The 236,292-nt window shown below is 37.7% G+C and overlaps 4 protein-coding genes and 1 long non-coding RNA gene across 14 annotated transcripts; 2 read left to right on the forward strand and 3 right to left on the reverse strand.

The window, feature by feature from the left end:
• Positions 1–14,880: 14,880 nt before the first annotated feature.
• On the reverse strand, positions 14,881–24,713 carry LOC120296984. Of its 2 annotated transcripts, none has more exons than XM_039319065.1 (4): positions 24,299–24,713; positions 20,723–20,818; positions 17,789–20,550; positions 14,881–15,288 (listed from the first exon to the last, which is right to left on the reverse strand). In XM_039319065.1, exons 2-4 carry the CDS (start codon positions 20,811–20,813, stop codon positions 15,202–15,204), a joined length of 2,940 nt encoding a protein of 979 aa, XP_039174999.1. In that variant the 5' UTR covers positions 20,814–20,818; positions 24,299–24,713; the 3' UTR covers positions 14,881–15,201. The 2 variants fall into 2 exon arrangements, with proteins under 2 accessions (XP_039174999.1, XP_039175000.1); XM_039319066.1 differs by lacking the exon at positions 14,881–15,288 and adding an exon at positions 15,299–16,833.
• Positions 24,714–24,801: 88 nt separating this feature from the next.
• Positions 24,802–43,207, forward strand: GSS (glutathione synthetase). Of its 4 annotated transcripts, none has more exons than XM_039319070.1 (13): positions 24,802–24,925; positions 26,994–27,130; positions 27,827–27,972; positions 29,192–29,267; positions 31,142–31,281; positions 32,648–32,764; positions 34,192–34,272; positions 36,016–36,093; positions 36,988–37,054; positions 37,822–38,016; positions 38,262–38,343; positions 39,738–39,927; positions 42,575–43,207. In XM_039319070.1, the coding sequence occupies exons 2-13, from the start codon at positions 27,002–27,004 to the stop codon at positions 42,696–42,698; spliced, it is 1,425 nt and encodes a 474-aa protein (XP_039175004.1). In that variant the 5' UTR covers positions 24,802–24,925; positions 26,994–27,001; the 3' UTR covers positions 42,699–43,207. The 4 variants fall into 4 exon arrangements, with proteins under 4 accessions (XP_039175004.1, XP_039175001.1, XP_039175003.1 ...); XM_039319067.1 differs by lacking the exon at positions 24,802–24,925 and adding an exon at positions 24,935–25,158; XM_039319069.1 differs by lacking the exon at positions 24,802–24,925 and adding an exon at positions 24,935–25,143.
• Positions 43,208–45,107: 1,900 nt separating this feature from the next.
• On the reverse strand, positions 45,108–97,018 carry ACSS2 (acyl-CoA synthetase short chain family member 2). 2 transcript variants are annotated; one of them, XM_039319178.1, is made up of 19 exons: positions 96,861–97,018; positions 92,061–92,256; positions 78,582–78,673; positions 73,349–73,452; positions 72,102–72,174; positions 70,278–70,353; positions 69,489–69,603; positions 65,591–65,629; positions 59,955–60,092; positions 58,689–58,859; positions 58,169–58,302; positions 56,925–57,057; positions 56,336–56,392; positions 54,822–54,902; positions 53,481–53,589; positions 52,474–52,542; positions 51,389–51,565; positions 47,613–47,687; positions 45,108–46,967 (listed from the first exon to the last, which is right to left on the reverse strand). In XM_039319178.1, exons 1-19 carry the CDS (start codon positions 96,988–96,990, stop codon positions 46,840–46,842), a joined length of 2,097 nt encoding a protein of 698 aa, XP_039175112.1. In that variant the 5' UTR covers positions 96,991–97,018; the 3' UTR covers positions 45,108–46,839. The 2 variants fall into 2 exon arrangements, with proteins under 2 accessions (XP_039175112.1, XP_039175113.1); XM_039319179.1 differs by lacking the exon at positions 65,591–65,629.
• Positions 47,695–56,039, forward strand: LOC120297022. Its single transcript, XR_005553660.1, has 2 exons — positions 47,695–48,743; positions 54,860–56,039. It is a non-coding gene; the product is annotated as an uncharacterized LOC120297022 (long non-coding RNA).
• A 342-nt stretch (positions 97,019–97,360) lies between the features above and the next one.
• SOGA1 (suppressor of glucose, autophagy associated 1) lies at positions 97,361–201,450 on the reverse strand. Of its 5 annotated transcripts, none has more exons than XM_039319174.1 (16): positions 198,251–201,450; positions 172,643–172,867; positions 163,478–163,636; positions 147,063–147,125; positions 142,774–144,003; positions 141,467–141,637; positions 140,595–140,720; positions 139,704–139,955; positions 138,341–138,448; positions 132,325–132,492; positions 125,299–125,550; positions 124,309–124,380; positions 123,548–123,618; positions 121,568–122,990; positions 119,604–119,745; positions 97,361–97,489 (listed from the first exon to the last, which is right to left on the reverse strand). In XM_039319174.1, exons 1-16 carry the CDS (start codon positions 199,010–199,012, stop codon positions 97,404–97,406), a joined length of 5,310 nt encoding a protein of 1,769 aa, XP_039175108.1. In that variant the 5' UTR covers positions 199,013–201,450; the 3' UTR covers positions 97,361–97,403. The 5 variants fall into 5 exon arrangements, with proteins under 5 accessions (XP_039175108.1, XP_039175106.1, XP_039175109.1 ...); XM_039319172.1 differs by having other exon boundaries at positions 141,467–141,640; positions 198,251–201,448; XM_039319175.1 differs by having other exon boundaries at positions 139,704–139,934; positions 141,467–141,640; positions 198,251–201,446.
• Between the last annotated feature and the right edge of the window lie 34,842 nt (positions 201,451–236,292).

Consider the following 236,292-nt stretch of genomic DNA (forward strand, 5'->3'; position numbering starts at 1 on the left):
AAGTTCTGTGTCAAAAGAAAATGGATAAGCAGATGGAAAAATGAAGTGCTTTTTGGCATTCAACCAATAGCATTAATTCAACGTTCTAATTTGTAAGTAAATTAACAAATTTATAAATGGAGGATACACACTCTGGATAATTCCTTAATATGTCTAGATAGCATTAGTGAGTATGTATAAACTAATACACATGGAACTATTGAAACTCTTTTCCCTTGAAAACTCTTTGAGATTCTAAGCTTAAACATCTTCTAAAGAACCATTTTGGTGTAGTTGTGAAGGCATCAGGCTAGAAACCAGGAAACTGTGAGTTCTAGTCCCACCTTGGGTATGAAGCCAGCTGGGTGACCTTAATCATTTTGTCTTGGCTCTAGGAAGGAGGCAATGGCAAATGACTTCTGAAAAACCTTGCCAAGAAAACTGTAGGGACTTGTCCAGGCTTTTTCCAAGCATCAGACACAATTGAATGAGAGGGGGGAAAACATACTCTAGAACAGTGCTTTTCAACCAATGATACGGGTACCACCTGTGATACATTGGCACCTGGCAGGTGGTACGTGACCAGTCTAGAAAAGTGGTAGCGGGGGAGGGGAATGTGCTGAACCTTTGGCAGCACCGCACAAGCCTGAGCGAGAGATGGCTGGAGCTGCAGGGCTGTCAGTGCCTCTTTCCAGTTGATCGGCGCTTTTTTGGGACTGTCAGGGCTCAGGGGAAGCGCCAGAATCAGAGCCAGGCTCCAGTTGGAGTTCGGTGCTGATCCTGGTGCTTCTGCTGATCCCAGAACAAGCACCAAACAGCTGGAAAGCAGCACTGATCCTGGCGCTTCTGCTGAGCCCAGAAGAAGCGCCGATCAGCTGGAATGTTGCAGCATCTCCTGGGTCTTGTGATTTACATTCAGATGCTTGGACAACTGATTCATATTTATGACAGTCACAGTGTCCCAGGATCATGTGAAATGACCAAAACCTGCTGCAACCACCCAGCAGATGGGGAAATAAAAACCAAACACCCTCCACCCCACCCCCGCTGCCAATCCTCAACAGAAATGCTGTGGCTTGGGGGGCACTTTTTTCAATGCCATTGTAACTTCCAACAGTCACTAAGCGAACTGTTGTAAATCGAGGACTACCTATACTTTATCACTTTTTTCTTTCTTTTTTTTTTGTCATCACGTTTTTGACACCTTGCTAGGCAACTGGTGGTACTCAGATGTTGCCATATCCTAAAAGTGGTACAATGGGTGAAAAGGCTAAAAAGCCCTGCTCTAGAAATATTCCCAGTTGGGTGAATATGGTGATGTATTATTATTTAGAATAGACCTTTGTCTAGCATAGATCCCAGTAAGATTTGATTTCTAATAAGTGACCTGCAAACAGTCTTGAGATTGTACTTTGTGCAACATTGTTCTCCCTTTTAGGGAGTTGAACAAAAGAAAAATATTTCCCAGTATAAGTGGATTTGACACTACTGCTGCTATATTTTAAATGACAAAATGAATCAGTGTCAGTCAACAACACTCAGATAAGCACAGTGGCTTAATACTCATCATGGCTACCTGTTTGACACTGGACAATGTTGACAAGACTTGAAACAGTGAATAGCCTTTTGCTTCTATTGTATATCCAGGATTATAGGGATTGGCTGACTCCACATTTAATAAAATAAAATATATGGTCTTTGTCAAATTGTTAAGGTAGTATGGTAGCAGATGTCTTTTGAAAATCAAATAATGTTCCAGTTGGGATAAAACCTGAACAGGAATTGGAGAGTTATATAGTCTTTTAATTTAATTGAGTTAAATGATTGTAGAGATAAGCCCTAGAACTCTCCTAGAAGTTTTATTTTTATAAACCTGTGAATAAACCAGGAATTTTAGGTGCCAAAATGCACCTAAGAAATCAGGTTCAGCTTCTATGCAGATAGGCTTATATACTGTATGAGTATAAATGTAAGTTAATGATGGGCTTAAAGTAATATAAGGATAGCCAGCAAATAAATGAATGCATTTAGCATATATAGGATCCATGATTAACTTTAAATAATGCCAATTTTATATCCTTTCTGAGGATAATCTGTTGGAAATATATCCTTTGATATATTTGCTCTATGCTATATTTTTCAGTGGTCTCTATATTAGCAGTGGCATAAACATCAGCAGATAGTCTGAGAAATCTAGAAACCTTACATAAGGCAATATATAGAGAGAATGACACATGTATACATACCTATGTATATTAAATGTATTCCATTTAAAACTTGGAGATTTTGGTTCTAATCCCTACTTCATTATGGACCTCACTCAGTGATTTTGAGCCAGTCATTATTTCCCAACATACCTTACAAGGTTATTGTAATGAGAATCAAATTAGAGAAAAATCCATATAAATGACCTTGAGCTCTCAATGGGAAGGCTGGATATAAATGCAATGCATATAATAAATAATACAAAAATTCAATATACTGTAGCATCTTAAAACCACAGCAGTTACATCTCTTTTAAAGAAGGCAGCATACCAGGTGAGAAACAAAGGTTTATGAGGCTTTTATGGATGGAGAATTCCATCTCAGGTTACATGGGCTTGTATGAAATCCCAAGGAGGGCTGTTATGCTATTGCTAATTACCAGACACCCTTCTGGAGAAATATTTCTCCGTTAAGAAGCTCTGATTAGAGGTAGGAAGTGAGACAACTGCAAGCTGTTGGGTCATTTGCTGAAAGGTTTTGCACTCAACAGAACTTGCCTATCAGCTGCTGTGAGAAGTGACTGGAGCAAGGAGGCTAACTCAGAGATTAGATAGAGGCAATCTATGGAAAAGCTATTTCAGGCATGTTTCCATTTTGTAAGACTGGACACTTATGCAGCAGTGTTCAGAGATCTCACATCCTTTCATCCTTTCCTCACCCCCAACCCTGGGGCCATATTAATGGTACCAAGAACCACTATGACTTATTTAACTTTGTAGTATTTTTATGCTCAGGCAGCAGATTCTGGGGGATGGGATAGGGATGCAACTGCAATATTTTTATTTATTTGTTTATATTTTGGCATTTCTGAATCGCCCATCTTCAGAGAGGAAGTCTGGGTTGTGTACAGTACAGTTTCATGCTAATTAAGGAAACATTATAAATCCTAATTAAAATGACCTAAGCATTATTTGAATAGTGACATTTATATTGAAGATGTATTACAATGTTCAGCTATGACAGGGAATTTTAATTGCATATATTTTGAGCTTAATTGCATCATGAAGATACCTCAAGTGGATCCAAAGGCTACCCAGAAAAGCTAAGGACTGGTATAAAAGAAATAATAACACTCAGGGAGACAATTCTTGTCATGTAGGAAAGACAACTACTGGATTTATGTGGGGGCACGGACAAAGATGATATAATGCTATCATTAAAAATGATAATTATTTAATGATGTTCCAGTGAATAATTTTGGTGACTGTATTATATTTATAATCAGTTTGTGTGAATTTGCATGAGCTGAAGGTATCCTTCTTCTGCTTCTTTGCACAACCTACATTTTGAATCATTTGATGATTTTTCAGTTCTGGCCTTGATTGCAGCTGTTCCTCAGCAGCCAAAATCAACCTTTCAGGTTTTTTTGTTTGTTTTTTTGCAAGCTAGTGCCAGTTTTATCTGTATCCGCTTTCCCCTAGATCTTTTGTAGAAATTAACCATCTAATGCTTTTCCTTGCCAGCATTCTCTGTATGTGTTTTTATTGCATTATTTCAATATCCCTGCTTTGTTTCCTGCACATTCAGTAAGTTCCAAGTTTAGCATGCATCAGTGCTTGTTCTTGTCTGTCTTTTACATAATCAGCCAATGCATACTTTTCTTTCTCAGTAGTTTGATTTGAAGTAAAACTCTGCCTCTATTATTGTGAGGCAGTATAATTTATTAATATCATTTTGGGGATATAATGCATAGTGAATAGTCATCAGTTTTCTTGGTTTTTGATCCAAATTGTCTAGTTCAACCTGTGTCCAGTTAATAATTCCAGCAGTGTGTCACAGCACATGTATGCCAAGGTATTTATGGCATTGATAAGGTTTTCACAGTTTAATTTTGCCTTTCCAATTTTCTCACTCTTTGGATATATATTCTTTACTAATCATCTTTTAAACTTTCCATGCTTGAATTTATTCAATTGTAAAACACTCAGATACTTGTAGGCTTCGTCTTGATGGCTTCTATTGGTTTGGCCATTTGGCATTTCAATTACATTGCTGTTAGTGATTTTACCCCAATTTATTTCTACCAGAGCCCATTTCTCTATGTGAAATTCCATTGCTATATCTTGGTACTATACATTGTACCAGACCCAGCTTTGCTCCCTGTTTCAGCACGATTTTCCATATTGGAAGCTGTTTCTGGTGATAACCTTAAGCATTTTAAAATTCCTTGTAAAATTCCTCCAGCACAGCCCTGGAAAATAAGCACATTGAGATCTCATTGATTTAAAATAGATACTTTAACATTCTCCAGGCAAGATAAGTGAAATTAGAATAAGTTAACTTGCTGTATCAACAGAGATCATTCTGAATTTTGACAGATAATTAGCATATATACTATACTTTTATGTTTTCTAGAGCTGTGCAGCTCTATATATTTGATTCCAAAATCTATTTCTCGGCATGAATTACTTGTCTGAAACTCTTCCAAGTGGCTACCATAACTGCCCTCCATTGTGACCACAAGTTCTGGGAAAAGTCACAGCTAATTAAAAAAGATATCTATATATGCACCACCTGTACTCCAAAGCACCTTTCTGAAATTAAATACAAAACAAGACACAGCCCTAATAATTTTCCGACCCTCAGAAATGAGGTTCCTTTGAGAGCAGTGAACACCTGATTCTTCACTCAGGCCTTTGGCATATTATTTCTTTAGCTTTTATTTATTTTACACTATTGTAATTTCTTGGTTTAATTGTTATGAGCCATCCAGAGTCATTAGGAATCAGGCAGCATACAAGTTAAATGCCTTATTATTATTAGAAAAAAAATTAAATGAAGATCATGCAGTCATAGGTTCCATTATCTTATCTATTCTATGCCTTAATCAAATGAACTTTCCGACAACCTGTCAATATTATTGGTCCAACAAAACTATTGCATGCAAAAATAAAATGAAATGTAATAATTATTTTATTGAACGATGAATGTTAGCTATAACTAGCATCTCTCCAGCATATATTTTGAGAGATGAGCTGAATTTGTTGAATGTATTATCTTTTTCCAAAGGAATGTATAGTAAATCAGAAAGAGGTATAAAATAATGTCTTAGCTACATTGTAGGGGATCCTTGGGATTCTATTTAATGGGGACAAGGGGACAATTGACTTTAAGCATGGGCTTCTCAGTGAAAGTTAGCTGCTAAAGTTCTTGATTCATTTGCAAAGGAAATGGCAACTAAGAATCTTAAAAGTCCGGGCTGGACAGTGTAATTAAGGCCTTTGTTGTATACAAGAGACTTGTAGCTAGCACTACTGGTTGTTCTGAAGAACCGCAGTTATTCTAAAGTCTTTTTTCTTAAGTGCTATTTTGAATAGCAGCACGTGTCAAATTCCAGGCATGCAGCTGGGTGTCACCCGTATAAAACATACAGTTGTTGTAGATTATCATGCATGCAATGCCAGAACATGACTTATTGGGCTGTGAGCAGTTTAACCTCTGGGCAAACACAAGGCAAAATGAACCATGATTCTTCTTGCTACTTGCTCTGAATTTACACCTCCTCTCTCCCAAACAACCCTCTCAGACTGTTTTTTTTTCTAAACTGACTTTACTTGTTTTCAGAATGAAATACAGAATGAAGCTATTATCCTGACTGGGATATGCAAAGTCAATGAAAGATTCCTAAATTTCCAAATCTTTTAACAATTTGTGGTTAAGTCCAATGATCAGTATGGAACAATATTAAATGAAGGAAAAATCATATTTCTACACATATTTAACTGGGAATAGGAATTTCTCTTTCTTTCTTTCTTTCTTTCTTTCTTTCTTTCTTTCTTTCTTTCCTTCCTTCCTTTCTCTTTCTTCCTTTTTTTCTCTTTTTTTGTATTTGTATTGGAAGGCTAGGACCTTAACTCTAACCCTATCCAACAACATGCAATTCAGTAGTGAGAAAAGTAAGGCCTACAGGATATATGGTACCTGAGTCATTGTAAAAAAAAAAAAATCTAGGTAGAGTATCACTTAAGCATGAGCCACCAATGTGCTGCAGCTACCAAAAAAGCTAATGTAGTTTTGGCCTGCATCAACAGAGGGATAACATTAAGGTCAGATGTCACAAGGCGCTTAGGTCTCAAACTTGGGTTGCCAGCTTTCCAGCCAACAAGCCCAACATCTTAACAGTTGAGCCACCATGCCACCCCGAAAATAATGTGTACCATACAAGAATAATCCACAAACTCATTTTAACTATTCAGATGATTTGAACTGTTGAATTTTTGTACTTGATACTATTTATCTGATTTTTCACTCTTCCTAAAGTAATATATTCAGGATTCTCTGGGAATGTGACAGTATTTTTAAGCTAACTCAGAAAGCAGAAAGGGGCTGGCTTTTAAAAAAAGATTAGGCTGGGTTAAATCTGCTTAATACTTGCTTGGATTAGAGAGACTATCAGGAAAGCCCAGGATGGCAGGCTAGTTTAGGAAACTGGAAAAGCTTTCTGGAAAAAGGCAAAGGCATAACCATTTTTGTACTGTTCTCGTAAACTGCATGTACATGTTCATGACTTCCCCACATGACAAGCATGACTTAAGAATCTTCTTAAATCCACTAATTTATTCCTAATTTAAAATGGTTACCTTTTAAATCTCACCTCATCATTATATATTTTGCCATCAGTGGCCATCATGACCACCAAGTCTTTTGGAAAATAATTGATGAAAAAAAAACTTGATGCAGAATTCTACAGAAGTGGAATGACTTTAGGGGAAAAAATGACATCTATTTATAAATAACTTGCTGATCACCCCTTGGGTCCTTTGGAAGTGATTCCAATGTCACTACTCCAGTAATGCAGACAATACTTGAGCATTGTTTTATTCTCAGTTACTCAGAAATCGACAGCAGCAGCTGCCTTTCCATTTTTAGCCTGCCAGAACACCCTCCAATTGTTGTTCTGTACTTTGAACAATAGATGATGCATTAAGAGGGGTTAGCTTTGCTGGCTTTAACTGCAGCATTTCTTACTGAAAATAATCTAGAGATAATGGAATTTATTTGTTTTATGTTTTCTTTGAAGCTAGTAACCACAGGGAAATTTTGAAATCAAGGGCTACTGTATGTTATTTTCTTCTGAATTTCAATCCAAATAAAGTTCCAGAATGCTCAAGTGTAGGGACGATATGAAATCTCTTTCTTAAAAATAGAACAATTGCTTTATCTTTATTTAGCTATGTTTAAGCAATGATATCATCATCTCAAATTGTATGGCCATTTCAATGCATTTGAAACAAATCCCCACTGGTTATAGTCAACAATAATGGGTTGCCTAGCCCTAAGATGAATTTGTCTCAGCATGCAACATATGTAACTTGAACACAATGGGAAAGCAAATACATTGTTGGAAATTTTTTCCCAACTTGGTTGGTTGGTTCTCAATTATACATCTTAGAATAGTAAAAGGCTACCTCATTAAAACATCAAAGATTATAAAACTATGTGACACCTGGCAAATCAGTGCTATTTCATATATTTGTGACATATCACACTTAACGGTTCCAGATTTGGTAGCTTGTAACTGAATGCACAAATTGACCCATTTGAGAACAATGATAGTGTGAAATTCTATAGTCTTTCACCTGCAATGGCTGTTTCTCTCATATACCTTTCATTTTAATTCTGCTGAAGTCATCAAATGCTCTATATGTTGCTCTCCCTTACCAGGAATTGTATATTTTGTTCTAGGGAAAACAATAGCAGCTCCACAACCTGAGCAATGTTGATCTGGCCACATCCCCCCGGCCACATCTAACTCTAGAAGGAGTTGCAATTGGTGGATGAGCCAAAGTTGGGCAAAAGTCTCCTGGTCACAGCCTCCATCTGCCCATCTAGCAGCAGCCAGGAGTCCAAGAGAATCCCCATGGTATGGACCTGCTCCCTCAAGGGCAATGCTGAAGTTCATAAACTGAGTAATTTGGTCTTGCTTGACTTCAACTTTAACCTTTAGCCTGTTTCATTTCAACCACCAGACCCAAAAGCCTCCAAGCACTGAAACTGGCAGCACCTTCTGCAGGGCCCAGAGTGGTAATATAAAACTGATGGATTCACACATTGATTTTTTTTAAGCTGTATTCACACAACATACCTAACCAGATTAGTTGCATATTTAAGACTGCATTCACACAATATACTAAAACTTAACTTTAGTTTTAACTTTAGGTTTTTGTCTCTTAGCATGTTGCACAAATCCAGTCTATGGTTTAGGAGCCAGTGCAAATATATAAAATGGGTTAGTTCAATAGCCAATGGTGGTATTGTATATGTAGTCCTCAACTTACAACAGTTCATTTAGTGACCGTTCACAGTTACAACAGCACTGAAAACAGTGACTTATGACCATTTTTCACACTGATGACTGTTGCAGCATCCCCATGGTCATGTGATTTACATTTGGATGCTTGACAACTGACTCAGGATCATCTGATCCACTTTTGCGACCTTCTAACAATGGGGAAACCAGATTCACTTAACAACTGTGTTACTAATCTAACAACTGCAGTGATTCACTTAACAAATGTGGGAAGAAAAATCATAATATGGGGCAGAGCTCAGTTAACAAATTACTCACTTAGCAACATAAATTTTGGACTCAGTTGTGGTCGTATGTTAAGGACTATCTATATAGCCTGCACCTAGTGCTTTATTATGTCCTCCTTACTTACTCTGCCATGTATTAAAAGTAGAGGGCAGGAAGGCTGCTTATGAAAGCAGTTTAGTTTTGCTGAGTACTTTATTTTTTGCAGGGCAAGTACATATGCATAGGACCAGGTTTCAATACCACCTCAGTCAGGGCCATGTCAAAGCTATTTATTCCTTCCCTTTTGTTGCTGTGTATTGAGTTTCAATTGTCTTGAGCTTTAGACAGACCTTGAAAGGGGAAGCTGCATCCTAATACCATAGAGTCTTTCTTTGATGGTTCTGCAGCAGACACAGGAGAGGTTAACCAGCATAATAAGCTTTTCTTTAGACTTTCCAGGATGCTATTTTTGGCAAACAAAGATAATGCCACAGTTGGTCTTGTTCATCTCTTGTAGCATATATGTGCCAAATGCTTACCATGACTGCCATTTTTAAAGACCATCTAACCTTCACTGAGTACTGTGGCAAGCCTCTCAGAGTGTAATAGAGATGGGAATGGTCTTCATTAATGACCCCCTCTCACAGGATTATAATAATGTAAAGAGTTCCATGTTAAGCAACTTTTCTACTTTGATATATCACTTAATTTTATTCTGTTAAGATAATATAATTGCATATACACTTGTAACTTCATTTATCTAAATTAAGATATAGTAAAAAGATTACACATTTGTGTAATCAAGAACAACCAACAAATACTACAGGAATCCAGAAGAATACACCTATAAATATTAGAAACCAGGAATAAACAAATGGGGGTGGTTTTTTTTACCTTTATACCATGTTTGAGCATTATATAAAGCATTACTGTTCAAGGAAATTGATAGCTGGACAAGGCTTTTTTATGATGCATTTGAGTAAATAACTATTGCTTGAAATTAAGCAAAGGCATTCATGTAAATCAGTGATTTTCAAGCTTGGCAACTTTGAGATGTGTGGACTTCAACTCTCAGAATTACCTAGCCAGCCTACTGATTACCTTTATAATTTCCCAATCCCAGATGCAGTGTTCCTGTGGAAGCCCGGCTTTATTTTTATTGGTTTGTTTCTTTTTAGTCTGGTCTCTGCTCCATGGATATGAAATGAAAAATTGTGGATACCACTTAACTATTCCAGTTTCAATTTATTTCACAGCCAAACTGGGGTTCTTTTGGAAAAAGTGGAGAGGTACCAATACTTGGCCAGTATTTGTAGTATGTATTAGGGACATTTATTTCTACAAAGGAACATTACAGTTCCACTATTAACCACAAATAAAAATTTTATTCACAAATTAATTAGGATTCACAAATTCAACAGTTAAGCTGATAAACAAGTAGATATTTCATTTTTTCCAGAATTACTTAAAATTCTATCAATGAAATTTTTTATCAGAAACTCAAACCTAATATACATTTCCATTGTTCAAGTAAATTGTTATTAAATACACTACCTGCTGTAATTAAAGTTTAAAGTTATAGATGTAGACTGTTTTCTACACACAAGTTTTTTTATTACTCATTATTCCATTATTAACTCTGGTTATAATGGACCAGATCCAGACATTGCATACCAAAAGCATATAAAGTAAAATCAATGGTCTTATTAGCAATGGCAAGTTAATTCCCATTGATTTCAACAGGATTACACTAATCAGGGATTACTACGTCTGGATCTGAGCTAATTTTTTAGGCTTCAAAACTTGGCACACCTTTAATGAACCGAAGCAGCCGTGAAACAAAATAAATGTGAATGTTATCCCCTGGAAATCCTGTTATATCACATTCACTTCTTTTCTAAAAGGCTTTGCTATCAGGAATCATGTTTTCTACAAATCAAAAGGAATGCAGTTCTATCGTTAGGTCCAGAAATGTTTATGAACATAGATTGCTTCAATATGTTCTGGAATGTTTAGAATGTTTTCAGGAATTTCAAACTACAGAGGCTTATGCGATATAAGCAAAGAATAATGATTTAAATAGGCTCTTTATTACTTTACAAAAGGAGGGAAAAACTGTATCATTTAATAGGAATTATAAAGTGATCTCACTCCAAGGTAATGGTTTCAAACTGAAATTACTGCTGCCTCTGAAAATGTTCAACTGAATAAGCACATTTAATTAGTGAAATGTGCAAAAATGTGCATTTAAGGATTTCATACTTCACAGCAAGTACTATCTTACATAAAACAGAAAATGCCTTTCCCATTAATTTTCTTGCCATCCATGTATTTATAATTTCAATATTAATTTAAAAAATAATTTGTATTTTTTTAAAAAAAATATGTTACTAATTAGTTGGTGACATCAGTGTACAAATATTATGATTTAGGATCGAAGCAATTGATTAAATATAGCAGATCTTCAAATAGTTTATCTCATTTACTTATTCCTACAAATGTCAATCCCCCCCCCGCTCAATATATATAAATGTTTTTAATGTCAACTGTCCCCTTGTTATGTTTGAAACTCGATCAATAGTTTTTAAAACTAATAAAAATGCAAGTTACTGATTGTTTCTCGATAGGCAGTTCCTTGTGCCTTGAATAAAAGTCCCTATGCAGAATTCCTTTACATGCTGGAACATGCTTATGCTTATACATTTTTCCGATTCTCAAAACTTTGGCCACATTTCCCCCAAATAAGTGGAGGAGAAAAATTAACTATATATATAATTTTTGTTCTTAAATTAGTAAACTAGAATATTAAATCCCAAATTCAGTTTTGCCATAATTACTATGCTTTTTAGTTTTGATCTTAACTTCTGTATACTTGCTCTTCCAGATTATAAACTCTTATTTTTGTTCTGACATATTAACCTTAATACTATGTCCATAAAAACTTTCTCTAGCAGCTTTCTTTATAAATACATCTAAATATTAAAATCCATTTAAATAAAAAAACATATCTGGTCAGCCTCTGCTATACAGAAGACAAATGTAGATTTTGGGTAGAGAACAGGCAATTTTCAGAGAAATGACACTTTGCTCAATTGCTTATCAGTTAAGATTCATCGTGATAAATTTTAACATCAGGATGAGAAAGAAATGTAACTATCTAGAGGTCTTAAAGTGCCAGCCACAGACTATTTTATAATTCAGCAGAAAACTATTTTATAAATTGTCAAGTGTATTTAAATTTTTGTAATTATGTAAACCAAACAAGATTATTTTATGGATATGAATCCAAACTTTAAAAATTTAATATAACATAGAAATGCATTAAAATGTAAGATATTACACTCAATGTGAATAAAGAAAATGGTCAAAGCTGACCATTGTAAAAGAGGCATCTTTCTGTCACCTTCAAGGCACAAAAAAGGCACAGTCATTTTTTTCTGTCTTGTATTGTTAAACTTTCATAAATATTCCAGAAAATCTGAATGGTTTCATGAACTTCTAAGTAATGAATAACATTTTCTGCAAATTACATACTGTAATAGAAAATGTCTTGCCATAAAATACTGCCATCATGTGGCTGTTTAAATAGAAAAACACATTTATTTCACAGAGTTTATGAAAAAATATCAAATTTAGGGATTCATGAATTAGTGAAAGAATATTAATCTTATAAACACATTGACTCTTTTGATGGAGATACGAGTTTTTCACTCACTAGTCCTTTAAGGAAAATATATGGCCAAGCTAGAGTTTTACTTTTGAATGATCTGGAGCAGAAGATTTTATATTGGTTTGAGATTTTAAGATGGCAGGATTCGTATTAAACAGTACATTTTAATGACAATACCTATTGTTAGCGCTGTGGCCATTCATTAAATAATCTGAGACAAAGAACCTATCCATTCCCCAAAAAGGCTCTGAATTCTTTTGAGTCCACATTTAGACTGTTGAAACACTGAAACTCTCCCAATAACTATGGCACCAATTTCTTCAAGCAAGATCATGAATTTCTGGCTTGTCTGGATAGCAGATTTTCAGGTGCAAGAAATTCCATTGTCACATTCTAACAGAATGAGTATTGTCTGCTTCTCCTACTACACCTTGTTACTATTATGGTTAAAGCAATTTAAGATTTTGTGATACAAGTCTGAGATGATCTACAAGAGTTGGCATTGGCTGATTCAACTAGTGTTGCCCATTCTACCCCAAGGTCTCCAAGAATTAGATTAGGATTCTAAAATAATAAAATAACCTCAGCTATTGGAAATTTGTCTTGTTGGGCACGTGGGTATAATCCTGTCTGGAGGAACAACCAATAGGAAAAGCCTATTTGATTGAGCAATTAAGCCCAAAATTTCCATGGCTAAACCAGGAAGTTGTTTAGCTTTGCCCTACTTAAGACCTTTTCGCCAATTATTAAGTGAATTGTTGCAGTTGTTAAGTGAATCACACAGTTGTTAAGTGAATCCAGCTTCCCCCAATGAATTTGCTTGTTAGAAGCTGACTGGGAAGGTTACCAATGGTGACCACATGACCCCGGGATAGTGCAACAGTCATAATACATGCCAGGTGCCAAGCATCCGAATTTTGTTTATACCGTTTGACCATGGAATGCTGCAACAATCATAAATCACTTTTTTCAATGTCATTCTAACTTCAGTTACTAAACAAATGGTTTTAATTAGAGGATAACCTGTATTTCTTTTTCTTAATGTCAGCACTTTTATTATGAAAGATACTCTTTAGCATACCTCTCTGCTTGAAAGTTACAGGAAAAAAGCAGACGAAACCTTGGTAATTCCCCCCCCATATAAATCCATGTGAAGATTTTTTCCCCCTATGGAATAAAATAGTGACAGTGTATATAATAAGCTATCTAAAGGAGTGTTGATAATTACAATGGGGATCATAGGAGAAAAGTTTGAGAAAGTAAAAGGGGATGATGCATCACATCTCAGATGTTTGTGTGCCCAGCATCTGATATTTTACCACCTCTTTCTTCTCCATGTGGGTGCACCATCCATCTCTCTTTTCCAAGTAAATTCACCAAAATTAATTCTAGCAGAAGACCGAGACATAAAGAGTAGGACAGCAACAAATATCATCCATGGCCCATACCATAAACAATGCTATTGTAGATTACAGTAAGAGGTTTAAGTGGTGTGCTTCATTTTTTATTACTTTCCTGTGTAAAATGGCTTTTCTTCTGTGTGTTTGTGCATTCCTAAGGCTAATTCAAGTTCTTTACCAAGCACAGCCATCTGCCTGGGAAAGCAGGATGGATGAGCTGGTGTTAATTTTGATAACTACCAAGCAACAAAATATAAACATATGAAATTAAGAGGATAAGTCCGTGGTGGTGAACCTATGGTACGCGTGCCACAGGTGGCACGCAGAGCCCTCTCTGTGGGCACATGCACTGTCACCCCAGTCCTAAGCCTTCAGCTGGGTTTTATAAAACCTTTTCACTTTAGACTTCCGCCGACATGTGCAAAAAAAAAAAAAAAAAGGTTCAATCAATTAATTTCAACTTCTTGCGGGAAAAAAAAGATCTCGCAAAGTTGGAATTGATTGAACTTTTTAGTCCCGCCCAGTCTGCTGTTGCTACCGAAGCCATGCCCACCCAATGGGCCATGCCCTCCCAATGGGCCACGCCTATCCAGCATCCGATGATACATAAATGGGTTTTGGGTTGCAGTTTGGGCACTCAGTCTCTAAAAGGTTCATCATCACTGCTCTAGAAGGAATGAGACATTCCAGCTTGGAGTCGGTTTGGTGGAGGAAACCTCTGAGGTCAAACCCCTAATTCTATATCTGCTGTTTCTCAAGGACATCTGGTAAGATTATTATTCTTTATTGATCAGCAATAAAGTATTTATTTAGACCTATTCACAGAGTGGTTTGGTTGCTTGCACTTGACAGCACTGTTATAACTTGTATGAATGGTCATTAAGTAAGGACTATCTGTATATGCAATGATGATGACTGAATCTGCTTTAAAATGAATCACAATTTTAAAGCGTGTATTCCTTGATTTACAGCACAAAATACCTGCTTTTACGGGATCTAGTCTATGAAAAGATATGCCATTAATAATATACTAGTTCGATACCTTTTACTATTTTTTGCTGTAAGAGGCCAACGTACAGCCATAAAGCTGAAATTTATTGTAGACATTTTCTATTTAGTATACATTATTAAGAACTTAATCCTATGCATATTTATTCAGAAACAAGTTCAAATGAGTGTAACGGGACTTATCTCTGCAGGAAGCTTTTATCTTCTCACCCTTTTATACATTGGAGCAGAATGTATATTCTTCATCAGTGAACTGCTATCTGTTTATGCCTCTAACTGTTTTTTATGGTACTTCAATGGGTTTTCTCTGAAGTTCTTATCAAGTTCTACCAATATTTCATTATTTTTAAATCATCTTTTTCTTACTGCAAATGACTGTATTGATTTTTTTCTTGGCAGTATTTACATTGTTCAGGTCTCTTCCAACCATGATTAAACTTTGAAGACTCCTAAGAAAAATAAAACACGTCAATAATGAAAAACTACTTTAAGATACAGAATACTTGCTTCATTTTGAGCTGCACTGTTACTTTATGATTTTGCAAAATGTATCAAAAACTAGAGCTTAATTTATTCAGTAATCTCTAAAAAATACTACATTTTTACTGTGACTATAAATATAACATGACTACAACGCACTTTATCATACTAATACAATCTACATTTTCCAGGTATTTAATAAAAAAGCAATGGAAATAATAAATATTGCATTATTATTAATTTAATTTTGTTTACACAGTTGGCTGCTTTGATCAGAAGGCAAAAAGAAAAAAAGCATGACTTGCTTTATGGCTGTACAAAAAAATATAGTATATCTTTTGTATGAAAAGCCTTAAGATAACAAAAAACATTTTAGCATTTATATCTGGTCCAAATACAAACAGGAAAACAAAACCAAATGGAAAGGACAATGTTATACAAAATTTATTTTGCTTTAATGTTTGTTTGTACTTTAACTGATATGTGGAACACAGTAAGTTTGATTGCATAACTATAGTATGTAATTTACTAGATATTTGATCAGATATTGATCTGATTAGGCCAGGGGTTCCCAACTGGGGGTGCGAGACAATATTCCAAGGGGTACAAAAACGTGGGTTTTCAAAGTTATAGTGTATATGCATAATTTGTTGCCATTATTTCAAACTTTTGTAAGGGGTGTGAGAATATATCAGAAGCGTTCTAGGGGTGCGGGGTATAGAAAAGGTTGGGAACCGCTGGGTTAGGGTATTGATCCTAAGGAGCCTGCATCTTTCCAAGGGACTAGTAGGATGGTCCACCCCAGACACCTGATGGACATTGGTTAGTGTTTATGAGAAAAGGTAACCAAACGTAGAACAAGATTGCCTCCTAATTTCCAAAGATGAAGTAAATGAAAAATTGCCCAATAAATATGTCACCAAAGAAAAAGTGAATACAATTATCTAGTAGTACAAGCTAAACAGCAGCTATAATAGTGGCTATTGAGTCTGCAGATTCTTGCCTGGTAACTGTGTCCAGAATAGTCCTGTTCCTTTTAGGGAAGGACAGGAAAGATATAGTGCCTGCAGAACAAATTGATGATTTTTATAAGTTTTGGCAAGCTCATTTTTGCTCAAGACTGGGTTTAGTGCTGAGAAATCATGTGAAGTAACTGCTATGACATTTTACATTGTGACCTAGAATACTTTGGAACTTTTAAAAACTTATGGAGAGACAGCTCTGTAATATAAGGATTGGGTCTGTGCCCTGCCTGGTGCTTCTGGTAGAATATGTGTAATTCAGTGTGGTTAATGACACTCTAAGGGAGGGTGTAATACCACCTACTTAGAAAAAGGTGGCGATGTGCCTCCTTTTGAAGAAGCCATTTTTAGATCATAAATGTACTGGACAACTTCCATCTGTCTTTAGCCTCCGCATATGAGAAAAGTTTCTTGAAAAGATGACAGGGAATCATCTTAAGAGGATCCTGGAACAAACAAATCATCTAGATCCCTTTCATTCATGGTTTAGGCCTGGACATGCAAAAGAAATAGCACCAGTCATTCTGGTCAAAGAGCTGGAGGTCAAATGTATTTCTTCTGAGACTTCTTGGCAGCATTTGACTACTGGAGTGTCTACAAGAAATGGGATCACTATTCTATAATAATTTTGCTTCTCCCTAAATTAGCGGTTTAGTTGAATTATGATGGAATAGTAATCAAATCTTTGGTTGTTCCAATATGGAGTAACTTAGGATTCAATCTTCTATGTTGTTTAAAATTAATTTGAAACAGTTGGGAGATATTAGCTATTGTTTTATGATAAGGTATCATAAGAATGATTATGGTCTCCAATTGTAACACATCAGACTAGAGATGCAGTTGAAATCTTGAACCAGTGCCTGGATGCCAAGTAGAAATGAATACTACCAAAACTGTGGTAAACACCAAGGTCTTCCAAGGAATATACATTGGTTGTTCCAGATGGGTTTGCTCCCATGAAGCACCAGTTACAGCCTTATCTGAACCAGGAAGAATCAGTGATAGTAACTTTATTATTATTATGCAACAGGAATATTCTTAGTGGAGCTGCCTTTGAAAATAATCTAGAATCTGCAGCTGTTACAAATGCAGTGACCAGGAAGCTAGCAGAGAAACCTATCACTGACAACACCAACATATTTTAGGAAAGCATTTTCTCAATATACATGCTCAATCTTTTGGGACACTAGTATTTAAGACTAAGAGAATCTATATTACAATGCATTCTATCTATTGTCTTACTTATCAAGAATACATTAATATAAATAAACAAATCATTTAAAAGTACTAGTTGCTTTTCTAAGAATTAAAAGTTAAGTATTTTTCTTCTAAAAGTTTATGTATTAACTTTAAAAAATGGGCTAATTCCCAGGTAAATGCATACTGTACTGCAGCATTAATATTCCAAACTAAGTCATTTATATTGTTTACTTGACAAAATACAAACCTGGGTAAGTTTGGGAGCCTTCCTCTTTGAAACCTCAGATCTGTTTCCTGAATAAACATCAATTTGCTCAGGCTTGAAGAGAGAGATTTCATGGGAACATTTACACTGGCTTTTAATCTGCCGATTAGGATCCACTAGAAAAATACTCTCTCTGTTGAGGTAATTCTTTGACATGTGGTTTTCTGAACCAAGGCAATTAGACACTTTTGATGTGCTGAGGTGTTCTTTTACAGCAGTCTGGCAGCATGAACATTCAGGTTGATAAACAAAATGTTTTGGTATTTGATGACATTCATTAGTTGGTGATGAAATGTGTGTGGTTAAAAGATCAGTCTCTTGTAAAGCATCTGATCCTAGATGGAATTTGACTTTTCTTTCACCTATTTTCCCTGTTTCATTTTTTAATACATCCTCTTTCAAATTCCTTATGGGAAATCCATTTTCAAATAAAGATGCTACTTCAATAACTTGGTTTCTTGGAGGTTTGTGTTTGCATGAATTGTGTGAAGAACATGTTGAAGAGACATGGTGACAACCACAGCACACTTTCTCTGTGTTGAAGTTTCCTGCAGTTGGATTCCATCTGTTTGCGGCAGTCTTACTGACTTTCCAATTACTATCTGGGCTTGCTCTAGATTTCCTTCTACCTGACTCTGAAATGTCATTGTTAGGGAACAAACCACTTTGTGACATAGTTCCACAGGAGCACACTGAAAACTTCTTCAGGACCAAATCTCCCCCTGCTATCTGACCAGTTCCAAAATTCAGTTTTTCCATACTTCTATTATTACACATATTTAATTTATTTGGTAATTGTTGTGTTTTAGAATGTGCACAACAAGGAGAATGACAGGTGCTGTGTTTACCATAAGATTCCACAGGATTCAAAGGATCCCTCTCCATCTCCACACAGGGAGCAGATGAATGCTTACATTCATTTGGAAAAATATATAATGCTGTAGGATTCCTTCTCTCTGTTTGCAAAGAGGGAACATCTACAAAAGTCAATGTGGTAGGAAATGGAACAGAATAATTATCTGAATGTGGATGAAGTGGAATAGTTGAATTTCTTTTGTCAGCTGGCATATGTGAAATAAATGTCTCATTTGCCCGTATCTTTGAAGTGGGAGAAATACCCTCTTTATATTTTTCATCTCTGTTCTGTCTGCCAGTCCAGCCTAAAAAATAATTCAGTATGTTTTGCATCTTCAAATGATTTTTTTTCCTAATTGGAGAAATATAGTGAAGCCTTTCAAAACTGTTTTTAGGACTTAGCAAATAATGGGAGGAAAATCTATGAATGACTTTGCCTACTCGAGTTTTTCTGTGAGATTTTCTGTGAAGAGTTAGAAACTTTTCAGAATTTTTGTCTTCAGAATGCAGATCAACAGTTAAGTCAAGCAATGGGCTGCAATGGCATTTCGATGTCTGATTTAAAGACACATATTGTTCATTTAGTTCTGTTTTTACTCTTTTATTTTTGTCTACAGGCTCAATGTCCAATGTTTTGAGTGAATGAAATTTGGAGAAAATAGATGGCTTACTTTTATATTTTTTGTCTCTTTGCAACGTTTTCTGTTTGGTAAACACAACAGATTTTACAGGTTTGGACACTTTTGGTTTTCTTTTTTGAAAAGCAGATTTAACTGGATTTTGGGGTGCTGACTTAAGAAAAAAGTGAGGTAACCGATTTGCCTGTGAATATTTGAAAGGTGGGAAACATGAATATGAGGACCAAAGATTTGATGTAGGTAATGCTTGATCAGAATTTACATTGGAAGAACTAGATTCTGATGGATCTGAATGAGTCCCTAGAAGATACTTGGCTTCATCAATTAGAATTTGAGAAAGTCCTCCCTGCTTTTTAATATGTGTGGTTTGGTTTTGTGGCACTAAAATAAGATGCAACTTCTTAAATGGTTGGTTTTGTTCAGAGTCTTTAAACTGAAAAATTAAAGCATGCCTCTGGGGATTTTCATGCTCACTCACATCTGAAAGTTCAGTATTGCTTGCTAATGAACCATCTGGATATACATTAGTTGCTTCCAGAGTCAAAGAAGTAGTAGGCTCTTCTGAACTGGAATTTGAGTAGGTTTGCTCAGCAATTTGGTTTTCAATTTGATAAGAATATTCTGAGGAGTATTCTGAATGGCTGTTTACTAAATGACTTTCCAAACTGTGAAAGTTTTTAGGTTTCTTCAGATCTTTATTTATTGTAGTAGATACTGGTGATTGTTTGAAATATTTATAGCAAATATTGTCCTCTATTTTTATTTCTGTAGAAGAAACTTGCACAGCTTTGTCTTGCTTTGAAGTTAGAGGGTTACCATCTGATGACTGCTTCTGATGGAATTTATCAAAAGCACAAGCTTCTTTCACTATATAAATGATTTGCCCTTCAATGGAATTTTCAGTAATGATCAGTTGAGGGATTGCTTTATTTAAACTTAAATGGTCTCCATAAGAGCTACTATATATGAATGGAACTATTTTGTTTGAAAAAGATTTCAATGACTGGCCATCTGTATTATAGTTCTTACACTTTAAAAATAATTTAGATTCCAGTGATAATTCCTCTTGCAATTTACTAGTGCACTCTACTTTTTCTCTTTGCAGCAAAGGATTGTCTTTGCAGAAACTTGTACTGTTCACCTGGCTATTTTCTAATATAAGCACTATGCCATGCAATTTCTTTTCCCCCTTTTCTTTTTCAAACAAGCTGCATGAATCAAAACAGAAGTAATTGCTAGAGTCAGTCAAATCTAGGAGAAATAAAGGGAAAAAACAGAAATGTTTGCTTTCTAATTGTTGATTTTTACCAAATTCAGCATTACAACAAAACTGTAAACTGCCTGTACTAAAAACAATAGATTTACTAACTTAGAAAAAGCAGTGAAAATACCAAAGAGTTTCCTTATTGTCTGGCATATTTACCTTTGTTATTTGTAATACTTTGTTCCCAACAGTCAGAATAAAAATCACATTCACTTTCTGTGTCACAGTCTGCTAGGTTTTTGCTGGACATAGCATCTGAAACAGAAATATAGTATGATCAATGTTTTATTAGAAATCAAAATAAATTTTAAAATGTATCTGACAATATTTCCATATCAAAAATTGTATCTCTATTTTTAGTATCTATTTTAGTATCTAAAATAATTTTTAGTATCTATGGTCCCAATTATATTTTGTCCAATTATTCACATAGATTTGATGTAATGAATTCACATACTTAATTCACATACTATACATACAATATATAACTTTAGTTATAATGTTCTTAATATATATATTAACAGAATCAGCAATTAAGAATAAAAATATTTTTAAGAGATAGAAATATCCTATTTATATGTTAATGCCATATGTATGTTTATAAGATATAGGAATATATGGTATTATATGACTTATATGTTTATTATTTATGTTTATACCATATAGAAGGAGGATTTTTGATATACTATCTATCTATCTATCTATCTATCTATCTATCTATCTATCTATCTATCTATCTATCTATCTATCTATCTATCTATCTACTAATCGCTCTGAGAAGCAATAAATTAAAATACAGCCTATATTTCCTAAAGCATTTCTTGTTCTTTTAACTACTTTTCTCTGATACTCTACATGTACGTTTTATTCCTTACTGCAATATGTACGTTTATCCCTTGAAAAAGAAACTTTTGAATATCATAGATTATTTTTAAATATTTCCAATTTGATTTTATGTCTTCCACAACTATTATTTTGGATAGGGACAACTAATTCAGTGTTTCTTTAGAGCACATAGAGTACACGAGTGTCACTCCTGATTTCAAGTCCTACCTGTAAAACTCTTGCTTTTTCTATTCAATTGTTGTTCTTATAACTTTGTGCCAATTATTTACATCTCCTTGTCTCATCTTGCTAAATTTGGTGTTTAGTTAGACAAATTTTCCTCTGCCTCCATTGTCTTTTGCTTTTTGCCTTTCTTCAATTATTTTCATGATATCAATGAGCTTCCCTTTTCCCTTCTTTTGCTTTTTGCATTTTGAGAACATTGGGAACTTTAATGACGCAAAATTCAGTCTGGTGGTTTTTAGATATTCTATTTATCAAATCAAATCTAATCCATCTATTTAATGTGTAATTTTCACTATATAACATATAAAATGCTGCTGATGTTGTATCTTATTGGTTTCATGACTCTATTTTCTTTAGTTAAGCTATAATTTTGCAAGATGTTTGCAGTCAGCACCAAAACTTCTCCATCTTTACTTGCAGAGAATAGACAATTAAAAATCATCTTTTATGTTGCTGAGATTAACTATTATATACTATAATCATTTAATTTTATTTAGCTTTCACCTGTCTAATTTCATATATCTAGGCCAAACATATTAATTATTCCAAATAATATTTCACATTTGTGTTCATAATAAATGTGACATTGTTGGTGTTATGTCAACACAGTATCACAAGACATCATAGAATGTTCAGTTTCACTTCCTCTGAATCTGTGGTTGGAATATAGACTCAAATAACCGTAATATTGCAATGGATTTGAACTGAGATCGGTCTATCAGTTTTGGGAATGTATCCAAAGACTGTCTTTGGCATCCTTTTGTTATTAATGATGGGTACTCTATTTGCTTGGCCTGCAGAAAAACTGATACTCCTCTGATGTGACATGATCCATTCCATTCCATTTTACTTGCTGATTCCCAAAATGTTAATGTTCATCTTGACTTTTCTGCTTTGATCACACCAAGTTTGTCTTATTTCCTGGAACTGACATTCCACATACCAATGGTATACATATATATTAGCAGTGTTGTATTTAAGTCCCCTTTTGTCTCTGGCTACAACAGCGGCTGGATGTTCTTTCAGCTTTAATCCTGCCACATTAAAAGCACTAGTGCTTTTCATACTTGTTCTGTCCTCTCCCCAATAGCTTTTTGGATATCTTCCAAACTGGGGGTTGGAAGTATCATATTTCAGAATCATGTCAACTTTATCCTGGCTGAGAGTATCTTTTTGGTTTTCTTGGCAGAATATTAGAGTGGGTTGCTATTTCTTTCTTAATGATTTCTCTCTTTCTCTCTTCTCTCTCTCTTAATGATTGTACCTTGGCTGACATTTTTGGAGTGTTTACTTAATAACTGCAAAGTGGGAGTGGTGAACCTAAAATGTATGTTGTAATTATATATACACTTCCCTGGGACTAAATCTCATAGAAGATATAATGCTTACTTTTGAATTGATATGTATCGGATTACATTATTAACTAAATTATTTAAATAATTAAATATTTAAAATAAGTAGGCAAAATATATTTTATTGGACCAATTTAAATCAGTAGACTAATATGCAATATTTCATCATCCTAAACTGATCTAACATTTTTTTTATTTTTTATAGCACTTACTACATCAAGCTGAACATTAAAGACCAAAATAATTATATAAACTGCATTTGAAATACTGCTATATGCTAATGGGCCAGATTATTCTCAACTTTCCAGCAATCTACTTCTTTGCATGTCTATTGGAAAATAATAGGCAAAAGGTAAAAAAAAAAAAAAGATTGCATTGATCTTAACATTCTCCATAAGCTTAGTTTGTTATTACATTAAATGAATGCCCTACCTTGCTCAATTGTATTATCGACACATTCTTCAACTGGCAGAAAAATATACCAACATAAAATGTATTATTATTGATCCGTATCCTGCTTATATAGTCTGAAATTATATAGTCTTCTACAAATAAAGGATGACAAAGGTACATCCAAAGAAATTAATTCTGGTGAATTAAAAATAATTTAAGACTGCCTTGTTGATTGGTTAGGCATAAGACAAGGCCACTCTTATGAAGATATATAAGTAACAGGAGAAAAAAAGATGCTGCCAGGGCATGTTGTGCCATGGTTCAATAAAAATGGAGAAATATCAATTCTATTCTTGCTACCAATTATAAGTTAGCAACACTTTGCATGATGCCTTTTTGTTTACAAAAAGTTCTTGCCTCAAAGACTGTATAATTCAAATTTTACACAGAAGAAACAAGAAATAGGTATCAATACCAGGCTGAGCTTCTCTTGGCTAGATAGGATGATGTCTACTCCTACCTGGATAAGACACTGCCAGAGAAACCTAATGAGTGGGAACTACGGCATTGTTTATTTTTTAAAGTGTCTGAAACAGTATTAAAAAAGACAAGAAAAGGGTGTGTGTGAAAAGGAGAAACGGATCTTCTAAGTGAGGACTATTTTCACATACAGGTATATTTGTGATATGGAATGAATGCTTCCTTGGATAGTAAAAAGAAAGAGCCTGAATTGGCTCATTAGAACTTAGTCCTCCTCAGAGCATATTGTTCCAGAAAAGGGGGTCTCCATTCCGATTTTGAACTTCACCTCAACCATCTGGAGGACGCATGAACGTCCCCTTGAAAGGTTTACTCCTGTTCGCCCTCCCTCCCTCCCTCCCTGGCCATCCTGTTCCACGACGGAAGCTTCTCTTCTCACCTGCAGGGCGTTCCCTTCGCAGGTCTTACAGGAGTTCATCCATGCGGTGGTGGTGGGGTTTCACCCCAAGGCAGCATACGCGATGTCAAAGACGCTCACAAGTCTGACGCGTGACTTCTGCACCCCTCTGTGACCGGACCCCTACATGGTGAGGTCACCTTTCCCGATATACAGCCGTCCTTGCAAGGAATAAACGCCCGACAGGCAGTAGTTTGGGTACATAGCTTCCTGGTTGTAGAAATGCCCTGTAATACAATTTTCCCCATCCCGTTATCTTTACTTCAGACCACATTCCAGTCCCTCCCTTCCTTGCTCTGCACTAGCTACCATCCATATTCAAATATGGCGCCCGCTCCCGCAAACATGAAAAAACTCCCAGAGAAACATGCATCAGGTAAAGAGAAGGAGGGGAAGGCTCCGGAACCCGCCTCCGTATTTACATAGGCTCCGCCTTTGTCCTCGGCATTCGCCTTTTTGTGTGTACGTACTTTTCCGATATGATTATACGAGACTCCTGTCAATCAGTGCAAAGGACACTGGTGTTCGTGGATAGGCTGAAAGAGTAGCCAATCTGTGAGGGGTTATCTGAGCGGACATAGTTGTGGATTCCCGTCAGAGTGGTCTCAGGTACTGAGTGGATGGGTGGGTGCGCGCCTGGGCGGCGGGATATATGTCTTCTATTTTTCAGCGGTTGCATAAAAATTTAAATCCGCGGAAAGGTCCCGGTGTGTTAATGAGCATCAGTGCACTGAGCCGAGAATGTAGCGTCCGACGCCTTTCCTTGCCCACTGGAAGGGAGAAATGGGAGGACCCAGTGGTGCCCATTAACCCACAGTCTTTCTCAGGTGACAAAAAGCGAGGTGCGGGACTTGAGGGCAGAAGGACGCAGAGGAGCCTTTGTCTTTTCGATTGGGAGTGGGTGGGAATGGTCTAAAGAGTTAAGCAGCTGCCGAGGGCCTTGGAGAAGCAGAAATGGACCGGGACCAAAGCTAGCCAATATCTGGGATGCTGAGGTGAATCCTGAGAGGCAAACGTGGTCTCTTTAAAAACTGCTATAACGGAACTGTCAAATAATTTTATGATGGAAAAGAAGGCACTTCACTTCCACAGATTATGGACTGCGAATGTGGGAGATCTGTTCTAAAAGATGCTGTTGTTTACAGAAAGTGGGGGGGGGGAAGGAGTGATTAAAAACATTTATTAACTAGAGACAGGCCATCATAGATGATTCAGCATTTGCTTTTTGTGTATGACGGTTGAGATTTTTTTCCCCACTCCTTTGTTTGCTTTCATTTATTTTAATTGATATTAAAACAATACTAGTGTGTTTCAGAGATAATTGATTTTTTTCCTCCATGATTTCAGCCATAGATATATAATATTGCAAGTCACAATAGGTACTTTACTGAACCTAATAAAACAAAGTTGTTTATACTTGTTCAAGTAAATAGCTTAAATTCTTTCTAAAGTAACTCATTATTACAGTGTTTGGTTACATTGTTTAGCATGAAGCTTCCTTTGAACAAACTTTCCATTAGCCTGGATTTCTGTATAATGTTTTAAAAGATTATAATTGCTGTTCTGACATAAGTTATCAAGATTCATATCTCTAGAGATTCATTATTGTACTTCTTGGCTCATAGAGACACGTCATGATTATTGTTAATAGATTACTGCTTTGTCCAGAGGTATAACTGCCAGATTACACTAAAAATAATCAGAAATTGGGGAATTCCTCTGATAAAAAAGATATTCAATCAGTGCATTTTTTTCTAGTATGATAAAAAAATGTATTCTTGGAGCTCATACACAGGTTACACAGACATTGATACAAAAGACAGCATTATAAATTGATGACTATGTGAAATCTATACCAACAAAGAGGAAAGTTCTGGGAATGGACAGAATATAATGATACAGTAGTGTATTCCACTCATTCTGTTCTCCAGCGGTCATGAAAATCTGATTTTATCTACAATACTATTTCATTTTGAGGTGCTTCATAACTATGTATTTAGGAATCATTCAGTATATTTCTGTAAAACAATGTTTCCCCTGTGTGTGTATGTGTGCCTGTGTGTAATTGGAAGGAAAATTGCTATTTGCTATCCATGAATTTTGTAATTCATTTGTTTTTATATTTACTTCAAGAAAAATAATCAGACTTAAAGATCAGGCTCTTAATTGTTTGTGAACTTATATCTTGGATCTAAGAATTAGATATGTATTCTCGTGTCTTTGGTCAAGTGTGAAGTTCACTAAGAGACTTTGAATGCTACTATATAAAGTACCACTATATTTTTTGTGGGATGTACTCCCAGGTATATTTTAGGCAGATAGTGTTTTTTTAGGACTAAGTTACAAAATTATCTATCCGTGAATAAGATCAACTTCTTGGTGGGGGCTCAAACTTATAAAAATTCCTTCCAACACATTGTGAAAATTTTTAAATCAATCTTTAAAATCTAATTATATTCCAATCTGCCTTTTGCTAATTATTTGGATGGTTAAATATCAAGCTTCCACACTGTTTTAAATGTATTATACAACTTAATATTATATGATTTCATATTGAATTTTTAATTTATTGCAATATGATATTTTTAATGGATGTGGAATCTTATTTTTCTCTGCACATCATCTTGTGTGTGTGTATAAAATACCATTTTTAGAATTTTATTGTTTTCTTTTTCAGTCTTTGCAATGACTACGCTTTGGAAAGATATTTTGCAAAATGAGGAGCTCATTCAATATGTGGCTCCAATCGCAATAGATGTAGCACTACTTCAAGGTGTTCTAATGAGGACCAAAGATGACCCCAATGCTTCTGACGTAAGTTCAAAACTAGAATTTATGTTGCAAAATCTTTGTAGCACCACATAGATATCTTCTTGACAGGTCTTAAGACAAGTACTTATGTTATTGTATAGCAATATTATTGCTCAGTAGTTACTTAACTATATACTTCCTACAACTTTATTAGTTACATGTCCTTTATTCCTAGATTGGTTGATTGAAAACCATAACTATTTTATATTTGTTATATGTACTGCTCATTTTCCACTATCATTTTATATACTTGCATATCTAAATGGGTAGAGAAATTCCATCATATAATGGTCAATGAATATAGCTGACAATTTTCTGCCTGTAAAGCAACATTTACAGTAATTTGTCTCCATGTGGTATTTTTTTCATGTATGGTACCATTAATGAATCTGGCAGCATGTAGTGATCCAATGCGAGCAAGCAGGTCACAGTGACAAAACATACATGGAAAGCTCCTGTTTTTTTTATTTGCTCCCATTTGCCTTTCCTTTGCAGCTATGTCATTTATGGAACACTTGTTTCCATTAAAGCTCTGCTTCTGAAAGTACATAATGCTGCCAATATAATTCTGCTGTAACGCTATTAAGTTGCCTCTCCTACATACTTTCAGTATGCTTTAAAAGCTTGTAAGAGCCTCGTTTGGTTACTTGTTCAAAGGGAATGAGCCACTATATCCATTGCTTTTACTTGTTTTAACAGGTTGTGAATTATGCACCTTTTACATTGCTCCCATCTCCAGTACCAAAAGATCTGCTTGAACAAGCCTATTCCATTCAGCAAGACTTTAACCTGCTAGTGGATAAAGTTAGCCAGGATGCAGAATTCCTAGAGTGCACTCTTGCCAGGTATATCTGCCTATTGTATATTAAGGGGAAAAAACTATTTCAGTTGCATTTTTCATAGTTGCTGGATGGGTAGTCCTCGGTTAACAAATTCTCTGTATAGTGACTGTTCAAATTTACAAGTGTTGAAAAAGCAGCTTTACATCTGGTCCTTGAATTTATAACTGTTGTAGCACCCTGTGGTCATGTGATTGTGATTCAGGTGCTTTTAAACTGGCCCATGTTTACCATTTACAAGCTTCACAGCCAACTTCTGACAAGCAAAATCAGTGGAGAAGCTAGCAGAAGTTGTAAGTCATTATCACATGATGTCATTTTTAATGATCACGGATGAATTGCTTAACAACTATAGTGGAACTGATCTCATAAGTCAGGCACAGTCACATGATGTTTCACTTAATAACTATGTTGCTTAGCAACTCAATTGTGGGACAACTTGTATTAAAATTGATTTAGCGGAATGTAGAAGGAACATTCATACATTCTTCCTCACTGTTCACATCAGCGTCCTCTCTGTGTCTATTTTATTCAAGTGATTTTTGTCTAATTGTTTGGAAATGATTGTAAAATTAAGGAAACATGTTATAAATTTATTTCTAAGTAAATAAATATCAACAAGCATCACACTTCATGTTCTGTCATGTTTAAGCAGTATATATATTATAGGTTCCAAGACTGCTATACTTTTTCATCTGAATGATCTTGTGATTCTAGTGGTTACATGACAGTTGGAAAAACATAATGTGAACTCCCAGGCATTATGTGTATGTTGAAAATTAATGTATACATTTTGAGCGGATTTTTTGCACATAAATTGCTGCTGGAGGTCCAAATAGCATCAGAAATATGAAGAACTGGATTTTTAAAAGAAATAACAGCATACAGTAAACTGAGGAAAATAATGAAAAAAAAAATCTTCCTAGTAATAAGTATTTTCCTAAAATGGTATATTTTTAAAAAAATATATAGGTTCATTCAAGATCTTTTCCTGCTAACCTATTTTTATATAACGAGCAACTTTGTTCCACAAATAGAAAATGCTATGGAGGAATAAACATCACTCTAAAATATTTGGTCTAATATTTGGACTTCTCTGCCCTACTTGTGAAAAATTCTAGGGAACTTTGTGTCTTTTTAAAAATGGTTTTAGATCAAGATGATCCTTGTATTTTTACAGTAAGTCTGAATTCTACATATGATCTTGTTTTCTACTTCTTCCTAGTATCATTAAAGTGGATGACTTTACAGCTCAACTGTTTAAAATTTACAAGCAGGTTTTGGATGAAGGAATTGCTCAGGTATTTCATAAAAGCTGCTAAAGCTACTGATTTATTTCAAACACATAATCCTTATAGCATTAAACTTAAAAATATCAATAATAATAAAGACTCACCCCAACGTCACCCACAGTTTATTGTGAAATGCGCAGTTACATAAATATGAGGAATAAATGAATGTTCTAGCCACCTATTAAATACAATCTTGGACCTCAAGGAAACCTAATCCTAACTTCAGCCTACTGGCAATTTTTTTTGCCCTACCAGTTACCTTGACAGGTGGTCCTCATGTAACATAAACCTAACATTATCATTTGCATAAATCAGTCAGGAACACGGTGTTTCATGCGGTTAGAATGCTGGGTTGGAGGTTAACAAGCCCCCGTTCAAGATCCAAGTGCTGCCATAGGACAGGGTGAGCTCCCAACCTTCACTCCAGCTCCTGCTGGGTACATGAAAGAAGCCCCCAACTGAGTGCCGCCCAGGCAACTATGATGTCACCAGCTAATCCTTTCCACCCGGACGTGCCTCAGAGCTTCTGACATGAGTTTGATAAATCAACCTAAAGCTAATCCTCACATGAAAATGAATCCAACATGTCAAAAATCCCTAACTTTTACCCTAATTTCTCATACCCCCACCAATATTAATTTTTAACCTAAAATTTTAATAGTAAGCAGTTCCTAAAACATAACTGTAATGCTTTTACTAATGGAAAACATTCACACAAAAAGTAACCTTCACATTAAATGTAAGCGTAAAGCAAAAGGAAACCTAACCCTAACTATAGGGAAAAGTACCCTAAAAGTTATCTTGTCAGGCAATCCCTATCGTAACAGAGGGCAGCTAGTCCTTGCTTAACAATAGTAACTCCTGCTGCAAAGTTACACAGTCATAAAACATGACCTCACATGACTACACCATGTAGTGATTGCAGTTCTGACTGTTCCCAATTACCATTAAGTGAATCACAGATAGTTAAATGAGTACCTCATAAGATTTTAACTTTCTGATTTCCTACTAACTTCTCCAATGACATTGCTTGTGAGAAGCCAGCAGTGAAGGTTACAAAATGCAGGCAAGTGACTACAGGGGTGCTGCGATGGCTAGAACTTCAAGGACCTATCACAAGTAACATTTGCTCAGCACTATCATAAGTTTGATCACTGAACAAGTGATTATTAACTGAAGATCATCTGAACCACTAAGTTATTGAAACAGGTTATCCTATATAATTCTAAAACTACCATTTACCCTAGTTACTTACACTAAAACTAACTCTCATATCATGCTGAATCAGAGACTAAGACTTCAGCAAATACTAAATTGCTTATTGTTCTGGTGATTTCAATCTGCATTTCTTAGGAGGGGGTCTGATGTGACTCAGAAGTTCATGGCATCCATGACAGGCTTGGACTATCCCAAGTTATTCAGAACTGATGCAAGACAGCGGTCACACATTCAATCCGGTTTTCCTGTCAAAGTAGTGGCAAAGTGATCTAAAATTTGGGGAATCTCTGTGACTCCATTGTTCTGCTCACAGTTGCTCGTGCACTAGTCAGCTCCCATGTGGGCTACTGTAATGTGTTCTACAAGGTAGTGTAACCATTTATATCAACCAATCCCATGGACATCTAACCCTAAACCTTTACCCTATTAACAATAGAAAAATTCTCCTTTAAAACGTCCCTTGGTAGTCAGTCCCTATGGAAACATGAAGCTAGTCCCAGACCAGCTGTCATGTGGGTTATCTTATGGTTAAGTGCTTAGTTAACAAACTGATATTCGATGAATAATAATGCAAAATAAATCTTTTGAAATATTCTCACCGCTATAGCTTCTGATATAGTGGCAAGTTTCTCTTACTGTCTTACTTCTGTTTCTGTCTTACTTAGTCAGTGGTTTTAGGAATCAATCGCTCTGATTACATGTTTGACTATGGTGCAGATGATTCTGCAGCTCTAAAACAAGTAGAAATAAACACCATTGCTGCAAGCTTTGGAGGCCTCACATCTCGAACCACTACAGTACATCGGTAAGGTTGCTGGTAAACCTGGGTTCTTTTACTGTGTATCAAAATTCACTGGAATTCTGCCCTTTGCTTGCTTGTGAATATTTGTTCAGGGCTATTTGTATACTGTAATAGGGATGGCAGGAAACTATGTAAAATGCTGAAGATTTGCCCTTCACCTTTTGTGATTTCATCCAGCAAGTTTTCAACTCTTATTTTAAGGCTACTTAAAAATATCATGTATCACTAAATTTTGGCTGGCTCAGATAGAGCAGAAGTGTATGAGAAAAGGATAGTTGAAATGCCTTAGTAAAGGTCCATCTGAGGATTTAAGCTACTTATATCTATTCTCTGGAACATCATGCCCCTCATGATGAGATCCACTCCCATTTTTTTGGCCTTCTGAAAGAGTCTCAAAACCTGGCTCTGACATTTGGCCTGGAGCTCCAAAGGGGATGTTTCATGCTGGAGGTGGTTAGTGGACTGGGAAGATCCCACACATACACACCCAGCCCATTGAATCTGTTTTTAATTTAATCTGTGTATTTAAATGTTTAATATTTTAATGTTTTGTACTTGCTTTTTGATATTGTGAGCCACCCAGAGTCATTTGACAGAGATGGGTGGTATATACATTTAATAAATAAATAAAAACTTGAATTCAAAGCTGCCACCTTCTCATCTATGCAACCTACTTGTGAGCTCATTGCTCATCCAGTATCAAGCACCTTGGGAGAAGTCCTTTCTCTTGGAATATTCCCACTACAACTGTAAAGGCATCAGCATAAAATTCTGAATCCTTCTAACAATATCATAAATTGATTCTTTATGCTTGCTTTATTAAAAATAAAGCTGAGTTTCTTCAAATTCTTCATCTGACTTTTGCCTTGAATTATTGTTGCTGCACTTGTAAGGTGCAGTTATAAAAGACAGACAGTTTCGATACAATGGTGTATAAGTAGCTCAGGCTTGAACTACGGTGTCCTTAGTGCTCTCTGAAGTTGGTTTTGTGTTTGCAAATGTTTCATTATCCAACTAGATAAAATCACTGTGAGTGAATGAGGAGTTTGTTTTCTGTTTATATACTGTAGCTTGCCTTGCTGTTTTGATGGGTTGTGGTTTTCTCCTTGATTAAACCTGTTGCCAAATTCAGAATGTATTTTATAATAACATTTATTAATAGCACCCTTGAATAAATTGATGCTTTGACCACAAAATATATGGCAATGATAATCTTTCCATGTTTGCTTTAATTTTGCATTACTCATGAAGGATTTTTCGAGTGTATGTTTCAGAAAGTGTTTAGATCTTTTATCTCTAATAGCTTTGTCCTGGCAGTTGTGTATCCTCAATCTTTTATGACTTCTGTATTTATGTATCCCAATCATAGGCATGTGATGAATGTTTTGGGGAAATCAAAGGAAGCCTCAAAATTGCTTTCCAATAATCCATCCAAAGGAATTGCAATGGGCATTGCAAGAGCTTGGGAACTCTACGGCTCAGATAGGTAAGATAAGCAGCCTATAAAATACCTGCGTATCTGTGCATGTTATTTTTATGAATAACGGATGCCCTGTGACAGAGAAGGCATGCTTCCTAGGTTTAATTGAAGGGTCATAAAGCACACCCACTCTGCCTAATCTCACCAGATGGGCAGAAACAATTGGAGGAATTGGCAACTCCTCAAATAACCTGGCCCTATGTCATGAAAGACTTTATAAGTTGCAATCTTGAATTGAACCTGGAAGCCCCTGGAAACCATCTAGTAACCAGTGCAGTTTGCAAAGCAGTAAATGTCAACTGCTTTGGGCGTATCATAGCATACTAATTACTGCTGACTTTGCCATATTTTGGACCAGCTGCAGCCTCTTTGTAGTCTTCAAGGATAGTCCCATTTAAAATGCATTTCAATAATCCATGAATGGTAGTAGTAGTGATCTTTGAAAACTTGATTGAAGGCAATAAGATCTAAAGGTAGCAAGCAGAATAGTGGCAACAATAACAGAAGACTATGACTGGAGCTTCAAAAAAAATCAGTGGAAATAAGTAGGAAGTAGAGTGAGGCAATACAGTATTTATTATACTGTATGTGAAGGATTGACAACCATATTGTAAGCAAAGAGACAAATAGGAGATCATCCCAAACACCCTAGAGCAGTGGTTCTCAACCTGTGGGTCGGGACCTCATTTGGGGTCGAACGACCATTTCATGGGGGTCGCCAAACAACGCAGTCTGCCATTTTTCCCCCATTTTCCTTAGCTGTGCTACTCCCTTTTATTCTATTGGCTTTTGAAAGCCAATAGAATAGACTCTCTTGAATAGAGTCTAATTCTATTGGCTTTCAAAAGCTAATAGGAATTGTCCAGGTTGTCTCTGCCCTGCTGAGCCCGCCAAAAGTCCCATTCTGCAAACGGTGCTGCACCAGTTGAGTAGTCCTCGACTTACGACCGGTTGGGGGTCGCGACATTAAAAAGGTTGAGAACCACTGCCCTAGAGGATTGCATAAAGATTGAGATTATGTATACATGTGCATAAAGTGAAAATTATTTTTGTAGATTCCTTTTTATGGTTGGCCAAAACAATTTTAAAGGGTTGAAGACTAGAAGAAATATGAGACTGATAATACTGGGAGGATAGGACACATTATATAATTCTTTATATAATGTACAATAATGCAATAATAATGTATTACGTCTAGCTTAGCTTTAATACAACTGTTTTGCTATAGTTACTTTTTTTTAAGAACATAAAAATTGCATTGCTCCTAAGAACGTAGTACTGATTTGTAGAAGTACATTTTGCCTTTGTATTCTTGCAGATTGTCAATCTCTATTTCTGGATGCTACACAACATGTAACAAACACTAAATAATGTATTTCAAAATTAGAACACTTTAATTAATGCAATTTCTCCATAATGTATTTTTATTTCAGAGCAGTGGTGATGTTTCTGGTTGAAGAGGCTCAGAGAAATATTTTTGACCAACGCTGTATAGAAAATGAACTATGGATAAGGTAACAGTCTCATATAATTAGGATCAGCATACTATTCAATAGTGCTGGGCAAAATACCTTAAGCTGAATGTTTCAAATTTGAAATAAGTGTTTTGAGTTTGAAACAGAATTTCTGTTTTTGATCTAGATACACTTTTTTAAATATTCCAGGCAGTCCTGTTTTGTACTTGACGCGGCTGTTTAACATTTGACATGGGAATGTTTTTTGCGCTTGAAGTGGGATATTTCATATGTGAATACTTCAAGCATATCTCTGCTATTAAATTAATTCCCTGAAAGCTTACATCATTAATATTTGGTTCTTAACATATATTTTGAAGATAAATCTTCAAATTTTAAAACTATTAAAACAAGGCTGAGAAATTAATAAAAAGGAAAACAATGAATATCTATCTCTTCCAAAATCTTAGGCATGTTAATTTTAATAACTTAACTGTCTTATATGTAGCAGCTCTCTGCTGCCCAAAGTAATAGTAATAAAAGTATGACCAAGACCATTAATTTTCTTGTAAAACAGTTAAACATTGTTTGCTATTATCTTTTTCCTTGATTTTGATATGCAGTCCCAGAATTTTAACTCTTTTCTATCCCAGAAGATTCTCACTTCATTGCAAAGAACAATTTTATTTTCCAGCTTGAATTCTGCTAACTATGCCATTTGGTTTTTCTGTACAAAGCTTTTTAAAAAAATTTATGTTTCAAAACTACAAAAAATGTATGCTCTGTGGTGCTAGTACATACAACACATAGATTTTATTAATGGAGAGATGACATTGTATGATGCTTCTCAGCTACCAGGAACTCCACAATCCAATATAGTCCATAGTAACTGAACATAGCCCTTGGGACACTCAGTGCTACCACATGGCCTCAGAACATCCTCCTCAGCAGCTGTGGCTCAGGACTTAACCAAAACATCATTTTTATAGTAGTCCAGTTAACATTGGATGTCTACTACAGAAAATATTAGTCATCTGAAGTTTAAGAGAAAAACATATGTTCTTCATCTTAAGAGAGCACATTGTCAACTAGTGTTATGATCAATATGTCAAAGTCAACCCACACTGCTACAATTGCCAAGCTATCATTTCCCCAACCAAGTTCATCCTGATCCTATGTGAAATTTTTTCCAAGTAAGTAAAAAGATTGTAAACTCCAAGGAAAAGCTATCTCATTAATGCAGGCCAAATGAAACTTAACCCAATAATAGGCATATCTATATGTTATCAAATGAAGCATATTAATAACTATACCAGCACTCTGTCCCTCCTCATAACACCAGTTCTTCTCTTTGATGTTCCCCCTATGTCCCATTAATTCTAAAAGATAAATGGGGTCAGACTTACAGAACTTGTTCTGATTCTTCATCAGCAAGCTTGTCTTTTGGTATCCTTAATTTTTTTATATTTAATAATAATGTTCCCCTAAGTATTATTAAATAAAATGTTATTAAAAAGGATCATACATATTTAAAGACTGATACTAGTTTAGTTACTTTTCCTGAGAGAGAAATTGATCATTCAACTGTATTAAATATTTTTGTTAGGTCAGCTATTTTATATTTGATTTTTCATAGAACTCCTGGATGAAAATTATCTAACCCAGAGATTTGCCATCCCTTTGGCTGCTGCATTTTTAGCAAGAAATTCTGCATTAGTTCCACATAAAATGGAAGCCCTTTTTTACTTGAAAACACTTGATTTCTATTTAAAATTGCAATTCTTGTCTTTCTTGCACCCTAAGGAATATCAAGGTGATCCGAAAAAGTTTTAAAGATGTGTTTGAAAAAGCCTCTTTGGAAAGTGAAAAGAAATTGTATATGTAAGTAGTGTCCATAAGTCTGCTGCTGAATTTTGTTAAACACTAGTGGTAATACAATATATTAATTATCTTAGATGGAAAACATTCTTGTCTACATCCAGCCTCTAATGTCATTTTAGAAAAGCTTTGCTGAATCAAGGCAATACTTCTGCCACAACGTATTAGCCTCTTTTTAACTAACATTTTCCATAGCATCAAAAGGCCAGATTTCTTTGCAATGTCTCACCTTCCAAAGATCTTTCCTCAACATGGAAAGAAGTTTTCGCAGTTGGCAAAGAGCAGTAACTCTGTCAGCCAAGATTAGGACAAAGATAGCTCATATGTAAGCTTAATTTTCATATATCTACCAATATCACCTATAGTGTTTGAGCACTACAAAATATTTGGTTGCATTTGTTAAAAAAAAATAGTAGCAGGTGGTTTGGAAATGTTCACATGATCACCAGAATATAAATAAAATTTTGTTTTTAACTGGATATGTGAAATAACTCTTTTAATAAGTTGCTAATGAATGACTACATTAGTACTGATGAAAATAGAGTTCATTCAAGAATTTAGGTGAATGATGTCCTGGTTGCTATTAAAGCAGTTTCAGTCCTTAACACAGCTAGTTTTGTCGTAATTCACTGAAAGATTGGAAATCAGTTATTATTTATCAGCAGATCTGTGATAGAATGATCTGTTTGATAATGCTGGTTTTACAGTATTTCAGTAAGTGGATATAATATTTTTGAAAATGTAATCAAAGCATTCAAAATTAATAGAAATCTACTTTGCATTAATAGAATGTGTTGCACTGTTTGTGTGTGTGTGTGGGAGAGAGAGGGAGAGAATTGTTTAGAAATGGAGGACTTAAAAAGGAAGAAAAGTGCTTACATATTTGCTCTGTTTCAGAGATGGGCAGGAAGTAGCAGTGGTATACTACAGGGAAGGCTATATGCCAAGAAGTTATAATGAACAGGTTAGTACCATAATGATCTTTAACAGCTAGGCATAAAATATATAATTTAATTTAAGGACCATTTAGACAATTACCACATATTTCAGGGTGAACTACAGCAATCTAAATCATATCATAATTAAACAGAAATAATGCAGAAGTCTTATACAGTATACATTTAAAATGTACACAATTATGCTAAGAGTTTGGTCCATGATTTGTGAAATAAATTCACTGAAAATTATTCCATTCTTTCTATGATAGTTGGCTGTCCTTCTCTGAATTAATTTAAATTGATCATCGCTAAGATGCTTATATGACTTCCTTTCTAAATTATTTAGAAAACAATGACAAAGTTCTGAAATTATTTCATTTGGAAGACTGGGAGGAATTACTTTGTAAGTTTAATAGTAGTAGTACTTTTGACTGACATGTCAAATGCAGGCTGGCTGTTCCAAGGGATAAAGAGGTATTTTTGTGTGTATCTTTTGCTAATATTTAGGTACTCAGAGGATTATCTGTGTTTCTTCTTACCTGATTAAACATTAGTGATATATACATAATTTTATCAGTTTTTATACTAAAAGATTCTCTAGAGATATGCTAATTTTTCTTTTGCCCTGCAGTTTTCATGGAGTAAGCTTTTGTTAGTTTATTGCAGAAGATGCAGATACAAGGAACATATAAGATATAAGTTTCTTCAGCTGTATGATATACAACAGTTGTACAATGTGTTAAATATTCCATGTTACAAAAGCATCTGTAATGAAATTATCTTTTGTTTTAAGAACTGGGAGGCACGGTTATTACTGGAAAAGTCCAGAGCAGTTAAATGTCCTGATATAGCTACACAACTTGTTGGAACTAAAAAAGTTCAGCAGGAGCTCAGCCAACCAGGAGTCCTGGAAAGATTCTTGCCAAATGAACCAGAAGCAGTGGCCCGGTTGAGAGCAACGTTCACAGGTCTCTACTCCTTGGAACTGGTAAGTAGTAATGTGTTGTGTGAAATATACATTTAATATATGCAGTACTATAATGCAGTATAAAATTGAAGAGCACAGTAGCAATAATACATATAAAGTGTATACCTTTAATAAAATCTTTTGGTACATTATGAATTTTAATTTTTGTCTAAGGCTCTTATGTATGTTTAATATGTACTGAAATATTAAAGTTTAAGGTTATGCATTTGGTATGATTACATTGCAACAGTCTTCTTTTCCTCAAGGATGAAGAGGGTGATAAAATGGTTGCCATTGCTATTGCTGATCCAGATCGATTCGTGTTAAAACCACAACGGGAAGGAGGAGGTAATTATTCTCTGGGCTTGTATAATGAAAGTTCTAATAATTTATTTTTTTAATCATAATAATATATTATATTGTGGAGAATTCTTCTTTGAGAGGGGATGGGCCTACCTGCACTTCAGAAGGAGTCACGTCTGTCACCATCTTCTAAGTCTCATTGCTGGATTCAACTCTGTCAGACAGTTTCTGGCCTGTCTCCTTGTTGAGAACATGATCAGGCTACAGTTTCAAAGGTTTTGGCTGAGGCATAATTATCTGGATCCCTTTCAGTTGGGTTTCCTATCTGAACATGGTATATGTATAAACATAATTATTTGGTTCTAAAACCACTTAGCGTTAGTGAATACCATCAGATCTCTAAGAGTTATACAGTAGTGTTTAAATATGTTCAGAATCAGAATTTCAGCTCCAGAATCTAATATTTTCAAAACTCTGTGGTATCTTCATTGCAAATAAGAAAAGTCTGAAACAATCACCTTCAGACACATAAATTCTACAATAGCAGAACAGTAGAGCTATTTAGGCATTCTGCTTAAAAGTTATATAAACATATGAACTTCATTTATACCATGTTTGCGATAGAACCTGATTTGTACTCAGTGTGCATATAATGCAAATATCTGCAGAGCCTTCATATATACAACTAAATATGTAGCAATGTTTATGCCGTTTGTAATTCCAAAAGAGTTTGAGATGATATACATTCCCCACTGTGTGCAGAAATGTTCATTATATTCACATCTCTTAGCAAACTAATAGCAAGGGTAAGAGTGTCAACTGCCTGTTAACTGTTAAAATACAGTTTATTTATAGTTTGTTTTAAAGTTACAGTTTATTTATACAATTTCAGTTAATTAAACTCCTGAATAGGGCTAATATTAAGTAGAAAATATTGAGTAATTTATCAATTTTTATTTTTTTGAAATTCTTCACAGTCACAATTATCTCTGACTTGCTGATTCTAAAAGCTTCTAAAGGATGAAAACGTTGCTTGCTGATAGTTTAACCAAAAGATAATTCTGCTATGCTGGAAGAATTTAGTTATTTCATAAACATTTCTTATCTACAGTCTAAAATACTATAGAAATACTTAATATCATCTATTAAACTGCAGAAAATCTAGCATTAACTAAGCAATAAAGAGGCATTCCACTATGAAGTTACCTTCTACAAATCCTACAAAAATGCTCTTTATCAGATCACACATATACATGGTATGTTGTACAGTTTTGGGGGAGAAATGCAAATCTATTCATGTAAAACATTGCTAATTACAGGAGACTGTTTCATTTTATTTATCCTTTCAACTTGTCTTTCATGTTTGATATTGCTGGATGGGATAACATACAAATTAACACCTTTGTTTTGTCTAATATTAACTTCTATTACATTGCCAGGGAATAATCTCTATGGAGATGAGCTCAAGCAAGTTCTGGAGAAAATTAAGGACAGTTCTGAGAGGACTTCTTATATTCTCATGGATAAGATAAAGCCTCTCCCAACACTAAATTACTTATTGAGGGCTCATTGTCCACTGAAAATATCAGAATGTGTGTCTGAATTGGGAATCTTTGGAGTCTATATCAGGTGAGATACCAAAATTTTACATTCCTGTTTGTCTGGTTTTTTTAAAAAAAAAATTGCTAACACTTTGGATAAAATCTGTACATTAAGTGCATAAGGAATAATGGTTATCTGGGAAGTTCCTATTGGCCCTGAAGAAATGGGCAGCTCCTGGGTGCTGTGAGTGCATGCACCTGTATTTTAAATTGATGCCCCTCCTGTTTCATTTAAGGCCTCCCAGGAGGTAACATGAGATTGGGTCCAAGCAATGGCGAATTCTTTCTTGAGAGGGGATGGGCCTACCTGCACATCAGTAGGTGTCACATCTGTCACCCTCTTCTCATTGCTGGATTCAATTCTGTCAGACAGTTTCTGGCCTGTCTCCATGTTGAGAACATGGTCAGGCTACAGTTTCAAAGGGTTCTGGCTGAGGCATAATTATCTGGATCTCTTTCAGTTGAGTTTCCTTTCCTACCTGAAAATGGTATGAACGCAACATTTGTCACATTTGGTGATGACTTGTGACAGAACCAGAATGGGATTGGTCCATCCATCATATTGAACTCTCGCTGACATTTGATAAAATACCCTTCTGAACCGACTCAGGGGTTTGGGAATGGGAGGCATGGTATTGAGGTGGTACTCGTCCTTCCTCTGGTGTTCAGTTAGCATTAATGAAAGAAAGATCTAGCCCAAGGTCCTTGCTTTGTGGAATATCTTAAGGCTCAGTTCTCTTCCCACTTCCCACTTTCCAGACTGCTGGTGAGGTCATATACCAGCAGTGTTATCAGATGTTGATGACACTCAGTTGTATATTTCCACCGCAAGCCTTTTTGTGATACTGTTGTGTGAAAGCCATAGGGACTTGGAAGGGGGGAAACAGACCTAGTGACTGTAGTACTCCCTGGATCCAGAGATTTCCAAGACAGAGTTACATTTCTTCAGGTAGAAATAGTACATCATATGGGTCCTTCTATCTTATAGCTCCTGCTTGAAGGGCAGGTAGCAGCTATGACCAGAGGCCCTATGCACAGTTCCACCTTGTGTGTCAGTTGCATCTGCTGCTGGATCAAGAGGCCCTGCTTATGACAACTCATATCTCGGGCATCTCAGATGGATTATTACCATGTGCATTTCATGGGGCTACCCTTAATTATCATTATCATTGCTGTTTAGCAGTGAGCTTCCACTTTCAATTGAAGGTACTGATTCTTACCTGTAAAACCCTTCATGGCTATGGGCCAGGTTATTAGTGGAATTGCCGATCTTGAATTATTTCTGCTCATCTGTAACATCCTACGGAGTTGGTGTGTTCCGGTCCTATCATTTTAGACTATATCCTTTTGTGAGGATGGAACAGTAGCCCCTTGAGATTCATTGGCCCAGACTGCCTGTCTTTGAAAGATATTAAACGGCTGGTCCTTTCCCAGTCATGGATCAAGAAGTAGCATGTTTCTGTTAGTTGAATTTTTCCTGGTACTTTATATCCTTATGTTTTTATACTTTTTAAAATTATTTATTCATTATATTATTCTTATATATATGTATGGATTGTGGATTATTTATTGATAATGTATGGCACTCTGAATCATGTGGCAAGTACTCAACTTTATATATATTGAACTGAAATTTAATTTAGCATTTTAATAAAATATTTGGTGGTAAAGCATACTTTGTATGCAAATAGTCACATGTTTCAGTTCTTGGCATCTGAAGCTATGGCTTAAAGTATTATGCTAGAGCAGGGGTGTCAAACTGGCAGCCCATGGGCCAGATGCATCATGCACGGGCCATGCCCACCCCGGCTCCGCAAAGGCAAAAAATATTGTGATATGTCACAATACTTCTTGTGACACGATCGAGTTTGATATCCGTGTGCTAGAGCCTCAAGACTTCTTCACAGTAGACAGTACCAAGCTAAATAGACTAGTGATCCAATTCAACTTACTGACCATAAAGATGAATTAGGTGCTAGAAATCACTACATGTTGCATTAAATTTATCATGTACATATAGGAATATCTGTTCAATCCTCAGCACAACTAGTCGATTTAATATACCGCCTTGCTATGTTTAATGAAACCACATAATAAGGGAATGTAAAATAAATCAATTTTAGAACAAAGTAATCCTATCTGCCACCTCCTGATAATCTTCCTGCTATTTCCAAGCACATTTCTGGATACTCTGTGCTTGAGCATTACCTGTTAAGCTATACTGATTCTTAAGTAGATTTCTGATGGATTACAACAGTCCCATGCTCTAAAACTCCAGAACTGGCTTTTCCCCCAGGTGTTGAGATAATAAAGTTGGAGTCAAGAGGATGCATAGATCAATGATGTAGATGATGGTGTGGACGCCTGCTTTTAAAAAAAATTTTAAACAAATAACTTTGTGTTTTTAATCATTTGTTAGTTTTCCACAGTTGTGTGCCATAATATGGGCAGCCGTATACTTTAAATAAACAAATTCTTCCATTGCTTACAACAGAAATATTTTCAGTGATATTATAAGAGTAAGGTGTTTTGGCTTGCCATTGCAGAATTGTTGAGCAAGTGTACATACATAAATGATCTGCTTAGAATCAAGCAGCTTTGCTTAATGGAACTCTAACAGGATTACAGATAAATGGTTGAGCAATCTTATATATACTTTTTTTTTCCCCTTGCAGACATGGTCAAACTCTTGTGATGAACAAGCATGTGGGCCATCTGTTGAGAACAAAGGCTATAGAACATGCAGATGGTGGAGTAGCAGCTGGTGTAGCTGTCTTGGATACTCCCTATATGATATAAAAAAGGACATATTTTTTTAAAGGCATGATTGCCAAATAGCAGACTTGGTAATCAAATTTATAACAATTCTCTTTAATAATCTGCAGTCCTACCCAGAAAATAGAGGATTCTAAATTACCTACATTGAAATTTTCTGCAATATCCTGTCAAAGATGCATCTTACGGACCTAATATGCTTTTTATCTATCATGGTCAACTGGATGATAAGTATCTCCTAAAAGAACATGTGGATTTCTGATAGCAGAAAATATTCTTGATAACTTTCTACATATTCAAGATATAATTCTGTTTTTCCCAAAGTAGCAATAAGGAATTAAATTCTTCCAGAATTACAGTCTTTTGGGAAACTTCCTGTTTCACTCTGTTTCTGCATAAAAATGACCCGAAAACAAAAAAGAATGATGTACAGTATCTATGTTGGTTTTTATGCTGCTTGTGATAAGCTCTTTTGAAAAATGCACAAACACTAGTATTAGGTAAAGGGACATAATAAAAAGTGTAAAATCATTTCCACTTTAGTGATCCCTGTACCCATCCGTATTTTATAAAGCAACAGATCTAAGAAAAAGACAAAAGATGCGTTTAGTGGGAAAAGATTTCAAAACCAACTTTAACATGCAAAATGTCTATAGCAGTCAGGTTTATTAGAACTAATTTGAACTAAAAATAGTAGTGAAAGACTCATCAGTTCTGTCTCATGTCACTGAGTCAATATAAAAAAAGTATCAGTAAGATAGCAAATGTGTAAGTTTAAAAATCAGATCTACTGATATGAAGAACGTGTGTTAGTATGGTTATTTTTAAAACTCAATTCTTAAATCTCCAATTGAAACAATGGATTTTGTCTCGTTGCAGAAAACAAAATATCCTTCTTGTAATATTATTGACAGTATACTATCTTTTCAGTCTTTCACACCTTAGCACTTCACTTTAAAAAGATATCTTCTCTATATATGTTTCTTTTATATTTTGACTACAGCCTTACTTAATTTTAGAGGACAGGCTTAGAGAATTAATGGAGCTATATGAGAACACAGTATTAAGAATCAGAATAATTTTATAGATTGGAAAATATTCTGAAAAATAATTGATGACAATTATATGTCTCCCCCCCCCCCTAGGTTTCTAGCATAGAACCAGTGGGGGTTTTTGGGGGGAGGGGTCATTACCTTCTGACATTTTTATCAATTGCAAAGTATTATATTTCTAAAGTTGGAAATATTTTATGTTATGATATTTTATATGCTATGACGTTAAATCCTACATTTTAGCAAACCAACAGAATCCAGTTAATGTGATCAGCATATTTGGGAGACAGCAATTTGGTATGAATATATAGTCATGTATGGCCTTACTATGTATAAACTGTAGATTTGTGTAACCACAATTTGAAAAAGGATAAGCGGATCTCAAATCTGAAGCATTGAGTAGACAAATTCATAATCCACCAGTACAACTCTTCCATAATGCAGAAGAAATGTTACTGATTTTTCTTTTGCATTTTCTTTTAGCTTTATTACATAGTTTAAATTCTACTGCAAGATACTAGACCACATTTTATTATGTCCTTTTATCTACCTTTGTTGATAAAAGTTCACTGCAGCCAATTAATAATCAATACCACAACAAGAATATGCATTGTTTTGAATTCAAAAGGAAAAATATGCTCTGGTGCACAGGGATATTTACACAACACAGCTTTGCAATTCTTTAAAGCAGCCACCTCTTGAGATTGCACGGTTGATATGCAACACACTCCTAGAAAAAGATGTATTTGGTTTAGGAAGATGCAGCCAAGTGCTGGTACATGCTCCAAATCAGCCATCTGCCTTTGAATCCAGAGCAATGCACAGCCCTAATAACGAGTCCCAATTTGAAAACAGGTAGTCCTCGACTTATAGCAGTTCGTTTAGTGATCGTTCAAAGTTTCAGCAGCACTGAAAAAAGTGGCTTATGACCATTTTTCACACTTAGGATCATTCCAGCATCCCCATGGTCACATGATCAAAATTCAGCCACTTGGCAATTCAGTCATATTTATGACAGCTGCAGCATCCTGCTACCTTCTGAGAAGCAAAATCAATGGGGAACCAACCCCATTTAGTAACCATTTTACTAAACAACTGCAGCGATTCATTTAACTGTGGCAAGAAAGGTCATAAAATGGAGCAAAACTCACTTAACAACTGCCTTGCTTAGCAACAAAAATTTTTGGCCCAGTTGTGGTCATACATTGAGGACTATCTATAAAGAGTTTAATACAATTTAGTAGATGCCTTAATTGTTAGGTTTACTAATTTATAAATAAATGTAGACAGAAGAAACAATGCCAGAAAAGTTAAGCAAAACACACTAGAGTCCTGGTTTATCATTCAAAACAAGGAACATAAAACACCCACTATTACTATGTTATAGGTATTATCTTCTTAATTTATTCCAATTAAAACATTTTTCCCATTTCCCAGCCATATTTATATCATTCTGTGTTCAAAAATAAGAATTTGTATTAACAGCATTTGAGTAAGCCACTGGCTTATTATCAGTGTTGTAGAACATAGTTATATGCATATCAATGTTGCAGATCACACACAAGTACATTTAGACTACCATCAACAGATTAAAAAATGAGAAATATACCCATGAGCAAAGATAAAGCAATGACCACTGTAATGAAATACACAATATGAGGGGCATACAGTTATAAGCTGCTCTGTGGATAATGCAGATATCTTCAGGGATGCAACAACATAGTTATCACAGGCAAAAAAAAATGTTTCAGATAGTAAATGGCAATTTCTAATACAAAGACATTGCAAGGTGAATAACAGTAAGTGCTATATAATACCTTGGCAAATTTGAAACAAGCCTTTCCCATCATATGCATTTATTAATCTGCAAGGATTGAAGGCTTCATGTTTTCCTCACCTAAGTATCCATATCAGATCTAAAACTAAATTTGAACCTCCCTAATTTCAAGAAGAAACAAGATTAATTAACTATGATTAGTCATCTGACTGAAGAAAATGTGTCTGCTGGTTGGTAGCCATTTTTTTTCTTTCATAAGAGCAACAGCTTGACTTTGGTCATACACATGATCTACACAATGATCACATGGAGAAAGCAGGATCAATTTGACTAAATTTAGGTATATCTGGAAGATACTTCCTCAGTGTAACCAAATGCATTCCAACAGTCCAGAATCTCTGACTATATATATTCATTTCCTTTACTTGACTGTGGGACACAAGCTGATCACACAATTACTTCCTTTAATATTTATAGCATCTGCTTCTCATCCATTAATGAAAATAATAGATATATTTCTCTACCCAGATTCAACTGGCGTTGACATTGCACCAAATATTTCTAGAAAAAAAGCCTCCCTCTATATAATATCTAGGCATACAGCACAGCTTTAATGTCTAGAACAACTGAAGTTGCATTCATCATGGAACAATATACTGCAAACATTCAAATGTGTGCATTCAAGCACACAAGCATTATTGAAAATTAGAATCTGTAAATAGTGTTATTCCTTTGGGGGACAAAAAAGTATAATAATCCTTTCCAGTTTATATTTCAACAGAGATAACCCTGGAAAAATAATTTTACACAGCTTCATATTTGCAGTTTTCTTTAAAATGTCTCATTTTCTATGCTATGCAGCTGGGATACTCAGGATAATTTTTGTTAAAACAAATGGTTAATTCTTAAAAATATGCATTTCAATATTACTACCTCAACATGAGGATTACTGCTTAATCTATTAGTCCTCAAGCCTTTTGAAGGCTCATAACTACAACTCAGGAGGAAAGCCTCTTCTTACCAGAATCTGCATGTTCTAAGCTCCACCAATTATAGCATATTAAATGTAAAAATAAAAATAATTGAAATATTGTATGAATGAGGCTGAAATTTCATATGTGGAGTATTGGACTATAAAATAACACACATAATGCTAGAGGCACAAAGCTAGATTTACAACATGAAAGGACTGGATGTTGGAGCACCAGTTTGTCTTCTTTTTAGGATCTTATATTGAGATCAGCACACAGCAATTTCCCATTTCAGGTCATTGTCTCTCAGGGGCCATATTCTCATCAAATTCTTACATTTCTGCTGTTTTTGTAGGATAGCCATGCTACATTATTGTCTCACACCTGTTACTGAAAAGATGGTTTATAACTACTGGATCTGCCACTGTTGAGGTATCGCCCAGTTCCCGGTCATTTTTTGCAATCTTCCTTAATACCCGCCGCATAATTTTACCTACAAAGAAAGTACAGTATTTAAGTTGACTCTGATTATGATAAAGAAATTAGGGAATTGGTTAATTATTAATCCTGTACAGATAATAATTTATGCGGCCCTCTGAATCTGTCATGCAAAGAAAATGAAGTAAAATGATTTGCAAAACAGTAAGATTTATGCAGCTGTACAAAATATAGGATTCTAGACAATTAAAATCCATTCATAAATCTGACACATAATGGATACACCCAGGGACCCTGGATCTAAAATAATGAGATTCCAACCTGAGATATCATTTTTTTAAAAAAAGGTTTGGCCTTGTTCTACAAATATGTTTTGCCAAAAGAATAATCACTGTTCTAAAAGGATATGCTCTGGCCAAAGCAGGTTCAGCCTTATCCTGTAATAGATATACACACCTACCCATAGCTTGTAATAATAATATAAGTGCCCTTAGCTCAGTAAGAGTGTGTGTGTGTGTGTGTGTGGTGTGTGTGTGTACAAATAAATGATTGTGTAATTTACAAGCTGTATACTTACAGATTAGTTGCCCATTCATTCCTAAAGACTTAAAGTCTCACACTGATTCTTAAAACACAACAAATATAGCATTTAGTAGCTAGCAAGAAACTGCAACGTAACGGTATCAAAATCAAAACATACCTGAGCGGGTTTTGGGCAGGCTAGGAGCATTCTGGATATAATCTGGAGTTGCAATAGGACCAATCTTTTCTCTGACTGCAAATAAGAAAATGAAAATGTTCATAGTTCCTATGAAATTTTTTTTAAAAAAATCATGTTCAGAAGAGTCATTTGATCTCTACTATAAGATGGCTGATAAGTGGGGTCTTATCTCTATTTAGATATGTTCAGTTTCTGAACTGCAATCTGCCACTAGAGGATGATACATATGAGTACTTTTTAAATATGAAATATTAAATCATAACATGAACTTACCATATGCTATCTGAATGATAATTCTTAAGCAGGCAGAACCATCCCATTTACATACTAGACTAGAGGAAGGTTTAAGTTTTTTTTTAAAAAAAATCAAATAGCTAAGAAAAATAATAGCCAAGTAAAAAAGAATTTAAGGTGATGGGACACAAAAAAGACCAATTGTTGAAGGAGGAAACAAAACCTAAAGGTGGGGGATGGAGGTGTAGGCAGATTTCAACCCAAAACAAATTCCACAGTGCTACTTTTCCTCACAAGATCTATTTATACACATGCAGTAGGGATTTCGGGAGGAATGGACATGATGATAAAAATTGACATTTATAAATCATAATGCAACTTCCCTTTAGTGTTTCTACTTTCTGCCTTGTTATTGAGAATGTTTTTTTACAGTTTCTACTTTCATGTAACAATAGTTCACTTTTTAACAACTTATATCATTGTTTTATTTCATCTAAATATGTTGCTTTTTCTGCCCAGCATTTCTTGATGTCTATTTTCAGAAAACTCAAAGTATACATAAAGTGTATCAGTAATATTTGGATTGTATAGGTTGCTTTTAAGTGGACTTGGTTTTGTGGTTTGCTGTTACTTTTTCTGCTGATAAGGATCTGGCAAAAGAGTAGTTTGTTGTTTCCTTCTTTGATGAATTTGATTCCAGCACACACCCCAACCAGCAGCCCCATTACACAGCTATCAACACCATCAACCTTACAAGAAGCCACCAACACAATGAGCCATGATCTTATCAATCCAAGTAAATAATCAGCATGGAGCTATCAATCATCTGCAAAATAACATCTGTCTAGAGGATCATCCCCTGCAAGCATTCAGAAAGTAAGTAAAACTGAAGGATATTCAACAAATGCCAATCACAACCTCACTTTTCCCAAATTTTACAATGAAATTGTCTAGTAGTGTCATTATAACAGAATAGCAGAGTTGGGAGGCACCTTGGAGATCTTCTAGTCCAACCCCTGCTCAATCAGGAGAGCCTATAGCATTTCAGACAAGTGGTTGGCCAATCTCTTCTTAAAAGTCTTCAATGATTACCACATCCACAACTACTGAAAGCAAGCCATTCCCTGATTAATTGTTCTGACAGAGAATTTCTCTTTATTTCTAAGGTGGTCCTCTTCCTGATTAGCTTCCATCCATTGCTGCTTTTTCTGCCTTCCATGTGCTTTAGAGCAGGGCTTTTCAACCAGTGGTAAACATACCACTGGTGGTACTTCAGCACCTGGCAGGTGGTATGCAACCTAGACAACTGTAGTGGGGGGGAAGAGCTGAAGTGGTGGCAGCACAGCACAGGTCTGGGGGAGAGTCAGCTGGAGCTGCGGTATTGCTGGGGCTCTGCTGAGGGCCCAGGATCAGCACGTGCAGCTCTAGCTGACCGGCGCTTCCGACAGCCTCTGCTATCACTGGGAATAGCAGACGGGCCTTGGGGTGAGAGAGTCAGCTGGAACTGCAGGGCTGCCAGGACTCGGCAGAGGCCCCAGGATCATCGCGCACAGCTCCAGCTGATCAGCACTATGTGCAATCGCCAGCCAGGGATTGGGTGACTGCGTGGGGGAATGAGACTGGGGTAGCAACTGATGCTGGAGCTCTCCCTGAATCCCAGAGATGGTGCACCCGGAAAAGAAAAGGAGGAGGGGGGAGAGGAGAGGATATAAAAGGAGGAGGGAGAGGGAGAGGAAAAAAGAAGAAAAAGACAGAGAGAAGGGGACCGAGAAAGAAAGAGGGGGAAGAGATGAGGCTTCTGTGAGACAAGCAGTGAGGAGAGAGAGAGAGGGAGAAGAGGAGAGGCTTCTATGAGACAAGCAGAGGGATCAATGAAGGAGTAGAGGCTGTAAAAGAGAGACAGAGGAGAGGGAGGATATGGATAAATTCGTCATATGTTCGTCAGTGCAAAGGGAAAGTGATTCAGCAAAGGAACAGCCACCGAAGAAATTAAAACTGGTACTTTTTTCCCTTTTTTTTGGTCATCAGGTTTTCGACATCTTGCTAAGCACTGGTGGTATTCAAATATTGTCATATCCTAAAAGTGGTACAACCTATGAAAAGCACTGCTTCTTCTTTGTGGCAGTCCCTTAGATATTATAATTACATGTTTATAACCGAAAAACCAAGTTCAAAAATCTCAGGCAAGGCAACATGCCACCTCTGAGCTACAAATATTTGCTTCCATTACAACTATAATAATGTATGTTATGGAATCCCTACGTGTTGTATAGAAATTGGGAGGTGGGGATGTTTACATCTGGTTACAGTTCTCCTGGAGCCCTGGCCATGCCTCTTCCTATAGGAACTAACAGAATGGCCTTGGATACTCCCACTCTCACAAGCTCTTGCAGTTACAAACACAAGATTAAAAATCTTAGAAGTCAAAATGCAAGATGTATTTCCTAGGAAAATCTTCTCCATTAAAATGCTTTTGAAAGGCACAAGGATTTTTCAGAATTTATGTTTAACTGTAAATGGATTACTCAGTAATTACTTATCTCCAAAAGACTATTGTAGGAAAAAGAAATGCAAGCAATTCTTTCTCTCTGCATATTAAGAAATAACAGAATTATGTAAAAGGCCTGGGCCAGATAAACACAAAATATGCCAATGCATTCTTCACTTGTTGACAGTTGGAGAGTCACTATGTACACATTTTTGCAGAATTCCCACCATATTCATGGGTATACAGTGTGCTCTTAAATACTGAAAGTGGATGCCAGCTGGCCACAAGGGCATATGAAAGGCAAGGACTAAATGTAGTTTTGGCAGAACCAAAAGGTGTCCCCTTGATTTGAAAAGCACTCTTTCAGCCAAGCTGAGGAACTAGGCATTCTGTTAGACAAGGATTTATCCCAGAAAAGCCACAACAAAGCTCATGGGTAATCATGGGATAGAGACCATTAAATCCATTACAGGACTTTCCTTTTGCTGTACATGTTGATGCTATATCGATTCCACTAATGGGGAAGACATTTGATTCCACAAAATATCAGACTGCATAATGTACATATCAAGGGTCCCATGTGGTATTCTTGCCATCTCCTTTTAATAATTTGATACAGCTTTTTCCAAGTCTGGCATCCAGAATTCTGGCAAAACCCCAAATTTGGCCACGTTGGCGAGGAAGCTGCAGCCCTGAAAAATCTGGAAGTGGTAGATTTGGGACAATTACATTTAACCAGGAGAAACACTAGCAATCTAATGAGATTACACTCAGACATGAATACAGAAATGGACATACCATAGCCTTCTCATACAACATAAATTCCAACCTTCCCCATTACTGACCCCATTCTTATTGGGACTGCTGTAAATTAATTTCTGCAAGATCTGGAGGACCACATACTGCTCATTCCTGCATTCTACATTCAGGGTCCTTGTATCCTATTTCCCACAATCTAATAGTTTTTTATAAGTTTATCTGGCTTGATCTACAAGTTTCAATGTGCTTCTCTGATTTCAGCCAACACAATTACCTTGTTTCTTCAGTTCATCAATCAGTTTGTTTGTGAAATCATGTCCATCCTTCAGAGTCACAAAACAGTAGAGGCATTCTCCCTTTACAGGGTGTGGGTGGCTTACTACGGCTGCCTCTGAGATAGAAGCATGTTCTACAAGTGCTGATTCAACCTCCGCTGTGCTCAGTAAATGCCCTGCAAAAAAAAGAAAGTTGTTTTTTAAATTGGTCTTGTCCCACCATTCTTTTCTTTTTATATAAAAGCATATATTATTGAATCAAGCTATGAATCAGAATGTAAAGCATAAAGCTGGTCACATTTTTTATTAATTCCTTTGCTTTTATTTTTTTATTCTTAGGAAAAATCATACTGTAAAAGTTGAAAAATAAAATTTAAGATCACAAAATTTTGACACAAGAGTTTAGAAAAGCCAATTTTATAGAGAATGAGAATTTATAGTTGTACCCAAAAAGGTTAGCAATTTTAGTAGGCACTTAAAGCTTCCATTTCTCCCAACAGTGTTAATAGTCTGCCATAAGAGAATACATGGCTTCTTGATGCAAGGCATATTTTATTTTTAAATATATAATATTAATTGTATAATTATAATTTTAATATATTATATGCCAGCTTTCTTCGTGTTTGTATTTGTCAGGTACAAATAAAGGACAACCTTTAAGCTTAGAGGAAATAAATATAAAAAATAAATTATATAAATACAATGCTACAGCCAATGTATAGATGTGTGCTGTAGACATATAGTTAAAAAAACTCTTTTTGGTTCACTTTTCCTTTGCTAAAAGAACAGAAACAATTTTTAGGACATAAGCATTTATTTCTTGCCAGTTTAATTTTCTAAATGTCTCATTAAAACTAGCAACATGAAATTACTTAAATTTGTTCATGTCCTGATTTGGCTTTTCTGGTAGGACAAAGGGTGATTACTGGATATTTTGCTCCTTTATCACTGTTTGTATTCTCCAACAATGACCAAGCACATTCTTATTTGAAGAAAAAATGGATCAGCCCCAAAATACCATGTTAAAAATCTTATTATGTCAATAAGAGCAACTTTTATCCTTCCACAAGAATTTGGTTCTTACCAGAAACATTCAGCATGTCATCAATTCGACCTGTGATCCAGTAGTAACCATCTTTATCTCTTCTGCAGCCTGGAAGAGAGATAAAATTAAGGCCTTTAGACTTTAAGTTCCTCTCAATCTTTGCCCCTCAATTTTTCAGCCTTTATACCTGGGTCTGTAATGAATGCAAACAAATCCCAACCCAAGAGGTTCAAACCCAGAAGAGTTTATAATCAAACCTAAATCATTCATACTATTTAGTCTGCCAGAGCTTTTAGAATTCTAAAAAAAAAATCTGAGATTTAAACTCCTTTGGTTACGGTATTTCATGAGTTAAGCTGAATTGTTCCTTTCAATCCTAAGTTCTAATTGGCAGTAGTTATAGAGTGTGCATTTGTGTGTGCGTCATGTGTGTAATATTGATTGTAGATGTACTGCTACCCAAAATAATAGCCACTAAGTAAAATCTGCATGATTCATAATTTTCTTTTTCCTCCCTCATTCACTATTCAATTAATTTATTAACTTTAATGTTAATTAACTTCTGGAATTAACATTCCCATTCAGTATTTTTTGGCTGCTCTAATAAGCTTGAGAAAGGGTAAGGAAGCTGAAAGCAGAGATTTCCACACTTCCTCCTAAGTAAGTAGACAAAGAATTGACTATCAAGGAGTGGATTATGGAAGCCTACTCAAGAAGATCTCACCAGGAGTGTGAGAGGTGAAACAGTAAGGATTATTTGGAGAAAGGCTGAACTCTGCTTGAGAAACCTGAAAAGCTGACCAGTCAAGTCATTGCATACATGAGAAAGTGTGCTTCATTCCAGGGCTGTGAATAGTTTCTTCAAAAACCTGAGATCTATAAAAGAGTTCTACTTTAAAAGAATTCAGATGTAACTGCTGGAAACTGATGAGGTCATAGTAGAAAAGTATGAGGACTTCTAACATACTTAAATATTTCCAAATTAAACAGGAAGCAAGCTTCATAAGATAATATTTTTGAGTCAAAGTTCCTTTGTGAAAACTTACCATCTCCAGTCACATAATAACCAGGAAACTTTTGGAAGTAGGTTGTCTCAAACCTCTGGTGGTTTTTATACACTGTGCGCATTATTCCAGGCCAGGGTTGCTTAAAAACCTAAAGATGATTATAGGTGAGAAATGTGAGGAAAGTAGAAAACTTCACTGGCTGAGTTCAAGCAAAATACAAAGTATAATGTGGTTTATATGATTCAGATTTAGTTCTGTGTATGAACCCAAAGAGTGGGGCTTGTAAATCATGGTTAGTGTTTTAGCACTGTCCATGATCCACACATCTGTAGTTTATTCAACATACCATATTTTGGATTTGATAAAAAGAATAGGCCAAATTCCCAACTACATGTCATCATATTAAGAAAGGACTTGGACAGAGGTCTGCTTGACGTCAAAGCACAGAATTAAAACAAAAAAGACAATATACTGACAAGTATTTTAGTGTTCAGGAATGCAGCAGTGATAGGACCTGGAAAATTTCATATTGTCCCCACCTGATTTTTAGAAATGTATTACTTTATAACTTTAGGTCATAGCATAATGAATAAATATTAGCACAAACAATAATGACTAGTCTGCTCTAAAATCAAACTAGTAACTAACTTCAGAAACAGAATGATATCATATTAGATAAACAGAAATGTAGTAATCAGACCCAGAGGCTGGATAGCTCCCAAGCAACTTTGTCCTCCAACCTCACCCTGTTATTTTTCAGCTAGTGGGCACCAGTCTATTCTGCAGGCATATCCATGATCTCCTACTCCTGATAAAAAAAATACTGGTAAAAAGCGATGCAAATTAACCCAAGATAAGCAGACAAAGTGTATCCACTTCTAGAAATCAATCTGAACTGCTCAAACCCTCTCTGAAAACTACATAAAGTACTGAACAGAGTCAAAATATCTGTGATACAGAAGGCCCAACTGAATGGATTATTATTGATTGGTATGTTTAAATAAATGCTGTACTCAAGTACTGGAAGAGGAAGAGGTGATATCTTCGGTATTTATTTACTCACCGAAATCTTCCTTTCCCAGAGTTTATATACAATTAAACAGTTACTAATCCTGATAAATGGGAAATGCAGAAGTTTATGAGAGACAATTTGAAGCAAAAGGGTCTTCACTGCACAATTACTTATAACATTTATTTTAAAAAATCAGAACCAAACATACAGTTCTTTTATCAGCATCCATCCGGGATCTCAAAATGCTGTAAGGAAACTGAGTTAAGCATAAACAGTCCAGGAAAAACTTGTTATTAACTTGGAATTTGGGCCATGAAACTTCATATAGTGATTAAGCAATGCTATCAATCATTATAATGTTCTCTTACCAGATATCCTTCAGCTTCTCCTTCTAACTCTTCCCCAGATTCATCCAACACTGCAGGGACCACTCCAAAGAAAGGAAAAGTCTGTCAAGAAATATTTTTAGAAATATTTTAAAGATCAAATCTAAGTATACGGCAGATAGCAGCTAGACTTGAAAGAAAGAAAGAAACTTCAACCCAGAGCTGAAGACATCCCCATCTCTAATAGGAATGGCAATCTTGTTCAATCTGGAGGCTTCAAAGAAGATTGCTGGAATGTATAGCTGAAACAGGTGAAAGATATTCAGTCATTTTTTAATGTGGTTGAAACAAGTTTAAAGAAGAAACTGGGTACTTAAGCTTTGCAGAAGCTTGCCAAAGAAAATAGAGCTGGAAACACCAAGAAAGCTATAGGTGGCTTGCAGCCTACCTATGCAATTCTATAAACAGATTTCCAAGAATTTCTTTTTAAAACAACTTATATAGCTTTAACATTAAGTTCAAAGTTTCTGGTTGGATTTCAGTCTGGATTTCAAGAATTAAATCTTTTTTGTTTAAAGACTACTCATTCAGTTAATTTTTTTATATGGCTACTAATTTTGTAAATGTGGCTGTGGGTGGCCAACAAAATTTTAAAACCATACAACCAAAGAATTAAAAACAAACAAAACATGAAACAAGCTTGCTATGGCAAGTGAGAAAAACAGCAACCATACCACTTGTGCTCAACTAACTGACCACATGGGTAAAGAGAACTGAAGAAAGATGGCCCCTAAAACAACCCATGAAATAGTTTACATGTATTTATGATAAAAATTAGGACCGGAATTTCCAATGCTAAGCAATGCGATCATAAAACATAATTGCATTGCCTCACAAAGACAATTCCTGCATACTGATTGCCATGATTAACTGAATCCCACATTGTGAGGCAGCTTTCCCCCAGCTTCCCACAGCCAACTCAATGGGGAAGCCAGCAGGAAATTGCAAGTCCCTGATGGCTCGTTGGCAGGTAGATAAGTGGCTGCTGGCAGGTTGGGAAGAGCACAAGAGGGTGTGCAAGGAGACAAAGAAGGCTCAGGGAAAGTCTGCAGGGAGTGAGATTTAGCAACGGTCAGGGAGGGTGCAAAAGAAGTAGGTAAGGGTCATAGAGAATGCACATGGGGGCACAGGAGTGTGCGGTAAAGCTTGGAACTGTGTGTGAGGGTTCATGGAACTGTGTGAGGGTGCAATGGAGATGCAGTGAGGTTCAGATAGGGGTCATAAGGGTGCAGAGAGGTGACACTTGAGGGTGCACAGGGGTGTGTGAGTGGCTAGGGCAATACAAGCATAAAGGGGCTGGGAAAGGGTCCACAAGTGGGGAAGACTTATCCCAACAACTTGCAACTTTCCCTGCCAGCTACCCCACTGATTTATGTATATAAATGATTGTGTGTGGTATCTCCTGGTCCAGATAGGGGCATAACTGGGACACAGCATTAAGCTGTGCAATACCTCTGCTTGAATATACAAAGAGAATATGCCAGAGTTATACTTACAGCTGAGCCTGGCTTCATTGGTGTGGCATAAGGGAGAGGAGTCAACACATGACCACCCTGCGGGAAGAAACCACAAGCAGCAACGGAAACAGTTAAACCAGTGAAAAATGCCTCACGTGATATTTTCAGAGCCTGAACTGAATGAACATGCAAGATTTATTCCAGACATTACCATCATAATCATTGTTTCAATTTTTATTTTTAAAACATTCATGTCCATTTTATTGTATTTCAATCAAGAAAGCGCAAAAAGCGTCATGGAGACTCTACAAGGAATAGTTCTTGACTAGCACAGCATAAGAAGAGCGTGGGTAATGAAAGAAAGAGAAAAAAATCAGGTTCTAATAGGATTTGGAATCTTGAGGGATTCTAATAGGATTTTGGAAACCCTGATGGTAAGGAAAAGCTGTAATAGCTTTGGGAAGAGATTACATGGTACAAATATACAGCAAAGGAACAGCACCTAAATTATGACATGCTGTAATGAGTTGGCAGGTAAGTGTGAAATCCAGGCCTTGGAGAACAAGGAATCACAGAAATAACCAAGTAATTCACAGGATAATAAGAAAGCTGAATATAAAGAACTCACAGTTTCCGTTTGCCAAAAGGTATCCACTATAGGGCATTGTTCTTCACCAACTACTCTATAAAACCACAACCAAGCTTCTGGGTTTATGGGTTCTCCGACTGTTCCTAGCACTTTCAGGGATTTCCTGCTGTATCTGAATAAATAGGGTATGAATTTTAAAAAGAAAATTATTCCAGAAGGAAAAATTGTTTTACAATTTTATTTCAAAACTAACCATTTACCAGAACTGAATAAACAAGGACATTTTCAGAAATCTACAGTGCCTTTGCCTGATCAAAAGTGGACTTAGGTAAAGCAAAAACACACTAACTATCCTTCACAAAGGCAATTTAATTTCAATGTCTTGTAAATTCCTATAATAGCTTGCTAATGTCTTGCTGCCTGAGGCTGAGAAAAACTGAAATTCAAAACATTTGGACAGTTTCAGTGATCTGATCTGATCAGTATTTATCCTGAATATTATTCCCTCTCAGATGATTGAACAATAAAAGCAGACAGAGTTCACAAACTGTGCTAATATACGATGGAGCCTGCTTAGGTTTGGTTACATGGACACAACCGTGTTGGTTTTGTAAATCATGAATTAGTTTATGTAGGAGGCAGCTCCCACAACATTCAATAAAGCTAATTAAAAATAAAGATGTTTAGCACAACATTTAATCTGATCTAGATAAGGTCTCAGGTTACTTTCCCCCAGATTCTCTAGAACTGAACCATAATTTTTATTGCAACAAAAGGTGAAATATATTTAAATTTAGTTTTTTTCTTAATCATACATGATTCTTTGTCCTGCCTTGGAGTTCAGCCCTGATATGAATGCAGGCATCGCAACTGGCCTGAAAAATATCATATGGCCCTAATCTGGATATTTTCCAGTCCTATTTCCAGAGAGGCTGGGATCTAACCTGCAGTCCCCCGTGCCCATTTTCTTCCATATTCCCATGACATTTCAATTTACCTTTTTTTTTTAATTTGAAGGAGTTTCAGACAGGCATTCTCTAGCTGTCACCAGAGCTCCAACTAAATGCAATTCTACCCACATGTATTCCCCTTTCCCCTGGCTTTGACATTCAGAACAAAAGTTAAGTATAAACATGTAGCCAAAACACAGATGCCTAGGGATTTGACTGGAATAGTCTACTTTGCTCTAGTGCTCTAAACCAGTGCTACATATGTATTTCCAAAGGACATTCCTGGAAATTACAGGCAATCAGCCTTATTGTTTTCCTTAAAGTCATGCTTACTTCTTGACAGGTTCATCTCCATATTTCATGAGGAGACGAATGGCAGTGGGTGCTGTGTAGAACTTGGTCACCTTGTATTTGTCTATGATATTCCACATACGGCTAACATCTGGGTAAATAGGGAGCCCTTCAAACTGAAAAGAGATAGCAATTAACAATGTGCCATGTTGACTGCTAATTTCAGCACATGGATCCACATTTTACAGCCTAATTATGCTCCCAAAGTTCAGGAAATATTGCTTAGCAGAGGAAAACCTCCACAACACTAAAGCATAGAGTGGAGAAGAAACCCCATGAAACTTTCTTTTAAGCCTGTCAAAACAAGAAAAAATTCTTTTTTTAAAATCAGCATCAGATCTTGAGTCAAAATATAATTTAGGGAGTTATTTTTTTCAATTATCTTAACTGCGTCCTCACTCATTTCTGTTAAGAAAGTTGTAAGACAAACTGATACCATTCACTCTACAAAATAATTAAGATTTGATGTTTCCATACAGTCAGACTTTATCATAGAACTTACTAAGACACTGGTTGCCCCATTTGCCAAGGGTCCATATGTGAGATAGGAATGGCCAGTTATCCATCCAATATCAGCTGTGCACCAGTAAATATCCTCAGGATGATGATCAAACACATATTTAAATGTAGCAGCCGTGAAAAGCATATATCCAGCTATTGTGTGTACAACACCCTGAAATATAGAATACAAAATATTCATACAAAGGAACATTTAAACATAAATTAATTCTCATTGGCCAGAAATTGCAGCATTGCAAAAATATATTAAGATATAACAGCCAGCAGAAAATTAGTTTTAACTTGCTGAATTTATCATATTCCAATGCACGTCTACAAGGTATGATCAGATTTTTCAGGAAAATACGAAGTGAAGCTATAAAAACCTAGTTTTTCCTTCAGATGTTAGGACTGGATTGTTAGCAGTACCCTATATATATGCATTTGGAATACTGAGCTTTATCTTAGACACCTTGGCTTTTGTATTTAATGATTTTTAACTGTATATTTGTGTTTTATTTTGGTTTTGTATTATTATTGCCCAGGGTTATTTGCTTATGATAAGCTACTATATAAAATTTCCAAAGAAATAAATAAATTTTCTGAAATGTTCCCTTTAGTTTTATCAATCACTTCACAATTAATTCTTACTGAAAAAGCGCATGTATCTATATCCTATTGCCCACACAGGCCTCTATTTGTACTCTGCCACCCTCCACAGAATTCCACAGTAGACTCATTAGGCTATGATTTGCCTCCCCAATACAGTACATTTAGAATTATAGCATTCTATGTAGGTTTTATAATAAAAAGACAAAACCAGCGCCAATCTTCAATATGCCATTCTTGAAGGTGGGGTGCTCTCTCAGCTTGGTTGTTTTCTTGCAGATATTTCATTACCAAACTAGGTAACATCATCAGTTCTACAAAAAAGAGTGAAATCTGCAAACCTCCACTCCCTTTTAAGGACTAAGCACTAAAGATCCCACAGTTCAACCTTGTGATAGATTCTCTTCTATTGTGTTCAAAGGTGTCAGCTCCAGAGTTTTTGGAGCTCTGCAAATTAATGGAACAGAATGGGCAGAAAACATGGCATTCTTTGATTACATTATTATAATTATCATTGATTCAGTACTCTATCTCAAGTAGAACTATAAACAAATGAAGTCTGAAAACAAAGTGTAGACATAGCACCGAGCAGTAAGAGTATGATTTGACAAAAGCAGTACTGTATTTCTCTAAACACCAGTCCAGGAAAATGTTAACATACCTTCGGTTTCCCTGTTGATCCACTGGTGTAGAGAATAAACAATTCATCTTCTGCATCACACCAGACAGGCTCACACTCCTTGCTAGCATTTTTCATGATGTCATGCCACCAAAGATCAATTTCTGGATCCCAAGGAGTCTGAAGAAAACCACATGCCATAATACTTAAATGCAGTCTAACCAGGAAAAAAACAAATGCACTCTTGCAGCTGAACAAAAAATTATTCCATAATAGCTGAAAAGTCCTGTTTTATCACTTCTAACCTTTGTTATTTGCTACAAAGCTTCATGGCACAATAATACTTGCTTAAAATTGTGGACAATTTTATTTCCTATTTGAATTCAACATATTTGCTATAGCTACTGAGAGACTCCTTTTAATACTACATTTATTTTTCTTGAAAGTAATTATTTATAAAACTGCTAGCTTTATTACTAATATTAATGTACCACTGGAATCGGAACACAAGATATTGATAAAAGAAAAAGACATGCTACTCTAGTAGTCACTATGTCTAAAAACAAGCTCCGTACCCATCACATTAATCCAGTGAGGTGAGCCAATATTTCTAAAATGTGTATACATGTAGAATGGGACTGACTTACAAATCTGTTTAAGCTTAAAGAATCAGCATCGAAGTGAAAACTTGTTAAGATTATATTAATGTTAACCTTCATTGGATGTCATTTGTCTTCAGTGAACTTAATAGAATTAAGATGTACTAGAAAAATCATACAGCCAAAGATTACTACCAAAAAAACAGATATCCACTAAATGGCATCAGATATATATTCTTTCCTGTCATCTTGTGGGCATCCAAACATTTTCAGGCATATTACTCACAACTGGTTTCACCATAATCATTATAACAAGCTTCATTCTTTGTTTTTTTTTTCTTTTCGACCACTTGAATTATGTTTAAGTTTGTATCCAATTCCATATTAAATGTAGAATCGGTTTTTAGTTTTTTTAAGGGCAGATTTTAACCTTGATCTTGGTCTCTTGAATGACCCCTCAGATTTTGATCAATCCCTTCTATCCAGTTAAAACCTTTACATCATTTTACAGTACATCTTACAGTACTCTTCTTCTACTTTATCCCTATAAGCTCCCAATAGTGCATTCCCCTTATGGTAGTCAAGAAAACCTTTAAAAAATGCTTTGAAGATATGCAAATCTGACACAACATGCATTTTAACTCCTCTCTCTAGCAACGTGCACTTTTAGGCAGAAAAATCTTTACCTGTGAAGCACAGGAGGTATCAGATGACATCACAATTTTAAAAAAGAGTCAAAAGGATTTTGCATGCAGAATACTTTTGTCAGTTTTTGACATAATGAAAGATTGTCTATTAATTTTGCTTTGTTTCAAGGAGGCAGCTGTGACATAAAAGATATAAATATTTGAAACAAACAGAACAACCTAAGCAGCATGTCACAATGTCCCATCTTTCTACTGAGAGAAGAACATACTGAAACTAAAAGACATCATTTTGCATGGATATGGGCAACCCTTTGGAAGTCAGCTCTCTCCAGATGTGTTGAAGTACAACTTTCATAATGCCTTCCACATTTGTGAAAAAATAACACACAAGAGCACTTCTGGATTTGCAACATAGTCCTAGTCCAACATTCAAATTACAATCATTCCAAGAACAGCCATTAAAAGTTGACCCACAGAAAATTGACAACCCATGCAGCAGGTTTATTAGTAGCTCTAGCAAATTACACTAATCAACAAATGCTTTGGTTTTTTCTATGCAATTCAGACATGTAAATTAAATCTCTCTAGTAATTTTCACTGTAATCCCTATAGCAGTGATGGCGAACCTTTTAGAGACTGAGTGCTCAAACTGCAACCCAAAACCCACTTATGCATCGTTGAGTGCTGGGTGGATGTGGCCCATTGGGTGGGCATGGCCAATTGGGTGGGCATGGCTGGGGTGGTAACGGCAGACTGGATGGGACTAAAAAGTTCAATCAATCAATTCCAACTTTGCAAGATCTTTTTTTCCCATGAGAAGTTGAAATTGACGGATTGATTGAACCTTTTTTTTTTTTTTTTGCAGATGGCAGCGGAGGCCTAAAGCAAAAAGGTTTTATAAAACCCAGCTGAAGGCCTAGGACTGGGGCGACGGCATGCGTGCCCACAGAGAGGGCTCTGAGTGCCGCCTCTGGCACCCGTGCCATAGGTTCACTACCACTGCCCTATAGTCATATAAATTATTTAACTTTGATAGGTCTATTCCCCCTTATGACAATGGCTGGCAGTATCTCAAAAGGTAATGTCTTTGAAGGAAGCATTTATTTTATCAGCAAAACTCCCCCATGTTGTTAGCTTTTTAAATTTATGTATAATAAGAAATAAATGCTATCTTTAATTACAAAAGAAATGCCCAACATAATTCTGTGTGAAGTTCGTGTATTTTTTAAAAAAATCTGTAAAATGTTTTTAATAACATTAGCTTTTTGGATCCTAAACATAACACTGAGTATTATAATATCAATTAGCTAATGATTTGGATGGAGACACTCAGGCAACAGACAGTACAAAGCTAAGCAAACTGTCACTGTTTGGCAACGAGTCATGATAAGACATATTCATTATCATTTGACACAAGCACCAAACCAGTAATTTTCAGAGCTGAGAACAGAGTTTCAAAAAATTCAGAAATGGAAGCACAGTCTTTCTGCTGATTCAAAATGTAAATCTGGAGGTATAAAAGAAAAAAAAACTTCCAAAAGATTTGTTCTATTTTTGCATGGCTGTCAGATACGGCTTTGTCCTTCACCAGAATGAATTATTTCTAGGCAGTGACCTCTGCAGAGATTTAACATGCAGCCCAAACTGGATAACACTGAATAATCCAATTCCCCACCCCCTGCAAAAAAGCAGCAGAAACAACCATCAGTAGTAGAAGCTGATAGAGGAGCAAGTCAAATGAAATTCAACTGGATATTCAAATTTTTAGGATGTATAGGCTCTTCTTACTTTACTGTAATGATTGAAAATAAAACCTAACCAGAAAATAAGCCCTAGCATGATTTTTCAGAATGCTCCTAACCCAGATTAGTGGGGGCAATATGCTGACTCTGTAAACCGCTTAGAGAGGGCTATAAAGCACTCTGAAGCAGTATATAAGTGCTATTGCTATAAGCCCCACTCCAAAAATAAGCCCCACTTAAGATCATCAGCCAGATGGACGCATTTAGTACCATATTTCCCTGAAAATAAGATCTAACCAAAAAATAAGCTCTAATGCATTTTTGGAGCAAAAATTAATATATCACCCAATCTTATTTACGGGGGAATACGGTATATATTACCCCAGCAGATAATAAGGCAACCAATACAGCCAATCAAACTGAATATATGAGGATGTATTTAAGTTGAAGATATTCTAATTAAATCTCAATTAATTATAAATTCTAAAGAATTTTTAAAATCCAAACAAACATGATTTGTTTGGTTTATTTGACCCAGCTGGGTTTTACTTAAGGCAGCATGTTTAAAATATTAAAGTAAATTGTAATCTTGTCAAAAGGAAACAAATGCGGGATTATGTATCCAGTTCCAACTGAATTTTAAAAATGGTCTTTGAACATTGTAATCCAGATTGCTAAAAAAAAAATACAAAGCTTGGCTATTCAAAAAGACTGGCATGAAAAATCTATACAAGAAGCAACAGTATTTGTACTACCAGAAACTGAATATCCTTATACAAGATTATTTCATCTTCTCTACACAGCCTAAGATTCACTGAAAGAAAGAATAAAATTACTATGATAGAAAAGAAACAATTAAATAGATCTAATGTAGTTTTTTTCACTCTATGTACAATTTCTTTATGAATTATCTCGTTTTACCAAATAATTCCTTTCCTATATCGTGTTTAAAAAAACAGTTTATACAAGCACCTTCAAATTGGGATCAGAAAGTCATTATAGAGATTCTGGATTCCTGGAAAAAAGTAGTTTGCCAAAGCAAATCATTTTATAACAATATCATGATGTTAACTAATACCAAAGAATGAGAAAACTTTGTATTCACCACCATTATCCCTTCCTCATAGATATTCCCACCCTCTTCTGTAAGTTTGCAACCCCTGACTGGCAATGCTTTTTCTTTCTTGAGAATATAATCATAGCCTGATTTTATACATTTCATCAATCCATTGTATTCTCTAACCACGGTTTGTTATACAAGCCACAATGACACACCACATTGCTAAAATCACACTTTACAAACTGTAATGGTTGAATTCCCAAAATATACTCTGCCAAAACCTTGTCAATCTAAGTGTGGCTTAGTGGAACGTGAGAATCTAGTCACCATTGGAAAATATTTCAAAAATAATCTGGCTCATCTAAACTCCTAATGCAAGAAATCTATCTGTAGAAAAGCCCATCAGGTAAACATCCAATCTTTTTTAACACCAAATAAAGATTGGTTTCCACAGTATGCATTATTAGAAAGCTTCTCTATGTTTTCCAAATTTACGATTCCCTCTCTTCCTCCATCAATGAATATGACTATCATGTTGCATCTTACTCTTCTCTTCTGAATACCATAATCAACTTCTCCAAACATGTTGAATTTCTTCAAAGCTTTCCCTTCTCATTTTTATCACCCTCTCCACCTCATTCCACTTTATAACTACCCAGATGCTTTTGTTGAAAATGATTACACAGAAAATGAAAATATTCTAAAAAATATTTTACAGGCCACATAATTAAAAATAGAAGATTTCATGGAATTTGGTTAAAGGCTGTTTCAGAGCAACTTTCTTCAGACGTACAGTTAATGCAACTTGACTGTAGTCTATAAACTCTAGGCTGTAATACAGTAGTAAATTATGCCTGTTATCTGTTTGTAATCAACCAGTTGCTTCACTTACTATCATTGATATCACAGAGCGTTGTAATTATAAAATTCAATTAGCAATACTCTTTCCAATATTCAGACACAGAGCTAGTTTTCTAGAATTCTTCTTTAGAAAATAACAATTTTTCACAACTGATAACAAATGTGAAATGATCTTACACGCAACTTATCAATACTAGTACTTCAATTAAGTTTTGCCAGTCAGTGATGAAAAATAATGCAATCAAGAATTACAAGCTCAATGTTCAAACTCTTTCAAACAAGAATATGCAGTTTGTATGTTGTTTGTGAAAGCAAAAACGAGTCATCTATCAGAATGGAGGTACTCTGATTTAAACCATTCTGCACAATCTCAGTATAATTAAATCCAGAATATGAGCTGGCAGTTGCAACTGAGCTTATTTCCAAGGAATCATTCAACCTTTAAGGATACAGATTCTCTTATGGTCTTAATACAAAAGTAAATCCCATTTAAACTTTAAGAAAAAATAAAAATTGCTAAAATTGATAGCACCACAAAGCAGTTAGTTTCGCTACCCCCTAATCCCAGGCTATTGAAATGTGGCTGAAGTTCCCTTCAACCCGTTGTGAGAGTGATGCCCCCAACAACCATGCAGGTGCTGGAATGAGGTTAAAAGGCCAGACATTGCAGTGAGAGAGCAAAAGAGCAGACAAGAGAAGAGCTGTGCTGGACGTGGTAAGCAGAGCAGAAGGACGCCATGAAAAAACTTCTGCTACACACAGTAAATACCTTTGGCTGGACTTTCTTTGAGCTCTCAGTCTTTTTTTCCTGCCAAAAATTCACAGAGAAGATACAATGTTTGAGAAGCAGTCAGACTGAACTTGGGCACTTATCAACTGTAAATGCCATGATAGCAAAGATGGGTTGTATAATTAGAAAGCTGAATACCGTGGAATAAAGTGCTTTTAAAAAAAAAAAAAGAACACGAAGGAAAAATTGTACACAAGGGATCTGATAACCTATCAATATCAGCTTAGCCAATTTCATTTCAAAAATCATTTCCCTCCCCCCCCCCCACAGGAAGCAGGGCTTTTCCATGTGACTGGTTGGCCCCTCTAATCCAGAGCTTGTATTTTGTATAAAGCCCATCCATTCCTAAATGGCAATTCCTACATTAGAGCAAAACTGCTAATTGACAAAGAGTGTAAAGATCCATGAAGTATTATTCCTATTTATTTAAGGTGTATATTAGAGGCTCCGTGAATTAAATTATTAAACTTTCCACCATTCCTTTCTCCAAACAAAGCCAAACAGCCAATGAATGTGTTGTTATATCAAGGCAATCACTTTGCCATAGTTTGGTGGCTCTTGATTAAATCCAAACCAGATAAATTCTCTTATTCTAAAGCAGGAACAGGCCAGGAGATTGATAGATTCCTGGGGATCCTGAAATGGATCTGCAAGGATTTCTGATTTTCCAATTGGTTGACAGTAACAATAAAGCTTTCTCTCCCCTTCTCTTTTTTTTTTTTGTTAAATATGTGAAATAAAGTTATAAAGTTTGGAAAACAGAAATGTTTGATTTTGACATGCATATTTCCTGGCTAACAGTGCTGGGGTGTATGTGTCTTATTTCTTTTCCATCTCCTGATTTTTGTTACACCTTCTTGATGAAGAATGATGGAGGAGTTGAAGTTTTTGCCATTTTGGTCAATTCTACCCTGGCTAATCTTGAAAGACTAAACCAGAATGTAAGCTAGTTGTCACTTGGATAGGAGACCACCAAGAAATCTCAGAGTTGTGGGCTTGGACAAGAAAGTAAAATGAATCCTGGATTAAGTAATGGCAAACCACTTCGATCTTTTTTGCTAAGAAAACTACATAGTTATATCATCAGCATGCATTAAACTTGGGAAAAAAATATTATTCAGTAGTTGATATTAGTTTTTCATAAACTAATGCAGCAGGGATTACTTTTTATGAATTGCCATGTATAAAAGATACTAAGATTAGTCTGAGAAGTGAAAGGAAATTCCTTTGACAGGCAAACACATACCCATATTCCACTATTTCCTACCTAATCAATTAGATGAACCTCAATGTTGTAATAAATACAATAAGAAAAGTTTGTCATTCTAAGGGAAAGAGTGGTGCTAATAGAGTACCAACCCTTCTTTTCACTAGACTAGACATACCCAATTCTTGTAGCCATTCTTCATATGTTTTAGCCTCCAGTCTCCTAAATATCTTTGTTGCTCTTTTCTGCACTCTTTCTCGAGTCTCAACTTCTTTTTTATATCATGGAGACCAAAACTGGATGTAGTATTCAAAGTGTGATCTTACCAAGGCATTATAAAGTGATACTAATCAGTAGGGTTTTACAATATAATCACTTTAGAATCTTGATGTATTTTCTTTGATGTATACCAAAACTAGAAAGCTATTCTGCAATTGTAGTTAAGCTTCCTTCTTACCAGAACCACTTGAGGAAATAGGTAGTAATCATCTGAATCTAGTTCACATTTCTTCATTTGCTTTATCATCGGAACTGATGCAACAATCTATTTTACTAGAGTTCAAATAGCTACAGAACAGCAGAGGCTTTATCTATTGGATATACAATGCGTCCCAGCCTTTTCCTGTATTCTCCTGATGCACCAGACAATGTTTCTCATAACTTTTTGCCCAATAAGAAAGAGGATATTGGCAAAGGACTATGACCAACAGCTTATCTGAAGACCCTAATATAGCAGACGTACATATCTACCAATAGTGTCTATCAGAATTTACAATCAACACTCAGGGATGCCTTTTCTCTTTCTGTTTCTTATGTTTCTACTGTTCTGACCTTTTTAAAATTGGTACTAGTTTGGCATGGTCAATAAATGCATACTTGGCTGCCAATCCTGATCTCTTCTGGTAACAAGTCCATGTAAAATATTCATGCTTCTGTATTCTAAGTGTTATGGAAGCCAATGACAAGCACTTGGTATAGTGCTGCTATTAATGGATACGAGACTTGTCATGTGCTAAAAATAGGGTCTATATTTGATGAACAGCAAAAGCTCAGTGAGATGGTACACCCATATCTACCCAACATACTTCAGTCTGGAAGTAGGGGCTCACATAATAGAAGGCATCTTCCATTTCTGCATTTATGAAACCAATACATTAAGAAGAAAGCTACACAGTCCTCTTTACCACATCAACATTTAGGTTTGAGGAATATTCAGTTTTGTGATCTCCTCCATCACTAATGAATTGTTAAACAGTACAACCCAAATACTTATTAGCTTAGTGAGAACTAGGTAAAAGTCAACAACAAAACTTCTCATTAAACTGTGACTGAAATATAAAAGTTCATAATTGCATGTTTAAAATAAGATATTAATTGCAAGACGAGGGTTGCTTGGCTTATATGAATATTGTAAAAGATTATGGTTATTTAATTGGAGAAGAAATGTCCCCAACAGAGAAAGTAGCTTTAAATTCATAAACTTTCCAAGAAACACAGAACTCCTTTACTAGTTTGGAGATGTGACAGGAGCAACCAGTTACTATTTATTAATAAGGCAGCACAAGATCAGTAACGATAATAGACAGATAAATTGATTAGTCTATAGGAGGACATAGAATATATTTATATGATATATGTTTGAGAGCAAGCAGTGGTCAGTCCTCAAAGATATCAAAAAGACAAAATAAACAATTACTGTGTCAATGGTTATACTAACTAATATATTTGACAGATATGGTGGAATTTTAACCCCAGAGTTCCCAGCCAGCATGGCAATTTTAGGAGTTGCAGTTGAACTAGATTGGAGAATACTTGGTTTAATGGATTGTTGGATGCTGATTTTAAAATATGTCTTATTTCCACTAGCAGCAGAAACTCTGTGCAAACAAAAACGTAAGAGATTCTGAATTACCATTCATATACCATTGTACTTTTTCCCTTAAACTTGGAAAAATGACTTTCCTTGATTAAAAAGGGAAATATCCTAAAGGGAATAAAATACATAGACTAGTAATTGCAGCTTGCCATCTGCAAGCCTAAGTGTGTTGATGAAGATAGCCTGTCTCCCAGTCTAGATCTAAAGAACACTGAGAGAACATTCACAGACTTAATTTTATCATACAAATATGTTAATGAATTCTTGCTGTTTTCAAAAAAACCAGGAAATAAATGTAACATATTTTTAGATCTTTAGTAAACATGGTTTTCTATATATGCTATGGTGATAAATTAATTTTAAAGAGTTCCAGAATTTTAAAGAGTTCCAGAACTTCTACAGAAGAGAAGAGAAGGGGGGAAAAATGTAACTTTAACTTACATTAACCATTTTTGTTGTATGTTACAGACCACATGTACTTACCATGAAAAGATTATATAAAATTGAAAAGACAAATATTGTCTTCTGTGATCAATAACAGCATCGACATCATTCATTATCAGAAAGATATCCCACTGGCAACAGAAAGATTATCTCCCCATCTCAGCTCCCTGCAATATTGAATTGCTCCTTAATTGCCAGTGGGGCACTTCAGAAATGAAGCACAACCTTGAGGGCAAAAATCTGAATTCCCTTTAGCATGATAGTTAGGATATGCAAGATATTTCTCTTTCTCTATAACAAAAATGCCTGCTCAAGCTTCACAGATCCACTGCGTTTACACAGTAACTCACTTGCACACTCTGACAGATTCTTTTCAAAGGTGGAGACTTGCTGTTTGACCCATCTTGAACTAGTTCATCTCTTCCTAGATGCTTAACCACAATGCATCTTTCCAGAGAGTTACTCCTAAAGTAGAAGAAAGATGAATCCATGAACATGAATCACTTGAAGAAAATCTTGAATGATCCTGATATTTTAGTTCAGTAAACAAGCTAAATTAAACAAGTAGGATAGTTTATGTGGATAATAATAAACAGTAATATTTAAAGAAACTTTATGGTTCACAGCTTCCAAATTGCCTTTGAGGGCTACCCTATGAAGTCAACCCATAACATGACAAGATCATTTGACTTTTATTGTCATTTCAAACTATTACTTTGGGAATACATTTTTACACACACACACACACACATATACCTATATATTTCCTCACACATGATGTAAGAAATTATGGAGAGGCTAGAAGGTAATTGAAGGGAAAATAAGCAGCTTATTACAAATGCCAATTCAACTCAGATTCCAAGAAAACTGGAAGAAGCATTCAAATCATTCCAAAAGACTCCCTTAATGAACTCACAATAAATGAGGTTGGAAATTCCTTTAGAAGTTTTCAAGTTTCTGCATTTACCCAAGACTAACATAAAAACTATCCTACTGAAATTTGTGCAATTCTTGCTTCCTTGATCTTCTGTCTGGAATGCTAGGGTATTTTTAAAGCTACAATACATGCTTTTCTATTCATAAGGAAACAAATATATCACAAAATCCCTTCATTAAAAAGAGTCTTTGAACTTACTTACTTAGCTTTACACTTCTGCAAGGCTTCATCAGCTATCTGCTTCAGGTTAATCAGCTTATCACCTCTATAAAAGGCATCTAAAACAACAAGTAAATCATTAAAGTGGCTCATCAGGCCAGGCCCTTGAAGGTTATCCGTCATAAAGGAGGGACAGAATAGTTTAAAGTAAAAGAAGCAGAGAACAATGGATTTAAGGGAAAGGCCAACGCAGTAACAGCAGCAGTTTCTTCAAAATTCAGAGACCTTGAAAGGGTCTGGGTTAGAGTTAGATTAGGGAACAATCAGAACAAACTGGATGAGCTTTGTCATACCTTAGTTCTGGTAATGGCTTCCTTGTTATTTCATGACCAAATTAACAGAATAACAAAGTTGGAAAGGGTCTTAGAGGTCTTCTAATCCAACCCCCTCCTCAAGCAGGAAACCCTATACCATGTTTCTCAACCTTGACAATTTTAAGGCATGTGGACTTCAACCCCCAGAATTCCACAGCCAGCATTGCTGGCTGTGGAATTCTGGGAGTTGAAGTCCACATGCCTTAAAATTGTCAAGGTTGAGAAACACTGCCCTATACCCTTCCAGACAAGTGGCTGTCCAGTCTCTTCTTAAAAACCTCTTGAATAACTTGAACAACTTGAATAGCTGAATGTATTTTGTTACAAATTAAAACATAAAGTTGCAGGATCCATTCTGAGTGGATCACCAGGACCAGAGGTTTAGTCTTCCAAGCTTTTGGACTCATGTCGGAGCCCATCCTCAGGGAACCTCTCTCTCTCCAGAATATGTGCATGGGGTGTTCTATGCATAGTATTTTATGTGGTGCCTGCTTGTGTGTGGCTTTTAGTTAATTGGGGTGTTGTGTTGTAGCACAAGAAAACAACCACCAAGGACTTAATAGCCAACCATCAACACCTCAATTAACAACTAAAAGCCACACACAAGTCACCACATAAAAGCCACAACAACCAGGCACCACATAAATACTACTGTATAGGACAGTGGTGGCGAACCTATGGCACGCGTGCCATAGGCGGCACCCAGAGCCCTCTCTGTGGGCATGCGTGCCATGCCCCAGAGATGGTGAGGGATTGGCCCCTGCCGCCCTGGCCCCTGCCCAGCCAGTCTTCCATGACCACTGTGGCCATGCTCACCCAGCACCCGGTGATAAATAAGTGAGTTTTGGGTTGCAGTTTGGGCACTAGGTCTCTAAAAGGTTCGCCATCACTGGTATAGGACAGCCCAGTGCACACATTCTGGAAAGAGAGAAGTTCCCTGAGGATGGGCTCCAACATGAGTCCAAAAGCTTGGAAGACTAAACCTCTGGTCCTGGTGACTGACTCAAATTGGATCTTGCAACATTATCCTGGGACAGGTATATTTGCCTTCATTCATAAAACATAATGGTTCTAAAAGTTAAATGAGAGTAGTTCTTACAAATCTGAAATCATTTATTTTATTAGGAAAGGATCATCTAATAAAAAGCAATAATTGAGCAATCCATGGCTTTTCAAATGTAAGGCCTGCTTTTTTTTACCAGAGCATTTTTCTGCTTTATGACAGCTAAGAAAATTGATTAACTATTTTTAAAAATACTTTGGACATTAGACCATAGCAACAAAAGTTATAAACGGTTATAATTCTATTTTACCAGGATACTATGCTATATTGACAATAGATTGATCAAACATATTCCTGCGTGTTTTAACCAGGAAATAGGTCTTTCCTTTATTTCAAAGATGAAGAGTATAAAGTTATCATTAATTATAAATCCAATTAGGTTATGCTGATTATATACAAATTATCTACAGGTTATCAAAAAGCTATTTACCTGCAGTTATGAGAAGCGAGCAGTTGGAATCTAGAATCCTCTCACTAAGAGATTCTGCTGAAAAACCTGCAAACTAAAATCATAATCACAAATATAACTACTGAACAGCAATAACCACAACGATGCCAATTTGGACTATGTTGAATAGGATTTCTGACTACAAGTAGGAATAATGCAGAAATAAATGTTTTAGCTAATTAGTTAATAGATGATTGAAAACTGTTTCACAATCCAGCAGAACTCCTTAGAAGAAAATCTTTGTTACAATCAGTGAGAAATGCATTGCAGACAATTATAATTACAAATTGTATACATGTTTCATTGAAGTCTAGCTTGATCAAAACCTCTGCTCTTTTCCTAATGTATAAACACACTATTGAGCACACAGCAAATAAATAATGTGCTATGGACTGATGCTTTGCAATTGCTGTTGAATTATTTAATGCAATGTTTTGGTTTTTTTTAAAAAAAAAAAAAATCCAGATGGGAGAGAGAGCCTGATTCATTGTCTGTCCCTGATATTTGGGAGAGACAATGAATCAGAGCAAACCTGATCCCTCACTTCATTGAATAAGCACTTTGGAATTTTTTCCAGAATCTTCTGAAAGCCAAGGAGAATTACAGCAAAGGTCCTTTACACAGCCAAGGTCCTTCACAAATTGACCTTTACACAGGTCAATGTGAAATTATTTTCCTAAAAAGGCTGCTTACAAATTTAGCGAGATTTTTTAAAATTAAATTTAAGCCTGAGGTCCTCTTTAGAAAACAAGGTGATTAATCAGCATCTGCTTAGTCAAAAAGGGCATAGTAACATACCCACTCCAGAAAGTAACTCAAAATCACAAGCTATCTTAGTTTAAATTACTACCTATGTCATAGTTCATTTCAATTAGGTGTTATTGTACAGTACCTGATCTGCAAAATGCAGACAACCATTAATTGGCAGCATGGATTTAGAACGTATTGTATCATCTGTTGTTCATTTTGATTTTCATAACGCACACAATAGCCCGAAATTCAATTAGTAATAGTAATAAAGTTGGAAGGGATCTTGGGGTTCATCTAGTCCAACCCCCTGCTCAGGCAGGAAACCCTATACCATTTCAGACAAATGACTGTCCAGTCTCTTCTTAAAAACTTCCAGTGTTGGAGCATTCACAGCCTCTGGAGGCAGGTCGTTCCCATAGTAACCCATAACCTTCAAGGATATAATCCAATAAATATTTTTGTTGAATACATATTCCTACCACAATGGAATGAAGTGCTCCAATTCTGGCACAAGCTAGCATAGCGACCACCAACTCAATTATCATTGGCATGTAGATGGAAACTCTGTCTCCTTTCTTCACGCCTGTAAAAAAAAAAAAATCTCAGATCAGTCAACTAAAATAATTTTTTCAGTCAGCCATGCAAACATCATCATAATACTGAAAATAAAATGAACTTATTGAGCATTCATTAAAAATGAAATTCTGATGCCTGCTCAAAAAGAATGAATATATATATATATATATATATATATATATATATATATATATATGTATGTATTTATGTATCCATACACGTACACACACACACATATATGTATATATGTATATATGTGTGTGTGTATATATATATATATATATATATATATATATATATATATATATATATATGTATATATAATATTAATCACAGTCCATTTTGAACACATAGAAAAAAAAAGTCTTGAGAATTAGCTAGGTTGATCCCATAAGGTACAAAGTTATTATAGAATCTAGTTGTTCTGCTTTGGATACACGAAGCCTCCTCCCAGATGATAATAAAGAAAATCAGTCATGGAGAGGATGTGTAGCATTCTGTTATTATTGCCTTATAAAAAGAGAAATGTAGCAACAATTAATGTAAATGCACAGGAGGATTTATTTGTTAAGCATGCCTGTTGGCAGAATTCTGCCTGAAAGGTGATATGAGTGAAACTCAGGAAGAGATTGTGGCTTTATACTAAGCCAGGGGTTTATAGATTAGATTTTGCTTTTCAACATGTCACTAAGAAATAAATGAGGCAGTTTATTGTATGTATATTGATTTAAAGAAAGTGCATGATAAAGGAAATATTTGAGTTATGGAATGTTTTGTGCAGGTATGGAGTTAGAATGCAGCAGAACCTATGTATGATGCAGATAGATTAATGTGGGAATAATGCTTAGTCAATGATTAACCCTAATCTTACTATTTAGGACAGGAGTAATCAACCTTGGCTCTTTTATGACTCATGGACTTCAACTCCCAGAATTCCTGAGCCAGCTAAGCTTAGCTGGCTCAGGAATTCTGGGAGTTGAAGTCCACGAGTCATAAAAGAGCCAAGGTTGACTACCCCTGATTTAGGACAAGGATCATATTTATGGATAAATGTGTAAGAAATGCATTTTGAATACCCGTAGGCACTCAAACACTTTTTATCAAATGGAGACCTGAGAGAGATTGGAAGGTCCGTTTTCCTGCCAGTGGGGGAGGAATGGAGCGTTCCTTTCCATTTCTGAAGTGCCCCACTGGCAGGCCTTTTCTCAAGCCCTTTCCTGGTGACAACGGAGCCCCCGGAGGGAGCACACCTCGTTTTGTGGCTCCGTTTTTGCCGGGAAAAGACTTTTCTCAAGCCCGTGCACACAGAGCTTAAGTCACACAGAGTTTCAGTCACACGGAGCTTCAAAATGCAGCAAATCCCTGCATTTTGAATAGCCCCATAGGTGCTCAAACACTTTTTATCCAAATGAAGACCTGAGTCACACGGAGTTTCCAGCAGTCACATGAAGCATTCCTTTCCAATTCTGAAGCGCCCCACTGGCAAGCACATGGATCTTCCAATCTCTCTCAGGTCTGTGTCTGGATAAAAAGTGTTTGAGTGGCAGCAGCTTGAGTTTCTCCACTCTGTCCAAGTGGAAAGAAGCAGAAGCGCAGAGCGGGATTGCTCTCAATAAGGCTGGTGCACATGAGTCGAGCAGCGCACCCGCATCTTCTTGAGAGCAATCCTCTGCTTTCTTCCTTTGACGGAGCAGAGAAATTGATGCTGCTGCTGCCACTTGAGTGGGGAGGAGAACAAGGGGAAGAGCAGTTAGGATTTGTGCCACCAGCCGGTCAGGCAAAGAGTAGGTTGGGCAGGGTGGCTGGCTGGCTGGGGAGGGGAGATTGTGGCCAGCACCTTGGATGCCGGTGCAAGGGGACTCGCCCCATGATGCCTCCCTGCTCAGTTGAAAGCTTTGTTCCTGCCCTCAAACCAAGGCTGGCACATGTGAGCGAGCAATGCACCCGTGCCACAGACGGCATTGGTTCCTGCGCCTGGCTAACTTCAATTCACACTTTGCCCCATAGGCATGCAAATGAAGCAAATACTACCCCCCCCCTCAGAATGGAAGCTTCTGGGGGCCATGATCTATTTTGCAGCAAATTTGTGTTTGAACTCACACGATATTACAGCACCCAGGAGCTTCCATTGTTGGTGCAAAAAGCATTTCCAAGCCGTCTCTCCTCTCCCTCAAAGGGAAAGAAACCATGGCAAAGATGAGACAGATTTTGCAAGGTGAATCTGGCGCAACAGGAATGAAGGGGGAAACAGTTGTGGGGAGTGGGGGGGAAATGGGGGGAATATTGCAGAGCTTCTGTGATTGTTCTTAAGGGCGAATGATTGCCATGGTGCTCCAATATTGGTAATTTGGGTTTTGCTCATAAACACTAAGGGGCACTGGTCACGTAACTACGAACAAACGTTAAGTGAATGCTCGTAACTCAGGGATTACCTGTAATCACCTGCATTTTGAAGAATAATTGGGCTACAAACATCTTCATATATTTGCTAGCTCTGTGCCAGATATCAAGCAGACAACAGGTGACAGTAATGATTTCAAACACAGTTACTGGCTTCATGCATACTGCCTTATTCATCAGTATATTTCTATTCTATTATTAAGGAGTACTTTTGTGTAATTGGTTAGGAATGTACTGCTTGACAAATTTTAGGCTTCATTTAGGGTTGAAAGTTATCAACATGTATTTAGCATATCTCAGAACAGGAAGACACTCTGATTTATAAAATGTGTACAAAAATACAAAACACTGCTGTCAAAATTACACTCCTGGTTCTTAAATGTTTCAAGCTAAATACCAGGAATGGAGAGTCTCAACAAATACAGGAAATTGTTCATTGTTCATAAATTTATTAAGAGCATACAGGGAACCACCTGATCTCAGGAGTGGAACTTTCCATTAAGATCAATAGGCCTGCTATAACCTTATTGTCTTTAAATAATGACTGAATAAAAGTAAACTAAAATATGCATATGGAATAGGGTATGCTTAGCCATCTTCATTTTAAAAAGTATACCCTTTCCTTTCAACCAATGTATCTCGCAAAGATGTAAAAATCTTATCTGACTGAATTCAAAAGAAGTTTTAATCCTGTTTCAAACGTGGACTAAAAGGAATTGGGACAAGGTGGCAAAGTTGAAGTTAATACTAAACTTTCTGTAGCTTAACAATATACCAGAAACAGAGCCCAAATCTGGTTACTAAAGAGCTACTGATGGTTATAAAAATTATAGTCTTAATTATGGCTGTAAAACCATTAAAATAAGGCTAATCATCATAATAAAAATTAAGATATCGATTGTTAGCATAGGAACATTCCAGTATATCCACAAAATCACCCTCTAAAGTTTAAGTTAAATACAATTCAAATTCAGATGATCATCAGTTGTAGATGGGAAGGATTAGAAGATAACATTTAATGGTCAGACAACATAGACAACTGTGGGACATAACCTCCTTTGGTCTATTCTCACATGATCAGGAACCTGGTGGCATAGCTTCTTATTTTTCTTCCCAGATGATATGCTAATTTCAAGTGCACAACAAAGTCACACTTAATAATTTCATTGTGGATGAAAGAACTGACCTAACATGTAGAATAATGGAGTTGCAATGAATCTCAGGAGACATCTAATCTAATCCCCTGCTGAATATTTAGACCATGGTAGACGAACTGGATGACGCAGATTTTACCCTAATCTGTCCCCAATGGAGCCAGCTTTTTCACTGCAATATTAACCCAACTTCTCTCCAAACTAGAGCAGAGTATAAGGTTTTTTACTGGGGTTAAATTAATAAGACAGATGAAAATGCTGTTTGATATATCACTCACAGCTATCCTGGAGTTCTCAAACACTGAGATGGCCTCTGAATGGTACTGTAAAACTCCTGAACTATGATCTTGGTACTTCAACATTGAGACTGATGTCACTCTAGTAAGGAATTTCATAGCCTCCATAAAAATAGTTGTTCTCTCTTCAATTACAGATAACAACTTAGGTCATAGGATACTCTCAATTTAATTTTTGCTTTGCAACATGAGAATGATGACAGCCTAGATACTGGGATCACTTTGCTCTACTGGTCAAGCTATCACTTGGTGAACTTTTATCATTATCCCTCTCTGGAACATGTGAAGGACCTAAAAAGAATAATTCTCTCCTGAAACATATAGAATATAATAAGCTCTTCAAATGAGCTAGAAAAATGCACTAGATTGGATCACCATTGATCCACTCAAAACTCCCCTATGGAAAGAAGCTAAACAGGCCACTGGCATGATTATACCTAAATCTCCTAATCACCATTGTGAAATCAGGCTTTCTTCCTGGCTTTATGGAGAGTTCTGGATGATGAAACCCATTAGGAGATTAATAGAGTACAAATGGTGTAAGTCCACTACATGCTGACACAATACACATTAGTTCACAAACTGCTGACTCTGCAGAAAAACTTATAAAGGTGATCTGCTATTTTGTAGTGTCCATTGTATCTGCAAGTAGCACAGTTTTTAAGACAGTTAAGAACTTACAATACTACCATCTGCTCTTGAAATTTTTACCTTAAAACCCTTGGAGACCTGCTGTGACAAATTTGTGAGGTATTTTGAGGATACAATTCAAGGAGTAATTCTCAGTTTTCCAGGCCTGAAAATGTGGACAAGAACGTGGGTTCAAGGTACCTAAGAGATAGTCTTCACTTCTTCATTCACTAAGATTATCAGGAAAGGATTAGATTTTTATGCCAAAGCTGTCCTCATGCATTTTTTCACAGGCAATCATTTTCTGTGATGGTACCTGTACTCTGAAATCTTCCTAACCCACCAAAACCAGAGAGGTGTCTATATCTTTGGTTGCACTGAAGATTTATCATTTCTCTCAAGTCATCCTTGTTAGAACATTGGATTAATGGACTTGATTTGTTTTTCTTCCCTCTGATGCTTTTTTTAATGATATTGCTTTAATTTATTTTTATATTTTAACTGTTTTCTGATTTATGGAAAAGATATAAATATAAAGAAAAATCATGATAGCTGTTTAAAGGTTGTGTCCTCTCTGCATAGCTTGGGAAGAAAACCATCAATTCATAGTTGGGGACAGCAAGTGACTATTACTCTATTCCTATAGCATTAGATACCTTGCTCCCGAAGAACATTGGCAAACTGGCAGACTTTGCTCAGCAATTCACTGTATGTAATTTTCATGGCATCTCCTGGTTCATTTCCTTCCCTTTAAGAAAAGATAAAAGATGTATGAATACAAAAAAAATGTATAACAAATCTAACAAATTTTTTGACTATAAACCAAAACTAATAAAGTAGGTTGGTGTTCTTTCTATGGAAACAGTGAATAGTTTATGCCACCTTGGAAATCCTATCTATAGACGAAGACCACAAAATAATAGACAATTATGGAACTATACATTCCAATTTCCAAAGTATACATTTACATTAACATAGTAAGATCTGTTACTGCTTTCTGACTGGTTGCAATTTATCAAAATATTAGTTCTCTGATTTTAAATGGCAAGTTCCTAAGTATGAGAAGTTAAATAGAAAATGTCTTCTTTTCCCATCTTTCTTTTCATGTTCTAAATTTGTGCAAAGAATATGTTGGTACTGATGACCTATATATGTCTGGATAAAGAACTAGGAATCTTTTAACATTACACCAATTTGAATATGAATAAAAGCAATCCTATACATATTTACCTGGAATCCTATGAAACCCAAAGAGGGAACTTCCAAATAGCCATGCACAGAATTGCAAGCACATTTCTTAAGGAAAGAAATCCTATAAGAACGTGTGAAAGGATTAATTTGCTATTTTGTGTAAAGGTATCTGTCCCTAATTTGGGAATAGGAATCTGACACCTTAAATCATATGGAAAAGGCATAATTCTGTCCTATATAGTAGCAGATGTTGGTTTAGCTTTCCAAATAATTTTTGCTGCTTTTCTGTAGAAAATTAGCATTGTTTTCTAAATGAATGGCAGAAAATATTTATCAGCCAAGCGCAAGTCTTTTGTTCCGGACTGCCCACATACAAGTAACAAATAGTATGAACCTTTTGTGATTTTTATAAATCTATATGAAAGATAGCATTTAGTTTTGTACCCATGCTCAGTCTAAATATCAAGAGCTCCTAAAATAACAAATATAGCCATAGTTACTTGAGCAAGGATACAGACTCTTATGAAATGCTGAAGAGAGGGATCAGCAATCAGTCAGTAATTAAAACTGGCATATATTTCTGCTTTGCAGATACAGCTAAGATCATGCAAAATATGGGAATGCAGCCAGATTGTTAATAAATTTAGGGCTTTTAGACTATTCCTTTTATTAAATATTACTTGTAATCAACACTCATTATCTCTTAACCAACCAACTGACCAACCCTTCATCAACTGCTAATGTCCTGTCTGCATTAGGTCTTTGTGTTCCTATAATTTTTAACAGAAATAAGAAACAACTGGAGGAGGCAGAGCAGTCATATGTTCAGAAAAACATATTTTTCAGTACAATACTCCAAATTGAATGTAACAAAAAGGCAACATAAAAGCCACATACTTCTACATGATAACAAAATGCTGCTTAATTAGTGGTTAAAGATTCTACCCCAGATGCTTGAAAGTTAGTGTTCAGACAAGGCAGCATCTGTGGGATGGTAACTATAGGAGCCTGGGGGAAGAAAAGAACACCCCAAAATCTCCAGAGATTTATACCTGTAATACATTTTAAAAGTTTACCTTCATTTTAAAACACTAAAATCATTTTGCATAATTTGGGCAGTGTAGACTGTAATTGAAAAAGGTATTCATTCTTTGTTTTACTGTTTTGAATTTTGTTTTCTATGATAAAACAATAAATTTAAATTTTAAAAAAGGTATTATTTCTTGCCTACAGATAAAGACTTGGCACATAATATAAATCATCAAGGATACTGAAGGGCATGTTAAAGTTACAATGATACAAACTTAGCATAAATTAAAGTCATAATTTTTCAAATACGGAATTCACAAAATAAATCTGAACAAGAAAAAATAAAACTCTTGAATAAAGCCCAAATCTAACTGATGCAATTTTTTTCATTTAAACAGAATCATTGATTTAATTTTATAAGGTGAGCAGAGCTAGTCAACTTGTAAATGTAAAATTAGCTTAACTAGCATTTATTAGAAGCCAATAACCTTTCATCTGTTGTGAAAGATGATGGCCCAATAATCAGAACATGATATTGCAAATCTGACTCTTTACCACACAATAATTGGAGGTTACTACATTTTCTGAAAGCAAGATGGACAAAGGATAATGATCACATTTTGAAAGCCTGAAGATCCCTAATAAAGGCAATTGAAATATTTCAAAATGGTTTGGCCTTAACATGATCTCCTGCACAATACAATATTAGCAAGTTCATGTCCATTTATTTACTTAAAGCTAAGGTGACAGATGGTAAAACACAAGACAAGCTCAGCACTGAAGACAGACCATGAAAAATTGATCCCACTATTCTTTTACAGATAGCCAAAGTAATTAGAAGACCAAAAAAGAAAATGAAAATAAAAGCCGTTCTGGTACTAGCCGCCAATGCAAGTTCACTTAAGGAAGAAGCAATTATGCCTTTCACCAATATATTCTCTGTAAACTTTCTTTCCCACAAAACTATATTAACAAGATATTATAGATACCACAATATAGTATCAATAGAGAGAGAGAGGAAGAGATTGCTTATAAATATAATAGGATGGGTTTACAAAAATATGTATTCTTTCTGATGTTTGGATCTATAAATACAAAAACACATTAATCAACCATTCAGAGTCCACTATAATTGGGGGGCTAATAAATTTAAATAACAATCTGTAATTCTGGACATGATTAAATGTGAATGGCAATATCTTTGCTTTAAAAAAAGTTACATCAATAATGTTAGAGATGTTGAAAGGGCATTTGACTCACAAAATCTTTTGCAAGAAGTTTTCAACATATACCATGAACAAGTCTGGTTACTTTGTGTACTTCTTTCTATTATGTACTCTTTGGAACTGCAATCAGGCATTCTCAGAACTAGAACTTCTACACCTGTTCTCATTTATTCACAACTGTTACAAAATAAAAGCTGAATTGGAAAAACTAATGTTCAAGGCAGTATATTATGTGTGCATTACACAATAATCACAAGGACTATGTAGAATTCAAAAGTGAGTTGACTCATTAAATTTAATATGATTGTTAAAGCAGCTGAGTATTTTTCTCAGTCTTGTGCCAAACTCTGAAAAAAAGTCAGGCTGCTTTAATAAACATCACAGAGGTGCTACATTTACCTGACATCCAAAGCACTTCTTCCAGATCATTTTGAAGCATCCACATGCTCTTAGTAAATAGTCCTGGAAAAAGAGTTTCAAAAATTTCTGCAAAGATCTCCATTTCCCTCACCTTAAAAACTGCATGTTTTCTTCAATGCAAAGCCAATATTACTTTTAATTAAATAGGGGTCATATTGTAGATTTTTACTAAAAGCAAATACAAAATCTGCAGGCTTACAGTCGGCTCCACCTTTCAAATGAAAAGATTTAATTGAATTTAATAACAATGGAAAGATAAGGCAAAGAAGGAAGTAGAAAAACAAGGACCCAAGAAAAACCAGTTTTAATTGAACAAGCAAATAAAGAAGAAATTGTTTGACTTTAGGCTTTAGTGTCAGCCCAATTCCTACAATTGCTTTCATTTTTATCTGCAAGCTAAAATTAAATATTGAAGGAAAATTCATGCAGGTTCTTGAGATTATTATCTCAGGATACTGTTATATAAGGATCATTACATTAAATCTGTAGCACTTCCACATGAGATATTTGTGTTAGACTCACATCAGCACATTTGCAAGCATCTGCTGGTGTTCAAACAGCTCTACAATAGGTCATTGAAGGTTTACTTGTTGTTCTGAGAGCCCAATGATGGGACAACACCTAGAAACTAGACAGGATTGGCTGTATCTTAGAAACTAGGCAGGATTGAATGTGGTCAGTAATAATAAACCTGGTTCAACACTGCAATAAGACTGCACAGACTGACTACAAATAGCAGCATGACAAATAACAACAATGGTGCATTATAAGATCTGCAAGAAATACAATTTGCTTGCAAGCAAGAACTGATGGGACCAGAAAATAGAGAAAATCATAGAAAATGAAGAAACCAAAGTACTCTGGAACTTTAGAATTCAGAGACACAAGCAACTGCCACATAACACCCCAGACTTAACAACTGTCAATAAGAAAAACAAAAAAGTGAGAATAGTGGAGGTGGCAATACCTGGAAACAGCAGAACAGAAGAGAAAGAACTGGAGGAAACCACAAAATACAACTGGAGCATCAATTGAACATCAGCAGCGTTGACAAATTCACTATCAGTCAATTGCGAAAGGCAGCTTTACTCAGAACAGCTTACATCCTGCGATGATACCTCTAACACCATCAAACATCAACATCTGCCTATCCCAAGTCTGTGGATAGGACTCAATAGGTGGATAAAAATACCAAATCCATTCTGAACATCTAGTTGACTGTGCAATCAATCATAATGTTTAGAATAAAAATATTTTAAAAAGGAAAAAAATACAAAAACCCAAAAATAACATAAAATAAAAGAACACAGAGAATACAGCACTATATAGCCACATCTTCAGGGCCTTTCAAAATACCAGTAGGGTGGGAACTGTTCGAATCTCGAGAGAGTCTCATTCCAGGGAGCAGGTGCTACTACAGAGAAGGCATTTTTTCAGGGTCCTGATAGATGGCATTGTTTAATTGATGGAACCTGCAGCACTTGGATAGGATTAGTATTTGGATAAGACACCATCAAGAAATCCTAAGTTCTCAGCTAGGCTGGAAAGCTGATAAAACATCTCAAAAGAAGGGAATGACATGTGGATATTCCATGAAGTCATCAAAAATCAAACTTTAAGCAGATTTTACTTTTATTTAGGAAACTTATTTTCTCATTGGCAAAAATTCTCACCTTGCTTGTAGGCATATTGTAAATGCCTACAAGCTGCTGACCATTTTTTCCTTCAGTACAGAGCTCCACTAAAAATACTAAGTATGAAATTCTTTAAGTCTTGGCTTCAGAACACAGTCAGAAATCATAAAATGGCATCAATTTTCTGACGAAATATAGAAAACTATTTTGCTCAGTGTTAAACTAAGATTCAGAACCCAATTCAATTTTCATAATGAAGAAATGGAATATTAATAAATAAGTATGCTTTCAGTTTCCAGAGTTACATGCTTCCTTAGAATGAACCCAATAATATTTAGTAGAAATTTAACTCGGTTTAAAAGGCAAAAGCATGCTATAGACCAGTGGTTCTCAACCTTTTAATGCCGCAAACCCAACCGGTCATAAGTCGAGGACTAAACAACTGGTCGTAAGTCGAGGACTAAACCGGTCATAAGTCGAAGACTAAACCAGTTGTAAGTCAAGGACTTTCCCTGCCCGGGAGCACTGTGCATACGTGGTGCCACCCCCTGCGCCGGCCAAGGCGTAGCTGGCAAGCGGCAGAGACGGAGCAGGCCGACCACCGACTGGGCCACTAGCTGGCCCAGCCCAAGGGAGGTAAGGCACCCGCTGGGCTCCACGCGCGCCAGCAACCCTCCCTGCGCCCGCTGGCCTCCCATCTCCCACCCCTGGCCCTCTTTTACTTACATTTTTAGTAGTTGCTCAGCAGGGAGGGGTGGAAACTTCCAGACAGCTCGTCTTTGCTGCAGACAACTTGCAGCACCGTTTGCAGAATGGGACTTTTGGCGGGCTCAGCAGGGCAGAGACAGCCTGGACAATTCCTATTGGCTTTTGAAAGCCAATAGAATTAGACTCTATTCAAGAGAGTCTATTCTATTGGCTTTCAAAAGCCAATAGAATAAAAGCGAGTAGCACAGCTAAGGAAAAGGGGAAAAAATGGCGGACTGCGTTGTTTGGCGACCCCCATGAAATGGTCGTTAGACCCCAAATGGGGTCCCGACCCACAGGTTGAGAACCACTGCTATAGACAATACTTTTTTTATTAGATAAAAGAGAAATTTACAACGTGTCTTTAAAATAAAGTCCTCCCCTGTCACAGAAGAAAGACCTGTTTTGGATCTCCAGGTAGCTATAAACTTTATTGCTGTTAAATCTGCAGGTCATTAGAAGGCTATTTCAATATGTCCACCTGGTATATGGACTCTCCCATATAGACGTATTAAGCAAATATATCAACACACCAATTTACCTAAATTTATTTCCTAAATAATGTTCATGTACTTACTTCTTAAAGTCATCTAGTGTTGTAAGCACATGACTATTGAATCTAGAATTGTTTAATTTGAACAGACTGGAAACACATGTTGTAAATTCCATTTCTCTATAATTCCACATTGATCAGAAAGCATCACAACATTGCCAGTTCCAATATACATTGCTGACAAAAATGTTTTGTAGCAAATGTAGAAATCTACAGGTAGTCTTCCAATTATGACCACAATTTAGCCCAACATTTCCATTGCTAAATAAGACAGTTTTGTCTGATTTTACGACCTTTCTTGTCACAATTGTTAAGTGAATCACTGCAGTTATTAAGTTAATAATATGGTTATTAAGTGAGTCTGGCTTCCCCACTGACTTTGTTAGAAAGTCACAAAAGGCGATCACATGACATTGCAACTGTCAAACATACATGCCAGTTGCCAAGTGTCTGAATTTTGATTACACAACCATGCGGCTATTGAAATGGTCGTAAGTGTGAAAAACGGTTTTTAAGTCCCTCTTTTCAGCACTGGTGTAACTTTGGTCACTAAATGAATGATTGTAGGTCAAGGACTATGTATATGTGGTTGGCTCATGTTATTGAAAATTCAGTTCAAGACAACCTATTTCCTGTTTTTTAAAGCTCTTTTATATAACTGCCCATTTCTACATGAACTGCCCATTCCTGCATTCATTATTTTAATAACCAGAACCCATCAATTAACAATTGGTAGTCTGACTGTAGATTTGGAGGTATGTTTTGGTGAAAGCTGGAAGCATGTTGGTATGCATGGCAATAGGTGAGTTTCCTGTATAATGTGAGGTTTGTGTTTCTACTGTGTGGTTGTAGAGTAACATTAAGAAAATAGATTTGTTCTGTAGATAGGTCTAGGCCAGTGGTTCTCAACCTTTCTAATGCCGCGACCCCATAATACAGTTCCCCATGTTGTGGTGACCCCCAACCACTTATACATCACCGGGTGCCAGGGGCGTGGCCAAAGAAAAGGGGGAAAAATGGCGGACAGCCTTGTTTGGTGATCCCCGTGAAATGGTCGTTCGACCCCAAATGGGGTCCCGACCCACAGGTTGAGAACCACTGGTCTAGGCTGAGGTCAATGGTAGATGGAAGGTGTTTAAGTCATGATGGAATCTCAAAATCTCAAGTAAAAGAGGAATTTCAGAGGGTAAGAGTTTAGAAATCATTCTTATAAGGATACTGAGGAACATTTGTGTGCCCATGATTGTGTCAAAGATGTGTAGGTACATGTTACTAGCAAAGGAAAAGTATTTATGGATAACACTGGAGGCTTTTAAGAAGAGAGTGGACAGACATTTGTCTGAAACAGTATAAGGTCTATTGCTTGAGCAGGGGATTGGACTAGAAGACCTTCAAGATCCCTTCCAACTCTGTAATTCTATTATTTTGTTAAGTACAAAGTCTACAAAGTCACACAGTTTTCATACAGCCTTTATTGGTATTTTCCATCGCCTAGTGACGTTGCCATTTCTCAGCAACACTTTACCATGTTGTATAATATAATCAAAATGGAGTTTCAAGCAGCCATTGTTTCTCTATGTGCATGAACATCTATTTTGTGTGTCAAGATTTAGGACATCACCATTAGTCCCGCAGTTAGTTTAATTAAAAACAATTCTGAAATAATGTAACAGTTTACAGGCAGGAAAGGCTGTCTGAAGCTTTTAAGCAAATTACACTCCCCCCCTTTCATTAATTTGCAATTCAAGTATTATCTGCAACATTAATTTGATTTAATCACTGATAGAGAACTAAAAGTTTTTTCTAGATTTCTTCCAGTTTCTCTTCAAAAATGCACACAAGATCACAAAGAGAATTGGGAATACTCAGAGGCCCCATTTGTGCATTATAAAATCTTATTAACTACAGTATGGCACAGGTATAAATTTATATATCATCATAATGCTGTCTTAAACATCAATGACCTTGTGCATGTGGTATTTTCAGAAGTTAAACTAGGATACAAGCCTAGACATGCTCTCATTCCATTCTCATTCAGGCCATAAAACCATATTCTTCCATTTCCCCATTTAACCTACATGTTGATTTTGAAATATTGTTTATCATATGGAATTCCAAATGTACTTTTTATGATATACAAACAGTTCAAAAATATCATGCTATCTAAATCTGAGGTGGGAAAACTGTGGGTTATTCAATGTTCCTGTCAATGTTATAATTCAGCAGCTATGACTAAGAGCGAAGAATGTGGGAATTGCAGTCCACCAGCATTTGAAAAACTGTAGGTCTCCTCCCTCAACAGTCATAGCCATATAATAAAAAGTAACATTTTCTCTTTAATTTTTTATAATAAAAAGTATTATTTATCTAATGGATATATTATTAATTTTTATTGTATAGTTCAGGAAAAACCCTCTATATAAACCCTGCAATTTATTTGTTAATAGTAATGATGCCTATTTAGTAACTATCACACTACAAACCTTTCATATGCAGATTTAGAAATGAGTAATTTGAGTTATCTAAGGGTTAAATTTATTTCAAAATAGCTTAAGAAAGCAATATTCACTGTTCTCTGAAAATAAGAACGTGATTTTCCTGATGATGTCTCTTGTTAACTACAGGCAGATATGACACCATCCAGTAAAATTGCCAATAGTCAATACATGGACAAGGAAATTCTTCCTAAGAGTTCCTCTACCATTTCTGATCCTCCAGATATGTAGAGAGTAAAGATGACCTTAGCACAGATAAGCAATATCTGCTATCAAAGCAACTAGGTGAAAAACATGGCCTAAGCTCAAGTCATCCAGAAGGTATGTAAAAATCTCTCAGAAAGCCACTTCCCTAATTTTCAGGAGTATAAGAGAGGGAGAAGATAAATCACAGTCAGATTTGCAAAATTCTATATTATAGCTAATCTTAATTTTAAAAAATAGTTTAAATCTTCTGGTGGAGTTGATTTCCTGGCCTGGTCTGTATTCTGGGATTGATATAGCAGAGGTATCAAACTCGCTGCATGACGTGTCGCAACGTATCGTGACTTTTTTCCCCTTGCCGGAGCTGGGGTGGCCGCAGCTTCCGCATGACACATTCAGCCCACAGGTCGGCACTTTGACACCCCTGACAAAAAGGAATCCTACATAACCACCATCTTACATAGAGTTTCAAATATGCTTACTGCAACAAAGAACAGAAAGATTACAGGATAAAGGAGGAGAATTATAAGAAGACTGACTCTACATTAGGCATACTCAATAAAATATTCATTCCCTTTCTTCAACCCTTTTTAATCTACCGCCAATGCTATCTCCAAAGGCATATACCAAAAGATCCATGGGAACAGGGGTCCAGGCAAAAGGACAGTTTCTACCTTTCATAGAGGAAGAACATGAAAAGAAAATGCAATTGCTTCTTTCTCACTCTTTATCGAAGTGGCCTTTCTCAATCTGCTTTTCTTCTACCAGAAAGACTGCTTCATGGACACGGTACCCTTTCTCCCACCTGCAGGAAAGCAATTTAGGGAGGATAGCTCTGAATTTCTCAGGTCTAGAAAGTGAGAGCCTGGACCATACCATAGAACATATTATTTTCTAACTTTAGCATAAGGAAACTCTACTTTAAAGATATACAATCTTTTCATGTTTGCAGAGCAAACATCAAGCCCTAAAACCAGATCAGAGAAAATAGATAAAGTCACTTTGCTGAGCTAGAATACCAAATGGTTTTCTAAACCAAAAGCTGTGAGCAGACTAACTTTCAATTTCATGGACTATAGAATATTTTTTTATTTATTTATTTTATTGAATGTTTATACTGTCCATCTCCCCTATAAAGTGACTCTGAATGGCTTTATTCTTCAGTTGGACAAAAAAAATGTTTTTATTCCAATAGCATCCCTTTTCAGAGACAATTTCCCTCAAGCTAAAACAAAATGCATCATCTTATATAATCTTCAGAGTACAAAAGCTTCTATCTACAAAATCATGATGGCAAGTTCTTATCCTTTGCTGCACATAATTTTTATATCTATATAAGCAATAAATATAGTAAAATCAAGATTTCTAATTCACATATTTGCAACACTAGCAGAAATAAGCAGCATAAAAAAGTAATATGAACACTTTTAAACAGCAAATTCATCCCATATCTGCTTATTTACCAATAACTGAAATATTTAATGACATTGTCTGTCATTGCCCTAATGACATTTATTGTTTTTACTAACTCTGATGCCTCTTGTAGTGGTAGGCAAAAATCTAAGACAAAAATTAATCCCAAAAATAAATTATTAGAACAGGCAGCAAAAAAAAAAAGATGGCTTAATAAGAAACAAAAGAATATAAAGGTAAGATAAAGGTAAGATAAATAAAAAGCAGGGAAACATTCATAGCTTCATTAGGTTCCCTGAAAGTTCCCTAAAACAATGGATGATACTTGATACTTTCATTTCCTAGATGGAAATTTTATACAAACCTTTGAACACCTGTCTGATCTTTTATTTGCATTTGAACTAGAAACTGATTACCAATGTTCTCTGCAACTTTCTTATGATGCAAACCATACGCGAACCCAATTCTAAGGCATATCCAGGATAACAGATACTTTACATGGGACATGGACAAGTTTTTTTCTCTCCAAGTGCTGTTGGGACATCTTTGTTCTCCAAGTGCTGATTTCAAATTTGCATCAACTATTAATGTAGACAATTATTCTTTCTCATGGCTATCCTTACACTATGTACAGTATAAATTCTACAAACCTCATTACGTCATTTTTTTTCTCTAAAAAAGTCCCAAATGCTTTAGTCTGGAGGAAGATAATCATCTAGATGTCTATCAAACACCGATCAATGCAGCTAAAGTTTAGCAGTACCAGTTGTGACACACATTTTATGCCTAGCTAAAGCCCTGGGACATGTTATAAAAATTACTAGGATATCTGTGCATAAGTTGCAAAAGAGAAAGCTTGAAGGAAGACATGTCTCCCTTGTGCCCTGTGGGTAGGCTTCCAAGGTGCATTCAGCTTACCACTTTACAAACAACATTCAGGGCTTATAAGACCCCTTGATGAGATTTAGCAGCAGTCTAGTGTATTATAGTTTTATAGTTACAAAAGGCAGTTGTCAACAGAGAGAAACTTCATTAACTGTCAGCTATGTTTTTTCTGATTCCATTTCTAGGCAGAAACAAAGTAAATTTGGAAAATACATCTATTTTCAAACCCTTCTCAGACCATCTTGCACACTGAATCTTGCAATATGCTCTCTTTTTCATCTTTTATTTCAGGTTCAGAGAATTTTCAACTCATCATTACTGGCTTAGTAAGAGTATACTAACATCTTGAATAAAGAAAAAGGAAATGTTCTGCATTCACAGAAATATAATTTACCTCAGTTCAATAAGAACTTGAAGCCATTAACTACATTTTTACATTTCTCTAAAAGACAAATAACAGTAAAAACCAGCCAAAAGCTGAACATTGCTTTTAAAAAGTAAACTGGCTTACCTCTAAACAATAAGAAGCATCAGCCTTTTATCAGTAAACCAATTTTATAATATCTTTCTAGCTAAAGAGATACAGTATACAAAACATTTGCCAAATAGAAATGGAAACTCGATTCTGGCCAGTCACTTTGACCTCAACCAGAAGGATTCTGACCTTGAAACAGATGGGATGTTTTGGAAAAAGAATATTTTAATAGAAGATTTTGCATACCACTATGTAGCTTCTGCTCAAAGGGCAATGGGACTGGAATCCTACTAGAGTTATGCCTAACTTCTGGACCCAATAAAAATGGACAGTCATTAAATGTAAACCACTAGATTTGTTATTTTAAGCCATAATAACATAGTAAAATGGTTAACTGCAAGGAGTTCATAAGTAGGAACCTGAACTCTAAAACAGGAGGCCCCAGAAGAGTAAGCAATCTTGTCATTGACTCCATTGTACAGGTAGTCCTTGACTTACAACCATTTGTCTAGTTACAATGGCACTGAAAAAACTGCTTTATGACTGAATTTGATACAACCATTGCAACATCCCCATGATCATATATACATGGCAACCGGCATGTATTTATAATGGCTGCAGTGTCTCGGGGTCATGTGATTATCTTTTGCAACCTTTTGACAAGCAAATGATTCACTGTAAGAACTGCACTGATTCACTTATCAGTTGTAGTAAGAAAGGTAATCAAATGGGCAAAATTCACTTTACTGTATTGTAAAAATAGCATCACTGTTGTTCATTTGCTGTTTTATGATTTTAATTTCTGCAGCTTTATATGGTTTTATTGATTTGCATTGCTGTACTCCATTTAGGAATTACTTTTAATTACAGTAATTGGCTAAATGAATGTTAACTAAACACCAGTACTATTACAGCTGAAAAAATAGAAACACTCAGGAATATAGTCTGAGTGAAATCAGTTGGGCTTATGTCCTACTAAACGTTGACAGGATTCGTGTCACATTTCCTGATTCTTTTTTTGCTCAGTAAAGCAAAAGGGAACTAAAACTATCAGAAAGAGGAAACAAATGATATTAATATCTTTGAATACAAGAAAAAATGAAGCAATTACATGGCAATTACTTTTTTAAAATGTTAAGTTTTTAATGTTATGGTTTTAATTTATTGTCACTCAGAGTTGCAGAACCAAGTAGATGGCAATATGTTTAAATAGATAAATATGCAAAAGATTAAAAACTGCATATATAGATAACAGTGAAAGAGGAATATATGCTAATAGACCATAATAAACTTTGTTTTTCAGCAAATATCTCTTATGCAAAAATATTTGCTTTTATGACTACTGCACACAGCCAGACTATATACTGTTGTTTTCAAGCTCTATCATTTGACTAAAATTAGCCTATAGGTGGAAGAAATGTGAATTTTGAAAGTATTATAAAACATTGCTTTAAGAAACTGAAGTCTGTTAAACAGAAATAATAAGATAAATAAGAGCAGCATCACAAAGTTTAAAAAATAATAATTTACAGAATACACCCATTTGTTGTTTAATGAAATTTGGTTGCAAATGCATGCTTTGGTTAGAAAATGAATTTTGCATTACCACTGTAGTAATGAATGGTTGCTAGATAGTCATTAAATGAGGAATGGATTTTTACATTGTAGACACAACATGAAAACTGAGAAATCCATAGTATCGGAAGACAATTCCCTCTACTTACTCATGCACCTTACAAGAGAGTTTCTAATGACACAATACTTATTCATCCTTTACCATTCATCTCCAATATCCCACAACCACAATTTAATGTTAAATTTATATGGGAATTCTCTAGAACCAAGTAAGACGCAGAACATTACCAATAAAATGCTATCTTGTCTCCAAGTTTATTCTCATAAACATTTCTGTCCAAAACATTGTAGCAAATGTTGGTTGTAGCTCCTTTCATCCATTCAATAAAGATTTTCCCTTTGGTAACATCAAAATTGTACTGCAGGAATGGTCCAGTGTGTTGGTTCCTCCAGTAAAATTCTTTGGCTATATCACCCCAAAATTCTGTAAAAAAAATAAAAAAATGTTTCGAACACAAGATATCCATAAATACTGTCTGATATCAGTATCAAGCAATATGAGCTAATCTATTAGAGAAATAAAGACCTACCTTGCAATCTTATGAATGCTTACTAAGGAGTAAGCAGGCAGGTCTCATTATTGCTAGATATTGGCTATATTCTGAAGCTTATATTAATAGTCGTTCTTAGCCAAAAAAAAAAAAAAAAAGACCCAAAAGCAAGATTTTTTCATGATGATAGAATTTCATTCACATGCCATTTATTCAGAGGCAAGATAAGAGAATTTGGCAAAAAGAAAACAAAATCCTTCTAGCTAACATCCTGTTTTCCATAGCAACTAATCTTATGTTTCTGGGTACATTCACAAGCAAGATAAAGCAGAAAGTTAATATTTTGAATTCAAGCACCATTTCCTACTTAACTACATAATATCATTGTAACTGAAAATATATACTGTCCATATATTGAGTAGAACCTACATTCAAGTATATATTCATAATGCACCAATTATATGATCACAGCCAATTATCTTCTATCTCCCAATTTTAAATATTACAAAAAATGTTTAAACAATTCCTTTTTATCTATTACAATATTAAATGTTACTTTTATAAAAAAAATATTGTGGTCATAAGTTGAGGACTAGCTATATTTTATATATTTAGTTCTGGAATTTGTACTAGGTCTTCAGTGTTTTGGATTCAAATTGTAGGGAGCCAAGTCCTTAAAGTAGCCATGCTTTTTTCCCATAGCTTCTAATAATCCTGCATTCTGTAATTCTATGTCTATGTCTAAGTCCAATGCAACTTTTTACTTTCAAATCCAAAGCAATGCACAAGTTGACTGGTTAATATCAATAAACATGACAGCAAAATCATGTTCAGTTAATACCTAATTGCATGCTTTGTTTTCAGTTCTGTTAATTTTAGTTTTAACATCATTATATTTTGGACCCTTAACACTATTTTTTCCTTGAAGCTCATCAAATTCCCTGCCCGTTACTGACTATAAAAATATATTACTATAATCAAATCAACTGAAAGGCTGACATGGTGAAAATGATGGATGATGGTCTCTAAAATCATTTTGATTTCCAAACATGCCACTGGGCTTTAAATAAATCCCAAAGACATTTTTGGAAATTAAAAAGCAGGGGCAGAGGCAGAGAAAGGGTCCAGGGGACCATGGTAGAATTGGAGATTGGAAGGGGAAAAATAAGAGTGTTTTCTATCTAGTGTATTTATATACTGCTTATTTTTTCTCCTTTGTTGAGAAGTGTATATTAGTAGTTCTGCATATTTCTTTTTGGTACAATGCATTAAGAGATCTGGATGAGTGTTTCACTTCTATTTCTCTCTGGACGTTACTTATTTCCTTCTGCATAATGGGTGTTGAATTCAATAAATTTATATTCTGCAACTTCTCCTGGAAGCAGAAAAGCCTATGATACTCTCTTCCTTATGTACCAATGGGGTGTAGAACTACATATTATGAGAGTATATTTTATGGTAAAATAATAAAATAATGTGTTCTCTTCTTTAAATAACTTTCATACTTAGAACAATAACTTTACACACCTGCTGCTCTTGCAAGTTTCAATGAACTTTATATTTGTTCAAAACTATACAAACTGAAGTCTACATTATCTGTCCTTTTTCCCTCACTAAACTATCATGGCTGCATCTCAAGAAATTGATTTTTCCAGCACTGAAAAGAAATATTTGCATCTTTGACTTCAAACAATAATAGTTTATTCCAAGAAGAAAGAATTTTGTTCTTATACATGGCAATTTACCATTAGATTATTATAGATCAAAAGTGGGAAGACCAACATTACCCACAATAAAGGAATGGTGGTGAAGGTAACGGAACTTGCACAGATGGCTAAATTGACTTCCTTGATTAGGGAAAAGTTGACATCTACATTTATAGCTATGTCATTTAGACATTTTGTATGAAACAGAAAAAGCATTTATGATTTGTGGTTTGATCATTAGAAAAAAAAGATAATAGAAAAAAGTGAGCCTTCCTTCCGCAACCATAGATTGATATAATTTTGTAATCATACTTGTACAGTTAGTCCTCAAGTTATGACCAAACTGAGCCCCAAATTTGTTGCTAAGAGACAGTTAAGTGAATTTTGCCCCATTTTACAACTTTTCTTGCCCTAGTTGTTAAGTGAATCACTGCAGTTTAGTATCATAATTGATAAATGAATCTGGCTTCCACATTGACTTTGCTTGTCAGAAGGTCACAAAAGGTGATCACATGACCCTGGGACACTGCAACCATCATAAAAATGAATCAGTTGCCAAGCATCCAAATTCTGATGACGTGACCATGGGGATAGTGGTAAGTGTGAAAAACAGTCATAAGTCACTTTTTAAAATGCCAGTGACGTCAAACAGTCACCAAACAAATGATTTTAAGTCAAGGACTACTTGTATTTGCTGCAAAGGAAATTAGAAACTGCTTCTATTTCTGTTTTCCTTTCTTTCTGGTCTTTTTCTTTGTTTTCTTTATTCTATATTTTTGTTGGTTTTATCTTCTCTTTAAAACTTTTAATATAATTGTATTTAAAAAATAGTTTGTTCCAGTCATAACATTAGCAGTTCTTTATTTCCACACCATCAGACAACTGTAATAAAACTTTGAACTAAGCATTCTTCATTATACAGGTAGTCCTCATTTAGCAATCCTAATTAGAACCAGCAACTCAATTTTTAAGAAAAATAGTGAAACTGCAACTATTATGCTTACAAACTTACTTTAGCTTTCCTTTGCTTTACAAAGCTGAAGAGGTCATAAATGCAAAATTAGGTCACAAAGTTACTTTTTCATCAACGTTGTGAATGAAGCAGCCACTAAATAAGGACCACCTGTTGCAAACACAGCCTTCATAGACAATATGGTAGAAATATTGTAACATCTTGGGGGGGGGGAGTTGTCCTATAAATCAATGTTGCTGAGGTACAGTAATCCTCCAATTGAAACCCATAAATCTTAAAATTTGCCAAAGCTGAGAAACACTGATCTAGATGTTAAAACCTGGGTGATGGGTTTCTCTACTTACCTGTTGCTAAAAAGTTGGCACCCAATTGTAGTTAGTATCTTGCTGCAAAAGACAGTTTAGTGTAGTGGTTAAGGCTTCAGGCAGCAACTGGGAGATTGTCAGTTCTAGTCCTACCTTAGTCACAAAGCCTGTTGAGTGACCTTGGGCATTCTCTCTCTCAACCATAGGAAGTAAGCAATGACAAACCACTTCCAAAAAACATTGCCAAGAAAACTGAAAGAACTTGTCCAAACAGCAACCAGGAGTCAAAAACTTACCCAAAGGCACCCCCAAAAAACCTGCTACAACCAGGAGAATGCTATAACCTCAGGCAAATCTTTGACAGACTAGAACTGACAACATATAATATAGGCACTGTTTTGAGTCAAATACTGGAGGACTAATGTGAATAAGCCTTTATTCTGGCAATGGTTATTGCAGTATTCAAGATCCACGCAGTATGAACTCATGGTATACTGTAAATTGACTGAAGTTCTTCCCTCATTTCTGCTGCTCAGCTGGAAGTGTATTGTCATCTTTCACTTGGATGTTACTTCAACATGCAACATCATCTAACTACATTATCCCCCTCCGGAGGGTAATGCTAGCATCAGTTCTGTGAATTTAGCACATAAATACAGTCAAGCTCATTTAGATAAGCAACTGTATAAGGAAGCAAATGACACATAATTACATATTGTTATACACTGGGGGAGAGAAGTCTGATGAGATTAGTATTAAGTATTGTGCACAGAAAACCTATGCCAGAGGTTATAGAAGCTTCCAAACTGCTTGTCCTATTTCATAATCTGATGTAACCAATTTCCAGAAGAAAACACATTTGTGGATTACAGTGCACCCACATTTAGACATGTCTAACTCTGAACTGCTTTTTTTTTAGCATAACAAGTTAAATAATAGGAAGTTGGTTTTTATGGTCCAGGTTGGTGAGGTAGTGTTTACTTTATAGAACAATAGATTGTTTTTCTTCTCTTTGGACAAATAATTAACATGTCGCTAGTTGTAATTTCAGAAACTTAACACGGAGCCAGACAAGAGAAGTCCTGTCTCCTCCCTACACACCCCTACTTGAAACAACCCGGCAAAGTAATTCTAGCAGAGATGCTAGGAGACACTTGCTGCTCACACACGAGAGCTGAGAAACCCGCTTCGCAGCCCGGACTGCCCACCTGCAACTAACGGATGAGTTCCGGGGCAGTTGCCTTCAGGACTCTGTTGCATCCGATCAAAAGGACCGGCAACCACCAATCTGACCCTATAGGAGCAGGAAGAGGACAGCCATGCAAGCACATGGTAGCAGAGGAGAGGAGAGGAGCTGGGTCTTGCGCCCTTGGGACGGAGGCTTCTTGCTCCAAGCGTCTTTCTCTTGCCCCCCCTCCCCCCCCAGCCACAGTTCGCCTCCCATCCCGCCTGCCACGGTCAGGAAGTCAGGCAACTGTGAGCGGCCTGGAAGCTTGCCCCGAATCTGACAGGGAAAGGCGCGCCAACCTCGCCCACCACGGCCTGGCACTCACCCTGGGGCTCCTCCACCGAGCGGCGGTAAAGCTCGTGGTATTTTTCCAAGGAAGGCACATGCGCCTCCCGCGCCAGCTCCTGCGGCGCCCGGTAAAGCCTGGCGGCGTGGTCTTCTTTGGGCAGCACCATCCTCCGGGCTCCAAGCAAGAGACCTCCGAGCTCCAAGCGAGAGAAGGAGCGGAACGCCAAGGTGCGGCTGACAAGCAGCGAGCGAGTGGCGAGCGCTGAACTAGGAAACACCCCGGCGGAGCTGTCTTTACCAGGCTCCGGCTTCTGGGAGGAGCCGAAGCGGGAGGAAATTCGATCAAGCTCCGCCCAGGCTTGAGCCTGCTGCTGGGTGAATTGCCGGGATACAAGGAAGAGCGAGCGCTTGAGCTGTACTGGCCCGATCGCCTCTTTTCACTTACGGCTGCTCTTAAGCACGCCGCGGCCGCCTATTCTTTTTCCTTCATGGGTGGTGCAATTGGGTAATTTTAGACTCTGGACTTAATGGGGTGCCTCCGTCCTCTTTAGGCGGTAACGCATCTTACTTCATACTTGCTTCACTGAACTCTGATGGCATTTGGCGTTCCTCTTACTCTTTCTCCTCCACGGAGCCCTGGATTTATGCCCATGAAGTCCTTGTTCTCTAATAAAGAAAAAGTCACAGAACAAGAGACAAACTCTATGAAACTAATTCCTTTATTTGGTTAACTGTAGGATAATAATATTAATATTAATATTAAAATGGATTGAGGGCTGTTCAAGATAGGGAGTATAATCCTAATATTTGGACCATATACTGATCATATGTCATTACGATTGTGATATTGCCTGAATTATTTTTGCGAGTGACATTTTATTCACGGACATTTTACTCATGAAAATTGTTTCAAACTGCAGCTATAGCTACAGAACCTATCCCCAGTTGTGGCCCTATCTTTCAAGGGCAGCCAGTTCCCTCATTGGAAGGAAGGGATAGCTCAGCTGTTTCCCATTCTTGGGATTTCATTGTGGTGGAGGAAGGGTATGGATGCAAAGGAGGCTTCATGCAGAATAGTCAACATGTCAATAATACTGAAAAAAATGGAATTACTAAAATGTCAGAAACTTACTCATTTTTTATAAGAAAAAAAGGAGGGTGTTTAGGTTGAAATCAAGGGAGCATGGAAACATTATGCAAATAAGCATTGATTTTGCTAGCAGATTTTTGTGCTTAGTCACTGGGCTCAAGGGCAGGACACAATCTGGCTGTCAGGTCTTTGCAAATGGTACAAACTCACATACATGCAAAGATGCTTCTGCTCATTCAGTTCCCCAAAACAATTAAAATATCAGTAATCAGTTGAATCTACGTTTTCAAGTTAAAATAGAAAACTTGGGAAGCTGAAAGTCTGATAGTTTGGAGGTGCCACATATTATCAGCACTTGGTTCCCATTGAAATAAATTTGATTGAAGTTATAATTCATTTTTTACATTTATTTCAATAGGATCTAAGAACAAGAAATCTAATCTAACTGTACAGTTTTGAAATAATAGGTTCATACATTGTGCTGAGCCATAATTTAACCACAAGGTAGAGAATAAGCTATAGTTGCTGGCTGCTATAAACATGGTTTGCATACTACAAAGATAAGGTTCACATAACATTCTATAAACTATGGCTTAAATACTACAATGTCAGGATTCACACAACATGCCAAATCAAAACCAAACCATGTTATAGTCAGGTGTTTCATATATCCAATGTATATCATATTCTTGTGGTTGCAATAAGGAATTCACTGTTGGCTTATAAGCATTCTGCCAGCTAGTCCTATATTCAGTCTTCCTTGACTGCATGATTCAACAGCTGCATGAACTGTTTGTGAAAAGAAATTGTAAATCATGCCACTTAGGATAAAGACTGAAATTTTATATCAGAATGAATGTTCTGGAATCTACTTCCTCCTAAATCAGTGGTTCTCAACCTTTTTAATGCCGCGACCCCCCAACTGGTTGTAAGTCGAGGACTACTCAACTGGTCGTAAGTCGAGGACTACTCAACTGGTGCAGCACCGTTTGCAGAATGGGACTTTTGGCGGGCTCAGCAGGGCAGAGACAGCCTGGACAATTCCTATTGGCTTTTGAAAGCCAATAGAATTAGACTCTATTCAAGAGAGTCTATTCTCTTGGCTTTCAAAAGCCAATAGAATAAAAGGGAGTAGCACAGCTAAGGAAAAGGGGGAAAAATGGCAGACTGCATTGTTTGGCGACCCCCGTGAAATGATCGTTCGACCCCAAATGGGGTCCTGACCCACAGGTTGAGAACCACTGTCCTAAATAGATCTAAATCAGGAGTCTTCAAACCTGGCCCTTTTATGACTTGTGGACTTCAACTCCCAAAATTCCTCAGCCACGTTGCACAATTTTAACAGGGTTGCGCAGAGAAAAATGTTTCCCTGTTCTTCGTGATGCTGAACTATGTAAAAAAACATTCATTAGCAAATTATTACATTGATTATTTCTTCATTGCAATTATATCCTGCTTTCTCTGGATGCACAATGGAGCTTTAATGGTGTCTCCCCCAGAATCCTTGGACTATGAGGAAGTGACTGGCACAAAGTCACTCAGTGAGTATATGGTTGGGTAGAAACAGACTTCAGGTCTCCCTGGTACAGGATATTAATCACCATAACACATTTCCAAATCAGGGCCAATAAATAAACAAAAAGCTCATAAATGCCAAGCTGGAAAATATATTGATATCAATATCAAAAACAGTCCCTTAAGCCCCATATTATTCTGCTGTGAAAACAATCCATTTTTCAGGAAAATAATCAAGTTACATTGAAAAAAAGCAACCTGAAAAAATTATATTGGGGAAGGAACGGAACAATTGGAAATATCTTTGTCTGATATACATACATAACCATTTCTTCTTGTCCAAAGTTCCAGATGGAAATATTAGGGGGATAGAATGGGCAAAATTAAACCATATAAATAATAATTATCCTGGACTCCTAACCTAGCAGGATTTTTAAAAAAGGAGGAATTAAAGGACAAAATTATGAAGTAATATAGGAATGTATAGACCCCCAACTTCTGCATTTGCTATCTGAAACCTGAACATGTGAATAGACTTAATTAGTAAGCATTACATCTCAAAATAGCAGGTGATCAGAAAATGATTTAATCTGCCACGGTCCATTAATACATATGAGTCATTATTTGAAGTTGCTGTAATCAAGTACTATAATGAACTTTCTTCCATGAAGCTTAAATCGGCCCATAAATTTGTCTGAATTTATGATCTTATACAGCAGACTTATTCCTTAAATTTAAAACCACTGGATTGGATACAGGCCAAATGGAAAGTTTTGCAGTTGGTATTATGACTGTTTATATCAATAGCCAAACTTCCATCTGACCTTTATCTAAGCACAGGATAGGGGGGACCTTCCAGGGGTTGGGGGATCAGCAACATGGTTTTGAACTCTATTTTCAGCCTGGTGGCACCAATACAGATCCTAATGATCTGTATCATATATTACCATGATCTAGTTGGGTGAGAGTAATGATATTACCTTTTAGAGATCTGCCTTTCCAGGGTTTTGGATCTTGGAGCAATCACAGACTTAAAGTCAGAGGTGCAAGTGGTACTGATCTTAAAGAAAAATGTGTCACCAGGGGTGCTGCTTCTAAGGTTAAGTTGGGCTTTAGGGGCAAGTGGAGTATCATTCTAGTGTACAAGCCGCCCTACTATACATTTGGATCCCTCTTCAGGCTTCTTGAACTTGTCTTGGGCTCTTTATTATTTATTCAATCTATATGGCTGCCTACTCACCAGCCAGTGATGGGGTCTATGGAGGTCGGTCAGAGAAAGCTAAATAGTTCACAGCCTTTTTGGCAATGTGGCTTAGTACATCCTGCTAGTCATATGTTAGACCCTATGTTTGTCTTAGAGAAATTATGTGGTGATCTTAACTAGAGGTATTACATTTGATTGTAGTTTGATCCAGTTAAGGATAACCTGCTCTTCCAAGGCCTTTATAAGGCAAACCTTTTAAGAGTTTCTATCCAGGTGTCTGGTGAATCAAGATTTTCCAAAGGATGGATATGTATATTTGTACTTATTTATATGATTAATGAAGCTGCCTGTCTCATTATAGGAGTATAAACCCATTATGCCCTAGTTAAACAGTAACCCATGAAACAAAAACTACATAATCTAATTACCAGATCCAAATGCCTAGAGAAACAGCCAGGAGATTTAAGAAGACTAACAAGGTTGGGGCTATCTGGATCTCTGGGTGGATGCTGTTCCACAGGGTAGGTACAGACACACAGAAGATTCTAAAGATCAACAAGATTGCATTGTTTGATGGAGGAAGCCCAGAGAATTCTTTCTCTTCAAGAGCTAGCAAGGCAGGCAGAAAAAATGGAGTAAAAAGTTCCACAAATAATTCATCCAAATAAACTTGGAAAGTTTCCCAAAGTTCCAACAAGCAGCTCCACTTAATTGTCTGTTTAGATTCTGGCAATAGGAGACAATACATGCTCTTAATAAAATTATCCCCAAGCAGTAGGGATTCATGCCTGAGAATGGTATGAAGGTAGCATTACATGCTGCAGTGGATGACTTGTGTTGGGAACTAAATGGGGTTAGTCTATCAGATATGTTGGAAGCTTTTACAATTGACTGTAGCAACCTTCCAAGTTGCCCATGTGGATTGAAGATCCAGAGGTACTGTTCTCTAATTGTACCATCCTTACTGTACTGGGCAATTCTAATAGGAGAGATTTCCCCAATTGCCATTCCTTTTTGGGGTGCCATGGTAATCAATCCTTTCCCCTTACTGTTTCATATGTATATGAAATATCTAGTTAAAGGTGTGATACCATCAACAGGGTGATATTGAGCTTTATATTGCCATCACAGACCCAACTGGAGATGCTGTTGGTCTTGTCCTATCCTCTAGTGCTTGTTAGGAGTGGACAAAACATGCTGAGACTGAACCAAAGAAAGAATGCTGTTTGTGCACCAGGGTCACTGTTGCTCTCAGAAGAGTGGCATTGCCTTTTAAAGAGCAGGTCAGCAATTTGAAATCCTCTGCACTGACCTATGATAAATTCTATCATCTCAATTGCTTTATAATATTTTAAATTTTTGGTAAGCTATTTCATCAGTGTTCCTTATTAGGGACAATGTAAACTAAATAATTGTGTCTTTTTTAAAATTTCAAATGGAAATACCTCAGTTTTTTGTAATAGGGCAGTCTTCAGAGTCTTTAGTCTCTGTGGTAATGATTTGAAAGCTGCTGCTTGTTGCTTCACTGATCTTTTTTCTTTGGGAAAAACTGCACTAACAATTGTCAGTATCTGTTGGATAGTAGCAAACATTATTTAAAGATGACTTGAATATTTAAGAGGGGGAGAACATCTGCCATAGATTTCAACCTGCCTATGAAATGCCTAAGAGAACCTCTACAAACTGCAGAACTTTATGAAGAAATGCACTATTTGAATCCAAACACAATTTAGGGAAAGCAGCATGCATGAGAAATGAAGAGCATGAAAAATATCCAAGGAACAGGAAGGAATTCAGGCTGACATTAGCAATGACTGACACACTGGGCAGTTATGAGCTATTGAAAGGACAAGTTGAGCCTCTCAGAGATGGTATCAACTTACCAATGGGCTAGTGAAGATAAAGGACATTGCCAAGGTTAGTTAAATGTAACTCTTGCACTCTCTCCCTTCTAGTTAATTTCTTTCTCTTTTTCAGAAAAGCATTTGAGAAAACACCTTGTAATCTCAACTTGGTGGAGGTTTCTAGAAAGAAGTCCTGAACATTTTGAAATACTTAAAAAAGTGGGTACGGTCATAGAATGGATACCATAGAAGCACAGTGACTCACAAAAGAGATGTGCACAAAGATAATGTTTCTGTGAGAAGAGTCAGGCTGATTCAGCTGCAGAAAAATATGTTCTGCTGCCCTCTGATGGGGCAACAAAAATAGTTAATTTTCAATTAGATTAATAGGAGCCCTGGAACTTCTCCAGAATGAAGCCTACATTAGTTCAGATTTATTCTGTGTTATTTAGATGTGGCTGAAATTTAAAGAAGAATGCAAAGGGAAGTAATTTTGCTCGGTGCCTGTTATGCATCCATAATATAAACCTGAATAACCCATTAAATCTCAACTGTGACCACAGCCCCAGCTTGATTTCCCCAGCTTATTTCAGATATGCTAGATAATTGGTTCCAGAAGTTCTACTTAATATGGCCTCTCTCCAGGGCTTTTTTTCTCATAGAACGCCCAGAATGGAGTTCCGGGAACCTTTTTTGGATGGGACCTTGTAGGGTGGGCAAGGTGGGTTGTATGACGTGTGTGAGTTCTGGCACTTTTTTTTTTTTTTTACAAAAAAAGCACTGCCTCTCTCAATGAATAAAAGAATAACAGAGTTGGAAGTCTTGTAGTCCAACCCCCTGCTCAAGCAGGAAACTCTATACCATTTCAGACAAATGCATCCAAGAGACCACCGGTTTGAAGAAAGCTGGAATAAAATTGCTTCACTTCTCCTGCAGTGACATTCTCCCTTACCTACATTGTCTCTCCAAAGCAATAATTCCAACATCTCTGCATGTCCACTGTGTATTCTCTGACAAATCAGGTATGATTGTTTAAACATATTTTGCTGAAGCAGCAATAATAGCTGGATTTGGGAAAACCTGAACAAAGGAAAGAACGTTCTCAGCATAGATGAAATGTTTTTATTATCTTCTCTTTCTTTAATAATTTTGTCTCCCTAAAGTCTAAAAGTGGCCAAATATATAAAAAGACATTTTAAAAGCAAAATGATACACATCCGAATCCTGGGATAGTCTTTATATTTTTAAGAAGATAGAAATTAGATGCAGAAAAAATATTGTCAGAAGCAAATGTGTTGTCTTTGGTAATTGTAAAATAATGGTATGTCTGTGCCTGCTCAGTACAAGAGTGGATATTAATATAAACAAGGTTTCCCATGAGGTCCACAGTATTTAGCCAAACTCTCAGAAAACCAAAACTCAAAGCAGCCTTGGACACCAGGAGGCAGCATACAGCTAAAGATCAGGTTTGTATCTAGTTCTATTCAAATGGATGTCTTAAAAAGAAAATAAGGTGAAAACACAATTAGCCTTTTTATTGGTCAGTATTTACATATAAATTTTCTGTTTCCATCCAAGCCTTGTCTCAAGTCAGACCTCTAATATTTCTCTTTAAAGAAAACTGGCAAATTAGTTAAAATAGTTTTTGTTAAGATAATAGTGTGGAGTTGGTTTCTTAGGGTATTGCAGCAGATGTTGAGAACTAATGCACAGGGCTGCAGGTTGCAGCTGTTTATTTCTTTGTCAGACAGTCTCCTTACTATGAAGAATAAACATAGTAGTTGTAAGTCAAAATGCCCACTTCTAAATGCAGATAGATTTTTAGTTGGCTGCAAAATTATACCCTAACAATTCAAGCAACTGAAATGCCCATCAGCCTAACAGGAAGATCAAAAAGACAGCTGCCCCAAGGAAATAGCTATCTGACTTGCCACCAAGTCATACCCTTTTCTGCCCTTTTTCTGGATTACACTTTAGCAGAATCTGTCCTCCTCCTGTCTGCAGTCTTATCTTTTTTTGTGGCTGTTGGTTTATGTTAAGGGCACATAGCAAGTTTTATTGTGTTTTCGTACCTTTTTACAGTTGAAAAGTTTGCAGTTCAGTAGCAAGAATTATAAAACAAGGAAGTAAGCAAGCAAATAAAAGAGGTGCCTCCGAGATCTATGTTGGGTTGATGTGCCCTCCCTATTGCCAAATCGTATTTCTCTACAAGAATTATGGCTCTTTATTTTGTCCTTGTGGATTCTCAACTCATATTCTTTGCCTTACTGGGACCACTTTTTTCCTTTTACCCAATTGCTTGGAGGTTTATTTTGTTTTCCAGATTAAAAAGAAGGCTTAACAAATGCAGAATTTACTGTTCGATTTGTAATCCTTAGGCATGATGGAAGTGATCATGCTTACTCCTATTGGGCCTACTCCCTTGGCTTTTTTTGCTCCTCTCCAGTGTGGCACTATTATCTCAGGCTAGCCTGGGTTCTTCCAACATTTTGCCTCTGCTACATGCTTCCCATTCACAAGCCTTTTCAAGTAGGTCCCTTTCCTCATTTGTTTTCACTATAGTTGAACTCAAAACAATCATCACAATCTCCATGGAAACAGATTTAGTGGCTCCTATGGAAACAGACATGAAGGAAAAACCCCTGCAGAGTTGCAGCTTTTGGAATAACTCCCACCCACAGTGTAGACAACAACTCTGAATGAATTGATGAACTGCTGTGATGCCAGATACTACTAATAAGCAATATAAGATGACCTGTTTATTTAAGGGCATTACAGCCAACAGCAGTTGTGCATGGATATCCTGACTGTACATTTTGCATGGCTTTATCTGAAAAGGGCCATTTCACATAATTGCTAGAAATATTGGCTTAGTGTCATTATCCAAATGTGCATCTTCCTTATATTATACCTCTTTATACTGCATCCTGGATTTCCACTTTGGAGGGATGCTCTGAGCATTCTGTATTCTGAGCAGCCTTTCCTCATTATCCACGCCATGTCTCTGTCTTAAAAGGCAGAGAAAGCAATTCAGACAGACTCCTGCATGTGCAAATCTGTATTCTTTTTCAGTATATGGTTATAAGTGAAATGGTGCATTTAATCAATTCTGAGTAGTGGTTAATGTAAATTAACTAATTAATAGCACATTGATAAGACTGTTCACATTAAATGAAAATAAATATTCTTATTTAATTTTGGAACTCTTTCAGTCTAACAATGTTCATTATACACTGAGAAGATATACCTTTTGGATGACAGAATTATAATTTTAACATTTTTTTTAGAGGGCAAGGAATGAAAATGCCACGATGGTGACATAATGATGTATATTGAGGGTCAAGTCAATATGTTCCTTGTTCTTGGCGGTTGTGTTTTTGCTTTACTTGTCTTAAGCTGATACAGGACAGAACACACAAATTTGTTTTATTTCCTGTTGGGACTCAGTGGGAAACCACATTGCCTGTACTAAATGATCGCTACCAAATATTAGTATCACAGCTTTGGGAGACACAGAAAAAGGGATCAAGAGAGAGCAGCATGTTGTCTATAAGTTAAGAGTGGCCCATCCAACTCTTGCATAATACAGACTATAACTTAGCACTTCCCTGCCCTCCAGCTCCATTTGTACTGTATTCCATCAGTGGTCATGTTTTTTCTTCAACTTTGGGGCTTTTGAAAAAAAAAGGATAGTATGAGAGGCTAGTATTCGGTATATGATTTAACAGGCATTCAAAATTTATGAAATGAATGAAACAAGTGAAGAGCACACCTTACTGCAAAATAATAGATCAGACCAAAGGAAGAAAAATGGCATCAGAGATGTAGAAGTTGAGAAAATTGAGGATAGGAATCTAGCCCAGAGCATATGGCTAGGAATAAATGAAGAGGAAACAGCAATGAAATTACTGGGGGGGGAGGGGGAATGGAGGAGAGACTGCCAAGATTCACAACCAGATTAGAACATTTCTAGGAATGTGAAACCTAGTACAGTAATAATGGAATACAGAGCAGTAGTATATGTAGATTTTAGCAAAGCCTCTTGAAATCCCAGTAGAGGAAATGGCAAAATATGGATTGGGCTATGTGTTAAATGCACATTGTATTCAAACTGTATAAAATGTCACACAAACATGGCATAAGTTCATAAGAAATTTCTCTAGTGCATTATTGTGTGTTGGCTTACTAAGATAGACCCTGCAACCAAAGAGCTGAGCTGAAGTCAATGGATCTGAGAAGTTAACCTAGCTTTTCAGCATGGCTACAGTTTATACCCCTGTAATATTTACACAGAAGCTTTGATAACATTCAGAAATCTAGCTTTAGGGCAGAATAAATGGAGGCAAATTAATACTCAATAGTTATTATACACAAATCCTTTTAATCCTTAAGAATTCATATAGAGATTCCAATTTTAAGTTGCCTTTGAAAACATCATAACCACAAAAATAGGTCTAAATGAAAGATGCATTATTGAAGTGTTACATGAATCATCTTTCCCTCTTAAGAAACTATCAAAGACTTAGTGGAATAAAGGACTGCTTAGGTTGGTTCATTGAACTAATATTCCCCTTTTTTAAAATTACTTGCTCTGGGCAAATTACTTATTTGTGTAGCTGTGTATCTTTGTTACCTTATTAGAATTATTTTTTTTAATGATAGGCTAGGACAGACATGTCAAACACAAGGCCCGGGGGCCAGATGTGGCCCACGAAGTGGTTTCATATGGCTCGCAAAGCCATCCTGGAAACAGTGAGGGAATGGCCCCCGCTGCCTTGGTCCTGGCCCAGGCCGGCTGCGAGCCAATGTATAATTTTGTGGTGGCCATCTATGCTGAAACACATTCAGTCTTAGCTCCACAAGGCCGTCTGGAAACAGTGAGGAACCAGCCCCTGCCGCGTCGGTCCCACCCCCTGGGTGCATGCTGGGGAGGTGTCACCCTTTGTGAGGAATGAAGAAATGCACCATCACCTGGAAGTGGCCAGCAAATGGCCCTCACCTACTTCACATATCCAGCTTGATGGGCTCTGGGGGAGGGGGTTTGGCAGGCAGCGGGGCACTCTCCTCACAGCACTGAGAGGCTGACCCCAAAAGAAATGCGAGGCCGCCCAGCTCCCAGCCTGCCCGGTTTCAGCAGGCGCTCTCCTCACAGCACCAAGAGCTGAGCTGGGTGGCGTGAATCTGATGTGAAGTGCAATGCTGTCTAGCCCCCAGCCTGCCCAGTTTCAGCAGGCAGCAAAATGCAAAGTTGGCGAGCTTTGCACTGCCTGGCTCAATCTCTCAGCGTTGTGAGGAGAACGCCCCGCTGCCTGCCAAAACCATGCCCACCCAGTAGGCCACACCCACTCCATTCACGCCCACCCTGGCCACACCCACCCGGTCCCCCAAAGGCAACCGCAATGCTGATGCAGCCCTCAATGAAATTGAGTTTGACATCCCTGGGCTAGGACATCCAGCTATATGGATGGGAGATGTTCTATTGGCCAGGAAGGAAAAGTATTTAACAATGTGTGTTTTTGACAACCCAGCATTTTGTCTCTAGAGCCTGAAGAGGAAACTGATAGACCGAACAAATATAGATGTATCCTATCTAGTCATAGAATTGAACGAGCTTGTGCTTGAGCCCTCAAAGCAACATCTCACACTCAGAAAAAATGCAGCAGGTGAATACATTGTCCTCTGTACACTGAGATTTATACCTTTTCCCCTCTAAATAGCTGGGTGCTACATTCAGTCTCTTTGCTTCTGTCCTTGAGAATAACATAGAAGAAAGACCATTTCTTCCAAAACTATTCCTGATATTGTACTTAGATGATGGAAGTTCAACTGACAGTTTAACTGGATCCAAACTTCATATGTCTTACATTATATGATTCCAAGCATTGTAGTTTGTAAATCCTTGTTTAAGGCTTAGGATGTTATTTGTACTCATCACCTAGTGTAATTTAATTTAATTCAATAAGTCACACAATGACTTAAGAACCAGTTTGGTGTAGTCATTAAAATCATCAGACTAGAAACTGACTTGTAGTCCTGCCTTAGACACAAAGCCAACTGGGTGACTTTGGGTCAGTCACTTTCTCTCAGCTTGGAAACAATGGAAAACCACTTCTGAAAATATTGCCAAGACAAGCCCATGGATTTGTGCATGTGGTCACCAGGAGTCAAGATTGAATCAAAGCCACTCTACCCTCTCCTACAAAATAGCCTGATGTGCAAACCCAGTCATTATATTCTTTAATAACCACAGAGACAAGTCTCTGACAGGACTGAAGTAGTTTTCACCAAAGACTGAATATTCATTTATGATCTGTCAGCATCCAGAAACTGATTAAAGGCATGAAAAGGATCTATGGCTATTTATGAAACAGATGTAATAACCTGTGATTGGCTTCTATAATGTGTAATTCTGTTTTCCTTACTCTGGTGCTCTCCGCATGTTTTCAATCATACATATCCAAAGATAAAGAAGCTGGGAAAGGAATAGATGGGTTTTCTACAGGACAAGTTGAGAAGAACTGGTCTTGTTTATATAAACCTGCTTTAGCTAATATTATATCTCCATCAGCCACTGAGCAACCCAACCAATCTAGACATAATAATGTCTTCAATAGTAGACGATTCTGAAGGAATGTTGCTTATTGAAAATTCCAAGTGCAGAATTGACTGTTACAAATAATGTAATAGTCTATGACCCGAATTAGGAGATAACAGTGAACAGCAGTGCCTTCATACTTTAACTGAAAAACAAGAGGTTTGGCGGGTTGTGATGTAGCTTCAAAGGAAGTCTTTCACATCTATCTTGCACTAAGATCTATTAAAATATTTGTTTGCCTTTGAACACAGTCTAATTACTGAACAAAATTAGGTATGTATGTTATTTTTATCTATTATTTTGAATGTATTATCAAAAATGTCTCTTTTAGGAAAGTAGCATAAACACTAAGGACAAAACTTTTATAATACCTATAAATTACATGATAAAATTGTACATAAAGTACAATTTGCAACTTAAACTACATGACGTATTGTGCATTGGATAAGAGTACATGGAATGCATGCACCCAAGAGGATGCTCAAATCAAGAGTGCACAAGTTATGACCTGCAGGCCATACAACAACCTCCAAGGGATTTGGTGCAGCCTCTGAAGTTTTTCCAGATGTTGTCTCCCATTTCTTTACCATCTTCCTCATGCTATCTTGACAGTTTATGTCATAATAAATCAAAAGAAGAAAGAAAGCATATATTCATATAATCAAGGAATCATCCCTTTCCCACATATATTCCAGCCAGGAGGCAATAAATCAGTTCAAATAGGAGCTTCGTGGTCTCAAAATCTTTCATACCTTAAATAGTTTGCTAAGTAACAAGCTACAGTAACTATTTAAGCCAGTGGTTCTCAACCTGTGGGTCGGGACCCCATTTGGGGTCGAATGACCATTTCACGGGGGTCGCCAAACCATGCTGTCCACCATTTTTTTTCCCTTTTCCCTAGCTGTCCTACTCCCTCTTATTGGTGGCCACACCCACTTGGGGGTCACCACAACATGGGGAACTGTATTATGGGGTCACAGCATTAGAAAGGTTGAGAATCACTGATTTAAGCTAACTATAAGTCAATGACTTCTCTACACAAACAAACTTATTATTTAACTACTCCATACCTGACTGTTTCAGAATAGATTTTTACATATAAAATAAAGTGAGCTATTTGATTCTACTTTTATATTGCTCTATGTACAAAAATAGAATATAGTGTATAATTGGCTTTCTATTATGTTAGATATTCTCACAACTATTATTATTTAATGGCACTGCATGTGACTCCAAATTAATGGGATGCAGGCAACAGATCTTGTTGTGCATAAAAGAGCATCAGAATACTAAGTAGACTGACTGCCATTGTCCTTATTCTTATTAGGGAATCTATAGCACAGATAGCACAAGGAGTTAAGCTATTCTCCAAAGCACCTGAAAGCACGATAAGAAGCAATGGGTGGAAAGTAATCAAGGAGAGAAACAACTTAGAACTAAGGAGAAATTTTCTGACACTTAAACAATTAATCAGTGGAACAACTTGCCTCCAAAAGTTGTGAATGTTCCAACACTGGAAGTTTTTAGGAACAGACTGGATAACCATTTGTCTGAAATGGTATAGGCTTTCCTGCCTGAGCAGGAGGTTGGACTAGAAGATCTCCAAGGTCCCTTCCAGTTCTGTTATTCTGATCTGTACATACACCTATAATAAAGGTAAAAAAGGATATATGCAGTGTTAGCTTCATTTTAGATATCAAAAAGGTTTTGCCACTCCCAGTGTTTTGTTTTCAGTGGGAAATGGGTCCAAGTGGCTCTTTGAGTGTTTTGGGTTGCCTACCCCTGCCCTATACCATTCCAGATAAATAGCTGTGCAATCTCTTCTTAAAAACCTCCAGTGATGGAACACCCACAACTTCTAGAGAAAGCCGTTTCACTGATTAATTGTTCTCCCTGACAAGAAATGCCTCCTTAATTCTAGGTTAGATCTCTCTTTGATAAGTTTCCATCTGTTACATTGTCCTGCCTTTAAAAATTTAAAAACTCTCCACTTGTTTTCATGTTATAATTTTGTTAAATTTGCCGTTATATTGTTGTTTTAATCTATGCTTTCTTCTCATATCAGTGCCTGGTTTTTTGTGTCTTTAGTTGTTAATTGGAGTGTTTGCTGTACACAAGGAAGCAACAACTAATGACTTAATATCCACCATCAACATTCCAATTACTACATACAGAACAGCCCATAAACACTAAACATATGTAGAACAGCCCAATGCACACGTTCTGGAGAGAGAGAAGTTCCCTAAGGATGGGCTTCAGCATGGGTCCAAAAGCTCAGAAGACTAAATTTTTGGTCCTGGTGATTGACTCAAATTGGATCCTGCAACATTACACTAGGACATGTACAGTATATTTGCCTTCACATGGAATTTTCTACAGAGATGCTCCTCCTTTATGCTACTGTTAATCAGAAGGAAACCACAAAAGTCATCCAGTGTCTCTTCTTACTCTGTATTTAATCTCTGAAAATGGAGCTGTAACATCCAAGTTTTTGCAGAGTGCATATCAAATTGTATATGTACATACCATTCACACTTGATGGGGCTAGTACTTTGTACTCAAAGCACACTCCCTTGTATGGCATCAGTTCCAACTGCTAGAACTAGTGACAGAGTTTAATTTTAAGACTGGCTTTCTACAGAGAAACAAATTCCTGAGTGCCTCCTACATGAGAATATGAACAACGAATAATTTATAGAGTGGGGCAAAACATAACATAACTTTGTGTAAATGACACATGCACAATAAATGCTTTCTACAAACATACACAAAGGCTGCCAGTCAAATATAGGTGATGGTTAAATAATCAACTTGAATCCAAGGAAGAGCAATGTTTCTTTTGATCAGGGTTTCTTTTGATCAGATGAGGAAAGTTAAATCAGAAAGCCAGTGTTCTGCCTGCTGTGACATAGATTTATGGCAACATTTAATGTCAAAATAAAAATCCAGAAGAAAAGCTACCCAATATCAACAGGCTGAGGTTAAGCATTTTTTTCTGTGTGCAGGGAAAAATTGAATGTTCAAGCTAGCAAACAACTGAGCCTATGTTAAGTTACTATGGCTGTCCAAAATTTTGGATTCAAAAGCACAAAGGGCATGCTTTTTCCTGCAATTGTGCAACTTTATCTACACTGTCACATGAGTCTGGGAAAAGCCAGTTTGGTTTAAAATGTTGCAGACAAGTGTAAGTTTGTGTCCTTTCTGTTCCAAAGCACATTTTTGCCATAAATTCTTTATGATTTTTTCACATATGTGTGTGTGAAATGGGATAAGTTCTTGGCAACATAATTCATGCTAGACATTTTGAAGTATGGCAAAGCTCTCATGGGACAAATTGGATAGCCAGATGCTTTCTTTCGTTAGACAGGCTCAGGAGACAACATGTTTTTAAAATTACACTAGAGTGGTATCTTTATGTATTTAAAATGAGAGCCTGGAAAGCAAAAATAAAATCAGGCACTTTTTAAAAGGCAACCCAATAACAAGCAGTAATAACTGCTTGTTATTACCTTCCTGTTTTTCTTGCTTTCAAGAGCAAACACAAAGCTTTGAGTGCACTATTTTCACTCTCATTAATTAAAAGCCACCTCAGAAGTCTGTAATTTGATTCAGTCCACTAAATAATGCATTCCCATTTTTTTTACGCCAAGGGTTTCCATATGCATGTGGTGCTCTGAAGGAAGAAAAACAGGGAGGTAACAAAAAGCAGGAAAATATCTTAAAGTTTGCACTTCTTCAGCACTTGGGTTGCCTTTTAAAAGTGCCTGATTTAAGATTTAACAAGTCCCGGAGGCTTGGCTACACAAAACTCAGCTTGAAATTAGTTTCTCTTCATACTCACTCGGGCACAAATGAAAGGTATTCATACAGTACTTAGAGGTGTGAAAATGAAAATAGGACAATGGACAAATACATTTCAATGAATCCAATTCACCTTTCAATAGAATATACATGTGGAGTTTAGCAAGCGTTCTTTTTGCACATTCAGGTACAGAAAACGAAGCTGTGAACTGAGATCTAAGGTAGGTGTAAAACAGAGACATTTCAACACCTTCAGATACAGACATCCTTCCTTGGAGAGTGGGGTGCAGAAAAATAGGACATGATTGACTTAATCTCCTGGCTAGGGAAGAAATCTGGTAACCGAATTATCTCTATGCCATTTTGATAGGACAGTGGGATAGAATGGCTATCGTGTGTAGATGCGTTCCTGATTTTTCTGAGAATCAGGGAATGACAAGGGCATTCCAGGAAAAAGTTTGGGTGGCACACTGTCTACATCTTTGGATGCCTTTGGTCACCAGGTTTCCATCAACTAGGCTAAAGCAACGTGCAACTGGAATAAGCATCAAGACGTCTTGGTGATTCAGACTTTATTGGCAAAAGGGATGCTAAACAAATCTTGTCTGAGGCACAGGGTTGTTACTTGTAAATGACAAAAATGTCTCAGGTTCCATTAACTCCATATTCAGAAATATTCAGAACAATTATTTACAAAATAAGACAAAGTTTTAAAATTTACAAATAATTAAAAGGCATTGATAAAAATAAAAACAAAAACAAACAGAAAAAACAGTCCCCAAAGTAGAAGTAAAAAAGAGGTTCCCAATGAAAACACTAAAAACCACCCCCAAAAGAAATATTTACACCACAAGTTAGCAATCATTGTAAATTCTATCCCTTGCTCCCCGATTTACAAATTCATGCAGCAAAGAGAAAGAGGCTGCCCTAGAAAAGCTATCTAGGCTGGGTTGTTATTGGTTAGTTGCTAGTGTCCGCTTTGTGTGCTGTACTTCATATGAAAATGGGGCCAGCCTCCACCCAGTATTGTATGTGGATAAACAACATTAAGAACTAGGTGGACAATATCATTGTTTTCCTGGAACAGTAGGCGCTTGGTGAAGAAGGTTCAGCCTAGGTGTCAATAGCTATTAGATTTCTAGTAGCAATTAGAACATACCTTCAACTGGGCGTAGATAAAGAACAAGGCCATAGGTGTGAGATTTGCATGGAACTTGCTGGCCTGCCAAAGAATTTTCCTCAGCTACCCAGGTACAGGAGATAACTGTTCATTTGTATTAAAGCTAATTAGATTGAGCTGTAAGCCTGTAGCCCTCAAGACTTAAATACCAATATAATGAATCTCATGTGACTGGAGAATATAGGATCATGAACTTGAAGTTCTTCTCTGATGCAATTCCCTTGGATTTGGCCCACTATTCCTCATTAGCTGCACATTATTCTGGTTTTGCTTTCTAGTACTCAATAAAAATTCATTTCAGAATATCCAAAGCTATTTATGTTTTAAGTTAGATACAGAAAATATCACATTATTTTGCACGTGAATGCAATTAAGGTAAAACAGGAACTAGAGTGTAAGCAACATAATGCTGGTGGTTTCCTTAGGGAGCGTTACATGCTTACTAGCACAGTTTAGCAAGCCACAATGAAAACCTTGATGCAAATTCCACTGGGATGGTGCTTGCAGTCCAATATCTGATAAAAATATGTTAGGTTGCAATGTTTGCAGTTTAATCCCTTGCCTTTTCTTTGACCCTCCCTCCCCATGGATGCTCATGAGGTCACTACTGTTTAACTGGCAATGACTTGCAGCATCCATTGCAAATAACACTGACTTTTATCCAAAGATACCTAAAGGCATTTGGCAGTGTTACTTTTATTTGGATTCCCCTCAATACCCTTTCTAATCTTTTGAAAGAATCTCCCACTTTGATATTAGGAGTTGGTTGCCTTCCCTGAGAAAAATGTTAATTTATGCACTAATGTGCAATATTGCTGCTAGCTGTTCTACATCTGAAAATCCATCATTTTAGTTATCTTCTATCTGGTTCATCAACCCTTATGCAAATTTAGAGTTTGTCATTATTTAAAGAAACTCTTTCAGTGTTATAAAGGAATTCCTCAGCTATAGTTCTCTCCAGAACATAAGCTGTTCAATTAGAAAGCATGATTGAAGAGTTACTTTTAAATACCAAATAAACATCATGATTAATATATGTTTAAAGACAGATAATGGCTGGAGGAAAAAATGAAACACAGTTGATTGGTTGTAGCTTCTTTTTTCCTTCTACTACTGTTAAGTGAGTCTGACCAACGATAGGCAGGGTCCTGGAATAATAAAGATATCAGCTAGAAACAGATTAACCAAGTTAATTTCACCTTTCTGCTTGAATTCAAGATTCATGCTACCTGGTATGAATTTGTCAAATTCCCTACTTATTTTGTTTCCATTTTTCATCTTCAGCTATAATATAGTAAATTTACTCACAAGTAAATTCCATGACATCCACTTATTTCTGAGACAATATACACAGCTGAAGCTGCAGATTACACTTTCTAAAGTACCTTCCTAATTAGGAACAATAACCTAGACCTTTGAGTCCAAATAGGAAAGTAAACTGCAAGAAGAATAGGTAGCCATCAGTGGCCAAAAACTAAGCAAGAAAACTCTTAGATACCCCTAACGGAGTTTCAGAAGAACAATCTGTTCCTAAATTACTGCATGAATTGAGTCTTCCTCTCTTTCAGTTAATATTTGGTGGGGGCAGGGAATTGCAGAACGGATTACTGTAGAACATTCAGGAGAACCAAAACAACTGCCCTGATGTTATCTGAGAATCTAACTCACATAGAATTCCAAGTCTCAAAAATGATTTTGTAGTAGAAAAATACACAAAATACACACTCCACTTTAGCTATTAGGGACTGCTTCTCAGAGAGAAATGCAAAATGGGGCAAATATCTGATGAAACAATCTCCATCATTATCCTTGTTTGGACTGTGGTCTGGTATTCCTATTAAGGGTACAGTTGAAATGGATGTTCAGTGCAATGAATGTCTAAGTCTTTGAGGAAGTGAAGACATGCTTGAAAGATGTGGATAATGGAATGGGTGATCCTGGAAACTCTGAGGTGACAGACAATTGGCTCAGCAGAGTTTTCCAAGAGCTAAGAAAGAGGCCCTACTTTCCAATACACAACCCTCCCATTGGGCTTCTACTTGAGAATAAACTAGGTAAAATAAATAAATAGGTTCGGCATCATTTATATCTTACAAAATCCAGGTTAAATTGCAGAAACTTTAGAGTGGGTTTTTATGCCATTTTGACTGCAAATATTTACCAGGCATGCCCCCCCCCCAGAGCAACCCATTAATAATTTTAATTCCTAAAATTCTAATTATTTTGACAGTGAACTGGACTAAAAACTCCTGAATTTTGTCATGCAAATGACAAAAGTCATTTGCTCATAGTAAAGTAAAAATTTAAAAATATGAAGTGCAAGATATAAATGAAGCAATGTACTGAGAATCATTCAAAATTTGCACAACTTCTAGAAGAAGAGCATTAGAAAGTGTTTGCAATGATTTAGGATTTTGAAAGGCAACTTAGTTTTAGATTTCCCAAAGCTATATCTCAATTAGTAATGGGAAAAGCCAGAAAAATGTTTTTTTCTTCTTCTCTGTAAGTTAACCAATCATGGTTTGACTACATCTCTATTCAAGAGCAGTTCTGTAAGAAATGAGCAAATGTGTCCTTTTTCATGTGAAAGCAATTGGGGATTGCAGCATGTTTAGAAAACTGTTTCAAACCAAAAGTTCCCATATTTGCAATAGCTGTCAAGTCAGGAGAGAATTTTATTCTAAAATTTCCACTGACATACAGCTTTCTATATGCAGGATATTTGAAATAGTAGAGAGAAATTACGTAAGAGCAATGCAGATTTTGTCCACTCTACTCCAGGCTCTCTGAAAATGGAACATAGTAAGACCAAATTGGGGTGGGTGGGGAGCCAGCAGAAGGGTTTGAAAATGAGCTGGTTTGCACTGGTTGATGAAATTCCCCAAATGTGTCCTAATGGGAGAGGCACTTAGGGAGCAGCTTAAGTTGCTTGCTTGATTAAAATGTATTTATTTAAAAGAATTGTGTGACTTCCCACCTTCATCCACAACTTGGGGCAGCTCATGTTGCCAACTCCTCCATTCTAAGGCCGTGACCTCCTCCAGTCAAACGATTTGGAGCAGAACTATTAATAAAAGGGCTAGAGAGAATCCATAAGGTATGCTGTGCAATCTTTATCCTGCCTTGTTGTAATATACAGAAGAAATCAAACTGCCCACAAGTTGTATTTTCATGTAACAGAATGCTGGTACAGCTGGTTCTCTCCCTCTCCATCCAAAGAAGAAATTTCTACCTTTCGCTTCTACTGCACAAAGTGATGGGATTACACAAAAGGAAGCTGTTTGTGATACAGGTTCAGTGACCACTGAAACCTGCGACAACAAATGGTAGTTGTAACTGAAGTTGTGGCTGGCACAACACCCCCACATTTATATGATTGCGATCCAGGTGCTCAGCAATCAGCCCAGATTTCTGACATTGCAAGTTTCATTCATTCACATGTTCATGATTTGCAGCCTTCCTTTTCTGCTTCCCACAAGAGATCTTTGCTTAACCATGGTAACTAGGGACTGCCAGAACTGCTGTTGCTAAGCAATGTCATGTGATGTTGCGCTTTAAAACACATTGCTTAGCAATAGAAATTCCAATATCCCAGGTACAGATATTAACCAAGAACTACCTGTACTGAGGTCACCAAATGCCTTCTTTTTGTTTTAGGGACCCTAAAGAAGACTTACATGAGTCTGCATTAACAGGACTGTGCTACAAATTCAGATATTTCATATTTCTCCTTCTGTCTTAATCCTCTGCAGAAAAGGAACGTAAGGATATACTAGGCAATAGGTTGTTTAGTGCAGAGGTCTCCAACTTTTCCAGGCTCATGGACCGGAGGGACGGAGAGCAGCTTCAAAATTGGTGCACATGCACAAGGGGCCACGCACACTGGCGTAGCACTAGCAGCCCCATTCACATGCAGCATGCTCTGGCACCATGCACATGTGTGAATGGCCATGCACCCCCGGCGGTGATTAGCGGCTCACCCAGGCTAGCGCCCCCATTCGTGCATGCGCAAACTGGCCATGGATACCTGCCATTTGCTAGCATTCCCATTCCTGTTCACACACATGCACACCTGCAAATGGGCCACGGGCGCTAGCGTGAGTGGGGGGAATGCACGTCCATGCATGCGTGCACTGGCCAGCTATTTCTGAGGCCTACTGGCCAAGAGCCCATGGCCTGGGACCAGGCCATAGCCTATAGGTTGGGGACCCCTTGTTTAGTGAATGGAGAGTTAGGTAAGATGACTGTGAGATGTCCTGTCCTAAGGTGAACAGCTGCATGCAATTGTCCCAAGAATCTGGAATGTTTCATCAGGCCTGTGCTTATTCAGGTCTGCATTTTGTCATTTCATACCCACACCTTAAAATATAGAAGTCTGTGGATCAAAGATACTGACATTTCCACAAGAAAAAAATTGAAATACTTTATCTTAAGAACTATATAGCACCATCATCTGCATTAGGGAAATAAGGCCGTGTGGAGACATGGAAGTTTCAGCATTTCTTGGTTTTAAATTTCCTAGAGTTACCCATAGTCTGGCCATTCAAGCACAGAAACGGTGACTAATACTTGTTTTAAACTAAAGAGAAAAGATCTGCTACCTAAAGATGAAAATCCATCTCCGTTTTCAGTTGTCAAAGGAAGTCTGATGCATAGGGCCAGGAAAGCAAGGTGCGCCATGTTTTCCCTGGTGCTGGTGGTTGCTGCAGATTGCTAAAAATGGACAATAAAATGTCCTGATCTTCTCTCTCTCGCTCTCTCTCTCTCTCACACACACACACACACACACAAACTTTTTTTTTTTTTTTTACTGAGACCTGGTGTGACTGCTGGTGCCACTACAATAGATTAAAATTATGTGGCCAGTATCTAGCATAATGCAGGCTGGGTATGAGGCTTAATAGTGTTGTATACTGATTGTGCCTGAGGAAAGCTATCCATCCTAATATAATGACAAAACAGAATTGATCTGTGTTCAGCTTGCTTATTCTCTCTCTCTCTCTCTCACTCTCTCTCTCTCCCCCCCCCACCCCCTTGTTATAAGCATCTGATTCTTGAAAGCAGCACCTCTTAATCTCTGATGGTTTTTTTTCCTACAGACTAAGCAGGCAGTCCAGTCAGCACAATATATCAGCTCACAATATTCCCTGATGCCTTTTCCCATAATGCCGTTCCCAAATGAAAAAAAGGCATCTCCTTGAATTGGGAAATAAAACCCATTCGCAGGCAGCCAAACATCCAACGTCATGAACCACAGCACAGCATTCAACTCTCACTGCTCAAATTCCTGTTGTGAGTGGCCAATTAGGAATAGAAAGGTTTCCAGAGACGAGAGATTTTCATTCTGTCCCTGGCTATGCCATATAGGTTCTGTATGTCAGATCTCCTCAATGAGCTACAAGAAGACAGAAGCTGTTGCTCCAACCATGAAAGAGCAACATTCCTCAGCTGTGGCTGGCTCAGGAACAGCCAGTCCTAGAACTGCCAAAGAGATTGGTAGCTTCAGGGCAGACTGGTTCTTCCGTCATCAGTTGTAGATCCTCTCACTCACTTGAGGACCCTATTTTCTCCTCCACCCGGCTGCCATCAGGGGGATGCAATTTGCACTTAGAAGGGGAATGTCGGACAGTTGAACGTGATGACCGAGAAAAACAGGAAGTCAAGGACTGAGAGCTGCAATCACAAGCAATATCCTATAAAGAGAAAAAAAATACTAAGTGGAAAAAGAACAGGTTCAGATGAAGACTTGAGATGGTGGTTAAGAGCAGGAATCTTCACGTTACCCATAGCAGTAAATTCCTTTATGCAGGAATTTGTATTCTGATTCTGTGTTCATGCTCTCATCTACATCATACTGAGGCCTGTTGTACTCAACTACTTATAGCCATTAAAGTTAGTTTCCCTTTTCTTGGCAAAAGAAAGATAGAACTGTTCGGTGAAAAAACTTGTCAGCTATAACTGAATATTCATTTTTTATGAAAGAATTTATGAAGCTAAGTTATGTAAAGTTTATTTTTGTGTGTGTGTGCTGAAGTTGATATTTATAGCTCTATACACTTTTCCTATTTTCATTGTGTACAAATTTGTCTTGTTTTGTGTTTACTGTTTGCTAATTTCCAGCATTGCTCTTTAGAAACCACTTTCCTCTCACTGTTGAGTTGCTGGGAACATACATGTAAGCCAACTGATAGTAGACAGTATCTAATCTAGTACTAATTAGATGTTAATTAGTATCTAATCTAAGAGGTAGTCCAGGAGAGGCTGGGAGGAAATAAAGGTAACCCCGAAGCAAAATAGAAGGTAGCAGTGTACCAAGAGAGAGAAATTAATGCACTACCAAGAGATTCTGTAGGCTTCCCAGCTAGAAAAATTGATAGATATAGCAAGGAAGCGCAGAGGAGAAATAGGTAAAAACTGTAAAGAGTAAGGCTTACTACAATATTCTTATCTCATCACATACATCCAGTATGAAATTAGATCTATTTGTCAAAGATTTGTATATTTAAATTATTCTGGACAAATAAAAATGTAATATATAAAAGGTAATTAAGGGTGCAATGTATGCCCAACCTCTAATTTAAGTATGCCTGATACTTAGACTTTACTTCAGGTTATTGGTAATCACTTGCCTGTGGTTGGTAATCATTCCTAAAACAGACATTGCATGAAAGAAGAGTAGTTATTGAAATCAATGTCTAGACCAGGGGTCTGCAACTTTGGCAACTTTAAAACTTGTGGACTTCAGCTCCCAAAATTCTGGGAATTCTGGGAGCTGAAGTCCACAAGTCTTAAAGTTGTCAAGATTGCAGATCCCTGGTCCAGACTATAAATTAATCCTGATCTGGAAAAAAGTGAAGTGTCAAAGGTACATATTAATACATTCCTTGGTTTCATGCAGTTAGAATAAGTATCTTCCACAAGCCTCCTAGACCAGTGGTTCTCAACCTTTTTAATGCCGCGACCCCCAACCGGTCGTAAGTCGAGGACTACTCAACCGGTCGTAAGTCGACGACTACTCAACTGGTGCAGCACCGTTTGCAGAATGGGACTTTTGGCGGGCTCAGCAGGGCAGAGACAGCCTGGACAATTCCTATTGGCTTTTGAAAGCCAATAGAATTAGACTCTATTCAAGAGAGTCTATTCTATTGGCTTTCAAAAGCCAATAGAATAAAAGGGAGTAGCACAGCTAAGGAAAAGGGGGAAAAAATGGCGGACTGCATTGTTTGGCGACCCCCATGAAATGGTCGTTCGACCCCAAATGGGGTCCCGACCCACAGGTTGAGAACCACTGTCCTAGATAGATATGATTGCCAGGCTCATCTGAATTTTTTTTAACTACTGTGCAGTGTACACCAAAATATTATGAAAGCCATTGACATCTTTGTGTTTTGGCCTTCACATTGTTAGTGGATGGAAAATATCCTATGCTATACTTTAATTCATTGGGAAGGGGGCTAGAAACTCATTTGCTTCTGCTATTAAGAGATATATTCCATATATTGTAATAAATATTACCTCATTGGCAATAGTAGCAGAAACAGCATCAGCTTCCTTTAAGATTCTGTCCTTGCCACCTTGGCTTAGACTGGAGAGCTTTGGTTCCTCATTGCAGCTCTGCTTTGTAGTTTTTTTGGAGGTGTTTTCCAAAAGCTGGAGCATTGCTGAGGAAGGTTCTGGCTTCTTGTTACTGTTGTCCCCTCCAACTGGGTCTTTCTTGTCAGGAACCAAAGTGGGACTTTGAGTTCTACCACACACATTCCGGAAAAACTCTTGCACTATTCCATATTTTGGTGCTTCTGGCTTGGCTTTACTTTCCTGGCATCCAGGCTTCCATATGGACTCTGTGCTCCCAGAATGCTCCACAACATTGAATAAGCTAGACAAGCCATCATTAATGTTGCTTAGAACTGGACTGTCTCTAGTAGTGGTGGACCGAGCCCAGGCGGAGCCATTTTGCTTACTCTGATGGAGGTTCCACAAGCTTCGGTCCTTGGAATTATCCAGCTTAGATGATGATCTTCTTTGGAGTTTGGGAGAACCATATTTGGGAGAGCAACAGGGCCGTTCAATCCTGGAATGGACTTTGTCCAGAGATGTTGAAATCTGCTTGCTACGCACTGACACAAGGGAGGAACTTCGTGGAGACCAGCTCTTACTACTGTGGATGCTTCCTCTGGGTATGTCTGTCTGCAAGCCAATACTGACTGTCTGAGTAGTCTGGGTACCAACATTGGCCAATCCCACTGTCTGGCTAGAGGTGCTCTTAACCTTTCTTTCAAGGGAACTGGAACGAATAGCTTGACGAACACAATTGGTGATTTCCTTCATGTCATCACTCATGTTGCCAGAAATTTCAAGGTCATGCAGGGATGGTGGGAATTTGGACACTGGAGCTACAGCTTTCTCACTAACAGCACTGCCATCAAGTAATTCCCGATGCTGCTTGGAAAAGTTACACAACCATCGACTATACATGTTTTCTGAGCTGTTTGACTCTTCCTTGGGCTTAGCCATTGTGAATAGAAAACCAGGCTCAACCATGATCTTCTCGTCTCTGTTGTGCATTAGAGGAGGTTCCAACCTTCGTACGACAGGTGGGCTATAGTATATGCGGATCCCAGTTTTGTCTGGAGCTGTATAACTCCTCTGCATTTGTTTCTGGGTCTGTTCCAATGTAGGTAAGTCATTTGTCTGAATGCATTCACAAGGGGAAGCATCCAGCTTCTCTGAAGCCAGGGTCTTGGGTGTAGGTTCCTTACTGTTCACACAAGCAAAGTTCTCAGAAGTGATCCCAGTAGGTTCTGGCAACTTCTGTGTAGTTGGAGATCCTTTTCTGCTGTGGGCATTGTCTATGATCACAGTGCTGCTTTTGCCAGGAAGATAAGGAGAGCAGTCAAGCAAACTTTCAAATTCAGACATGGAGGAAACTGACTTTGTCCTAAATAGACAAGAGAAAGCAATGAGTAACAACCTAACTTTTGGACTGAGAATTTTATGTGTCCTACCTACGTGGTGTCTACTTTTTTTCCTGTCAATTCTGTCAGTTTCCCTGTCATTTTCCAATTAATCTTTTAACATGTCTAAGGATGTAGCAAAAATAGGTGTTGTGGAATGGATAGAAAGTAGATAGAATTTGCAGACCTGATTCAATTTCTCATGCCTTATGCTATTTTGCCAATGACAAAACTCAGTGCTTTTATTAATAATTCTGTATTTAAAAACAGTGTCATCATCAAAATGACATTTTCAGCATGAGAACAGAATAAAAGCACTACCATGCTCTGGGTTGTTGGTAAGATGCCACTTTCTTTTAATCACAAAAATGGTATTTTATGCTAATATACAAATTATTGATGGTGTCAGAATAAGACACAGATTCTTAGGTGCACAGAAAATAATAAAAGCACTACATCTTCTGTTTAAAATATGCTTTTGAATATGAAATGTAAATGTCCACTGAAAAATAGACTGGTCAGCTGTCAACAGTTATCCTACCTTTTTAAATTACTTCCTTTGATATCAATTTCAGAAGCCATCTCTTTGTCAGTGATTTTCTCATTGAGGGTCTGAAAAAACATTAAAAAAGTTTTATCAACTGTGCTTTTATGATTTTGTGTCAGGAAGGGAGAAACTCAGATAAAATAAGAGTCGTATCAGTTCTCTATGTGAATTTAAAACTTTACTTGTTTGCCTTTAAATAATCAAAAGAGTTCTAAGACACAGGATGCTTTCTTCCTTATAATAATTATGAACCACATCAGTAATGGAAGTATAACCCAGAGATCCAGAATTGCAAAAATGTTATCTGTTTCTTAGAAAGAATCTTAAACTTTACATGCTTGCTGGATCACACTAAGATCTATCTAGTCCTGGATCTAGTCAAAAGACATTAGCAAGTTCACATCTCTGAATGTGATCATTACCTACTCTTTATTTCCAGCCTATGATTACAGCTGATATCCAACTCTAGAACAACACTATAAGGCTCCCACTTAAAAGGCTCAGAAAGTGATTGAAAACTGGTTGTTCTCCCAGGTCTTGGGATTGGTTATTGAGTCCTATACGATTTCTGTTTATTACTCACGTATGCCTTTTTCTTCTGGATGCATATGATTTGTACTCCTATTTTAATGTTTCCTGCTTTTAAAGGGTATGCCATCCAGAACTGGGCAGCCTCTAAATCATAATAATAAACCCAATATTGGTCCTTCTTATAGATCTTGTAATTAGAATAAAGTAATGTTTATTCAGCTTACCTCTTTCCAGCTACCACCATGCTTCTCCATTTCAGAGGCTTTTAAGGCCCATCGGTTGGCACCTTTCTGAAGCTGAATAGTTTACAAAACAAAGTTAACAAATGCTCAGCCTGCTCCTGAGCACTTATTTGTCCTTCATATTCTTATCTGCTTTAACAATATCTGCAGAGACCTCCTGACTTGGCAAAATCAAAACTGCTTTAGGAACTCTGATTCTCTCTCTCTCTCTGCTATCTTTTTCACACACAGCTCACCACTAGAAGGATGAGATGGCATATCAGATAGATTCAGAAAGAGGAAGTAAGCCTCTCCCAACTTTGTCCATGGAGCTGCCAACTCCAAGCAAGTCAACCATAGGGTTTTTACTTTAGTCATTTGGTAATGTTAAAAAAAATATTTAGGAAGTGACATTCTCTTAGCTGTTTTTGAGGTAGATGGAAGAACTCCTGGTTTCCCTATGCATCTATCATATGTACTACTGGCATATGCTGTAAAAAGGGGATTGATGAACTAAGTTAACTACTGTATGTCATGAAAAACAGCCATTTCACTGAAAGTGCACCTGGCAATCTATATAGCCAATGTATGTAGCGTTTTGGCATTCTTTTGTGTGATCTCACAAGAATTGGATACTTAGATTTACTTTATTTTTAGCACAGAGCACAGAGATGCCTGCTCTGGCTCCTTGCCATTGTCTGTTGTTATGTACACAGTATTTTCATCCTGCCCTTTTTCTAATAGGGATCATGTGGTTTGCCTCCTCACAACAATCCTAAGAATAGGAAGACAAAAAGTAGAAATCCAAAAAATTTGAATTACTACTCCAATGCTAAACAGCTATTTGAACTCAAGAAGCCATTTTGGGCTATGCATATTCTTAAAGACACATGACTTCTTGTCCAGTATGCGGTATTAAAATCACACTTATTAGAAGAAGAAGAAATGAGCTACGAGGACAAGACAAATTTCACACTCATTTTTGGTTCCTACCTGGTTAATTTTGTTCTGCAGTTCTTTCACCTGTTGCTCTGCCTGCTGCTGTTCATCCTTAAAATGATCCAAAAGTTCCAGCTTTTCTTGGTCCCAGTTCTTCTCATTGATTTGAAGTTGCTTGGTCAGGTCCATAACAGCACTATATGATTCAGCTAGGAGATGCTGATGCTCTTCCCTTTCCCTCTTCAGAGCAGTTTTCCACTCAGAAAGAGCACGTTCTGCTGGACCTTTCCCAGTCTTAGTTTCTAACTGCAAGGACAAAAAATAAAACTAATTAAAACTAAGGCATCAGCAGCTACAGTTTTGGAAGAGCAAGACCATTTCAGTCTTCTGGCTCATTTCCCTCTTTAAAGCATTTGTTATCGACCTAGTCCCCTCCAAGCAGTCATTCTAGATTAGAATGATATTGTCTGACATGTGATGTGGCAGCAGGTTGGAGAAGGCTATCCTATCAAATCCTGGGATTAAAATGGGAAGAGCCAAACTAAACCAGCAATCAAGAGCTAGAACCGCTACTCCCCAATAATATTAGTAAATTATTAAGATTATGCAAGCTGTGAATTCTGAGCATTGTAATCCCCTCTTATTGGGATAGCATTAACTACCTACAGTAAAGAGAATAGTATGGGTAGCTGGGTGGCACCAAAACTGCCAAATTCACTTCCTAGAGTAATTCATTTTTTTAGTACCAGGCCACGCCATGATTAGGATTGCTTTAACCACCTTTTCTCTTATTTCTTTCTTCCAAATTTAATTTGATGCTGCTAATTTGCTTTATCACTTTTCCCCTCTTGACAATATGATTTCATGTTATTTCTAAAGTTTCTAAAGTTTCTGAGTTATCCCAAAGATGCTTTTTCACAAGGCAACTGGACTTTCTTGGGGGGGGGGATTGAAGATGTTTTGCTTCTCATCCAAGAAGCTTCTTAGCTCTTACTGGATGGTGGGGAAACATAAAGTTTCTTTGCTCCTGGGAATTTATGAATGAAATAAAAACCTGCCTGTAGTCTCAATCTTCAAGAGCAATATCACATTTTTAAGTTCATATATTTTCTATAGATTTCAAAGGAAGACTAAGCTGGAGTTGTCCTTCATGAAGCCATAAAGTCAGGCAGGAATATAAACAGATTAATTACATGATTTTATGGCAAAAATGACTGATTAGGATCTAGGGAGATAGAGCATTTCATGTTCTTCCTCCAAAACAGAAAAGAAAGATAGATTAGTCAGTCAAAATGAGGTAAGACTCAAGCATTTCATAGGTCCTATATTCTACTGGACTACAAGAATTGTTTTCTTATGTTTAAAGCGAATGGTAAAAGCAGTCCATTTATGCATGTCCTCCTTTTTCCTTCACAATTCCTGATTGTTCACCAAAAGAAAAAAGATACACCAGAAATGCCTTCCTTGCCTTGCCCTGATAGGAATCATGTGACAAGCTTGATTTTCTTGGAAATTGAGCAGAAAAAAAATACATGCTTTATCTCAGAATAGTAAGATAAGAGACAGGATTCTGATATCACACAAAATCATTATTCCTGTAACAAATGGAAATAAAGGTTTTATTAGGGAATTAGTTTCCAACTCTTAATAAACTGTGAGCAAAATCTACAAATAACAGGACCACTGCCAAAACAGGATGAAAAGTGATGAGTAACAAATAATTAGAATAGATCCATCTGAGTCCTAAATCCATATTTCTAACAAACTGTAAATCTCTACAGCTATTAAGAAAGGCTACTAGAAAGGAAGACACTACTAAAGCAAATACTAATCCTAAACAGAGCATGTGATGAAGTCTTGGGAATGATGAGCTCATTAAAGCAATCAGTTCTTTTGGTGCAGGCAAATCCTCAAACTCATGATGTTCACCTCAACCCATATGCCTAATGGAATGGAGATATGGTCACCCAGAATTCAGAGAAATCCATTGATGAAAGTAAGATTGCAGCCTTTGATGAAACTGCTAGAAGTGAAGCTAATTAAACACTTAACACTAAAAATTGTGGAATAATTTGTTGCTTAGGAAAATTAGCTTGAAAATAGGGAGAATCCTTGGGGGGGGGGAGGTTAACAGTCTGACTCGAGTCTTGCCTGACCACTGCTCTCATTGTGAGAGATTAAGCAAGCAAAAATAAGTAGTAATAAGGAATTTCCAAATGAAGCATAATCCAAATATTCTTTTCCATAGTATACTTGTGCAACCAGAGACTAAGATGTTAAGGACACAGGGGTGAAATACTAGCTGCAAAGGCCACAGCTCTGCCCTTCTGCAGCAGCTCCAGAGAAGAGTGAATTCATTCTAAAAGATTTGTCCCCAGGCTCCCTTGCAAACTGACAGTTCAGACAGCTGAAGAGGAAATTATTATTCTATTCAGATAATAATTGGACAAGATAGTTACATTTATGAATAATAGCAGTTTAATGCAGATGCCATTCTGGGTATGTAATTGGTAGCAGGCATCTGGGGGAATCCATGAAAAATCTAATAATGGCATCTCCAGAGTAAATTACTAACAAGTGGGTCATTTCTTGGGGCCTCATCATTATAACCTTGAAAAGGAGAAGTCTTCCAAAAGCCAAAAGTGAAGTTCCCTCACAGATTTTCTCAGGTTGTTATGTTTTTGCATCTATTTGTCTTCTGTAACAGCAGGCTAAAATTCATTCTTTTAATCTGGGCACTGCAGAGACAGCTTATGGGTAATTTCTCAACTGATGTGAGTAACCTAACCTAAAATGTATTAGTGAAAATTTTATTTGCTCGCCTTAACTGAATGGGCGAAAGAAATCTCTGCTCATGGAAGTTGCTTCTTCTCTGGTATTGTGCTTACATCAAAACCCATGAGAGAAAATCTGTTCTTTCAATTTGCCCACCTCTTTACAACTCATTAGCAACTTTGGACAACTTCTATATGAACTATAATGCAATTTTATCCATCATGAAAACCTCATGTTGGGATGGATGGGTGGAAGGAATTAGATTAGGAAGTTCTACTTTTGATATTACAGTTGTTCTTCTAAATTTTATTATCTGTTGCTTTATTGATATTTTAAGCCATGTTTTATAGTATCTATATTATTCCTTGCAGTTTTCTTATGCAATTATTCTGTTTGTTTTATCTTTGATGTTATATCTTTAATTTTTGAAAATATTCCACTTGATGCAATAGAATAGCCTTTTAATGTTCACAAATCAGGCAAGCAGATAGGTAGGGAGGTGAGTTAGCCACCTCTCAAGTAAGTGCCGAGACTTCTAGATTCAATGGCTAAAACACTGACAATGCTAAGCATTTGCAGAAGCATTGCACATAATGACTGCTTTTGTAGTAGCAACCAAAGTTTTCTAAAAATATCTTCAAAATAACCAAAGAACACAGCTTTATGCATATTGAAATATATTGTATAATTCATATGTACATATATTTCAATATACAAGATGTACATTGACAACAATTACATGCTGTTTCTTGCCCCAATGCCTAGGAAAGTAAACCACATGCTGAGATAACCATATAACAGCCTTTCTCAGTTTACTGTGCTTCCTGTCTAATAAGATTACAACTTCTGGTTTGACAGTAATATCTCAAGGCAGTAGGCTTGGCTGGGACAAACAATTAATTCCACATCCACTATTCAAGACTATTGTGGAAAAGAGGATTTCTCTTGCATCTCCTATTATGTTAATCTAAACGAGGGGCCTTCAAACTTGGCTCTTTTATGACTTGTATACTTCAACTCCCAGAATTCCTCAGCCAGCATGGCTGGCTGAGGAATTCTGGGAGTTGGAGTCCACAAGTCATAAAAGGGCCAAGTTTGAAGACCCCTGATCTAAACAGTCCCCTCTGTCTACTCTGTATACATATACTAAATGTTCTCTCTTTTAATTTCAAGTTACTTTTTCCAGTCTCTGGCTTTACTAGTTTATTTTACCCACAATTTTGCTCACCAGTTTTCTCAACAGAAAAGATTATTTTAAAAAGAGGAGCATTTAAGCCTCCTCTGTGGCTAACCAAAGAATCTTGGTTGCATTCCTTTTTATAGCAGAAGTTTCAGATTTGTTCTGAATCTTGTCCTGAACAAGAGCAATACAATTAGATGGGAATTTGACAGCAGAAAACCAGGGCTTATTAGAACTCTTATATCCAGGACCCTCAAAATTATTCACACTGTCAATATAAAATGGGTCAATATAAAAGGGGGGGAAATGACATTGCCATAGGTGTATACTACAGGTCACCCAACCAAACAGAGGAAATAGATGAACTTTTTGCTAGTCAGCTAACTAAGGTATGTAGGAAGCACATCACAATAGTTACGGAGGACTTTAACTATCCTGACATCAACTGGGAGACAAACTCTGCACCAAGTGGAAGATCAAACAGGTTCCTGGCAAACCTAGCAGACAACTTTGTTTCCCAAAAAGTAGAGACGGGAACTAGGGGATTAGCCATTTTGGATCTAATTCTCACTAACAGAGATGAAATGATAGAAGGTGTTGAAGCCATACGAACTCTGTGAGGAAATGATCATGCAATATTGGAATTCCACATTATGGAAGCACAAGCAATAGTACACTATCAAACTAGAGCCTTGGACTTCAAGAGAGTTAATTTCAATAAACTTAGAGAGGGCTTGGGAAGGATTCCAGGGATGAGAATCCTCAAGGGGAAAACAACTCAAGAAGCTTGGGAAATTTTGAAAAATGAGATAATAGAAGCCCAGTCAACAAAGAGAAAAAATAACAGCTCTCAAAAGAAACCAGCATGGCTGTATAAAGAACTCTCTGACAAATTGAAAGATAAAAAGGACAAATATAGAAAGTGGAAAGAGGGGCACATAACTAAGTCAGAATATCAGCAAATAGCCCGAGCCTCCAAAGATGAAGTGAGGAAAGCCAAGGCTCAAAATGAACTAAGGCTTGCGACCAAAGTCAAAAATAACAAAAAAAGCTTCTTTCAACATGTAAAAAAACAAGAAAAAAGTGAAGGAAATGATTGGTCCATTAGTGGGTGAAAGTGGCAAGAAGGTGACAAGCAACAGGGAGAAAGCAGAACCATTTAACTCATTTTTTGCATCTGTCTTTACACAAAGGGGAAAAAACAGACCAACCTATCAAAAATAGTGCCATAAAAAACAGAATAGAAACACAAGTTAAGATAGGCAAGAAAATGGTAAGTGAGCACCTGTCCAGCCTAGACGAGTTCAAATCGCCAGGACCAGATGGATTACACCCCAAGGTTCTCAAGGAACTGGCAGATGTGATCTCGGAACCACTGAACTATATTTTTCAAAGATCCTGGAACACAGGGGAACTACCAGAGGACTGGAAAAGAGCTGATGTAGTTCCCATCTACAAAAAAGGGAAAAAAATGGACCCAGGAAATTACAGATCTATCAGCCTGACCTCAATACCTGGGAAGATCCTGGAAAAGATAATCAAACAATGAATCAACGAACACCTAGAGGCAAACAAAGTCATTACTAAAAGCCAACATGGGTTTGTTAAAAATAGATCAGCCAGACAAATCTTATTGCATTCTTCGACCAAGTGACAAAATTAGTGGATCAGAGGAATGCTGTGGACACAATTTACTTGGACTTCAGTAAGGCATTTGATAAAGTAGATCACAACCTACTACTTGACAAGATAGAAAAATGTGGGGTAGACAGCATCACCACCAGATGGATCCGTAGCTGGCTGACCAGCCATACTCAGTGTGTGGTCCTCAATGGAACCGCATCTACATGGAGGGAAGTGTGTAGTGGGGTGCCCCAGGGCTCTGTTCTGGGCCCAGTGCTCTTCATCATCTTTATCAACGATTTGGATGAGGGATAGATGGGGAACTCATCAAATTTGCAGACGATACCAAGCTGGCAGGAATAGCCAACACTCCAGAAGACAGGCTTAAGATACAGAAGAATCTGGACAGACTTGACCACTGGGCGCTATCTAACAAAATGAAATTCAATGGTGAAAAAAGCAAGGTTCTACATTGAGGCAAGAAAAACTAAATGCACAGATATAATATAGGGGGTACCTTGCTCAATGGTAGTAACTGTGAGAGGGATCTCGGAGTCCTAGTGGACAATCACCTAAATATGAGCCAGCAGTGTGCTGCAGCTGCCAAAAAGGCCAACACAGTGCTAGGCTACATTAACAGAGGGATAGAATCAAGATCACGTGAAGTGTTAATACCACTTTACAATGCCTTGGTAAGGCCACACTTGGAATACTGCATCCAGTTTTGGTCACCGCGATGTAAAAAAGATGTTGAGACTCTAGAAAGAGTATAGAGAAGAGCAACAAAGATGATTAGGGGACTGGAAGCTAAAGCATATAAGGAACAGTTGCTGGAATTGGTTATGACTAGTTTAATGAAGAGAAGGACGAGGGGGGACATGATAGCAGTGTTCCAATATCTCAGGGGCTGCCACAAAGAAGAGGGTGTCAAGCTATTTTCCAAGGCGCCTGAAGGAGGACAAGAAGCAACGGGTGGAAACTAAGGAAGGAGAGAAACAACCTAGAACTAAGAAGAAACTTCCTGACAGTTAGAACAATTAACCAATAGAACAACCTGCCTCCAGAAGCAGTGAATACTCCAACACTGGAGGTTTTTAAGAAGAGACTGGACAGCCATTTGTCCAAAATGGTATAGGGTTTCCTGCCTGAGCAGGGGGTTGGACTAGAAGACCTCCAAGGTCCCTTCCAACTTTACTATTACTATTACTGTTAAAACTCAGTTCATAAGTTCCATTTTTTATCTTTTATTAAAAGATTTTACAAAGATTTTAAAAACTACAGAAACATAGATGAATAGGAAAAGATTACAAAAGAGTAAATTAAAAAGTAAAGACTAACAAAAAAGCAAGAAAAAAGATATCTAAAGAAGCATCTTTCAATCTTCTTTGCCGCAGTTACAAACACAGCTATTGCCCTCTATATGTTGCTACATTAAATGGAGAAACTATTTTTTATTTGATCAACTTGATATCTGGCACTAAACATGTTTCTCGGATTCTAACCTGAGTGATAAGACTCTTGAGTTCAGTTCTCTCCATCTCCCAGGTGGCTTTGGCTTTGGCAAACTGTTGCTGCAGTTCGTTCATGCCTCTCCTCTCTTCCCGTAGTTCTGTGCACAGCTCCTTCAAGATCACCTTCATATCTGACAAGGTCTTGGTATATTCATTGGGCTAAAAAAATTACAAAAACAAAAATATGAAGTTCATATAGTAGATTGAATAAAAAGTTACCAAACTACATCAAAGAAAAGAAAGAATTTTGAAGGCTCAACATGCCAATATTGAAAAGCAAGGTGGTATGAAAAGCATGATGCCTATGCTGTTGGACTAGGATTAAAGTGCCCAAAATTAAAATTTGCTTTGACTATATCATTCCCTCTCAACTAATGTACCTCAAAAATTTACTATTCAGGGAAAGAGACACTTTTTACTATTATAAATTCTTCGAAGACAGGGTGGGCTATAAATGTAAAAACAGTTTTTAAACATAATAGGGAAAGCCTGCACATCATACTTTATGCAAGCATTTCATTTTTTGCTTCTGATTATCTTTATAGCAATTATAAGTATCAATAAAAATGTTTCTATGTTTACAAGAAAACAACTTTCTTTTTTTCCTATTATCTATTTCTTCTAATCATAAATTGCAAATTCGCTTTTTTCTGTTTTACACAAAAAAATCTATAAGAGATTTCCCATCACTAATAAATATAGATATTCGCTCTCTCTAATTAAGGACATCAGATTAGCCATCTCTGCATGTTCCATCATCTTCATCAACTATTCCTCCATTTTGGGTAGCACTGAATCTTTCCACTTTTTTACATATAGTAAATTTGATGCAGTTATATATAAAAAACAAACTTCTGTGACTTTGTTCCAGCTGTTTGTTCATCAAAATCCCTAAAGAAAAGTCTCTGATTTCAATTGTATATTAATTTTTAAGATCCTCTAAATTAGTGTATGTATTTGTATCCGACTCAGATTAGATTGTTCAAAATCATACATTATTTTGTCTACTTTAAATCTTTATAATAATTGTATGTAAGAAATCCATTGACTAATATATATATATATATATATATATTTAGATAGTATATATCTTTGGGTTTTCTCCCACGTAAAATTGGAAGTGTCTTGGCGACGTTTCGACGAAGTCCCATTCGTCATCTTCAGGCTGGTGTTTTCAGCTTCGTGCCTCGAGCAGCAATGTGTGGTCTTGGCTGTTTCTTCCTTTTAACTGCCAGTGGAGGTATGAACTGATTGGGTGGGAGCTTGGCTGTGTTCTGATTGGGTGGAGGTGTGTTTTGATTGGTTAGGGGCTTGGCTGTGCTCTGATTGGCTGGGGGGTTGGCTGTGCTCTGATTGGCTGGGGGATTGGCTGGGGGAGTGTTCTGTTTGGTTGTGCTCAGGTTAGTCTGAGTTGCAGAGGGATTCAAGATTTTGGGCTGCCCTGCCATTCCTTGGCTTCGCGTTCGTGGTCGTGCTTCCTCTTCATGGAGGGTGTCAGTTTGCTTCATGTATGGATTGGGGGGGTTTAAAGTGGCTAATGATGCAGCTGTGGTCTGGCTTCTGGTTTGTGGTCGTGCCTCATAGTCAGTGTGGCTTTGGGTTTGTTTTTTGCGTGGATGTTTGGTGGTGACATCCTGTGTGGTTTTTGTGAGTGTGGGTCTGGTATCATTTTTTGTGTTAGGGAGTCGTTTGTCAATAAGGGCGGGTTTCCAAATGGCTGGTAGGCGGGAGGTATCATCTCGCTTGTTCATGCTGTGTGGGCGTTTTTCTATCTCGATGGCTTCTCTGATTATTCTGTTATTAAAATGTTCACTTTTGGCAATGGTTCTGGTATTTTTAAAGTCAATTTCATGTCCTGTGGCTTTAAGGTGTTGGACCAGGGAAGATGTTGGTTCCTCTTTTTTGACTGAGTTCTTATGTTCTTCAATGCGTGCACTTATTCTTCTGTTGGTTTGTCCGATGTATGTGGTGGGACAAGTGGTGCATGGGATTTCGTATACTCCTTGATTTTCTAATTCAATTTTATCTTTGGGGTTTCTAAGGATGGTGGATATTTTTCTGTTTGTGCAGAATGCTGTTTTGATGTTGTGTTTATGGAGGATCTTACTGATTCTGTCTGTGGTGCCTTTTATGTATGGGAGGAGGGCTTTGCCGTTTTCTTGTTCTTTGTCTTGGATTTTAGTGGGGGTTTCTTTTTGGATTAGGTTTGTAATCTTATTTCTATGGAATCCATTGGATGTTAGTACATTGGTGAGAGTGTGTAGTTCGGGTTTTAGGTGTTGTTCGTCAGCTAAGCGTTTTGTTCTGGAGATGAGTGTCTTGGCTACAGAGTTGATCTGTGCTGGGTGGTGGTGTGAGAGAGCGTGCAGATAGCGGTTTGTGTGTGTTTTCTTCTGGTAGATGGTGTGTCCTAGGGAGCCATTGGATTTCTTGTAGACTAAGACATCCAGGAAGGGAAGTTGGTTGTTAGCTTCTGTTTCCATGGTGAACTGTATTTTGGGGTGTAGGCTGTTGAGGTGTGTGAGGAAGTTGTCCAGTTTTTCTTTCCCATGTGGCCAGATTATGAAGGTGTCGTCTACGTATCTGAGCCAGAGTTTGGGTTTGTGATCCGATTTTTCTAGAGCTTGGGTTTCAAAGTGTTCCATGTAGAGGTTGGCAATGACAGGTGAGAGGGGTGATCCCATGGGTGCTCCTTCTGTTTGTTTGTATTTTTGTCCATTATAGATGAAGTATGTGTTGGATAGGCAGTGGTTGGTCAGATCTAAGATGTGTTTGGGGGGGTTATATTTGTTTTGATAGCTGTCAAGGCTTCTTTGATAGGCACTTGGGTGAAGAGGGATATGACATCGAAGCTCACTAGTAGGTCGCTGGGCTGTAAGTTTTGTTTCTTTATGATCTCTATAAACTGGAATGAGTTTTTTACGTGTGAGGTGATGGATTCTGCATAGGGCTGTAGTTGTTTGGCGAGAAATTTGGCTAGGTTTTGTAGAGGTGAGCCTATGGAGCTGACTATAGGTCTGAGTGGGGTTCCTTCCTTATGTATCTTGGGGAGACCATAGAGTTTGGGGCATCTGGATGATTTCTCTCTGGGAATGATTCTTTGCTGGATCTCTTCGCTAATGGGGGAGGCTTTTATTTATTTTATTTTATTTTATTTTATTTTTATTTTGACAAACGACTCCCTAACACAAAAAATGATACCAGACCCACACTCACAAAAACCACACAGGATGTCACCACCAAACATCCACGCAAAAAACAAACCCAAAGCCACACTGACTATGAGGCACGACCACAAACCAGAAGCCAGACCACAGCTGCATCATTAGCCACTTTAAACCCCCCCAATCCATACATGAAGCAAACTGACACCCTCCATGAAGAGGAAGCACGACCACGAACACGAAGCCACGGAATGGCAGGGCAGCCCAAAATCTTGAATCCCTCTGCAACTCAGACTAACCTGAGCACAACCAAACAGAACACTCCCCCAGCCAATCAGAGCACAGCCAATCAGAGCACAGCCAACCACCCAGCCAATCAGAGCACAGCCAAGCCCCTAACCAATCAAAACACACCTCCACCCAATCAGAACACAGCCAAGCTCCCACCCAATCAGTTCATACCTCCACTGGCAGTTAAAAGGAAGAAACAGCCAAGACCACACATTGCTGCTCGAAGCACGAAGCTGAAAACACCAGCCTGAAGATGACGAATGGGACTTCGTCGAAACGTCGCCAAGACACTTCCAATTTTATGCGGGAGAAAACCCGAGCAACCAAAGACATATATATATATATATATATATATATATCTGCTACCAAATTTCCTCTTGATTTTATTTTACAGCCGCCTTGAAAGAATTCTAATATCTCATAATAAGTTAACTATTTGTGTTTACTTATCGTTTCTCATCTATAAAATGCTTCTTGTGTAGAAAGCCATAAAGGGGTTTTGGGCACCACCTAGATTTGTATTTATATCAATATGGCATGTCTGACAAAATGATTTTTAAAATCTACATTAATCTTAGCTTTGTTATACCACAAATATCCATGCCACTCAAATCTCAGATCATGTCTTTCTAATTCCAAAGGCCTTCTATTTCTCAGCAATGCCCTCTGTTTCAGCCAAACTAACCAACAAGATACAAAATATAATTTAAAATCAGGTAGATCCAATCCTTCTCTTTACTTTGTATCTTGTAACAGCTTATGTTTAAATCATGGGATTTTTTCCCTTGCCATAAAAATTTCAATACTCATCATCAAACTCTTGTTTTCTTGTACGATCTGAAAACAGTCGCACTTAAATAACATATGTTCAAATTTGCGAAAAGATGTTGTGTTTGTACTATATAGAGCAGTGGTGGCGAACCTATGGCACGGTTGTCAGAGGCGGCACTCGGAGCCTTCTCTGTGGGCACAAATGCCGTTACCCCAGCCTCGCCTCCCCCCAGAACCCCCTCCTCTCCAGCAGTCGCCCCCCAGAGTAGCCTATACGGAGCAGCGCAGCCAAGGACATGGCAGCCAGACAGCGTAGACAAGACTCTGCCCTCACACCCCATCATGCAGTTGAAGCTGCAGGGCGCGGACAGAAGGTGTGGCTGCCATAGCGCTGCTAGGCTGCCTGGACAATCTGCGGCGGGCCCTGGAGGCAGTGAGTGGTCCTGTGGGCAGGCAGGGGGGATGGGGGAGCAGAGCAGGGGCAGGAGGGTGGAGCGGGGTGGGGCCAGTTTTTGGGCACTCGGTCTCTAAAAGGTTTGCCATCGCTGATATAGAGGTTGAGCCACTCATGTTCATTTAGAGCAGGGGTGTCAAACTGCCGGCCCGTGAGCCAGACACGTCATCCAGAAGTCGCACCCACCCCATTGCCGGCAATGGCAAAACCATCCTGATACATTGTGTGATGTCATGTGATGTCACAAGTTTGATATGTCTGATTTAGAAGTTCACTAAAATATCCAGTGTAACCAGAAGTGCCTAAACGTTTGCATGCAACTTTATATGGACCATATATAATGCTCTCTCTACCATCATATTGTTACCAACATCCCATGTAATTATTATACATATTAATTTCCAATTGTTTGAATCATATACAGTATATGCACTGCCTCCTATGCATTTGGTTGTGAATCAAGATGTAGGAAAGATGAAATACACGAGATCACTCAAAGCATGTCATAGAAACAGATGTTTATTGCGATAATTTGTAGCTTATGAAATGAAGATTTCTAACAGAAGATATATTTTTCAAAACACAAAGGGCTTCCAAAAACTGAACTGAATCAAATGATGACACTCAAATACAAAATGCAAAAAAAAGTATGAGAAGGCTAATTATCTGAAACTTGCCAGGCCTTGTTTTAACTTATAGAAGTAGATGGGAATGGCATAGTGGACACTGTATCTCAGTTTTTCAGAATTTTTCTGAGACCTATTCAAAACTAATCTGCCAAGCTAAATTTTGAGTTTGTAGATATACTTGGGTATTGAATGCATATTGTGAATGAAACTTTTGGTTCAGAAAGAAAACAATGAAAGATAAAAACAAGCAGATTTATATATTCCTGAATCTCTGGACAAAAAAAACAACAAGTAGCAGCAGAGGGGTAAGGCAGGCTCTCATTATACCTACACTGTGTCACTTCTCAGCTGCAACTTTTTTTTCCACAAATGCTTTTGCAGATTTTTTCATCATATTTCAGATGGAAAGAGAACATTATGGGCTAGGCTGCTTTGATAACTTAATAATGATTACATCTGAATGGGTAAAGTTGTCAAAAAAAGCATACATTTTGTGATGATATGAAAGTTTTGTATAGCTGCCATGAACAAAACTGTTACGTCACTTCAGAAAGCATATTTTTTTAGTCAGCTCATACATTCAAATTCAACTAATTCAGAGATGTACCAAACAATAAGTATTTAAGAAGGACTGCAAATGATCACAAATTCTATACAGAATGGATTCTTTATTCCATTTGTCTCCTATTCCACCTTACCATGTTCTGGGACCAAAGATCTCCAGTGTATGTCTTATTATCTGCTTGCTGCTGTGGGCTCAGTTCTTCTTCTTCAATCAGCAAATATAGTTCTTTCATGCTATTCACCTAAAAAGAGCAAATAGTGAGTAGGAGCCTATCATAACTAAATTGCCTGCTTTGTTGTCTGAAAAGAATCTGCTAGTACAGAGCCTACTGGACCCTTCAAGCAGAGGTGACAGGTTAAGAACTGTCAACAGACCAAGCCTGTAACTCAAAGTGGGATGCTACAATAAGCAGCAGCCACACAGAGATGTTTCCATGCCATGTCATCACAGTTATGTTTGGTATCATCCTCTCTCTCATGTTTCTGTACCAGGCACCTTTCTAGACATTTCTGCCTGGAAAGAATCATCCTTTGGGACTTCACAGTACACTGGCATATAAAGAAGCTGTTGTTGCCAAGCCTGCAATTTTTCAGCTGCACACAAACTATGCATTCTATTTCAATTAGCATGAATATGTTGCTCTGATAATGATGAGAGACTGTTTTGTTCATCTAATGTGGCCTTACCTCTCCTTTTGTCCAGAGCCAAGCCAATTCAATAAAACCTTATCAGTCAGGTAAAATAATTCCTTTTCCACCCAGTGTTGAAAGTAATATGGAGGCAGGCAAGAATGAGGGTAACAGGATTTCAAGGAGGGTAGAGATGCTACTATACAACTCTTCTTACAATGTGCTTTCTCCACATTTGTGAAAAAGCCTCACTGCAGATTCATTCCCATACCATAATTTAATGAAGTAAAAATGCATATCTAAGTCTTCACGTACTTTTTATGTCACTTGTGATTGTTCTCCCTGTAGTAGGGTAGGAATAATAACCTCTCCAAATGCTGAAGTGTAACATCTCTCCTTACTAGCTTTGTTGATGATCTAGAGTAAGTTGTGGTTTTGCAGTGTGTTAAAGATCATAAATACCCCATTTTCAGAACAGAGAGGAGGATAAATAGAATGTATGTTCTAGCCAAAGTTAACTTGAAATATATATGAAACAAAGCTGACTTAAGCCTTGCATCTCAATTGCTGACCTTCACTAAGATATACTATTGAGAAAATTATTTAATGCCAAAAGCTAGATAATAACTCTTGCCTTCAAAGAGTGAATGATTTAAAAAAGATAAGAAGAAAGGAATAAAAGGTCCATTCCCTGAATGTTTGACAGAGCCTACACTATGATAGCCCCCAACCTTGTCCTAAGATGATAAAAGATGTTAACAAAACAACAGAATACACTCAAGGCAAATGTCACAGTTATCTCTGTTAATGTCAGTTGAAGATTTTGATTACACAGATATAGAAGTTCATGGTCAAACATTACTATACCTCCAAGAAATCACTGCCTTCATTTTGCAAGGTTTTCCCCTGTCTCCAATGCTTCATAAACCACTTGAGCTTCATAAAAAGAAGCAGGAAATTCTGTTTGAACTGTTGGGATTCTTGTACCAGAAGGTTCTTCTCCTGGCTCCAGAACTTCTGCTCCAATCTCCTCTGAAGGTTCAGGCTCTGCAGCTCAAATTCTCTTCTCAGGAGGGCCTTCTGGTGATCATCCTTTAACTGATGAAACATGGGAAGAAACTGAGAACATTACACAAAGGGTGTGTGTGTGTGTGCCAGCAAAGTCAGTTCACATTGAATCAAAGGAACCAAGAGTGCAGACAAGAAAAATCTAATATATGGGAAGGATGAATATTTTCTTCTCCTTCACTAATGTTTTCTTTTTTAAAATATTTGAAATACTTGGTATAGAAAACCAAAAAATGTTAAAAGCATATGGCAACAAAATATAGTGAGAGAAATTTCAACTATTAAAAATGTTCTGGGCAATGTTTTTTAGAATAATGCTGATTTGAGGGAAATAAATAACCAAAGCTTTCAGACATCAGTCCAACTTTGTTTGGAAGCATCCAGAGTTCATTCCACAAATTCTGGTTAACACCCGAGAATCATCAAATATTTACCAAGTAGATAAATATCACTGTACACTTGCTATAACCTGATTCATGGCAATACATTTCCAACATCCAGAGATGCCAAATAAAAGCATTTGCTTATTTGTTGGCAACCAGAGGAAGCAGAACAGAATTATTTTGTGCTTGCATCCAACTGCAAAATGGTTGAAGCAGTATAAGGAATAAGCTTGCACCAGACTCTCTGACAAGTTGCTGCAAGCTCTTCTTGCATCCCAGAAGATGACTCCAAACAAATACCACTAACCTGGCAGATTTTTTGTGTGAAGTTCTCTGCTTCTTCTTTCCTCAGCTGTCTTTCTTGGGAAAGTTGTTCCTGTAGGCCCCTCAAACTCTCATTAGCTTCAGAAAGAACTAGTTGCAGTTCCTTGATCTGCAAGGACAATATAACAGCCAATACTGTAGTCAGAGGAGGTATTGTGACAAATCCCAATAACTCTATCCTATTTGGGAGAAGATGCCCCAAAAAGCTGTTTATGATACAGTGGGAGCAACATTTGTCATTTTACGTATCTTTGTGCACAAATCTAAGACTTGTCCTTTGCAATGAGGTATCTTTGTGTACTTTAATATAACAATTACTATATATGAGAACTCTAGAAAGTAACATAAAAGGAAGAATCCTGGAAAAATTGTCAGCAATGGCCCCATGTACTCAGTTTATTGCATATTCTAATCCTGCAATTGAAAACTTTCAAATTGTAATTTTGCACAAGAAGTCAGCATATCTTCCTTCAAATCCTTCTATTTTATACTTCAATTTTCCTCACTAGGGTGCTCTCCCAATGTGTTATGCTGGCTCAAACATCATAATCTGCAGCCAACGCAGTGCTGCAACCCATCAAGTAGGATGAACACCAGATGAACACCATTTTTTTATTATCTATGTATTCAACTTAACATACTGCTGATTACTCTGACATGTAAGTATCTACATATTCCAATTTGGCTCTTCCCAAAGATTTAGCAGAACTGAAAATGGAAAGGTGGATGAATGGGAACCTTGCCTTTATTTTTTTCCCTCTTATATATAATTAAGTAATACTTTTCCAGCCAAGTAACTCTTCACAGAATCCCCAGCCAGCACTTCTCTCTTCCTTTAGGAACATCAGCACATACCTCAGACATGTAAGAATCCTTCTCTTCTCGTTGGTATGACTTGTAGCTCCGGTCATGTCCCATGCTGGCTTCTGAATTGATGGTGGCAGTGCTGCTGCTGCTGTTGCTGCGATATAGATCAGAGGGCCTGCTCTCCCCGACATCCCAGTCTGGGGCCTCCCTAAAGTCAGACTGCTGCATGCATGGGCAAGTTAATGAGAACAAACCAAAAGAATAGAAAAGAAAAGAAAGAAAAAAACAAAACAAATGGGTCTCAGGAACAATAAAGAGAGCTACAAGACAACAAAAAGGATGAAGAGGAAGAGGAGCTTCACTACTGTGGCAAAAGATAAAGTGGAAAATAAAAGGAGACACAAAATGAGGAGACACGTGGGCTGGATTGTTTGGGGAAGGGGAAAGAGAGAGAGAGGGAAAAAATGTGCAAACACCAGTTATGGTGCCATGCAGTGCTAGGGGTGAGGGTGTTGCTAGCTGGAATAACGGAGGGGGCCAGTGCATGCACAAAAATAAAACTCTGAAATTTTGGAGTGTGCTTCAGGAGGTTGCGATTCAGCCATTCTCCCAAACCATTTCCCACAAGACCCAAGGCATTTCATATCCAGCTTGGGTCACTACATTTTCTCTTGCTACATCAGGGTCCGGTCTGCAAGACTGAATATTCCTAAGTAGGTTATTATCTTAGCCAAGACAAAGACAAAGTTTTTCTGCAAGGGTACAGTTTCAAGCGTACTTTCATCCCTCCATTCTAAACAGGGAAAGTGCATGCATTTGACAAATACTCAAATTATATTTACCATATGGCAAAGGTATCACAGTAAACATCTCCAAAATTACTGTGTCAAACAAAAACCTTGAAAGCTAATGTTTTCTCTTACTGAATTGACTTTGGAAAATTACTTTAAAATGGGTACTATGTCAGGGCCAATCTATCAATATGTGGAAATGATTTGAAATGGTCTTGATTATCTTGTAATATAATCCCCTTCTGGCAGGGCAATAATTTCATTTTTCTGCCCTACATATGAAATAGATTTGGGTTGGGGTTACAATATATTATGCATCTGTCTAGGCAAACTCCTGTTCCATGCACACTCTGCTAAACCAGAGTCCTATCTTGTTAGTGGCCTCAGTTCCATGCAGTGAACTAGTTGTTAGTTTGTCATTTCACTCTGAGAAAGTAGAAAAAGGAAGTTACATTAACAGGGTCAGGTTCTGATTGGTTAAGGCAAGAAAAACAGTACTGTACAGCAAATAAAGCAATAATATCTGCAAGGGAGTCACTGTCAACAACTCAGAGAAACCCTCACCTGGAATTCAGCACCATGACTTTTTCGTAGAGCTTCTTTGGTGGAATCCTGGGAGCTGGAACCTGGTAGGGAATCCTGCTGATCTTTCAAGCAGCCACCAATACCGTCTACTTTTTTCATAAAGGTGTTTAGTTCCTGTTGCAGGACTCCAAGCCGCATCAAAATAGCATTGATCAGCTTAGAGTCCGTAGTATTCTCATTGTCCATTGCCTCACTCAAAACTAGCTGTGCACAGTCATTGTCCATGCAAAGTTTGAGGCTAGAGGTAAAGCCATTGGCATCAGAAATCAGGACATCAATAGCTTTGCTGACAAGAGCAGCCTGATCTCTGATGTCAAGGAGGGTCTCAAAGTCTTTAAATTTGGAAAGCTGGTTGGGGCTGCTTTCATGAGTTTTGCTGAAGCCATTGCTAGGTACTTTCTCCTTTGCATCATTTTCTCCCCCAATAGGAATTTCTTTCCAAAGCGAGGTTGGGATGCACAAGGCAGAATCACCAGCCTCAGCATCTGTCTCCAGCATGGGTCGGGTGGTATGGCAAGAGGCAAGGTCACATCGTTGCAAGTTGGAGAGTAGCACACGGTTCTCATACTGTAACTTCTTAACTTTGCCACTAAGCTCACTGATTTGGACCTTGGCAGTGGCCAGTTCTTCTTGAGAAGTCTCGCTGATCACAGAACAGCTGTCCTCAGATAAAGTAATATCCAGATCATGATCTGACTTGTACTTATTGAGCTCATTCATGAGGAGCTTATTCTGTTCCTCCAGCTCCATCAATGAACGTCTCAACAGGTCTGCCTCTTCTTCCACAAACTGCAAGTGCCGCCTGAGTTCTGTCACACTCTCCCCAGAATCTCCATTGTTTGCCATGGAGAAAGCCAACTGGATATCTTGTCCCAAAAGGTCTTTATCTCCCTGCCCCTTCATGTCATCCATCTCTGCCCTCAGTCCTCGATTTTCAACCTCAAGCTCTACTATTCTGCGGCTCAGAATATTGGCTTCTTCTTCAACAAGTTTCAAATGGACCTTTAGCTCAGCTTCTCTGGAGTAAGGTGAATCAGCCAGCTCTTCTATGGAGAGAGAGCTTTCCAGGTCCCCATACAAGGACTGGTATTTTGTCAGCTCATCCTTCATACTGTCATTCTCTTTGGCTAACTTGGTTAGTTTTTTACACATTAGAGCAGATTCCTCCTTAGCAAAATGCAGTTGACATTTGAGATCTGCACTGTCTTCCTAGGATTAAAAAAAAAAAATGATGCAAGCATTACCAAATGAAAATGGTACTTTTAACAAATCACTGTATATTAGAAAGGCTATTGATCTTTCATGGCAATAAGATTAAGATTGACATACTATAACTGATTACATTTATATTGATATTATACTGAGAAGCCAAAGTTGGGGTTGGTGCTTGAGAACTTGAAGTTATCATATAACCTAAACGAGATCAGTTCCTCTTGGATAACATTTTCATTTTCCCTTGAGGAACATTGTCTCATTAAAAGTGACCGTTAGACCGTTATAAAATTAGTTCATTTCCTGCTTATATAACTCATGGAATAAAAGCTCTAAGAAAACCCTCAGAAGAGAAGAATGTCTCCAGTAAGCACTCAAACCTTCTTTCCAGATGTCCAATACACTATGAGCATTCAGCTACAACTGACAGCTTAATGTTGCATCAGCCAGAATTGAAAAAAAGCAACTATTATTCAAGTCTTAAAATGTACTGCATTGTTGCATTATCATTACAAAAATTCTATTGCACCAGATTGAAACATAGCATAAATGGGGGGGGGGGAATAGAAACTCACTAAAGATCAAAAAACTCTTCCTTTTATCCTTTGAGGCAAGTCATTAGTTATGTTTCCTTGGAATTATGAGCATATCCTACAAACTGTGTTCAATAAATGCCTCCATGTCAGATCTTTGCTTCTGGGTCCTGATTGTTCAAATGCTGGATATCTCTTTTAAAATGTTCAAATATCAAGAGACCTCAGCAAAAAGATACAAAGCTACTTTCCTCAGTTTGTTGTTATTCATTTATTTATTTGAATTCTATTAGCTACCAATTCCAATGGAGTCTTTAATACTGAAATGAAACATCGAGCTACCTTTAGGAATTAGGCTAATGTAATGGAGTTAATCAGGGGAATTGGCTTTTTTTTCCCCCACTGGGGAAATACAGTTTGATATTTTTCATGTTTGACCTCTGGGGAGCATAATTGATACTCTGATGACATAACATTAACTGGGAAGAGGTTTGGAGTTATTTTTCCCCATCGATTTTGGGGTTTGAGAATGTTAAAATATAATATAGATGTTAACATGCTCCTTGCTAAGAAAAAAATTGAATGTGTCAAATTTAAATGGTGCGATCTTTGGCAGCTACATTGTATGGAACTTCCAAATATTGTTCAAGGGAAGCCCCATGTAGAGCACATTGCAGTAATCAGTCTGGAGGTGACTAGAACATAAGTGACTATAAGCAGGGACTACCAACCCAGGAACAGGCACAATTAGCATACAAGACAAAGCTATGCAAAGGCCCTCCTAGCCATAGCTTCCCCCTGCTCATGGGACAAGAGTCATAAATCTAGGAGGACCTGTGTACTGGGTCTGCCTGAAGTCATACAACCCCATCCAGCACCAAAAATTGTATAGTCCTGGAATCAGCAGGTTCCCAAACACAAAGCTAGTTAATCTTGTGAGAGTTCAGCTGAAATTGTTTTTTCCCATCCAGACATTTAAAGCCTCCAGGCACTAAGCTAAGATGTTCATGACATTGTTTAATTAACCAGAATTAGAAATATATAATTGGCCACCATAAGCATAGTAATGATATCTTACCCCATGTGATGACCTCATGTAGATGTTGAAAAGGAGAAGAGAATCTACCTTTCTGACTATAAGAAAGGACTGGTCAGGTTTAGCTGTATTATCCATGGATGATACCTTCTATCTAAACCATTACCTAAAAGTTACCAATCATGTAGATGAGAATCAAGAACTCTTTCACCAAAGATTCTTGTATTTTCCTAAAAGGGTTGTTTTCATTTCATTTAACATTCAATAGACCAACAATATAAACTGACAGAGTGAGAACATTGGGAATGCCAAACAGAATTTCAGTCTCGTTAGCATAATCTTGGTAACTGAAGAACAATATAGTTTGTTCTAAAACTACTGCTATCCCAGTTTATTCCAGCCTGAAAACTATTTCATATCTGTCCTTTCAGGTTCTCTGGTCAACACATGGTTATAATGCAAAATTACATAACTGCCCTAAATCATGAAGATATCTCAGTTTCAACAAACACATCTATGTTTTTCCAGCTATTGATCAAACAAAGGATTGCAACCAGAATAAAACATCAATTCCAGCCTTAGGGAGAGAGTATAAACTCAATTTAAAAATTAGTCCACTCAATGCAATGGACTGGAATCTGTTCGTGTTCTCTCTCTCTCTCCCTCCCCCCCCCCCCCTCTCTCTCTCTCTCTCTCTCTCTCTCTCTCTCTCTCTCTCTCTCTCTCTCGTCTGCCATCAAGCTATCTCCTTTGCATCACTGCATCTTTCTGGTGATACAATTATTCATGAAGGATTTGAACAATATATTCCTGATATTAGAGACCTATTCAGGGTTCATCAATGCCATGCAGAGCATGTAAACATTAACACTAAGAACATCAAACCTACATTCTATTAAAAGATGTGGTTGGCCTGGTTTTAAATAGCAATGAAAGAAAAGCAAAAAGTATTATTGCCCCATAGTTGCAACATAAGCTTTGTTCCTTTGCAACCTAGTATCAGCTATATCAACAACATATAGGTGATAGTCATGTCACTTGTTAGCAAGTGAAAATTATTTACAGGGCATGTTGCAGTTGATAAATAGTGCATGTTGAAGCGGTCATATTAGGGTATTAGTAAATATACATTATGCAAGAGCCCTATAACATATACTTTTTGGTTTGCAACAACAGATAAGTTGGCATTTAATGAATTTCCACTCTAAATATTTGTTGCATTAAGTCAACAAATTTTCTAGACTCTGCTTATCAGAAGGGGAGATTTACTTGAAATGCCAGTGATTAAAAATGGGACCTTTCTGCATGCAAAATACGTTACTTTGTCATTGAAATGCAAGATAAAGATGAAAAAAGTATATTAGAATGACATCCTAAAATACAAACAAAAAAGCTATCTGGATTTTTTGAAAAGATAAAGAATTTGAAGTTAAGCATTCACTGGAAATTTTATTGCAATAGCATACCAATTATTGAAATTGTTGTACCTGGACAGATGATTTTTTGTCTGTCTTCCCTAGAGAACGTGATCCCCTTTTCTTTAAAGAATTCTGAAACAGAAGAGAGAATTTTTTTTATAAAAATGGCAGCTGTACAATACTAACATCCAGCAATCATCTAACCAGTTTTTTCCTGTGACAATGTATATTAGCCCTGATCATTAATGTCCATATCTTCCAGTGAGCTTCATAGAGCTGAGTTTAATTTCCTCTATGTTTTCAAAAAATATGTTTTCCCATAAAATCAATGCATTGACAATACATATCAGTGAGACTGACTAAATTCCTCATATTTGGAGAGAATTGAAATAAAAAGGCAGAAGTGGAACTGAAGTTTTTCTCTGTATCTTGCTGGTTGGGGAATTCTGGGAGTTGACATTCACATATCTTAAAGTTGCCAAAGTTGAGAAACACTGGTTTGCCTGTTTATCAGCCAAGCTTGTATTTCACCCTTCATCAAGAACTGAAGCAGCTTACATCAGGATCACAGCAATAGCAATAGCATTTAGACTTATACACTGCCCTACTCTGGGTAGTTTACAATGTAATCATTACATCCAGTGGTGGGATTCAGCCAATTTGCACCAGTTCAGTAGAACCGGTAGCTAATTTTTTGTTGCCCAGGCCCAGAATGGACTTCCAGAAGCAGCATCCACACAGAGAACTGGTTGTTCACACATTTGAATCCCACCATTGATTATATCCATATTGCTCCCAACTAGCTGGGTCCTCATTTTACTGAACTTGGGAAAATGGGAGGCTAAGTCAACCTTGAGACCAGACAAGATCAAACTCCTGTCTGTGGGCAGAATTTGCCTTCAATACTGCACTTAACCACTGCATCACAGGGCTCCTTGTTATCCCCACAATTACAACTTCATGAGGTAGGTTGGCTGAGACAGAATAACTGGCCCAAACCAATCCAGGGAATTCATACACATTGAGAATGGACTAGAACCTGAGTCTCCTTGCCGTCTGTCCAATCCCTTAAGTCATACTGGCTCTATACCTTTCTCTATTATTATCAAATAGGATTTAATGCAAAACCTATTTTAGAAAATGTAGTGCGCAAAGTAGGAAACAAGTTTTGTGTTTGTGACATAATGCAGGAAAGGTAAAATTATGATCACTAGCACTGCATATTAACTCAGAGAGAGGAAATTCATCAATAGTAATTAAAATTCTCAAGGAAATCTCTCTGTTCTAGATTGGCTCAGTTCCTGCAAAGAAGCAAAACATAGCAATGTTTACTTGGTTGACAAAGGAGAAAAATAGCAACCACCTACTATAAGAATTTACAAACCTATATAGTTAAGGGGCATAACTGACACTTAATGAGAGTAACGGAAATGCAACTTGCATTTATATTAATAGTAAGCAGAAGCTTTGTGGTAATAGTATATAATAGTATGAAATCACTAATATATTAGAGGCTAGCATTTTGTTATAAAGAATTGGAATTCTTTGTAGCTTCTTCACTGAGGGATGTGCATTATTTTTTCTCTTTTCATTAATGCAAAAAATTAAAAGATTTCTAAAGTAAAATGATGCTTAAGATATAGGAGTGGTTGGTTGTCAAGAAAATTCAGTCTAATTCACAACATCCATAATAGTTTATTATGATTAACCAGTTAATTATGAATAAATAGGAGTAATTATTGCCATTCCACCAGAACTATGCTATTGTAAAGTACCTATAAAAATTCCAGCAGAGTGTAGGACTAATCCTGGAAGAATTAAGCATTGAAGCCATCAGATTAAAACAATTACATTTATATTATAATACACAGTCATGAAAGCTAGTATTATCCATAACCAAGCAAGCAACAAAGGACTCTTTGCAAACAGACATACACACAAACAGACACACACAGAGTCACTAACCCAAAGTCACCAATGAACTCCATGGTCAAATGACGCTGGAACATGAGTCTCCCCAAGTCCAATATCCAGTTGTATTTCATTAATTTAAAAGTAATACTAACTAAAAAAAACAATATAAACTTCCTTTAAAAAATAAATTGCCAGCATACAGCTTTAATGGCCAATTACCACTAACTTCCAGTGGTGAGTTCAGTATAGTGGTTCTCGCCTAATGAGAACGTTATACAGTATGATCACATGCTTATATAATGGCTGTTAACAAGATAAATGATAGCTAAGGGAGTATATTAATAACTATAAGCCACGACAGTTAAGAATGTTATTTCCAGAGCAAGATGATAACTAAGTAACTACGTAATCCTGTTGAATTTATAGCGATTCATCGCCAAGATTTCAACAAGACAATAAGAATACATAATTTAAAATTAATTTACAAATCTCCTTTTCTTGGTACACAACTTCCTCCTCAAAAGCTTCATGTATAATCTTGCTGCCAACAGATGCCCCACTGAACTGATGAATAATTCAGTCCAGGGGAGCTTACATTTGTCTTGGCATATACAGACCAGGTTTAAAACCCAACTCAATCAGGGATTAAGTAGACTGAAATAAATACACCACGGTCACTAAGTCTCTTCATTCCTCCTAAAATAAGAAATACATATCAGATGCTACAGTGCATCTGGTACACGTAGGCCTCAACTGATGATCACAATTCAGCCCAAAATTTCCTTCGTTAAGACAGTTGTTAAGTGAGTTTTGTCCCATTTTACAACCTATCTTGCCACTTGTTAAGTGAATCCACTGCAGTTGTTAAGTTAGTAACGTGGTTGTTAAGTGAATCTGGCTTTATCGTTGAAGCTTGTCAGAAGGTCACAAAAGGTGATCGCTAGACCCTGGGACACTGCAACTGTCATAAATAGGAGCTAGTTGCCAAATGTCTGAATTTTGATCATGTGACCACGGGGATGCTGCAACAGTTGTAAGTTTGAAAAATGGTCATAGGTCACTTGTTGCAGTCCATTATAACTCTGAATCGTCACTGAACAAATGGTTGTAAGTTGAAATCTACCTGTACTCTATTTATTCAGTTACTATGTAAGAAGATTTTTATTGAGACATCTTTTGGGGTTAACAAGCTTGCAAATGCTGACTAGTAATTTCTTCTTTCCTAATGTATCTGTTTTTATTCTTCCTATGCCCTACTCCCTGTGATTTAAAATATAGCCAATATTATAAAAGAGCTTCCATAAGGAAGCAGGGGAACGCTGGCTTGCCTCTTCCATGTTCCAATAATCCACAAGAGTTTAGTATATTTAGTGTGTGTGTGCGTGTGCGTGTGCGTGTGTATGTATGTATGTGTATATATATATATCTGCTCAGTTTACTAAACGTTTTCTGAATGTGTTGGAACATGGAAGAGCAAACCAGGAAGAATATATCAATAGCTCTTAGCACAAGTCAGAAGGATGTCCCTTGGACTCTGTTCTGTCTGTATGTACTGTGCCAAAGATATTCACAAGCTGGTGTTAAAGCTTCACAGACAAGAATGCAGCTGTGAAATGTGAGCTGATGCCTGTGCCAAGGCAGAGAGACCCAAACCACCCCTATTAAGGATAAGCCTACAGTTCAAAAGTCAAACATTCTGAGAGTGGCTTGAAACACCTAAGCCGGCAGCTGGAGGGTGCTGCACAAGTCCTTTCTGACACAGAGAAGACATTCTTTGGGGTGTTTAGCATTTATAGCCCTCACAATAATTTAGTTCGTACTAGCACTTACCATAATCTTGATGTGATCGTGATTGTTGGAGATAGTTCCAAAACAATTCCAGTTTTCTTGTGCTTGTTGTTTATAGTGTGTATGACGATGATTAGAAAGTGAAAGATTAAAAAGAGAAAAAAAATCCAGCGGTTGAGGAGTTATTGTTTATGCCCTTGAAAGTTCATATTTGTTTCTCTATGGGACTGCCAGAAGTTTTATTTATTTATTGTAGAGTTATGCAAATTAAAATTAATATGCTGAATGCAAAACAAACTGCAAAATAAACTTTGTCTTAGTGTGATATACAGATCAGAACTATATAGCTCCCCCATTAATTTTCATCCCAGAATTTAATAAGTTCTGTAGGCAGTAATTTAAGAAATTATAACATTTGTAATTTGACAAGAACAAGCTAAGGCTGTGCAAAACAAAAACTGGATTTCCCCCCTGATTACAGGGTGATGAAAGGGAAGTGTCTTTTCAAAGCTACTTATGTGTCCAGGATTACACAGCATCATCAAAATCCATCCAGTTCCCACAGATTTGATTTGGATTTGTTTATAGTATAGGTAATCCTCAACTTAGAACTGCAACTGAGACCAGACTTTCCATTGCTAAGCAAGACAGTTTTTAAATGAGTCATGCTTAATTTTACAACCGTGGTTATTAAGAGAACCACTGCAGTGGCTGAGTGAGCAATGCAGTTGTTAAGCGAATATGGCTTCTCCTGTTGTCTCTGCTTGTTGGAAGCCTGCTGGGAGTTTCTCAAATGGCAATCACATGTCCCTGAAATTCTGCAAGCATCATAACTATATGTCAGTGACCAAGCACCCAAATTTTGATCACATGATTGTGGGAATTGTGGCACTGTGTGACAGTTGTAAGTTGTAAGGGGAATGTTTGTAAGTCACTTTTTTCAGTGCTACTGTAATTTCGAACGGTTATTAATGGAATGATTGTAAGTTGAGGACTATCTATATTGCTTTGTCTGTCTAGATCTTTTCAAAATATTTATGCTACAATTTATTCTTATCTGATAGGAAAAGCTAAAAAATGTGATTTTGACTACTATCATATTGTTACTACCAGACATTCATACAAGATCTCTTCTGCCTTAAGCCTAGACAAGTCCTTCTGAATATTTTGCTGTAAAACAAATGAAGCCACAGGTGCAAAAGGCCATAAGTGTGAAAATTAATTGGCCTTGTTCACCATTTGACCAATTATAAGAGATGCTTCCTCCATCTGGAGAATAATCAACACATAATCCCTTAGCCCTTCCCCAACTGCTTGGCTCACAACCTTCAAATAACATTTTGTGTGAGTGTGTGTATTTTGTATATACACACCCTCCTGAGGGATTACTACCTTGATATAGCAGAAAACTCATACCTCCAAAGACCTAACATGTGTTATACCCTTGTTGGTTAGGTCAAAACAGAAGGGGTAAAGCTAAGAATAATGGGGGATGAGGGCAGATGAAGCTCTGCAAATTATTCAGGAATCAACCTATCTAGGGAATGCCAAATCACTTTTCTCTCGTTGCCCAGAAAATTTTCTGGACATTACTGTAATGTGTAGACAAGTCTGTGAGCTATGTGATAAGACCATCCTCCACTAGATTGGAAAGAACTGTTTTAATTATGGAAAGAGTATAAAGCTTTAAGTAGATCTAGAGGTGATGACATGGTCAGCCCAAAGATGCACTAAGTCTGGTAATTGGTGGAGCCACTACTAAAAATGCAGCTCCTCACTTTACAAAAATATATACATTTAAGATAATGTAAGACTCATTAATCACAGAAAAACCTTGCCTTGCCATTTAACAATAAATACACATACTATATCTGGACATCACCAGATAAACATTGGAATCAAATTAACTACATTGTATTTACATGGAGGGAAGTGTGTAGTGGGGTGCCCCAGGGCTCTGTTCTGGGCCCAGTGCTCTTCAAAATCTTCATCAATGATTTTGATGAGGGGATAGATGGGGAACTCATCAGATTTGCAGACGACACCAAGCTGGCAGGAGTAGTCAACACTCCAGAAGACAGGCTTAAGACATAGAAGGATCTTGACAGACTTGAACATTGAGCCCTATCTAACAAAATGAAATTCAATGGTGAAAAAAGTAAGATTCTATATTTAGGCAAGAAAAACCAAATGTACAGGTAGAGTATAGGAGGTACCTTGCTCAATAGTAGTAACTGTGAGAGGGATTATTATTATTAGTAGTAGTAGTAGTAGTAGTAGTAGTAGTAGTAATATTAGTATTATTAATAGTATTATTATATAATAGAGTTTGAAATTTGGACAGAAAATTGAAAAAAGATACATTTCCAGAGGCAAAGTATGGACCAGACAATGTTGAATTATTGGGATCAAATGTAAGAGCTAAATTTATACAATTAAAAAGATGAGGTCTACCAGTAAGATTTGAACTGAAGTCATACATTCAGAATGTAAGATCAGCATAACCAACATTGAATCCTGGCAAAAGAAAACCAATGGGCTATGGGAAGAGATAAATGATACTGTGAAATTCAAATTGATCAAAATTCAAAATAATTTTAAGAGGAAATTTCCTGGTAGAAGCAACTGGAGATCAGAATATAACAATCTGAGCTATTGAAATGGCATCACCTAATTGCTAAATAGAAATTATTAAATGAAAAATGAAAAGTTTGGTGTAGTGGTTAAGATGCTGGTCTAGAAATCTGGAGATTGTGAATTCTACTCCTGCCTTAGGCAGGAAAACTGGCTAGGTGATTTTGGACCTGCCCAACTTACCTCACTGAGTTGTTGCTGTGGGAAAAACAGTAGGAGCATTAAGTATGTTCGCTGCCTTGAATTATTTTAAAAAGTAATAAAGGCAAGATAGTTAACATGTATAGTATGTTGCAGAAAGATTAAATAGGTGGAGAGAAGGAGACCACAAGTTCAGGACGAATAATGACCACAAATGTCAGAATAATAGAAGCAATGTTTTTTCTAGTAATAAGGGAACATGGTAACATTTGAATTGGGACATTGACAAGCTCTCAAGTCTGGAAATAATAAATAAAATAATAAAATAGAAAGGCATTGTATCTGCAAGCTTAAAACATTCTAATTGATAAGAATAAAGGGGGAAGATGACATTCTGGTCTCTATTTCAAATGTTGCAAAGCATCTGCTTGTGTTCTAGAAAAGCCTGGTGTTATGTTCACAGGTTGGAGGCATTAAGAGGGGACGCATCATGTAACAACAAGCCTTTCTTTGTTATTTTCATCTACAACCAACAACAGCCAAAATGGCGTGCAGGCCTTTTACAGTGTCCAAGACCCGGACAACGTCAACCAATGATTGCAGAGGCTGTTTCCCGCTTTGCACATGTGCGCAAGGCTGGAGACAGCCAGTCTGATCCCGGGCAGCTTTTGGTCTGCCCGGGACCCTTTGCAACATTTCTGAGCCTGCTGAATGCTTCAACAGGCTCAGGACATAACACCCCTCCCCACTGGATGAAACAATAACACCTTACTGTGTAGCAGCACAGGTACATACATTCAATGGATGGGATGTTATTGTGAAGCACAATATGCCTGCACACATTTATAATTTTTTCACAAAAAAATACAACAAAATAACATGCTGGGAAGAACACCCTTTACAGAGTGTTTGTTCTGCATTTGTTTAAGGACTAGTAAGGTTCCCTTGACTTGACAGAAACCTCACATAGTCCCCAAGATGTTTGAGTGAGCCCTTGGCCTGCTGTGACCTTCTGATGGCCGGTGAGTGTGCCTAGCCTGCCAACTCGCCTGCCAGGCTAGGCAGAACAGGACTTTGGTGCCCCAAAGACCCAGGTGACCCACCCAGCTGCTGACTGGCTGGATCCTTTGAATCCAAGCCAGGGTTCCTTGGGGGGGGGTGGAATTTCCCAAGTCCAGTAGTGGGGTGGAGTTCCCCAAATCCACAATGGACTCCTTTCAGGAGCACTGTCCCTCAAGCCCAAGACCAGCAGCTGGAGTAGTCTGAGTGGCTGATGTGCTCCAGTACCCCATTGGCCCCATGTGCGTGCCAGAGGTGCCAGAGTCAGGAGCCGCCTCCATGGCAAACCCCGTTTCTGGAGACTTCCTGTTTGGAGCACTTGCTGAAGCCTGGGATGACCCCAGTTCTAGAGCAATAACTGAATTCTGTGAATGCCCCCGTTCTGCCATGGGAACATGTGTGGCAGCGTGTGAAAACCCACTGGAGCTGGAAGATTGTGGTCCAGAATAAAGATTATGGTCCTCCCCCCCCCCCCGAGAGCAGAGCCAGGAGCGGAAGCATTGCTGGGCAGCCTCCAGCGCAGTTGGTCTATGTGTCGTTGGATGACGCACCCATCGTCCAAGGCCACTTCGTACAATAGTGGCCCAGAGACCTTGCAGATCACTGCTATGACCCAGAGATGTCCTGGTCCATAGTTCCTTGCCCAGACCGGATTGTAGTCTCCTAGGTGCCCATGACTGTGACACCTGTGAAGCCACCTGGTCTGGGTGCAACCTGTCCAGTTTCATAATGAGACGGCGACCCCAGCGGAGTTCTGCTGGGCTCTTTCCTGGGCTGTGCAAGGTGTGGTGCATTGTGCAAGAAGGAAATCAGCTAACCTGTGATGCCAGCTGCCATAAGTGAGTCTTTTGAGAGCATCTTTGGTAGTGCACACCATCCTCTCTGCCTAGCCATTGGAAGATGGGTGGAATGGAGCAGAAGTCGCGTGCTGGATCAAGTTGGCCTGAAGAAAAGCCTGGAACTCAAAAGTGGTAATTTGGGGGCCGTTATCTGAGACCAGGTCATTTGGAAGTCCATGAGAAGCGAAGATTCCTCTCAACACCTGGATAGTCTTAGCAGTAGCAGTGGAGGAAACAGTACAACCTCTAACCACTTGGAATGGCAGTCAACGAGAAGGAAGAATTGCCCCTGAAAGGGCCCAGCGTAATCTATATGTACCCTTGACCAAGGGGCTTGTGTTTCCTCCCACCTGTGTACAGGGGCTTGAGGCATTTTAGGCTTGACTGTTGGCACACTTGACACCTGTGCACCTGGGCCTCGATGGCTTTATCGAGCCCAGGCCACCAGAGATGGCTGCGTGCAAGTGCTTTCATCCGTACTATACCCGGATGACCCTCATGCAGAGAGATCAAGATTCTAGACCTTAATGAGGCTGGGATGACTACCCTACTACCCCATAACAGGCATCCTTTGAATGTGGAAAGCTTGTGCTTCCTTTGCCAGAAGCTTTGAAACTCAGTATCTGAACACATGTCAAGCCATCCTGACAACACCCATTTCAGCACGCGTGTAAGCGTGTGATCAGTGGCAGTTTCTGCAGCATTGAGGGGAGATTCAGGTATTTCCTGAATGGAAAGAATGTTAATAGCAGGAGCAGGATCTGCCTCTATCTGTGTTAGAGGTAATCTGCTGAGGCCATCTGCATGGCCCATTTCTTTTCCAGGTTTGTGAATCAATGTGTAGTCATATGCTGACAGGAAAATTGACCATCTCAGCATTCTGGGAGATATTATGTGAGGGGTTTGTTTGTTTGTTTGTAGTAAACAACCCCAGCAGAGGCTTATGGTCTGTATAGACCGTGAAGTGGCGGCCATATAAGAAATCATGACATTTCTTTATGCCAGCCACTATGGCCAAGGCTTCTCTGTCAATCTGGGCATAATTATGTTCTGCAGATGACAGAGTCCTTGAGTAATAGGCCACAGGAACTTGTGTCCCATCAGCCTCCAGGTGACTGAGTACTGTTCCCACCCATAAGGGATGCATCATATGCGATGCACATTGGCAACTGCTCACTGAAATGCACTAAGACCGCATTTGAAGAGAGCAAGGCCTTAACTTCATTGAAACTCCTTTCATGGACATTAGTCCACTGCCATGGAGCCTGTTTATCCAAGAGCCAGTGTAACAGCTCAGCCACTGCAGCCTTGTGGGGAAGGAATGTATGATAGAAATTTAAGAGTCCCCGGAATGCCTGAAGCTCACTTTTGGACTTGGGACTTGGGGCCTGCTGAATTGCTTGAAGCTTGGATTCAGCAGGATGGATGCCTTGAGCATCAATTCTGAAACCTAAGAATTCAGTGGAAGTGACTCCAATTTTGCATTTATTTTGCTTCAGTTTCAGACCCGCTTGGCGGAAACGAAGCAAGATAGCCCTTAATCTTTCAGCTAAGTTTAGAGATGACTCCCTGGCAATGAGGATGTCATCGAAGTAGGGACAGACCCCAGGAATACCACGGAGCGTGTGCTCCATTACACTTTGGAAAATGCTACATTAACCCCAAACTGCAGTCTTTTGACCTTAAACCCTGTGAGTTACGATTGTTTGAGCCTCAGCTGTTGCCTCATCAACAGGTAACTGTTGGGAGGCCTGTGCCAAATCAAGCTTTGCAAAAAGTCCCCCCCCCGAGGGAGGCCAGAATGTGGCTTACCGCAGGCACTGGATATGCATGCTGTTGCAGCACTTTGTTCAATGTACATTTATAGTCCGCACAAATTCGGACTTCTCCATTAGCCTTTAGAGGCAATACAATGGGAGTTTCCCATGGACTAGAGTCCACAGGTTCTAAGATACCCTGATGAAGCAGCTTGTCCAGCTCTGCGTCAATTTTGCTTTTGAGAGCAAAAGGCACCCTTCTAGGCTTAATCCTAATAGGTGTGATAGCTGGGTCTAAGCGTAGGGCAATGGGAGGCCCCTTGTATGAACCAAGCTCTGTGCTAAACACATCAGCAAATTCCTTGCAGACTTCTGCAAGGCCTAATGTTTGCAGGCTGTGAAGCCCAGTCACTTGGATCCCAAGGGCCTTGAACCAATGAGACTTGTGCAATTACCCCCAATTACCACCATGTCTAGTAGGCCTTCAAAAGCCTTACGCTGCACTTTGAGCATAGCCTCCCCCTTCACACTGATTCTGGAAGTCAGTGAGAATTAGGTTCGATGGCCTGAGTTTGACTCGAAGGCCACTACTGCTGCAAATCCTTTTGAAGGTGTCATGTGAAATGATTGATAGAGCGGACCCTGTGTCCAACTCCATTGACAAGGGAACCCCTTGCAGCTTCACGTCAATGTGAAGCTTTTTCTTAAGGGGCTTGTGTGTCCCTGTTTTGAAAATGCTTCTGCGCAACGCGCAGAAACCCACCCTGTCTTGGCTGGGGACTCTGGTACCTTTCTGAAGCAATTCTTCCCGAGGTTGTTCTGGCGACCCAAACAGACGGAGACAATGTGGCCTTGCCTGCCACATGCCCGGCAAATGGCAGAGTGGAATCTGCAGTCAACTCGCTTGTGACGTCCTCCGCACCCGAAACACTGAGGAGATGCTGGGACCCTGTCTAGATGCTCCTTCAGCCTCCTCTCTGCTGGCTGGTGAAGACTGTCCACCTCCTCTTCAGGATCCTGTTCTGGATCTTCTTGAGCGACCTCTTGATGGAGGGGTTCTGGCGAGCCACAAAGCCTTCACAGTGCCACCTGCTGCTTCTTCAGCTGCAACCTCTCTCAAGGCGTCTTGGAACAAAACATCTTCCTTGGCAAAGATCTTCTGCTGCAGCTCACAACTCCTTAGACCGCAAACAAAATGATCCCGCAGCCTCTCTTCCAAGTCTTTGAATTCACAAGGCCTCGCTGGTTGCCTTAAAGCAGCAATAAAGTCCACAGCAGACTCACTAGGCCTCTGATCCCTCTGCTCGAACGCGTGTCACCAAGCAATTACAGAAAGTTTAGGGTGGAAATGTTCTTTAAGCATTTTCTTCAAGTCTGCATAAGTCACTGACTCCAAAAGCACAGGGGCCACCAGATTCGCTGCTATGCCAAATGTTTCTTGTCCACAGACACACAGCAGGGTTGCCACTTTAAGGCCGTCTTCCCTTATCTGATTGACCCTGAAATAGTTTTCCACTCGCGCCACGTACAAATTCCAGCGCTCCGGGTGTGCAATCTCAAATTCTGACAAGTGGCCAATCTTAGACATCTTCTGTAACCCTAGTTAATGCCTTCACTGCAAGCCTGTTATCTGGGGAAGGGGTCCCTTAGCCGAGCTCACCTCCAGCGATGCTGTACTGGCAGGCAGAGTCGCTATGCTGGACGCTGAACTTCCCAGGACTTCTTGGTAAGTCCTCTCTTCTTTGTTAATTGTGGCTTACAGCGATTCCACCTTCGTCGCCACTGTTATGTTCGCGGGTTAGAAGCATTAAGAGGGGACGCATCGTGTGACAACAAGCCTTTATTTATTATTTTCATCCACAACCAACAACAGCCAAAATGGCGCGCAGGCCTTTTATAGTGTCCAAGACCCAGACAATGTCAACCAATGATTGCAGAAGCTGTTTCCCGCCTTGCACATGCACGCAAGGCTGGAAACAGCCAGTCTGGTCCCGGGCAACTTTGCAAAATTTCTGAGCCTGCTGAATGCTTCAGCAGGCTCAGGACATAACACCTGATATTAAAGTTTTCTTTATTAGGCCTAATAAATTTGGCTAAACAGTTTGAAGCTGAATACAACATTGTGATTTAAGTCCAACAGACTTCACTAATTCTAAGGTAGCATCAATCATGTGGACAAAAAATTTCAAGTATTTTCTTTCCTACCATCATGCTAACAGCATCACAGCCCATCAAGAAATAAACAGGATTTTATGTGCAAAATTATATACAGTACAGCTTTAAGTGCATAGTCTGTTTTTCTTCCAAAAGAATGCTAATTTAATTTTTAAAAATACATTTTAGAAGTAGGAAAGGTGGAAGAGAGGGAAAGAAATATAAAAGGTTCGTGATATAGTAATATTTTAAAAGCCTAAATATACATCTGTATGCCACATTGCAACCCACATTATGAAAGCACACACCATGTGACTCCAGTCTGGTCATAGAGCAGCCCACCCCTTCCTGTAATCCCTAATCTCTCACTGGCAGTCTCCGCTCCTCTCTCCATTTACTATTCAGCTCATGCCATCAGGCTGCGCAAAAGCCAATCATATGTCCACTCATATTGCTTACTGTATGGATAAGCAGGACAGGCTGCCTAGAAAGAGAAGCAAAAAGAAACATTGCTAGTCCTATCCAACATGGATGAAGAGAAATAAGGCTTCTGAGCTGGTCACAGTCATTTACTCTGCTTTCTCTAGCACCACTAACATTCTCCTATACAACCATGCAAATTGATATGCAATTACAGAGAGAAAAACTGATGTAGAACTAGAAAGAAGAATAGATTTTTATTGCAACTGCCAAAAGGTCACTAACCAATTTCATGGCCAACTTCTCAGCTCCAGAAGGAGGACTATCCACTTTGTGCAGGTCAAGAGTGTAGCCTATTCTGGTCTCATCCCCAATTCTGAATCTGAAGCAGCAATCAGGTAAAAATGGATCTCCAGTCCCCATCCCATTATTTAGTACTAGAAAAAATATAAATACCTTAAGAGCCTACAATTGTTTTTATTCAAACAGTAAAATTAATCCATCAATGATAGATGAATAATACAAAATTTTGCTGAAATCAGTGCACTGGATTTCAGGTTACACAGTCTTCTGTGACAACATGTTCTCCTGGCTGTCAGCTCATACACTCATGAAATCCTTTCTGATGTCTAATGTGAAACTTCTTTCTTGTAGTTTTAAACCATTGGTTCTGGTTGTGTCCTTTGGAGCAGCAGAGAGTAAGTCCACTCTCTCTTCAGTGTGACAATTCTTCAGATGTTAGAAATAGTTATCATATCTCCTCTCAGTTGTTTTTCCTGTAGGCTAATCATATTAACATCCATTATTTGTTCCAAATAAGGCTTGTTTTCTAGTCTCTACCACCATAGCAGCCCTTCATCTATTATGCCCTTTTTGAACTGTGGTGCCCAAAACAGGACAAAGTGCAGGTGGTCCTCTAGCTACTACCATTCGTTTAATGACTGTTCAAAGTTATGATGGCCTCATAAATATGATTTACAACCTGTCCTCAGAGTTACAAGCATCATGCCACTTCACGGGCACATGATCACAAGGCTTCCCTCCAAGGCTGAAGTGAATCCATTAACAAGACCTTTTTCGGTGCAGAGATTCGGACCATTGTGAGCCCCTCTAATGGTAGCACCATCTAGACCAGGGGTAGTCAACCTTGGCTCTGTTATGACTCGTGGACTTCAACTCCCAGAATTCCTGAGCCAGCTAAGCTGGCTCAGGAATTCTCGGAGTTGAAGTCCACGAGTCATAAAAGAGCCAAGGTTGATTACCCCTGATCTAGACTTTGTCCAGCTGTGCTATGTATTACTACCTGTAAGTACCGTCAAAATGAAATGGAGGAATATCATTTAGAAGGCCAAAGACAGAAAATTGACCTACAGATACATTTTTATTATTTTCTGCAGTAAAAAATAAATACATAATTATTTGTAGGAAGGTGACATGCATTAAGGAGGAGGATAAAGTTAAGGAATAATGGAAATGAGGGTGATTTGAAAAATAAATAAACAAATTATTCATTTGCAAGAGATAACATTAACATGCTTAGAACTGCTCAGAAATAAGAGTATGGATGACATTGAAATATAATTGTTGTAACTAAACAAATATATATGAGCCTATCTTTCTAAAAAGCCTATCCAGAAGATTGGAATTAGAGCAATCAGAAGAGTCACTCAGAGCCAAGTAAACGCCTATTAATTTCTACATCTAATTGTTGGCTTTCTCCATCACCTCCTCCTGCTGATGTTTTTCTTGAGAAAATCTTTAAGTGTTGTTTTCAATTACTCCTTTTTTTGCAAATGATATCATCCAGCATTGTTAATATTAAATAAATTGATAATCCTCATCGTAGTAGGGACCAGTTGTGTAATACCTCCAGAAAAGCATGCAAATTTTGCTGGATATTTATTTGCTCAAAGAATTAAAAGTAAAAATGGTAATGGGTGGCAAAGGAATTCTGCTCTAGAAAATGATAGTTGATTTGGGGGGGAGTTTCCCCCTACACAAAGGTAGCTGGTAAAAATTCTTAACATGCAAACACATTCACACGTACACACATACCTCAAATCAAACCAAACCTGGCCCATTTCCAACTAGGGTAGTAATCACACGTTGCAGATACTAAATGTCTGCTGTGACTGCAGCTAAATAAACCTTTGGCCTTCTGTCCCAATCTTACACATAATTCCATTCTTCAACCTCCTTTTCTGGCAATGCCCTGCATGCTCCAAGGCATTTCTCTTTCTTAAGATAGTATTCCAAGCCTAGAGATTTGCTAAACATACCAGTTTAAGAAATCTGTCATCATTACTTCAGCAAGCCTGAATTAATTTTGATTTCTCTGTTGCTTTGGAACATTATAGTGTCTAAATACAGTGTCAATAGATCTGGATAGCATCATGATAACAGAAGAATGTTTTGCTGACAGCTCAGAAACACAGCATGGTGCTAAGTTATTATTAGTCTGACATCCATCTGCTCTCTTCCCCCTTATACAGGGATTCAGATGGCCTATTAATCTGTACTCTTTTTATTTTAGTATATTTAATATTTTGCTTAGACCTTAACCAAACCCTTGGCTCAAAGTTTCCATTTTGTTCTAGAAAGGCACTGCTAGCAAATTATAATTTTTTTTTTGTATGTGTGCTTCTGTTCTGATTAAATTGGGAGAAAGGGCTGCTCCCTCTGTTAATTAGAATGAAGGGAATTTCTCAGAATGATGCCAGTCTCTGACAATGCCTCTCTGTTTGCATCACGTCATCTTCCCAGTAAACATTTCAACTGGTTAATCCTAAAAAGAGTCCAAAATGTCCTTTGCCATCTGCAGAAACTAAAAAAAAGTTATTTGCCATCTGCAGAGCACAAGACTAACCAAAAGAGAGAATGTTGAAGCCGATAGAATACCCATTCATCACAGCCCTTCCCTCTAGAAGGAAAGAGATTTAGGCTAAAGCAATGTATAGCTCTGGAAAAAGAGTCTGGGAGAACTGACATCCTGATTAAAGGCACTATCCTGCATTATATGTTATCCAGTTGCTTTCTTGAAATACACACTGCATTAAGAGAAAAGTTAAAAAGAAACCGTAAGTTAGCCAGGCCATTATACCAAGCCACAAGCTAGAAAATAATCTGATGAAATAACCACTGATAGACGTCAACCGTTGTTTGCAGATGTTAGAATTATACATCTTTTGCCAGTTTGAACAATTTCTTTACATATGTTAGGAACACAGAGAGAAATAGCAGAAGCAGCAACAGACTGAAAGAAACTATATTAAGTGTTTAAGGAATTTGCAGAAACAGGTGATTTCTCTCCTATAAATGTAGTTACTAACAAACATATTTTGTGAAAGAGGTTTACTAAACTGTCATTTATCAAAACAATGATCTTATATTTTAACTCATATAGTGTGCCATTTAGAAATCCATTGTGGTTTCCCAACATATTCCTGTCTGCAGTTATTTCTTGCACTGATTGGGGCTTGAATCTGAATGACATCACAACACTGAAGCTTTGTCAGAACAAACCACAGATGGATATTTGGTGCTCCAGTATCTAGTCAAACCTTCCACAACTTAACGATATTCATTAATGTTAGGCTTGAAAATACAAAGTCCAGGTTGGTATTGTCTTTCAAATATCAAACTCACTGGACAGCTTTGAACAACTCACTCCTTCTCAGCCTAACTACTGCATGGTCCTTTCTATGATCTTAAGCCCTTGAAAGAAAAATTGTAAATAAAAATGTTTAAGTAACGGTCCCCCCCCCCCAAATGTACTTACCTCTCTAAGCTTGTCCATCTCATTCTGTAACACTTGCTTAGCCAAATCACTCTCAATGAGCCGTTGGCGCAAGTCTTCATTCTCCTCCTCCAGTTTAATCCGTTTTTTCTCCACTGCTTCAAGTTCATTATGGAGACGCGCAGAGACATCTTTGGCTACCTACAGACACAGTCAAATACAGTGCAAGCCTCAGTCGTCACTTCTGATACACAACATACAGATACAAGTTAATCAACAATGTATGCACCAATACAGACTTGGGGGTTTTAGGTATTTTACATATATTAACAAAAAGCAACCACTAAAACAGGAAACATACAAGTGAGTCATGCCTGTGAATAATGTGCCAAGGATTTGTGTGCCTTACCAACAGAGGAATATATGAGCTATGCCTATATTAATTTTACAGATCATGTCTGCAGTTAGAGGAAATATGGAGGGGAAATAGAGTTATTTGCACATCCTCTTGGTGTCTCCTTCTTTGCAATAAGCATGCATGTGCAATGCATGACTCTTGTTACGCCCTTCTGCACTGCTCAAGAAAATTACAGCTTTTGTAGAGTAGACCTTCCACTCACAATGATGCATAAACAGCGCCTCTTCTGGTTGCAGGAAAGGGAATAACTGTTATACTTAAAGCATGTTTTATAAGCTGCATCAGTATGTTTCAGATACATACATCAGCAGGTTTTATAAACAGCTCTGAATATGAATAATAGGGAATCTAGCCGCAAATCCCTATTTTCAATATATGAAAGCTTTCCCAAATTTATCTCTTCCTATGTCTTACAGTCCACAGATAGAATGGGAATCAAACTGATAGTGCTATTATTTTCTGAAATTTGATTGATTCATAATCAGAAGTCTTTAAAAAAAAGAATAAGGCATGAAGAACATGAACTAAAGGTTCATGTGTCATAGAGAAGATACAGATTGATTCACAATGAACAGAGTAATGGCCAGCATACAGATTTTAGAAGTTTTGGCACTGAATACTCCAACTACAAGTACTACTACAAATCTCTGTTTTGAACATAGAACCCAATGACCAAAATAGTAGCTTAAATTGACCCTTAATTGAGAGGCTGAGATTCAGGAGAAAAGAAGTTAGTAGTTTCTTTGTTCTTGCATGTTCTGACTAGGAACCCATGCAGGAAGCAGACCCTTGAAGAAGAGATTTCATGTTACTGGACTTAAAATCTAGAAAGCCTATAAGAAAGGAATCAATAAGGAAAATCTGGCAGGAAACTTTTAGTCAGGTATGGATTTATTTGTATTTCTGTGCAATACTGCATACTGGATTTTGAATATATACTTTTGTGTTTGTTCCTGTCCTCTATATCCGTATTTGCTTTAAAATGCAGATCTCACCTTTGTGTAATTTGTGGCAGTTAAACTATTCTCTCAAATCTCTACCATGCTGCCTTTAATAAATAAAAATCACTTTTTTTCCTCTGTTACCTCAGGGTTGGATTTGTAATCTAGCACCATGCACTCAAAGTCCCTTGGCCTTGGATTTGAAGCCACTCATTTAAAATTTTATTCCTGGGAAAGGGAGATTTCCTTTTCTATCACATCCAGCTTCCAGGTGAGGGCAGGGGAATCTACCCATTCAAGAGGAGACTGGGGCACTATAACTTCCATGTTTCCCTGAAAGTAAGACCCGGTCTTTCTTTCTTACTCACTCACTCACTCACTGATTGATTGATTGTCTTCAAAAAAGGCATCAGGTCTTATTGTCGGGGAGTGTCTTTTCCACAGTCTCACCTCATGGCGGTCTCACCAGGAGGCCCACTTCTTCTGCGGCCAAAGTAAATGTTTCTGCAGCTGAGAATGGAGCTCCGCATTGATGCGCACGGCACTCCCCGACCTGCATTTGACTATCAGAGGCTTTAAATGCAGGCCGGAGGGCGCAGAAGAACTGGGTTGGAAAGGCAAGGGAGGTATTGATTCATGGGAGGCCTGGCTGCAATGGTAAGTAGATGCAGGGCATGTGGGGCAGTTTCACCCCCCACACCCTGCTCTAGCTTGATTTTTAGGCCCACCCCCCAAAATCAAGCTAGGGCTTATTTTGGGGATAGGTCTTACTTTTGGGGAAACACAGTACTTGCCTGCAAAAACAACTCCTTAAATGCCCCAGGAGTAAGGAAGAAGGATCTGACCAAGGGCAAATTATGGAACTAAGAGAACTGGATGAATACTAATGTGTATGTTAATGATACCACTTTCCTACTCTTGTTACATTACATTAAGTGGAAAAAGTCATCCTAATGCTAATCCTAAAAGGAGGGGGAAGTACACTAATTTGAATCTGCTGATCAATAACAGAACCTCTGTCCATCTAATATTCCTGACCCTAAATTGGAGAAAAGATGGGATATAAATATAATAAATAATAGATTTCCACACGCATCAAAAAGCAGCACAGTGTGTGTCATCTCTGCTGAATATTCACAAACATTTTTGGCACATCTCACATATTGTGTTTTGGCCACTGTGGATAGCTAGTGTTTAAATTTTTCAGCAATAACATAAGCACAATGCAGACTCTCTGATAATTAAGGGCATAGATGTTATTTTTTCACTTTGCAGGGAAAGAAAAGACTCTCCTCACTGAAAAAGAAGAAATTAACTTTATCCTCTCCACAAAAAATAATTTTAGTGAAAGCAAGAGGCAGAAGGAACAGATGGTAAAATTTCAGAGTTTATTCTCAAGATCCTTAGATCCTGGTCTCAATGAAGAATACTGCCAATAAAGCAGGAAACCACTGCAGGGAGCCTAAGAAATACCACTGAGCCCATTAGTCACATTGGTTGCATCAGCCAAGCTGCCAACCAAAGCTGGGATGGCTTCCCCCCCCCATGGCAATGACTGCTGCCTTCTGTCCCTCCTGGTTCCCACTCCATCTATCTGTACAACTTACAAAAGTATTTCTGAGTTTGGATTGTCTCTGTTTTATTTTTATCCTTTCTATGCATCCTTTAAATGGAGTGTTCATATTTTTCTTCTTTTTCAAGTACCAGATTATATCAGATTAAGCATTGACTTCATTTTAATGCTAATTTATAGAAACATTGATACTGATACTCAATACTGGAGTAATAAGGTTCAATATTATTTTTTGTTAGGAGTGACAGTAATACATTCTTACTGGTAGGATTACAACTGACAAATATTATAGCAATCCTGCCATTTTACCTGATTAATGCTAATGATGGATATTGCATCCACTGCATGGATTATGTATACTTATTGTCAGTTTTATTCCATAATTTATTTGTACTTTTTATTATTATTTTATTTATAGGATTTCCAACTCTGGGCAACTTATAACTAGCTTATTAAAAAGAAAAATGCAACAGATCAAAGAGCAAAGTACAAAAAGCAAAACAAAACAAAAAGGGGGGCTCCATGATCAACCTGTTCCCAAGGCCTGGAAGAACAAGTTAAGTCTTCACCAATTTCCTGAACCATATACTTTGGGGAGGGGACATTCCAGAAAGCAAGAATTGCAATAATGTAGAGACAATTAATTGGTCCCACAAGAAGACATTCCTTCATTGGTGAGATCTCCGCTCTGCTGGACCAAACCAAATGGGCGGAAACAGCTAGAGACAAGCAGTAATCTATTTAGTAAACTTAAATAGATTATGTTTAATATGTTTGCATAATCTTGTATTTTGCTCTGGGAAGTCGGGGGGGAGGGGGAGGGGGGAGGGGGTGGAGGTGGATGGGTTGAATTTTAAGTAGTTCAGATAAAGTAGAAATAGTCTTATTGTATATAATATTAATGTTTTAATTTTGAGAGAGGAACTGCTTGGGCATTTCCCCTGGACCGCATCAAGAGGGAGGAGAAGAAGGTGAGAAGTAAGTAGGAAGGTTGAGGTGAAGGAGGAGAGGGGGTGAGTGAAGAAAAAGAGGGAAAGAAGTAAGTTGGTTTGAGGTGGGATGCGGTTTGGGGGGGAAATGGGCGGGCAAGACCGAATGTGGTGTGTATCAATTTGTTTTATTTTTTATCTGAAGTATTTGTAAGATTGTTATGTATTGTAAAGTTGAAAATAAAATTTTTTACAAAAAAAAAATGGAGGGCTATTTAGACCAGGGATCTCCAATCCCCAGGCCATGGCCCAGTACCGGGGCATGGCCTATTCGCAACTGGGCCATCTGAGTGGTGGGCCAGCGGGCATGTGTGTAGCTCAACTTGCATGAGTGGTAGGCTGGCATGCATGCTCATGTGGACCTCAACTTGCAGCTCAACCTGCTCATGCAGCCTGATTCCCCTCTCCCCCCACCCCAGCTGGGCTGCCAAGCCACAAAGGTTGCGGACACTGAACTAGACCACAAGGAGCAAGAGGATTGCATTCCCCAAACTCAGTCACCCCAAAAGTCATCCACAAACACAACAATGCAGTTTCTATGCTGTATCCTAACCTAATCCCTAATTTTCTGTACTCCAAATAATCTGCTTCCTTGTAGACCCCTGTACAGTTGTTGGGCTACTATATTCTGTCTCCATGAACTCATATTGCTGAGATCTGATAGGGATAGATTCAGGAAGTATTTCTGAGGCATCACCCAAGAGGAGAAATTTGTAAAATTTCAAAACTGTGATTATCTCTCTCAGACTTTGTGGCAAATCCACATTTAGTTTATCAGTTTTCTCTGATAGGTAGAGCTGTAAAAGTTTTCATAATGACAGTTTCAAGGGAATTAGAAAGGTAGTCCAGCATTTTTACTAGGTCAGCCCCCAAACCCCTATGGGCTGTCTTACAGAGCCTCCTTCTTAAAAGAAGAAGAATAGGAAAATAGTATACTTGGAATATGTATATAGTACAAGCACAGAAGTTGAAGAAGTCCTCTGTATTTAAAGTGCAATGTCTTGAATAAGGTCGTCAGATTAAAGGCAAATATCTTCCAGTGAAGACATTAGTGAAAGATTATTGCACCATAACAGGTGGCAAGAAGGAAGGATCCTGTAGAGAAAAAAAGAGCCTGCAATGGCTCTGCAGCTGATGTGGAAGAAGTTGGCCTGTACTTCACCCTCTGCAGTTATTTGTACAAATTCCATAGTCACATCCTGATCATGAGAACTGAAAATTGAGCTAGTAGAAGGGTAAATCAAATGATAACTATTTCTATAGAATCAGCTTAGTATGAAACTCTAGCAATACCAAAGGACGGGGGTTGTTCCACTTATTTCCTGTTTCTTCAAGCAGAACATTTGATCACAGTGAAAGCTGAGAAAACCAGAAGGCAGCTGTTACAAGCTCTAGGGAAAGAGAAGGGGGGGGGGGAATGCAGCCAGACAAACATAGGACGTTATCCACCCATGTTCTACTTTGAAAAGAACCATCCCATGGATTGGCCATTATGGGCAAAACAAAAGGTTTTATAGAGAAAATAGCACATTTCAAATCCTAGATGTTGTTTCCAAATGCAAGATATTCCAACAGGCTTACATAAATACTAAAATCTGTAATCACTAGTTGTAGCTAATAAAAAATTGACACCTCTACATTTCTAGCATTTACAAAAACCTCAATTAGATATATTACAAATGAGATTATAATTTGCTTTTATATCACTTTTAGTGGGTATAGAATGAACTAACACATTCATATTTCAAACATCAACTACCGTACATTTTTCTGATGTCTCTACCTTTTAATTGTGATACTTTTAAATCTCTCACACTAAAATTACATTAAACATTAAATATCCATAAATATCCATTAAATAACATTAAACATGCAAACACATTAAAATAATGCATCATTTAAAGTTATTATAAAATAAATGTCAGGTTTTTTTAATATTACTACTATGCATTTAAAATTTGCTATATCCAGATAGCATGGCAGGCTATCTGGATATACAGATATACAACTAAATTCTATACTACATTATACAACTAAAATATACTACAACTAAATTCTATACTACAACTAAATATACAACTAAATTCTATACTACATTAAACTTTAATTCTGGTGTGATGATACAATGAACATATACATACTGTTTACAAAGAATTAAAATTACAGCAAGGTACATACACAGGATAAAATAGCACTCTGCACTGACCTATGAATGAAAAAGAACAATGATGCTAGGACATAAACTATAGTTTACAACTAAAGTGTCTGAGTTGACCCAACACATAAAGCCAAAAGCAAGTAAACCACATTATAACAGAAATGACAAATTTTGGAGAGGCTTTAGAGAGTGTTCCCAAGTTCTCTTGGGGATTACCTATGGCCTAAAGTCTTTGGGCAGACTTCCTACATTTATCCTGGTAGGCCAAAAGTGTTAGACTTTCACAAACATCCTTTCAGTACAAGATACTATTAGCCAGAAATATCATCTTACATTATAAATAGGAGATAAAGTTGGAAGATGATGACTTGTCTAAAACTATCTGCCATATTAGCCAACAAGGAAGATTAGGGGCTAATGGCTAAAACGGATGAAGAACGGTTGCAGGAATTGGGATTGTCTAGTCTATTGAAAAGATGGATTAGGGCAGTGGTTCTCAACCTTTTTAATGCCACGACCCCCCAACCAGTCGTAAGCCGAGGACTACTCAACTGGTCGTAAGTCAAGGACTACTCAACTAGTGCAGCACCGTTTGCAGAATGGGACTTTTGGCGGGCTCAGCAGGGCAGAGACAGCCTGGACAATTCCTATTGGCTTTTGAAAGCCAATAGAATTAGACTCTATTCAAGAGATTCTATTCTACTGGCTTTCAAAAGCCAAAAGAATAAAAGGGAATAGCACAGCTAAGGAAAAGGGGGAAAAAATGGCGGACTGCGTTGTTTGGCGACCCCCGTAAAATGGTCGTTCAACCCCAAATGGGGTCCCAACCCACAGGTTGAGAACCACTGGATTAGGGTGACATGATAGCAGTGTTCCAATATTTGAGGGGCTGCCATGAAGAAGAGGGGATCAACTTATTTTCCAAAGCACCAGAAGGCAAGACAAGAAACAATGGATCACTAGAGGTTTTTAAGAACAGTTTGGACAACCATTTGTCTGAAATGGTATAGGATTTCCTGCTTGAGCAGGGGGTTGTACTAGAAGACATCCAAAGTCCCTTACAACTCTTGTTATTCTGATTCCTAGGTCTTAACCATGACTAGCATTCATATGTGAATTCATGGCAGCACAAACATTTGAATACCTGTAATATTTTTCTCTCTTCAGAGACTTAGTTTATGTTCCAGATTATTCAAGGTTTGAAAAACAATAGTCTGATTACTAGTTTGCACATTCAATCTAGGCTTCCACACACAGTACAGATCAATGCAAATTGATGCAAGCTTCATTTCTCGTATCAGTCATTTTTTGGCGCCTGGGCTAAATGGCAGCAGACTTACTCCTTTGTGCAACAGGCAACTGTGTTGTTTGGGAAGAAGGTATGACTTAGAGATTTCACCCACTAAAGGTCTGAAGCTCAGTATTCTTGTGTTTGTAATCATTGAACAAGAAGCTTCCAAAGATGTTTGCTTTGTTGCTTCTTTAATTAGTCTATCATATTTTTTTTCTCTTTCAATCATGCTACCCACCATGGGAATGCTGAATTAATTTCTTCTACCACAGCAGTTTATATTTCCATCACCTGTTGAATATCTATATCATTAGGTAAATGAGTTGTACCCAGGATGCCAGAAAAAGAGCAAGACTACTAACCAAATACAGAGAAAGCATTCCTCCATTGGAGAATGTTGCCATCTCATGCCCTTCAACAAAATGTGCCACACCAAACAACATATGTTCTATCCAGCTGGCCTGCACAATCACCCTGAATGAAGATCCTCCAGCAGCTCAAAGGAGGGAGTCAGCCTCTTTGGTTAGCTGCTTAGTTTTCATGATTCTAATTGAAGTTGACAAGGAGTCATGTTTTAATAACCTTTCCCTGGTGTATCTATCTCCAGGACTACAGAAACTGTGAAATGAAGAGATTATAAGCAAGGAAAAGGAATTTGGAGAGAGAAGAAGCAGTCTAGTTACAATTGAGTATAGTTGTGGGGAAAACCTAGTATCAAATTAATGTGCAACTATGTAATTTAATGGTTTGCAAGGCATTTTCAGAATAGCCCATTCAGGACTGTATGAAAACCATTATGGATTATTTTTTCAAAAAGAGAAACAGTCATTGCCTTCAGTATCAGACAGAATCATGCGCAATGGAAAATCAGCTTAGATACAGGTCCTCCATCATAATTCATAGATTGTCCAATTGAATACCACAAAACCCAAAACTTAAGATATTCCACTCCACAAATGCATTTCAAACTTCCAATGACTTGATTTTATTTTACTATGACTCCAGTCTCAGTTTGTATATCTATACATGCGCTATGAGAATGAGGTGAACTATATTTATTCAAAGGAAGCCAAGTCTCATGGTTTCTTGTGAGAAGTGACTAAAATACTACAGCAGTACAACAAATTTTCCAAGTAATCATCTCCAATGAGCTTTAAGGATGATATACCACCAGATTTATTTATTTATTTATTTATGAGACTTATATACCGCTTTAAGTGCAAGCACTCTCTAAGCGGTGTACACCAGTAAGCAATGTATATATATATATATATTTACATTGCCCCCAACAATCTGGGTCCTCATTTTACCTACCCCAGAAGGATGGAAGGCTGAATCAACCTTGAGCCGGTGAGATTTGAACCGCTGACCTGCTGAACACAGTCAGCTAAAATGGCCTGCAGTACTGCACTCTAACTGCTGTGCCACCTCGGCTCTTATTATAATTTCTCAGCAAGATTTCCACATGAAGCTCTTTTTTCTAAAATGTGAAATTAAATTTATTATAAGCACCTAATTGAAGTTATTGTAGCTCAGAAAAAAAAAACAATACTGTTCCAATAACTTTGGAACAGAGAAGAATTCTGTTTCAAGTCCTCTTATATCAGACCAAAGGATTTCAGGCATTTGAAGGGAGAAAGCCTTTGGTCTAAGATCTTGGATAGAAGCCAACAAAATACTAGACTGAACAGGCAACGGTCTAAAAATAGTACAAATCCATTCCTTATATTCCAAAACCAATAGTTTAACACAAGAGAAAGCAACTTCTTATATCCCAGGTTTATTCAACTGACTTCTCTATTCTAATGAAGAAGAAAAAATGCAAATGCAGGCTTACCTTGACATCTTGTTCAAGGCTGTGGATGAGTTCTCCATCCACCTGGCCAGTCTGTGCAACACGAAGGCTGCGTCGCTCTGCTTTTCGCAAACGATATTGTAAGATACGACAAGTCTTACTAGCTTGATCCAGTTGTTGCCTTAACTCCTGTAGCTGATAGACATCTTCTTCCATGTAGACATCTCTCATCTCCAGCATCTCTGCACGTAGTTCCTCAATCTCATCCTGGGAAAGACAAACAGCATGATCAAAGGAAAGGTAAAACAAGTAACCAAGCCTGCATCCTAGGAATACTGGGGAGTGGGAGTGAGCTGTGTATGAAACAGCTACAGTGCATTTATATGTATATATTGATTATTTATTGATATAGATTATTGTATATTAAAATGGATCAGGGGAATAGAACAAGTTTAGGTTGGTGCATTAACAATAATAATGATATTCTGCTTTGAAGATCTTTCTCAGTTCAGTAGAAAAATCTCTGTTTTGACAGAAGAGGAATCCAGAGAACAACCTCCACAAATCTATTCTGCGGTAGCACATTAAGTATTAATAGAGGTATGTAGCACTTCAATCTTCACGCAAGGCCTCCCTACAATGTTTTATAACAAGGAAAGACACAACAACTTAAAATGTTAAATTTGCACTCCTGCATACTTCTAAACACCATTGGAAACGAACTCTTAAGCACTACACAATCCTTTTATTTAAACTAACTGTAGAGCAGGGCTTTTAGGATATGGCAACATCCGAGTACCACCAGTCGCCTAGCAAGGTGTCAAAAATTTGATGACCAAAAAAAAAAAAAAGGAAGAAAGTGCTAAAGTACAGGTAGTCCTCGACTTACAACAATTCACTTAGTGACTGTTTGAAGTTACAATGGCACTGAAAAAAGTGCCCCCCAAGCCACAGCCAAGCAAGATAGCACCCAGCGGCAATCTTCCTCCTGTCCGAGGTTTTCATTGTTGTGAGCATTTCTGTTGAGGATTGGCAGTGGGGGTGGGGTGGGGGGGTGTTTGGTTTTTATTCCCCCCGTCTACTGGGTGGTTGCAGCACATTTTGGTCACTTCACATGACCCTGGGAAACTGTGACCATCATAAATATGAATCAGTTGCCAAGCATCTGGATGTAAATCACAAGACCCTGGAGATGCTACAACATTCCAGCTGATCGGTGCTTCTTCTGGGCTCAGCAGAAGCATCAGGATCAGTGCTGCTTTCCAGCTGATTGGTGCTTCTTCAGGGCTCAGCAGAAGCACCAGGATCAGCACTGAGTTCCAGCTGGAGCCTGGCGCTGATCCTGGCGCTTCCACTGAGCCCTGACAGCCCTGCAGCTCCAGCCATCTCTCGCTCAGGCTTGTGCGATGCTGCCACCAGTTCAGCTCATTCCCCTCCCCCGTTACCACTTTTCTAGGATAGTCGCGTACCACCTGCTAGGTGCCAATGTACCACAGGTGGTATCATACCATGGTTGAAAAGCCCTGCTGTAGAGCTTTTTCCTCTCAAATATTCAGAGTTGCAGATAAAATAGAATGTGTACACTATGCATAGTTAAGAATATAAATGCCATTCCACTAGTGTAAAATAAAATCTTATGTTGCATTATTTAAAAAATAAAGAATAATATTTATCCTTTACTGTTTGTACTATTTTTTGTTCATGTGAGTCCTTTGTAGTGAAGTTTGCAAAGATCAAATCAAAACAGATTTTCTCAACTACATCTGATATGTTTCTGCCTGTGAATAATTCATGTTAAAGATGAAGAAGTTCAGAGAACTGTTTCTCTTCTCTGGAGGGAAATGGCCACATGCACACAGTGGTATTATTGATGTAATTCTGGCACGGAGTGCCACAACTCCAACAATATAACATCAGTTACTTGTATAGAAAGGCAAAGTGTAGATAAACAAGCGCTAAGAAAAATTGCTCACACTCCAGATCCCCAACTATAACATTTGGGCAAAAGGCAAAATTAATGAAAGAAAAAAGACAGGGTTGGACAGGAGAAATCCCAAATGGAAGCCTCTGAAACTAACATGCACAAGAGAGCAGCCTACCAATGCCAATCCAACTAATTAGTTTTAGGAGATTAGAAAGAAATAAAACTACAGTATGTAAAACTTGCAAAGAACTAGGCAGATGGCATTCCAAGGAAAAATTGACATCACCAATGGGGGGCGGGGAATCAATAATCCTGCTTAGCTTTTGGGATCACCAAGATCAGACAGGTGCTGCCACCTAACAATGGACATACCACTCTTTGTTACTGTAAATTGAAATTAGATTCCAAAATGTCTTTGTTGTACTGGTGTCAGAAAACCATATATTTACAAGACAGATGATTCCACAATGCACAGGAGAATATGAAAGTCTTCTTGTTTGTGCTCTCTCCAGTTCAGATGCCTGTTGCTAGTAATACAAGCATTATTGCTGGTATTCCAGTGTCTATTATTCCTGGCAGCAGTTCTCAAACTAGAAGACAGAACTTTTCTAGCTATTTCCTCTAGTGATTCGCTACATTCCTTGTTCCTTCTGAAAGATATGCTAATTTTTTGTACATTTACCCTTGAAAGGTGGGAGCAGTTAAATTACCCCCTCCCATTTCTTTGGATTAATGGTTTATCTGCTTATGATCTGCAGAAGGAAGCCAATCAGAGCAATATCCATCAGATATAGCCTGTGTATTGAGCAAGTGAACAAAGGATCAAGGGTTTTCCAAACCAGCCTCCCAGTCAGCCTGTCACATTCAATCATGACATGAGGCATTATCTCGAAAGAACATGATGAGTCCTCTGGGAGATCCCATCAAAATGCAATTACAGAAAGTATTGCTTGTTTCATATCATTTTGTGCTAACTTGCAATCTTATGTAAACAAAGGAAGATCTAAACAGTTTCTCAAACAGAAGCAATTTACATAATTTATGGGATATATTTGTGCAAATGCATGAACAAAGCACAGAACTGGTTTATGCTTATCAAACATTGATTTCTGGCTTTAAAAAATGAAATAAAGTGACATGGGAACAATTGTTCAATTTCCTTTTGAGTCATTAGCACAATTTTTGAAACAACTGTAACTCTATGGCACTAAGTGTTCAGATTTACAATGTTTAATGCAAGTGGAAGCATGCAAAATCTCCAAATTTAAATATTTTGTATTAGTTAACAAATATATACAATATGCACAATTTAAAGAGGTATTTCTCTTTAAATTATCAAAGATAATGACCAGAAATTTTGATTTGATACAGAAGTCTGCTGAAGTTAAACATGTGTTACAACATCACAAGACAAACAGAGTATGCTTCTCATATTCTTCCATATGATGTGGGGGTGCAATAACAAAAGGGCAGAACTTACATTGTGATGTTTTGGCATGGCTTATCATTCATCATTATGGTTAGGAACAAACATCTATGACAGTGAGCAAATGTCAGATTCTTTTTTTTTGAACAGCTGTTATGATTTTGTAGCAACTCCAGCTGTTCATGTAATATATACTGTGGACTTTAATATAATGGGCCTTTTCTTTAATCAATCTCACTTCTTACTTGAAAGTAAAATATGCATCACACATATTAATATTGTGCATAACTAAAATGCTCCAAAATGGGAAAGCATTGTTTTGTTCCTCCCTATTACAGATTTACATTTAAAAAAGACATTGGCTTTTAGGTGTGCTTTCAAACTATAAAATCTTTGATCGATATCTCTTAAAGGAATAGATCTGATTTCTTTTACAGAAATATTCCCTGCACAATTCAAGAAAAAAAATCTCAAATGTTCATGCATTCAGCCATAATATAGTTTGTTTTTTTGTGATAAGTGAATCTAAATATAATAATATTCTGTAGTATTATGTGGAAACCAAGCTATATTGGTTTATTCAACAATCTAGATTTTAAAATCTGGGTTAGTGTTATATGAAAATGTAATCAATGTCTAAGAATGGAGCAAAGGTAGATTTTGCACACTCATTTAGGAAGGCAACAATATTTTGGGAGCTATTTCCATTTAAGATTGAGAAAAATATTTTCTTTCTAATAGTCTGTAGCTTCATTACATGAAGAAAAAAGTAGCAGCAATCTGTCAGCATTACAGAACATTTTTCCTCACATCCCCAATCATGTGTTCTCCTCCCATTTTCCTCCTGCAGCAGTCCTGGGCCATGATTCCAAAATGAGGCTGGCAAGTTGCTGCTCTCTTATCAGGGCAGGAGCAGCAGTTGCTGCTGCTGCTGCTTTCAGGAAATTAAGAGGCAGGAGCCCAATTCTCTCCTCTTGTATCATTTTATACTGGAAAACATTAGTTTCCTGCTGGATCATCTTGATCTGGCTTCAGCCTGCCTCAGAAACAAGCTGGCCACAAAAGGGTATGTCCCTAATCACTGGCAAATGGTCCCTCCAGAACCAGGGCAACAGGACTAAAAGGATGACCCTTTGTTAAGCACTAAGCCATTTAAGTAGAAATCAATGCAAAAAAATTGTACCTAAGTATTATTAAGTAAATAATTAAATAAAGACCTTACTACCGGAAAATGTCCAAATTCCACTGTGCAATATCTTGTTTATCTTGGCATCACTTTTTTGGCATCTTTGTGGTATCTGCAGGATCCAACATTTAACACGTTCACGTATGTAGCAGCCATTATTATTATGTTTGCCTGCCTAATGATGTAAATCAAAACATCTGAAAAGGTCCAATAGTTCTTAAGGAAACGTCTGTATGAAGATTTTCAAATGGCCCCAGTTCATGGCTAGAAGCTAAGTAGAACTGCAGTTAGGCTTACTACCTTACATTGATTGCCCTTGAAGAGCATGCAATGGTAGATATAACATCACTGCTTCATGTATTATATTGCCCCCTGGAAGATTTTCTGATATGATTCAAGAGGTAGTTGTCATCTTTAAATCCCCACATGGCATGGGTCCAGACTACTTGCAGAATTGTCTTTCTCCAATGGTTTCTGCCAGTCTCACGAGATCAGGCCGAGCAAGTGACATGAAACAATGTCACTTGGTGAACCCTAGGAAGCATGTCATGGCATTTGTCTAATGCACGCATGTCAAACTCGCAATGTCACGTGACGTCGTGCGACGTATCAGGACTTTTTCCTCGTTGCTGGCAATGTGGTAGGCGCGGTTTTGGCATGACGCATCTGGCCCGCGTGCCAGCAGTTTGACATGCCTGGTTTAATGGAATAGAATCTCCCCGAGATGCTGTTCAGACATTCCCTACTCTGTTGGCCTTCCAAATAGGCATCAATATTTGGCTATTTCCCCTAGCATTGGGACTATGGTGTTAACTGTTTGTGAATTGATTTTGTTTTTACCTTTGTTTATGGCTCAGGGTTCCTTTGATAGATAGACAACTATATAAATAAACTGTCAGAGATGCAATTTTTTTCAGAAAAATTATAATCTTCATTTTAAAGTCAACCAGCTACTGGGAAACTGAGGTTACTCTTCAGAGCTACCTCTTTATACCAGTCATCTAGCATTAGAAAAATCTCAACTCTGTCTTGCTTCTTACCAAAACACACTGGGGGGAGGGGTAACAACTCATATGATGCTTTGTTTTTATAGATGGATACAGGATCGTTGTCTGTTTTTTTTTAATACAATTTTTATTATTTTTCCATTTTACACCAACAGAAGCTTAAGAACCAGCGTGGAGATATGGTGGTCAATTACAAAGAAAAAACAATAACATTATATGTATACAATTCACACAATATTTCTTAAAACTTCCCTATCTATGTAGAAATTATAATCAATTAAAATTCAAATAAATTCATTAATATATCTAAACATAAATTTCCTTAATCAATAAAAATTTTCAACTGCTCAATACACTCCTATAGCCAATTCATGTCGCTATATATATAAATTAAATGCTTAAATCAAAACTAACGCTCTCTATCTATTTAAATTATTGGAATCTCAATAGTACATTTCTAGCATAGATTTTCATTAAGTATATTGCCAGATATAAATTTCATTAGTCAATAATCTTTTACGAAAGCTCCTTATGTATTCCAAAGATCCTGTTTTAAACTTTATTAATTTTTCCAAATATTTAAATTTAAGCTAACCTAATTACTTAAGTATTTCAGGGCCCCCAAATTTCTCTTATTTAAAGATATTAGCTCCAAAACTGAATTCCTACATTTCTCAACTATATTTCTATTCTTTTTCAATAATTCTCCAATTTTAATTCCATCTCATTCCAAAACAAAAACCACAAATGGGAAAAAAGAAAAAGAAGAACATACACATATAAAAAAGAACACATATTCTTGTTATACTTCAATATTAAATTTTAAATCATTTCATAATAGCCTCCCATTTAGCACAAACCAAATCCAAAATAGTCCAAATTGCTATAAAACCTTTACCATCCATAATTATCATCTCAAATTTAATATTTATATCTTATTCTGGGTTTCCTTCTATTCCAAATAGGTTTCCATAGTCGAGTCTCCAGTTCTGCAAATAGCTCTCCCATTGTCTCCTGCCACACTATGCATAGGAGCAAGAGATCTCCCATTATCCATTTTCTTAGGCTGGTATAAAAGTTATAGTCATTCTGAAAAGCTCGTGCCAAAATGTCATTTCCCATCTTTTTCAATGTTACATAAACTTTAGTTGGAATCCTTTTTTTGGTATGGTCCTCTTTAGTCAAGTTTTGCTCTTCTTCCAATAGTTTTTCCTCTCTCAGAAAATCAAATGGTATCTGCAAATCAATTTGACCTTCCAAAGTAAGCTCCTCCATTTCCATATTATAGGTCATCTGACCATTTATATCAAGGCTTATTCCCGGTATCGATTGCAAATCCAACTGTACATTTACTTCTTCCATCTCAGTAAGCTGAGAGCAAGTCTTTTGAATACACATTACAGTTTCATTTAAAGCTTGTGCTTGACTTTGTCGATGTAAAGAAATCTCCTTTTTACAAGCAATTATTATCTCCGTGTTTTCTAAGATTTTATCCAAAATATATTTATAAATAGAGTCTGAACAGGTTTCCTCCATTTTTATCATATTTGAAGACATTCTCTTTTTGGGGGAGACTATATTTAAACACACTCATTCAATACAGGATCGTTTTTGTTATGTCCTGAGCCTGCTGAAGCATGTTGCAAAGGGTCCTGGGCAGACCAAAAGCTGCCCGGGACCAGATTGGCTGTCTCCCACCTTGCGCACATGCGCAAGGTGGGAAACAGCCTCTGCAATCATTGGTTGACGTTGTCTGCAGCTAGGACAGTATAAAAGGCCTGCACGCCGTTTTTGCTGTTGTTGGTTGTGGAAGAGAACAATAAAGAAGGCTTGTTGTTACACTATGTGTCTCCTCTTAATGCCTCCAACCTGCAAACATAACAGTTTTGTTGTTCTATTTCAGAATAGGTGAAAGATGGTGGTACTTCCAAACTTCTCACTGTGAACAAGATTCCAAAGAAACTGACTACTTCTAGCTGATGAGGAAATCAATACATATGTAGCAAGCAACCTGTGGTTCCAAGACCACCCATGCAAAATCAAATATTGGGAAAACAGAGGTAGGGATAAGCCGTGAAAATATGTGACTAACCTGATATTAAAATATGGTTGTCTAGAATATTTCAAAATCCCTTCAGATTCTTTTAGTTGAAGATGCCAGCAATTGGGAATAGGGCATTAGCAATTTGGGAGCTCCTTGGTACTTTCTGAGCTTGGTTGTTTTCTTGCAGATGTTTTATTACCAAACTAGGTAACATCATCAGTGCTAGAAGAGAGGGGTTTGCTCTCATTTTATACACTAGTGGCTTGCTCTGTGTTGGTGGGAGTGGTCTTGGTGGTTCCTTGATTAGGCTATTATTTACTGTTACCTTGTTTGTCTAAGTTGGTAGTTCCTTGATTGGGGTATTGTTTACTTCTTGATTGTTGGTGTATATATAAAATGACAGCAAACCTCACTTCCTTCTAGCACTGATGATGTTTCCTAGTTTGGTAAAGAAACATCTGCAAGAAAACAATCAAGTTCAGGAAGCACAAAGGACCTCACCGATAACCCTGAGCTACGAAAATGCTCCTTTGGATGTTGCCCCAAGAAGCTTTTTTTAGAAAAGAAATGGTGGTGAACCCAGACTGGTGGACTTATGGTCAAATAATATGTTATAATTTTGGTGACTCTATCTAAAGAGGAGTTGGAATCAGAAGGATGTATTTGCCATTGGTTTACATATTTACAATTGAAAGATTTAAATTAGATAACAAAGCTATGGATTTGATTTTGTAAAAAATGAATTGGAAATCCTATTGTGTGGTAATGATGAACATATTATTGCTAAAGTTTATAAACTTCTATTGAAATTGAATTTGGAGAATGAGTATGCAAAACATTGTAGGGTTCTATGGGCAAAGAACTTTGAATATAATATAATGCTTGAACAATGGGAAATGGTTTGAACAAAGGTTTAAACTTTACATTAAATTATAATTTAAAAGAAACTTTTTATAAAATGATGTACCGTTGGTATCTATCACCAAATTGTCAAGAACGTTATATAGGTATATCAAGTTAAAGTTAGAAATGTAAATTAAAGAAGGAACTTTTTACCATTGATGGTGGACATGTGACAAAACAAAAGAAATATTGGAGTAGGATTCACATCTTAACACAGAATACTCTCAGAGTAAATATAAAGATAAAACTAGAGACTTTTCTTTTAGGCTTAATGAATAAAGAACTTGAAAAAAATGGAATTTTGAAGTTATACATGCTGACAGCAGTATATGTACTGTATGCACACAAATGGAAGGATACTTTGATTTCCACAATGGACAAATGGCTGCAAAAGCTGATGGAGTTAGCAGAGATGGCTAAATTGACTGCTTTGATTAAAGAAAAGAACACAATTAATTTTGGTCTACTTGGAAACCACTTTTGGACTTTGTGCTTGAGGTGGAAAAGAATGAAACTTTGATTTTGGGTTTTGTGACTAGATAGGTTTGTTGTTATAAAAACTAAGATATATTATTACATAAAAGCTAGGATATATTAGTTTATAAAAATAAATAAATGAGATTTATGTTGTTACCTTATTCTACTGTGTCAAAAGGAGTCGAAAGTCAATTCTTTATTTTTCTTTTCCGCTTTATCCTCTTCCTCTTTTCCTCCTCTGTTTTCCCATTAGCTTCATTTTTCTTTGTATTTTTGTATTTTAGATTTTGATAAATTAATAAAAGATTTAAATGGCAAATATTCTCTTCTATCACTACTTAACAATTCAAAGTTTGTGTTAAGTTATATTTCAGAATCACATTTTTTTATCCTCTGTCAGGTTAACTCAATTTCACCTATCTTATGTTTAATGTGCAATACTTTTCATTCATATAAGGTGAAGGAATTTGCTGTATCCCACCTAGCAGTTTCTAGATAGCCACATTTAAAAATGCCATTTTTTCTTTAATAAATATGCAGATTAGCTTTGCCAAAACTCATTTATGAGAACATACCTATAGGTTATGTAATGCATTCTGCAACTAACAAGGCAGTATCCATTTGGTTCTTGTAATTCTAAACAGCTGTTTATAACAGGCCCACCCAGAAATCTCTGTGGCCTTTCTAGGCAAGGCTGCTTTGTTCCGGCATGTTGCCAAGATGTCAATAGGAGGCCAAATTCAAAACTGCCTATGGGATCAGCTTGAATTGTATAATTCCAATCTATGGATTTCTGTATTTATTATGCATGAATGGTTCAAATTTTGGGATAAATAAAAGGACATAATAAATTTGCATTTGCATTAGGTATCTTAGCATAAGCGATAGATAGATAGATAGATAGATAGATAGATAGATAGATAGATAGATAGATAGATAGCCTTTATTGTCATTTTTTTTACTGTGGGCACAATGGCACACATTAAAAATGAAATTTAGTTGCTTGTTCTTAAAGTGTACACATACATAACACACATTTAAATATACTATATACAACAAATGTATAGACCCTTACATATAAATAACATTTAAATATTAATCACTGTCCATCTTGAATACATAATGAAAGGAGGAAGCTTTAGAATTTGCAAGGTTAATACTGTATGGAACAAAACTGTGACTGAATCTGGATGTTCTGTTTCGAATACCACAAAGCCTCCTCCCAGAAGGCAACAAGGAAAACAGGTGAAGAGGATGTGTAGTCTCCCAGACAATCTTGCAGATCCTGCTCAAGCAACGCTTCTGTGCTATGTCCTGGATGGAAGGGAGGGAACTGCCAATAATCTTTTCGGCCATCTTCACCACTCTCTGCATCGCCTTCCTGTCTGGAGCAGTGATGCTTCCAAACTAGACTGTGATGCTGTATGACAGGATGCTCTCGATCATCCCTCTGTAGAAAGTGGTCAGGACAGGGGAAGGAAGATGTGCTTTTCTCATATGGCGCAGAAAATGCAGGCACTGCTGTGCCTGCTTCACCAGTGTCTTGCTGTTGAGAGACCAAGCCAGCCTACTTGTTAACTGCACACCCAGGAATTTGATGCTGGTAACCATCTCCACACATGAATCATTAATGCACAGAGGAGTGTGATATAATTAGGACAAATTGTGCAAATCATTATAAGATTAGAATAAGTACATTTACTCAAAACTCTATTGAGCAGTTAAAATGAAACAGCAGTATAATCATTCGTGGAATCTACCTGCTTCCAAAAGAGGAACCTATCAATAGCTAATCATTACCACCCCAACATTCAGTATACTAATAAATCAACAGGAAAGAAATTTTAAATAACTTTAAGGACTTAAAAATATTTTTGATTAAGCAGCAAAAAGGTGAGTAGAATTTTAATTTTGGAAAGTTACAAATGAACTAAGCAACCCGATTGATTCAAAATAAGATTTTGGAATTAATCTTAAAAATCCTTCCCATGGGAAAATGCTTTTGTTTTTAATTCCCTTAAAAAAAATAACATGATAAAATAAAACTTTGAAGATTAGACACTAGAGGAACAGAAGGAACTAAAGGTCGCAATTAAAGAAGAATACTTAACATTTGATTTACTAATACAGAATGAAGCAAACTATTTTAACATTGGATATGTTTTTTCTTCCATTCAGTCATGTCCAATTCTCATGTAGTTTTCTTGGCAAAGTAGATTTGAGAAGTGATTTGCCATTGCCTCCTTCCTGGGACTGAGAGAAAGTGACCGGCCCAAGGCACCCAACTGGCTTTGTGCCTAAAATGGGACTAGAACTCATGGTCTCTTGGTTTCCATCCTGATGCTTTAACCACTACCCCAAACTGGCTCTCCATAAAGATATGACTGTCAACAAATGACTACTATCAGTGGTTATGCATTCATCTCCAAAATTGATTCCTCTTTAAACCTTGAAATGCATAAAGTCAATGACTTCCATAGAGAGGAATTAATCATAGGTATCTGAATATAATATGGCAGGCACAGTGATTTCCTTAGTCATTGTGTAGCTAATCAATAACGCAAGGATACAATGAACTCCAAAAAATATCCAAACAAAATTCAGAGCCACTTGATTCGACTTGTGCTGTATCAGTAAATAAATGTGTCTCCCATAGATGTCTATACATGCTACATGGATTTCATATTACAATCTTCACAAGGTACAATACTAATGCAGAAGAAGACTATCCTTTCTCTAGTGCATAAAATACATACATACATACATACATACATACATACTATTCTGTTTAATCTGAAAATACTTTTCTGATGCCAAATTGCCTGTGTTACATTTCTGTCATTGGAAATATACTTCAACAAAACTAGAGAAAAAAAGAAAATGTTGTTATGAGGCTTCAAACTGAAAAATAGGTAAAATGTAATATTACACGAATCTGACCTTTCAGCAATAGCTCAACTTCTATATTTATGATCTCTCACTGTAAAAGGGAAAACAACTTCAAGAAATGACAAGGGAACATTTCCTTACAGATTAAAGAGAACATCAGCAGCAGCTTTCAATTAACTCCAAACCACAGGCTACCAGAAGGAACATTCTATAATTTACCAAGATAAAATAAGAAAAGATTTATAAAGAAACTACAGCAGAGATATCTTGATGAGTGCAGAGCTCTCAGAAACTCTAGGTCAAGTAGATTATTGCTACTTCCCAGATAGACAACTTTTTTTATTCATTTTTTTTAAACAGCCCAAGAGCCAACATTTCTGTGTGATTTACAATAAACAACAATTGATTTGTCTGATTAGGGAAAGGACAATAATAATAAGTAACAATAAATAACCATATTTATTGATGACTTAAAACCCCTTATGAATTTTTTGTTTTAAAAAATGAACTTGGAATTTATGAGTTTGATGACTAGAAAGGGTAAATTATGAAAAGAAGGAAATTATGTTGTAACCTTTGGGAGAGAGGATAAAATATAAATGTAAATGGTGTTACAATTGGAAGCCATTTCTTGATAACTTTCTTTTCTTTCTTTTTTTTTCACTTATTACTTTACTTTCTTTTTGAAACAATAAAGTTTCACAGTGTACAGTAAAGTGTGCCGTTTTTATTCTCTTAATAATGTTTCTCAGTCCCAATAATGTGGGTATAATAGGATACCATATTAGTGTAGGAGGACAGCAGGCCCAGTTTCTCTTAATAGCCCCAGGCAGAGGCCAGGTCTGTAGAAATGCAGATTTGATAATCCCATTCAGAAGGACTCAGGCCCCATTCATGAGTAAATATTACCAGGCAGAAGCCCATTCAAGACAAAATATTTTGAAATCCCCTGAAGCAAAATTGACAGCTAACAATAGCTAAGTGATAGAATTAGAACCAGCAACCCCTCACCCAAGAAATCCAACATAGGAAGTAAACCATTAGCCATAGCCCCAGAGAAGCAGGATACAATTAACGCACCAATACCAAAAAGGACACACTCAAAAGCTTAGGTCAAAGTTCAAGCCACAGGAACAGGAAACAATCTCAAAAGCCCAAGAAGATATAAAAACTCACCACTCCCAGCTACATGTTGTCAGCTTCCCCAGAGCCACCTTTCTGTCTGGCTCTGCTCTTCAATAAACTACAACCTTTTTTCTAAAGCAGTCTCCATTTTATTTATTCCCAGCTTGGACTGGACCCTGATAAAAAAAATTTCATTCTACCTTAACATTTTGCTCTATAACTATTTAAATGGACATCAAGAAAGGCCAATAATGTGAATTCTCTAGAATGCAGCTTGTCTTGGCTATCCAGTAAAAGACAGATGTTTATTTAATATGTTCACATAAATATCAAGATAGTTTAAGAAAACATAATACATAGTATAAAAATATGCAAGGTAAGCAAAGAACCAAAAAGTTTTTCAACTAACCATGGGATAGTGTGATTGCTTGGGTAAAATTGGTTTCCAGAAGAAAGTGATATAGCATAGATCAATAAAACATAAGACTTTAGAAAATGTGTTACCAATCACCTGTAGACCATGCTTAGGCTTTCAGATTAGCTAATTATGAGACTAGAGTTCATGTCAGCCCTCCAACATTTTGCAAATAGAAAATACATTTGTAATATCTACAGTATTCTTGTATAAAAAAATCACTTATGTACCATCACCAACCAGTATTCATAACCAAGAGCTTTCTTTGCACCCTACTTTTATAATTAGCACAGTTCAATCTGTAAACATCTGGATCTCTCCCACTGATGCTGCTACATTCTGTCCTTTACTATAATTTGTAAGAAGGTTAACAGTCATTGTTACTTAAAAATAACACAATCATTATTGTCCACTCACAATATTATGCTACTATACTATTCAGGTGCAAGCATTTGTGTAAACTAGAAATAAAATAATTTGAGGACACTTAATCAACCTAAATGAGAAATTATCTTTCCTAAAATTTGAGCATAGAACTGAGGATTGAAGAATGAGAACACTAAAAAAAAATTGGAAAAAAATAAAACCTGGGCATTTCCCAAATGCAATAAAAGTGTCTCCCATTCTCTCCAAGATTAGATAAGAAGAAAATGAAAAGCATGAAAATGTGTGTGTGTGTGTGTGTGTGTGTGTGTGTGTGTGTGTGAGAGAGAGAGAGAGAGAGAGAGAGAGAGAGAGAGAGAGAGAGAGAGAGAGAGAGAGAGAGAGAGATCCATAATCCCACAAACTTTATTATTATTTTCATTAAGCTTGGTACAAAAGTATTTTTGTATTTCTTCCTCACTTTTTAGTCTGCTATGGACTAAATTACAACAGAAAACTGTGGCTATCAAGTTGACCCAAACAAGCCAGCCTCATAAATTTGATTTAGCTCCAATGTGTAGCTCCAATTGGCGTATCAATAACCATAGTTTCCCATCTTGGACATTGCAAGAAACTATGAAAACGTAAAACTGTCATATACTCAGAAGGCAAACATAATCTTCAGTAATAACCCGGCTTACCGGTAATCCTTGCCTAAGGACTGGTTGCTTACAAAAGTTACATAGACACCCCCCCCCAAAAGGTACTTATGACCCAATGCCAGAGTTCCAATAGCAGCACTGTCCCCCATGATCATATGACCCCAGTTCAGGTGCTTGGTAACTAGCTGCTTTTAAAGCCAGTTACAATGTTCTGCAGTCATGTGATGTTATTTATGATTTTTTTTGCTGGAAACTGACCTTTTCATCGGCTTTCTGGCAAAAAAAACCAACCCACCCTACAGGAATGCATTGACTCACAGTGTTCAATTAACCCCTGCCATAAAAACCGTTGTGGGTGCCTTGACTTATGACCATCAAGACTTATGGAAACTTCAGACTCCATTATGGTCACAAATCAAGGATTACCTGTACTACATTAAGATACAGGCTATGTTTGTACAACATCCTGAACCACAATTAACCTTACATATACAGAGCCCATTATGGTGTAACATGCTGTGGAAACCCCAAAAATTGAGTTAATTATATTTATTTAAAGTATTTATATATCACTTCTTAATTAAAAAACTCTAAAAGTGGTTTACAATTAAAAAAATAAACATGAGTTAGCATATGATGTGAATGCAGCTCTGACTATAGATTTGAACATCCAAATCGTGCCATAGGTATATTCAATAAAGTGATGGCTTTGTGCTCTCTGACTGAGAGAACAATGTATGATTACTGCATTTACACAGTATTTCCACTTTCTAAAGCAGCTCCATCTTGAGAATAAACCTTCTAGAATTAGAAAAGCATTTCTAAACGATGTCTTTGGAAAATCCTTGTATTGTTTGATATCAACTACAATTAGTGCGCACCACTAGTGCAACATTTTCATTTAACATTACAATTCAAGAAATGTTCCATCGATTTTCTAAAATGCACTGCAACTTAAAAACTAAGCACTTTAGTGCATAACACATTTCTTGCATCTTCCTTTTGCACATTCACCCACCAACAGCTCATAAGTAATAATGAACTGGAGAGGGGAAATGAAAGAAATAACATCCATCAATTTATAACTTCCTCTATTAATTAACAGTAAAAAATTAGGAGTATTGAAGCCATGCAAAAGCAAATATGTTGATTCAAAATTGAAAGATATTACCAGCTATATTATCATTGGGTATTGCACAATACAAGGTAACATATATAAATCACATATTATTTTCTGCATAAATCAAATGTCACATTGTTTACAATTATGCTGTATCATTAATCATCACTCTTCTGCACAGTGAGATACATTGTTATCTCTTAACTTGCAACTCTTAGTTCATATATATATATATATATATATATATATATATATATATATATATATATATTCAATAATGATGGTGAAAATGCGACTCCCGGGCATAATTATAAATGGAATGAATAAAGCGCGTTCACCAGGAGAGTTTAAAGTTAAAATACTTTAATTAAAGTATTTTACTATATTAAAAGGTTGCCAAGCTTTCGTTGGGAAAACTCCCCAACATCTTCAGGGCTGAGAGACCGTTTCTAACAAGGTGATTCAAACGGGTTCCATAGACGTCTGCACGTGGTTCCTAGACTGTGCTAGCATTCCCTGCTGAACAGCTGATAGGTGGGGGGGGAGAATCGGAGTAAAGATTTCTTCTGTCGTTCTCTCGAGCACTTTTGTTCACATTTCCGTCGTACTGCTGGGAGAGGGCGGAACATGTGAACAAAAGTGCTCGAGAGAACGACAGAAGAAATCTTTACTCCGATTCTCCCCCCCCACCTATCAGCTGTTCAGCAGGGAATGCTAGCACAGTCTAGGAACCACGTGCAGACGTCTATGGAACCCGTTTGAATCACCTTGTTAGAAACGGTCTCTCAGCCCTGAAGATGTTGGGGAGTTTTCCCAACGAAAGCTTGGCAACCTTTTAATATAGTAAAATACTTTAATTGAAGTATTTTAACTTTAAACTCTCCTGGTGAACGCGCTTTATTCATTCCATTTATATATATATATATATATATATATATATATATATATATATATATATATATATATATGCAAGCTTTTACACTTTCCAGACTAAACTAGTTATAGAAACTGTATTTCTATAAAGGCTACGTTCAATTGCCATTATGATATTGTTAAATAAAGAGGGAGAGAAAGCTACAAATGTAAATTTAAAACTGAGGATACATGCTATATATCCAGTGTCATAGACGTTATGTACCTACGTGTAAAAAACAGAGCATTTACAAATACACATTTATTTTGCTTTATTATCCGTTCCATACTTGTGGAAAAGAGAAAAACAAAGGAGACTTATACCCAAGCTCTAGTTTTGTTTTGTTTTTCTGACAAGGGGAAGACTAGGTAAAAGGCCCACGATAGTCATTGTTCATGCAGAAGGGGAGGGTGGATCACAGTAAGAAGGAACAGCCTGACTATAAATATGAGCAGGCTACTGAATCCCATCTATGCGTATATCTGCTATTCTGAAAAATGATTGGCTTACAGCTATCTCCACCCCTTTTTTCAAATAGAATTCGAGTGCCCATTCTTTGTCTTCCCATCCCTCTGCAGCTGCTGCCGTATCACATCTCACATTTTCCATTCTGCTGAGCAGAGACTCAGAGCTCTTGTTCCCCACACCCTGTGATGACAAGGCAGCCCTCCGCTGCTGTTCTCTTAAAGGCATAACAACTCCCAATACTACCATTCTCCTGTCAGCTTTGTTTAGTAGGTCTCTGAAGAGAGGCCAAAAGGGGCAAGCAAAGTGCAGTACAGGTACTTGCTCCCCCCTTTGTTTCACCCCCCTCCCGTAAAGTAAGATGAGGAAAGGAATTTCAAATGCAAAGCTCAATCAGAACTTCCACAAAGCATGCTATGCTCCTAGGATCAATAATATAGAACCAAACAAATCCACAGGGGTATCTTAACACTGGTGCATTTTCCCAGAGGAAATATAATTATTTAACCCACAGCAACCTCAAGTGCATAAAAGCTGCAAATCAAGCCTAATGGAATAGCTTATACCTCTTTGCCCATATTCTGCAAACTGGGTAGAAAAAAAAAACTCAGAAAGAAAACATTTTTTATTGTTTTCTCTCATTGCAATCCCAATTAAAAACTTCCTATTTCCATCTATTAGCCCAGGAAAAACAATTGTCATTGGAGCCACTAGGTTGATATCTCACAAAAGGCAAAGAGATAATATTTTGTAACCCCCCAATTTTTTAAAGCTATTTGGATGAACACTTTATCTCCCATAAAAGTTTAACTTATAAATATTTGAATGATGGCTTAAAAGTGGTTCCACAGGATAAACCAAGAGGTTTTATTGCATGACATCCAAGATTCAGTGAACCTAGTACATTCAGAAACATATTATTTTGTTAAGAGAGGTGAAGCAAGGGGCGACCCAGCAGTATTCCTTCCACTAAAAATTATTATCTGGTTAACTGTGTTGGATTGGCACTCTGGAGACCTAGATTCAAATCCTCACCCAGTAATGAAATTCATGAAATGATTAAACTACACATTGGGCTGGTTTGCAAATCATGTTAAGCCATAAAGTAGTTTCCTTTATTTTCCCATAGTATATTCACCCAATAATCATTTATTCTATTAACTACTTACCTCACATGATTGTGATGAGATTAAAATCGGAGGGGAAGTATTATTTATGGGAAAAGGTGAAGTTACTATTACCAGATTTTTATCCTTCCTTCCTTCCTTCCTTCCTTCCTTCCTTCCTTCCTTCCTATCTATCATCTATCTGTCATCTATCTATCTATCTATTTTATTTGCCTCCCATCTCCTATGCAATGACTCTGGGCAGTTTATATACAACATAAAATCCCATCTTTATATAAAACTCTAGATGAGAAATAGTCCTACTTCTTATTTTCCCCACAATAACAACCCTGTGAGAGAGAGAGACTGCCCCAAAGTCACCCAGATGGGTTTCATGCCTAAGAGAAGCCTAGAATTCAAAGCCTCATTATTTCTAGGCCAGCACCTTAACCATTACACAAACTGGCAATATATAAATATGAAATACATTTATGCAAACAAAGAATGCTATCACCAAGGAGATAAGCTAAACTGGATATTATTTTTAAAAATTACATGAAAAAAATAAACTACTAGGCCTTTAAAAATATTTCATCACCTCAAATAATAAATCTACTATGACAGGGTGATTTATCAAAACCATTATTGGGCGGATGACCTTTAAATGCAAGAAAATGCACTTCCAGCAGCCTTTCCACCTTGAAGATGGCAGTTTACCAAACAAATCTCAGGAACCCCCTCTTTTTTTATATATAGCCAAAGAAAATTGTTCCTTTTGCTTACTTACTCTTTAAATTCATATGTGGTGTCTTTCTGTTCATTATGAGTTTCAGGCTAACAGGAAAGATGCAGCATATTGTCTTCCTTATGGCAGATATTCAAACCATGTTTCCAAAGCACAAAACAAAGGACAGAAAATAATCCTGGTAAAAGACACAGGTTTCTTGGGAGATTGGCTAGATTAATTATCCCTCTTCTTGCGGGCAAGCTGGAATTTAGTTTCTAATGTCAGGAACTATTCCCATGAATTGGATTCCAGGAAAACACAATTTTACCAGTGGACTGCACTTTTTTTTCCAATTCATGTACCATTCCAATTTCAACTACACATTTAAATTACTGTGGTTTGTGTAATTTCATATACTTTGTGCAAAGTTGATTATTAAATATGGAATTCATCATTTTATTATCAAAGCATCAAGAAAACTTCCTACACATCACATAAATGCATAGTATAATAACCTAAAAAATGACTTTTGGGGATCCTTGAGCACACGTCTAACACGAAGAAAAGACAAGGAATTTAAAAAAATGAATCAAATGATTTGGAAAAACTGTTCTACCAAATGAAGACAGCAACATCAGTGAACAAAGGTTTTCAAAGTTGGAGAAGGAATGCGCTTCCTATGCTGCATCCCAACATAGCATCTGTATTCTGATGAGTATAATATTCTGGATAGGTAAGTCAATTCTATTTTGACAAAATTCAAAACAGAATCTACAATGGAGTCAGCTTTCAGTACCAACGCTGTTAGCTCAAGTATACTTAAAGTCCTTTCTTTCCTGCTCTTTGCTGAAAGTAACCTGAATAGTCTCCATTCTGATTTGAAGTGATATGTACAGTATACACATACGTATGCATACATATATATACTACAAACGTAACTAGAAAATAGCTCTTTCAAATTCCTTGGAATTTACTTCTACATAAACTTGTAAATGACTGTGCTGTTAAACACAGTTTTAATTTTTAATTGCTCTTAACTCTGGCTGGATCATGACCAAAAAAATGTAACGTAAGTGCCCTTGTATATTTCTAATTAGTATGAAATGTTGTTACACTGCCATGACAACTTTGAATCTCTGCAGCCGTTTTCTATCAGAATATTGAGAAAGGCCAGCCTAAATGAAATCTTGACTTCTTGCCAATTTTCCTTTAGTTAGAAGGGAAGGGGAGATTTAATTCACTACTTTATTTGGCTTTATTTGGATTCCCAAAACCAGTCTTCAGCCCTGAGTTAAAAATTTCACCCTCTTGTGAAACCAGGACAAACTGTGCTGATCCAATATATGCAAGAGCTTTGTACCACATCTTTGCAATCTCATGTTGAATGTGCTGGCCATTCAAAATCCTGAACTGCAGGTCTCAAAATAAATGGTGGGTATCCATTCCTACAAGGGGTAAATCAAAAGAGATTTGTGCTATAGTCTAGTGCCTCTTGATACCCGTCACAGTCACTTCCTATAGCACTGTAGTTCTCTAGTTAAGATACTCCTATTTTTTCTTGCCACAGAAATGCTTACAGCAAGACAAAGCAGATATTAAATGGTGTTAGATGCTAAGCCAGTTCTATAATATTTAAACTATCAAACAGTATTTTCTAGAGAGCAGCTAAGTTTGATTTTAACAGAGTCAATCTATGTCTCACAGTACAGATTACCTGCAGGCAAAGAAGGGACCAACATTTATCTGAACATAATATCTGGAAATGTTTACACATTGTAAAACTAGAGTACAGATTGTGGATGTGCAGGAACATAGCAAGTTAGAAAAGAAACATCCAAGGAGGATACAGCAAATATTCAATATGGGAATACCTCAGACAAGAAATATCAATAGGCAAATATACCAATAGGCTTCTCTCCTTAATTAGTTTCCATCCATTGCTTCCTGAAAGCAGGACAAGAAGCAGTGGATGGAAACTAATTAAGGAGAGAAGCAACACAAAACAAAGGAAAAATTTCCTGACAGACAATCAATCAGGGGGAAAACTTGCCTTCAGAAGTTGTGAATGCTCCAACACTGGAAGTTTTTAAGAAGAGAGTGAACAACTATCTATCTGAGCATGGGGTTGGACTAGACAAGTTCCACGGAGAGAGGTTTTTACGCGGACCAGAGGGTGTGTGGATTTGTGTGCTGCCTGCATCCCCCAGATGGGGCTTTGCTTGTTTGTGCAGCCCAGTTGCTGGCATGCTGTGGCCCAGTACTGGTCCATGGACCCGGGGTTAAGGACCCCTGGACTAGAAGACATTCAAGGTCCCCTCCAACTCTGTTATTTTGTATTCTGTATACTCTAAATAAATGTTAAAAATTCTCTCGTCAGTCAAACTAGACTTCTCAGTCCTCTATGTCAATCTCCCAAGGAGTTACTTTTTATTTTTCTTTAGCAACTGTTCCTATGTTCCTTAGTCAATTTCAATTGTCTGCAGCTTCTTTTATGAAAACAAAACTCTGTTTAGGTATCCAGAAGATTATTAGAAGGGGCATTGGGAGGAAGTGAGAGAGGGTGGAGAGACAGACAGAAAGCATCCATGATACCATTCATCTGACACAGATGCACACATCTTTGCATTAGCAGAATGGAGTCTTTGTGTGTGCAGCCATGAAGGCCTCCAGGACATCTAACATCACAACCTTGTTTAATGAAGGCTGCATCTGACACAAACCTCGTCCTCCTTACAGAAATAAATGATATTCATGGATACCTGGAGGAACACCTGTATTAGATGACGTTGGAAACTGAGTTCTGCTGTCTTCCTCAGCCTGCATGTTTGACAAGTACAATATTAATGTGGATCATGAGTAGGAGACTTCAGGTATCCACCAATTAATTTGTATTTTTATTCTAGAATTCTAAGAACTGCTATAATAAACGAGATGCAAAATATTGTATTTATTTTTATTGTACTAATCTTGTTTCACACTCTGATCAGATCTACTTCTGAGAATCTTACCTCCAAAATAGTAATAGCACTAAAAATCAATAACATGATATAATAATATAATATAATAACTTTGGAATAAAAAAAATCCAGCACTATGGAACATTCATGAACCCTTCCTTATCAGGAGAGACTAAAATGGCTTCTTCAAGCACTTAATTGCCTCACAAAAAGCTAACAGGATCAGTGCCTGTGTGACATCAGGGGAACACTGTTCCAGAGAAGAGAATAGTGAACAGTGGTAAGCATATCCCCCCTAAAATGAACAAGGGTATCTTTGAGCCAATGGCTTAGACCAAGATTTTTTTTCAGTATCCAAGAAATGTTCACACTTTTTTCAAACAAAAATGCATTGAATGCATAGTGCAAAAAAGCAAAAAAATAATTACTATATGTATATACACATGTAATTATTTTAATTATATAATTCTATACTTACAGAACTCTTTCTATCAGAAATCTGTATTTCAGAAATCTGTATATACAGAGGCAGTAAGAATCCCTGCCTTTTCTAGGGATCTAACAGACGCTCTAAGCTGGGAGTCACATGCAGCCATTCAGGAAATATATACTACTGTTACCATGCCAACCCCATCCTGAAAAATAAAATCATCACTGCTCAGTAGTAATAGCTTAGAGAAGCAACTGAATCTGGCAACAACCCAATTACTCCCCCATTCCCTCTCTTTCACAAACTGCAGGGTTTCCTAACAAGCAATATTCTTACATTATTCAAATAGTACTCCAGCAAAGTGTGTAAACCACTCTAGGGGCATATCAGCAAAGAAGCTTTCCATACAATTAATTTAACTCAGTCAGTAGAATGGAACACACAGTGAACAACTTTTGCTGGAATATAGATGTCTTTCTCTATTGTGAATATGAAACACAACATGCTATGTGCAATATATGTTAAGGCAATGCATCCTGTGTTGCCTTCAGAAATTGTAGCTATGCAATCTCAGGAAAAGATGCAGCTGCTTTAAAAAGCTGCAGAAAGGTCTTACTTCCATGTTCCTGTCCACTCCAAACAGCCTTTGGAAATCAGTTCTGAAATCCTGGACACAATTATTAAGTGTACTTCTTATTGCTCATATACTCTATGAGAGTACGTAGTCAGGAGCACTATTCTCCCCCATTAAATGAAGGAAACCTATTTTAGAGATAGCAAAAAAAAATTCTCAATGGGAGGGAGAGAACCAATGGACATGAGATGACTATACATCTCTATCATTTCTCCCCTGAAAATGGCCTCTCACTCTTGGCATTGTCATTACCTTGGCACATTTCAGGGATATGTCTGCCAAGATCATATATTTTTCCATTTAAGGTATTTTAAGCTTATGTATTAGGAAGCCAGTCTGGTCCAATGGTTAAGGCTCTGGACTGGGATTGGAGAAACCTGAGTTTTAGTTGTAACTTAAGCACAGAAACAAATTGGATAAGCTTGACCAGTCACTTTCTAGCAGCCTTAGCAATAAGGCAACTGCAAACAACTTCTGAAAATGTTGCTTAGAAAACTGTATGGACTAGTTTAGTCTAGTGATTAAGGCATCAGGCTAAAAAACATGAGACTGTGAGTTCTAGTCCCTGCTTAGGCATAAAAGACATTTGGGTGATTGTGATCCAGCCAGTTTCTCAGTTTCTCTCAGCCCTACCCACCTTGCAGACTCTTTGTTGTTGCAGGGAAAATAGGAGAAGAAAGTATTAAGTATGTTCACTGCTTTGAGTTATTTATAGAAAACAAGGCAGGAGATAGAAAGATAGATAAATAAGTAAACAAACAAACAAACATAGTTACCAGGAATCAAATTGGACTCAAAATAAAAAACAAGTCATAAAATACACATACCAAACCACAATTCTGAACAAATTCTTGTCCTTCAGCACAACTAAAGCTGCTTGTTATAAAAATTACCCTTCTGCTCTACCTTAATGCCATACTACCCTGACAGCACCTAATCATCCTGTAAAAAACCCTCTGCGCAATCAGAATCTGATGGTATGATGTTAGGATTTTAATATGGGATTGCCATAGGGAAGCAGCTTCCCATGGAGATAAATAACCTCTAACAAGCTCTAATATATCGTAAGAGATCTTTGCTTAGTAGACCTGAACAGTCTCCTATTCTTGAAGCACTGAAATGAAATGTGAGAAGTTAATTCCAGTTCCATAAGAAAGGCTGCCTTCCTTAAGGATATGGTATATCTGACTGATGGAATAATGAATATATAATGCAACTCTAAGATGCTATAGAGGGAAAACTCTTATGTCAGTAAGAGGTATCTGTTCATTGCATGGAATGTCTGCAATGTTAGAGGTATGATTCCTTCCATTAAATATGACTAGGGACGTTTTTCTTTTTGTTTCTAAGAAAGAACAGACATCTATATAAGAATAAATCTACAAATTACCCAGAGAACTGTGGTTATAAGGCAACTTATCAATATAATAATTTATTTCTAATAACTAACATAACAAAGTCAATGCCTTCTCAATGTTTTTTGGAAATAAGTTGAAAAAAGTTTCAAATTCTGGACATTGTAGTTGTGGACACATCCAAAGATTGATAGAGATTGTACTGTAGAACATGTTTCAGTCAACCAAAAGAGAATTAGGAGAAAAAAAAATATTTTGAAAGCATGCATATATTTTAAATATGGAGTCTGTATGCTCCTGGGGCAAAAGAATATAAATTAGGAACTTTAGGATGCTGGCGGATATATTTAGGGTTGTAAGATGTATGTCCTGCATAACTAACATTCTACAAAGGTGAACATTTCTTTTATTAGGAGTGTCTGTTCAAGTAAAGCCAGACTCATCAATGAAAGGGCTAAAGAATTCAGCATGGCAACAAATCTTGCCAAAGTACATGGCATTCCTGGTCCATAGATTTTGATGACTACCTGCTTCAAAATAGAAAGGACCATTCCAACAATGACCCATTTTTGCTCCAGGATTGGAAGGGGAGGTGTAGGGAGGCTGCACACAAGGCTTCTAGCAGTAAATGTCTTAACAACACTAAGGGGTCATGCTCTCTATAAGCAGCAAAGCTGTCCTCCACTGGTAAAATGTTTCTAGGGCTTCCCTCTAGGGCAGCTTTCACCAGTGTGGTACTCTCTAGTCTAGAGTGCACCACATGGCCTCAGAATGGGACAACTCGACAAATGGATGACTCACCCTGGCCAAGTTGCCAATGGGACAACTCAAAGCAGGATAACCAAACGTGAGATAACTGTACTTTTATCTGCCACTGTTTCTTTTGACTATTTTTTTTCATTCACATTTCATTTTCTCCCTCCTTTACCATCCTTTCTTTAATGATTCTGTTCCACCATTTCTTACTGTAACTCTTGTATTTCTTGATTCACTTAATTCCAGTTATCCCGTGTGAAATTGTCCAACGGGGAGTTGGCCGGGTGAGTTGTCCTTAGACCTGCTGGGCTTGCCTCTTTCAAGGCTTCAGACTTGCCCAGCTGTTACAGCAGCCTCAGCACATCTTGAGAGCACCGCGTTGGGGAAAGACATTCTACAAGTTAGACAGTGCAGTGTTTCTCAACCTTGGCCACTTGAAGAGGTATGGACTTCAACTCCCAGAATTTCCCCAGCCAGCTATGCTGGCTGGGGAATTCTGGGAATTGAAGTCCATACCTCTTCAAGTGGCCAAGGTTGAGAAATGCTGATAGAGACTATTGTTCCACATACAGTATGTATTACGGGAGGCCAGATATTAGTTTCTACCCAGGGGGCATCTTTTGAGGAAAGGGGCGTGCCTCTTTTACAAAGACTTCCTAGGTCTGAGCGGCTGCTGCTCGGTGGCTCCCGGAGGCCTGGGCGTGCAAAAAACAGCCTCGTGCCTGCTCTTTCGGGCCAGGCTGTCCTCAAACCGGATCCCGCTCACCTTGAGATAGTCGTTCTCGGAGCGCAGCTCCTCCAACTCCCTGGCGACTCCGGCGTCCAGCAGCTCCTCGGTGAGGTCGGAGAAAGCCAGCGAGGTGCTGAGAGGGAGGCGGCTACTGGCCAGCGAGGCCCCCGTCGACAGGTCCTCGGGCAGCGGGGATACGCCATCGGCGGAGGCGCTGGCCGGCTGGGCAGGGGCGCTGCTGCTGGGTGGGGACTCGGTGTCGCTGCTGCCGCCGCCGCTCAGCCCGCCCAGCTCCAGCAGCGAGAGGACCTTCGCTTCCTCCGAGGCGCTGCAGTCCGACACCTCCGAACTGCTGTCTGTCAGGCTCGAGGCAGGCGGCGGCTGGGAGCGCGCCGACGGCACCTTTCCGGCCCCGCCGGAGGCAGCTGCCCCCTCACCAGCTCCGGGGAGACGGCTCCGCCCCTTCGCTCTCGCCCCGGCTCGGCCTCCCGAGCCCTTCCCGGCGCCCCGCGACCCGATCGGCGGCGTGGCCTTGCCCTTCTTCTCGCCGCGGCCATCCTTGGCGCTCCCAGCCCGGCGCGGGTGTCCACCGCCCGCTCCTGACTTGCCGGGGAAGAAAACGGGCGAGCCGGGGTGGCTGCCGCGCCGGCTCTTGGCCAGCGACCACCCGGGCACATCCTTGGGTCTGGCCGGGGACGGCGCCCGATGCAGCTTCTTCCTCTCGGGCTGCGCGGGAGGCAGCGGCGCTGGGGCAGAGGCGAGACGCTGGCTGGAATCCTCCTCGCACGGCGCTGCCATCCCCGGACGGCTCCTCACTGGCCCCTCCGGAGCCGTCTGGGGCTGGAATCGCTCATGATCCGGCCGGAAAGCCGCCTCCCCCGTTTCCGCGCTGGGTCCCCTGATGGCTCAAGCTGTTCCAACGGGCTCGCCAACAGGAGAGGCTCGCTCAGTTCGGAGGACGAAATCAGATTAGGCTGGCCGTTAATCCGTCGCCGCCGCGCCGCGATGATGCTCGTCTCCACCGCCCCACAAGCAGCAACAGTTCCTCTGTTGGCCTCCTCCTCCTCGTCGTCGGTATCCCCGCCCAGCTGCGAAGACGGTGACGCGCATGGTCTGGGAACAAAAGGCGGAGTGAGGCGCCCGAGGGGCCGCTCGGATCCTCGAGGCAACAGCGACCTCCTTACCCGGACGGCCGAGAGGGCACATTTAGATCTTGGGTCGAGATGGATACGTAGATAAATACCGTAAGGACACAGCGACCCAAAACCGTTTTTCTCCTGGAAGCAAAGATTGGACCCACCACCACGTAGCCCCGTGATCTTTCCTCTGAAGCCCGGAAAGTCCCCTTAATGAGGAGCTGCTGTCTGGCAGAGGTCGAGACATCTTTACCTCTGGGATTTAAAAAAAAAATCGTGACTTTTGAGGATGCTTGTGGTCAGGCACATCTGTATTATGAGAGATGTAGCTCAAGCAAACACCAAAGCCACGATCCTCTCTCCCCCCCCCCCTTCAATCCCTGGAGGAAAGGACGCTATTCCCTGTCTTTGAAAGAAGACAAGGATTGCATTTTCTCCACAGAAATCAAAGCAATCAGCAGCTGGAAGCCCAGGCAAGACAGTGTCCTACTTGTGAGCAGTGTAGCACAGAAGACCAGGGAGGGAACAGCGAGTGCATGTAGAATGCAATAATGTTCAACTATTTCTGCAGGGGAAAAAGGCCCCAGATGGCTTGGTGTTGTTGTGTATTTTTTTCCTGTTTCTCCTGAAGTTTGTTCAGGAGAAAAACATGCTTTCCATATATGTTCCCTATTATTTTTCTAAAGATTCTAGTTATTTCTGTTGTGCAAATCTCCTTCAAGTCTTCCCCAAACCAAATGCCTCAAACTAAGCATCAGTGGGGATGGGGGAAGGCAGTCTATTGATTCCAGAAGTGATTATACAAATAATTAGTTCAATGACCCAATATATATAGTAATAAAATGCTTTCAGGTGAGCTCCTACATTTTTTTGCCTCACAACAGACCATTTTGCAAAGAGACATATTGAAACAGTTCCCCAAGCTGGTATGCTTCAGATATATTCTACTTCAATACCCATGATGTCATGGTGGAATACAGTGTAATGGAACTGATGCCCTCCATGTGTTATATGAATAATTCCCAAAGTAAATGCAAGACAGCCATATAGACTTCAGTCCTATATGATTTATGATGCACTTAGCAAGGCAGTTATTCTCTGTGTTCCCCACTAGTGGTACAAAACAAAAAATTGGGTGCATGAAGAAATCACAGTGTAGTATTGCTTTGCCATACATTTTTTGTTCTAAGTAGAATGTTCAGTTAAAATTGCAATACATGATTACATTTAACATTCAGAGACCAAGATAGACAATGGAGCAAGAGAACAAAACTGGAGTAACATGTCAACATTTAAGATGCAATTTCAATAAGAGCAAAATTGTGCTATCTATGTAATATGAGGCCTGTTTTTCTAGGAAAACATTGGAATAATTATCTTGGAAAGAAATAATTGCTTGTATGTGTTCTCCGGCTCTCTTCTGCTATCTAACATTTGTAACTGGGTATCTCAAAAATGTTATATTCTCAAAATGTAAATCAAAGCTGGCATTCAGCGTTTCTCAGGAAATCATGTGATTTATACACAGCAGCTGTTGGCAAAGTACACTAAAGCAATCAATGGATCTGTCTACTCTATCATTGCCTTGCATCAGATGGCCTGGCAGTAACACAGTAGTCTCGGAATACAGCTGCAAATTGGTTTTAAAATCACACTTTTAATATGCCATTTTGCCACAAACTTAAATATTGGTCCACTAATATTGGTCCATTATTAGCTAGTGTTGGCTTTGAAACTAGGTGCTATCATTTTGTTACTACAGGTACTGTGGTCACATGAGCAAAATTTGGGCTCTTGGCAATTTGCCCACCCTTACCACCAATTGCAAGGATGCCGCAGCTCAATTCCAGGCTCAGTTGTGGTCATAAGTCGAGGACTACCTGTATTTACAGCTGGAAACTGATACAACTTGATTTCTAATGCCAATTAGTAACTACTTCCTTAGCACCTGTGCCTCTCTGAAAAAAGATGAACTGAGATGAGACCCTTTGGATGCATCACTGATTCATGAAGATAAGGAAAAGAGCAGAATGACTAGGATGTCCAACCTCCCATAGTAAGAATCAAATTAAAAGAAAAGAAAAAACTATTTTCTCCATTCTCAATTTTTACTGTGCTTGAGTGAATCTAGTGCAGTGGTTCTCAACCTGTGGGTCGGGACCCCATTTGGGGTCAAACGACGATTTCACGGGGGTCGCCATACAACACAGTCCGCCATTTTTTTCCCCTTAGCTGTGTACTCCCTTTTATTCTATTCGCTTTTGAAAGCCAATAGAATAGACTCTCTTGAATAGAGTCTAATTCTATTGGCTTTCAAAAGCCAATAGGAATTGTCCAGGCTGTCTCTGCCCTGCTGAGCCCACCAAAAGTCCCATTCTGCACACGGTGCTGCACCAGTTGAGTAGTCCTCGACTTACGACTGGTTGAGTAGTCCTCGACTTACGACTGGTTGGGGGTCACGGCATTAAAAAGGTTGAGAACCACTGATCTAGTGGATAATTGGAATGCTGCCATTTTAATGGACCATAGGAAAGATGTTGCTATAAGCCAAATTTAGCCACCTGAGTTGCACAGTGAGGGTAACCATGGGTTAGCAGAATAAATATATGAATTAAGATGATCAAAGGCCTGGAGACTAAAACAAAGAACGGCTGCAAGACTTGGGTTTGGGTTTGGCTAGTCTAAAGAAAAGAAGAAATAGGGGAGACATGATAACAGTATTCCAGTATTTGAGGGGCTGCCACAAAGAAGAGGGATCACCAAGCACCAGAGGGCAGGACAAGAAACAATGGTTGGAAACTGATCAAAAAGAGAAGCAACCTGGAATTAAGAAGAAATTTCCTAATAGTGAGGACAATTAACCAGTGGAATAGCTTGCTCCCAGAAATCGTGGGCACTCCATCACTGGAGATTTTTAAAAAGAGGCTAGACAGTCACTTTTCTGAGATGGTATAGGTTCTCCTGCTTTAGCAGAGGACTGGACTAGAAGACCTCCAAGGTCCCTTCCAGCTCTATTCTATTCTAAATATATATGGAGAGCATCACACAAACTTTTATATCTTGATTGGAGGGTATAGTGCTGCAGATGTTGCTTAAGTACCATTCACAACATTCTCTTCCTTTTTAAATATCTTCTAGATATATACTTCATTTCTCCATGTTATTCAGACAGCAAAACATTTAGGAACATAAATTTCCCACATTTCTTAGAACTTAACAAATAAAGGCTATAAAACTACAGAAAGACCATCTCATTAATATGGTTGATATTTTTTTAATAGCTACTTATTAATGATTATGAAAGTATTAGTAATCTGAAATAAAGTATGTTCCAGTCAATTTTATCTTTTGTGCCATTTCTCATCCTTTCTCCAGTCCCGATAACGTGATACTCTTTTTTGCATAATCAATACTAGAGTTGTTTTGATGTACAGAGAATAGCTGCCTTTAAAATACAAGGGGGACAGGTTAACTTCAGCACCAGCAAAGTAGTGAACATACCAATCTTTTCCTGGGCATTTTTTTTTTAATTTAATGCTGGGAAAATAGAGCAGTGCTGGCTTTTTATATGAATAAAGCATGCTCTGCTGAAGAAATCTATAAACATTTATTTGTTATGGTTTTAACTATTCATAAAATAGCCCATTCTAGAAAAAATGTTTTTGTCAAGTACAGGTTTAGTGGCATTTGCAGGGGGGCAAAATAGGCAAAATAGTACCCCCAATGTCTATGGAGGTTCTCAGTCATCCAGGTATGGTTATCCCAAAGGTGCTTTTTTTCCTCCAGGGGGCAACTGGACTTTCTTGTTTTTCTTTGAAGACATTTTGCTTCTCATCTATTCTTCAGCTCTGACTAGATGGTGGGGAGTGGAAAAGCAAGGCAGTCCAGTTGCCTCCTGGGGGAAAAAAAAGTACCTTTAGTACCCCCAATGCCACAATCCAAGCCCCACCCCTGAATGTGTGCATGCAATAGCATTTTTACAAAAGGGATGGGTTTTGAATCTGACACGACACACACACACCTAAAATGTCATTGCACAGATTACATATCAGTGAGATCTAGCTATGTTCAAAAACAAAATTTAAAAATATTTAATTCATTCATTACAAAAGTGACACAGAAGGAGTTTTAAAAAGAAAACTTACACCCCCGATGGGCTGGTCTGTGTAGGAGTATCTGTAAGTGGTGAGGGAGAAGCTTCCATCTTCATACAAAAATGCATGTTTGCCTGAGAAAAGCAGCAAAATTAATTGTCCTTTTCCTCGTCCCTCGTGAATTCATGCAAATATGAAATTAATCCCTTTTACTCTCACTGTAATGTTGAACCCTTGCAACAGCTAGCAGATTTTCATGGGGAAGAACTATATATACTAGCAAAACTAAATTTGAACATAATTTTCTTCTAATTAAATTAATTAATATGTTAATTTTCCAGATATATTGCTAATAAGTTTCCCCTGCTATGATTTTAAATGTTACTATTTAAAAGTTCAAGACTATACCCAAGCTACTAGCAGTCCCAGGATGTCTGATAATGCACCTTTGTCTCATATGGGCAAATGTAACATAGGGACTCTTTGATTCTCATAGCCAGCAAGTTTATACTTGCTTCAACCACACAGAAGTATATCAGTCTTTGCCTCCATTTTTGTACCTGGCTTGTGTTTCTTACTCTAAAAATGATGGAATTACATAGAATGCTGGAAATTGCCTTATTTCTCATGATGATACTCAACAGAAGTACACATCCAAGAGAGAGAAAAGTCAGATCTGGGTAGGCAGCAGCTTCTGAATATTTATACAACATGCCTTAAAGGAAAGTCATACTTAAAGGAAGGAATGAAACTTGTGTGCAGGTTCAAAAAAATTCACAGGGATGGAGACTGGAACCATAAAATAAATATCTGCTATTTTGGAGAAAGACTATGCCAAATGTAGACTAAATATTAAAACATAGAGAGAACACAGTGACAACTAAGATATTTATTTTCAAGGTAGTTTTTTAGTTGTAACATGGGTGTGAAAATTTGGCCATCAGAAAGGTCTCCAGATTAACAAAAAATAAAATTGATGGTCTTGAATTGTATCATTAGAGAAATTTTTTGAGATTATTTTAAACCACAAGAAGTACAAATCATTCAATATTAGATGAAGTAAAGCCTGATGACTCATTGAAAGCATTAATAATTAAGACTAACCTTAAATATTTTTGGATAGATAATGAAAAAACTGTGATGGTTGGAAAGGTGATTGGGGAAAAAAAGCTGACAAAAATAAGGTAGCTAGGAATGATGACAAATGAACTTAAAAGAAAAGAAAGAAAGAAGTAGTTACTCATAGATACTCCTGGTGAAATGATGCTCATCAGTCGCAGAGAGTCAGGGATAAGATGACTGAAAGATAGAACAATTGTATAACTTGGTTCTCTTTGAAATACCATACATGAAATTGAATTAACCAAAATGACAATTAAAAATTAAACAAGAAGCATTTAATAGAAGCAGCAAACACTGCCATAAATAGCACAAATTTGCCTCCAGATATTTACAGGATTATTGGGAGAGCTAAGATAAGTTTACTCCCTTCTTTCTGGTTATATATTTCCAGCTGAAATAGGTCCAGGCTGATCACTAAATCATATATCAAGCAAGTAAATAAAAAATAGGTCAACTCCTAAAACCTAAGTCTATGGGGAAAGAGATGTTAAGGCTCATGAAAGAGAGACGAAATAAACAGCAATGCAGCCCATGGTGTAAAAGCTATGCAAATTCTTAGTATATTGTTTCAGGAGTTAGTAACATAGCCTCCCATCCATACCCTTGATATTGTTTATGGTCTACAACTCTATAATAGCACATCATGTTCTGATAATTTTTTATCATGTTTTGGGATTGTTGCTATTGTACCAGCCTCTCTATTGCAGGGCAATCTCTGCCTGACTCTGTGGCCAGGCTGGCTGTGAAGGTCCCCAAGTTTATGGTCTTGGGAACCCTTAAGCTGCCTTGTTTGGATCAGAGGTATCTTGAGAGTTTATGGCCACCATGATAGCCATGGGCCTGTCTCAGGTCATTCAGAACCCTTTTTATTGTGAGAGCAAGTAACAAGATAACTTGATTTTGAGGGAGTTAGTGGTTTCTATTCTATCATAGTCAGATCACTTCCTAGTAATCTTGCAGTTCTCTGGCATCACCTGTCCTCTCACTACAGGGAAGTTAGTTCTATTAGATTGGTCCATCCCAGGCAACTAATAGACCCAAATGGATTTAGAGCAGGGGTGTCAAACTGCCGGCCCATGGGCCAGATGCGCCGCATGGAAGCCGCACCCACCCCATTGCCAGCAATGGCAAAACCGGCCCGATACATTGCGCGACATCACGTGACGTCGGAGTTTGACATGCCTGATTTAGAGGGAGCTTCAGGTTGTTCCAGAAAGTCTGTGTCATGGTCTGAATGAAGATTTTGTAGTCACCTGGAATCAGAGGTCAGCTGAGACTTTGGATCACATTGTTTCAGAGCATCATTTCCTCTCCCAGGGATCTCAGAACTCCCCCTGGTTTATGGAAAATAGCAATAGCAGTTAGATTTATATACTGCTCCATAGTGCTTTATAGCATGTCGTAAGCAGTTTACAGAGTCAGCATCTGGGTCCTCATTTTACCAACCTTGGAAGAATGGAGAACTGAATCAGCTTTGAGCCAGTCAGGATCAAATTTGTGACAATGGGAAGAGTCAGCCTGCAATACTGCACTCTAACCACTGTGCCAAAGCTAAGGGATAGGTAACAGGAGAAGAATTTAGAGTGCTGCTGACAAATGACAAGGAGCAAATGCACTCAATATGAGATAGAGCTACTATTAGAGCCTGTAATGGTAAGAGCAGCAAAACATGAGTATTCCGCCACCCTTATTGCATCTACTAATAGCCTTCATTAGCCTTGCTTCAGCTAACCACAGCCTTTCTGCAAGGATTGGTTCTGGGATTCATTGTGAAGATGGTCATTTTGAGGAATAGACTAGCTATATACAAATAAAATTGACCAGATAAGATGGACTCTGGTCTTGGAGCAGGTCCTGTGGAGGCCACGGATGATAGATCTGGCTTGGTGATCTTGATTATGTTGGGCCTGAGGAAGTGGACAACATTCTTATAGCTGTCAGCTTGATTATCTCTGCATTAGATCTATATCCACCTAGGTGGTTAAGGCTGCAAGGAAGAGATAGTGGTGCATCCCTTCCTCAAGGGCCATCACTGGATCTGGCCATTCTCAACAATTTACATCTAGTTTCCAACCTTTCTTTTTGGGGGGAAATTATCTAGACTCCATTGATCACACTCTTGGATGACCTCTGGCAAGAGCAGGATGGGAATGGTATGCCTGTCTTGCTCATCTTGACCTCTTGGTAGCCTTTGATAGCATTGATCATGATATCCTTCTGGGTTGGTTTGGGGAGTTGGAGTGGGCAGAACAGTATTGTTCTGGTTCTTCTCTTTTGTCTGGGGTCAGTTCAAATCACAGTTAATGCTGGGGAGTGGTCCAGCATGAACCCTCTACTTTTAGGGTGATGAAGAGTTCAGAGTTCTCCCTTCCTATTTAATGTTGTAATGGAATGTCACCTTGGAGAATGAAGTGAAGAGATTCTGCCTAAGAAACCATCAGACAAGAGAGGCAGGAGTCCTCAATGACTTAACAGAGAAAGAAACTTAGGAAGGCCAGACCTAATTGATCAAACAGTTAAAAATGATGGTGGGAAGTTTGCAGTTTCAGACTTGTACAATTCTGTTAAAGTAAACTTACAATAAAGTAAATTTGTTCATTTAGTCATGTTTCCTGTCTGGTTTACTTGGAAGGGCTGACATCAGTTTTGCAGGTCTGAAAGTACAAACTTTCCAATCTGCATCTACAGTACATGAAGCACTGGGTGAGTACTTTGGGGAGAGATATCATTAATGTGCTGATGATACCCAGTTTTATATCTCTATCCCAAATGGTCAGCATGATGTTGTGAAAACCTTATATCAATCCCTTCTAACACATTTGCCATGCCCTCATTCCTTCTGTGGGCAAATCTGCCTCTTATCTGATCGTTGTTATCGGATTGTTGTGTAGTCTGCCACTCCTCACTCCTGCCTTCTCAAAGACATTCTCACAGATCATTACAGAAACATTTTTGGCTATGTTGAAGGCATCATATGACTCTCTGGCTGCTGTGCATTTTATTTTTTGTTCTATCTTTGTATATATTTCTGTTTTTATTGAGCCACCAAGAGTCATGCACTTGAGATTGTCTCTGCCTATCCTGTGTTCAGAGTTATCCATAATATAAAAGCCAAGATGAGACCCTAAAACCATTAGTTCCACTAATACCATGGATTAACACAAAACAAGTTCAGTCAAAGTACATCTGGGATATGTTCATAGTTCATAAACCCAAGTTAGCAAGCACAGTTGCTCTGCTTACCAATCTTGCTATGGCCCAGCAATGTATTCCCAGTCTAATGCTTTGTGTGAATCTAACCATGAAGAAGAATGTATTTTAACTTTCCCAAAAGCTATTCTTGGCATCAGTGAAGGAGTTTCCACTGTCTGTTCCCCAAATTAAAAAAAAAGTTCCAAGTTATGAAGAAGGATTTTCTTCCAGATTACCTTTGAAGAAGAAATGGTTAATTTCATTTCTATGGTTGCTCAGTTCCTATTATCTCTTTCTTTCCTTTCCCTGCCTCCAAAAAATATCCCTGTTTTTAAAACTACAAATTATCTCATGTATATCTTGGCTCTGATTGGCTCATATTATATGAAAAAATGGGGATCCTAGTCTCATAATAATATAAAATGAAGCTAGGGAATCTACTATTTGCATATGAAAAGCACATCAAAGCTAGATAATGATTGCAGAGCAGACAAGCTTTAACTTTGAAGGTAATAAGATGAATATATCTCAGGAAAGTCAATGGTATGTTTGTATGAAACACTGAACTAAAGATTATCCATTGCCACATATTAGTCTAATGTGTAGCATAAACTCTTCTAATAGGTCAATTAACTTGGTAAGCCCAAAGACTTGAGTTAACGTGGCTACTTGTACTATGAAAGTACAACCTATACCTTGCTAGATATGTCACTGACTTTGAACCACCAGGTAGATTTAAAATACTGCACTGTACTGTATGGAATTTCAGTGACCATTTTCAAACATCCCAAGTGTGCATTACCAAAAAAAAAGGGCAGTGGCCTCCCAATTTGTATCAGTCTTCCAGCAAGAATCTGTTCCGTGAATTTCAGCAACCAGTTAGTATTTCCACTAATTTTATCTCTCTCCACCACCCAAAAAAAGCAAATATAGAAGAAGAAAGAAGCAGTGCATGCCTATTTGGAAAAACACTCCCTCTTGATCTGTTTGTGAAACTGGCAGAAGACAGCTGGCTTTGGATAAGTTCTGGGGAAATCAGGAAAATAATTGTTTAAGATGTGTTTGAATATTAGTAGCTCGGATTGGTAATTGGGCTGTTGGTTGATCTCTGAGCTTTGCGATTTCGTTGCAAACGTTTCATTTCCATTTGGGGGAACATCTTCAGTGCGCTTTGAATTTGTGCTCTTCTGTCAGAGCACTGGCTTTTCAATACCTTTTTGTGTGATGTAAATTGGTTTGGGTGTTATTTGCCCAGATGTTTCCAGACAAATAATTATTTAAGGTCAGGTAATTTCAAGAATTCTCTCGTATCTCAAAAACAGGGTCACCTAATACAACATAGCATATGGTTTAGCTTCAGGATACTGTAGTGGGAGGAGTTGCAATTGAAAGAAAGTGTGTTCATCTGCTTGACCCTGTAACACAGAGTTTCTCAACCTTGGCAAATTTAAGATATATGGACTTCAACTCCCAGAATTCCTCAGGCAGCATAGAGAATGCTGCACTACAAAGTATGATGGCTGGGAAATTCTGGGAGTTGAGGTCCACATTCTTAACATCACCAAGATTACTAAACACTGCTCTGATGGATGGCAATGTTGTTAGGGAAGAAATAGGGACTTCATATCCATTAAAAGAATAATATCAAGCACTACATCTATAGGTTATTTTAATAAAATATGCAACCAATTAGTTTTTCCAAACAAAATAATTGAAGGGGGTCAGAAAATTTTTGGCAGTCTCTAAAATTACAGCTGCCTGTGAACAAACTAAAATGACTACCTCAGATAGAAGATGGAGAGAATGAAAAAAAGTACAAGGTGATGGGCAACAGGGCTGTGCATTTACTATCCTGCTATAGCCTGCTGATGATATGGAGAATATTATTCTGATCGTTATTTAAATAATACTGAACTGCACAGTCATTCAGCTCTTGCAAATATGCAGAATGGAGGGGTGGAAATTACCATCTTATATTTTGGTTTACACTCCTAAATATTTTGAACAAGATCTGTAAAGGGGCTAGTTATCCCTTCAAACTACTTAATTATTTCAGAGGAAAGAATGTTCCTCAATCATGGGTGCATATAGTTTTGGCCAGAAAAGGAAAAAAAAGAGGTGGGAGATATGTTGTTTATAGATGAAACAAGGTGTTTGCTATTCTGAGTATTTCAAACACTTTCATTTTCTTATAAATTAACCACCTAAGAAAGATTTTATTATAGGACTGCTCTGGCAAAACACACTTTCACAGAATACTTGCTCAGTTATCACTATTCTTGCCACACAACAGGGGTGTCGCAGTGGGAAAGGGATGCATAATATTTTTAGAGCAACAGTAGTGTGGCTCACATGCAGTGGTGGGATTCAGCTAGTTCACACCACTTCAGCAGAACCGGTAGCTAATTTTTTGTTGCCCAGGCCCAGAATGGACTTCCAGAAGCGGCATTCACACAGAGAACCGGTTGTTCACATACTTGAATCTCACCACTGCTCATATGTAAACATCTGGTCTTCACCGTACTTAAAACAAATATATTTTTTGTGCTAGAATAAATTCAGAAAAATTATCTTTATCGTACAGAAGCATGTTCACGTTGAAATGAGTGAAGCTCAACTTTTGTAGATATGTGCTAGCTAACAGCTGTAAGGTCATTAATTCATGATCCCTGTTTGATTACCTCAAATAATTTGGCAAGGAAGTGGACAAAATAAAGACTATACTTGAACAAATATATCTATTTTATTAAAAAAAATAGGTGCAATCCATTTAATTTATGCATGTGTATGATTGATAACTGATTGATGATTGATAACTGATTCAGTATTCAATTTGCTGGAATGGCAATCTATAAACTAAATTGCAACAAGAAACTCAAGAATTGAGAGAATCCATTGTTACGCACCCTTGTATACTTTTATCTTAAGGCTGCAATAAAATAGCAAGTCAGCACTTTCCAAAGTACTTCTCAGGGCTAGATATGTTATGCATACCCAGTACCACCCCATGTGAATGGCTGAGAGCTATCCTGCTGAACAGAATCTTAATCTTCTTTGACCTGATCATATTTGTGCAGAGTTCACCAGCCACTCAAATACTACTAACCTATGAACTCTCCTACTACATCATCTTAAGTAGTTCCTCTATTTCTTTTCAAAGCCATAGTATGTCCCTTCTCCTAATAATATCAACTATCCTTCCAGTCGCATATTAAAATGGGGCCAAGAAATAGCTATCTTGGCTCAATACATTAAAAGACGTCAGAGAAATAGAAAAATCCAGAATTTAGCCAGATTGAATTCTACCATCATAAAAGTTGAAGCTAGTGGAGTTGGAATAATCAGTTCTAATAATTGAAAACACCATTTTGTAAATAAGAGGCAGATGACATTAACCTTCAAGACCTGTAAAGGAACACCTACATGTCTCTTGACTCAAAAAGGAATGAGGAAGAAATCCAAAATTTAATTCTGGGATTGAGCATAAAAAAGAGGGGACAATTTAGAGCTGCTGTTAATGGATAAGCTCATATGTTTGACTTCCATATTCTCCATAATAATATTGCTTATCTGACGTTTCACTGTTCGTGTGGCAGGAAGAGTTTAAGCAATATGCAGTTATATCCAATCTTTGGACACCAAAAGGAATAAGACAGAATTATCTGGAATAAGTCATTTTCAAATTTGCTCAGGTAGAAATGGGGTCATGGGAAATTAGTCAATAGCAGAATGAATCTGGAACTTGGAATAATGGAAAGCACCACATCCTATGACACTGCTGACTTATAAGAAGCAACTCAGTTCTTTTTGTATGTAAATCTGAAATATTGTCTGAAACTGCTTTCAGATTCAAGATCAAAAACAGATCTGGATGCATTAGATCTTTCTTGTTCTCCATTTTACATATATATATTTCTAGCTTGTTGAAGAATTCTGGAGACAATTCTCAACTGTGAATTTTATATTTTCTCCCATGATGGTTTAATACAGTTAATTTATTGCAGATGCATACCATCACAGACCTTCTCTTGGTACTAATATAGTTCTATAGTCTCAGTCTCCCTTACTCATGGCTGTTTAAATACAACAATCATCTGTACTTCTAAAGTTATGGAGAAAGTGAAGGATTCAGGAAAAGATAGCCTCAAAGCAATTCCCAACTGCAGGTATTTATTTATTTTTACCTGTTCATTTACACTTTGCTTTTTATTGAGAAGATATTGTGGAGGAAAATAGCTTGAGACTGCAGGAATATTAACCTATCGCTCTGTGGTGCCCAAAGTTCTTGATATCAGATATACTGCAGAGTATGCCACAATGTAAAAATCTCAGGAGCTTAGCTTTCCATATAATACTTAATACCAAGACAACCAGAGAGACTTGTAAGATAGAGAAAAATTATGCTCCAGTCTATGCTAGCAAATCAATAGGAACAGCCCATGCCTTGCACATTACTTCCTGCCTATGTAGGGAGACAAATATTGGATACAAAATGAGGCAAGGTGCTCTGCCTTTTGGTCTTCAAAAATTGGATATAACTGCATATTGCTTATTGCAGTCCTCTGACAATAGGCAGCATTTATCAGAGAGAGATCGTTCCCCCCTGCAAAAAAGAAGCAGAAGATTGGCTAATACTGCAGTCTGACATTGTTCAGTTTCTCTAGTTTTGTACTGTAACTCTCACAGGTGTAAAAGAGCAGCTGGGAATAGTTTCCGTATCAGCTATTTCAGCAACAAACCCCTATCTTGCTTATTTCCATCACAGGCCATTTGGGTAGGGAGAAGAAAAAGGATTTAAGTTTATTGCATACCCCTCAGAGGGGCAAGGTGACTACCATATTTTTATTTTAGTTATTTTTTCAATTCTCTTCAGGCCTAACCACATGGAATAATCTGCCTCTCTTCATTGTTGTTTTAACGTATCATCAGAAATGGAACATGTGTTAAGCTGGAGGTCATTTGACTACCATTTATCTACATCTGGCATGCAGATGTGAACAACAGGGATCAAAGTATATGGACATGCACTCTCTGAAGAAAGCACCTTTGCCAACAGAGCCTTACATCTGTAGTAATTAATTAGGGACATTGGCTATAGAAAACAATGAACTACTAACACATGCTATTTTAGAGGGAATCATCCTATTTAAATAACCATATTTCTCTCTTTCAGACAGAAATGGCAAAACTGACAGATCTCCCTTTCAGCTAGTCCTGCATAGTGTCAGAAACACAAAATGGAAGAGAATATATATATATATATAGCTCAAGACTGAACTGTGAAGTCCTTGGTGCTTTCTAAGCTTGTCTGTTACCTGCAGATGTTTCACTAACTGACTACGTAACATTATTGTTGGGGGGATGTGGTTTCTCCTTATTTGTTCCTTGATTAGGATATTGTTTTCTGCATGATTGTTTGTCTACTTGATTGTTTGTCTCCTTGGTATTTTCTTGATTAGGGTACTGTTTTCTATTTGATTGTTTGTCTGGTGGTAATTGCTGCTTACCTGGGTGTTGTCTACTGAGAAGAATATATTCTGGTCTTTTTGTTTCCTTCTTAGGTTTAATAAGGCAGCCAAAAGAGAGTGCTAGAAAGCAAAGTGGAATATTTTTGGTCTCCCACTCTGCAAACAATTAAGAATAATATCTTTGTGGACATTACACCAGATGTCTTAGAAATGTGTATAAAAATAGGTCAGAATCTGAATTCTTATAACAAGAAGCCAGATCATTTATTCTAAAGTAAAATGGATGCAAACAGGATAATGGGGAAAAGTAACCAAAAATAACTTATTCTGTATTTAATTAAGGTTGCTATAGTTTTCACAAAGGCAGGATACTTCTATTTCAGTCTTATTTATTTCCATCTAATTGGGAACCACCATGATCAACAACAAAGAAGATTCACATAAAGCAGCTTTTTTCAGTCTGTCTGAACTACAGTCCACAATAAATCCCCAAACATTAGAAACAGTTATTTGGTCCCATCTATAGCTTCTAAAACCTATTTTTCTTAAGATTTGGTCCTATGCTTACCTGAAATCCATGTCTTTCAAGTCTTGATTCTATAGAGATGGCACAATTATGTTCTACCTAGGATATACAGTATATAGTAACATTAGAATGATGAAGTAGATGGAGATAAAAGTATCAACTGAGCCTCTCCTTGAATATATCTAAATAAAAGGGAAAGGGAATTTACTACCTCCACTGACTCCATTGACCAACTACTATTTAACAGTTAAGTTTTTTTAAAAAAAAAATGCTGGAACCTGCTTCTCCATAATTTAAAATTCTTCCATTTTCTGCACTCTGGAACAAAAGTGAGCAGAATAACAGAGTTGGAAGGGACCTTGGAGTTCTTCTAGTCCAACCCCAGTTCAAGTAGGAAACCCTATACCAGTGATGGTGAACCTTTTAGAGACTGAGTGCCCAAAACTGACCCCCCACCCCTGTCCCCACTCCACCCTGCCCACTGGGCCACCCACCACCTCTACAGATTGCCATAGATCACCCAGGCAGCCCAACAGCGCCATGCCCTCTGCCCGTGCCCCGCAGCATCATCTGCGCGTGACGGAGTGCAAGGGTGGAGTCTTGTCTCTGCTGCCTGGCTACCATGTCCTTGGCTGCGCTGTTTCGCGTGGGCCACGACCGGGGGTGACTTTCTTCTGGGGGGGCTGCTGGTGAGGAGGGGGCCGTGGGAAGAGATGGGGCTGGGGCAACGGTGTGTGTGCCCAAAGAGAGGGCTCCGAGTGCCGCCTCTGGCACACGTGCCATAGGTTCGCCACCACTGCCCTATACCATTTCAGACAAATGTTTGTCCAATCTCTTCTTAAACACTTCCAGGGATGGAGCACCCACAACTTCTGGAGGCAAGTCATCTCACTGATTAATTGTCATGATTTTCTATAAAAATCTGTTCAGGTATATCAAAAGGAGTATAATCACCTTGGTCCTCTTATTCTCAGCTTTGTGTCAATGTATCATTAGATGCCTTAGCACAGACATGTCAAACTCGCGACATCATGTGACTTCACGCAACGTATCGGGACAGTTTCGCCATTGCTGGCAATGGGGTGGGCGCGGGTTCCGCATGACGCATCCGGCCCGCGGGCTTAGTTAGTATAAATTTGTAATGTGATATCCAAATCAGGGAACTTTTCAGTTTAGAGACTACACTGCAAATGTTGATAAATCTAGAAGAAACTGCAGATTTGAAAAAATAATGAGGGAAATAATGAGGAGGAAGAGATTTGACTATTTTTTATTTATTCATTTACTGTAAAATACACACATAACATTTTTAAGCCTGGCAACATATCTGTTATAATTTCCTCTTCAAAATGCATTACTATACTGAGCCAGGAATGCACTCTTTCATGATTTTTAAAAGGAAAACATGCAGTTTACACACACTATATGTACACTTATAATTGATTTTCCAAATATCTATATATTTGGCATTAAAAACTGTTTTCTGAATACCATGAATGAATCCATGAAAAATTCTTTGAAGTATATTTGGAGCAAAATGTGGCTGGACAATCTGTATTCCAGATCTATTCAGTAAACAGTAATGTTTCTTCCTGCATTCAAAGAAAAAGAAAACAGAAGATTTATATTCCTTCTATAAACGTCCAGATGAAACAGCATTGACCAGTGAAGGTAAAATAGAAGACTATGAAGGAGAAACACATTTTAAACTCCATATGGCTAGCATATTTTCCATGATCCCCTATCTTCTCCTAACATGCAGTCATTGTTTGAATCTCATTTAAACACCAATTGGGACCTATCTAAGGATAGCTCAGTGATGAGTCAGGGCTTATTGGAAGATTTCAAGATTCTTCAGAGACTACGAGAGAAAATCATATCTTGGTGGTGGGGGGAAAGGTGATGATGGGGAGAAGATTGTCCTGCACTGATTATTTAAGAGATATAACCTCTATATATTTCAGAAAGCCTCACTGGATACTGATTAGAAATCATTTCTGCTTGAAGCATATACTGGATGGGGAAGGGGTTATTGTCTTTCCAGAAACAAAGGGAAAACACGGTATTAGCCAAACACAAGCAGAATAGAGGCAGAATCAAAGGTGGGTCTAGGTCTGAGATAGAAACGGCCCACCTTTTATGAATGTGGCTCATTATTTAACTTTCTGTGATCATCATCCTAAATTTGATTTATTAATTTAATCTTTCCAAATATTAGGTCAACTACATCTTCCTCCTAAAAGAAAAGAGACACAAGAGAGACAAAGGGTAGGCAGAGGCATCAGAAACAAAAAAAGGATCAGAAAAATAAAAATCTCTTTGGGTCTTCCCATTCCCATAGCTTGCTGTAGTTGCACCCACCAAATGATTCTCAGCAAACTACAAATGAAAAAATATTGATTTATATCATTATCCCGCCTCTCTCTCTCTCTCTCTCTCTCTCTCTCTCTCTCTCTCTCTCTCTCTCCATCTATTTCTATCTACCTATATATGTACATATGTACATATACATATACATACATATACACATACATACATACATACATACATACATACATACATACATACATACATATATTTCTTTGTTGGCTTATTTTCATCTACACAAAGTGCCCTTAGATTGCAATAAAGACACATAGCATTCAATTATCTACTGGTAATCCTTTTTCATCCAGTCTCTCCTACCATTAAGCAGATAGCAGAATTTGACTCCTAGTGACTACCTAGGTCCTAGAGAGATCCATGAGATCCTGTTTGCCATCGTTCACTCCCTAGAGATTAAAATGGACAATCTGAAACTTCAGCTGGAAGCCACGAACAAGGAGTGTATATTGGAAGTGGTAGCCCTTTGAGAGCTGTATGCAACAAAATTTCATTTTGGTGTATGCCGATTGGTGTACATTCAAAGTGACAATAAAGTTGTTATTGTTATGATGTTTTCTTGGCAAGAATTACAGAAGTGATTGAACATTACCATCTTTTAACTCTACCACAGCCCTGAAATTTCCTAATAATCCTATACCCAAACACTAACCAATTCTGAATCTGCCAAATCTTTCAGATCTTTAACAGGCTAAGTTTTAAAAGGTTACATCTTAATTTATATGAAAAACATGTGTTTTAATGTCTTGCCATACTTTTGGTGCCTTCCATATGCTTTCCATCATTAAAAATAAAAATAGGAAATTAGGTCATATATTCGCCAGCACAGAGTTTGTACTCACACTGCACCTAATTTTAAGAATATTCAATCTAATATATATAGCAGTGATGGCGAACCTTTTAGAGACTGAGTGCCCAAACTGCAACCCAAAACCCACTTATGCATCGTCAAGTGCCAGGTGAGTGTGGCCCATTGGGTGGGCGTGGCTACAGTAATGCAGACTGGATGGGACTAAAAAGTTTAATCAATCAATTCCAACTTTGCAAGATCTTTTTTTTTTCCGCGAGAAGTTGAAATTGACTGATTGAACCTTTTTTTTTTTTTGAACATGGCGGTGGAGGCCTAAAGCAAAAAGGTTTTATAAAACCCAACTGAAGGCCTAGGACTGGGGCCATAGCACGCGTGCCCACAGAGAGGGCCCTGAGTGCCGCCTCTGGCACCCGTGCCATAGGTTCGCCACCACTGATATATAGTATATGCTCAGAGTAAGGTCCACTAAATTCAATGTGGTCTAGTTCTGGGTAAGTGAAATAGAATTCATTAGTTCCCTGTATTCCTAACCTAATAAATGAAATCAAATGATTAATGGTGGCAATATGCCAGGAATCAACATAATAGAAGACACAGTAAGTGATGTGATTCTAAAAGTCTCTCTATGCAGTGTTGTGTTATGCAACTATCATGTATCTCTGGTCTCACTTGTCATTTCTATAAGGTTGATTTAACATCCTTGTAAATGTTTACAACAAAAAAGGGTTCTAAACTTTTGTCAAGTGAACAAGTGCTGGAATTATGTGCAGTTGCCTATATGCACAAATGCATCAAGTTATTTTATATGTTCATGTGTGTTAGAGCCACTGCAGCTATGCAGTTTAATATCAGAAAATAGGCAAGTATTCATAACTCATGCACCTACAAAACTGCTTGCTCTTTGTTTTATGTAAATATATGCAATACGGTCAGATAAAATGCAGTATTTTTAAGGAATTTCTTTCATTTATGTGGGGTTGCTTTTTGGGCAGAAACTTTGTGCACATTTCCTAAGAAAAATTCCCATTGAATAAGCAGGTTCTTTCCAGTGGTGGGATTCAATTATGTGAACAACTGGTTCTCTGTGTGGATGTCACTTCCGGAAGTCCATTCTGGGCCTGGGCAACAAAAAAATTAGCTACCAGTTCTGCCGAACTGGTGCAAACTGGCTGAATCCCACCACTGGTTCTTTTCCATAAAAATAATTTGTATTTGACATTTGTCAGAGATAGTAGGGTCATGTATGTAAATATTGACTGTGTTCAAAAGTCCTTTCTTTCTCCTATATTTCTTGGGAACAATCCTTCAGAGTCAAATGAAATGTTTTTAGATAGTTGTGAGTGAAATAAGATGAAGAAGCTTAGGTTTTGTTGTTGTGTGTTTGGTTTGGTTTGGTTCAGTTTGGTTTGAACTCATCTGTCTCAAGACCAGAATTTGAATATTTTTATCTATCATTTTGGTCCAAACATTTTGTTAGGGAAAGTCATCTATTAATATAATATAAAACTCCTCTTTGGTTTCCATGCTATTCAATTTACATGAAATCGCTTGGAGAGAAGATAATGAAGCCTGGAAGTGCGGAATGTATTTAATTATTTATCCCTTTTTTCAAATCCTTTGATTTGTTCAAACTCTTTGAACAATTATCAGGACCCAGATAAAAAGCAATGGGATTGTATTGACCACATACCCCACAAACTACCTTTTTATAACCTTGTAATCTCTTAATTCAGGGTAGAATTGAGGCAACTGAATGGAGATGAGAATTTATGGGTCAGATGCCCTTCCTGATGCCTACATGAGTTTGCAGCAAATATTTTCTCTTTGCACCCTGAGAGAGAAACATCTGTCACTACCTAGGTTTGAACTCTCAACCTTCTGAGTGGGAGGCATCTTCACCATTAGGCCGGCATGTTGCTCTACCTCTGTGAGTATAATACTGGAAGATTTTCAATATGAAAACAGAATATGGACTACTTTCCTACTTTGACCATTCATCCAGTAGACACAATGGCTCAAATCTAAATCCCTGATAAATTTTTCTCTGAGTTATAATGGAAAATCTGGAAAAAATAGAGTGAAATTCAGGCTCCCAAACTGAACAATGACCTATGCTGGCCTAAACCATCCATTATTGGTGAATCTTAAAAAGTGCTTCATTCTATTTTCTTTCTTCATTATCCCCCAGATTATTGAAGAACTTTCTTTATGATCCCTTATTTAAAATATCCGAGTAGTTTTATCGCCAACAAGAAGGGATTAATTGGTGACATTTCCTTTATAATGGAATACCCATTTGGGGCAAAAAGCTTATCCATTTTCCCTTTTATTCTAATGTGTCTGCAAAAAGTTTTTCTTACTCATAAAGATAGCATAGTTACTTTATCTGAGCCTGTATTACTGCTGATGATAGTAACTATTGTGTTATTATGGTATAGTTTTAGTTCTGTCTGCCTTATACATATATGCACATTTATTGCATTTGTAATCCATTGCATAAAATTGTTGGGTTAGTTAGCAACGTCTAAAGTGCTAGAAATATTTATCTGTTTTTTCTTGTTTCTTCACACAAAGTTCCATTACTGTTGTCTATCTTATGATATGAAGGCAGAATATTTCCATCTTCCAATCTTATTATTACACTCTAGTGACACAATGACTCCACCATGGGTATACTAAATTCCTTTCCTTCTATCTGAATGCTTATTACCAGCCTATCTTGCTTTTCCATGCAAGAGCTATTGCCATGGTAACTGTCAGAGGCTCTGAGCTGACTGATTCAGGCAATACATAATTTAAGTATTGCACTATATGATGCTGGGACAATAGTAAGGAAAGTCTCATTCTTTATAGCAGAATTACTGGAAAGACTAGCCTTATACAGTGTCTTCTAAAAGCCAGTTTCTTGATAAGTATTTATACTTTATGTATTCAATTTCTATAGCTGCCCAACTCAAGCAAGTGACTTTGGGCTGCTCATCCAGAGTTTGATATGACTTAATGATGCTATGCAATATCTACATGAGATTAGCTGCCATTTTAAATTGACATTTGGATCTCATCTCAGATACACAGATTACCCATATCAGCAGGCCTGGCTATCAATAAGCAAAATCTAGCAGTTTGCATGGAGACAACATGCAGTGAGATTATGATACCCATGTTTAAGGGCATTGCACATCATAGCCATTATTACAGAGATTAGTCATCTCACAGCCCCCTTCTAAGCTGTCTCAGTATGATGATCCTGAAGTGAGTAGGCCATACCTCACTGCAACTTGAACCCACCCAGTCTCAAATAACGCAGCTTTAGTGTAGAGAAGAATCCACCTTCAGGTCCTGTTAACTTTGTCTGTCAGTTGATAAGTAAACCGGGGATAACTTATGAAATTGATGGGCAGCTGAATCTTATTTCATAACTACTGATAAGATAACATCCTCAACTTCATATGAAAACATCAGGCCTCCCATCCCTAACTCCCATCTCTAACTCCAACAAGAATCTGAGGAAGTTCTCATTTTATCTAGCATACTTAATTCATTCTTCATTATGGGTATGCATACCAAGAACATGTTCTTCTTTCCACATGAAAACTTGGGATATAATGTAGCAGAACAATAATGTTCAACTTCGTCAGACCAGAATTCCACTTTATTTTGAACACAAAGGAAACCCATCTTTTCTAACACTTCCAGACTGTCACCATTTCCCCTTCCTAAATCATCAAAATAGGGGAGTCTGTGTGGGTGTAGGTGTATGTCAAAAAGTCAAGAAGATGGCTTAAATTATATAATCACAGCCACTAACTTGACTTTTTGGATCCCTCCTCCCCAGGTAGATACCCCCTGCATACTCCACAATTATCTGCACTTTGCCAGCTTGAAATGGCCATGAAGAAAGAACTAAAAGCACTGCTCTGGCCTGCATATCTATAGCCCTGGCGACAAAACAATCCTTCTTATCTTTACATTACAGAAAAGTGAATGAAGGAAAAGAAGCTTTCAAAAATAGCATCCTGGTGGATTGGTTGCTGGCTCTCCCATGTCCAAGAGAACAGGAAAGAAGATTTTCATCCCTCCTTGTTTTGCCTAAGTTGCAAAAGCCTCTTCTAACAAAGGGTAGAGCAGGAGTTCCCTCCAATGCAGAAGTGAAGCCATGGTTGCTCAAGATAAGACAAAACAATAAATCCAACAAAACAAACTTTCCCTGCCCCACAAACCCAGCTTCCCTGTGGTTTCAGCTACACTGCAGTTGAACCAAAAATATGTTGGCTGAATTCCATTACTATTGTCATGATAATATAAGTTTGCAGATGATACAACAGTAGTGGGCCTTATTCAGGATGACAAGGTGAAAGCTTACCGCAAGGAGATTGAAGGGTTGGTGAACTGGTGTAAGGAAAACAGCCTAGTTTTAAATACCGGAAAAACCAAAGAGATCATTGTTGATTTCAGAAAAGGCAGGCACAGCCATACTTCTCTGTGCATAAATGATTCACCTGTGGAGATGGTTAGCATCAAATTCCTGGGTGTGCAGTTAACAAGTAGGCTGACTTGGTCGCTCAACAGTGAGAAACTGGTGAAGCGGGCACAGCAGCGCCTGCATTTTCTGCACCTCATGAGAAAAGCACATATTCCTTCCCCTGTCCTGACCACTTTCTACAGGGGGACAATCGAGAGCATCCTATCATACAGCATCACAGTCTGGTTTGGAGGCATCACTGCTTCAGACAGGAAGGCGGTGCAGAGAGTGGTGAGAATGGCCGAAAAGATCATTGGCAGTTCCCTCCCTCCCATCCAGGACATAGCACAGAGCGCTGCTTGAGCAGGGTCCGTAAGATTATCTGGGACACTACACATCCTCTTCATGACCTGTTTTCCTTGTTACCTTCTGGGAGGAGGTTTCGTGGTATCCGAAGCAGAACATCCAGATTCAGCCAGAGTTTCATTCCATACAGCGTTAACCTTGCAAACTCTCAAGCTTCCTCCTTCCGTTATATATTCAAGATGGACAATATTTAATATTTATTGCTACGTATATGTAGGGATGTGGGTCTATACATATGTTGTTCATAGTGTGTTTAGGTGTGTGTCATGTATGTGTTTCACTTTGAGAGCGGGCAACTAAATTTCATTTTTGATGTGTGCCATTGTGCCCACAGTATAAAAATGACAATAAAGGTTATCTTATCTTATCTTATCTTCTCATCTTATCATTTTATCTTATCTATAGAGGTCCAGAGCCACTTTCAAACTGATGCAGAGTCCTCATGTGGAACTGCACAATTCTGCATAGTACAGTGATGTCAGCTTGAGACTAGATTATTTTTAGCTGGATTCATATCGTATTTCTTTTTTCAGAAATTTTCTCCATCATAGAACACCTCTGCAGGAAGTTTGGCTGAAATATTATGACAGGCTGAAAATTGCCCAATAGGCTCCCAAGGCTAAGGTGAAGGTGATATGCTGGGTTATGGAGTAGTATAGCATATAATTGGTCATTTGGGACCAGGGTGGTAGTAGTGGTGGTATGTGAGCGTGTGTGTTATGATGGAAACAGGCACAAGAATTTGGGAAGCACATTATAAGCACTATTATAAAATGCCTGTCCTGGGGGAATATGACCCATCACAAATAATTTATAAAAAAACCCAAACTATTGAAATACCTATCTTCAACTTGACATATTCCCATAGAATCATTCCACTTTATATTCATTTTTTTTCATTTTTTTTTCCTGGGAAGGTTGGCACACTCCTCAAACAAGCATCATTTTAACAATCCACCATTTTCAGTGTCTGATACCCAAGGGATCTATTTGGCATTCAGTTGTATCAACATCAATAGAAAGACACTAATTTACATAGCTAGCTTTTTATTTCTTTTAATTTAAAAACTATTGGCTTTTTTTTAAAAAAAAAAACATTCAGAATGACCAGAAAACTTGGTGGGTATCCACAGCCAGTTTCCATATTGTATAACCCATATAGACATATAAATCTAATAAAATCTAAGAGTCTGTGCTTGGTGAGTATGGACCCATGATTTTATACAATACAGAGTCAAAGTAAGGCAGCTTATTTATTAAAACTAGAAACACCATGAACGCTCATATTTGGTAGAGGATTGTTCAGTGCTTACTAATGCTTTTCCATTTGCCTAACAAATAAGCCACACAACAGATGTACACAAACATGTAGTTAATATATTCTGCAATGAAAATTAGCTTTTTATTCAATAGACGTTTTTGTTCTGTCTATCCTTTCTGTACAAATGTATATGTTATTAACAGCCGTCAACAGAGTTTCTTGGATGAGCCGAGGTGGCGCAGTGATTAGAATGCAGTAATACAGGCTACTTCTGCTGACTGCCAGCTGCCTGCAGTTCAGCAGTTCAATTCTCACCTGCTCAAGGTTGACTCATCCTTCCAAGGTCTGTAAAATGAGAACTCAGATTGTTGGGGGCAATATGCTGACTCTGTAAACTGCTTAGAGAGGGCTGTAAAGCACTGTGAAGCAGTATACAATATAAGTCTAAGTGCTATTGTTATTGCTATTCACCTTCTCCAAATGGGGAATTATCAGCGATTATGTATTTCTTCCAGAACAGGAAACAAATAGTTTGTTTAACAATTTGTACCTCTTTAATAGGAAGGAATATCTCTTGGGAGTCACTCACTGTGTGACAATTATAAACTGATAAAACCTTTGCTGTATTGAAGCTCCAGTGAGGAGATAAATAAGGTCCAGCTGGGGGATTAGAATACCAAGGAAATAGTGTTACAAAAAAATCAGATTAAAAGCTTTTATTACCACTAATCAATAGAGAAAATGGATCATTATAAACTGTGAACACAGTTTGTTCAGCTGAACAACGAAGCTGATTTATTGAAAAAGTTTATAGTGATATAACCAATCATAAACTGCTAAATAAACAAGTAACCTATGCAGTTCAAATCTGATTGGATGAATCCCAGACATCGCAGAAGTCTTGCTCAATAGCCCAGAGGCATTGAGGAACCTTTTGAAGAGCTATTTTCTCCAGAAGAATCATCAAATCCAGTCATTTATTGCATTTGTTTCTTTCATTAGTCTTTGATCCATTCCTCTTTCTTGACAACAGCAATTAATTATCCTGATTCAAGAAAGGCCTTATATATTGAGTTTAGACTGAGGGACCATAAATATATTAAGACAATACATATATCCCACTAGGAATATTCCTAGTTTTTACATATTGTTTGTTGATTTTTTGGATTATTATTGCTCTCTTCCTTTGTTAATTGTTTCATTTCAATGTAAGTTTAGAAAGATGGAAACTATATGCTGGTGAAGATTACTTTCAGTTGGAGCAACTGATACACTGTGGAAAATAAATAAATAACAGAATTTAGATTGTGAATCTTTTCTATATATTTGTTTCCATGATTCAGCAAGGCAGCGAACACGAACATCAAAAAGCAAAATATGGAACAAAGCCTAACAACGAATAACCAACAAACAATTATAACCTTGAAATCAGTCCAATGAAGGCAATAACAATCTCAAAAGGGAAACAGGGACAAGTTTAGGCACTAGGAAGACAAACAATTTAGTCACACGAGCCAATATTACAATTACTCAAATGAATTGTCCATAACATATTTCTAATAGTTTAAAGGTTCATATTGACTCTGAAAGATTTTGGTTCAAGAATTGGCCCACCCTTATCAAGTCAGCTAAATCAAACAAATCCTTTTCAAGTACAAAGGAAGGTAAAGACATGCAAACATTTAATCAGCCTCTTAACCATGAATCCTTGGATTTGACAGATATATATTTGGATCAATTCCTCCATTAAAAGCATAAGCAACTTTTCACAATAACTACAGCAAATGTTACAACCCAAGACTGTCAAACATCTATCAACTTTGCAGAGCATATTAAGGCTATTCTCTGTCCAAAATGGGCAGTCAGGATCTTAGCCCAGGCCTGATTTTTTGGGGGGGACGGCACAAGATAAGCCATGCAGACCGACTTTGTAGGGGAGATGGGTGGCATAAGCATTAATAATAAATAAATAAATAAATAAATAGTAAAAACGAGATACATGTAATGATCATCTTGCAACCACAACTGAACCCAAAATTTCTTTTGCTAAACAAGACAATTAAGTGAGTTTTGTCCCACTTTATGACTTTTCAGGCTATAGTTAACCGAATCACTGCAGCTGTTAAGCTAGTAACAGGGTTATTAGTGAATCCAGCTTCTGCATTGACTTTACTTGTCAGAAGGTGGCAAAACATAATCACATGACCCCACGACACTGCAACTGTCATAACTATAAGCCAGTTGCCAAGCATCCAAATTTTGATAATGTGACCATAGGGATGCTGCAACAGTCATAAGGGTGAAAAAAGTCATAAGTCACTTTTTAGTATTGTTGTAACTTCAAACAGTCACTAAATGAATGGTTGTAAGTTGAGGACTATTTGTATGTACCTTTATTGTACTGGACAACATTTAAAGCACTACCGTGTCCTTTAAACCCATCTCCCCCTTTTCAAATGAGAACAAATGAGCTGATGGTTTGTCCTGGCCATTATATTCCTGCCTGTGAGGATTGCTTTGAAGGCCATAAAAACAGGGCTCATGGCTGCTGTGGCCTACTTTCTACATACCTGTTATCACAGCTAAAATATTTGAAGAAAGCAACCTTCAATCCTCTAGATGTACTAAATTATTAGTCCCTGAATTCTTCACAGCATGATCAAGGCAGCTCCTACTCATCCCTTCTCCCCGCCCATTTTAAATATCCATTCTTTTGAGGAAGTGCCTTATTCTTTATGGAATTGTGCTTCATCACCAGTTTGGAATTACAGATTGCTATGTAATACTTCTTCAATAATCTTCCTTAACTTGGCAGCCTCAGCTTTCTTTTTGCCTAACATGGTCTTTGTGCTGTGCTAGTGGAGTCCCAACCCAGCAGGAGGACATAAAGCTAGGAAGATTGTTCTTCATACTGTGAATCCATGGCTGTATATATTTACTGACATTTGCTAAGACCATGTTGCATTTGCCAGCTGTTTCTAAATGGACGTAACAGACATGGGACATGGGAAGGATCATCCAACCTGAAAAAGCTCCACTGGGAAATACTGGTATATTGTGGGGGCGTTTACTAACAGTGAGGCTATTATCTACTGCTTAGGGGTCCCTGAAGAAGTTCATGGAAAGAAAAAGAAACTTCCTGGCTTTTCTCAGAGAAGGAAGGGGAAGCTTATGCTATATTCCCCATTTGAAGTCCAGTAATAGCAAAGAATTGGTTCCATCAGGAAATCCACTGCAACTTTGGGGAGGCACAAAGAAGGAGTGCACGGACTGGGTAGGGTGGTTGTCCTTTGTACCAAATTGTTGCCACCTAGCCAGGCTCTTCCATAAATCAGAGACCAGAAATGAAGAGTCAGTTATGGTGTCCAGTTGTTGCAGCATCTGTTTCAGCCTTTGAACTCTTTGGGGGATTGGGATTGTACTTACTTACTATTTATTTACTTAAACATCTATGCTAGCCATCTTCCAAGGTAATTGTATGGAGTTTACAATCATATAATGTCATTCAGCCATGGAGATTTCTATTCAGGCCTATAAACTTTCCTCCTTTAAAGAGGCTCAAAGGAATGCCAGCTGGAAAGTTAAAAATAAACAAACAAACCTATCTACAGGGATTTCCTCAGCTGAGGTTGACATTTGAGACTTGCCTCTTTGAAGGGGGAAGGACCAAAAGGACTTTGGACTCCACAGCTGGCTTATCTTTTTTCTAGATGGTATAGTTTGATTTATAGTTTGACAGATAGAAGCTTCAAAGAGAAGCCATTTTTTAAAAAAGGTGTAGCCCTGAGAGCTTAAAGGGATGGTATGGACAAAGTGTGTTCCTCACTGCTTCACTGGCATCTCTTGAATTTGTCTTCCTACTCTTTGACCTGCTTGACTGCTTCATGCTTCTCAACTGAGGAGATGCCTCTGCCACATGGCTTTTTGAATATTGTGTGAACTTATCCATGTGTGGTTTAAGTATGATTAATCAAACTGTTGCTTAGCATGATGTGTGATTCTGGCTAAAATGAGATAACTTGTTAAATATCTACCAGTCAGTGTCCATCACTTGTTCTATCAATCTATTGATCTGATGTACTTATATTGGTGCTTTGGTATCTTGTAGAATCTACTAGCAACTTCATAACCAAGACTGGCATCTATTTAGGTAAATATGTATTTTTATTACTATATAGTAGCTTTTACTTGTTTTTTGGGATTTTGTGTCTTCTATTACCAGTTGTTACAATAGTATGTCACAGCAAAAATAAATGTACTGAGTATGGAATGTGGATAGTTTCCAAGATGTGATTTGAACAACGATAATACTGTGTAAATGTATGTTCTATGTCTTGCTTACTACTTGCATGAAATGTGTGAAACAGCTAAGTTGTTTATATCCCAATTTTATGTCCATGTAGTAACTTTTGGACATAATGGACATACAAACTATTGTTTTTATTTGTTATTATTTTACAGAAAAATTGCTGGCAATTATGCCACAATATTTGTAAATGTCGTTAAACAAAATTGACTATGTCTGAATGGTGATTTGAATGTTTTGCCATTGTTAAACTAAATTGTTAACAGAACTTAAGAGACTTAATCAAAACCAGCCCCTGAGGTTTTTCAGTATGTAGGGTAGCACTGAAAACCACAAAAAAGTGTAAAGAATAAAGTTGTCAGAATTAGAAATAACAAGGAAGAGTTATGTCTACATGTAATTGCTTATTATTTTTGTAGTTGGGGCTTTTTTTTTCATTAGGCTCTCTTCAAACTGCTTCCCAAGAAGAACTACATCAGGAATTGTTTATCTTAAGCGTATTCAATTATTATGTCCAGAATTCTGGATCACTGCTACTAATCTATCCCAGAATTGCACAGATCAGTTTTTATAGTTCATGTCTAATACCAGTTTCAACCAAATGAAAAGAAATTAACTTCACCTGTGGACTATCCCTCTCTCTGAAAAATCTTTTTTTAGACAGGATGTGCTTTACTTGCATTCCTTTCCATCCAGCTGAAAGGGCACAGGAATTTGAGCTAAAACTATGCTGTGATGGTACCACTGAATTTTCACCATTTGATAAAACCCATTAAACACCTAGCCCAAGTTCACTAAATGGTTGGAGGCAAATCATATTTCTCTTGCATTTACTCCCATATTTTGGTAAAAAAAAACCTCTGAATTTAAACATGCTTATTTTTTGCTGTGATTGATACATATCATATGACTGTTTTGAAGAAATGCTGTAATAGGACTAGAAACTATTTTAATTTTCGACTGTGGTAGTAGCAACTGTAATCCCAAAGCTTGAAATGTTATTTAAAAACTATCATATCTGTTGTAATCTACTTATATATGTCTCTTTTTTAGCCAATGAGGTGTGGATTTCTGAAAGAGAAACCTGTCTTTTAAAAAAGTCTTTCAGTGCTGACAACAGCAGCAGCGATAAGATCTTGATAGGTGTCAAGATATTTCTTCCACATGCATTATCAAATAGCTGTAACCCCATATAAAAAAATGTTTCAGAACATTTAAGTTACTCAGCAAATGAATATGAATTTTAGGCTACTCCAGTTACTATGCTTTTCCCATTTGTCTTGCCCTAGTAACATTTATGCCTAGCAACAAGACAGGCTGTGTTACTACCCCAGATTCTGCACACTCCTCTTTCTTATCATGGCAACATCTGTGCCTAGCAACAAGGCTGCACATTCTTCAAGAGTCTCTCGAACAATGTGCTGGTTTTCAGCCAATCCAATGTTTCAGAATTCTGAACTTTAGAGATAAAGTTAGTCTATTACATTCTGTCATCTACCCTATGACACCCCCCCCCACATAGTTTCTTTATTTACATCAGCTGATGACATTTTCTTCTTAAAGCTTTCCATGAAAAAGCAATAAGCTGTTCCTTAATAAGCACATGTGATGGAATTTGTTGAAAGAAAAATCTTCAACTGGGTCCAGTCCAAGCTGGGAATAAACCAAATGGAGACTGCTTTAGAAAGAAGGTTGTAGTTTATTGAAGAGCAAAACCAGACAGAAGCATGATTCTGGGAAAAGCTGCCCACGTGTAGCTGGGAGTGATGGATTTTTATACCTTCTTGAACTTTTGAGGTTGTTTCCTGTTCCTGTAGCATGAACTTTGACCTGAGGTTCAGTGTGTCCTTTTTTGCATTGGTGGGTTAATCCTATTTTGTCCTAATGGTCATGTTTTTAGAGTATGGGTGGGGGATGTAGATTTTAGGGGTCTTTGTCTTTCTAATCTCATCAGCTCCAAGCTTCCTGGCTCAAGTCTTTCTGAATGAATCACCAAATCTACATTTCTATAAAGATGGCCTCTGCCTGGTTTCTGCTTGGGGGAGGGAGACTTGGGGCTATTAAGAAAAACTGGGCATGCTTTTCTGCCTTTTAAGATCCTTTGAGGAAATATTCTGCCTTTTTAATATTTCCTTCTCTGGGGGTGGGGAGCTGACTTCCCACAGGTTCAAGCTAAGACTGGATTTTAAACTATGGGTTCTCAAACAACCCAAGTCCACTAATTTTATATATAATGCTAAGGTACAAAACAATGTACGCATTAGGTTAAAAGCAAGATACCCACACAATGTCTTTGTATTATATAGAAATGTAGAGATTCACAACGACCTTGTTTAACTGAGGCAACTTGTAGTAGAAACAGGAAAAATGAAATGGTTGATTAATTATCTATAAGAGAATTAGGTTTAACTAGTTCCCTCCAGTCAGCCATGTAATCCCAATTGTTAGTTATGAGTTAACTAACTATGCACTCTGTTTCTATTACTATTCTTATCCCATGTGATGTTGCCTGTGTGAAAAGAGAACAGAAATTGATGGAGAATTTGCAAATTCCTACAATCTTGTTTAAATGATGCCAGTCCCAATTCTACCATCGTGAATTCCTCCCCCCAGTACCTCATGGGATTGGAGACTCTTGTATAGTTTCTCTAATCACTTGCTTTGACAAGGAGATTGTCTTTCTGATATTCCGATGTCAAGCTATTAGGACTTAATAAGTTATTACAAACCATCTTGGTTGTATTTGAAACAAGACTGGTAGACAATGCAGCTCCCAGAGTTCTGATGGAGAAGTATATCATGACTAGAATAGAGTACCCTAAATTTGGGTGCACATTCATGCCCAATCAGATTTATTTCTCATCTTTACCTCATGTAGTACCTTAGTCAACTAAGGTGTTCTCTTAGATTGAGCCATAAGGAGAAGCCACTTGGAAACAATCCTGATAAGAGGCCCCATCCCCTCTGTCTTCTAGTGGTTGACTAAACTCTCAACAGACTTGCCTTCAAGAGTCTCTGAAACTTATTTTGGCCCATCAGATACCTGAGGCAGAATGTTTGCATGAATCCAATTTTCCTTTGGGGAGTTGTGGTGCTGGTCATCGGAAAGTAAGCAGTCCCTAACAAGGAACTAGATCTTATATCTCCATTATCATCAGCTCACCTCCAGAGGATCTGCTTCAAGGTATAGAACATTCTAATTATAGAATTCTAATATGTTTTAAATTACTTTTGCCATGAATCTAGTAAATAAGCAAACTGATCTGAATTGCTACTCACATAAAAAACCAACAGCTGACCAGCTGTAATCAGCTTCCCACATGTTTTCATTTAGATTTTGTCTTCTTGAAGCTGGCGATACCTTGCTTTTCTTTAATAAAAGTTCAAAATAGCATGAAATAATTGAACTAGCATAAAGCTTACACTAAGCTTTCTCCATCTAAGAGCCTTTGGGATATATTGGGGTATTCTATAAATTCCAAACAGCAAAGCTTAGTGGTCATGGTAGGAGGGGTATTATGGGAGTTAGTCAATCACATGTAAAAAGCCTAGATCCTGAAGATTATATCTGCTCTGTGTACTAAAAGTCAAACCTCAGTGATATAGTTTTAGCCTCCATGAATCCTCCTGTGACTCTCTAGTGTTACTAAGAGCAATCCCCAAAGTGCTAAGGTTTGTTTTTCTGTGGTTAGGAGTGAATGAGTATTTGGATGCTTAAAGCAGGTCTCATTTTCAGTAGGTGGAAGGGAATTTTTATGCCTCCAGCAAACAATGGAAAAAAGGGAATACTGTATAAGCATGTAATTAGAGATGTTATCATGACTATTCAGAACAATAGGCAATCAAGATATTAATACATATTCAACTGAAACACAATCACATATTCTATAATTTGATTTAAATTATCTTTGCCATGGAAGTTAATAATGATCATTCTACTCACACATGAATCACACACATACACATAGAGAAATCAACTGAGTAAGTTATTACTAAATTATTACATGTGTTTCTCTAGGTACTTTAAAATATAAATACAATTTTCCCCTATAGTCTTTGTAGTAGTTCAAACCAGCAGAGAAACATTGAACAGAAACCTAGTTTGAATCAGCCACCCTAAATCTAGAATCTTCCAGATTTTGTGGGATTATAGCTCCCTGAAATTTTAGCCAGCATGGCGCAACACATGTGGAAAGGCATCATGCTGGAGAAGGTTGATCTATATAACCATTGACGGCTATGCTTTCTCCAGAATTTTACCATAACTATGGAAACAGTGTTATTTATATAAAAAAGGAAAAAGTATAAGACCATTCACTGCTAAACAATAAGTTAAATTACCTTAGATGCAGATATGCAATCTTATCCCATGCATGTTAATTGGAAAAATATGCTGTTCAGTTTAGAGGAGCTTACAGTTGAATTTCTTGGGAAATGCAATCTGAGAGTAAGATATCTCAATTACCAGAAGATATGAATCTACAATTTGGGATATCTCTTGGGAAGTAAAAAGATTGCTTGAAACATGGAAGGCTGGGATAAAAGGTGAGGATGCCCCTAGTAGATGAGATGAAGTACAGATTGTCCTTGACTTACAACCATGTTTAATGACCATTTGAAGTTTCATAAAGTTAAGTAACGTAAAAAAAATGAGTGATGACCAGTCCTCGCACTTATGACCATCACAGCATACCCATGGTCACATGATCAAAATTCTAGCATTTGGCAACTGGCATGTATTTGCAATAGTTGCGGAATCACAGGATCATGTGAACACCACTTGTGATGTTCCCAGTCAGCTTCCAACAAGCCAAGTCAAAGCTGGATTTGCTTAAAGACTGCAAGACTCACCTAAATGCAATGATTCACTTAACAACCATGGCAAAAAAAAATTAGCCATGACTCATTTAACAACTGCTTTGCTTAGCAACAGAAATTCTGGTCCCAGCTGTGGTTGTAAATCAAGGACTACCTGCATATACACTGTGTAGAAAAATATCAAAGCAGTGTTAGGAAAGCAACCAGTTTGAGAGTTAGAAGAAGGGAGATATAAATAAAAACTTCTGGCTCAAAATGCTTTTCCTTACAGTTGTTATAGTAGGCTATACCATGCCTGGACAATACCAGCTTTGAGAAGATTGGTGCACCTAAAAGATACTGCTATCCCAATCATGGATGTCTGAGGGAGGAGCCAGATGAGGAATGATAAAATGCACCTTTCAAATGTGCTGGATTTCAACTCACACAATCCCTAGGCAAGACCACTGAAAACAGAGCATCATATTAGAGATGGCTGTCTGTCTTCCACAATGCTGTTTGCAGAATAAGGCTATTTTCTTGCTTACTGTTTACATCAGAACCCGAATGCCCTTGTTACTCCAGTGCTGCCTTTTATCCCATAATATTTGTCCCCAGCCCAAGTCTTAAACAATCTTATGCTACTCTTGTGGAAAAATAACTAGGGTTGTTTTTTTTTTTTCCGTCTTAGCCGCACCACAGCCATGGTATGACAATTTTACTGCACTTCCCTTCTCCACTTTCAAGGGGGTGACTCAGTCAGCCTTAATAGGTCAATGGGAATTCCCAAGCAAGTATCTTTATTTTAGAGGGATAGAAGACTGTATATACAATTGACTATTTATCAGTCAATCATATTCTTCACGATAGTGTTGCTCCCACACCAGGGAGGACAATACGTTTCGGGAGGGCAGGACTAATTTAAGGGTCCATGACAAAAAATGGACATGAATCGTGGCATTAAAATGTTAAAATAATTCCTACTACTACCTGACTATTAGGCAGCATGGCTGCTTCATTAATTTAATAGATAAGTAGCAATTGCATTTAACAATAGCACTTAGACTTATATACCACTTCACAGGGCTTTACAGCCTCCTCTAAGTGGTTTACAGAGTTAGCCTATTGCCCCCAACAATCTGGGTCCTCATTTTACCAACCTTGGAAGGATGGAAGGCTGAGTCAACCTTGAGCCAGTGAAGATCAAACTCCTGGCAGTGAGCTGAATTAGTCTGCAATACTGCATTCTAACCACTGTGCCACCACAGCTAAATACAAATCTGAATACTAGACAGGAATTTAGAAACTCGCAATAATGGGGCTCCTGGGATACTTCATACTCTCCCTTTCCTTCCTTTCTGCACTTAATGAGTCATCCTGTCAGAGCACAGACCTTCCTATGGATTAAATGAAGCTCCCTTCCATGTATTCATGCCTGCCATTGCAGGCTCAGGTGGTATGCAATATGACACAAGATATTGGAACAGTAGGGACTATGGGCAAAGTGATAGGCAGTCATTTGGATTTTTGCATTGCATTCTAAGGTCCAATTTTAATTCCTGGAGGGTGAATTAATATCCATGTCAGGCAATGAAAGAGCTTCCAAAACTCTCTGGAAGAGACTAGTAGCTTTAATGTCCTAAAACAGGCATATCAAACTCGCAACATCACTTGACATCGCACAATGTATCGCAACCTTTTCCCCCCTTGCCGGCAATGGGGTGGGCGTGGCTTCAGAGTGATGCATCCGGCTCACAGTTTGACATGCCTGTCCTAAAAGTATTGGAAGGCTGAAGTTTCACAACAACAAGACATACATCCTTCCCCTGGCTTAGAATTTAGAGATCCTTAGTCATGAAAGGGCAGAGATGCTAATCAGTATTTATTTTTTCTAGAAAACTTTCCACTTTCTTAATGGTGCCTTTTAATGGATTGCTTCAGTACCAAGCCAAAAGAGCTGTAACATCCTGTTCCTATTTCCTTTTTATATCTGCTCTGACTGACTGCCTGCATCCAAAATAATATAATATAATATAATATAATATAATATAATATAATATAATATAATATAATATAATATAATATAATACAATACAATACTATACTATACTATACTATACTATACTATACTATACTATACTATACTATACTATACTATACTATACTATACTATACTATACTATACTATACTATAATCATGGATATCTGTTGCCAAGACATCTTTCGCATAATACTTCATAAAACCCACAACAACTATTTCACAGCATAGGACATTTCTGAATAACTCTGGGATACATAATGAAACAATGAAACAAATCAGGAGGGCAAAATGCAGGAAGGAGGTTGAATCGACACCTTTGCCAGATGGCAACCGAGCCCTGAGGGAGCTTTTTTGAAAGATAAAACAGCTAGCTCAGCACTCTGCCTGCCAACTGTTGCAGGCCCAGCCTCACCATCTGAGTGAGTGAGATGGCTACCCCAGCATTCTGTGTTGAATGGCTAGTAATTTCTGTTAGTATTGATCACTGTTGATTAAAAAGTCCTTTCTGTCCCAGCTCTGAATACTTGGTTAGCCTTGGTTGTCCATTGACTGTTTCCAACTGCTGTTTGTGAGGTTTGAAAAATTACCTTCTGTGCCTCAATTTTGCCAACTCAGCTCTCTCTTCAAGAGCAGAATATTAGCCACACAAATCATCAGCAAGATCACCACAAAGTTCACTCTCTCCTGCTGTTCCCATTGCATGTCACAAGAGCAACAACGAAGGGAACAGCAAACTTTTAGCAATCTTGCAATTAATCTTCATAGCAATCTATCAACAAAAGGAGGGCACCTGAGTACAAAGAGAAAGGAAGGAAGTTTAGCTGACTCTTGTAATGCTCCCTCCCGCTTCATCCTGTGCCCTCTGCTGAGCCACCAACCTATCAAACTGTGAGGGGGTTTGGATATGTATCTAACGCTATATTGGAATAGCAGTAGATATATGTTTAGAACAAGGACAGCCCATTGATGCAGAGTACTTCCACACCTATTACCTGAGTGATTTGAAAAATGGCAGAGGATATTTATTTTGCTCTGAATTTGGTTATTAAACTATCCACAGTGTATAACAGCTTCTAGAACAGGAACGGTGTCAAGTCTCTGATTCTCAGGTGTGTGTGTCTCTCTCACACACACACACGGCTATATGACAACATTAAGAGTGACAGTTATTTTCCCCACCCACGAAGTAGAAGTGGGAATACTGCTGAGAGAGGAAATGCAGTAACCAATCACTGCTCTTACCTTGCTTACATTAAAACTGAATGAACAGCACCATTTTCTTACTTTGTAACAGAAGGCACCCATTCTACAAGGATTCCCCTTTTCCCTGGATGCCATCCCCAATTTACCCTAAGCAATCTAAATAGGCCCGTTTAAGGTGTCAAAACACAAATGTTCTAGGTTTGCCACAGAATGGTTGCCTCCTGAATTTTAAGGATCACTGTGGCCTTTCATGTACATGCCAAACTTTTTATATATTTTTTTAAACAAATGGTCAAAATCGCATGTAATTATTAAATCTCGTGAGATGATGGGTTTTTTTTATCTGGATTTTTGCAAAATTTCAGGCGATAACTAAAATCTCAAAATATTTTAGACATTTTAGTTAGGTATTTACATTGATTCTTTTTATTTTCTGAGAATCATATGGATTACATTGCCGGCAGGCATCACATTGCTCACCACACCATCATGCTTATTCAGTGTGCCTCAAAATTAGTGGCTGAGCTGTGGTGGCTGAATTGTTGTGATGGTAGTGGGAAACTATATAATGTCATAGAGCAGTGGTTCTCAACTTTTTTAATGCCGTGACCCCCCAACCGGTCGTAAGTCAAGGACTACTCAACTGGTTGTAAGTCGAGGACTACTCAACTGGTGCAGCACCGTTTGCAGACTGGGACTTTTGGCGGGCTCAGCAGGGCAGAGACAGCCTGGACAATTCCTATTGGCTTTTGAAAGCCAATAGAATTAGACTCTATTCAAGAGAGTCTATTCTATTGGCTTTCAAAAGCCAATAGAATAAAAGGGAGTAGCACAGCTAAGGAAAAGGGGGGAAAAATGGCAGACTGCGTTGTTTGGCGACCCCCGTGAAATGGTCGTTCGACCCCAAATGG

The sequence above is a fragment of the Crotalus tigris genome, unplaced genomic scaffold, assembly GCF_016545835.1.
Source record: "Crotalus tigris isolate CLP2741 ecotype Arizona unplaced genomic scaffold, ASM1654583v1 scf7180000022411.5474196:2289641, whole genome shotgun sequence".
Lineage (NCBI taxonomy): Eukaryota > Metazoa > Chordata > Lepidosauria > Squamata > Viperidae > Crotalus > Crotalus tigris.

Excerpts from the sequence above, each read along its gene's own strand:
- LOC120296984 (XM_039319065.1), bottom strand. The coding sequence starts at position 20,813 with ATGTCCAGCAAAAACCTAGCAGACTGTGACACAGAAAGTGAATGTGAT. Across the intron at positions 20,551-20,722 it reads AAGTATTACAAATAACAAAG|ATTTGACTGACTCTAGCAAT; the intron begins GTAAATATGCCA and ends TATTTCTCCTAG. Across the intron at positions 15,289-17,788 it reads AGGCTCCCAAACTTACCCAG|GAGTCTTCAAAGTTTAATCA; the intron begins GTTTGTATTTTG and ends TATTTTTCTTAG.
- GSS (XM_039319067.1), top strand. The coding sequence starts at position 24,969 with ATGTCTTCTATTTTTCAGCGGTTGCATAAAAATTTAAATCCGCGGAAA. Across the intron at positions 29,268-31,141 it reads TGGATGAAGGAATTGCTCAG|TCAGTGGTTTTAGGAATCAA; the intron begins GTATTTCATAAA and ends TGTCTTACTTAG. Across the intron at positions 34,273-36,015 it reads GAAAATGAACTATGGATAAG|GAATATCAAGGTGATCCGAA; the intron begins GTAACAGTCTCA and ends TTGCACCCTAAG.
- ACSS2 (XM_039319178.1), bottom strand. The coding sequence starts at position 96,990 with ATGGTGCTGCCCAAAGAAGACCACGCCGCCAGGCTTTACCGGGCGCCG. Across the intron at positions 72,175-73,348 it reads GAGCACTTCATTCCATTGTG|TTTGCAGGTTTTTCAGCAGA; the intron begins GTAGGAATATGT and ends TTATGATTTTAG. Across the intron at positions 53,590-54,821 it reads GAGAAGCTGAAGGATATCTG|GTTTTTAAGCAACCCTGGCC; the intron begins GTAAGAGAACAT and ends AATCATCTTTAG.
- SOGA1 (XM_039319172.1), bottom strand. The coding sequence starts at position 199,012 with ATGGCAGCGCCGTGCGAGGAGGATTCCAGCCAGCGTCTCGCCTCTGCC. Across the intron at positions 163,637-172,642 it reads GCCTTGAACAAGATGTCAAG|GTAGCCAAAGATGTCTCTGC; the intron begins GTAAGCCTGCAT and ends CTGTGTCTGTAG. Across the intron at positions 141,641-142,773 it reads GTCATGGTGCTGAATTCCAG|CAGTCTGACTTTAGGGAGGC; the intron begins GTGAGGGTTTCT and ends CCATGCATGCAG.